Raw genomic sequence first — 288,358 nt, forward strand, 5'->3', positions numbered from 1 at the left:
TGGCTCCGCAGGCCGGATAGAACAGCCGAACGGGCCGGATCCGGCCCGTTTGAAATGAATAAAACTAAAAAAAAAAAGACCGTACCCTTTTATGTAATGATGTTTACTTTGAATTTATATTAGTTCACACAAACACTCCATCCATGCTTTTTTTTTTTTTTTTTTTTTTTTTTTTTTTTTTTATATATTTTATTGATTTTCTACAGAGAGGAAGGGAGAGAGATAGAGAGTTAGAAACATCGATGAGAGAGGAACATCGATCAGCTGCCTCCTGCACATCTCCCACTGGGGATGTGCCCGCAACCCAGGTACATGCCCTTGACCGGAATCGAACCTGGGACCCTTCAGTCCACAGGCCGACGCTCTATCCACTGAGCCAAACCGGTTTCAGCTCCATCCATGCTTTTGTTCCGGCCCTCCAGTTCAGTTTAAGAACCCATTGTGGCCCTCGAGTCAAAAAGTTTGCCCACCCCTGGTCTAGGCTGTTCCCGTAAGCAAAAAGTGATAAAAGCACAAATTTTTATTAAACAAAGTTCTTTTATTTTAAGGATAGATTTCTCTCCATATTCTAGTCACTCTCCACTGCCTACATATAGTTGTTCATTTTTTAAAAAGATTTTTCTGGTTTATCATTATTGTCTGTAGGAAGGTCAGCCCAATAAAAAGTACTTTGAAGTTACCAGAAGTGGGTTTTCCATTATATAATTTTTAAAGATGATACTTTTGGAGGTTATATAATGTATTCAACTAAACATATTGATAAAAATTATATTATCTTTTAATGAATATGTTTCACCTATTCAATTATATTTCAAGTTCAGTGAGGATTGACTGTCTTCTGGCTCTTTGTCATCTTATTCTGTGACACTGGTACTCAGCTAAGATTTTATGATAATGAAGAACACCAAGTGCAAACTTTTAGTCTTACTATCTTTGATATCCCCCCAAAAAGATATCAGTTCTGAAATGTATGTCAAATTTTACTAATGGGATTAGAGATTCCATAGCTCTAGTTTACAAGTAAGCAAACTATAGCCTGCAGGCCATATTTGGCTTACTGCCTATTTTTGTGTAGCAATATTTATGGAACAAAGCCAAGCTCTTTCATTTATGTATTGTCAATGGTTGCTTTCACACTGCAATGGCAGAATTGAGTCGTTGTAACAGAAACTGTATGGTTGGCCAAGGCAAATATATGTAGGGTCTGGCTCTTTACAGAAAAACTTTGCTGATCTTTGCTTTAGTAGATCAATGTGAAATAGTCATTAGTACATAAAAGAAGCAGTTCAAACTGCATGTTTCATTGCACATCAATATTTTGAGAAGCATCATCTTATTTTGTTAATATGCTAGACAATAGACTCATTGTGGTAGGCAGAATAATAGCTCCTTAAAGATGTCCTTGGCCTGTTTCCTGGAACAGGTAAATATGTTACCTTCCCATGGCCAAAAGGACTTTACAGATGTGATGAAGGACATGACCTCAAAACGGACAGTTTATTTTGGATTGTCCAGATGAGCCCAAGATAATAAAAATAGCCTTTAAAAGAGAATCTTTACTGGCTGTGAGGTGATGATGGAGGAAGGACCAGAGAGATGTGATGTTGCTAGCTTTGAAAAAGAAGGGGGCTATGAGCCAAAGAATGCAGCTATCTTTTTAAAAAATGAAAAAGGAAATGAAATAAATTCTCCCTTAGAGCCCCAGAGAGGAACATCACCCTGCTGACACCTTGATTTTAGTCCAGTGAGATCTGTCAGACTTCTAACCTACAGAACTGTAAGATTATAAATTTTTGTTATTTTAAGCCACTAAGTTTGTGGTGATTTATTATGGCAGTAATAGAAAACTAATGCGTTCATATACTCTAATGCACAAAGGAATGAATTCATTTCATAATTATTGAAAAATTATACTACAAATTAGAAATATATTAGCTAACCACAGAACAGAGCAGAGTATCTCTCACTGAGTCAGCTTTATTTTCCCAGCAGCATATTTGAAGCATGTGTGAAAGGAAGGCAGTTCTTAGGGCTTTCATTGGGTTATGGTTGCCAGGGAAACCATTTTACTTGGCAATCAATATGTTCAGTATGTCTCTGTTGCTTTGTGCTTAACTGCTAGGCATACTATTGCAGAGTGGTCCATGGAAAACACTGGGAAGGATAAAAGGAAAACCCTAAAATATTAATATCAATAAAAAGTCTGGATAACTTATTCCTATTCTTATGAAGCTGAAAAAAAAATAATAAAGATGAATGGATTTGTTTTATTTTTGTGCAAACTGAATAGACAGAGATTTATTTTTTAATAGTAAATTAGCAGGGCTAAATAAGGTCCCTGAAATTCTCTTGCAATGACATAAAAGCAAAGATATAGCTCAACCATCAGCAAGCCAAGGTTTTCTCTTTTAAATTTCCCTCTCTTTCTCAGTATCTATCTATCTATCTATCTATCTATCTATCTATCTATGTATTTATCTATCATGTATGTATATATGTATCTATGTATTTATCTATCATCTATCTATCTATCTATCTATCTGTCATCTGTCTATCTTATCTATATACCCCCTCGCCATCTTTCTCTCTCTCTCCAACATTTTTCCTCTTAACTATCTTTCAATTAAGAAATATGAAAATATAAAATAGACTTGTATTTTAAGGACTCTGGTCAATTGAGAGTGCTAAATTCTATTCATGGTCACAAAGACTCATGGGCTGCTTTAATAATGCCCTAGAAAGACAGAGGAATGTGCTATTATGTGCCACTAGAGAAAATAAAAGAAATGCTTATGGAGGGACTTGGAGCACCAAGGGACTATTTCTCGTGCTATGTCTTTAGGTCATTAAAGTACTATTTCTTAAACAATATAAAGTTGACTCTTGTCTGCTTGATCACAGCCACACAATTTCAGGTTGGTAGTTAGCAATTGGAGAAGAGAGTCAAAGCATGATAGAGTGACACAATGGCTCTTTCTAAATTAGCAAAGGCTAGTTCTTGAGACACATTCTAAGTCTAGAAACCTGAGGGATGTAACATATTCACATCAGTGCAGTTGCTTTTACTTTTTGCATATAAACCATTTTGAAATACATTGTAGTGAAAATGTATAAATTTGAAATCATCTTGGTCAGAGAGATGAGCAGGCAAAAAGAAAAGACACAGAATGACAAAATAATAGAAGAGCAAACATAAAAGAGATTTTTAAAATCCCTCTAAGGAAAGTGGAGAATTACAAGTGGATAAATGCATATTTGTATCTATGTTTATTAAATTCAATAAAAATTTCACTTCTGCATTACTTTCTCTTGAACGCAATAAAACTCTGGAGCTGTGCTGTTATGAAAGATGAAGTCTTTCTTTCAAAAGATAATAGCTAATAAATGTAAAAGACTAAATTCAGATTTGTACCTAGTCCTAAAAGGGTTCAAAAAAGATGCCAGAAACAGTTTAAGTTGAAACAATTAACAATAAGATTTTTGCACTGTTTAAAATAAGAATAAAATTGCTTTAAAATATTTAAGAGCTATATAGTTACTTTAAAGATAAATAGTTTTATATAGTTTCCACATATTTGTTCCCTGGGATTCAGTTTTTTAATCTACAACATTCATTGCTTAATTTGTGTATTGAAACTATTCACATGTGAAATGATTCTTTATTCTGATGATAAGACTGCGTGGGATGACTGAACCTCACTGGCCAGGGTCAAACTGTGGTTTTTGGGGTGCATTCTAGCATGTCTTGTAACTTTCCATGGAAAGCCAGATGTTCTCTACCAGGTAATAAGAACTGAGGTAAAATGGGGCTTTAGTATGAGGTTTTATGTTCATCTAGGTATGAGTTGGGCTGGGCTTAATGTTTGTTACTGTATAAAGAGAACCCTAAAGATTCCACCAAAATCTACTAGAACTGATAAAGGAACTCAGTAAAGTAGCAGGATACAAAACAAATATCCAGAAATCAGTTGTAATTTTATATATCAATAATGAACTATCAGAATGGGAAATGAACCCCATTTACAATTGCACAAAAAAAAAAAACCTAGCAATAAATTTAACCAAGGATGTAAAAGACCTGTAATCAGAAAGTTATAAGGCACTGAAAAAGAAATTGAAGCAATAAGTAGAAGCATATTTTGTGTTCATGAATAGGAAGAATTAACATCATTAAAATGTCCATACTACCCAAAACAATCTATACATTCAATGAAATTCCTATTAAGATAGCAAAGGCATATTTCACAGAAGTAGAACAACTATTCCAAAACTTTATATGACCACAAAAGACACTGAATATCCACAGCAACCTCAAGAAAGAAGAACAAAGTTGGAGGAATCATGCTACCTGATATCAAACTATATTACAAGGCCTACTAATCAATAAAGCATGGTACTGGCATGAAAACATGTATACAGATCAATGAAATAGAATAAAGAGCCCAGAAATAAAACCACATTCTTATGGTCAATTAATATTTGACAAAGGAGGCAAAAACATTCAATGGTGTAAAGATAGTCTATTCAATAAATTGTGTTTGGAAAATTGGACAGATATATACAAAAAAAAGAAACTAGACCACCTTCTTACACCATCCATAAGAATAAACTAAAAATGGATTAAAGACTTAAATGTTAGCGTCAAAACCATAAAACTCCTAGAAGAAAACATAGGCAGTAAAATATTTAACATTTCTCATAGCAATATTTTTTTCGGATATATCTCCTCAGGCATGGGAAACAAACAAACAGAAATAAGTGAAGGGACTACATCAAAATAAAAAGCTTTTGCACAGCAAGGGAAACCATCAACAAAATGAAAAGACAAAGTACTGATTGGAAGAACATATTTGCCAGTGATACATCTGATAATATCCAAAATTTATAAAAAACTTATAAAAGTCAACAGCAAGAAAACAAGCAATCCAATTAAAAAATGGGTAAAGGACCTAGATAGACACTTCTCCAAAGAGGACATACAGATTGGCCAACAGACATTTGAAAAGATGCTCAACATCACTAATCATTAGATATGCTAATTAAAATCACAATGAGATATCATGTCACATCTGTCAGAATGGATATCACCAAAAAATCAACAATCAACAAGTATTGGTGAGGGTGTGGAGAGAAGGGAACACTAAAGGATTGTTATTGGCAATGCAGACTGGTACAGCCACTGTGGAAAGCAGTATGGAGTTCAAAAATTAAAAATGGAACTGCCTTATGACTCAGTAATTCCACTTCCAGTAATATATTAGAAGAAACCCAAAACACTAATTCGAAAGAATATATGCACCCCTATGTTCACTGCCACATTATTTACAATAGCTGATGTTTGGAAGCAGCCCAAGTGCCCATCAGTAGATGAGTGGATAAAATAGCTGTGGTACTGTCACACAATGGGATACTTCTCAGATGTAAAAAAGAAGAAAAGCTTACCTTTTGTGACGGCATGGATGGACCTGGAGAGTATAATGCTAAGTGAAATAAGCCAGTCAGAGAAAGACAAGTACCATATAATCTCACCTACATGTGGACTCTAATGAACAACATAAACTAACAAACAAAATAGGAACAAACTCAGATACAGGGAACAGACTGACAGCTGGCAGAGGGGATGGGGGTGGGGGGCTGTGAAAAGGTGAAGGGATTAAGCAAAAATAAATAAACAAAACAAAAACTCATTGGCAGAGATAACAATATGGTGATTACCAGAGGAAAAGGGGGGTAGGTGGTGGTAGAAGAGGGTAGAGAGGGGGATAAATGGCGATGAAAGGAGACTTGACTTGTGGTGGTGAACACGCAGTACCATATATGGTTGATGTATTATAGAATTGTATGCCTGAAACCCATGTCATTTTATTAACCAATGTCACCTCAATACATTCTATTAAAAACAAATAAATAGGTAGAAAATTGACATTTTACTAGATTTCTTTCTAGTGTTCATAGATTACCAAAGGAAACCAAGAGGAAGTCACCATTCATACCATCAGACTCTAATTCGCCTTCGAGAAAAACCCTCTTTTGCTGCTGCTGGCCTAATCACCCACCCCACCTGGAGTTCAGAGAATGTGGTTTTCAGTGGTCCTCTGTCAGTCCTCCTGTCACTGTTACACGTTTTCCTCTTAAATTTGGATGGAACATTTTGAATAGCGAACTAGTTAAAGACAGCGTGTGTTGCTTTGAGAGCCAAGACCTCTCTCTTCACTCTTGTAATGACATTTTCTTTGTGAGATGAAGTTTCCACTTTTCCACAAAAGCCCCAATTTTTCACTAAAAAAAAAGTCTAAAGAAATGTCACAGCTAAGAGAAAAAGCCTCAGTCTGACACAGCTTTCCTTTATGTGATGGAGGGTCACTAAATGCTTCAACCCATTTCGCATCTCAGATAAACAATATCTAGTCTCTCCATGTTCTCTCTTTGTTCAGCCTGGCCCAGCCCTCTGATACCACATTAGAGAATCTGGCTTATCATGTACAAAATGCGTCAAAAGAAAACTGCTTATGGTGGAATTTGCCTGAGTCTTGGCAGAAATGTGAAATGGGACAGGCTGAATAAAGTTAATTTTTACACATATTGCTAAGAAAGTTGATGCTGAAGGGCTTATTATTAGATTTTTTTTTTTTAAATCACGTACCTAAGAGGAAAGGGGATTTCCTTTAAATAGCATTAAATATCATTCAATTCCCATGCACTTTCTGGAGCTGCCAAAAGCGTGAAACAATGAATGTTCCTGGCGTGCACCTGAACTCCGTGTTTTTACACGCTACCTCTGCAGGGAGACTTGAGAATATAATCAGGCTAGAGGAGCTATGCTTTGTGAAAAGGTTAAAGAGATTTAAAAATTTCAAAGATGATGAGAAGGGAGAGGGGTAAATAAAAAATGACTAGCAATCTGTTGGGATTATTCATAAAGAAAACTTCAAAGATGATGAGTCTTTCTAGGGAAAAAGAATGTAAAAGGTAAATATGATGATATTAAGTAAAAGGAACCAGGCCCCTGATTTACATGGGACCCTCCTTTCTCCCCACTCTCTGTTCTGAGGCTCCCAGTCATTACCAGGGGCATCTTCCCAGTGTTCCCACCAGGGGGAATGGAGAAGGTCTACCCCCTGCTCACAGCTGGAGAAATGAAATTCTCCCTAAGGTTTGCCTACTAACTCGTGGTTAGGCTCTCACAATTAAATTTGTTATAGCCCCATATTTCCTAATCACTGGCTTGCAGGCAGCACTGGTTTGAGATAAAGTTCCCACAAATCCTTGAAAAAATTATAAATGAGTTTTCATAAAGCCAAATCCATTCAGTTTGAAAGGCTGACCTCTAAATTGCAATTGCGTCCTTCTTACTTTTCCTAGGAAACTTGACTGTTTTTCTTATTTAGAAAAAAAAATGGGGGCCTTAAATTCTTTTTATTGGTCCTTAATCCCCAAATTGGAATGTCAATACTGACTTGCCTCACAATCAGAAGTAACAAAACACATAGAAAAAAGGCCTCCGTATATCAATAAAGGTAATACTTTTCCTGTTGAGGTTTCGAAGGGCCTGGCTATTATTCATTGGGCTCTTCTGCTGCTTCTGGCTACTGCATCCTGAACACTTACCTTCTGCTGGGCACTGGGATAATTGCTGGACACGGATTATCGCATTTAACCTGAACCTAGGAGGGAAATACAACAATTATTCTCAATTCACAGATAAGGGAACTAAGCCACGTGAAGTGTGGCTTCCTGTCATACAGCTAAGAGGAACAGAACTCAAAAGCAGGCCAAATTCAGAACATTCCATCTTACCTACAACGTCGTTCTAATATTTGACATGTTTATGTGGGAAATATTCAGAAGGTAATATAACCATTCAACAGAGTTGACTAAAAAAATCAATTGGATACATAACCTATTGTACATATTTTCTTGTTTTTATGGTTCTGTCAAATTCTGGTCATGGGCTGAGTCAGGGTAATAATAATAAACATATGTCAATATTTACTTGCTCTTCTATCTCCCAGGCACTGTGATGATCATCCCAAATAGGTTGATTGTCTGACTTAATTCTTCCAACAAGGCCATGAGTGAGAAACCTTTGTTACCCTTGTGCAGATAAAGAAACTGAGGCTGCCAGAGAATAACTCGACCAAGATCCCAGTTAATAAAATGAGTGCATAACACATTTCTTTTGTTTTAAGTCACCCAGTTTGTGGTGACTTGCTATAGCAGCCACAGGAGCCTGGCACAGCTTATAAACTTACTGTTATTTCTACTGTCATTAAAACAAAACAAACGAAATAGAAAAACTCTCTTAAAAAGTGGCCCCCTCCAGCTGCCACTTTTTCTTTACACTAACATTCCTCAAGACAGTTATCTATACATATAGGCTTTAATTTGTCTCTTCTCTTTTTTTCTCTTGAATTTATACCAACCAGGATTTTCCATCTCTCATGGTACTGAAATTGCTCCTCAATATTGCCAATGTCTTCTTCACTCCTGAAGGCAAAGGTCAATCATCCTGACCCCTCCCCCCCAGTGACAGTGACTCAGTGGATCCCTCTCTTTCCTGAAATATATTCTTCATCTGACCCCCAGGACAGGGCACAGGCCTGGATTTTCCATCTACTCTTTCGTGGTCTACTGTGCTTGTTCCACTTCCTCTTCTTAAGGACAGAGTCCTCCAGGCCTTTCTCTGTTCTCACTTATTCCCTCTGAGACCTCATCTGGTCTAATGGCTTAAACATCATCTGTTTCCAATGACACCCGTTTTATATCTATAGTTCAGATCTCTCCCTTGCATTCCAGACTTACGGAATTCAACTGCTTATTCAACTTGTCCACTTAAATGGCTCATTGGCATCCCTAAGTACCATGTCCAGAGCTGATCTGAATTTCACCCCAAGCTTGCTTCTTATTTAACTCCATTACCAACTGACAAGGGAGAAACCTCAGTCCTCCTCCTGTCTTTATTCTTTGCTCTCACACTACTCACAACTCACACCACTTCTGACACCAGATGTTTTATCTCCCACCAACTCTGTCTCTGTGATACCGGCTGGGTGTCCTTCAGTTTAACTCGATTCTCACACTATCTCCAGACAGCATCAGATCCAATCCCACAGGTTAAGGGCTCAGTCCCTAAAGGCTGTGCCCATCCCCCACTTCCTATGCCAATCATGAGTTCATCTGTGCTTCTGACCTGATTGGCTACAAATTGGAAATTACCATAGCTCCCCTCCCCCGCATGCCCCCATTCCAGTTTGAATTTGCTGGAGTAAGTCAGAGAAGCCAGGAAAGCACATATGCTTACCGGTCTATTAAAGATTATGAAAAAGAATACAGATGAACTTCCAGATGGAAGAGATGAATAGACAAGGTATGTGGAAAGGGGTGTGGAGCCCTCAGCCCAGTCTGGGCTTGACACTCTCCCAGCACCTCCATCTGTTTCCCACCAACTTTATTGCTAACACGTGGGGCCATTGCCACCTTCATTTCCCACCCAGGAGCTCTCCAAATCTTGTACTTTGGGGATTTTTTATGGAGGCTTCCTCACGTAGAAAGGATTGATCATTAACTACATTTTTTTGCTCTTCTCCCTTTTCAAGTGAATGAGAAACAGGGCTGAAAATTCCAAACATCTAATCATGTCCTGGTCTTGGTGACCAGCTCCCATCCGGAAGCCCACCCAGAGTCACCTCATTAAAACAAAAGACACTGCTGTGACCCAGGACATGTCAAGGGACTTAGGAGCTCTGTGTCAGGAGATGGTGGGCAGGGATCAGTAGATATAATTTCTATCCTCTCCCACCAACCTTGCAGTTGCTCCTGGGAAAACTTTGGGGTCCTCTTTGCCTCCTTCCCTTCACGTTTCACATCCAACCCACCAACCAAATCTGTCAGCTCTTCTGTCAAAATACAGTTGGAATCCAATCATTTCCCACCGAGTTTATTGGTAACAGGTGAGGCCGTGTCACCTCCATTTCCACCTGGGTCACTGCAGTCACTCCCTCACGGTCCCCCTGCTCTGCCCTTGCCCTTTTCACACTATTCCCAACTGGCAGCCAGAGTGGTGCTGCCAGCTCCCTGCTCAAGTGCTCTAGCACTTCCTGTCTCACTTCAGCTTTCCATGACCTTGTCTGATCTTATCTCCTGTCTGTCACTCTGCCCGCTGCTGCACATGGACTCAGCCCTGCAGCCCCTCCCGGGCATGATCCTCCCTCAGTTTCTGGTCCTTCCTCATGGCAGCCTCTCACCAGACAGCTTCGTGGCTTCCTCTCCGTTCCTGCAGGTCTTCACTCGAACATCACATTCCCTATGAGGCCCTCCTGACTCTCCCGTCTGAAATCCTTACTCCCCTCCCAATACCTCCAAGGCACTCTCCTTGCTTCAGTTTTATCCTTGGCATTCATCATGATGTGATATGCTTACGGTTTCCTTATTTCTTGTTCTAACATCCCACTAGAATGTAAGCTCCCTGAGGGCAGGGGATTGGGTTTTACTAGTGCAATGCTTGGGGCATAGTAGCACTTATCACATATCTGTTATATAAAAAAGTATATGAACGCCTAGCTGTATGGAATATTAGAAATGGCACAAAACATGGGCAAAGTAAATGCACTGTGAATAGACATTAAGAACAGTTATTATAAAGTCCAATGGAGTTAAGATGGAATTATCATGCAAACAATGGGATGATTATATATACGCATAATACATTGGGCTTGCACTTCATATAAACACCTATCTATCTCCTACATGATGTAACGCTTCACATTATTATCTCAAGTGTCCCTGGGAGGTGGGCCAGCAGCGTTATTTCTATTTCGGTTGTTTGTCAGAGCTTCTTAAATGCGATCTGTATTATTCAGATTGAGGCCTTGATTGTTCCCTTTGTTTTTGTGGTGGAGTCAAGGCCAGTTGGCTCTTAGGTAACTGAAAAACAGCCTCATCTGGACGTAGGGGATCTTTATAACCTCTTGAACAGAAACTTGGATTCCTGTCTCATTGTTTAAAGACGGTTTTCCCCTGCTGGGGGGCTTCCCCATCACAACACTGCACCCTCAGAAATCAAGCTGCTCCTCTCCACTGGATGGAACGTTAGTGGAAATATCTTTGTTGACGGAAACTAGGTTCGGTTTCAGTTTAACGAAGGCCAAAGTCAGAGTGAAATGGTACAATCAATAGTATCTGAATGAATATATTGAGAGAATACAAAGCTGCCTGATTCTCCTGAATATAGGATACAGATAAGACTAAAACAAGGTGTGGATAAGCCACTAGTGGACACGTCCATGTGTTGATTGCGCTATGTGCACATAGTTAGAGAGGGATAGACAGAGTGTGAGAACACTGGGCACATGACTGGGCACAGGAGGGCCACAAAGTCTCCAGGCAGAAAAACAGCCTCAGATTTCATTCAGACTGTTAGGCAGCTTTGCTTTCTCGAGCATCTATTCTGAGTGCTATATTTTAAAATGCCTAAATGAGACTAAAGTAAAATACAAATTATTTTAGGTTAACTACATTTTCCCAGTCTAGAACACATTTGGGTTTTGGGGACTAATGGACTCATACCATGCTACAGGTACACAACAATGTAGACTGGACAATTTTACTTTTGGACTCATTTGCTCACATTTTGTGGGTTTATAAGCAACTTAAAAAAATTTACAACACACTTTTGGTTACTCTGTATTTGAATAAATAGCCTTGATTGAATGTTAAATGATGGAGATTTGGAGACAATTATGACATGTTACAAAGAAAGTAGGGTAATATGATGTGGATTTTAAGCTCCTTAAAGGGGAGAAATGTATTCAATGCAAGTTTATCACCCTCAGTGAGGAAGAGCAGGTGAGGGGAAACAAAACTCTTATCAGTATTTTTAAAATCTATAAATGTTGCTGTTCCTGTGACATTACTTATAGCTATTTACCAAGGTACCTCCTCTCTCTCTCTCTCTCTGTCCCTCCCCCCCCCCTCTCTCTCTCCTTCTCTATCTCTATCTCTATCTCTATCTTTCTCCTTTTCTATACCATCCTCTCATTCCCATTGACTTTTTTACTTTTTAAAACATTTCAAAGCTTTGTAAACCATGTATTCTTAGCAAGCATTTATTCAGTCAATATGCAGAGTCCAGAACAACACATTTCTGTTTCTTTCCATTTGGGTAATTTCAGTGTACTTTTTCCCTTTTTTATTGAATATTGGAGTGACATTGGTTAATAAAATTATATAGGTTTCAGCCCTGGCTGGTGTGGCTCAGTTGGTTGGAGTATCATCCCATGCACCAGAAGGTGATGGGTTCAATTCCTGGTCAGGGCACATACCAGGGTTTCGGGGTTGATTCCTGGTGGGGTGCATGTAGGAGGCAGCCAATTGATGTCTCTCTCTCTCTCTCTCTCTCCCTCTTCCTCTCTAAAAAATCAATAATTTTTTTTAAAATGACATGTTTCAGGTGTACAATTCTATAATACATCATCTGTATACTGTATTGTATGTTCACCACCCTAATTCAACCTTCTGCTCTTATTCATGTAATATAATATATTAAAAAATTTCAGGGATGTAAGTAATAATCTTACTTAAATCATTACTCTAAATGTAAATTTGAGAATTATTTGTATGACCAGAACTGACTAATTAAAATTGGAACTGTTTAAAATTTGTCTGTTTAAAAGTTTAACAAACAAAAATTATTGGAACAGGAATGTAGAATCCATTGTTTTGCTTTTTCTAATAAAATTATTTTGCTGTTTCAGTACTGGTTTATTTAGCCTGATAATATTTCCAGAGGAATAATGCTCCTAAAGAAAATGGTAGCTTTGGTCTTTATATTTATTATTCCTTGGGATTTCCTATATTTCCTAGAACAATTAAAATTGTTCTATAGGAAGACTGAAAGAGCAGTTAAATATTTTCAATAACCACAAAAATGTTAGATGATTTTTTGAGGAGTCTGGTGGGTTTTGCATAACCAACTAAATAGCTTTTATTTGCATACCTGGATAATAATATATTGGTATTTTGAATACTGTGAAAGCAAAATAGGCAATATGTTAATTCTTTCTAAAGAAGACACTCATACTTTACCACATTTAAGAGGTAAATTTACAGCTAATATTCTGTGTAAAGAATTGCTTTGGCTTATTTAAGAATTGATGCACAAGAGAAATGCTTATTTTCTTCCTTTTAGAGATACCCCAAGTAAATTACTCTATAAATACGGAATTGTCCAATTCTGTATTATCCCCTTTTTGTGAATTTACTTAACACACAAATATTACTTACAGGAGGCTGTAGAGTTGACCTGTCTATATAATGTGAAGCTCATTTTCTAAAACTTTCAGAGGTTGCAGACTTAATCAGCATTCTGCTATAACATTTTCTGTGGAGATATGTAATCAGAGCTACCATAAAAAGCATTATATATTTCTTGACACTAGGCAAAGTAAGAAAAACTTAAATTGGAATTGTCATGTCTTTAGTAGAAATATGGTTTCAGAGTCTAATTAGTATCATTAAAATATGAGGCTCTGATAAGCACAACAACCACTGTCTTATTGTTATTGCCTGGATTTGTTTTCCAGGTAATATATTCCTTTGATTCATTCTCTTTCTTGCCCATAAAGGGAGCCAGCTAGGGGCTGATTTTACTATCTATTTTCAATTATCACAATCACACAACCATAAAAACGAAGATAAGAAACATTTCAATTTTAATAGTGTCTCAAAAATGAGCTACTAAATTGCCATGTTCATTTATCACCTAGTATGAGACGTTCAAATTACTATCCTTTCAAATCAGCAAGGATTGTGTTGTGGGAAAAGCACACACAGTATTATAGATTTTGTTTACCCCTTTGTTAAAAGAATAAATATCAGCCACTTGTGTCGGTTGGGAAAGAGATGATTAAGTGTATGTGGGGTCTCCGGAAAACAAGGGGAGCCTTCACCTGAACTCGCAGACTGATGGCTATCTCTTCCCATCTGTGAGCTGCCTCATTCACAGGCCCTCAGTCATCACTTTACTGCTCTTTGCTGTCAGCTTGGGTTCAAGTTGTAGTCTGATGGGTATTTGTAATGACAGATTTGAAATCATGAATGAAGTTTGGGGCCCAATATGAGGCACTACAAAACTTGCTAGCACTTATTAAAAGAAATCTGAAGGACTTCTGGGATAGAAAGATTGTTTTCCTCCAAATTTTTAAGGAAAGCCTACATTTTTCATTAGAGGAAAAACACCACTCTTCTTTGACAATACTGTCTCTCTTGGTAATACTCTTTCTAAATAGAGCATTTTCCTTTTGAACAGCGCAGAGGACTGACTTTTATACTTTCTTAGAGAATTTAATAGAAAAAGAAGGACTAATCAAGGATAGAGTGTTTTGTTTGTTCTTGTTCCTCTCTGGGATTTTGGTTTGGAAGAATTAAGGCTTTGAGGAGGTAGAGACTTTCAGGTGAATTGGGATGGTGCATACCCTAACATACATCAGATGTTCTAGTTTGTACAAGTAGAAATATAAGGACAATAGTTGCAGAGTGTCCAGCAGCACAGCTTTCCCTGTGATATCACATTAGAACAAGGGCCCATGGGAATCACTGGTACTCACATACTGACTGCCGGATGGCACAGCTGAAGTGCCAGCTCAGTGTGACAATTTATGAGATGGGTGCAGTATGCACTATGCATTAAAGATCTTAATGTGGTCTGTGTCACCAATAGGAAGACTACACGAGTCTGGGAACCAAGGATGGAATTCAAGTTGGCCCTGCTTACCATCACTTCCAGTGACCCACTTAGGGAACTGGTGCTTCTGGTTCCCATGACTCTTGGTTATGGATGTTTAGAAGGCCTGGTTCTGAAAGATAGACTATTTCCACTGGAAGATACAGCAAGTTTCCCATTGAATTATAAGCTGCTATTGCTGTTATGTTGTAAATCAGTGCACTAAACAGAGGATGCCTAATCAATCAATCAGTAAGCCGAATTTTGGAGCCTTTATTATGCTAGCGGTCTCAGAGGAGTTGTCTCTCAAAGTCTGAGCAAAATAACATGGAGGAAGCATTTCCTTTATACCCCATGGGTATTTTTGACCCCCAAATATGGGTTTTCGGGACCTTTTGCAGGCTTTAAAAAGAGCCCTATTTATTTTGCAGGAAGCTTGTAACCTTGAGCACAGTATAACTCAGTAGCCTTGAGCATAGTACATTTCAGATGACTGTAGGGCACTTGGTATGGGAGTAGCTAGGGATGGCAGCAGAGCAGCTTGCAAGATCAGATAGTTGAGCTTATTTTCTCTATTATTCAAGCAAGCGTGTATACAGAAGCCAAGAATAGCAGGGTTAATCCACAGAACAAAGGACTATCTATGCTTAGTGGAAAATTCAAATAGCAGTTTTTACAAAATAGAGGCTACTATGCTTCATGCCTCCTGGACACTCAGACTCCTTGTGCTGGTGGGCCAACTGGCAAGAAGAGAAGTCACCTTCCTGGAAGGGGTCATGGGCCTTGGTCATCAGGAGGAGGTGGACTGCTGTCACACCACAGAAGAGAGAGGATACATATGGCATCCAGGTGGTCCCTTGCTCAACTTTGATGGTCAATGGACAAGTGCAGCAGCCATGGCCTGAGAAGTGCAGGTTCCCAGGGGCTTTGGCCTCTTGGGGATGAGTGTCTTGGTCATGCCATCAAGTAAGCCACCAAGAGCAGAGGAAGTGCTACTTGAAGGTAAGGGGAGTCTAGCATGAAGAGTGAAAGAGGGAAGATGAGTAACCAGATGCAGTCCTGAGACCAGCAGTAGTGACAAGCATTATAGTTTATGCAGCTGACCTCTTCTTCCTCTTCCCCGAAGAAGAAAGACTCTCTAAAATCCCAAAGAGCTGCTTCCAGGCTGACAGGAAGCAGTGGGACTAAGTGGTACAAGGCATGGGCTGCAGTGGACATGAAGGGACACTGCCTAGATTCTCTTGGAGAAAGGACGGTGTCCAGTCATCGCAGACAGTCTCCAGATGTCAGCTCCTAAAGGGTTTGCCTCAGCTGCAGAGTTGCCTCTTCCAAAGGCATGTCCATCCAACAACTGCCTGAGGCAGGGGGATAAAGGCCCAGCCATTTCCTCCCAATACCAAACCACCCAGCTACTAGTAGTCTATATATGCTGTGCAGCTTCTTGCTGGATTATCTGAGGCTTTGCTGTGCCCTCACTGTGCTCGACTTCTTCATCTGCCCAATTCTGCTTCCTGTCCCTCCTGCCCACAGGTGTTGATCTCGGGTAAGTATCCTGCATGCCAAACTCCATCTCAGCATCTGTCTCTGGATAACCTAACCTGCAACAGCTGATGTCACCGGTGGCATTTAGCATGTTGAAAAAATGGTTTTGGAAATCTCTAGTGAGGATTTTGATTTCAAAAGGCACCTGATTATCATGCCCTTAATATGGACTCTCCAAACTTCCCTTAAAATAACTGTGTAGCCCTGGTTGATGTGACCCAGTTGGTTAGAGCATCACCAGTGCACCAGAAGATCAACAGTTTGATTCCAGGTCAGGGCACATACCTAGGCTGTGAGTTTTTATGGGAGGCAACTGATAGATGTATCTCTCTCACATCAATGTTTCTCTCCCTCTCTTCCTTCCCTCCCTCTCTAAAAATCAATAAAAAGAACACACCCAACTGTGCAGATGTTACAAAGAATAAAAACACACAGCATTGATGATCAAACTCTTGTCATGGAATTTTACTGACTGTGAGGCCAATGAAATTGGATTAAAATATTAGGTTGATATGATTCAAAACCTAACACCATTTTTCTTGGTATAAGCATGGCAAATTGCTCATGCTACTGATGTAACTAGTACATTCATGGCACAGTTGTATAGCTCACTGACATTTCAGCCAATTTTTCATGTGCACTAGATCAGGTAAATGACTAAAACAAGTACCGTTCTCAGCCTTACCTTGATAAATGTGATGGCTAGTCCTATTGCAGAAGTTAGGGGAGGGACATGGTGTGGGTGGCTGAGTCCTAATAGAGGTTTGTTACCAGGGGTGAGGGATATTGTCTCCATTCCCTTTGAAGATGTAATAAATGTTCTCGACCTCAGCCATAGACAAATGCTCAGACTCACCTACATTAATATGAAATTGAAGTTCATCAATGACTGCCAGGTATCCATAGATCCTTGCTTAAAGAATGCTTGCAATGGGAATTTAATAAATTTAAGTGTAATTTCCTACTAACCAGATATTTATAAAACACCAATACTGAATTAAGCAATTATGTATTAGAGGCTATTTTCCTTATGATTGTTTCTACCCAATTTTCCTGGATTACAATCCTGACTCCGCCATTTACTTATGGCATGACCTTGGGCCAGTCACTTAAACTGTTGATGCCTTAGTTTCCTCAGCTGTAAAATAGCGGTAAATATAATTCCAATTTCAAGGGATAATTTAAGAATAAATAAGCAATTCACATAAAGACCTTAAAACAACTTGGGTTCATAAACTCTCCAAGGGTGTTAGCCACTGTTGTGGCTGGGGGTGGGGTTAAGTAGCCTGCTGTTACTACCTCTTTGTCCCTGTGAAGAGTACAATTCACTTTTTATGTCTTATCTATGACTATTTTTAGGGAAAAGGCAATTTTAAATTCCAGATTTCACTGCAATGTTTTTTTTTTATTCACTTGCTGCTTACAGACACTGTAGAAGCAGATTCTGAGAGATGGCACATGCAATGCTGCAATTACCAGAAAGTCCAGATTTATTGGACTCCACTTTCCATGATGCAAGTTCAATGATTCTGCACGGTGACCTTGCAGGTCTCATGAAATCAAACTCAAGATAGGGATTAGCCATTTAATAAGTCCTCAAAGATAACACGAAGCCATATAAGAAGGGATTTAGGTGGTGGCTTGTCTATTTAATACAACCTCTAAGAAGAAGAATCCCTTACTTAAACTTGTCCTTGGAATAATATGGAATGTAGCTATTAATTTGTAGTTCTTTTGGTTGAAGAAAATCAGCCAGAATCCAGTTGGTAAATGGAAAGAAATGGAGATTAGTCATAATATAAATTAATATAATATAGTATAAATTTAAATATTTATTTAGTTCTCTTCCCCCCCTAAAATGGTTTATATGGGCCAATTTAGGAAAATTTGACAAAATAAAGGTTTCCAAGGTCTTCAGGATTTCCCCAGAGAAAGAAATGGCCAAAATACTATATCCACATTTAGCTCCAGAGGGAAATAGGGGGGGGGGACAAATTGCTATAATTGGATTTTCTCCAAAACATATCAATGTACTTGCTTTTGCAAAATTGTTCATGGGTCATTAATCATAAGAACTGCATCTCACCTGAAAACCGGAAGATCCTCCTTTGGCCACAGCTCAAATGAATTCCAAATGGCATAGAATATTTAGTTTTCAATTTTCCACAAACTTACTATTGACCCACCTCTGAACATAAATTCCATTTCCCCAAACAGTGAGAACGATTAACTCTAGGCCATTTTTTTCTCTTGGTGTCCACAACACAACCATGCTCTCTTCAAATGTTCCCAATGGATTCCCTGGCACATGAAGCATCAGAAGCAGAACAAATCCTTCCAGAATGTTCTGACACTACAGAGCCTGCATGCCCAGAGCTGTGGATCACAGCCAGAGGACATCACATTCCTACCTTTCAAGGTTAAAGAGAGGCCCCAGTGCTTTCTGAAAAGTTGTGCCTGCTCATGAGTTTCTCTTCAGGATGTTCATCTAATTCTAAAGACAAAATCATCATCTAGGTTCTGGAGAATTTGGCTACTACCTTTATTCCATACCTCTCACAGGGACAGGGGCTGGGTAGAGGGGGATATTTTAACCTTCCATTTACAAGCTGTGTGTCCTGTAGAGCAGCAGCTTTTTTCCAGGCATGATTTTTGCATTTTTTTAAAGCCACATACTTTAATCTCCCTCCCAATTTTTTTTTTGTCTGACAATATGCCTACACTCTTAGGATGTAAAATAAGTTACATGGAACATTAAAGTATATATTTTTGAGAGACCTAATATATATATTAAAATATGTTTTTATTGATTTCTGAAAGAGGAAGAGAGAGGGAGAGAGATATAAAAACATCGATGAGTGACAAACATTGATTGGCTTCCTCCTACACACCCCCTACTGGGGAATCAAGCCCACAACCCATCATGTGGCCTTACCAGGAATCATCAGAGTGGCGATCTCCTGGTGCACAGGTCGATACTCAATCAACTAAGCCACACCAGCCGGGTGAGATCTACTATATTTTATAGTAAGAACATAGTTTTGTATTATTCTCTTAGGAATTATAGAACTTTCTATAGCTAATTTTATAACCCCCAAATATTTAATAATTTGACAAATCACGTATCATATGCATTTCGTACTTGTGCAAACGGCATGTAGAACCAAAAATAGAAGTGTGCCTTTGAGCTTTCTCCTTGAGGTTGACTCCACAATGTAGGGATATCTCAGGGGGTCACCTTTTCCTACAGATCATCTCAAAACTCCTCCTCCAGATCCATCAGGGAGGCAGTGATGAGAGAAGATGACAATATCATACATTTATGCTTAAATATCATCTTCACAGGAGCCTGGGGTTTCTGGCTGTTCTGAGTGTATTGCCGGCAGTTGAAACTTGCACAATGCTTTGGTTCAGGTCTCTTGATAAACAAGAACTAGGTACGTGGGGCAACTTGCCACTCTGATTTATAAGGAGGCAGTGTGTCTCGTAAGAGCAGAAAATGCCTAGCCCTGCATGCAGTTGGAGAAGCGATGAAAAGCTCTTACTCCAGACAAGATCGTGGATTTATGGACTCTGCTCTCTGTGCTCAGCACAGTGTCCCAGAATGTGCAAACAGCACAGAAGATTTCTTCTGTCCGGCCCAGAGGAACGAAAAGTGATTTCTCCTGTCTCATTTGTGGCCTAACTACTCCATGTCAGACCAGAGTTCAGTCTGGGATGTTTCACAACCCACGTCCCTTTGGTGTGAGGATGACAAACAGTACTTATTTCCGGTCCCAAGTAAATGTCAATCACCCCCACGCCCATCAAGTGAGGCCTTGCACTTTTGTGCCCAGTCTTATTCAAATGAGCCTTACAATCATCAGCTGTGTTGCTAATATGGCTGAAGATATTGATTCCCTAGGTTTGGGCTGTGAGTGGCTTTTTATGGAAAGCATCGACTCAGCTGTTTGACTCGGCTGAACTACTTTACATGCTCAGAATGTGTTGCTTTTGCTGCTGAGTACTGAAAATCAAAGAGGATCCTTTAGTCATTGGAAGTCTATTCAGATAACTGTGGAGGTTTTAGTTCTTTCTTGCAGAGCTGGGAAGAGAAAAAGAAAAATGACTGCTTTCATCATCAGGGGGTCCTGCCCCATGCTTCCCTCCACACAGAAGCGTGAGATATCTTGTAAAGAGACTTCACCACGTGTGATGTTATTATAAGCTCTCGGAGACAGTGTTCACAAAACTTTCCCGGAGTCACTGACCACCGCGTGTGCCTGTCAATAGCCAGCTTAGCCCTGCAGATGAATGGTTGTGACTTTCTTTGATTGTCTTTTTAATAATCCAAACATTGCTGATTAATCAGGGTGCAGAGATCTTGATGGACAGGACTTCACAATGTAAACAAATAAACAAAACCCCCACCACGCACACCATTTACTTCTGGAATGCAGATTGCAAATTTCCTCGGGCCAGAGATGGCTGGGGTTAATGAGAGTCAGTAATAATCGGAGTGTACCAGGGGACTCAATAAGCTTCTTTATCATCAACATCATGATCAAGCTCTTAAGTTCTAGTCTTGAGACCCAAAGTATCCTCTGAGGAGTCAGTAACCATTAACCTTCTTTGGGAACCAAGCAAGGGCAATAAATTCCTTCTAAAACATTAAGTGACAGTGTAATAGACTATATGACATCAGAGACTCTAGGCATTCATTGACCCCACATGGCTGAGCACTGGCTTTAGGTCCTCAGTGACTTACCAATCATGTAAATAGTCCTTCTAAAGTGCTGGAGAGGATCATTTGCTATTCCTTGTTATGGGGGTTGTGTGCTTCAATGTCAAAAGTTTTCCCACTCATAGTTCTCAACATGAAGTTCAGACAAGTCCAATCTCAATAATGCATATACATTTCCAACCCTAAGCCAAGAAAGTGATGTGCTTCAATGTTCACACTTTGCCATAGGGCTGGATGGCACCGCCTGGCATAGATCTGTGTACACCTTCCCTATGTCTGGAACAAAGCAGATTCTCCAGCATTAGAATGATTGTTTTTAACTGACTTAAAAATAGTAGCTGCACCATAGTAATCTACTCCGCTGTACTTCAGAGTAGGACCTACAGAGTATGAGGTACGGCTACAGGCCAGGCCCAGTGAAAAGAGTTTTACATACAGCATTTATTTTAATTCTCACAAAACTCTAGTAGTTAGATGTTATTCTCTCCATCTTATAGAGAGACAGAACTCTTAACCTTTATGCTAAACCTGTGTTGTCTAGTGTGGTAGCTACATGACCAACGGCTACATATGGCTACTGAGCACTTGGAATGAGAAATATAGCTAGTCCAAGTTCAAATGTGCTGTACATACTGGATTCAAAGACCGAGTATAAAAAATACATAACATGTATCAATGATTTTGCATATTGATTAGATGTTGAAATGATGTCTTTATACAGTGGGTTAAATAAAACATAATATTAAATTTTACATTTTTCTTTTTAAAATGTGGCTACTTAAAAAATCTAAAGGCCATCTGTGCCTCTCATTATCTTTCTAAAGGACAGAGCTGTGCTAATCTGTATTCCTTTTTAAAGCATCTTCACTCTTACAAATAAACAGTATATTACAAATATCTTGAGCCATATTAGCAACACAGCTGAGGATTGTGAGGCTCATTTGAATTAGACTGGGCACAAAAGTGCAAGGCCTCACTTGATGGACGTGGGGGTGATTGACGTTTACTTGGGACAGGAAATAAGTACTGTTTGGACCTGAGATTTTATTTTCTTACCTTTAAAACAAAACAAAACAAAACAAAACAAAACAAAATAAAATATCCTGCGATTTAAAATAAAAGGAAGAGTGATAGTCTAGTTTTACAGATTCAAATTATATATTTACAAATTATAAATACATTTATAAGACAAGGATGAAAATAATTTTTCCTTATAACTTTCGTCTTTTAAGACATTAGTATAATTACTTTCTAATGTAATTTTCTTAATTTGCCTTACTTTTTTTTAAGTAGACCAAGTCCAGGAGTATGGGAAAAAGTCTTTTACCTTATTACAATGTTTTTCTCTTTAAAGGTGTCTTTTGTAATCCATTCATTCATTTGAAAAACATGCACAGTCATATGAAGCCTTTCTGAATTGTTGGCAAAACAAGACAGGAGACACCACAGCAAGTATTTAAAGTCTGCATGTCTCAACTTTAGGAGCATGCCATCCAGAATATTACATTCTTTAATACATTGCACAGTAGCATTTCTCTGGTGACTATCATGGTGTGTGTTGGCTGAAAACAGAGTTCTGATATTAAATCCCATGACAACCTCAGGTATTCTACCCCTTTCTGTTCTCTCTCCAACGGCCCTTTATTGCAGTCAACAGAGGTTCTGCACCTCAAGACTGATTGGGAACCACCATTTCCAGGTATCTGAGAATGGCATCTTCAAAAACTGCTGCAAATTTTTCAGACCAGAAGTCCCACTAGATTAAAAACACACACACATAATCCTAAACCCTTGCTGGTACCACTGGAAGACAGGCAATAAAAATCAGTGGCCGCATTCGCTTATTTCTGAGTTGGACATTCTTTCTTCAGAGACACCTTAAACCTGATTCTTAGAGAAAAAGAAACCCCCACCCTCCACCTCAGGTAAGACACACCAAAAAAGCATTGCTCTCCAGATCCAGGCCAGCCATGTACCTCTCTTCCAATCATCACTTTTTTAAAATATATATTTTTTATTGATTTCAGACAGGAAGGGAGAGGGAGAAAGAGATAGAAACATAATGATGAGAGAGAATCATTGATCAGCTGCCTCCTGCATGCCCCCTAATGGGAATGAGCCCACAACCCAGACATGTGCCCTTGACCGGAATCGAACTTGGGACCCTTTAGTCTGCAGGCCAACGCTATATCCACTGAGCCAAAACCAGCCAAGGCTCAATCATCATTTTTAATGTGTGAGAAATTTGGGTTTCTTTATTCTCATGATGCATTTTTTTTTGTATACTGTTTATTGTTGATCAAATGATTTAATCTTTTTCCAAATTCAGCTGCAGAATCTGAATCCAAGACCTCAATGGCAATGAATTTTCCAAGTTTCACAATAGATTATATGCTCCTTACCAAAAGTAATGTGATAAGCCAACCAAATCTGTCTTATGACAAACCAACAAAAACAGAGACCCATCATCATGGGTCGGTACAAAAGACTAAATTGCTAGGTGACTTTCTAAGTCTATTCTCTTTGCTACATAGTAAAAGCCATATTTAACAAGTCATTCTCTTTTTGTTTGTTAATCCTCACCTGAGGATATTTTTCCATTGGTTTTTAGAGAGAGTGGAAGGGAGGGAGGAGACACAGAGAGAGAGAGACAGAGAGAAACATGGATGTGAGAGAGACACATCGATTGGTTGCCACCCACACCAGAATCAAACCTGGGACCGTTCAGTTGGCAGGCTGACGTTCTATCCACTGAGCCAAACCGGCTAGGGCAAGTCATTCTTTAAGATACCAAAATGGGCCCTAGCTGGTTTTGCTCAGTGGGTAGAGCATTGGCCTGCGGACTGAAGGGTCCCAGGTTCAATTCCGGTCAAGGGCATGTAACTTGGTTGCAGGCACATCCCCAGTAGGGAGTGTGCAGGAGGCAGCTGGTAGATGTTTCTAACTCTCTATCCCTCTCCCTTCCTCTCTGTAAACAATCAATAAAGTATATTAAAAAAAAAGATACCAAAATGGAAAAAAAGATACCAAAATGGATATAATTTCTCTCTCTTATATATTGCTCTTTTATTACAGGAGAGGTTGAGATAACAGTGCCACTGGTGCAGAAATGACTTTCATAAACAACCTAGAGTTTGCCTTGATTCTTTGTTTTTGTGTTTTTCATTAGTATTTCCTAGGGAATGATAAAGACCTTGTATTTTCCTGTGGGAGGCACATTATAATCACACTCCCTGCTTTCCATGTGTGTTCCAGGAGCACTGCAATCTGTTTTTCTTCTCAAATAATCTGAGGACACAAAACACCCTTAGATGAGCTTTCTTGTCTTGGAATTTGGTAGGATGCTTTTGAATTCCACCTAAGAAAAAGTGCCTTTCACTACTGGAGCTGGTTCACTACTGAATATTTGCATCTTACAGTGGCCTCATTCTTTACCTGTTTACTGTGTGTGTGTGTGTGTGTGTGTGTGTGTGTGTGTTTAATCGCAATATACTAGGGCACATATCCCATGAATAAATTCACAACAATTTTATGAAGAGAATGCTGACATCCAAGAAACATGGCAACACGGTGTTATAATGAATGACAGTTACAGTGTAGGTGTGAAGTGGAACTTCTGGTCTGAAAAATTCGCAGCAGTTTTCGAAGGTGCCTGGGAGAGACATAGAGTTGAAAAGACACCCAAATCAGGAGCAACGTTTAGCTTCTGTTGCTCACGTGAACCAGAGAAAGCTGGGAAACATGACTGCAGGCTTTCTCGCCTCACATATGTAAGCACCAAGACCTTCAATCTATGCAGATCTGCTCCTCTTGCTTAGCTCACTCCAGGAGATCCCAGAGAAAGCATCAATTTTAAATATGCGCCAGAATGGCTTTAACTGTGCCCACCACCTAGGGAATCAGTGAGCCCTCTTGGACAAGATGCTAGACATCTCTCTACTCATATCTTTTTCTTCTCTCCTCTCAACTGCTACTAAAACAATTTGTGATAAGAATGGAGTTAGAGTAAGCGAGTTTTTACCAGGTATATGCTATTAGCATTAGGATATAAAGAACTTTTATAATCTCTGCAGCAATAGAATGTATTGCAGTACATAAATTAGAATAATTCAATTATAAGCCCTTACTTCAAAAGGAGCACATATTAAAGTAATTCCATACAAGTGTACTAGCTGTAACACTTTCTTAATTCCTTCCCAAATATTAGCATTAATAAATACATTATAAAGTTTGAAAGCAAAATAAAATAAAAATTATTTTTGAGACTTTCAGAACTGTCACTATTAATTCACAGTTATATATCTTAATAACTTTATAAAGACTGGATTATCTCTCCCTATAGAGATAGTATTAGGCTATCCAAAAGGTGAATTTAAAAAAAAAGATGAATGATAACCTCAAAATTACGTTCATCACCCTTCTAAATAGTAAAGCACTAATAAATGTAGAGGGCATGTAGTTAAAGCACGGGGAATGGTCCTGATTGTTGAGGTTCAAATCCTCATTCTGAGACTTAGTTGCAGGGTCTGTAACCTCTCTGTGCTCACTTTCCTCATTTGTTAAATAGGAGTCATAGCAGTATGTGATTTATACAAGTTGTTGTGAAGAAAACTGAGTGTGTTAATACATTTTCTGAGCTCAGAACAGTACGTAGGAGATGTAATCATGCTCAGAATACATTAACTGTCGCTATTTGTAAACCTGGTAGTAAAATGAGAACAGTTGGAAACGTCTTCAAACTTGGTATCAACCCATCTGTTAAAATGGAAAACTAATACATCCGCAGTGTCACTGGCTCCTTTGTTCCTACTGAAAAGTGCTAACCAAATACCTATCTGCATATGCAAAGTAGAGGAGGCAGATAGATATTTGGAAAATATGAAAAACGTGGGAGCATAAGTTACCCTGTAATATAGTATTCTTCATCATTTAAATATGGAGCATATTGATTATTAAATTGGGGACCTAATGACTATCAATGTTCTAGAACATTTAGAAAATGTAATTGTAATATTTTATTTCTGAAAATTCTTTTTTCTTGCTCTATCTCGGATCAGACACAAAGAAAGTAATTTTGCTTGAGATATGATAATAATAAATGGAAGACAAAAACTTTCGCTGATTGATTTAGACAACAAATAAAAATCTGAAGTTAATTAAAGTAAAATGGTAAAAGCTTTCCACTCTACAATTGTAAGAGTCTCTAAATCCCAGTTTAATTTTTCCTGTCATGTAAAATACCCGGCTTCAATAAAAAGAGGAAATGTTCCAGTCTCTGTTTTTGTTTACAGATTTTATACTCTCTTTTCTTCACTAAAATGTCATCAGTTAAAAATCGCTGGCCAATTAAATCACTATCCCCAAAACAAATACATATTTGCCTTAAATTCAACAGGGCTTAAAGTTTAAAATAATGAGCTGCATTTGTAATAACTAAACATAAAATGGCAATTTATCATATTTTATTAACAAGACGGCCAGAAATGACTTCTTATGAAAGAAATTTTTCAATAACGGCAAAAGACATTTTCTAAGTAATATAGGAAATGCTCTGTATACTGAGAAAAATTTTAATAGTAAGTGGTTAAGCATTCCATAGTTTTTAGTGTTGTTTATGAGAAACGATAACTTTAGATTCTTCAGGATTTGGGATGATGGAAAGAAATTTTAAATAAAATGGGACTGTAAAGTGCAGTAATTAGTCCTATATAATAAAAGGGAAATATGCAAATCGACTGAACAGTGGAATGACCAGTTGCTATGATGCACACTGACCACCAGGGGGTAGATGCTTAATGCAGGAGCTGCCCCCTGGTGGTCAGTGCTCTCCCACAGGGGGATCGCCACTCAACCAGAAGCTGGTGAGTGCAGCAGCAGTGGCAGGAGCCTCTCCCACCTCTGAGGCAGTGCTAAGGAGCAGCGAGCAGGAGGGCAGTAAGGAGCAAGGGATCCCAGACTGCTAGAGGGTGCAGGCCTGGCTGAGGGGACCCCCCCCCCGCCCCAGGGCATGAATTGGACCTCTAGTATTATAATAACTATGTATGGTGCCAATTGGGTGCTGGACATCAGGGGGAACCCTTTGTAAAGCATATGATTGTTTAAAAACTGCACTGTACACCTGAAACTAGTACAAAATAATATTGAATGCAAACTTTAATTGGAAAAAATTTAAAGGCTAGAATTGTCCGGGTATGCCCATATTGGAAGAGGAGGAATAAACCTAAGAGCACAAACAGATTTATTGTTGATGCTACTTAACTAGCCATTGCTGTCCATGGGGAAAGGCTGTTTGCACCAGTGAACTCAAAGTCTGATCGAATAAAGGTAACCTTGCAAGTTACCACAAGGATATGACAAGGAAATGCCACACAGTTCAAGTAATGACAACTCTCTGGGTACAGATCTTGAAGGAGCTTCACCGGCCTCATTCTGCCTCCAGACACTGCTGGGTTGCTGTTCTTCACCACGATTTCTGACTCTTAGTTTTTAAGGCTCCCACAGGACTCAAGAGGAGAGAATGAGGATAGATTAAGTGAAAATGCCACAAAGCTCACTGTTCTAAGATTTAGCTTTAACTTGAATAAATGTTCCTCAGACCGCTGCAAGCTTTGTTTAATTTCCAGAGTGTAGAACAGAAGTTGATTTTTCCCCCTTTTGCCCATGTTTTCATTACTTTTATGGAGGAGAGAAGTCTTTACTCCACTATTTCTGTTGGTGTCCTCCACTTCTTTGGTCTGATTGAAACAACACTCAATCTGGTCTTTCCTAGCAAATGCGTAAGAAAAATCTCTCCTCAGTCTTCCTTGCTTCCTTTTTTTAAAGTTAAATTATAGTACCCTTTATAAAAGACTCCTTTTAAATCTCAACCATATTTAGAAAATATTCTCCTTTCCCCACTCTTTCTTTTATTTTCTCCTATGTTACAAGGACAGAGTAACAATCACATCATACACATTTGCTTCCTCCTGTTAGGTTTTTCTCTCATGATACCCACTTATCTCTGGCCCCAATTTTTGTAGCTGTCTCTTCTCAGCCCCTACCCTTCAAGGTTCCTGCCTGTGCTGTTTGCGGGAATTCGCCTTGCCAAGGCAGGAAATACTTCCAGATTGTGTGCCTCTTGAATCCCGCTGGCCTGCAGCTGCTCCTGCAGTTCATAACTTTATTTTCATTCTCCCTCTGTCTGATTCATCTTTTTCTTTTTTCTCAAGGGCAAAGGCTTTCAAACGGAAGTCTGCTGAACTTGGGATGTGGGGATGGGAGAGTCTGAGAAAGGCCATGGGGGCAAAGCTTCAAGCCCCAGTCACGCTGGTCAGATCGGCTCTGCTTTTATCTGTTTCATTTGCTTAAATCTCCCTGTAGCACTTCTTAACAAAGTGCTCCTTGGCAAAAGAAAAGAAAGTTGGAAAATTACTTCTCGAAGGAAAACAACCCCATTGTTGCCACAGATGAGATTGATAGAGCACAGAGCCCAATAACATTAAAGGAGAACCCACCATTAAACAATCCTTATTTCAAAGACCAACTTCAAACTTCTGGATTCTCTAGACCTCTGCACAGCAAATTTAAACCTTTGGTTTTATAGATGAGAAAATTAATGCCCGGAGAAAGTAAGTGACTTATCCAGGCCCAAAATGGGGTAGCTGGAGCCAGAAGTGAAATCAACAGTCTATTGGCAGGTGTGGGTCTTTCTCAGGGTTCTTAGCCCATAGCATGCTGCTTGGCCTTCATAGTTCTTAGCCTGTGAATGTGATTCTCCTCCCAGTCTAAAGCCCTTCTCACTTCGCTCTGCTCTCCCTTACACTTTACTCTCCCCTCCCCGTGCCTTCTTTTGTTACCCTCCTGTGGGTTTCAAAGATGGTAGCAAATTTTCCGTTTGTTTTAATTAGCAATGCCTACCTTGACTATTTCAATGTCTCTTAGTTCAAATCCTTAAGATCTTAGATTCAAATACTTAAACGTCTATTTGGTTCAATCTAGCCAATGGATTAGCTACCCTCCAGATCCCTAGTCAATTATCCACCCCTGTTCCAGTAAATTGTAGCCGTGGGGGTTGGCTTACCTAGTATAATCATGACCTGCTCCTTCATGGGTGGCAAGTATGCCAAAAAGTGATGGTGGAGCTAATTGTCTAGAACAGTCACTTTAGTGTGGTCTCAGAGACCAGTAAGTCTCTTAATGAACAACTGGTATAATTGGTTTATTGGTGAATACTCTCCTATCTTAGTCCAGACTCTCTCTCTCTCTGTCTCTCTCTCTCTCTCTCCCTCCCTTCCTCCCTCCCTCCCTCCCTCCCTGTCTCTCTCTCAGTTTATAAGGAATTTGACCACATGGTTAAGGAAACAGGAAAATTTAAATCCGCAGTGTGAGCCAGTAGGCTCAGGCCCAGGAGAGCTAATGAGAAGTTCCAGTTGTAGGCCCAGCAGTCTGGCACTTGGGAGAGCCCATGGGGCCCATGCAATCCAAAGGCAGTCATCTGGAGAACCCCTCTTACTCAGGGAGGCTAGTCTTTTTGTTCTGTTCAGGCCTTCAACAGATTAGATGAGGCCCATCCATATTATGAAGAGCAATCTGATTTCTCCAAGTTCACTGTTTTAAATGTTAACCTCACCACAAACACCCTCCAAGTTTACACCTAAATTAACCATCATACCTGAAACTAATACAAATAAGTATTGAATGTAAACTGTAATTGAAAATTATATATATATATATATATATATATATATATATATATTCAGCCAATGGGGGGAAAATTATCCATCACATCTACTTTCTAGGATTAAATCCAAAATAGCCTAGGTTCCACAGAGTGAAAGTGATCTGACAGTCCTCCTCAGTAACTCATTTCAATTCACTTTTTATTTACCTCAAATCATTCTTCCTTTTCCTTACCTACATTTCTTGAAATTTCACATGCATAGAACTGTCTAGAAGAGCAGAGGGACTGCCATGAAGAACGAAAAGAGACCTAAGGGGTCCCTTATGCAGAGGGAAGTGGTTGTGTCATTTTCATAGACTCTTCTTGCTGAAAGGCCCACTAAGGTTCCTGGCAGGTAAACAGAATCATAGTTTGGCCAGTGTATAAGTGAGTGTTTCAGAATGATTCGGTACATTCTGGAGGGCTGGAAATTCCTTGATTAGTCACTAACTTTTACATGAGCTTCAATAATAAACAGACTTCCAACTAACATGATCACATGGCGAGATTCCTTACTAAAAAAAATGCCTTGTTCTATTCCAAGCATGTCAAACTCATGGCCCATGGGCTGCATGCCTCATTTATTTGGCCCGTGTTAGCCTTTGAGTTTGACATGCTTGTTCTACTCTCTCTCCTCTTTGCCTTGCAAATTAGAGCAACTTGTTTATCATCAGTGCTATATGAGCTATAAAAATTAAATAAGGCCATAAGACCTAATTTATAGAAATCTTGTAGTGATTAATTGATTCATAATCAATAAATCTTTCTAAAGCATGTGGGTCTGTTATACAAGTGCTAAGTGTTACTATTGTAACTGTGAAGAGATTATGAGTCTGATATTGGGGTCTTCATTGCTCAGGGGAAGAAAAACAAATTCTCCTAGAAAACGCACTTTTGTAGATACGTGGCCATAAAGGTAGGAGTAAATGTCATGTACTGTAAACTTGGAAAGGACATAACCATTCTTAGTATCATAACTAGAGGTATTAAACCAGTAATGTTTACCTGTTACATTCCTGGGGTAACTGAGAATCATTTTCTTTTTTGGCATGTAAATAAATTATTTGTCAGGGCTTTAAAAAAAATAACACAACTTTCAAGATACCACCTTCATCTCAGAACTTCTAGACAGAGCAGTGTTTTATCTACTCCATAGTGCTGAAGGGCATGACAATATTTTAAATTATCCTAAAAAGAAAACAATGTGGAATTCATTTTTTATATTATGACTTATTCAATGGCTAATCTGCTACTGAAATAGTGCCAATACTATCAAGTTGTGTTAAGCAATGTATAGGGGGAAATGAAAAATTAAAGCCTGTTAAAACAGCTATTCTGTTTGTACAATGGAGCAGCATGGCTTCAATTTAAGCAGGAGACTATGGTAAAACTACAGAGATTACAATGCCTGAAGCACCATAGACCAATAGAGACACGAACCGCTGATTATCTGTGGACACCGTAATTTTCGAGCTCTGCTTTTGACAATCCTTTTAAGTTAGACCCTAACTTCAGTGTTCTCTAATATTGCCTCAAAATTGCTTTTATGTTGTGTTAATATATTGTGTTATGAGGCAGCATCTTGGGAAATAAATTTTTAAAAATTTACTTTGAAGATGTTAAAATTGTAGTAAACCCAGTAGAGCTCCCATCTTTGTCCTTTGAGGTTATTCAATTCTGCAATATCAGCTGAACGATGTTTTAGAAGTTTGAGCATGTGGCCTCCTTCCATTGCTAGATATGGCTTCAACTTACCAGGAATACTTTTAGGTGACTTATTTCCCCTCCCAACTCCAATTCTATAATAGCTACTGAACATAAAGCAGTGAGTTTTTCAGTTGGTTCAGTAATATTTGTTGAGATTGTACAGTGAGACTTCAGGTAGATGTATATTAAGGTAAGTACGTTGTGCTCCTTATCTTCAAGGAATTCCCAGTCTGGTGTCAGAGAAAGACCCATACATGAATATTTACTACATAACCTGGTATGTGCACTGATGGGTATGTGCAATGTTGGATATAAGCTCAGATAACTGAGTGCAGATGATGGGGCCTAAACCAACATAGATTAGAATTATAAAGCACCTAATAAAGCATGCAATTCTGATTTTTTTGTGTTTCATAAGTCAGCCCAGTAGTAGCCATGATATCAACTTAATTAATTACAACCCCCATTTTTATTAAAGAAAAATAAACTAGGAAACTTTTGCTTCCAGTCTTACCTTCCTCCAATCCATTATCCACCATCTCTCTGAGATGCAAATTTGATGTTTGTTTTTCTGATCCAAGCCCTTCTGAGTCTCCTACAGCCTGACTGATAAGGTCTAAATTCCTCCATCTGGTCTCCTTCCCATCTCTGGCTCTTCTAACCTTCCAACCTCATTGCCTGTTACTCACCTTTCTTGTCCCAGTTCTTCAGCCATACTCACACTCCACATATTTTTGTCAATTCCCTCCTCTTAGAATATCTGGTTGCTCTAGATCAGTGGTTCTCAACCTTCTTTTTTTTTTTTTTTTTTTTTTTTTTTTTTATTTTCCTCTTAAAGTATTACAAAGGGTATTACATAAGTATCCTTTTTCCCCCCCCCGCCCTTGACAAACCACTACCCTCCCTTACCCCCCAGTGTCTTATGTCCATTAGTTATGCTTATATGCATGCATACAAGTCCTTCGGTTGATCTCTTACTCCCCTCCCTCCTGCCCCCCAACTCTCTCTGGCCTTCCCACTGCAGTTTGACAGTTCCTCATGTTGTGGTGACCCCCAACCATAAAATTATTTTCGTTGCTACTTCATAACTGTAATTTTGCTACTATTATGAATCGTAATGTAAATACCTGATATGCAGGATGTATTTAGGCAACCCCTGTGAAAGGGTCGTTCGACCCCCAAAGGGGTCGCGACCCACAGGTTGAGAACCACTGCTCTAGATGATATCCAAATAACTGTGTAAGATACAGCTCAGGAGTCTTCTCCTCTGGGAAGCCTTTCCTTACCTCCAAAGCAAAGTGATCTCTCCCTCCTTTGTGCTATCACTGTAGCTAATTTGTACCTCTGTAGTATAGCAATAAGTGCAGTGTCTTTCAATTACTCGTTTATATATCCACCTTCACACCTGGCCTCTAAGCACCTTGACAGCAAAGAAAATATTTTGTTTTTGTCTGCTTGACATCTAGAAAAGGAAACTTGTAATGAATAACAAATTACTCTCTTTGCTTTGTCATAGCAATTCAGTGTCTTGTGAATATTTAGTTACACAATCCATTCCACTTGTAGTCTAAGTATCTTGAGGGCAGAGATTAGGCCTTAAATATTTTTATCTGCCAAGCATATGAATAAAGAAACAGATGAGTTAATTTGGGAAACTGACTATCAGTAATAATACTTTACATCTGCAATCACCATTACATTTTCCTCATAGAATTACTGCATTACTTGAGAAAGGTATATCAAGAATGTTGCTCTGTGAACATTATCCAGTAAAGTGATCTGAAAAGAATAACAATAACGCTGTCATTTCCTCTCTCCCCCCAACCCCTCACCCCCTGCCGCCTATAGAATATTAACAAACAATGATCTGGAAGAGATGTGGTACTAGATGTCCTCAAAATAATCAATAAATGGATTAAAGTGAGACTTTAGTGACATGAAAAATGACTTCTATTTGGCCATGCCATCACTCTCAGGGCTTGGGAGAGATCTGAGTCCTGGAGAGTCAGCCCATCTTGATGCTTATGGCAGTCTCCAAAAGGGACTGACAAATCACCAGGTGCCCCAGATTTAAGAGAAGATTCAAGTCAAGAGCAGCACCTGACCTTGGTAAGATATTTCTTCCCTCACCAAGACTCAACCCCAGAATATTTGAAGGATCCCACAAAGATGCAAGATTCCCAGCTTCCTGTTCTCATAATGGGTGCTATCCAAGGAGGGCATCACCTCTAACAGCTAGAGACCAAGAAGCAAAAACTATAAGTATTAACTTCTCTCTTTTTAGTTCATTTTCCTTAGTATCTCTATTCCAAATAGTTCACTATTGGACCCCATCAAGACCTCCAAGCCATTGACAACCCATCACATCCTCATGTGTCTACTTCATACATTACTCAGCATTGAGTTACCCATACATTTCTCACTATAATAGGTCTCTTGGATACACTCTCAACTCCCTAGACAATGGGTCAGTAAACTACGGCCCTCAGGAAAAATCAACCCACTGATTGTTTTTACAAGCAATGTTTAACTGGAACACAGATACCCCCACTAGTTTATGTATTGTATATGACTACTTTTGCACTATAATGGCAAGCTAAGAAGTTGGGATAAAAACTGTACAGCCCACAAGAAGAGCCTAAAATATATACTGTCCAAGACCCTTTGTCCATCATATTCACTTGGAAGAACTCCAATTCTCCATTTACTCCTAATCTGCTCATGAGCAGCAGAATAAGCTGAACAAAAACCCACACCTAAGCTGAGTAAGCTCCATTTAAATTTATGCCCACAATTTTCAAGTCAGCCTTCAACACTGTCCAAAAATTCAACTTTAGTTCTCTCATCAATTAATCCTTCCATTCTCTGAAATTACTATTTCACATCTTCTGTTCCCTCCAAAACTCTAACTACCCTTTTTCTCTTCTCTTAGAGGATGACTTTACTTCTCATTTCACTTACTAGTAAAGAAATAACTATTCGGAAAAGAACTACCCTGTCTACCCACCACCAATTCTGCCAACCTGTTGACATCTCTGCCCATTGTTTCTGTGCACCCCTTTCTCACAATGCTTAAACTATTTCTTCTCCTGAGGGTAACCACTTGGCATGTGTGTCGAATCTTGACTACTGAAGGACTTAGATCCTGTAATTAATCCCTCTCTTTCCCATTTTTAAAAAAAATACATTTTATTGATTTTTTACAGAGAGGAAGGGAGAGAGATAGAGTTAGAAACATTGATGAGAGAGAAACATCAATCAGCTGCCTCCTGCACACCTCCTCCTGGGGATGGGCCCACAACCAAGGTACATGCCCTTGACAGGAATCAAACCTGGGACCTTTCAGTCCGCAGGCCAATGCTCTATCCACTGAGCCAAACCGGTTAGGGTTCTCTTTCCCATTTTATTAATTCATCTTTCTCTACCAGATTATGGCTATCAACAACATAATAATTCCCATAAAAAATGCTCTTCCAAGAATCCCCATTCCCTTCAGCCTCAGCCCTGCCTTGTAGCCATCCATCTAGAAAGCATTCTTTCTATAGACTCTGTCTACACTTCATCTTGAATTATCCCTTCAATCCACTCTATTCCAACTTTTCTCATGCCTCACAGACTGAAAACAAAGTCACAAGTTCATTGTGCTCAACCTCTCAGGAACATATGATATAAGGATTATTCTTCCTCCCTTGAAACACTTTCTTTAGTACTGGTTTTCAGAGCACTGTAACTTTCTGGTGTTTTTCCTTTCTCCCTGTGTCTCCTCCATCTTTGTTACTTCCTCCTTTGTTCCTCAATTGCTAAATTGTGGAAGGTCTCAGAGCTCCGTGCTCAGTCCTCAGACCTCTTCTTTATTTACACACATTTTCTAGAGGGTCTCGACCCATTTCATGGATTCAAATACCATCTATATTCTGATGCTTACCAGATTTTTATCTCCAGCCCAGAGCACTTTTCTGAACTCTATGCCAACTTCTCTAATAGACATCTCAGACTTAACAAGGCCATGCAAAGCTCCTCCCATGCTTCTTCCCCATTCTTCTGTTTCCATAAATAATTTTATTCTACCAGTTATAATCCCACAAATATCCTAGACCGACTATTCATCTCTCCCTTATCATCCAGTCCATCAGCAATTCTTATCAGCTTTTCCTTTGAAATATATCTAAGTCTCCACCATCATCTCCTATCTGACTTTCTTTGCTTCTACTCTTTTTCCTTCCTCTCCCCCTACATTCAATTCTTTCCATAGAAAAGGGATTTTATTATAAATATAAATCTGTGAATGTCATTTCTGTGCTGCACACTTTTCTGTGGCTTTCCATGATGCAGAGAGGAGAATGCAAACTCCTCCTCCACATAATACAGAAAGCCCTTCATGAACTGACTTTGGCCAGTGTCTCTGACCTCATCTTAAAGAGGGCCTCTCTTGCTCCATCTTAGCCTCGTTAGCGTTTTTCCTAACCCTTTGATGTCAATGTTCTTTCCTCTCAAGGCTTTTACACTTGCTGTTCCCTTGGCTTGGGATACCCGTCCCCCTCCTGAGACCTTCTTCATGTGGCTTACTACCTTATCATTGTCCATATACATTCTGTTCAAGTGTCGCTTCCTCAGAGAAATCTTCTCTGACCACCAATCTATCTTCTGCCAGGTCATCCTTCACCCACCTACTTTGTTTTTAGAGCATTTATCACCAGGGCCATGGCATTACACATTTCTTTTTCTCTGGATCTGCCTGTAGAGTATACACTTTATGAAGACAAGACAATGACTGTCTAATCACCACTGCATCCTGGGGCCAGGAATAGTGCTGAACATGTGGTAAGCTTACAGTAACTACTTTTTAAAAAATAAATAAATAAACGTGTTTACATATGATTCTGTGTCCTTGAAATCTTTCTTTTTTTTAAATCTATTTTTTAAAATATATTCCATTGATTTTTCACAGAGAAGAAGGGAGAGGGACAGAGAGTTAGAAACATTGATGAGAGAGATCGATCAGCTGCCTCCTGCACGCCCCCCAGTGGGGATGTGTCCACAACCAAGGTACATGCCCTTGACTGGAATCGAACCCGGGACCCTCCAGTCCGCAGGCCGACACTCTATCCACTGAGCCAAACCGGTTCGGCTTTTTTTTTTTTTTTTTAATCTATTTTTTTTTTACATTGAAATCTTTATAAGGGGAAGAATGAATTTCTGCAAACTAAAAATCAACAGGGGAAGAAATGATTTCTTTCTGTAAAACATTGAAATATGCCGAAACCGGTTTGGCTCAGTGGATAGAGCGTCGGCCTGCAGACTGAAAGGTCCCAGGTTCGATTCCGGTCAAGGGCATGTACCTGGGTTGCGGGCACATCCCCAGTGGGAGATGTGCAGGAGGCAGCTGATCAATGTTTCTCTCTCATCGATGTTTCTAACTCTCTATCTCTCTCCCTTCCTCTCTGTAAAAAAATCAATAAAATATATTTAAAAAAACACTGAAATATAATTTTAGAATGACTTGATGTTCTATTGAAGGCCCATTAAATCTCTATAGATTACTTTTGTTAAGGCCCTTCCTTATGATGTGTCAGAGATCCCTTTCTCAGTTAAGTTTGTAGGTATCAGAGGACTTGATCAGGGTTTATATTAGGGAAGAAAAAAGAAGGGTTGTTAAAGAGTAAATGAAATGACCTTCTCAACATCAAGGAGTAAGGGGACCATTCTGGATGTGTTTGGCTGCCATAGGAGAGATTTAATTTTGTTAATTATCCCAGGTCTACATGGTCATCACACTTGCCAACAGTTTGTGACTTACACAAGAATGCATTTTTCTCTCAAATATCCAATGAGGCAGTGAAAGGTTCTGTACAACAACTAACTTCTAACTCATGGGGTAGATTTTCCTTCAGAAGAAGCCTCCATAGATCAGACCTCACCAGATATACAGCAGACATTCAAAATACTCCTCACCTACTATTTCTGATAAACGTAATTGCATTTAACAGAAAACATAAACCCATAGTTCCAATAAAATTGGCCTTTTTGTAAATACATTAAAAAATGACATATTCAGAGAAGAAAACCTATCCATCTGAAGAAAAACACATGCAAATTATTCACATTCAAGAATTTAGTCACAAAATACAGTTTTAAGAACCAACATATGCTTTAGATGATCTCATATTCCTACAATTAGGCTGTCCTCTGCATTCTTTTCCAGCACCGATATTTTTCATGATTATAATTCTGATATACAAACAATCTCACTACTTCTACACTAACAGTGTCACTGAAGCAGCCAGTATAAGACCAACAGGAAATGAACTACAGTTCTGACTTTATCCCAACAGGAAAGAGATATGTTTATAATTTCCCAGTAGGAAATCAGATCTAGTTCTCTGAGTAGCTTGACAAGATGATGGTATGTCTCTTCTTTCTGTATTAACTTAATACCAAAATAATGGTAACTCAGAGTTAAACGAGTAAGAATATATTTCAATCAATCAAATATATGCCAAACGTACTTCTACTGTCAGTTGCATGAAAATCAAGTTAATTACTGAAACTATTTGTAATTTTCTTTCCGTATTTTCTAAATCAGAGAAAAAAACACCAGGCTACAACTTTTATCATATCATTTGAAAAATTATTTGAAAAATAATTTTCTCCCACCTGTCCTCGAACAACCGACCCGCCAAACCATTTTTAGCTGGAAGGTGACATATGAAATAGGTGATATGCTGCTTATATATTTTCTTGGAAAGTGAGCATAAATCAATTTATGCAAGAATGATTTCTTAAATCAAATTTCCAGACTCAGAAACCTCTGGTTTAATTTGCAGAGGTAGACTCAGATTAATTTTCCTCAGAGATACATTCTGTTGCTTTCCAAGTTGAAAAATGTATTCTAGATGACTAATGTTTCAGCGCTATTTTTCCCTAAGCAACATAAAATGGACTTTACATGGGCAGGAGCCTGATTTACTGACACAGCTGTCTCTCAGTGGGGGGTATTGCCAAGTGCCTCCATATGTGTTGCATTTAATATGCAGCTTCTAGGAGGCTTTCATCAAAACAATGTGTGAAGCAGTGACACTCCTGGGGGAGTTACTGGATACAGAAACAATGAATAGGTGCCCAAGGTTGGCCTGGGCTCCTATTAGAACATCTATGAATTCTTCAGCTAAAAGTTGCCTTTATCCTGGATACGTGATCATGTGGTTTGTGGTAAGTATGGGGTTGAAATTTAACAATGGAGAGGAGGAAGACTCAACTTAGACATTGGAGAGGATAAAGATTCAACTTGGACTCAACATTGAACATTTACTCAGTGGACACAGAAAGAAAAAATTGACAGACCCTGTGTTCCTGGATTCCATAGGGAATAAGCAAAGGGTAAAGGAATAGAAGTGGGATTGGTTATATGTCTTCATATAAAGGTGTCTATCCCTATATCTACTTATCTATCATCACCATCTATTTATCTATCTATTCAAGAGAGTGTACACCGATAAGATTTATTTATCACAGAAATGTCTTTGGAGAATACACACCTTGAGAAAAATTTCTCCACTCAGTGCTCACACTTATTAAATATATAATTGTGTGATTAGCTAGGTAATGATTTTGTAGCTTGGAGGACAGCCAAACTCTTTTCAGTTCTGCTAAAAATATTTTTTGGAAGGAAAAAATGAAAATTGAATTGTTTTCTACATCCAATTGTTCTCCTGTGTTTATTATGTTCTTGCATAAGACCCTTGCTATGTCCTCTGACTTTGCACCCTTCTGTAAGCCTGATGAAAGCTAAGAGGAACTCCAAAGTTGGCCCAGTCCACTGTGAGCGCTGCCCCCATTAGCGGTAGGTAGGCCTTAAATTAAACGAGGCAGTAAGATCTTCTAGAATCTCATATGTGATCTTTTCATATGGGTACCTCCTTGAAAGTGCTCACACAGTTAACACAATGTTTTGGAAGAGTCATTAGAATCATGACTTCTTTTTTTAAAATTTTAAATATAATAAAAGTAATTAAAATATTCTTTCAAACTTATGAAGTGGTGATACATTCTTGTCTCTCTCTTTTATTTATTTTTCAATCTTTAATTTCTTTATTGATTAAGGTATTACATACATAATGGGGGGATGAGGACACATAAATATATATTTTTATTGTTGATAGTATTACAGTTATCTCCCATCCCACCCCCACCTCCCCTCCCCCATGTCCTTTTCCAGCTGCACCGTGCGTTCCTCCCTCCCCGCTGCCAGCACATGGCTGGCACTCTGCCTGCTGATGGTAAACCAAGGTAGGCTTTTCTTGTCTTCGTGTGTTGCTGTTGTTTTCATTTCCAATCTGTTGCAGACCAGTGTTGTTGTTGTTTGTTTGTTTGTTTTGTCTTTACTCTGTTCAATGAGATATATCCCCAAATCATATGCTTGACTGTCCCAGCCATGTCAAATTGCCATCAATGTTTCTAAACGTCCCTCATTACTTCCATACTTAGCTGATTGTGAACTAGTAAGCATCACTCTGTAGACCAGCACCAGTCCCCTGGCCCCCCTTTGAATAGTGCTGCTGTACCTTTTATGAGTTTCCTCAGTATAGAGTCCCATGGAGAATCTTGGCTAAAGAAAGCGTGCAGATAAGCAGGCGTGCTTTCCTGAGAGCCTTCCAGCCCTGAGAGCCACGGGGCAAAACCATCGTTTTCCTTGTCAGTGGTTTTCTCTCAGATCACTTGTCCCTGCTTTTTCTCCAGAGCCTGGTTTTCTTATAAAATCACAACAGAAATTGCTACAGATGAAGGTACATGAGTCTAATGTTGGGCCGACTCCAACGAATTCTCCATTGAGCAGCTCAGGGGCCTCTGAGAATGCTTCCAGCCCTGACACCTTTCCAGCGAGGGACTGTCACCACCCGGAAAAGAGCATGGCCTGTGCCAGACATGTGCGAGCACTTTCTCTGAGGCTCCCGGACTGTCAATAAAAATCCGCTGAGAAGCCAGACAAGTGCTGCAGCCTGAGCATAAAGTATTTATAGGCTGCTTCACTGCCGTCTACTTCTGGATGCTCAAGTAGCTCGCCGCATAACCTAAGTGGATCTTCCCAGCTAACTAACGTAGGCCTGGGGTGGGATCCAAGCCTGGAGCAGGTGTCCAAGACTCCGCACCCCTCCCTTCTCCACCTCGCTTGCTGTCCATTGCTCTCACAGGCCTGGCCCACCTGCACTGGAGATGCTCTTATATGGGGGGAGAAGGGTGGCACAGCGGCTTGGCCCCCCTACAGCCTCCAGGAGCTAGTGGAAGGGTGTGTGGCAGGGTCATACCCCCTTCCTCTTGTCCTCTGCCCCAGGGGGAGGGTAGCTTCTCTCTTTCCCCATCAGACTAGATGTGCCTTCACCCTCGAATGCCCTAGTCTCTCTCTCTGAACACCCCCATTCTCCACCAGTTGGGCAGGGTGCTCCTTGACCCACCCAGATTTGACAGCTCAGGTGGGTGCCCCTGCTATCCCTCCTCCCAACCTGTACCTCCCATTTCTAGGGCCTGTCACGGTGGGAGATGGGGATAGGGAGGGTATTAGTGGGATGGGAAAGGTTTGGAGTAGAACAAGGTGTGTTTATGAAGGTGGTGACAACATCCAAGGGAGGGGTGAACAGCTTGTCTGGTGGATGAGAAGGCGTGTTTATTTTTCACCCTCCAGCGCCATCATGGCCCACATAATGTTCCTGTCAGTGGTGGACCGCGTATAGGAAGGTGGTCCCATGAGATTAGAATGGAGCTGACTTTCCTGTAAGAAATGGAAGGATGTGCTTCCAGAGGAAGTTTTTTTCTACGAAGGGAGCAGTATCTGTGGGACATGGCAGTAGATTCCCTTTCACTCCAGCACCTCAGTTTTGAGCGCACAGATTACATCCCGATCAGCCAGCCACTGACCCGTTTCGACACGTAGCCTCCCCAGAGCTACACATTCAGAGCGCGCTGCAGCCCTCCCAGGTCTCGCTGGAGGGTCCTCAGGATACGTTGCTGCGAATTCTTTGTTGAGGACCCGAGATCCATACAAGGACACAGGTCCCCGGGAGCTACCTTAACCAGTATTAAGTGCCACTGCCATTTGTTAGTAAAAAGCTTCCTGCGGTAGTGTTGAGCTAGCCTGTTCCTGTACTTGAGGAATATTTTCAGGTTGTAATGACGTAAAGAATAGATGTTTTATTTTTCATCAATTCAATGCCAGAGAGAATCCTTTGTGCCAGATAAGGTCAATGGGACCAAAAGAAAATGTCCAAAGTCAAAATATTCAGTCCTCAGCCATGCAGAGGAGTAAATCATACTCTTCTCTGTCAAGGCTGCTGTGAGGCTAGAGTGTGATGATGCCTGGAGAACCCTTAGCTCAATATCTGCTCCTAACTAATAAGACACATGTGCTAAAGACTGGTTCCTGTCATTATTAGTGTTACTCTTGCTTAGAGACAGGGGGTATGTTGGTGATTGTTATTAATATGGCATAACATACCAACAATTTATATATATATATATATATATATATATATATATGATGGTTAATACACAATGACCCTAATGGCATCACATAATATATTTTATTTCAATGTAGTATTTATGAAAATAGTTTTTTTTATATAATTTTACATCAGGTCAAAAGAAAACATCGTTTTTAAACTTTGCTTTATTTCTAAAAATAAACTTGAAGAGTCAGAGCTGCTTGAATTTAGGTTCAGATAATGATATTTCAAGTGACAAATATAAAAAATAAAGAATAAACTTGCCCCTCATTGCTAATGATTCTAGTTAGGATTTTCCTGAAAGCAAACATCTAAACTTTGTTCCTTGTGGTCTCTTCTACACCTGGGACCAGGTGAGGCTGAGCAGGGCCACTAGGCTCCGTTTGGGTCAGGGGCAAGACAAAGCACGTGTTTATTGGCTTTGTACCACCAATGCTCTTTCAGACAACAAGTCAGTGTGACAGTGAGGGACTCGACCCAACACAAACAATGCTTTACCTGTTCCCAAGCTAATATGATGGGGTATTTCTGAAAAGGTTGGAGTTGTATGACTATATATATATATATATATATATACCTAATATGCAAATTGTCCCCTCAGTAGTTGGACTGGGAGACCAGGAGTTCGATCGCTCATTATGACATGTGCTGACCACCAGGGGTGGCACAGAATGAAGGAAGGCCCTGGCTGGCAGTCAGAAGGCCTCCATCGGCCCTGATGGCCAAGCAGGCCTAGGGACCCTACCTGTGCATGAATTTTGTGCACTGGGCCTCTAGGACATATGCTTTCCAGTAAACTGGCTGGAACTCAGACATCTAAATGAGGCTTACCCTTCAGAGTATTTTCTTTGGGAGATGAAATACACATTCTCACTGAGGTGCCATTTCCTAAAATATTCTGGGGCTGTTTTTGGAATGGTTCTCAAGATACATTTTGAAAAACTGCATAAGAAGGATCAATGTATCATTTACTCTATAGTTATATCTTATTCTAAACTAAAAATAAAATTTGCTGATTCACATCATTCTCTTTTGGTTGTCTCCCAAAATGGATCCAATTTCTAAACATGAGCCTGATCCATGCAAAGTGAAAGGTATCCTATTTCAGGTCTGTGGGCCAAGCTCGTACAAGGAGGACAGTCCCTTTCCTGGGATGAGGGCTAATGGAAGCCACTGAACAGCAGAACTTTGATCCTTAGCATAGAAAGAAGAATCACGGTTCGGTTGGGCATCCTGGGGGACAGAACCCAGCGCATGCGATCACTGCATCTAACACTGAGTGAAACTCAAAGGCCTAGTAAGTCTCTGAGCCAAGACCAAAGGCAGGTCTGACTCTAAAACCAACGGCTCTTCAGAACCCCACCGGAGCTCCCCCAAATTCTATTCTGCGGGCAGCTCAGCAGGGCTTGGGATCCTTTGTTCTTGTCTCTTGCTACAAAGAGCCTCATTTGTCCCTGAGTGTCTTGCAAATATGATTTTTCACAGGGGCTTGGAAGAACCACATTGTGCTGCACATCATTTCTTTCATTCATTTGCTCACTATTTTCATAGACTATTATGCTTATTAGGAGGCAGGCATAGTGCTAGGTCTTGGAGCTGTCTGTGTGCTTGAAGTACAATGGAGGGATAGACAAGAATTAGCAACAGCTTCATCTGTGTGAATAGAAAGAATTATGGAGAAAAAATTATTTTTTTCTTTTTATCTGATCAGTTTTTTTCCAGTTTTTCTATAATTATTATGAATTGCTTGCATAATGAGAACAAACAAGTTTATGTTTTAAAGTGCCCGTAATTTCAGAGGGAGCCCTTGACTTCTTCTTCTTCTTTTTTTTTAATTTCAGAGAGGAAGGGGAAGGGAGGGAGAGAGAGGTAGAAACATCAATGATGAGAGAGAATCACTGATTGGCTGCCTCTAGCCTGCAACCTGGGCCCTGACTGGGAATCAAACCGTGACCTCCTGGTTCAAAGGTCAATGCTCAATCACTGAACCAGGCTCTGAGGGACCATTCTTAATACAGTAGCCCACTGATGGTTTCTGCTGGTTCTACTCTATGAGCTCTTTGTGTGAACCAATTTCCAAGGAGAGCATGAGTCTAAGAAACTGGCTCAAGCCCGATGCAATTACCCAGTGTCGTTAAACTAACATACTCTCAAAGACACCATATGTAGGGAATTCGTTCAGCTTAAACTAATGCATAAAGGTGGGGGGATGCCCTGTTCTCAGCTTATGAGCGGAAGGTCAGATGGGCTGACTTAGTTGGGCCTCACTCTAGGTGGTGGCCACCAGGAGCTCCAAGGTCCCCATGGGCTTGGCCTAGCGGAGCCTCTCTCCATTTCTAAGGGAGGACCTCTGGTGGGCTATGTGGGCAGGAGATGGGACACTCCAGAATTGGCCCTGCATGGGTCACAGGCAAACCCTCAGCTGACAGAGAGCTGGCTGGGGTGAGGGGAAGTGGTGGGGGTGGGAGGGTAGCCTCAGCACCTTAAGGAATTAGGGGTGTTGTCTGGGGAAGGTGGTACTGCACAGACAGCACCAATAATGTCCACAGCATGATCTCTGAGGACAGTAGCACACAAAGGAGTAACTAAAACTGACGTGGTTTACAAGAGGCCACTTATACCTCCCTCATCTATAATAATAAAAGTGTAATATACTAATTAGACTGGATGTCCTTCCAGACAAAGCCAGGGCTGTGAGAGAAGCCCAGGTCCCGGGTGCCAGAGGGAAGCCAGTGCCGGTAGCTGGGGGAAGGAAGGCCTACTCTTGCACGAATTTCGTGTATCGGGCCTCTAGTAGTAAATGAAACAGAAACAGTGCATGTGAGAAGGACATCAGTGTGCAGACCTGGAGTGCACCTCCCCGTCATTGGCCATGTGGCCAGAGCTCTCCCCAGGGCTAGGCGCCAGGGAGCCTGGCCATCTCTACAGGCTAGCTGTGCTCATTCTGTTGAGAATCCACTCAGTGCTTTCACACTGTAGCAATCAAGTCTAAGCAGTGACATTGCTGCTTGACAAAATGTTTGGTTATTCATTTTGAAAGAGAAGAATTACTGTTAGAGGCTAACATACTCTGAACACTTACAAATCAAAACAACAAACCCCAGGCCAGCATCACTGCTTGAACTGGTTAGGCTGTTAGTTCCAGGAGTGTCCTTGGTTTGCCTCCCGCACCCATTCCTGCCCTAAACTTCTCAGGTGGATATCCCTGAACTGTCCCCTTTGTTCTGTGGAGAGCCTGGTGTCCCATCATTAGCTGTGCATCCTTAGGGATACACTCTCTTCTACCCAAGGACACACTACTGTCATTTACAAGAAATGCCACCGCAGTACGCAGGAGAAGGTGTTGGAGTTTTAAGAAGCTGTGCTGTTCACTGTGTGCTGTTTGAAAAGACAGAGCCATCATCTTTGTTGGTCTGGGACTGATTGACTTATAGAGACCAGTCCTGGTGAGGTGTCTTTGCATTTGCCCCAGGCTGCTGAGCGGCCTGTATTCCAAACTTGTGTATTATCAGCGGGAACATCGATTCCATCTGCAAGGGCTTTGGTGGGAATAAGATCCGCGTGCTGAAAATATTGGCTCTGATGGAGTAAGAATCAGCAAGCATAAACCACATGGCAGAGTCCTGTCCCCTCTGTTCACACTTTCAAAAAGCTCTAAAATTGCACAGCACCACTTCTCTAATAAAGTGTGATTACACGCGCATAAACATGCTCACGCACACACACATCTGTATAAAAGCATCCCCACAGAAAATCCCATGGGTTTAACACTTCTAAGTGTTCTAACGTGTTCACTTTCAAGAGCATCTGAGCACCATTGGATCCTGTTCCGTGGTCTTGCAGCTCCTCAGGCTTCCTGGGCTGGCAGCGGAGGATGTACATGTGAGTGATCCCAGGGAACATCTGCAAATGTGCTGGTTATCACTGAGTTGCTGCTCTTGGTCTGTTTTCCAGCAAACTGCCTCTCTCTGTTTCAAGTTCGGTGCCATAATACAATTCTGCACAATGGAGACCTGCGTTACAATGCGTCAGTATAAATATGGTGTAGCCTCATTTCTAACCCATGGAAAGTTGTAACATATGATGACTTCTACAAAAAGCTTTATTTCAATAAGTCAAGTTCACAACAGTATACAGCACTTGGAAAAACTTCTCTCCTTCTCCTTACCCCACCCCCAAGTCACTAAAGTTCCTATTACTGTAAGAATGCAGCACAATGGAAAACCGAATCAATTCGAGATGCAATTCGACTGCAGGTGGTCCCAATGAAAGGAGTCGCAATATTCAATTCAGAGTGTAGATTGTGGAGCTAGCTACGTTTTAATTAACTGCACATGTCTACGTGCCTCTACACTCCATTTGAGCCCAAGTGGTTTTTAGGACTACAGTTAGTTTTGTAGGTAGAAAAAAACCAGGAAGTTTTCTGAAGTGAACGGGAGTTAGTGTTAATGTCCTAACGCCTGGCAGCATGCACCCAAAGTGGGTTTTCCCAGAGGAGCCTTTACATGGGTGCTTTTCCATTGCCTTCTCAGCGGGAAAAGTTAATAGACTAATGTAAGGTTTAAAGACCAATTTTAACAACAATTTAAGAAATGGAAGACGTGACTCGGGCCATACAAGATTTATTGACAAATATTTTCTACAATATATAAGTGTTATAAACATATGCAAAGAGACGTGTTTTGTGCTGGGAAGGCTGGGGGGTGGGGTCTGGGGGGTGGTTTTGTGGCAGGAACACAAAGACTGGAAAGGAGATAGTTTGCTTTGGGTTTCAGAGGATTGGAGCTGGAAAGGGGCAGGAGGCTATCAGGGACAAGGAGCTGCAGGTGGCTGGATGCCCCCCAGACTGGTGTCCTCTCTCCCACTAACCTGTTTGACTTTGTGTTCAAAATAACCCGGGATCTGCCGGCCTGCAGTGGTAATTCTTATTTAAATGAATGAAAGGAGTTTTCCCTTTTCCCTTGGCTAATAATTAAAGCTCAGGCCCCCATTCTGGTGACAACACTTTCTGTTTTTCATGGAAAGGTACAGCAAAGAGAAGGGGAGATGCCAGGCCCCACTGGGAGCTGCTATGTACACAAATGTAACCCTCACAAAGGGCCTACTGTGTACACACATTTACCCTTCACAGAAGGATTGCTGGTACCCACTGTGGACTGTAGACCTGCAAAATGTCTCCATTTTACAGATGATGAAACTGAGGCTCAGAAAATAAGTTGCTGGAAGACCATAGCAGGAAGAGCAGGAACTGGGAGCTGCATCCTCAGATCCCCACGTGGGTTTCACCCTCTCTGCTGCCTTCTGGCAGGAGTGGGGGGACAGGAGGGGCCTGCCCCTTTCCAGCAGCAAACAGGGGGGTGTCAGATGTTGCCACTGGCTGCACTGCCAAAGACTAGAGTTCCAAGTTCTCACATGTCTCAGCCTCTGTGGTTGGCCCAAGTCTAGGTTCCAGATGTTTCTGGCTCTAGATTACTCCACCCTGCAAGCTTTTGCTGCTCTTCATTTTTCAGTTGGTGTCTAATGTCTGTTCTCCAAGTGGGGTTGGTGGCGAACACTTTCTCCAACTCACCACTGGAAAAGAACTCTGAGCTCAAGTAGGGTGGCCAGCTCTTCACATATATATGAAAATAGGGTTTATGTATGTTATATATGTGTATATAGGATATGTATTATGGTATCTGTGTGTATCTATAGTTACATATGTATGTTATATATGTGAATATATGCTAAATGTATTACTTTATGTATGTGTACATTGTATATATGGTATGTGTATAAAGTAAATGTATACTCACTATATAGATATGTATATATAAATATACACAGGTGCTATTACTTTATTATAAAGATATGAAAATTGGTGTTTGTTTATTCTGTATTATTTTCTTTTCCGTTTCATAAGTACTACTAATTAAACAAAATAAACTAGGTCTGGCTAACAGTGGCAAGTGTAACAGTGTAGTACAATAGCTGACAGTAGTAATTAATAGTAGGACTAGGAAAACATATATGTAAGGAAAACATAATATTTTTCTATAATGTTTCTTTTGTCATCGGCACGGCAGTTCACTTTAGCTTGGATATCCTTCTGGGATAGTTGCAGGTCCTAGGCTAGGTTAGGATGCATTAGGGACACAGCAGTCGATGAGGATGGCCCCACATCAGCCTCCTCTGCCACCCACCTCCCAGCCCCTCAGCTTACTTCTTCGATCTTTGAAGAACTGAGTTTCCCCAAAAAGGGTTCCTGACTCAAATGCACTTAGGAATCAGTTTGTGCTCAAGCTGCCTCTGAGAGATTCAAGGCTCAGACCAAGACCAGAGACCCAGCTTGTTTGTTTAGCCTGGAGTCTCCCCAGGATGGCATTTGATTTATAGAACTGTTTTGTTCCTTGGGCACTTATTACTAAGTAGCTAACAGGCCCCCTTTTTCCTCTTCAGCCCTACTGGCCTCTGGCAGTTTATTTGTTGTGTCTGCAGCCTAGATTGCTTTCCGCAGTATATGCAAGGATCTACCCTCACTTCTGTCTTTACACAAATGCCACCCTGAGTAAGCCCTCTTTTATTACTCATCCTTTTTCTAGTCTTACTCCTAAGCATGTGTCTTTGCCCAACATACTATGTATCTGACTTAGCTATTCCTTCCTCATCTGTCTCGAGAGGAGACCAGAGCTCCTTGTGGGTGGGCATTCTGTCTGGTGGGCTCACTGCTGCACCCCCAGGCGCAGCACAGTGCCCGGTACAGAGTGGTGACTCCTGAAGGGAAATAGATGGAGAAGGCCGTGTGCATGGGGAGCTCTGGGAAGGAACAGGACACAGCTGATGGGAAGCTTCTCGCTAAGCCTTTCTGGTCTCTCCCCTCAGCTTACGACTCCTAAAATGACCTTGGGTTCTCTCTGCCCCACATTCACTCAACAAACATTAAACACCTACGCCCAAGGACACCAGACAGTGAACTGGGCAGCGCTGAGACACTAGTGGGAGTGAGAGTGTCTGATTCAGGGAGGTACCTGCTGGTGGGCACATGTACGGGGCCAGCGAGAGGAGCGTGGAGCAGCAGGACCTCACGGATCAGCTGCAGCCGTGTCAGTTGGCAAAATGTTTGCTTGCCATTTTTTTCTTTCCCCCTAAACATGAATGTGCGAAAAAGCAACTCAATCGCCAGGAGAAGAGGGTTCAGAGCAGATAAATGCTAAAGAAAAGAAGACGCTTTACGTTTCCTTTTCTGCTGCAAACCAGCCTTACTATCAGCTGCTCGGCATAGATTCAAATCCCCTGAACGGATGCCCCCAAATCACCAGGATCTTAATTTTTAAAATAACCGGAGTGTCATTTGACCCTCAGCACATCTGTCTGGAGTAAATTCTTTAAGAAACCCAACATGTGCATGCGTCTGAGCGCAGAATCATGGAGGCGCAGAAAGCACAAACAGCCATTTCAACGGTTAGACTGGACTTAAACGGCATCAGGTGGTGAATTAAATGCTGAAAACAAAACCTTGGGAACCCGGAGTGCGGTGCAGATCCCAATTCACGGATTCCTTCAACCAAAGAATTCTCAGCAGATGGAAGCAAATCCACAAACTCCGAGCAAGGGGTCTTTCGGGGGGTGGGTTTGTTTTATGTCAGGTGCTGAACACTGAGACGCTCTGAGAGATTTGAAACGTGCACAAAACACATCCAGCCTTTGTCCAGGCCAAGCAGAGTCCTTCCTGCAGCCACTCAGGGCCCCACTTCCCTCAACCCCGTGCAGCTGTCAGTTCATTGGGAAAAAAAAATAGGAAAAGCCTTTAGTGAAATACCCACAGGCCCATGAAGTTACAAATGAAATATTTCACCATTTTCCATAAAAAAAAAAATGCTCAGTAGCTCAAGTCCTTCACATGGTCTAGAGCTCAACAGAGGAAAGCGATGCAACTGAACAGAAGCCGAGCTTGAGATGCACAAAAATCACTCACCTGCCTGCTCTCCTCCATCGTTGGGACAAAGGGGCAACCACCAGGAGCGATGACTTATGCCTAGATATTCTGGAAAGCTCCAACTTATTTACACGCAGGAGGCAGAGCATGCGGACCTCAGCACTCAGGAAGGTGGTGCAAGGCGAGCTCTCCCACCCGGGTCTCCTGCTCCCACTTGAGCTTCCATATGTTATCAATTAGCAGCCATGACAGTTAAATTCAGTTGAGGGGGAGCAATTGCATTCACACGCGCCTTGCCTTTCTCTTTCCTCCCTCGTTAGCAGACTTTTCAGAGAACAGGATGGTGAGCCGGTGGCTGGGAGGTCCCTGTGCACAGAGAAAGGCTCAAATGGGAGCTGTTTCCGAAGCGGATCTCCCTTGGAGACAGTCAGCCAGGGGGGCGCCTCAATGGTTAATATCCAGCAGTGTAACCTTGCGTATGTATTTTCACATGAAGGGGAAACATTTGTATTTTGGCAAATAAAAGACATGTGTCACGCCTTGGCTTTTAGGACAAATGTGAGGGAGTCAAGATCAAAATCATGTCTGCACTCTTGGATTGTCCCCTACCCCCAGCCCCCAACGCAAACACACACACACACACACACACACACTTGCGCTCGCGCGCAGACACACAGCTGCGCACCTCCCTGCTTGGACTTTCACTCCCTGGTGAACAGAAGACTTCCCTTCCTTCCAAGGTACATGCACAGTGAGTGAAAAATACTCCTTATAAATCCCGTGATAGGAAAGGTCCATACCGTGGGCGCCATTGCCTTAAACAGGCTGTCTCTTCAGTTTCCAGGAAGAAGCTCTTAGTTGCCAACCCCAGTGCCCTTCGTAGAATGGTGGAGCCACTGATGGAGACAGGAGGGGGACAAGGAAAAGCTGATGGGAGCGTCCGCCGCCATGAGGTGGGATTAGATGAGAAGTTTGGTTTGTGCTTGTTCATTCATTCCAAAGATACATTTTATTCACCAACCCTGAGCCAGGCATTAAATTAGTAAAGGGGGTGAAAGAATGCCCAAGAAAGACAATAACTTCCTGAATAAGAGAACGTCGGGCTGTGGCAAGTGCCAGGGAGGAAATAGGAAGGGGACAGGTTAACACAAAGGACCTGGTTTACAGAGTGGCGGGCAGGATCCTCCGAGGAATCACAACTGAATGTTTAAGAATCTTAGATGAGAAGTTAGCTCCTTAAAGGTGGAATGTCAAGGGGGGAAATGGTCTATGAAGAAGGGGCAGCATGATCCTGGACTCCTGGGAGCCGAGTGAGAAGAGCTTGCATGTTCTACAACACAGAGTGAGAGTAGAGAGAATGGGGAGCCCCAGGGTTGGGGGTCGCGGGGGGGGGGGGGGCGGTGGGAGGAGACACATCTATGGGCCAAGGTATAGCTTGTTTTAGTTTGTCATAACTGCAATGGAAAAACCACTGGAAAAGTTTAAGCAGTGGAATGACACTGAGTATATCCATTTTTCAAAGATCACTTTAAAAAAAATGGGAATAACATGAAGGAAGTGAGAGCACGGTGGGCAGCCACGGTGCATCTGTGGGAGTGGTGGGGTGCATGGACAGACACTCCAGTGTGATTCCAAACTGGCTGGTCTGTTTATCACAGCTGGCAAGCAGTCTCCAATGCATATTTCATTTTTCAAAATTAAAACTTCAAAAGGTTGGTGCTTGTAATTCTGATTCTGAAATGTATCAAAAGTCTTTTCAAGTATCTGGCCAACTATAGCTTTTCTCACCTGTTTTCCAGTTAGTGACACTGAAAGTTACCTGTGAAAGTAGAGACTCTGGAATTGTAACATATCTAAGAATTCCTGGAGGGTGTTTGTTGAAAAGGCAGGCCCCTGGGCCCACTCCCTAGGTTCAGTCTCAGGTGGTCTGCAGTGGAGCTCAGAAATTTGCTTTGTACTGAGAACCTCCAGGAATGGAAATATGGCGTTTGGGGCATTCTTTGAGAAACTGTGTTAAAGCTGGCCGCCAATCCTGCCTCTGGTCTCCTGCTGGACTAACATGACACTCTTTTATGTGCCTGCTTCGACACCTGGATAGATTGCTTTTCAACTGAGGCAATAGTCAGGATGGCTTAGGTCAGTGGTTCTCAACCTTCCTAATGCCACCACCCTTTAATATAGTCCCTCATGTTGTGGTGACCCCCAATTTCATTGTTACAAATTGAACATAATTAAAGCATAGTGATTAATCACGAAAACAATATGTAATTATATATATGTTTTCCGATGGTCTTAGGCGACCCCTGTGAAAGGGTAGTTCGACCCCCAAAGGGGTCACGACCCACAGGTTGAGAACGGCTGGCTTAGGTGGTGCTGCAGTAAAAAGCATCCCCCAAATTTTAGGGGGCTTACAAGGACAGGGTTCACACCCAGAGGTTTACCTATCCATTCTGGGTTAGGGGTGGAGGGCTCTGTTCCATGCTGTCCTAGGTCAGGATCCTAATGGTGGCTCTATCCTCTGGAACTCAGCGCTGCAGTATTGGGGAAGGAGAAATGAAGAATCTGGGACTGGCTTGCCTCTTCCCAGCTGTTCCATGAGTCACTTCCATTCATGGTTCATTGTCCAACCTGACTCTACGGGGTGTGAAAATACAATCCTCTGGTGAGTCAGGAAGGAGAGGGAAATGGATTCTGGAACCATCCCCAACGTCTGCCCCAGGGAACACCGGAGGGGGAGAAATTAGGCCTAGAAAAAATGGTTCCTAAGGTCTTGAGGAGTATTGGGTATCTTTGAACTTCGGAGATTAAAAAAATCATATTAAAACAATGGCAATCATTTCCAAACTTTCCAAACACTTCTTTAGGGAAATTTCTTAATCTTTGCTAAGTATTTTATTATCTGTTATGGTTAATTGAAAAATAATTAATGTATATTAACAGAAAATCTCCGAGTTGAAGTTTCTTTAAGTAACTAATAGGTTTTGAGACAAGGAACACTGCATAGGAATAACAGAGCATTTGTTGACCAAGTGGCTCCCACTTCTTGTGATGGAATGTTAGTGGTACTCAGTTCCACAGTTCCCTGACCAGGTACTTAGCGAGGGCCTCGGAGCATCAGTCTCTTCTGCTCGCCCCCCCACCCCCCACCCCACCCCCGAATTCTGCAATCAACCTGCTCTACTGCCCTGGCTGACTCCTGCCACCTCATTTCCCTGCATCTGTTTCCACCTCTGTAAAATTCCATGGAGAGGGACAGTTGATCACTAATGCCCCTCTCAGAAGAACCTGGAAGCTTCAGTCCTGACGTGATCAAATAGGATGTAGAGTCACTCCCTGGATAGAAGGATCACAATACAGTACACACACTAGTGTGCTAAGTTTCTGAGAAATGGTCTGCAATACAACTTACTGCAGAGGAGCAAACATGGCCCCCACCAGACTAGATGCTAAAATTTCATGATGGAGTGAGTCTGAAGAGGTGCTTTACTACCTTCTCCACTTATTGGATGTGTGCCTGTGAGAAGCAGCTTAATCCTAAGATCCCTCATGGGCAAATGGGTTCTAATTTACTTCTAAGGTTCTAATGAGAATAACATGAGATAATGTGACAACTTAGCATCACATCTAAGACATGTTGATAGTTGTCTCATGAATGTGAAATGAGTGAGATGCTCAATGAGCAAAAGCTTCTACCATTATTATTATTCGCTTAACTGTACATTCATTGGTGTGTACTTGGCCACGTTCAATTCTGCCTGCTTCTGACAACCTAAGAAAGTTTTTGGAGATCCCTTCCATTTAGAGAAGAATCCTTTTACAGACTTCATTTCTTCCTCCAACTAAAACTCTCAAGCAGCTGACACATGAAGCGTAATTCAGTGAGCTGCCCATCAGGCCTTGCCTGCCATCCCACTATGAACCCAGTCTTCTCTACATTTTCATGTCCTCACACCTCAAACTGATGCTCCAAAACCCAGCTCTCAGTCCCAAAGCCCCGAGGCCAAGGGAACACGTGCAGCAAATGGCTTTGATCCCATTTTATACATGAGAGAGTGGAGGCAAACTCTTATGCAGATGGGTCTCAGGTATTGGACGAAGGGGTTCCAAAAGGCTGCGGGGGCCCTTGTCTGTCTGGTTTTTCCTTCTTCTGGGTTTCTGCCAAAGCAAGGGGGCACGAGCTAAGCACATGAGAGAAACCCTCTCGTTCAGAACCGAACGTGCAGGCTCTGAGCCTGTGGTCCTCACAGTTCTGCTCATGGATTGCCCTGCAGAAGCCCACGGAACTCTGTCATTGCACAGGACAAAGGGGAAATGTGACATGTTCAATATGGCAGTGTCCTTCCTGAGTTAAGGATCTATTCAGTTCCTCTGGAGCACGCTTTACTTTTTTTATTCCTTCCCCGGTGCACCTTCTGGTCTGACCACACCATGAAAATCCTCAAGGATGGGGGAATGGAGTGATGCTGAGTCACCAAATTGTCCAAATGTGTTTCCTGATTATTGAATTGTGGCCAGACACTCTTCTCTACCGCTTGCCCTTCTAAAAGTCCTTGATCAAAATAGGCAGGATGTGGCTTCAAAACACAGCACTTTCAAAACTGAAAGAATGCATAGCCTTGTCTCTTTGAACTCAATGGGCTGTATGTGACTTCTGATAGAACAGCTGAAGTCTTTTTTCTAACTTTTATTGGTTACCATTTAGGTAAGAGTGAAATTGCTGAATGTCTGACTGAGACATGTTTATATATGCAGGCAGCAGATAAAAGCATGAAGATGAAGATGAACTTGAGGGCACTTCTGTTCTTAAGTACAACACTCAGTCTGCCTCTCCTTGTGAGCTGGGCTGCAGGAGGGCAGAGGTGGACTCAGAGACTTTAGTTCACGTGCCATTCTGTCCCTTACTTTCTCTGGGATCTTGGTTAAAGGGCTTAATCTCCTTGGAAATTGAAGTTCATAACCTCTAAAATGGGTCAACTACCACCCTCTTAGGTTCATTGTGATAACATTTCAAGTGTAAGTAGCACAGGACTTGAACGTGATAGGTTAGAAAAAATTTACTCAACACTTAAGTATCGACCATCTATCTACTCTGGGCTGTGTGTTATGCACTGCCCAACCCTGGGGCCATAGTTCACATCATAATTCTCTGGTATTTGTAAATTTACTAGGACAGGTGTGTTTTTTTCTTGGCAGAAAATAAAACCTTTTGAGAAAGGCATACCATTTAAAAATTCTCACAAAGGCACCATTTAGGCTACCTAGCCCAGTGGTCGGCAAACTGCGGCTTGGCAAACCGTGGCTCGCGAGCCACATGTGGCTCTTTGGCTCCTTGAGTGTGGATCTTCCACAAAATACCAACTTCTGTGCATGGGCCACAAAGTTTCATTCGCACTGTAGGTGCGTGCCCACACGTGGTATTTTGTGAAAGACCCACACTCAAGGGGCCAAAGAGCCGCATGTGGCTCGCGAGCCATGGTTTGCTGACCACGGACCTAGCCTAAAGGGCAAAGGCAGCCCTAGCTGGGTTGGCTCAGTGGATGGAGCATCGGCCTGCAGACTGAAGGGTCCCAGGTTCGATTCCAGCCAAGGGCACATGCCTGGGTTGTGGGCTCGACCCCCAGTGCGGGGCGTGCAGGAGGCAGCCAATCAATGATTCTCTCTCATCGTTGATGTTTCTATCTCTCTCTCCCTCTCCCTTCCTCTCTGAAATCAATAAAAATATATATTTTTTAAAAAGGGCAAAGGCAACATAGAAACTCAAAATAATCTCACTGGTTGATAGTTATATCGGATCTTGAAAGAGCACGGATCTGAAGGTCAAGGAGGGAAGAGAAAGCTTTCCTCACAGAATGAAAACTACCAAACCTTAGCAGCAGTGGTGATTTCAAAACATGTCCATACCTTCTTGAATATTCCTTCCTTTAAAAGATGAGGTCTAACTCCCCTCCACGAGTGCAGGCTGATTTGGTGACACACTTCTCAATGAACTGAATGTGGTGGGTGGGTGTGCTTCAACACGCTGGATCACAACAGGCATCCTGACTTCCTCCTTGCTTCCCTGTGGGTCACTCTCTCTGGGGGAAGCCAGATGCCACGTTGTAAGGATTCTTGCCAACACCAAGTGAACCATCTTGAAATTAGATTCTCCAGCCCCAGCCGAGCCTTCAGATTATACAGCCTCGGCTGATGTCGTGTCTGCAGCCTAATGAGACATCCTGAGCCAGAACCATATGGCTAAGCCACTCCAGGGTTCCTGAACCACAGAAACGGAGATACTAAACATTTATTGTTGTAAGTTGTTGAATGTTGAGGAAATTTGCTACACAGCAATAAGTCATTAACACAGTGGTAACATGTTTCCAATGGAAACTTCCTTTGCTGGGAGCCTGGCACCTCGGATGGGTGGCTGAAGGGGACAGAGAAGATGAGGTCTGAAAGGTAAGTGCCCAACATTCTTTGTTAAGAAGTTAGGATTTATACTATCAGCAAAATACTCAAGCTGGAGGATATTTTTACACAGAGGACATTTTTACATAATTGGAGTTGATTTTGATATCTCTGGCATGAGATGGGCTGTGAAGAGCCTGGCTGAGAGGGAGGGAGACTTCCAGTTAGGAAGTTCTAGGAACAATAGTTCAGGTAAGAGAAGATGAGAGTTAGAAGGAAGACAATGGCAGAGGAGGTGCATATGGGAGAATTGTCTTAAAAATTGCTGTTTTTTTTTTTCAGAAAGAAACCACAGTTTCCAGGGCCATCCAGTGCAATCATATTTCGCTCTGCATTGTAGAGGGGGGAAAAGTGTGCTGAACTACATCACAACCCTGTATTTATACCATCATCAGCGCGCGCGCGCGCGCACACACACACACACACACACACACACACACCATACTTACTTCTATGCTTTAATAAAATAAGCATTTTGCTTAAAAGACTTCACCATTAGGAAACATCTCCCTCTTAGGATTTACTATTAAGCATTTGAATTAGTCCTTTATAGAAACTTTAATCTCAAGAACAAAAAGAAAATGAGTGCCTGCCTTCTATAAAGGGAACCAAAAATAAGGCCACAGAATATTAGGCTTGAATTATAGTGGGATGATTTATATCCCCATTGGAATACAACTTAATGTGGTTTCAAAATGTTGAAAGATTCAATAGGATTTATGACTAAAACAGCATTGGCATAGATATTAAATTAGCAAAGAAATGCTCATCTCCCAAACAAACTGGTTTTCTTAGAAAAAGAACATCTATTTTTGGTATTTCAATAGCCCCAGAAAAAGATGGATATATAAATGCTAATAAGCCTTAAATATTTTAAACGGCCACATTTCTATCCCAATGGTGAAGGAATGTGTGTGTGTGTGTGTATTTTCATCCCATTATCTTAATTGCACTGTATAATCACCACTCATAGATGAATTTCAAAATGTTTCTTTTGGGAAGTACAGTTCTAGTGGAACTGAAAATTAATCAGAGAAGCAGAAAGAATTCAAAACCAGTAGAGAGAGAGAGTCAAGGAACCAAATTTGATTTTCAGAAGGAAAATGTTTATGTACAGTAATAGCTGGGAATCACATCATTTCTGTTTCTGAAAATGACGTTTTAAATAATACTTTCTTTTACATTTACATATTATATGGAATTTTGAAGCAATGTTAACTTTCAAATAATTTGATTCAATAAATACTCGTTGAATACTCAATGTCCTAACAGGAGAGAAGACATTTCCACCGAGGGGAATATTTCTCTTAAAATAAATGTGAAAATCTAAGTTCCTTGAGAGACTCTGTTGTTGACCACAACAGTCACGTGTCTATTGTGAAGCCTGAAAAAGGGACTCACTGGACAAGTGACCTGTTGAAAAAAGAATGAATGAATGAGTGACAAATGTATGAACACATGTCATGTTAAATGATGTTGGGCCTCTATAAAAATAAGAACAAGGCTATAAATTTCCAAGGTATGTCTCCACTGTAAGAATTCATACATAGTTACAACTCCAGAGTCTAGTGGAAGATGTAAAAGATCTTGTTGTTTAAGAAAAGATAAAAATAACTGAAGTGTGAACTAAGTAACAAAGAGGCCACATATTTTAGGAGCCTTGATGCAACTATTTAAGCAGAAGCACATTGCTGGAGCTGCAATTAAGAACACTGATGTCCTAAATAATTGTGATATGGGGAAAATAACGTAATAAAACAATGTTTCTTGAAGAGCATCAAAAATCTGCTTCTGGCTCACATGGCAAAGTTAAACTTCCATGGAGAGAGCAAAGGAAAGTACAAAGAGAAACCACCACCATTAGTGCCTGCACCAGAGCTATTTATTAGCATAAGTTCTCCTTTGTTTTCTTCAAGTTTTCATAACAACTGAAGTATGTACAAAGTCTTACAGCATTTACACCATAAAAAGTTTCTTATTAGCTGATGAAGTCTAAGGTAGTGCTCCTGAATTTCAGAGCATAACTACAAGAGCAATGAAGCAGACCACTGCATGTGTACCTCTTGCTACCACACCACAACTGTCAGCTGGTTGACAGCTAACTGGAAGACAGGTTATTGGCGGGGAAAGGGAATGAGTTGATATGTAGCACTAGAGACCATGGGGGGGGGGGGGGGGGACTCTATAGTGTCGTGTTTCTAGTTTCCTAGGGTTCTAACAAAGGCCCAGAGCCTGAGCGAATAACATAGGCTAGACCACACAACCACACTGCTCAGATATGATTCAGCTACCCAAGGCGTCCACTGTTGAATAGGAGGCTCGATACTAATATGGCTGGTATTTCCGTGTGGGTTCGTGTCTTCAGATAGCACAGACCTGCACAAGCCCTTGTCCTCTCTCCCAAATAAAACAACAACAAAGGAAGGGAAGGAGGAAGGGAAGAGAATCAGCGTGGCATTAGTAATTGACCAAAAATAAACCCCCCCAAATTTAAAGACATTGAGTAACAACTTCAGAGTGGCCATTCCTGCCAAAAGATTAATAGTAGAAACTTCTGAACCAACCCAAATCAGAAGGATATCAACGAAACCCCGGACATTCAACCTCCTAGATATAATCACCTTCATTGTATCTGATTGTCTTTTCTTGGGGTCAGTATTACACAGAGTCACCAATGTTTATTTACACACTAAATAGGACACAGGACATAGCATTGCTGCCCCAACCATTACTTCAGCAAGGGGCAAGAGAACTACAGTATGTAAGGACTTAACATCAGGCTCACCACCTTCTTTCCTCAGAAAACCCAGCCTGGTTCTCTATCTTAGGTCAGTGACTCTATCAGTTTGGTTAGCAGGTTCCATTTATTTCCCCTCGTGTTTTTGGTGTCACACGTAGACAAAGTGGCTTTTTGTTTCAAAAAGATGCTCCTCTCAACTTAAAAGCCAGTTGATAAAACTTTTAATTAAGACACAATAGCGCGGGATATAAAACACAAGAACCACATAAATATTGAAGAAGTTGTATACCGTTTTCGGGTGTAAACAGTTCTGCTTGAGATGAAAGCCCTAATCCGATTCTGGCCTGAAACTTTTTGGCAGGTGACGTGTGTTCAGCCAGGCTCTGCAGCGATGGTTGACCGGGACGCCAGGTCAGTCCCCATGTTGACAGGCATGCAACTTGAAAACATTGCACAACAAGCAACACAAAGAGAGTGGAGAAGCTCACGACACTTCAAGGAGACCTCACGACCTTCACAACGGCGGATGCACAGACAAGAGACCCACCCCCTCCCTCCTTCGCACACGCGCAGTGTCTCTTACACGTGGGAGACCTTCTGGGACTCTCTAGCTTGTTTGATGCTATATAACCACTTGATGATCCTGGCATTCCTTTCGATCGCAGAAATGCCGTATGGCACCCGGTCGTTGGCACTGTCCTCGTTTCTAAGGTCACTGTTACTGTCCTGCGACTGTTCACAGTCCGAGCTGATCATGCTTGCACTGCGGAAGTTGAGGGATATGATGTCAGAATTAGCCCTGGCAAAGTTTTCCATGCCCAGGTTTTCCAGCTCCTCGGGGTCCAGTCCGCAGTAGTTGAAGAACCTCTCCACGTCTGCGTCCACGCGGAAGTACCTGTCACTCAAGTCCGACTTGGACCGCTGGAGGGAGGGTCTCCGGCTGACTCCGCAGGCTGGCTCGGCCTGGTCGGCGTCAGGGGACTTCATGGGGGCGATGGCTGCAACCTTGGGTTTGGGAGGCAGGGGAGGGGCGGAACTACTGCAGGGGATCGCCTTCAGGGGCTTCACACTGGTCACTTTGCGGATGTCCGAGGAGCTGTGGGAGACGTGCAGGAAGGACTCGGCGGTCTGCTCCAGCAGCCTCCTGCCCACGTGGGAGCTGCTCTCCTGCGGGCTGCCCCGGCCCTGCGTCGGGTAGACCTTCAGGGACTCGGCGAAGGAGTGTCGGTGCAGGTCGGTGGCGTCGGGCCGGTGCGGAGGCCAGTTGCGGGAGCTGTGCTTGTGCCCGGAGCCGGAGCTGGAGCCTTCCGAGCTGTTGATGATGTTCTTCAGGATCTCGAGCTTCAGGGTCTCCCTGTGCACGCTGCTCTCGGTCTTGGCGTTGGGCCCGAACACTCGGAGCGTGGGGCTGCCCAGCGCGCGCTTGGCGCCGGGGCACACGGGGGGCTTGGCCAGCACGGCCGGCTTCACGGGCTCCTGCTTGGCGTTGATGACCTCCTGGCTCTTGACATACTTGGCCTTGTCGGCCTCCAGCCTCTCCACGGCGCTGAGTCTTTTGGGGTTCGGCTCCGCCTGCCTGCGGAAGTAGTCGGGCCCCTTGTTGAGGATGCGCAGGGGCACCGCCGAGGTGAAGGTGCCCGCGGGGCTGACCGGCTTCACCATGCTACCTGTCTGTAGGGTCTCCGTGGGCATGGTGGGTGGTCTCTCCCCGGCGGCCGTGTTGGATTCTCTGCTGGGCGCCTCCGGATGCGCTGAATAGACACATGTACACGAAGCACAAAGGGCAGCGGACGGACCCGGGAACCTGAGTGTCAGCAGTAGCGGCAGCGGCAGCAGCGGCGGCGGCAGCGCCTCATCTCACAGCCCATGCACCGCACTGTGGCTTTACACTCACTTTCCCCCGGTCCAGGTCCAGGCAGCCCTGGTGCAAAAGGGCCACGAGCCACAAGTTCCTTTAATCTGCTTCGCCGCCTCCTTTCTTCTCCTCGAGGACGTGGGAGTTTCCTCCTCCAGGTCTTTGTGTGCAACTGCAGGCAGAGCTGAAACACAAAACAACCAACCACGGGTTAGGATGGGCGAGTGACATCACGGCTGTAGCAACCCGGAGCCCCGTGGCGGGTGCCCCGCCTCCGCCGGCCCCCCGCCGGCCCCGGCGCCCGCCGGTTCTGGGAGGCGATTCCCGGGTCACAGAACGCACCGCTGCCCCGGGGCCAGCCTCTCCCCCGAGCACCGCAGGCAGGGTCCGGCGTCTGGGAGAAAGCTGCTGACATTTCCCACGCGCGCGCGGACGCTTCCAGCTGCCTCCCCATTGGTGGGAACCGCCTCTGCTCACGCCGGGTTGGTATTGCTTATGTCAAAACCCAGGAAATGCTAGACGAATGTGGAAATGCTGGTTTAGCAAAGCCCAGTTCCCAGTTCATTAAACGCCGCTGGGTTCCTAGGAGTCCCTAAGTGGTTTACACTGCAGCACAGGCGAGTTATGTCTCATTCGCAATGAAGCAAAACTTCTGACTTCTTACTACCCACCTCTCAATTAACACTTGAAACAAGCACTGCTTCACTCTTCAGAAACTAAAACGATGGGCAGAAGTGGGATTGGCAGTGAAGATGGAAAATCTTTTAGAAATCAATGTTTCTGTTATCTTATGTTCGCCAATCAATATATTTGAAAATGCTTTCTCCTGGAAACCAAGAATGCTCATGAAGTTCAAGCTTATTTTTTTAATAATAATAAAAAAACACCTAGAAATACTTCTAGATTAACTATAGAAGTAGTTTGAATTTAAATACTCCATCATTTTTCACACTTAATGAGCAGAAATTAAGTTTCTTTGTGGAATGTATTTCCTCCTCCCCACTTCTTTCCCCCTCCCCCCCCTCAAATCAGAAGAACAAGCTCTTAAGATGTCAGCCATACCTAAAACGTTACTGTATAGTGAACTTGTATAATAGCTAAGCATTCCTGGAACTAATTCATGGTTTTCTGAACTTGATTACCCGCCCCCCCCCCCCCCCCCAACCAATATGTATCTATAGGGAGTTTTTCTACTTGCATTTACCTCTGCAGTCCTGGGCACAACTCTCTTTCTCCATACTGCTGCCAGAGAACACTTATGAATGCATCAGCATTTGAAAGTAACTGGCTAAGACCTTTTTAGCTTCTTTAGTTATAATAAGGACTATTAAGAGAGTAATGTATTCATCTAATAAGTCAAAAAACTAATTTACAAAATAAGTAAAGGATATTAACTATAAAACATCTGCTGTCGTGGTAAGAAAATGAAGTGTCTATTAATAACAGGGGGGAGGGGGGCTGGTATTTCTCCTTATCATCTTTTGAAACTCTTAATCTCTAAATACACCCATTGTCATGTTTCATTAGAGACGGTTTTTGTAATCTGCAAAAGGGTTTGTTCTAGTAAAAATATTTTCCTGTGCGAGATTTGAGAAGCCCCAAGGCAATTCCTACATAATGATTTTCTTTAATTGCGTGGTTCCATTATAATACTTTAATGTAGTTTTAAAAAACCACCTCCTCTTATGAAGATGAAGTGAAATTGTTTCTTTGAACGTATCTGGAATGACATGCCAGAAGAGGAGCCGTGATCTCTCTGCACATCCTCTGGGTCTGCCATCTACCACCCTGGGCTCCCCTCACTAGGAAGGTGACCTGGGGCCCCTCCACTAAGGGGCTCACAGCCTGGGCTCGGGAGGCAAAACCCTCTGGATCACCCCCAGGGCACTTGAGAGAGGTTTGTCCCCAGGACAGGCCATGTTTCTCTCGCATCTTCACTGATGACCTCTGCAGCTTCCAAAATTCATCCAGGGAAGCAACAGCAACAGAAGGCTCAGAGGCCAAGTGAAAGACAGGATTGGCATCCGCACTCAGCACCTTTCTGCCCATGGACCTCAGCAAACCCCCAGCAAGCAGGAAGAAGGCCCAGTGGGCAACAGGAGACAGAGCTCAGACCGCTCCTTCTGCGGCCTTGACTCCTCACCTCTGAACTTCAAGAGGTGCTAGGATGAGATCCCGATCCCTTCTCCATCTAAAATCATGTGGTTCTGGGGAGCTAACAAGAAGTGAGTTATTTCCAATTTCAAAATGGCACCTGGGATTGAACTTTTGTATATGGTTCTTGCACTTGCTGTTCTTAGGAAAATGTTCTTTGAATGCTGAGCTATAGTTAACATAAAACATCCACTGGCATTGCCCTAGCTAGTTTGGCTCAGTGGATAGAGCATTGGACTGTGGACTGGAAGGTCCCAGGTTCGATTCCACTCAAGGGCACATGCTCAGGTTGTGGGCTCAATTCCAGTGGGGGGCGTGCAGGAGGCAGCTGATCAATGATACTCTCTCATCATTGACGTATCTATTTCTTTCTCCCTCTCCCTTCCTCTCTGAAATCAATAAAAATGTATTTTAAAAAAAATCCACAGGCATTAAAGTGGGAAATGGCCTGTTTTCTAATTCCATCATATTAGGACCAGAAGTCCAAAATGTCCCGACTTGCCATCTGGCCCTTATGTTCAGGCAGGCTTTGGTACCATTTGGAACACTAACTAACAATCATTACTCTCAACTCACAAGACTGAGAAATACCTGTTTTGAACACAACCCCAGCTTCACCCATAGAAGTGAAAACTGGTCATTGCTCATGTGTGTTATGACAGAGGAAAGGTGGTATATTGTTTGAAAGAGGGTGTCTGACTAATTCAACTCTAAGTCAACTAACAGCTCAGTGTCTAGATCTTATCTGTGAAAAGAAATGTATTGAATCAGTGAACTTGAAATTGTGTTCAGATTAAACATTCTTGGAGGCAAAGTAACCAAAGAAGCAATTTCAAGAATTCTCAAAGAAGTGATTTTCCAATTTCCTAACATGTCCAATCACAAGACATTTACAATATGAATAAAATCATCCCGTGCTGCCTTTTGATTTTGGCTAATAGTGTTTGTGCTTACTGACTTCAGTCTAAGAGTTCAGCTTGACTGGGGTCACTCTCATGCTTATTTTTGTTTTTGTTTTTTCATTTCAAAGCAGAGAAACATCCTGGCCATTCAAGTAAAAATGCAGTTTCCCAGGACAATGTTAACTTGAATTCTTTACAAATGTAATAGAAATGCACTAAAAATATAAGAGTGCTTCCTGAAGTATGGACTGTGTTCAATCAATTGACTAATACTTATTAACTGAGCAATTATGTGTAAGTAACTCAAAAAGTTTTTTAGTAGAAGATTCAAAATACATCTGATGACTATTCATTAAATAATGTTGATGAAAATGTGGCAGGATTGTCACAAAGGACTTCCCGTAAACAACTTCTCAGTAGTTAGATGAAAAAACAATGCCGAGAGGAAGAACTGGAGTTAAAGGCATGGGAGACAGGGCACCCATTATCAGGGCAGCTCTCGATGGAGTTCATGGTACATTCAAGACAGTTCAAGGGCACTGATGATGGCTGGCAGAGAGTGTTAGGGGCCATCAGTGAGAAACCTACTGAGGGTGAGGAAAGGGAAAGATGGACTTGGATTCTATGTTGAGTAATGGGAGGGCACTACAGGGGAATGAAGCACGGGCAATCTCCTCCAGGCAGCACTGTGAATCGAACAAGTCTGGAGGGAAGAGTGGAGGGGGACAAGTTCTTACCCCCCGAGTTTTCACTGATGTCAGGTGGGCCAACAAAGATAGCAATGGGTACCGGGGGACAACTTTGCTTCAGCTGAGTAGGATCAGAGCAGCCTTAAGCTCTTCGCTCAGAGCTGTGTGAAGGGCAGTGGCCAAGTGTGCCTGCCCTCATCTCAAACAGGCTGAGCTTGAACTCCGGGACCCCTTAAAGCTGAGGAACATGGAGACTGGCTCATAGCTCAGGCCTGAGAGGTTCGAAGGCAGAGTCTGCCATGGACTCTCCAAACACAGGATGCAGGAGAGGGGAAACTGCATTTCCATGAGTGTGGGGTGAGGATTTTCTGGGACCAAGCATGTACCTGGGGGAAGGTGGTCAGTGGTTATCTTAAAGGGAACTCTCACCAAAGATTTTCCCTTACCTCGAGGAAAAGGCTGTGAGCTTCCCCTAGCGGTGGGATGCGTGGTTGCCCCCAGGGAATCCGAAAGTTCCCCAAAGAATCAGCCTAAGTGCCCATCAGCAGATGAATGGATTAAAAAACTCTGGCACATCTACACAATGGAATACTATGCTGCTGTAAAAAGGAAGGAACTCCTACCATTTGCAACAGCATGGATGGAGCTGGAGAGCATTATGCTAAGTGAAATAAGTCAGTCAGAGAAAGATAAATATCACATGCTCTCACTCATTTGTGGATTATAATCAACAACGTAAACCGATGAACAAAAACAAATGTAGAGACAGAGAAGCATCGATCAGATGCTCAAAACTCGGAGGGAAAGCAGGGGAGGGTGGGGGTGAGGGGGAAAGATCAACCAAAGGACTTGTATGCATGCATATAAGCATAAGTGATGGATGTGGACAACAGGGGGTGAGGGTGAGGGCAGGATTGGGGGGATGAGGAGACATTGGGGGGATAAGGACACATTTGTAATATCTTATTCAATAAAGGGAAAAAAAAAAGAAAGCTGTCTGAAGAACCCCCCATGCCCAGGGGACACCAGATTACAGGAGTCAGAGGTATGGAGAGGTATGCCATCTTTCCCTTAACAAGCTGCCCGCCCCTCACATTCGTACTCCCACGCGGGGCCCTGAGAGGTTAGAAATGACACCTAATGCGTGGGAGAAGAGCCAGAACAGGGAGAGCAGGGAAAGCTGGGGGAAAAAACAACCTTTATTAAGTTCCCTATCCCCTCCCCTCCTCCAGAGGTTTCCAAGCCAACACAGGCCTGAGCTGGGAGAGGGAGGAGGTCATTTAAACTGAAGAGGCTGGAGTTTTGATCATGATGTTGCACTGGGCTCTTTGCATGCCTGAAACTGATCTGAGGACTTTGAATAATTCACAACTAGCTGAAGAGGCTATGGGTTCTGTCTGAGATTTCAAACCAGGGTAGAAAGGAGAACTCAGCAGAGTGAATTCCTAGGGCACTGGAAAAAGAGGATACCCTGTTCTTCTTTATCCCCTAATGGATCCAGGCCAGACAATAAAGTGCATCCCATAGTATTCCCTTCAGGTTTTCTGTTTGTTTGCCTGTTGACTCAGTGCCCCTCCTCAGTTCAGAGCCAGGTCCCAGGGTCAAATGGGTTTCTCTGTGCCCGGCCACTTACAGCCCTGAGACCCTGAGCAAGCCACTCAAGCTGGGTGTACCCCAGTTTCCTCATTTATGGATGGTTGACCGCAATGGTCCCTACATTTCCTGGGGCCGATGTGAGAATTCCACGAGGTTCCACATGGCAAGTGCTCAGTGTGGGACTGGGCACCAGGTTTGCTCAGCAAATGGGAAGCTGTTATTAGATTTCGTCCCCGGCGTCCACAGTTGGTACTGATAATCACCGTCATTAGATTTCAAGCTTTATGGTAACTGAATGATCTTTTGTCCTAAAATGATTCCATTACTCTCAAGTGACAGTGTGTGCACTATTTCTGTCAAAGTGGGTTGACTGTGCAGTTTCTGTCTCAAAGGTCACTCACGTGACCCCATTTTTATTTGAGTTACAAAGAAAATATGTGGTTGCAAATTTCAAAGCTAACACTTATGTGAGTGTAACAGGCTACAGTAAATAATAAAGCCATTATTGGAAATGAAATCAAACCTAAAGTTGCTCGGAGAAAAACAGCAGGTCAAATCTCAGTGCATGAGGGTGTCTCTAAAATTATTTAAGAAAACTCGTTTCACGTGCTTTGTAAGTAAACCCATTATTTAAAAAGGTTATGGTTTCTCTTAAAATGTCTTCCTCTCATTTAAGACACTCAAAATGAAGTAGAGAATCAGACCAAAAAATAAAAATAAAAATAAAAATCATGCCCTAACTGGTTTGGCTCAGTGGATAGAGCATCAGCCTGCGGACTCAGGGGTCCCAGGTTCCATTCCAGTCAAGGGCATGTGCCTTGGTAGCGGGCACATCCCCAGTGGGGGGTGTGCAGGAGGCAGCTGATCGATGTTTCTCTCCCACCGATGTTTCTAACTCTCTATCCCTCTCCCTTCCTCTCTGTAAAAAAACAATAAAATACATTTTAAAAAAATCACGCTCTGGTTGAACACCTTCCCTTGGCCGAAGGTAAAGAAAGTGTTGCTATGAAAGGGCTGACTTGAATGAATGTGAGGGAGCCCTACCTTTTACCTGAGATTACAAACATGGATGCTGTGCACAGCCAGTGCCCAAGTCGTTTGGAAATGGAATGATTTGCTTGATGAAAATAAATAAAAGTAATTAAAGAGCAGGGCCACTAGAATTCATAATGAAAATCCAGTAGGACTGCTTGCCTTACCCAAACAAACATAAAGTGACTCACTTTGGGCCACATTTGTCCTTTCCCAGAGGGAGCTTTACATGGACAAGTTCAGTAATGAGAACGTGTGAGGCCATGGCCAAACTTTAAATCAACATGGAGTTCAAGAGATCATCGTCTTTGTCATAAGCCAATACACTTAAATCACAGGTTTTAGAAGACTCACTAGTTACCTGAATCGAAGTGTTAGCTGGTTCTCCCAGTTAGAGGGACCAGGAGCACCTTCCCGGTGGCAGTAATTACATCGCAAGGAACTCAAGGATTATGAACTCTAGAAGCAATTCATGGAGTTTATGGAAACGTGTGCTGGGAGCTCACACTCACCACCCATCCATACTCACAGTTACACCTTTAGGAAGTGGTCTGATCCACCTTATATAAGTAAGAAGGTAAGTACTTGTGAGTGGCACCCGCCCAGCCCTGCCCAGAACCCGGGGCTGTGCAGATCTGGAGACCCTGAGTCTAGTTCTCCCAGCAACACCGATTTTGAGCATCTGCACTTTGCATATTGCTTTCTCCTTTAACTGTGTGAATGTATACTCTAAGGCAACTGCATAGCACATACAATAAAAAAGGTTAGGATGGCAATAGAGACAGAACATTTAGTTCTGCAAATATTTTTAACTTCTAGTGGACAGCCTTGGGGCAAAGAATAAGATATGCTCTAAAATAAATATTAAAGTGTACTAAAGTAAAAGTGTGAAATACTTAAACTTGACAAGAAGGAAAAGTAAAGAGCATTGTTTTGGAGAATGAACCATGTTCATTGTGAATACAGTAGGTAAATTGCTATATAAATTGTTTACAAATTACCTGTTAATATGACCATTTCTTATTAAGCATATATGATGCCCCCAGAACCATACTAATGCATTTCAGAGGTTTTTAAATTCAATCCCACCAATATCTCTAAAGCAGCAGGTATTATTATCTAAACTTCGCAGGTGAGGAAATTGATGTCCAAAGACACTAAGAAAGTTGTCTAAGCTATTCAGCTCCTGTGCTATGGGCTTCACCCTCCTGTCTGCACAAGTATACCTTGGCCTACCTCACCATGTCCCATTATTCCTTCAACTCTTAATGAGATTTGTATAATGTATTTTTAAATGCTTTATACTTAAATATTATGGCTCAGGAATCCACACTAATTATATTTTAGTTCCTAAAATCTACTCTTTTGGCCATTGACTGCTTAGTACCAGGTTCTCCCATAAGGAAGAGGAAGAAATCATTTAGCTTGTTATAGCAAATAACCATGCTCCTTGCTAACAGCGTCAATGCACAAGCATTCAAGGAAGATGCTTACAAATTGTGTTCTATTAATTCAGCTTTCTTTCCTGATACTACTGGCTGCAGATGTACCAAAGTTAGTTGAACTTTGACGAAAATAATGATTATTAAAAAGAGCAATAAGACAATGTAAGACTGTGGTTTCAATCTGTCTTACTCCACAGGGCATTTGGAGAGCAGGGAATCACATGATTTTTAATTGCTATATGTACTAAGCCCCCAGCCATGCATATCACAGACCCGCACATGGAGTTAACTAAAATGCTAAGCACTCAGAAGACCCAGCACATCATTTTATATTGTGAAGGCTTGGTAAAGATGCCAGAAAACAAGCTTTGAACTTGAAATAGCACTGCACGTGCCTCCTGTTGATCGGAGAGCATGGTGTAAACGCATGCACAGAAACTGCTTATTCTCAACTTGATGAACATATCGGCACTGAATTGTACTCAGAACACAAATCTGGTGCAAAGAGAAATCAATACAAGGTAGAATTTTAAAGCAGAACCAGTAGGTTCACTAGAAAAAAATAAATACTGTTGGTCTCATTTGCCAGGAACACCTGGAATTATTTTCCATCTCTTGAATAGCTCTTAGCACATCAATTGTTAGAACGATTAGTTCTTTGCCTCAAGTGTGCTCAGAAAAGACAAACAGTCTTTTTCCATTTTTCAGGACTCAGACTGAATGGTGGGGCAAATAATAAGTTTCAAAATAAGACACGGAGTTGACAGACACCTATGTCTCCAGCACGTATTTTAATCTTTCGCACTTAACCCATCTGACATGAATCATTTTCAAGCTGAGAGTGGTACAGGTAAGGCTTTGCCACAATTTGCACCTGAAAAACTATTTTTGGGTCCAAGTGACAAGGAGCTGGGAATGACTCATAAGTGCACTCCACCTTGCCTGTGAGCTCGCTCAAACTTAAAGCAGCAGGCGGCGTGTCCAGCTGTGTCTGGAGGCAGGCACAGGGTTAGGAGGGACAGGGAGACACCGGTGATCGAGGGAGGCATCCGGGTCTCCATTCACAGGTCCTCTCCATTCTCTACCTCCATCTTCTGCTCCCTGCCCTGGAACCCCTGCCCTCCTGGGCCAGACCTTGACCAGTGTCTTTGCAGCTGGAGAAACTCCCCAAACACACTGGGAAGCTTTTTCTGATTTCTCGGTTGATGTCCACTCCTCCTTTCTGGCCTTCCTCCCTGGTACTTCTCTGTGGTCTTTATTATGAGAGCGGTGGTGATCCCTGCCCCCTCCTGGCTCTCTTCCGCCCCGGCCCAGCAGCTGATGCCGGTGGACAGAAGAGTTCAGAATCTCCTGTAGGAACCCTCGTCTGACATCTGTCCAGTTCAGGATGTGTCTTTGCTCAGCTTAAAAGAATAAAAAGTTAAAACTACCAAAAGGCTTTGCTTACTTCCCCACCTTCCTACTCTTGCTGCCCAAACAAAGCTAGCTCACCTCATAGGCCGCTAAGGGTTCTGACCACTGGAGATCCACAGTAAAAAAGCAATCTGATAAATGCTTGGAATGAAAAACTACAGACATTGCTAGATGGACACAACAAGTCTTTCATTGGATCTGCACCCTCTGCCCGCAGTACCCATCCTAGTACAATGTACTTTTCTACTCTGTTCCTTGATGCTTTCACTTTAAAATGATACTATCTGCTCATCTTGATTCATGTTTAAGCTTCTTATTCCTGTTTACTAAAGAAAAATGACTCATCCAAAGTGAAAAAAGGGACTTAGCTTTTAGAAATAGTTTCCCCCCTTCAGTCTTGAGTATTTCTTCTGTTTGTTTAGTGAGAAATGGCATTTTTCCTAATTTTTTTTAACATAAAAGAGAATACTTTTGCTTGTGGCAAAAGATGGTTGTTGATATTTTGTGCTTTGTGATCTCTCAAGATTCTGTGCACAATCCTGTGGGTCTGAGAAATGCAGCAGCACCGGTTACCGTGTGCCTTCCCCTGCCAGACCTCATGCCAGACGGGACGGGCACCTTGTATCCATCAGCCTCGCCGACAGGTATCATTTATCCCACTTAGCAGAGGGGGAAACTAGGGCTCGAAAGGTTTAAGAGACTTCCCTGCAGCTAGTGAGTGGAAGGAGCTTGCTGTCAACCTCAGGCCTGTCTGCCTCCCAAAGCTGTGCCCTTGGACTGCTGCTACCGCCATGGATATCTCTGTGGCTGGGAAGAGGGGCCATGTGGACATGAGCCAGAAAGGAAGGGAGGAAAAAACACCTGCTCGTGCCCTCCTCACCACCTCTCGCCCATAGGATGCCAGGTCCCCAGGCTGCTTTCATAACAAAACCTCCTTCCTGCTGCCAGGGCAGAACCTGTGTGCCCTGCTGGGAGAAACTGTATTAGCAGTACGTGCTGTGCCAGAGGATAAAACAGTGAGGAGGAGTAAAAGGCAGGAAGATGTTCTGAAAACTCTGTGAGAAGCAGGCATTCATGAAACATAAAATAATAGGCCCCATAAATCCAACTTGTGGCGGTGACAATGGAAGCTCTTTGTTTGGTAAGATTCTCTAAGGGGCTATCCACATTTGACGACACCCTCCTTCGTGAAAAATAGTTATGCTAATGTCTTCCTAAGGAAATGAGACTACAGAAAAATAACAACCCAGTCATCACCCGATTCTATAAAAATCAGACTGTCTTGAAGAAGCCTGAGCCCACCTCTGGGCTTGCCTACAGAGGGGCACAAATCCTTCCGACCATGAAGACCCCCTGAATGTGACACAGACAACTTCCTACAATCTCCACCCTCAAGGGAAGGGACCCCTATCGGGACACGCTTAAACATGTTTATACAGACATAGGATCTCGATGCAGGAAGTGCCACTAGTGTTTACTGAGCATCTACTATGTCCCAGGCAGTGACCAAAATGAACTATATGTGGAGCTCACATATATGGCAATGAATAAGTTAAATAAATAAAAAATGTCTAGTATGATAAGTACAGGTGCTCAAAGGAAAAGGCGAGCAAGGGTTTAGAATGGTGGACTTTATTGTTGACTTCAAAAAGAAGAGTTTTGGTAAAGTGATTGGCAGGGTTCAGAACAGAATGAGAAGACACTGGAGACGGTGTTGACGGCTTATTTCAGGAGGTTTAAGATGTGGTGATAGCTGGAAGGGTGAGCAGGATCGAGAGAGCGCTTTTTTTTTTTTAAGATAGAAGAAATCGCAATATATGTGTATGTTGTTAAGAATAATACAGTAGAAAGAGAAAAATGCATATGATGCAGGAAAGACTTCATACTAATAGGAATAAAAACAAGAATTAAAAGCTTGAACACGGTGGTAAATAATGGCTTCTGGTGTCAGAAGGTTGTGTGGGACTTCTCATGACTGCCTTGTGACAGCGGAAGAGGCGTTTGTGGATGATACCAGCTCTACAGGAAGGTCAAGGGAGAGTGCTGCTGTGGGTCAAGGGGACAGAGAGCATCTGGCTGATGCTGAAACATGAAAAGAAAAACAGTGATGTGACCCTGGCCAGAGTGGCTCAGTTGGCTGGGCATCATCCAGTGCACCAAAAGGTTGCCGGTTTGATGGTTTGATTCCTGGTCAGGGCACATGCTCGGGTTGCCAGCTCCACCCCCAGAGGGAGGGGGGGGGTTGTCATGCAAAAGACAATGCTTCTCACACATTGATCTCTCTCTCTCTCTCTCCCTCTCCTTTCCCCTCTCTCTAAAAATCAATTTTAAAAAATCTTAAAAGAAAGAAAAGGAATGATGTTGTTGTGGGAATGTGTACTAGACCCAGTGAATCAGTAATTACCTTCTAGTAGATTCTAAACGGTCATTGAGGCAAAACCTAACAGTGACGGGAAGCAGCAACTCTCCATTTCCTTCTCCTTCTGCCAGCAGCAAATCATCGGATGAATTTTAAGTTTATCTCCCACAAGTCTGAGGAAGAATGTATTGCTCCTGTGAATTTAAAGTTTACCAACAGGGAAGCAGAGACCCTAGGGAAAAACAGCCAAGAATTTGTAGAGTATATAATAGCTCAGGAAGGGAATGCAATCATTCGGCAAGTAGCAGTCAAGTGCCTCCCATGTGCCGGGCACTGCTGTGGACACTGGAGATAGGGATGTGAATGAAACAGACCATGTGGCATTCACAACATGCCATCGAGTAGACATCAGGTTCCGAGGGACGGTGGTGAGAGTCTGTGGCTGGATTCTAAGGAACAAAGGCGAGGAGCACCCAAGTAGGAAGTGGGAGGGTGCTCACTCACAACCTTTTCAATGGAGAGACAGAGGGCAAGGTGTCTGAGAGAAACAGATTATAGAGGACCTAGTGGGGTAAGTTAACAACGTGGAAAGGAGAGAGATAGGTCCCAGAGACCCTGGAGGAGAGACCATAAGGAAGGGGCTAGTGTGGCTGTAGCCTCCAGGTTGTGGGCTCAGACAGTCCGATTCCCCACCCTGGCTTGTTCCACCTTTTACTACTTGAAGGTCTCTCTGACCTTCAGGTTCCTTACCTGTGCCATGAGAATGACACTGGGACCCAGCTTAGCACAGGGGACCATACCTATTAGCCACTGTTCCTTCCGATGAGCTGGCAAAAGTACTATTGCAGACTGATTTAAGGAAGAATTTTTGAACAATTGAAAGTGTCCCTATTGGAATTAACCCCTTTGTCAGGAGTGAGCTTTTTATCACAGGAAGGGCTTGTGTAGACACAGGCTTACCATCTGTCCAAGAAATGTTAGAGGGGATTCCTATAATGGGTGGGAGGGTGTGGCAGATAAATGTCAAGTTTCTTTCCAAAAAGTTCTGTGTATCTTTGGAACTTTTCTCGCTGCCCAGGTTTAAAGCAAGAAGAAAGGAACACGAGGACAGAGAAGACATGAAAATAGAATGTGAAGACAGGAGAGTTGAAGATAAATTGTAATAAGTTATTACGCACAGAAAGCATAGGATAGTATCAGAAAGTGGCAAGAAGGTTTTTGATAAGTGGATCAAGTCTCCCAAGAAATAGACAGCAGAGAGGAAGACATAAGCATAGTGGGCGAGATGGATGTGAAAGAGAAAGGAAGAGAGAGCAGGAAACCTCCTCAGTGAGGACCACAGACACCCAGCTGTACGCAGGTAGGCTGCCCACCTTCCTTCCCACACTGCTCCAGCAGTCCCGGGTCTGTGCCACGGTTGATCCCTTACATTCTTTTTGCCCTGAAATTCTTGTGCTTCTTATACAGCATGTTTCTATGTATAGAATGTGTAGAGTTCTTCAAGCAACGCACAGACTCTTAAACTGTCCAACGAGTTTAAGGGCTGACTCAGGAAATCATCACGCAGAAGCCACAGGGCAACAAAGGGTGGTTGATACCTGGAGGTCAGAGGCAGCTGGATGGTTAATACAGTCAATGTGTTAAGTGTTATATCTGTATACATGTAAGCCTTTTTTGAGATCATGTCATCTCCAATTCTTTTTTTTTTTTTTTAAATATTTTTATTGATTTCAGAGAGGAAGGGAGAGGGAAAAAGAGATAGAAACTTCAATGATGAGAGAAAATCATTGATTGGCTGCCTCCTGCACACACCCCCACTGGGGATCGAGCCCACAACCTGGGATGTGCTCTTGAGCAGAATTGAACCCGGGACCCTTCAGTCCACAGGTTGACACTCTATCCACTGAGCCCAACCGGCTAAGGCCCCAATTCTTTAGGAAACATTTGGCCAACAACTGCAGTGCAGTAATAGTTATTAACCTGCAGTCAGGACCTCATATGCTCACGACAGAAGGTTGCTGGCTCCAAACGGAGAGATGTTGCCAGAAGCCACTTTGGATGCAATGCCTGCATCTCCAAATGAACGTTTTGATTCATGTAATTTCCTCCTCCATTAGCTTAGAGGGACTCTAATTCTTCTGTGACATTCTTTTTTCTTTATTGATTTCTAGAGGGAAGAGATTGGATTTTTCTCTTTTGTTTAATAGCTTTAAAGATAGACGGAGGCTTTTAAACCTTCATCTGTTTTACTTACTAAGGCACCCCAGGATCACTCCAATCGTTTCTAAAACTCAAGGAGGTTAGAGTCTTCCTGTGTTTACAAGAATAGCTAGAAAAACATTTCAATAAATGAAGCCAATATATATATGAAGACTAAATTACCCCTTTTATCAAGCCACAATTGACCATTAAAATAAAATTTATCTTAAGGAGACACTGGAAAAAAAAGAAGCTATATTTAAAAAGCTATTGTCCCCCTCAGAAAACATTTCAGTAATCCACTGCTAGCCTTTGGACAAAGAACTACTCAGTATTCAACTTCTCATTTTTCAATGCCAGCTTTTTCAAACATTATGATAAACACTCTAAAGTGACCTACTTCTCCTGACACCTAAGAAAAGTGATGTGTCATTGCAAACCCATTCCTTCCACTTGCAGGGAGGAGAGAATACTTCCAGAGTCATCCTTCTCTGACAGATGGGAAAGGCTCTTTTAAATGAAAATTCCAAAAAAAACCATTCTGACAAGTATCTATCACATGTTCCCTCACAGCTGGATAATTTAATATCACCTATGGATTCAGCTCGCTCCCTGGATTTGGATGGTTCTGGTAGTCTGGGAATACTAAAATCAAAGCTTTGCAGGGAACTAGGTAGTGAAGTGATATAAGGATTGCAGTGATTTTTCAAAAAGCAGCATTATCTGAGGGAGGGCGTGGTGTGAGTCCCTGCTGAAACTAATGAAGATACCAAGACCTCAGAGGGGCAGGAACACTGAATGCATGCAGGGCTCAAGGTGGTCTATGTTTGCTTCCTGCTTCCCTATCTCCTAGCTCTGTGATGTTGGGCAGGTAAATTCCCCAATGTGCTTCCAGTTTCCCACGTGTTAAATGGGAATAATAACAGCCCTTTCCTCGCAGGATGGTGTGACACTTACATGTCACTGGATGGAAGGCACTGAGCATGGGGTCTGGCATACAGAGGAAGCACTAAATTTTTACAGTAAAAGGGTTTTCTCTCGTCAAAAGTACTGAAAGTGCCGGGTATTGTTGGAAAATCATTCCCCTGATCAATGCATTATTCTGAAAGCACCTGGAAATTCTAGATGTTCTTGTGAAAAAGAAATTCATCAAAAACAGAACTGGATCTATAAAATTCTTTCTTGGGTTTTGAGAGACATTTCATTAAATTTGGGGAGAGCTGCCATCTTTGCTAGGTTGAGTTTTCCAGAGCATTGATTTCTCCATTTAATTTAAAGTCTGATTTTTTTCATCAAAGTTTTATAGTTTTCAGCATACAAGTCCCATATGTTTCGTTAGCTTTACCCTTAGTTATTTTATTTTTTGAGCCATTGTAAATAGCATTATTTTTATAACATTGGTTTCCATGTGCTCATTGCTACTATGTAGAAACATAATACCTTTTTATGTTGACCTCACCTCCTATCCTACAACCTTATTGAATCGCTTTTTTTAGTTTTAGGGTTGTGTCTTTTTTTTTTTTTTTAAGATCCCTTAGTATTTTCCAATTAGACAAGCATGTCAGACAAGATAGACAACAAAGAAAAAGTAGGTATGAGCAAAGTGGGGAAAAAATAGAAAGGAAAGAAGACTGATTATCAGCAAAACTTCCCATCAGTTATATGTAAACACTAGATTATTTTTAAAATTTAATGGAAAGGCAAAGGAACTATAATAGCTAAAACAATTTTGAAAAAGAAGAATAAAGTGTGAGGAATCGCTCTGCTCAATTTCAAGACTTATTAGATGGCTATAATGATCAAGACTATGTGGTACTGTGGAGGGATAGACATATAGATCAATGGAACAGAGTAGAGAATCCAAATATAGACCCACACAAGTACAGTTAGTTTATTTTGACAAAGGTACAAAAGCAATTCATTGGAGAGAGAACAGTTTTTCAGCCAACAGTGCTGGAGCAATTGAAAATCGATACGTAAAAATACAAAATGCATACCTATGCAAAAGTTAACTCAGGGTCATAGACTGACTTGTAAAACGTTCTGGTACTATATAATTTTTATGAGAAAATGTGGGAGAAAAATCTTTGGGAGCTGGGGCTTGATGAAAGGTTCTTAGATATGCTATCAAAAGCATCATTCAGAAAAGAAAAATATTGATAAATGTGACTTATCAAAAAGTAAACACTTTTGCTCTGTGAAAGACCCTGTTGCAAGAATGAAGACATAAGCTATAGACTGGGAGAAAATATCTTCAAAACACATACCTGAAAAAGGACTCATACCAAAGACTCATACTCATATATAATTCTCAAAATGCAACTTTAAAAGACCAAGTGATCCAGATAGCAAATGGGTAAAAGCAACTAGAAACAGCCAAAATGTCCCTTAATAGGTGAATGGTTAAATAGACTGTGGTATATCCATACCATGGAATGCTACTCAGCAATAAAAAGAAACTACTGAAACATGCATCAAGATACATACTATATGATTCCAGTTATATGATATTCTCAAATTATACAATTTTTGAGACGGCAAACAGAGAAATAGTTGTCAAGGGTTAGAGATGGCTGTGTATATGTGTACAAACAGGGGCAGGGAAAGGGAGATCTTTGTATTTTGGAATAATGTCTTGATTGTGGTGGTGGTTACATGAACCTCTATGTGTGATGAAATGACAAAACTATACTCACACACTGTACCAATGTCAATTTCCTGGCTTTGATCCTGTGTTATATAAGACATAACCACTGTGGGTGGGAGAGATAGTGAGTGATGGTACACAGTTTCTTTCTGCTATTTCTCTAAATTCCCATGAATTTTTAATTTCAAAAAGAAAAAAAAAAGCCTGGTGGAGAATAACATCTGCTACCCAAATAAATGAACATTCATGATTTACAAAATAACACAGGAGCTCATTACAATAGCAATGAACATGTTTGTGGAGGAATGGGCTTTAACATTTTCCCTATCTTACTATTGAGAAAACAATCTAAAGCTCAAACTTTAGCCTCAAAATGAGAAATGGAACTATGTTTCCTAAATTGCTCCAAAATCCTAAAATGAAATTTTATTTTGAAAAAAAGTTTTCCCCTTATTATGGTTCAGAATATGGCCTGGATTGGAATGTTATTTAAATAGTGCTCAAGACAATATGGCACTATCAAATGAACTTTTTCTTCTTCATGACTATGAAGACACCAAGCTGAGAGTCTATGAGATGAGATTAGAAACACAAGAAATTTAATTCATTCATAGTGTTATTTGAAATTGTTTCTCAAAACTATTTTTCATGTATAAATTCCATACAATTCATACAGAACAATTCCAAACTTCAATGATTTACTTACTCCAAAATGAAGTGCTTTAAGCTTAATTTGATAAAAGATGTTAAAAATCACCATTACAGAAAAAGGATTTGGGGCAGAACTGACTTCTTGGTCTCCCAACTTTAAAAGATTGAACCATTTTTCTTTTTAAATCCCCTAGTTTCCCTGTAATCTACTTAGAACAAGATTCAGAAATAGCATATTTGACATTTCCTGTCTTTCTCATAATTCTATATTTTAAATGACCATACTAATAGAGATGTGCATAAAGTATTGGGAAAAATTTAAAAACATAAACTTTGCAAATTTAAGTCCTATTTAATTATGGAACTCTTTTCTAGAATTCGTGATAAAAAGGGGGGGGGGTCTTCCTATCCTTTGGGACATTTCTTAAAATAGTCGCAGGCCAGGTCAGGATACATCCTTCTGGTCCCAAGAGTGTAGGCTATTACTGCCTTTCCAGGACTTAAAAAAGGATGAGCGAAAGATAATAAAAAGGTCTAATGAGAAAAGTTACGTGTGCAGTGTGATATGAAATCCTAACCTCTATTTAGCCTATTATCTCTGTTGGACTTTGAGGATGAAATTTTTCTGCTAGACAGGGGCAACCCCAAGATGAATCCATCAGAGCTTTTCTTAGCAATGGTTCACTATGTCTTGCTATCAGGAAGCTGAGGATCTCAGTCAGATCTTACAGTCAGAAAGACCCATCTAGTCCAATTCATTTTACTGTGGGGTGACTGAGTATACTAATTAATTCAATACTAAAGGTTCTACCAGTACATGTGGTCTCTAATCTGTCTGCAGAATAAGACCAATCCTAATTATTAGCCCTACTGGCCATGAAGATGTCACTCGGGATGGTCTTCCCTTTTAAGGCTGAATGATCCCTATTTCCATTATCACTTTTTCCTAGTCGATATTTTTACTAATTAACCAGGCACACCCCCACCTGCATAAGAGCTTGAAACAGATAAAAGCCAACAGATAAGAGATGCAAAAGAGAACATAAAATTAAAAAGGACTTTTTTTCTGTATGGATATCATATCTTCCTCATTTGTAAAGAATCAGCAAAACACATTTTCTATATAAATAGAACAAAATTGAATCCCTGTCACAAACACTGTTAATTAACTTAGAAATCTGCTTTTATTCTGTCTTCCAAAGACAGTCTGTCTAGGAGGAAACTGTATCTCCGAATCAACAATCAGGACAAAAACGTCTGGCAACTGACAAGTTCTTTCTCAAGGAATCCACATAAAGCACAAGTCACGTTAATCAAATAACTTATAATTACTAACATCATATACAATCTTTACCATATCATGCTCACATGTAGCACTTTCTAAATTATGCACAATGGTTTCCAGAGTGGAAGCTTCCTATGGAGAATGTTAGCTAATGATGCTGACTGTTATAAGTGGAAAATAAGTGAAATACATAAAGAAGGTAAAAAAAAAGAAAAAAAATCTCAAATGTTACTTTTCATTCAGAATGGTAGCACGACTTCTTTTATCTCCTTTCAGTCTCAAAAGCCTTTTAAAATGAGAATAAAGTCATAAAAGGGGCAAGAAAAGCACAAGAGAGTCACAAAGCGGACAGATGAGCAGTGACGGCCCTGAGGGGACGGCTGTGGAAGTCAGACTCTAGGAGTCCTGCTGGAAGATCCCAGGAAAACGCCGGTGGGTTTTCCCTCACCTGAAGGAGGCAGGGCCCGGGAGCAAGACAGACCCAGAGAAGCGGCGTAGAAACCAAGCTGAAAATATCGAGCCTGTGAAACTCCAAAGCAATGGTAGGCCCGAGACCCGCACCTTATTACCCCTCCTCTGCCAGCACCCACAGGATTCCCAGGTCGGCAGGGATGGCTGAAAGCAGGGCTGAATTAAAACGATGGTGCCATGCCCTGGTCGGGTAGCTCAGTTGGTTAGAGTGTCATGAGATATGCCTAGGTTATGGGTTTGATGTCCAGTCATGGCACATGAAACAACCAATGAATGCATAAATAAATGGAACAACAAATCAATCTCTCTCTCTCTCTCTCTCTCTCTCTCTCTCTCTCCTTTCTCTCTTAATTCAATAAAGAAAAATTTACAAATAATGAAGGTGCCAAGCAGTGGGTCTTCCGCTCCTTCCTCTGCAGAGCTCTCATTACACCAGTATCAGGAGGTAGGACACGTCCCACAAGGAATTTTTCTCCCTCTGAAGAAACTGATCAGCCTTGGGTAGGTCACAGGTAGAGGAACGGGGAGAGGAATGTGGAAAAGGGGCCCTAGTGAAGTTTAGGGGCTCCAGTTTGCAGAAAGCTGGCTCAGCTATGATTGCACAAAGTGCATGCCCATCAGCAACTCCCACCTTTACTCACAGAGGCCCCTGTCTGATTCTCAGGAACTCTTTCTTTAAAAAAAAAGTGTTTTTACTGATTTAAGAGAGAGGGAGAGAGAGACAGAAACATCAATGATGAGAGAGAATCATTGATCAGCTGCCTCCTACATGTCCCCTACTGCGGATCAAGCTGGCAACCAAAGCATTGTGCCCTGACCAGGAATTGAACTGTGACCTCCTGGTTCATAGCTCAACCACTGAGCCACACCGGCCGGCCCTCAAGAAGTCTTTCAAGTGTCAATAAGCAGCCATACCTCTAACACGAAAGCCAGAGACCCAGATCACCCAACAGAAAAAAAGGAACCTGGAGGAACACGGAATATTCAAAGGACATTTGAAGAAAACTTCAAAAGGCCTAGGAAATTATTAAAAGAAATAAATGAAGCCATGGTAGCCCTGAAATGCTCTTTTTGAAAAAGGCAAAATAAGCATTGGAAATTCAGATTCCACTGAAGGATCTGAAGGAAAATAGGAAACTGCCTAAAAAGTAGAGCAAAAACCCAAAAATTAGAAAAACAGAAAAGAAATGATAAAAATGAGAGTATCCTGGGACCCAAGAAGGTTCAATATTTAAGTAATAAAAATTCCAGGCAAAGAGAACAGAATATGAAGGGGGGTTATTTAAAAAGAAATATATTAAGAAGTCAGTCAAGTGGAGGTATACAGGCATCTAGAGCCAGAAATAGCAGCCCAAAGAATAAAGAAACAAATGAAAAAACTCCACACTAAGTCATGTCCCTGTTAACTTTCAGAACATCAGGTTAAAAAGAGGATCTTTAAAAGCTTCGAGAGGAAAACAGGACACAGGCAGGAACCAGGATGGCATTGTTCTTTTTAAAAGCAGCACTAGAGTCCAAAAACTTATGGTGCAATGTCTTCAAAACTTGGGGAAAATAGATTTTTAACCGACAGTGTTATGCCCGAGCGATCCTTCCTCAAACACAAGGATGGAATAAAGAAACCTTTCAGACATGCGGGCATTTAAAAATATACTCCCCAGGCATGTAGGTGGCTTACAGAGGGTGTGTTTCGTAAGGTGGAAGAATAAAGCTAGAAAGAAAAGATACAGGAATCCAAAGAAAGAGATCCCCAACCCTAACCCAGGTGCGGTCAAGGGCGATTCCAGGGTTCTGGTGACCAAAGTCCCAGCCCAGCAGCTGTTGAGCAGCTTAGAGAGCAACTGGCCCAGAGATGGCCCTGGGGATAAAGGGCTGCGGGAAGCAGGCATGGAGGAGTATTTGTGAAGAATTACCAGAGGCACACGGCAGAAATGATGGGACATTTGGGGGAAATGGACTCTGTGTATGTTAGAAAATAAGGCCAAAGACAAAAAGAGGCCTTGAATACCTCTATGACAACCGGAAAATTTTCTACAAGAGAGGAGCTGTACTCGTAGTATGTGGAATGTGTAGCTATATTATATTATCCACAATAAAATCAACTTAAAAAATAAAGTAGTTATAAAGATTCTAAACTTTATATAATTTTTGCTGCTTGGCACATTCCCTGGGCTATTCAGGGAGAAAACAATACAACATGAGTTTAACACATAGCTATATCATATCTGCATATAGGACAAAGTAAACTTTTTAATTCAGAATGTTACATAGAGGGCATTCTCAGGTGGTTGTTTGGAATCTGGGCACCTCCTACTGACGAAAATTCAAATAACTTTCCCTTAGTTTTGGTGAACTCTCCCAGACTCTCAGACCCACATCAGAATTAACCAAAGGCTTTATTATGCTGTCCTGTCAGGGAGAGGATTTAAGCTGCACACAGTGGGGTGTGCATATGGACTACAGAGATCAGTGACTGTCTACCTTGTTTGGCCTCTGCTCAGATGTCACTTCCACAGACCAGCAGCCAGATAGCCTCAGGACTCCCATCATGCCCCACGCTATCACAATGTTTTATTTTTCTGCATGAACTTGCCATGAACTGAAACCTTATTCATTCATTATCGTCTCCTGCACCACAATACAAGCTCCATGAAGACACCATGGTGTCCGTTACTCACCTTTTATCGCCAGGACCATTAATATTCCAATGAGTGAGTGAACAAAGGGTAAGTGGAAAGGAGAGGGATGTGTCTGACTTGCCTCCAAAGCAGTGTCCATTGAGCATGCCCTACACTTATGGCGGGCACGCCCCATCGCGAACCTTCAAACTCCACCCCATGTGGCTCTTGTCTGGATGGGCAAGGCATGGGTCTGTTGAACAGCTGCCTTAGCTGCTTCTGATTCTGGTCACTCCCCCAGGGTTTTAAATAACCATCACCTAAGCTTAGAGCCCAGTTACTTCCATTCTTGTTTGCTCACCTTGGATATTTCATGGATCCCAGAGTCGTGTACTTACTATATTGCTAGATTCTCTGTAACTCAACTTTTGGATAGACAAGTCAAAAACTCAACAATGTGGCTTGGTATCCCTCCCTTTGAGTTCTCAAGCACTTATCCTTATCTACAGCAAAGGGGCAGCCACTTCTGGGATGGGGTCCAGCAGTATGTAAGGGCATATTCTGACACAACAATAAATGAGAGAAAGAAGTCCACCTGTTGAAATACCAGCGATCTTCCTGAGGTGCCCTGTCTGAATTTGAGTAGAGAATGGGTATCTGTGCAGTTATTTTTATTTCTACATTCTCCATCATGTTTCACTATTCAACAATTTACACGATAATTCAGACAAGAAAAGCTAGATCAGAAAGATCAAAAGGGAGGCACTCAAGGGTACAAACTTCCAGTTATAGAATAAATACGTTATGAGGATGCAATGTGTACATGTTGACCATAGTTAATCCGGTATTACATATTAAAAAGCATGCATATAAGCCAAACCAATGGACACGGACAACAAGGGGATGAGAGTATGAGTTCGGGGTTGGGGATGGTGGTGGTGGGGTTGGGGGTTAATGGGAGCATGAGGACACATTTGCAATACCTTAACCAATAAAGAAATTTTAAAAAAAAGTTGCTGAGAGATCTTAAAGCTTCCATCACAAGAAAAAAATTTTTTTAACTATGTGTGATAATGTTAACCGGACTTAGAGTGGTCATCATTTTGTAGTATATACAAATATCAAATCATTATGTTGTACACCTGAAAACTAGTATAATGTTACATGTCGATGATAACTTAATAAAAAAAGGGAAGCATCCAGAAAAATTAACCCATGAAGATTTCCTAAAGCAATCTCAATAAGAAAGCAGCATATTATGTACAAGGTATCTTTTTTTAAAATATATTTTTATTTATTTCAGAGAGGAAGGGAGAGGGAGAGAGAGAAACATCAATGACGAGAGAGAATCATTTGTTGGCTGATTCCTGCATGCCCCCTATTGAGGACCAAGCCTGCAACCCGGGCATGTGCCCTTGACCAGAATCGAACCCAGGACCCTTCAGTCTGCAGGCCGACACTCTATCCATTGAGCAAAAACGGCTAGGGCTGCACAGGGTATCTTCAATAATGATAAAATATTTATGTGCAAATGCAGTGTGGTTATTTTCTTTATATATGTTCAGGGCATGAGCCTTTCCCCAGTCCTCATTCTATTAGAAACCACATGCCCTTGTGGAAGTTGTCCTTGGAGTCACAGAGTCAAGGACACAAGTCTGGGAGGCAGGATGTTTTGCCCACTTGTTCAGTGACAGTACAAAAGTTGACTCAAAGTATGAACTTGGACATCAGAATGACCTTGGCTTGACCTTGGGCTCCATTGTTGACTGGCTGCATGTCCCAAAGCAGGTTATTTACCCACAGCTGAGTCTTGCTTTCTTGACAATAGAAAGATGCATAACCTGCCTTACCAGATGGATGCAGACTTAAAACCAGACTTAAAACAAAGCACTAGGCATCATGCCAGGCCCAGGAAGCACCTACAGGCTGCACCATCACAGCTATCACCTCCTCTCCTTTGGTACAGGTGAGCCTGAGAAAGCAGTGCGGTCCTGAAGAATGTCTGCCTTCAGGCCAGGGCGGTGGGTACTACAAGAAGACTGCAAGGACCCATGAAAAAAAGGAAGGAATATATTGCAACCAACTTCTCAAAACCTTGCAATGAGAAGCAAGCTATTTGGAGCGTTAGATCTTCTTTCACAGTGAGAAATTTCTATGCCCCTATTTTCTCCAAATTCAAATGAAGAGAAAACAAATTAAGAGAAGGGAGAGCATGCACACTGACTTGCTTCAGCAATGCTGCCTATTTTTGCTCACTCCATCTTGAGTTCCAGAGCAGCCTTCCTGAGATACAGGGCATGTGGATGGGCAAGTATCAGACTGTGTTTTCTGGCTACTAAAACATACCGTGATCCCACTTGTTCAGATAAATCATGAATACTATTAATTCAGAATGTTCAAAGTAATATATAGGAATACTGTCTGTAGGCAATGTTGAAATGAGAATCTAAAAATGAGACTGGACGGCTAGAAGCACAAATACGGTTGGAGAGGTTTTACAATTTGTCATTGTTACTGTTGTTTCTTGTTTCAGAGAAGCGAAGCGACAGTTTCCCCCAGGCTGCACCAAACTAACGTCTGAAGTTATATCCGTGGGGAAAAAAAAGAAAAAAAAAGAGGTACTTTTCAACCCATACTTTTAATGTTCAAAGAGGAACTTTTAGAGTTTTTAATCTGTAAGTGGCCTGGAAGGTGCCCACACGGAAGCTTCTGCAGAACCTGCTGTTCTGCAGTTGACAATCTGAGTGTGCTGAATAAAAAGCATACGCCTTAGTGCAGCCTTTCCAGAAGCATCTTGGTTCCTTATGCCGTGGCTGTGCCACCCCAACCCCCGCATCATGAGGAGTCTCTGTTTAGAAGTGAGGAGCTGTGATAAAGCTCCCCATTAAGCTAGCCACTTGGCTGAACTGCCCTCCACCAGTCTGCCAAGATGGCGAGCTGACATGCCCTTTGGTTCCCCCACATCCGGCACAAAAAGACTCAATATCAGGATGGGAAGAGTTTAAAATCTGAAAGCCCTGGACTGTGTGGCTAGTTTCTCCTCTTTAAGTCAGTAGCTCTCTAGAGTTTTTTGGCCTTTTAGGCTCGACTGATGCTTCTTGGCTGTATCTGCCTGCAGAGCCCTTACTAGAGGGACCAGCATTTCCAGGAAAATGATCTCACAGGATGAGGTTGAGGGAGAAGGGAGGAAAGAGAAGAATAATACACTGTATTAAGCCCCTTGGGATAATGGAAATGGCATTGTTACCAATAAACAGATGACAACTAGATAAACTTTTAAAAACTTAATGACATTTGCCCAGCCAGTGTGGTTCTGTGTTTTAGTGTCAACTTATGAACCAGGAAGTCATGGTTCAATTCTCAGTCAGGGCATATGCCAGGGGGTTTCAGGCTCAATCCCCACTAGGGGGTGTGCAGGAGGCAGCTGATCAATGATTCTCATCATTGATGCTTCTATCTCTCCCTCTCCCTTTCTCTCTGAAACCAATAAAAATATATTTTAAAATACCCCAAAATAATTAATGCCATTTGTACACATTAGATATATCTTTTTCATAGCTAAGCATCTTATTCTAGAATCCTGATACAGTACTCATATTTTGAAGGCCAAGGTATTTCATAGCATTACATAATTTTTTATTAAAAAGAGATATTTTGATTTAAATTTTTCAAATGTTGTCCCGTATTTAATCTCTTTTTGTTTTCTAACAAAAAACGGAGAACCTAAGTCTCTATTAAGTTCAATGTAGATTAAATCAGGAAATTCCAGAAAATGCCTTGAGTTATAAAGACAGACTATGCTTATTAATGTACATATTCATTAGGTCTGTACTACATAATAATAATGATTATAGCAAGAAATCCTAGATGGTGCTTACTATGTGACAGGTCTATTCTAAGGTGTTTTATAAATATTAACATATTAACTCCTACACTAACTCTCTTAAGTAGGGGCTATTCCTCTCCTGCATTTTACAAATGACGAAACTAAGGCCCCGAGATGGTAAGAAAGTCAATAATTTGCCACGAAAATGCTGGCTCCACCTGAGCTAGAAAGAGGTGGAGCTAGAATTCGAACAAGGCAATGTGGCTCCAAGCTAGATGCCTCTGCTGGTCACTGTTTGGCCAATGAAGAAAACGAGATGCTTGGGGGTGAAGGGTGCCCCCATGGCCACCCCGGCTTTGGCATGGTCTGTGGCTCTGTGCTCAGACATAAACACTGAGGCCTCTGCACTTTCCCCTTCCTTAGTTTTCTCTGGCTCTTCCCCCGAGTGTTAGTTCATGGATCGTTGAACTGGGGAGTAAACTTGAACAAACTACTCTTTGTTCCCATATCCGTGTCCAGCTGCCCCCGAGAAAGAATCACAGAATCATGTCAAGTCTTCCTGTGGAGCTCAGCGTGCCTTCTGCTTTATTAGGCTCAGAGAAACCGCTTCACTTAGATGCCCTAATTGGTTTACCTACGATCGATTTTTCTTTTTCCTGCTTAAGGGATTCTGGACAGAACTGCATAAAAATGCGATACAATAAACCTGCCACAAAAGAAGCTCTTTGCTCTAAGCCATCCCATGGGGTCCTGAGACATGTACTTTCCGGCCTTCTCACTGCTTTTCTCTAGGTCTTGAGGGAGCTGCTCGGATTAGAATCCTGGAGGCGATCCCCAAATGCTGTGTGCATCATGTTAAGGAGAAGCTTGAAGTGGTTTGGGGTTAGCAAACCGTTCCTGATCCTCTACGATCTGTTATATCCTCCCATTGCTGGAATCCAGAATTACAAGCCTGAAGTGGAATAAAATCTGGACAAGTGTGACAAGTGAGGTAATTTACATGCTTGTCTTTTCCTAAGAAGCTGAATGTTCATTCATTCATGTTATCTGGTTTATTATCATGACACATCCAAATGTCGTGTCCGGTAGGAAGAGAACTCCCAAATCTTGAAAACAGGCTAATTTACTCCACTCCTGAGTTACAGAACTATTAAAGTATTAAGGAACATATCTGGTCTGGCTTTTAGGGTTGGCATTTTGTATGTTCAATAGATATGTGAGCTCTTCCTCCATTCAGAATGGTTCTGTCAAGCAGGAGGGGCTTCACTGGAATATCTGAGCCAAGTTTTGAAAGAGGCGAGGGAGTGATCATAAAGATGATGGACAAAGACAAGTGCAGAGGGCAGCAGGCACACATGTGGCCGGCATGGGCGGAAGGAGGCGGCCAAGCTAACAGCATACCGGGTGCATGCCGTGGGCCTCTCTAAGGACCATGGCCAACTCCATGTCGAACGGGCACCACGGTGGCATTTTGAGCCCAGGAGTGAGGGCATGGACTCATGAGTTAGAGGGGCCTCTCTGGGTGCTCTGCTGAGAAGAGGTAGCAAGGGACCAGGATGGAAGCAAGGACCAGTTAACAGGCTACTGCAATGATCTCAGGGGTTTGTCCACTGATTACAGTAGTGGGGTGGTGAGAACTGGGCATTTTCTGGACCAATATTAAAAGTGGAGCCAGCAAGATTAACATGCATTTATTTATTTACTGTCTGTCTGTCTTCCATACTAGCATTAAATTCCACTGGAGCAATGTTGGCCTGTTTTTTGTTTTTTTGTGTGTGTGTTGTGCTTTTTCTCTGCAGCTCCAGAGCCTAGAGCAGCACCTGGCACATGCGAGTCTACAAATATCTGTTGAATACGTAAAGGAACCTGCCAAAGTCCAAAGCCCGAGCCAGTGGCTAAGTCAGGATTCCAATCCAGGCCTTTCTCACTTCAAATCCCAGTTTATAACCATTGCAATTCTGCTTCTAACATTACTATTTTCAAAAAGAAAAATCCCCCCCCCCCCCGCCCTCTAAGTTATACTGCGTAATGCGTTTCTCAATGTCTGAATGAAGCGCCTGCATCATTGCCAATCTGCGAACAGCACTGACATCGGGAAGATAAAGGTCAGAGACGGGGAAATTCCCAAGGAACTCCTACACAAAACCTGAGTCGAGCTGAGCTCTGGCTTCAGTCTATGTGCGTACAGAATGTATCGTCTAGTAAAGATACCATGTGAATAACATGCCGCAGTTACACAAAGTGCATGCAAGGGGAATTCCTTTTTGCAGTTCTAAAGAACATGGAAAATGAGCCGGGAAAGAGGTCTTTAAGAAACTCGATGGGGGTGGTGCACAATGGAGTATTTCGGAAAATAGTGTTAGTCCAGATGAGTCACAGATTCTGAGGAAGGTGGATTTCCCAGCATTTACAGTGATCCAACTACTAACTGGAACAACCACCACCAACGTCCCAACAGAGAGGAACAGGTAACTCCAGAGCCCTGGCTCCTCCAGGTCCAGTGCCCACTGAGACCGGCTCTCACGCTGCCTTTAATCAGAGGACCGCACAGCGTGAAGTCTGGAGAGGCACCTGCTGGGCTTAGATACTGCCCCTCCCTGGCCAGCTAACTGTCCTTCAGCAAGATACTTAAATTCTCGGTGTCTCAATCTCTTCACCTGTGAAAAGAGATAAACTATTATCCATCTCCTAGAATTATTAAGTCAGGATGAAGTACATTAACACATGCCCAGCATTTAGAACGGCCTTGGGCTCATACTGACAGCTAAGCCTTACTGAGCCCTGGTGACATCGCCCAGTGTGCGGGTCTCTCACCTCAGTGCTGTCAAATTCGTCTACAGTCTCCCAACCTTTCCAGGTAACTGAGAAGGGAAATCTCCTTCTGGTATCTGAATCCAGAAGGGGAAGCCTTGCGTCCCATGCCTGGGGTTGAAGAGAGAGATGAATGTGGGGTCTCACATCAAGAATGCAGAGTCACCGAGGCCAGTGTGAGGCTGGCCATGAGGACAGAGACCATGGGATGAGCACACTCGGAGAGAACGCCAGTACCTCTTTCTGAGTGTTACACATTCAAAGTCCTGAGAATTCATGGAACTATGGATTCTGGTATCATCAGTGGAATAAATAATTACTCACTGTACATCTATGGGACTCCCGAGGAACTGCAGCTGTGGCTTCCAGGAGTAATGCTCTGAGACTAACACAAGCCCTTCTCCTCGAAAGGGGACAATGATGGACAGGGTCTGTCAGGACTTCTGATTCTGTCTCCTGTCATGGCCATCATCTGGGAGTAGAATCTCCCTGTGCAAATATTAGCCTTGAGTCGTTAGTGAGTATGTCCCTTCTGAAGGGACAGGGCATGCTCATGGAAGCCCCAGAGGGCAGGCTCGAGCAAACGTGTTAAGTGTGCAGATGACATTAACGGCAGGGCCAAGAGTGAGTTACTTTAAAACACAGACACCACAATAAAGGGGCAGGAGGCTGTGAAGGAGCATGGACCTTTTCAAAAATGACGGGGAAGCCACGGACACTCTCTTCTGACATTTATCTTCTTTGTTTGCTAAGCTGTAGCCAAGGTATGAAGCAAAGCAGTGTGCAGATATGGATGCCAATGAAATGCCATGAAGATCCATGCCCGGAGGCCCTTCTTTATGAATGAATCACTCCTAGAGATTTGTTCCCTTCTTTCGTGGGAATCTTTAAATGATCCCTTAAAATCATAAAGCCAGATGATATATCCTATGGGTACATTCTAGGGAACACACTGCTAGAAACTGCTCCCAGGTTTAATAGGAACCAGTGCCCATCTGGAATGAGGCCAGATTAGGCCAGGCTATCACCTCGAGGTAGGGCCACACGCCCACCCGAGAGCCCTGGGACCTGGCCCAGTGGGCTCTCAGCACCACCTTGCACTGTGCAAAGGGAAATCGATGTGAAATTGAGCTACGGGATGAGTGGGGGTCATTACTAATGCCACAAACAAAAGCTCATGGTACAGATTTGGATAATCAGACTGGAAGTCTAGCTTTAGACAAGGTGACATTCATGATTTTTTTCAAGCAAAAATAAGTTAGAATTTACCTGTAAAAATTACTAAGTAAGCTACTGATGTGAAGATACGAATCCTAAACTGTAACTAGGAATATCCATGGGTGAATTTGTTTCACTCATCTCAGTTAAATAAGACACAGGAAGCACCAACCATAATGCCAGGCACAAATGACATTCATGCAGAGAATAGGGCATTAATCCCTCAATTACTTCCTACTTCAGGGAACAAGGGGCTTGTGCACACATGGAGTGGGGGGCGGACATGGGAAATGGAAGTGTATGTCCTTCACTCACTCACCAACCTTGTTTAAGAATCGAAACAGCTTTTTAAAGAAGCATTTGTGATGGAATCTTTGAAAAGTAGTTTGCATGCTTGCACATCTTTCATGGATAATTCGTGGCTATTACATTAGTACAGAACACACAAGCACTGCCTACAGTTGTTTGCTTTCTTAGATTTCTGGTGTCCCACATGGAACTATTTTGTTAGTTACTCATTGTCTTGTTATTCTTGTGTCCAAATGTCTCCCAATCCCTTTGTAATTTTTGCTTCTAATCTACTAAGTCCAAAAACAAGATAATGAAATTTTTAAAATTCACATTAAATATAAGCCCAAAGGCATGGAAAGAACAGTTTAGGAGCGAAGAGCATTATTTTTGTGCCATTATGTTGAGAGAGGCATTTTCTGAGCACAGAATTATTTTTTAAACAAGTAGATGAGGGTCGGGTCTGGTACAAAATTAATGTATATATTTAGAATGTTGCTTTATGTTTTCAAAAAGAGATATGCAGGATTGTAAATACACACAAAACATGACATTTTCATAAAGATTAATTCACATTATTCAAACACCCAATATTTTTCCTAACATAAAACTTATGAATTGCTATAATAATATCCAATCAAATCAGTTTTATAGAATTAGAAATAATGCTACCTTCAGAAATGAGAACTTCCAAAATGACATTTAGATTTTATTTGGCCTATTATAATTTGGACTCTATTTTCCTATAAGCATCTGTGTCACTCCTTAAAGTGTTTGGCACAATTTTACAGCAGTGTGCCAGGGACACATTCAAATACCTCGTATATAATTGACTTCCCATGGAAATTGTCTCAAAAACTGAAAAAGAACCGTCCCTATTTTAATCTCATTTTCTACCCTGTTTGTCTGCATTTGAAAGAGAAAAGGAAGCGTAGTACTTGGCTAACAACACAATCCAAGTCAACTTTTGAAGTAATTTTTCCAGAATAAGAAGAATCCTTGGTCAGAGGCTCTGGCTTGTGGTAAAGAAGGAAATGATAGATAAAAATAATGCTACTGGGCAAAATGTATTTAAAACACTGTTCCTTTCACATAAAACTGAATTAAATTTTCATTATACATGCTTCAGTGTAACATTTCCAACTATATTCACCTTCTGAGCCATTATGAGTTATTCATTCTCCAAAGAAATTTAAATTTTAATCATCCTAACCACTGCCTTCCCTTTTTCTCCTCTGCAAATTAAAATGCATCATAATGGCATAAATTTCATAAATAAATAAACACAGATTTCTTTTTTCCTAATCATAGCATTTAGTAACACTTTCTGGTTTGGGGCATATTAGACTTGTAAGTACATTTCCCCCTCCAAACAAATGAGTCTGATAATATAATCAGTTGCCTCGAAGAATTTCTTGGATAAATAATTCTAAACAGTGCAGATGTAAAAAAAAAAGTGGGTATTAAGTAGAGAGCAGGTTTAATTCTTGCTAGCCCCAAATTACGGATGACTTCTTTTAGATGGAAGCTTCAGACCTTCGTGGCCCTATCTCAGTTTCTCAGGGAATTCTGTGCACCTATGCTATTTAGCAGATAGTAATGTAAGAATCATCAGAGTAAACACGGAGGCATGACGTTCCGAATGTTCAATCTGGCCGTGACTCTCGCTACAGCCTGAATCCGTAAATAAGTAAGTTCCAACAGGCAGTTCCCTCCAGGCCTGCCCCCACCCATAACAAACTAGGTGCATGGAAGGGCAGATCAATGACTGCAGGGTGGCGGCGTGTTATTTAGTCTCGCAGCGGTTCTCAACCTGTGGGTCATGAACAATGAAAATACATCCTGCATATCAGATATTTACATTACGATTCTTAACAGTAGCAAAATTACAGTGATGAAGTAGCAACGAAAATAATTTTATGGTTGGGGGTCACCACAACATGAGGAACTGTATTAAAGGGTCGCGGCATTAGGAAGGTTGAGAACCACGGTCTAAGGGTTAGCAATCACTGCAGGCTGGGATGACGTTGGCTCAAGTGGCCACTCTGATGTCAGCGGGAATGCCTGCTGGCCCTTCTGGACTCCGTCCGTGTCCTGGGCACCTTGCCACTGTCCAGGATTGTTGACCCAGTTCCCCTGTGTGTCCTTCAACTGTGGCATTGGAGCACACAGCTGGGGAGGAGTACGAGCCACCTGGGCAGCAACAAGCCTCTTCCCCAAACTGCCCGCGTGTCCCGCCTGGCCAGTAACCAAAAGAGATGCCTGCACAGGATTAGTGCTGCAGAAAATGAAATCATCGTTTTCCAAAGCCCTTAACAGAAACAGCTCCTGTGCCTTTCTTTGAGGCCAATACGTAAATTACGCCCTGGAGTCTTCAAGAATTCTATTTACAGAGACTCTCGCCAGAGCCAAATGCGTATAGCAGGAAATATGTTAATTTTGTAAAACTGGATTTTAGTCTTTTACTCTGTAGCTACTTGGGAATGGATTCAAACTTCCATTCGATCGCTCATCTGGTCCTCTAATAAACGTTATTTATGGGAACAGGGGCTGAGGGCCAAGCGTGGCGCTGGATGCTCAGGGTAGGGGTGGAAGTGATAAGCAGATAAGACGGAGGACTGTATAGTCTAGTGGGGAAGAAGAAAATGAAGCAGGCAGATAATAATCATGTGATGGGTGATTGTGTTTGGATCCTCTTTGTACTAGTGACATCCTGAGCAAGGTAGCTCTTTCCTCATCGATTGGCGTCTGTAATAGGGTTGAGGAGGGTGGTTGGGTGAATTGAGATCATGCATGTCAGGTGACTGTCCCAAGTGACACTCGGGCTGCCTCTGTGCCACATAACTCTGAAGGTCTTTCCAGAGCCAGTGCTGGTTCAGGTTCTATATTCCCCATATTTTTATTCCTGAAATTGCCCTTGTTTATGGATGTTGTTTAAAAAAACCCAAAACAATAATAACCAGAATCTGAGAATTAGCCAAGAATGTTCAGAATTCCCATTTCTTTTTATTTTTTTTTAATTTATTTTATTGATTTTTTACGGAGAGGAAGGTAGAGGGATAGATAGTTAGAAACATCGATGAGAGAGAAACATCAATGAGAGAGAAACATCGATCAGCTGCCTCCTGCACACCCCCTACTGGGGATGTGCCCACAACCAAGGTACATGCCCTTGACCGCAATCGAACCTGGGACCCTTCAGTCCGCAGCTCGACGCTCTATCCACTGAGCCAAACCGGTTAGGGCCAGAGTCCCCATTTCGGACCCCTGTCTTTACTGTTACTGGTATCTTCTTGGTCCTCATGGTAATCTTCACTTCTGCTTCAGGCAAAAATATTTTGGAATCAAACAGCTAAATTTTTTTCTTTATAAAGCTGATGAGTATGTTGAAATAAGTCACATGGAAAACTATAAACTAGAGGGCAGATCCAGAAAAGAACAAAATCAACTGGATTCCTTACTATATGACGGCTAAAAAGGTTACTTTAGTAAAAAGTTGGAAAGGGCAAGAGGAAAGCCACTCTTTCTCATCTGGGAGGTTCTCCGAGCTATGTTTAAACCAGCTTCATTCCCTGAACATGATTAAACCAACCTTTGAAAGCACAAACATTCCCCACACAAGGCTTTTCATTACTTATGTGACCAAGCATGCTGCCAGTGTGAGGCCGGGCAGGGAGCAGCAGGGCCCTGTGGGCATGCTGGGGGCACTGGGGACATCCTCCAAAACTGTAATCAGGTTCCTTTCTCTGACACAGGCCATAGCACAGGGCTGAATGCATTAAAAATAACACAGAGGCTCTAATATTATTCATTATACTAACGTCTTTCAAAACCAACCAACTTGGAGGTTTCAAATTCAACAAATTAGAGTATTTCTCATAAGGTTGAATGATACAAGACAGTTTTCATTATTTCAGATGTTTTAAAATCAAAACATTCTGCATGCATACTACAACATACTCAATGCAACCCACAGCTTGTTCACTCCATGCTCACCCCCAAGAGACCGCTAACGCTCCAATCCATGTCCCTAAAACTTGCCATGTTTAATGCAGGGACTTGGCTGTTTGCCTTCTTTTACAGCGAAAACAGAAAGAAAACGTTTATACTGCACAAATAGTTCACGAAAAGCACGGCAAAAACATGAGTCTCTGAATATTTAATGTCTGAACTTTTTGAAAATTAAAAGTAAATATTAGAAAGTCAGAGAAGTGTTATAATCAGCAAGGCATCTGTTATTATATAAATTGCCTTTAAAAAGCTAGGAAAGTACCTGAAAACACAATATTAAAGAGGATGTATGAACAAATTTTTCAGTAAAATAAAAGTCCAAAAAGCAACAGAATTTGTTTGACTATTTTGCACTACAGTTGAAAAACCCTTACTTCCCAAGGTTCTGACTGTGAAAAGAACCATATAAGCCGAACCCATGCACCATGTACTCAATTATCAATGGTAAGAATTATGAAGGTTCTGCAACCTTTAAAAAATCGTGTTAAGACTCTGCAATGTTGGTTACAAATGTATAGAGAAATGAACACTATAATTTAAAACACTATAATTGACAACATAAACACATTGAGAGTTTATTTCTCTGTAAAAACTTATCAGGAACAGTGTGAATGATCAATGCTTGCCTTCCTCGTCTCATCCTGTAACACATGAGCGAGGCAGGCACCTTTTGTATGCACCTTTATTGTCACAATCTTCTCTCGATCAGTTTCCACCATTTATTTTATTATTATTTTAATTTATTTGATTATTTATTTATTTATTTATTTACTTTATTATTGTTTTATTTTATTATTTTATATTTTATTTATTTTATTATTTTATTTCATTATTTTATTTTTAGCTTCCGCTATTTAATCCTTTGTGCTTTCAATGTCATAAATATCTCCGAGAATTCCTTTCCTGTGGAGCTTCCGAAGGCATCACTTCCTCTGGGCCAACTTTATTCCTTTTTTCAGCACCACATTCCTCCTTTACGCTGCTAAGTTCCCTTCACTCAGCTCCTGTCTGCATACTAGTCTTTCCAACGCAATGGCAGTGCCAACATTCACACAACGAGCTGAGCCTTCTCTCTGCCTTTGATTCGAATTTTACTTCCTGCAACCATCACTTTCATTGCTTCGCTGCCCTTCCACCGTGGTTGGCCAATTCCCTTTTGAAGTCTCCATTTTTATAAAATGTCTCAAGTTAATCACGTTGCAACAAGGAAGCAACATGACTAAGTGCTTTCTGTCTGGGGGTGAACTGAGTAACAGATGTGCAAGGACCCATCCCTGACAGACTCTGAATGAAGGGACCTGATTGGTCACCGATCACGACAAGCATCTACTATTTACGGAGTGATCTGTGGATGGAAGAGCTAGTGCCGCAGTGTACACTCTATGCAATTACAGTTAATGTACTATGGGAACTGAAATTTAAACTGTGGTTTTATTTAGCTAACAATATGTAATCAAAATTCATGCCGAATGGAACCATGTAAAAGCAAAGAGAAATAATTGGGCAGAATTCAAATCTGCTAGAAACTTTTGTTCTAACTCTGTGGGCTGCAATGGAGTATTTCATATTTTTTCATTCTGCGCCAACAACCAGATTCTCAAGCTTTACCCAAACATTCAGAGTTGGAAAAGACATCTGAATATAGGAAAAATGAGACCTTCTGAAAAAGAACTCAACCATCCTTTTTTTGTTGTTGTTAATCCTCATCTGAAGATATTTTCCCATTGATTTTTAGAGAGTGTGGAAGGGAGGTGGGGAGACACAGAGAGAGGAAACATCAATGTGAGAAAGACACATTGATTGGTTGCTGCCCTCACAGTGCCGGGTATGGAGCCTGCAACCCAACTATGTACCTTTGACCAGAAATGGAACCCGAGACCTTTCAGTCTGTGGGCCGACTCTCTATCCACTGAGCCAAACTGGCTAGGGCTCAACCATCCTTTTTAATGCAATAAACACGGGACCATCAAAACAACAACAAAATAACACTATATACTGACTGCTTTATATCCATCGTCTCAGTTAATGCACACAACCCCAAGGAAACTGAGGCTCCAAAGTCACCACACTAGTAGGTAGCAGAGCTGTGATGAAACCCAGGTGTATCTACCTCCAGGACTTGTCCTCCAACCTTAGGTCCATGGAGCCCAAAGCAATTTTAGGAAAAATGGCAAAAGTCTTTGCAAGTGTCCTTCCCCTCTAGAAAAGGCAATGCTACCCAGAGCACCTGGTTCTACTACTGGTTACAGCTCTCCTCTTCACACTTGATAGTTGCCCATCCGGAGGCCCTCTCATGTCCCAGGAAAGGCAAAGAAAGACATCTGTAGAGACAGCTGGGACAGAAACCCACCGCCTAATATGTGTCAATAGTATCATGTGGCTGATGCAAGTTACTCAGTTAAAACTCAACCTGTATTCCCAGGAGAAGATAAGACTGTGGTTTTCTCCATTAATACAGTGTTTTTCTTTCCCTTAAGAAATCACTGAGCCATGTCATTTGACAACTTTTTTGGAATATTACTTCATACAATGTAATTTTATTGTGATTGATTGTATTTGCATATAAAAACACAATTTCAAATATTTAAAGAGCATTAAAAAAGTGGTAAAGTATGATAAACTTTTGAAAATACATAACTATAATATAAAAATAAGGGATTTTAGTATAAAAACGGTGGGGAGTAATTATTTTAAAAGCAGATAAAATATTGTCTCATGACACAGAAGGCTGCAAGCAAATTATTGCAGTACCATTTTAACACTTACGGTCAATTGTATATGTTATAAAAAATGTCTGCAGTTATTCTTTAATTTAGTCTCATTCTGCCCTCTAGCATTCCCCTTCCTGGGTACAAAAATAACTGTCCTTATGCAAAAAGATATATTTACATTTAATTTTTTATTTGCCTTTTCAGTAGATGATTTTCTACTTTGTTCAGGACACAGCTCAAACTCAGGTGTCTGTCATCTTTTCTATTAAACTTACTTAAAATCCACTGCACACACTTCACATTGTGAAGCCTCCGCTGCAATTCTTGGCAACAGAACACTTCGAACTAAGTGTTCCTTTCTGACCACATGGTTCCGTATTACACTTTAAGAAACATCTTATCTAACCAATGTGCTTCTTAGGTTGAAAGGTAAACCTTGAAATTTAAGTATTAGGAAACATCAAAGCATGAAACAAGTATGCCGAGAAGCAAAGGTTAATGAGGTGGACATAGAGTCAAGACATCTCTGTCTTACTGTCTTAGTCTTTCATTCAATCATTTTGCAAATATGAATTACTGAGTGGGTTGAGTCATAAGCACAGTGCCAGGTGCTGAGAAGTAAGGCAAAAACAATGGCACAGTTCCAACTTCCAACACACCACACTCTAGCTGCGCAGGCAACCAGACAATTATAGGGGAAGTGTGATATATCATCTGTTAGAACTATGATCAGAGTACTAGGGCAACTTCAAATGAAGGCACTACATGAACAGCGTGGGGCTGTGGGAGGCGGAAGAGGGGTTTTCTAGAAGAGCTGATGCTAGAGATGGATTTCAAAGGACAAGAAGTTCATTTGAATCCTGATTCACATTCACATTCTATGGGGTGCCCAGTGAGGAAACAGGATGTGCTGGACAAATAAAACTACTATGACTCATTTTTGTACCTGTGTTTTTCCTGGAAGGGGCCAAAGTAGTGAAAATGATGGGATCTGGGGCACTGGATCTGTACACTTTATAACCAAGGTTGACTGATGTCTGGGAAGTGACATGGGTATTTGCTTATAGAAATACATGCCATAATTTATGTATAACATTAATTGAATCAACTGTATGAACTTCCTGCCATATCTCCCCCCGCCCCCTTACAAAGTTTCACAATTTTGAGGACTGAAACTTGTCAAGAGAATGTAAGTGTCCTAGCAGTGGTTACTTGGCTTATATGAAGTATCATTATTAATAATATCAAATGTGACACTTTTCAGATGAGGAATCTATTTGCAACTTAAATGAATGCTTTTCTTGCAATAATTTTAGCTATTCAAGAGCTAGATATTAATCTCAGATTTATTTTTTTAATACTAGCACAGAGTTAATGTTCCTGAAACTAGCCGGAGGGATTAGAAGCTAGTGAGTGTGTTTCCATGGAAACAGACTGCCTTGCCTTGGAGAGATCAGTTCATACATTTCCTATAACCCAGCAACCACATGGGGGAGGGGAGATCTACATTTCAAGTTTTTAGGGTCCCCATCAATTATGATTTTTGTTAGGATTTTTATGAGAATGCACATGGCATTAATGTTAGGAAGTTACCTAATCTTAATTTTTTAAAAAATTATTGAATTTATTGGGGTGACATTGGTTAATAAAATTATACAGGTTTCAGGGGTATAATTCTGTAATATAGCATCTGTATATTGCATTGTGTGTTCACCACCCCAAAACAAGTCTCCTTCCATTACCATTTCTCTCCCTTAACCCTCTTTTATCTCCCCCATCCCCCTTCTCTGGTAACCACCATACTGTCCTCTGTGTCTAGGAGTTGTCACCTTTTCCACCCAGCTCCCTTAATTTTTTTCTTTACTCTTTGACTGTCAACAACCATAAGGCATGTGCTCTGATGGACACAAGATGGTGATAAAGTCACCCATGGCTTTCATTTTAATTCATTCTGTGAATCACAGAACACCCAATTATGAAATCTCTGGATCCTGAGAGGAGGGGCTGAGCCAAAAGCTGGACATCTGCATCGCCCTTCAAGTGGATGAAATTCAACAAGTGGCTGGTGTCCAGCTGGGGCTTCGCAAAGACCAGCTGGACAACCGAGTAGTGACAACTGACCAAGTGACCACAAGAAGGGCCAAGCAGAAAGCGTGGACCAGAGAGGCTTACACCCCAGCTAGAAACAAGTGCAGTAGATGCTCCAAACCTGAAGCTGGGTGGTCACAAATCCCTGAATGAGAACACCATCCTTGGGGCTGTTTTTTGTGTGTTTTTTAAAAGAAAATGTTTTCATTCTGCTGTGCCTCAAATATAAGTCTGGCTGGAGAGATGAGCACGTTCACTTTTTGGAGAGACATTTACTTTTGGCCCACACTCCAGAGCTGAGTGATCACCTAAAGGGCAGGATTTACCAGGAGGGCCCAGAATAGGAGGGCGAAGGCCCAGCCAAACCTGCAGAGCACCCCGACCCCAAGTAGCAAGCAACCCCACAGGGCTGGGACTCAGGGGCTTCGGTTTCCTCATCTGTACCAAGAGCCAGTGAGAATCAAGTGAGAAAAGTCAGGTAAATGCTCAAACTGGGGAAAAGTGCATAGCATAGCAAGCATCCAATGAATGTCAGCTGCTGTAATTATTCTGGTTCATGTTATCAGTATTGTTAATATTAATAATCAGGCAGTGTCCTCTGGTGGGCCTTGTGGGGTAAAACTCAAGCCAATCTTTATAAAGGATGAGAGAAAAACACTGAGATTCTGAAGACACTCTCACAAGAGTGTACAGATACTTTAGCTTGATTTTGAATAAAACCAGTGAACTGAAGATATGCTACTGAATCTTGCTCATGTAGGACCCATTTGGGGACGAGGGCACGAATCATACTTCAGATGTATAATGAATAACATTTTTTAAAAGATGCCATTAATGGCAAAAAAATGTTTTTAAGGTAGAAATTGGTCTCCGTGGTATTTTATTTCTGTGAAATGTTTTCTTCTAAAAGATGACCTCATGACCTGAAAATAAACAGGGGTTGTGTGGATTCTTCCGATGAATAACTTGAACTTAGAAGTAAAACTTTTCATTGATGCCTCCATATAATATCTGTCCCTCAAATTTTCTGTATCGTATCATTGCAGCGTTAGGATGTTTATGCCTTCTCCGCCAGTGAGTTTCTTTTCAAATTGTCCTAATTATTTTGGCTGCGATCCATTTATCACACCAAGTAGAATAACCTCAAAGTAAAATCATGAGCGCCAATCAGAAACAATTACCAGGGAAAGACGTGTATTTTGGATAGTAGAAGGTAATGGCTTTAAGCTCAGCTTCGATTTTTATGCATGTAAAGCAATAAAATAAAACAAAACACAAAGTAAATTAAACCACAAAACCAAACTACTGTCAATCTAAGGCCCCACGTTTTAAGCTCTACAACAGAGGAAAGCGACAATTAAGCATAAGCACTAGACATCAAAATACATCCCGAATGCAAAGGATAAGTTTGATGACGCTCTCTAATTTTCTTAGAACTGTAGAAATTTTAGCTTAGCCACAGATGACCTTCAAGTGATGACTTTCTGATCCTTGTACACTGAAGGTAACCCATTGATACAAATAACGCACAACAGCAGAAGCTGATGGGCAGTCTTAAGGCCACACAGTTGATATGAAATAAAACCATTCATCTGCGAAGGTTTTTAGTTTAGCTTCTCCCTGCCCTTTGCTGGATGTTTTAATCCTCATCCTAAACTTGAAAGCTTCAAGTTTCCACCACTATTAAAGGAATATTCATGGCATAGGCTCTGATCCTGTCAAAGGCAGTATTTATGTACATGAGGCCATAAAACTGTTCTAACAAGGACAAATGTTGCAGATTTACAAGAGAAGACATTTACGAGGCAGCGAGTTGATGTGCATGGGTTTCACCTTGTGAGACCTCGGAGCAAAAAGTCAGTATAAAAAGCAGAAACCTCCGTCCTTGATGATTTTTGGACAAACGAGCGCTTCCCCTTGGAATGTGGTCATAACTCCTGCACCCTCTTCCCCTTCCCCTAGGATGGGTGGCACCAAGGACGAGGACGGGACTCTGACACGGTGTTCAGCGCTCCTGGAATGTCCGCCCAGGTTCTAGTGCACACATTCAAGTGACCTTTCTGAAGTTTGGGAAATGAGGGTGGAGGTGGATGAGGGCAGAGAGGGGATAATTGGTGATGGAAAAAAATTAAAAAATAAGATTCAAAAAATAAAGTTGGGGAAATGAGAGTATTATTTGGTTTATTAAACTGAGTGTTCATATTCATAACATCCCATAAACAGAAGCATATACAATCCCTTTACTCAAATCTCTTCCAAGAATAAAGACACTATATATGGAAAGACGTATTTCACTGAACTCAGAATTTAACTACGAAAGAGGAGACATTCTGTCAGGAATGTCATTTTATTGTAGGAGTTCTAAACTAGGCATGTGACTTGAAAATACTATTTGGGCCCTGATGGAACTGGGAATTCAAGTCAGTAAAATAATGACATCTATGGAGTGACTGGGCAAGTGGGAAAATTCACTGTTTTATACAGACTCACTCACTATGTGTGTGCACGTCTTAAAATGAGATTTAATGAAAAAACTAAAAGTTGTGATTATGTATCCTTTAAAATGGTGAAATTATTTATAATCCCAGTATACTATAATAGATATAAAATAAGTACATTTTTTATGTGCTGTGCACTGATTAAAATAGATACCATAATAAAATGACTTTTTCATTTAATTTCATGTTAGCCAACATTTACTGGGCCCCTACTATGAGCCTGGTGCTATGCCACCATGAGGGATACAACAGTGACTGGAAACTGTGCTCTGCCCTGGGAATCAGACTAGAGAGGAAGAGATGCTACCTGAATTGAAAGGGCCTGTTTCAGTGCAGGGACGATGGGACATGAGGGACTATGGCACCATCACAGAGCGGCATGCGGGGCTACGTCACAGAGCCCAAGGGTTAAATGAAGCCATCCTGGAAGCAATGACCCCTGGGCAGGCTCCAGAGACTGAGGGCCATGCTCAGGAACAGTACAAGCCCAAGCCCAACGGCACAGCGGGCCTGGTATTCACAGAGACTGTGGGTCCGTTCACCATCCAAGAGGGAAACCCTGTGAGGGGGGAAGGCAGGACAGGAGAGGTAGACAGACTGATGTGGGAAATCTTTTATCCAAGTGAAGGGGCCTGAAACTGACCTCCTAAGTGATGGGAGCCACTAAATGGTGGGGAACAGAGAGCAACTGGATGCTCTCCATCGCTAGTGGGCTTTGGAGTGTGCAGAACAGATCTGAGGAGCCAAACCCCAGAGAAAGCGGGACTCGGGTCTTAACTAAGTATCCGGTACTGAGCGAGGGAATAGAGACTTTTACTTCTGGGGAAGTCTCTTGGCCTTCCCCAATAAGTCTATTTCTGGGAAGCTGCAAATTAACTTTGTAACCCAAATCATATTTTCTCATTGACGAGGTACTCATGTTTATATTAATTTCATTGATTTTTTTAAAATTGGCACAGGCCCCTAAAGGCTAGAGCTCAGAACGCAATAAGAACCTTGATGTTCCGTAGTCTTCAAAGTATTTTTAGCTTCAGAAGCTTCCCCGAAGTAAAGATTTTGTGGAATACCATCAGTACCTAAAATAGACAGATGCAGAATGGTTTTGGCTGGAGCAGGGCTTCACATCTCAAGGCTCCATCAGCCTTGAAACCCCCTAGGCAAGTACTCCAGGGGACAGAGTTTGAAAACCACTGATGAAGCTGAACTCCTTCCTTCTATTAATGAGCAAGTGAGGTACCGGTCCCTGGCAGAGGTCTCGTTTTCGAGCTGGGATGTAGAAGGAGGCAGAGGGGCTTGTGGTCTGGCTTTCCCAGTTGGGGACCATGAAATTTTGAGAAGGCATGCTTCTATGCTTCTGTTGCCTCATCTATAAAACCGAGACAGTACTTCCTTTTACCTATCAAGGCTGTTGAAGTGCAAGTTCTTTGTAAAATGTGTTAGTCTATTAAAAAAAAAAAAAAAAGAAGCAAATCGCTGCTGCTGCATCAGTGCCTCAAATCAGAGAACTAGGACCAAACCTGAGTCCCAGAAGGCCAGGGGAGCCATGCAAGGGCCCCATGATGAGGACCGAGGTGATATATAGCATTGGTCTCTTTGCAGCTACGATGATAAACAAACCTGAAGTGATCGCTCGATTGGCACCTGCAGCAAATTCTTTTGTTCAGAGAAACCTTTTGTACATCTGATCTGCCAAGAGACTATGGTTCCTAAATAAAGAGAAAACAATTATCTCCAAAGTCTGAGAAACACCTGGCACACAAAACCATCACACTCGACACACTTGGGCAACTTGTGGAAGGAAGCTGGATCCACAGCCAGACAAACACGGGCTCGAATCTCGCCCCATGATGACCTGCTTTGTGCTGACAACGACCTGTCCTGAGCGCTGCAGGAGATGATCCACATAGAGGGCTCAGCAACACAACCGGTCCCCGGACGTGCCCCATCAGTGCTAAGCACAACACCAGCAACCAGTCTTCAGCTGGAGCAGCCGGTCATGTAAGTCATCACACCCGGAGCTACCGGCCCACTGACATCCCACTGTCTCCACTGGGAAACACGCCGGACTGAAATGCACTCTGAGAGCGTCGGCATCCACTGCTGACCAGTGAGGAGGCTGAAGACTGAGGAAGGCAATTTGTAAAGTATTCTACACATTGCGGCAAGAACGCACAGGTTTCAAACAGCAGTGGCACTCCCTACAAAACATCCGAAGCAGCACACGGTGGTCTCACTTCTGAAGGAGGCGACGTGCCAACCAAGCGGCCAGTAAAGTAATAAAAACTGCTCATTACTTTTAAAATATAAGAACACTTCAGATAGCACTTTAAAACCATGTCCCAGTAGTCTTAAAAGGAAGAGATCAATTGGGTGCAAATGTCTAATACATAAAGTGCTGTGAAACACAGTTGTATTTAAGATAGTAAGGTACACTGCAAACATGTTACAATGTCAAGTACCATTAATAAGATCCCACGAGAAACCCTAAAATGCTGCAGATCTGGCTGAAAATGTCTTCAAGTGATGTCTCAATTTCCTGTTTCTGAATGGCAAATTTAAAGTCACAACATATCATATCACTTTTCTTAATCTCTCCATCGATTGCTTAGTGAGCAAAGGATGTTAACAGAGAGAGATGCTCTCAAAGGCTCCCAATGATGCAATTTACTCAGGCCTCCCAGTCCTGGAGACCCCTCTCCTCAGAAGGGCTGAAGGTCCAGTTAGGACAATTATCACTGCACACAGCCGGTGGACACCAGTGCAGTGGGCAATGCCACATGGGCAGTCAGGCAGCACTCAAGGCAGGCAGTGAGGAGTAACAGCTATACGAAAGCAGAATGCAGCACATTACATAATGGGGACAAGTCCTTGGCAGGTTCAACGCAGAGAAAAAATATGTATCTAATGTACACTTCTGGGGAGAAAGTGAACGTAAGTCTTAAAATGCTTTCTAAATCCATGTGCCAGGTACACTTCAGGGCAATGCATTATCCTCTCTAAAAACTCTTAAAGTTAAACTTTTTCAGGCTCAGGTTCAAGAAACGTATGCATCTTCCTGGTTTACGACAAGCCAACCGTCAAACGTGTAAATTAAATCTATAAAGGAATTAGCTTTCCAACGTTTTCTTGTACTAAATGGAGGGGCATAACCAAGAGATGAAAGAGGGGGCTGTCTTCCTTACAAGTACAAGATAAAATGTTGAGCCACAAATAAAACTAGGAGAACAAGAGAAAACGAAGCCCTGATTGTTCTCCTTATTTTGCCATCTGCTGCCAGGTTTAGAGCAAGGATGCAGAGCCTGAGATGCAGAGATGGCAGTGGGCTGGGGAAAAGAGTCATGTATCTGTCTGCCCGGCCCCTGCATGCCTCCCATGACCAGGGATGACCATGCTGACGTACCCTGTAAGGCATGTCCTTACACTGGGAGGGGTCCTGGGAGAACACAAGGCGAGAGCTACTCCATGGGCTCTGCTTAGAATCTAATGCTACTGGGTGGGAATAGTTACCATATTTCTCCTAGCAATGCTACTGGGTGGGAATAGTTACCATATTTCTCCTAGCAATGATGCTATGAAAACTGCACTGGCACTGGAGAGGAACCACTTGGGAAGTAATCCACACCAACAGGTGAAGAGTGGAGCTTGATCACCCCCTCCTCCCCTGGGAGAGGGGGAATGGTAGGTGTTCAGGGCGCTAAGCTTACCAGCAAAAAGTCTGGATTGAAGGAAAGCATGAGAATCTTAATATCACTTAAAACTCTGACCCTGTTTATAGGCCAACTGTCATTTCAGTGATGCTTCAAAATAGTTTTTTCATCTCTTTTTTTTAAATATATTTTTATTGATTTCAGAGAGGAAGGAAGAGGGAGAGAGAGATAGAAACATCAATGATGAGAGAGAATCATTGATTGGCTGCCTCCTGCATGCCCCCCACTGGGGATTGAGCCTGCAACCTGGGCATGTGCCCTTGACTGGAATCGAACTGGGACCCTTCAGTCCACAGGCCAACGCTCTATCCACCAAGCCAAACCGGCTAGGGCAGTTTCTTCATCTCTTAAGTGAGGTGCATATCAGCAATACACTCCACTACCTTCTTTTCTTCTCCACAGGAGATGGGAAGGTCAGCCAGCAAGGTCTTGGTCACAAGCACGCCTCCAGAGGAGTCTTGACCCTCAGGAAAAACAGACTGCAGACTTCTCAAAATACATAGAATAAACCCCGGGCATTCACTGACCCTTCTATGGCCTATTAGAATAGACCAAAGCTTTGAACGCAGAGTTCAGTAGTGGAATATTTCCTGTGTCGTAGAATGAACTATTACTGAATTAGCCACACCACTCTTTTGCATAATCAGGGCTTTAGTTCTGCCTAAAACCCTTCACTTTCTTAGACCTCACATTTTCTTCACTCCCAACTCCAGGACAAATAGTTGTCACTATAAAGTTTTTATCCCTTCACAGGAATGACTGAGGATGTGACTCCGGGGCAGGAAACATTTCTTATCCCCACTGAATACATGTAGAACATGACGCCTGTGAGTGTGAACAGCGGACGGCTGCACTCACTCCCTATTCTGCATCAGCTCTGATGTGTGGTCCTTTGAGATGGTACCTCCCCCAAATTGAAGGATATGGCAATTAGTGAATTTGGACCAATCACAACTAATTGAGTTGTTGAATGTTGAATGCATGAATCTCTAGGGAAGACTTAGTTTGAGCTAAAAAAACAGAACTGTATCTAAGCAGGATTTTGTAAACAAATCCGTATTTTAAATGCAGTTGAGAAGTCCAGACTTAAAGGGCCTTTGATAAAGCTAATTATGCCTTGATTACTCCCTACTTTGATTAGTTTAACGTTTAGGATAGAGAGAGAGAGAAACATCAATGTGAGAGAGAAAAATTGATCGGTTGCCTCTCATACATGCCCCAACACTGCATCAAACCTGCAATCCATGTATGTGCCCTGACCGGGAATTGAACCCCAACATTTTGGTGCATAGGCCGATGTTCCACCCAATTGAGCCATCCTATGTCGTAGAATGAACTATTAGTGAATTAGCCACACTACTAGAGGCAGGCTGACCAGCATAAGGCTTAGTCATTAGTGGTTGATTAAGGGACAGCAATGCAAATGCATGATGCATGAGGAAAAGTCAGCGGGGCTTGATGCCTGAATGGGCCTACGTGGTACAGCACCAGGAGTTACTCACCAGGGCTTCCTTCCAGAGGAAGGGCCTTCTCACTGACTATTATGGTGAAAACTGTCTCTCTTTGACCAAAGATAATGCTTAGCAGCTCTGTTTTAAATGTGCCCTACCAAGAATTAGACCCATAAAACTCAAGTAAGAGGAAGACATATATTTTAGCACAAGGATAGACCAAGAAAAATATGTGAAGCTATGAGAGGAGGTATGTCCAAACACTACCCCAAAATAGAGACACTTTCAACCTGGGTGTCTTCGTGTGTTTGGGTGGCTATAACAAAATACCACAGACTGGGCGGCTTATAAACATAAACATTTATTTCTCACAATTCTGGAGGCTGGCAGTCCAAGGTCAAGCAAGGTGCCAGTGCAGTGTGTTCTGGTGGTGGCCTTCTTTTGGGTTGTTGACTTCTGTGTCCTCATCAGGCAGAAAGGGCTACGGACCTCTATGAGCCACTCTGATAAAGACACTAACCACTTCCCAAAGGTCCCACCTCTTAATGCCATCACACAGAGCATTAGGATTTCAACAGATGAATTGGCAGGGGACACGAATATTCTGCCCACAGCACTATGGAAGAGTGCTATAATTGCACAGGCTGTTAAAGAGACAGACTGGCGAGGAGAGAATACTCTAATGCTCACTAATCACACAGTCCTGATGAACTTCACATCTCTCTGAACTTATCTGAGGAGCCAGAACACAGGAACACGTTCTCAATCCATGCCTACTAATAATAGCAGACACTTAAGAGGTTGGAGAATAAAGTATGGAAGTCTTGACAGTCTAGCTTTTCTCCTGGCATAACTGCAATCACTCTGTATCTCTAATGGGTGTGCTGTTATGGTCTCCATCTCTCATTACTTGACTTTTTGTTCTCTTCCCTTCTTTAATTAATTGAAGACTTTCTGTGGTTTCTAGAATATTCCACCAGAGATCCATTTTTTCTTGTCATTTTCTCATTCTACCTTCTCCACTGCACAGCTTCCCCAACCAACTTTCCTATTCCATTTGTGACCCATCAGCACACAAAATAAACTGGTTATGAAAGGTCTGGTAAGGGTTTGATAGAAGAGCCTCGGTAGACTTGAGTTTTATACCCAGCGAATGTGTTATCATTGGCTCCCTTTTGGTATGAGGTTTAACTCTTTAATTCTGGCATCCTCATCTACTCAATGAAGATTCCAACATCTGCTCTGGAGGGCAAGTGAAGACTGTGATGAAGCACATAGCGCCTCCAGCACTTCTCCGAGAGCAGGCTTTCCACAGATAATGTTCCTGCTGATCTTTGTAGGAAAGCTATGATGACACTGACAATGGACTGATTTATGTTGCAATAGTCATTCATAACTTTAAAAAAATTAGGCACGCACAGTAACTTACAGAATCTGTCTTTCACTTGATTAAAAATTTAGCATTTTAAATATGCCACATAAATTGGTAACTTAACAATTTAATTGTAATCAATAGTGGCCTCTTGAACTTCATAATAAATATATGTTAAATCTTCAAAAACAGCATTATACTTTCCATGTGAGAATGAGAGTATTTTATTTTAGAGAGGGGAATAGCCCTATGTCTATGCTTTCAGCAGCCTACTGAATTCTTGTAAATAAAGCAGGATAAGACAACTAAAATCCTAGCTACTTCTTCTAGAGAATGTCCCCTCCTCTTCCTCATTATTTTTAAAAAGCAGCAAACGCAAGGTCAAGAGCTTGGCTCTGTTTGACTGTCTGCATGGGTCTCATTACTGTGGCCGGCTCTCCCTGGCTCCCAAGGACACCTTGCTCAAGGTCAGCTGAGACGGCTTTGGAGGAGCCACACCTGACTGTACTGGTGGAACCTGAGCTCTGAGTCATTCACTTGGCAAAGAGCTGATCTAGGAAAAGGCAAAAGTCAGAGAGATGCTGGCCTGAAAGACAGATGAGTCATGGACAAGGAACAAATCACTCTGGATGGAGGAACAACTTTAGGAAACATTGAAATGGAGAAAAACAGTGTTTGGGGGAAAATAGCACTTATTTTTGGTCAGGACCATTTAACACACAGAAAATCTGCAAAGGTTTGTTTTTGCTCCCAGCAATTTCTCAAGTACCTACCACTTATGCTATAAAAGAACAAAAGGCCCTCCCAGGGAAGTTGTGAAAAAGGAAACTGTCCAAGAGGAACTATCAATTACTTAAGTTTGAAGAAGATAAGAAGAAACTAAAACCAAAGGGAACATTATAACCTGAAATTCCAATCACATGAATAATGCATAGAAATTTGGTGTCTGTATTCCTTTAAAGATGACTTACACATACTTTACACAGGAGGTTTTATAAGTTGGAAAAACTCAAAAAGTTTGACTGAAAGACTATTACAAGGTCATTTTATGCCTTCATTTTCGTTTTAGTTTCTTTAACATGGTACCACTTTTAAGAAGAATCCCCCTTGTATTCCAGGAACAAATCTTAAGTACATGAATTAAGGAGCAGTGAAAAAAGTTCACGACAATATAATACACATGTCTTCATAAGACCCCAGAAAAGGACCAGTTTTAATGAACTTTAAATGCAAAAGTGGCCCCAAAATAGTTGAAGACATTTGGCCAATAAGACAAAAACTATTCTTTTCTCAATATTTTTTAAAGCACTAAATAAATGTTCCTATCTTATTTATGGGAAAACTGGAATAAAATCAACTTCAAGTAACTTGTACACCATGATCTACTTGAGAATTAGATGTAGGGGCCAGGACTTAGTGTCACCCAGGTGACATTGTGTTAATGAATCACAGGGTAAAACCCTTTTTAATCTTCCAGAAGCAGGACCTAGCTAAATAATGATACTGACAAAGCTCAAGATGGCTATGCCTGCGAAGGGAACTGTCTTCTCCAGATAGTTCCTCTGGGAGGGAGGAAGGCGGGGCCTCCACTTCTCGAATGTCTATGTGTGCCAGGCACTTCCAGAACTATGCCATGTAACCTTCCCCAAACCCCTACTAACTTGCTGTTATTCTTCTCTGGCTTATGGGAAACTGAGGTGCAGAAAAGTCCATTAGCCGTGGTGAGCAGGAAGTTAAGGTTATAGCCATGTCTACTCAAACCCCGTGTCGTCCCCCTGCCCCCCTCCCCCCCATCCTTTCCTGGCCACTAGGAGCAGCAAAATGACCTGCTGTCAGAAGCTGGTTCGGTGAGCATTAATATCACGTGTCTGGGTATGAGAATAGAGGTGCTGAGCACCATGAGAGGGGCCCATAGGCCCCTGTTTGCTGCGGACTTTTCCTGCTTTTAGCATTTGAAAGTCCTACATCCCAGAAAAGCCCTCACCTGGGGGCAGATGGGAGGGCTTCTAGGCTGAAGCAGAGTGGAGAGTACAGCCCATTCAGAAGCATTCCCCATTCAATCCACCTGTGCTCAGGGGCAATTCTACTCCTCCCTGCCCCCTTGATAAAGGCCTGGGGGTGGGAGGCACCCCGTTCCTTCCAGCCAACAGGAGCCCAAGGCTTTCATATCAGAACTTCCTATATCTGAGATAAGAAGATAAGGTAAAATGGTGGGATGTGGATTTCAGGGTAGGTTTTGCTGGTTTCTCTTTGTCTCTTTCGAGAGATTGTAGAATTCCACCTGGTACAAGCTGATTCTTACTTGTCAGGCTAAGACAGATTCTGAGGTTTCTGGACAGTATTAACATCACCTAATAATGTCCTGCATCATAACAAACGATAAAATGTATAGCGCAGGATATAAGCAATGGTACAGGACCTAAAGAGGTTGGAGAGGAGACTCCAGGAAGGCTGTCAATCAAATCAGAACACGTGGTCACTGGGGAATATGGCATCAAGGACAAGACTTTGTGTTCTCATGAGGGCTGCTCTTTACCACTCTTCACGTCATTGCAGACAGGACTTAGCCAGAGAGCTGTCTCTCTAGTCCAGAAATATTCCCAATCTCCTCACTTGCTCTTAGGCCCTCTGTGAAGAGGAGGGACATTGGGACCTTGACGCTGGTCCACTTCCTCAGCTCCTTCATGGGTCTGGTGAGAGGATGCCTCCAGACTCTCCACCACCTGGGAGTGGCGTGGATGTGGGGCAAAGTACCCAGCAGTGCCTTCCATGGTGCACACACACCTCCAGCACCTGCCCGGCTCTCAGGCTGGCATATAGGTGCCACCATCTCCACATGGCCTCCTTTGAGAGGCCATCCTGTGAAGATCTCCTTCCCAAAACTCCCACGGCACTTGGTGCTGGTCCCATACTATTTGGCGTGTCAGAAAACACCACCTCATTTCCCCAGCTACAGACAGTGTACTGCTCACTGCAGGGTAAAGATACCCATGTTTTATATAATCTTCAAATCCATACACGGCTACCTACCTGGTTACTATTAAATATAACACAGCTGTGAAAACTGTAACTGCTGGCAGATATGTAGAAGACATCGTGGAAAGCCTTGGGAAAGCAAATCATCATCACTACTACTATTTGGTGCCAGCAGGGACCTCAAAGGAGGGGACTCTTTGTTTTTATTTTATTTTTTTTGCCAGACAGCAAACTATCTGAAAACTTGCCTCATTGTCTTAATGTAATAATGACACAGGTTTTCAGAGAAAATCAATAACTTCTGCTGAGAATGGGTCAAAGCAAAGCAATATACTTACTTGAAAGGAATGAGTAATTTGCGGACAATAGGCAGAAGTCACAGGAATCCTTCCTTTCTTAAAGTACTCCCCGCAGCAGGAAGTATCTGAAATTAGAGGAAGAAAAGGCTGCTATTGTTGTTTTATTTGACAGAAATAGGCAGTCAATTAAATATATGTAGCAACAGAAAGTGATAATTCTTTTAAAAGTCAGCCAGTAAGCTTTCAAATACAAGTAACAAACATGAAGGTAAACCAAAATGTGTTAGTTTTTATAAACTTTATTTAAAGCCAAGAGTTTTGCTCCCTTCAACTGTGGTGTTTTGTTTTGTTTTGAATTCTCACCCAAGGATATGGTTTTCATTGATTCTAGAGAGAGAGGAAGGGAGAGGGAGAGAGAAAAACATCAGTGTGAGAGCAACATCGATTGGTTGCCTCACGGACATGCCCCAACTGGGAATCGAACCTGAGACCCTTCAGTACACAGGACAACACTCGACCACTGCGCAACACCAGCCAGGGCTCAGCTGTATTTTTTAAGGACACACTCAACCTTAGACAGCAATTATACAGAAAGGAGAATATAAACATCCAGTTGTGAGAAGTCACATAAATAAAGGTTTCCAGGACGTCATCTCATTTTTGGAACTGAGTCAGTCCATCTGAGGTTGATAGATAGGGTTTTAGTTTCAAAGGGCCTTAGAGTCCATGTGGTACACAACCCCCACTTCAGACCAGGAACCAGAGGCCCACTCAGGAACCAAGTTCTTCTGTTCTGGGCTCTGGGGGTTAAGACCAAAATCTCTGACCTCTGAGTCTATACTCCAGAAAGAGGAGACTAAATATAATAGATACCATCTCAGAATGTCCCACTGGGCTGGAAGGTGGAGACATCTGAGCAGAATCTTGAAGGCAGTGAGGACATGAGCCATGGGTCTATTGAGGGAAGCAATTTCCTGGCAGAGGAGGGCAGCCAGGGCCTGAAGGAGGGACATAGAAGTGGCAGCTAAGTCTGTGGCAATGGATGAACCAACCAATGGAAAGCAGGTGACAGGAAGCTTATGAAGGATAGAACCTTGGGGAATATCTACTTAAAAGGTGGGTAGGAACCCTAGCCAGTTTGGCTCATGAATAGAGGGTCATCGAGCTGCAGACTGAAGGGTCCCAGGTTTGATTCTGGTCAAGGGCATGTACTGGGATTGCAGGCTTGATCCCTTGCCCTGGTCAGGGCGTGTGCTGCGGGAGGCAACCAATCGATGTGTCTCTCTCACATCTCTCTTTCTCTCTCCCCTTTCCCTTCCACTCTCTCTGAACATCAATGGAAAAATATCCTCGGGTGAGGATTAACACTCACACACAAAAAAGGTGGGTAGGACAGGAGACTGGGAAGAAGCAGTCAGAGACAGGGGGACACAGGAGGAAGGCCATCAGGGCTGGAGAGCTGCTGCCTTTGACAATCAGCTCTGAGGACACTTCCCACACAGAGAGTAAAGGCTGGGGAAGGACGGCTTGTGAAAAAGGAAGTGTGGAAGCCTGACCAGAGCAAAACACTTCAGAATTAGGAGGGATCTCTGACTGCATGCCCTGCAGCATTGAAAATCTGTTTTCATGTACACATTTTACTGGTGGCAAGCCTGGTGACCCTGATAGTGAACTTGCCTTCCAAATTTGGCAAGATTTAAAATATGTCTAAATTCAATTAAGTGTATAAGAAAAGCAAAAGGCCTTAATCATAGTAAGATTAAATGCAAGTGTTATAACCGAAGCCCTCATTTTACAAGCTTGTCTTTAATAAGCATGTACAAAACAAATGACTTTAATAAATAAAAGAGTCTGGTTAAATAAATAAAAGAGTCAACAGGCATCCAACAACAAATGATAATTCCTGGCAATGCCAACAGTTCCAGAAATGATCACTAAATTACTTAAGAGTCCAAGAGTAACTAAAGTATTTTGTAAGTCCTTTGAGATGCACTTTTAAACTTTCACATACATTTAAGTTTTTTCAAAACCCATGTGATGTAAATCTATTAAGACAAATAAAAACACTTCCATGCAACAATCTAATGTGTATTCTTAGGAGAGACAGAAGTAAGAAAAAAAATAGTTTATACAGTTGACCATTGATCATTGTTTTGAACTGTGCATGTCCGCACTTACACATGGATTTTTTTCCATAAATACCTGTACTGTTTTCTGTCCTCGCTTGGGTGTCCATGGATGCAAAGGGCTGACTGTATGCACTGATCTAGGCCATTTTATAACAAAGACTTGAGCATCCTCGGAGAGTGGTTATCTGTGGGGGAGTCTTGGAGACAATCCCCCGAGGATACTGAGGGTAGTTAAGCTTTTGGATAGTCAAAAGCTATATGTGGATTTTGGACTGTGTGGGATTGAGTGCTCCTAACCCCCACATTGTTCAGGGGTCAATTTATTACATTTAATACGGGTCACAAATAAAACACAGGGTGAAACTGAAAGTCAATACTATATATATATACATACACATACACACACATACACACATACAGATCTGTGGCCCACACTGACCCCCACTTAACATTAACGGTAGTGGATGTGGTACAAGATGGATGGGAAATAGTTCATTCTAGATCAGGCACTACTAGCTCTCTACTCCTGAAGCCGTCTGGTTTCCCCCAGCCCCCTTTCTAGAGAACTGGTCACCCTGCGTGCACTCACCAAGCTAAGTGCTCTGTTCTGCTCTTTACACTCCCTATTATTGTTTGCTGTCTCCCCTAAGTAGGCTGTTGCTTGCAGGGTGGGCTGTGTCTTCCATCTTTCTCTGGCTAAGGCTTAGCACAGAACCTAGCACAGGGTAGGTGCCTCTAATTATTGAATAAAATGAAAGAAAAATAAATGAATACACTTAGATGACAGGCCTAGTGTCTCTTGAAATGTTTTTTCAATCCAGGAAACTTTAGGAGGGTCAACCCTGAAATATTTATTGATTGCTAATGACAGATCCCCCTCCGTTCTTTTCATATCACAGATGGCCAAGGGGCCAGACACACAGCCACCCATACTCCTCCATCCAATAGCAGGTATTACCCAGTGCTCCTTCCTTGTTACAATCAGTCCAGGCCTTGTTCATTCAGCCCAGCTGCTTCACACCACATCATATTCTACATGAAGTGACTTTTCATTTTCAAACTGATGACCACTTTTACGGCTGTGATTATAAGCCGCTAGGAGAAAAACTTCGAAAGTCTTACTTACAACCGAGACTGTTTTCATTTAAAAATACTATATCTTTTGTACTCTAGTTCATGCTAATAGATCTATTTGATGGGTCAGAAATGTCATTCTCTCGTCAGTAAAGAGCTATGAAATTACAAGGAGGGGAGAGAACAAAATTTTAAAGTGCCCAAGAAATTTATTTTTTACTTTCTTATCTCAGAAATATATAAAGATTCTTTTAAATGTAATTAAAGATGGTAAGATATGATTCACCTGAAGTTAAAAGTGCAGATTTTACAAACATGTAAATAACATTTTATTTGGTGCTATTAGAAAAAATGCCTCTTTAGTATATGGTGGAAGGCCCTGTAGGCTATCACAGTGCATTACACAATATACAAGTACCATTTATGTTACATTTTGAAGAAGTTCCTTCCAGGCACCAAGAGTCTTTTAAGACCCAGCCCCTGGGAGTCAACAGCACTTAGAATACCCCCCACAGCTTCAGTGGCACACAGCTTAACACAGGGCTAAGCTCATAAAAGGAGGTTTGCTAGTACAATGTTTACGCCTGACAATAATTTATTTTTAAAAATTATTTTTAGAAAGAGAGAGAGAAAAAGATAGATGTGAAAGTGAAACATTCATCAGCTGCCTCCTGCACGCCCCCAACTGGGGGGTCGAGCCTGCAACCTGGGCATGTGCCCTGACAGGGAATCCAACCAGCAGCCTTCCCATGCACAGGAGGATGCCCAACAAACTGAGCCACACTGGCGAGGGCAACACTCGTTTATTTTTAAGGCAGTCTGCCTCTTAGAAATTCTTGAAGACCAAGGTAATTTAGGAAGCAGTTTAGGAGATGAAGAGGGAGAGATGATTATAGAATGACATCAATTTATTCTTCCCCAAAGGAGCGTCCAAGCCTTAGTGTGGATACAGAGAATGAGGGAGCGAACCGGGAGAGCAGGGTCTGCACACGTGAACAAGGGCAACATCGTTCGTTGCACTTTCCACCATTGCTCTGCCACCTTCTGGAATCGGAAGGAGGTGGGGTTTGTTCCAAGGGAGTCCAATGAGGAAGTTAAGTGCTCAGTAGAGCACCCCTCTTATGGTCATTTCAGCACACATGGTACCTTAAAACTGAGCACTGCAGATTGCTTAAAGGCACAGGGAGCCTGTATCACAATGGATGACTATCAACCTTTCTTATAGATCAGTGGTTCTCAACCTTCTGGCCCTTTAAATACATTTCCTCATGTTGTTACCCAACCATAAAATTATTTTTGTTGATACTTCATAACTGTAATGTTGCTACTGTTATGAATCGTAATGTAAATATCTGATATGCAGGATGGTCTTAGGTGACCCCTGTGAAAGGGTCATTCCACCGCCAAAGGGGTCGCGACCCACAGGTTGAGAACCACTGTTATAGGTGATACTGTATTACAATAATTGACAAACTTTCATAATACTTGTTTTTTCCTTAAGACTGATATTGGAATGAATTATTACATTGGATGATTTATTACCTTCAGAATGGACAAGGGAGGGGTTTGGGGAGGGGCAGTGGAGCAGAGTTAGTGATCTGAAGTTTTCCTCTACCAAACAATACACGGAACCCCTGTAACCCGTATACGCTTTTAAATCAAAGCAGTTTTGTTTAAACAAAGTACTTAAATGGCCACGTTTGGCTTTTCAGGAGCAGGGAAATAATTCCCGATGGCTTTCAGATATCACTGGCTCTCCACTGATAGCAGACGCATGGTGGCAGCCAGCCAGTCCTGTGACTGGTGACTCAATACACAAGTTTCTGTGGTCTCCACAATCGGATACGGTGAGCATATCCATGTTTAAGTTTGAGGACTAAATGGTAGCAGGGGGCTCTTCTGAAATAAAAGAGAACTCTATGGAGAAGCAAAATCAATGCACTTGTTTGGGTTTCTTTAAGCTCAGCCTTGGCCATTTAAATGTTTCCTTCAGAATGTACCATCTTTATTACAAAATCTTAAGATTACTTATTGTTTGAGGTGGAAAACAATCCAGGCAATCATTAACAGAAGATTTAAAATGTTGCCAAGCATTAGTCTGGGTGGTAAGAACCCCACCTTCCTGTGATTAATTTCAACTCCAAAAGCAACATCCCTGTTAAACAAAGCCCCGGAGTCAAAAATTCTCTCTTTGGCCCAGGTGAATACACACCTATACATATTTTTGGCAGAATGAGATATGCTCTCGCCCTCCGTGGTATGAAGGCTTAATGAAAACTACAAAGGGCGAAACAAAGAAAACCATCCAAAATGAAGGCTGCACTCAGCTTTGAAGAAACAATAGCACTTACTTCCCCCAGGACCCTGCACTGGCCTCAGGAGAGCTGCTGCCCTGTCCTAATTCACGTGTTTCCCTGAACTCTCCCACACTGCTCATTATTCCGGAGAGCCTGGGCTCCATGCACACAAAGTCAACAGGATACTGAAACGCACCTCCAAAGACACCTCGATCGATGCAACCTCAGGCTTTCCAAAACAGAAGAGAACCAATAAGAATCACTCCCCAGCACATGCACGCTTGGATCCAGGTAAAAACAATATTCCTTCATGAATCGAGTAGCTGTTCACCAGCCAAGCCTTCTCCCGCAGAACATATTTTGGTACGGAACGCCGGGCTAGGCATGCTATTAACAAAAAAGAAAGCAGGATCAAATTAAACAGGGGACACGATGAACTCGCTTCATTTCATGCATGGCTGGGTTTTTCCTGCGAGATAAAGACTCAAAGTAATTACCATGAACTGAAACTTCCTCACTGATCGCCTTTGGCAGCTGGCAGTGGCTGACTGCCGATGCTCTACAACAAAGAAGAACGCCTTCTCTTCAGTGCCTTCCTCCTCCCGTAACGTTACCAGCTAAGCACCTCCACCGTTGCCAGAATACAGTGGAGTATCTCTGTATCTATGTCTCCGATGCATAAGGAGTACAGTGGAAACCTATCAAGCTGGCGAGCAGCGATGCTCGCAGCCAATGAGGAGAGGCTGGGGCGGAATCCAGCACATGCTCTCTGAGGCGCAGGCTGTCACCAGCGTTTAGCAGGCTGCTAATCTAATTATAGCTAGTTTTGCGAGCACAGAGCTACTGGAGCAAAGCACAGGAGCAAATTAAATTTTAATAAATTAAACCCCAAAAGACAAAATCATCTTGATTTCCTGTCATTTTGAGGATGAATGTGCCACCTTGTAAACTGTAAGTGATTTTTAAAGTGCATTCTTGTTTTGCCTCCAATCTCGAGAAACAAAGAGTGGTTACCCCTCACGTCGGGTCCAGCTGACTGGCACTGCAGATTCCGGCACAGAGAATAAATGGCAAAATCAATACCTCGAAGGTATTAGTGCTGGTGCTGTAAAATCTGAGGCTTACTTTATTAACCCTGATTAGCAATTTGCCACTTATTTGTCCTAAAGTGCTAGTTAGTCTCCAATAGACTTTGAAATACCATGTAATTTCTATGCATAGTGGAAAAGTGCTCATCAAAGTGCCAAAAATCATACTCCTGAGGACAGTAATCAATAATAATTTAGAGCTACAAGAGATGGAAGGGATACCAGAAATCACTGTACAAAAAAAATTTAAAGAAATTTGCCTACTCTTGAATCCAGGTAAAATGATTATGGAGTTAAAATTATTGTGGAGTTTTTGGATGATCTTCAATAAAGTATTGAATACTTTGCCTAGACTGAGCCTAAAATGATGACCAGCTATCAAATAAGATATCTTATTTTGAATCTGTTCTGAGACTATAGTTGAGTAGAACTCATACTAAGAAAAAATGAATATCCAATTTTCAAAGTAAATTCTGTTAACTTCTGTGATTTCTAATAATCAAACAGAACTGGATGATATAGTCAGCCTAATAATATATTGGACCAAAATAGAATTTTTCCTGGTCACATTGAAAAGCTTACATGACCACATTGTGTATGTTGAAATTTATCTCTTAAGGAAATGATCTGTGTACTTCTTGCTCGTATGCCCCTTGACCTCCTTGAGTTTTCACAAGCCTTTCCATATCATATTTACAGCATATATTTTCAATAACAGAAAAGTTTGCCCACTGCACAATTTAATGGTAAAATTAGTTCTAGGAGCCAATCCTGTGAGAGGCCGTTGGAAGCATGGGTGAAGAGCATACATTCTAACAGCCATACCACCTGTGTTTACATTCTGGATCAGCTACTTCCTACTTGCCTGACTTGGGACTAGTGACTGGATGTCTCCGGGTCTCAGAGGCAATAATCAGAGACACCTTGCAGGACTGACAATGAGCTATTAGGATTCGGACAGGGCCTGGCACAGAGTGGGTTCTAAATTAAGCTATTATTAATAGCAGCAATCTTTTCACCACATCATATTGTCTACCTTCTTTCCCAGTAACACCCAACTCAAAACAAGAAGTGTCTAAACACTTCTCTATTGTACAGTTTTGTCAGATACACCATTTACAAGTGATTCATAGTGACAAGCTGGTGGCAGGCTTGATGAATCATACAGAGCTGTTATGGGGATTCACTGTGGTAACCAAAATTATTTCCCCCAACTTCTTTTTGGCTATGTAACACTCTCTAATTTCACTTAATTCTATATGAACCAATCTTAACAGGAATTTTCAGGAAATTAAGGGCTTACAATTACATTTCATTAATGACTTGCAATATAGATTAAATGATATTATACATTTGAAAAGTGTTTTCTATGAAATATAAATCAAGGAAAGTTTGTAATGAGGTGTTTGATGAAATTTAAAACAACAAATTTATGTGAAAAGGAGAGAGAAGTTAGCCAGAAAAATGCAACTTCTGTTCCTGCAGCCTATATATTTATTGGTTCTCCCTTTCTTATAAATATGTTCTATAAATTTAATAGTCCTGGGGTGATATTAATCAAATCTGTTAATATGTTAAACTTATTTCCTGGTCCTGGCTCGGTGACTCAATAGATTGGAGGGTCATCCCATATACCAAAAGGCTGAGGGTTCAATCCCCGGTCTGGGCATGTACAGGAGGCAGCCAATTGATGTTTCTCTCACACATTGATATCTTTCTCTCACTCTAAAAGTCAATAAAAACACAGGGTGTCCCCCCCCCCAAAATGTATACAGACTTTAATAGCTGTAGCTCAATTTTGAAAATGAAATGTATTTTCATAAACATTGCTTTTATAATTATTCTAAGTGGGTGATGATTACAATTTTTTAAAATTTATTTTCCATAATTCCCAGAAATTGGTATGTTCTACCAGTCAAGCGCCAATCCAGTGATGATATGGCAACTTCTCATTTTTCTAGACCTGCTTTGCTTTGATTTTTACTTGAAAACCTTTACAAAATGCTAACATCCTCAACAACCATTATGACCTGCTCTAAGAAACCAAATATTCCCAGGGATTAATTAGTAGCCATGGAAAAGGAAGGCTAACTCAGAGGCATTTTTCAATCTTTGTATACCATGGACTGTTTGGGAAATAAGCCAGAGAAAGGAATGGTATGGCTCATAAACTTTAAGGGGAAGACAGCAAAGAAACTCACGGTCCATAAATTCAAGAGTGAAAAATGGTGTACAAATGTAGACACAAACACAGACTTGCAAAACAAGATGGAGACACGCCTCTAAAGAAACTGCTGCGTGTGCCACCTCGAAGCATCGTCCACGTGAACTATCAAAGCGCAATCACCATTAGCAGGAGCTCCAACTCCAAGAGGAGTTGGCTTCCGTGATTTGGCCTAAGGCACAGCTCCCTGGAGGCTGCCAGGATACAGACTAGTAACACTTCTAGGCATTTATTTAGGAAACAGCCAACAGCCCTGCCTTCCTCTTCATTTAACAGACTGCGAGCTCAAAAAAAGGGCACTGTTTTAAAAAGCTGTTTCATTTGTCTCATGCCTGTTTTGTATAAGACATTAAGCAGACGCATCCTAGGAAAAGGAGGTAACTGTCCTTTCTTAGGTCTTATCTTTCGGTGCATTTAGGACAAATATTCATCTGGAACTGAGTATTAGCTTATTGGTAAATTTTCTTACTACCATTCGACTAGGTGAGCCTATATATTTTTTAACCTCGGGAATAGCACTTTTATCTTTGAACTTCAATCAACTCTTCCTTGAATCTGAAAAAGCATTCATGTACTCCATAGTTCTAGGCACCTACTATGTGCCAGGACGGTGCTGGACATTGGGGATACTGAAGGCAGTGAGACAATATTCTGATTCCCACTGGACCGTCCGTTCTCATTAGGAAGATAAACATACGTGACTCTTTAACAGCTGAATGGTTCTGGTGGGGAAACTGCGGGACGTACAGGCTGCTGTGAAAGCACGTAAGTGGGCACAGAGAGTGGGGACTGCAACTAAAGGAGGCTTCTGTCTGGAGTGTGCGTGAAAGGCAAAGTCCTGGAGGGCCCAGGACCCAAGGACACAGGGCGGAGTGCGGACAGCTGGGAACAGCTCCCACAAGAGGAGGAAAAGCGTTAGGTCAAAGCCCTCTGGAAATCTGTTGGCTGATTGATTCCCCCAAGTTCTTTCTAGGAATAGGTTCCCATTATCTCCCAAGTCAAAACCCTTGCTCACCTTTCACTGCACAAAGAATAAAAGCGTGTACATTTCACATTTGCTACACTGGGCAAGTAGGAGCAGACGGTCGCCAGAGAAATGGTTGACCTCACTGGAGGTCATTTGTTTCTTCAAAGTCTGTTTGGATTCTCTAACCTGGGAGAATGAGGAGAGGAGGGCCTGTGTGTTGAGAAGTTCCAACAGAACGTTCAGCTTTCTCCCCTGGACAGTGAAATGATTTGTGGCTCCCACACAACTTTAGACTGGTCAGAACATTCTGACCAGAAGTGTCTCAATTTCAGTTGTTTGTGAAACGCCATCTCGCTGGAAGGGGCCCAGGGCAGTGGTTTCTGCTCTGAGGAACAGGGACCTGGGCGTGGGGAGGCCCGATCACAAGCTGACATTTCTCCCATTTGCTGCGGTGCCCCCAGCTCAGGTCTAGGCCCCAGCGCTGCCAGGAGTAGGGGAAGGGGCCAGCAGTCCTGGGTGGTCCCCGTAACGAGTGGTGGGCCAGTGAGTGATGGAATAGACAGCTTGTATGTAGCATTTCCATGGTGGCATTTTAGGCCACCAACACGAACTCACTGCTGGTGGAACTGGGCAGATGTGGTAGCAAGCGGCTCCCCTAAGCCCACGCAAGGGGCTCTAGCACACCGCCCACCCCCATCACAAGGAAAAGGAACGAATGCCCAAGCTGTGGAAGTCTCCTGTGGCTACCAGGAGCTATAGGACAACTGCTGGGCAAGCAAATGGGTAACCGGTGCCCCTTCCTTCTCTGTTCAGAACACCCACACATCAGCTTTTTTAAAGAATGTGGCATCTGGGGTACTCAATGCAGTTGTAACGTGGCTGGGCTGGGGAAAAATGAATCAGGCTGCTGGAAATTACTCCAGCGGCTCCAAACGCATGCGTGGCCCTTGGCTCCTCTCCCTTTTCAGATTCTTAGCATCCGACCTGTTTACCATGAAGTGACCCCCTGCCTGAATAGGGCCTGAGGGGTTCCTTTGTATGTCAGTGTGGGATGCCTTGTGCAGTCAGCTCTGGGGGCCCCCTGCAAAGCCTCCCGCTGAGAAAGATGCTTATGTTTGGACAAGCGTCTTACCAGGCTGCATACATATGCAGACATATGTGTGAATCCTCTCTGTGGGGTGCAGTTTATAATCTTGTAGTGTCTCCTCAAAGCCTTTTTTCCCCTCTAGCGATTCCTATTTTATAATACTGGTGAAGGGCAATGGAAGGGTAGGAAACAAGGAGACAGCTAAGGAGTTTTGAATTCGAGGGGAGTCTTGCTTCCCATGGCTAGCTGTTGCTACCAAAGTAAGAACAGACGCTCCGGCCGCCTTGGCTATCTAACCACTTCACACACGTATCCATGTGCAGGCTGACGATCCAGCACAGCTCACACACCTGGTGGGGGGGCTTCCCAGAACCCACCCAGCCTTGCACAGCTGGACAGCATGCCACTGGTTCTTGACCACAGTGCTTGGCTGGTTGTCTCCCGAGGCCCCTTCTCCCCATGTCCTTGGGCACCTTCCCGCTGTGTCCTCTATAATCAACCCATGAGGCCGTCAGTGAGCTCAGCCTCTCTTGCCAAGGATGTAACTGGTCTCTTAGATCTAGAAGAAGCAGGAAGTCACATGATAGAAGAAGAGAAAAAAGACTTTCTCAGGTATGGCACTAACCCTAAAAAAGATGTATACAAATAAAATTTACACCTGCTATGTTTCATACCTTTCATGCCTCCTACAAGCAGCACCCCTACCCCAGAGGGCAAAAGTACCGTGTGCCTGTAAAGGTTGCAGGCCACATAGGTCTGCCCAGTCCCAGGCCTCCTCACGTCCTAAAACTACCCAGGCAACCCCTGTCCTCCTTAAAAACATGACCCCTGCTCATACTGAGCTGGTTTTTTATAAGAAGAACACGCACTCTCCCGCCTGCTAAAGCAATGGTAACCGCTAGTTCTACAATTAAGAAGAACCCACAGAAGGCTTCTGTGCAGGTGGACACGATGGAGAAGACAGCTGGAATGTGGCAGTCCTGCAAAACAGGCATCTTCCCCACAAAGCTGAGAAAACTAAACCCTTAGGGTATCACAAGAAAGTTTTAAAATTTGTACGCAAAAAACACTCACATTAAGAAGTCTTCAGTATGATGGTTATAGGCTGCATTTCAGGGTTCTAGTTCACAAACACATTCTTCTCAGGAAAGCATCTTTTTTATTCACCTGCCTTCTAGAGCAGCTCATTTTTATCTAAGTGACTGTTTCTTAATTACAAAGTCAAACAATCAATTACAGGGAATCTTTTAAATCTCTCACTGCACACAAATGTAAGCATTGCATAATAAAATGACTTTTACATTCTCTAGAAATAAAAACTCCCACCTCCCTTTCATTTATTTACATTTATACGGATCTATAGGTCAAACATGGGTTCATTCGTGAGCTGATGAGGTAGGACGCACATGGACATTTCATACAAGTGCAAGTACCTATTGGTATCAGAACACACATGTCCAAATGAACGGGCATTCTGGCAGATAAAAATTAATATTGCTGCTCTGGCCAGTGTGGCTCAGTGGATTGGGGCATTGTCCCATATATGGGGAAGTCTCGGGTTTGATTCCCAGTCAGGGCACATGCGGGTTCAATCTCCAGTGGGGGCGAGTATGCAAGGCAACCAATCGATGTTTCTCTCATACATCAATGTTCCTCTCTCTTTCCCTTCCCCTCTCTCTACAATCAGTAAAACATATTCTTCCGGTGAGGATTAAAAAAAGAATGCTGCTAACAAAAGCCATCTTTAACAATGTTTGTTTCTACAAACCAAAAGTTACTTACCCCTTGGGCAGAGTAATTGTTATTATTAAATAAATTTATCTATAATAATTAGATATGATAACCTAATAATAATTAGGTGTAATAATAATTAGATGTAACGATTAATAAGACCTATGAATTAGGTTGCAGAAGTAGTTCTGAGCTTATTAGCTTCCCTTCTGTTCTCAAATCATACCATGTTTTTTCAGACACTGACAGGAATCTTCTAGGATGTGAGCCTGTTTACCTCATCAATAATCTCTGTACTATTGAAAGAACCCGGGATGAGACCCTCTCTCTACTGACCCTAGGACCATTCCTATAAAACTTTAAATGACAATAAGTGGACGAATGTCCTAAAATTCAGCTTTGTCTCCCAAAGCGGAACGTCTTCAGATTTCAGTTAAGTAAATTTTCCTATAATTTTAATGGTTCTGTTTCTCATCAGCACTAGTTCTTGAGTGCATCTCTACACTGTTGTCCAACATCAAGGCATATACTCTCCCATGAGTAATGCATGCTGCTATTTTAAGCGAAAGCTTCATGGAAGAACTACAAGTATGCATGGCATGAACGTTCATCACTGTGTTTCAACGTTACAAACTCTGAAAGATTAGACTTTTATCTAAACAAATATGCAACTACAAGAACGTAATTTGTTATGAAATTCATCTTGGGCCTTTCTGACGCTTTCAATGTCTTGAAAATAGGTCAGACAGAAACTTCCAAGGTTATATCCTGAATGATAGCCCTTGGAAGAAATTATGTTGCTAGAACAATACTTCTCATCTTCTACCCCATTATATTTTATCCTAATCTAGCTACTTTCCAGCTGCAAACTTTGGGTACATTACTTAACTTCTCTTCGCTTGAATTTTCTCATCTGTAACAGGAGAATGAAGAAATGATTTACTATATAAAGCAAGCATTTAGGGAGTGCCCAGCATTTTGCAGACATTATCTAAGTTCTTCCTGCTTGGCTGATGACAAAATTAAAACATCCCGGCCAAATGATACTCATGCTATTAGAAAAACGATCCCCTTTTCTGACCTTTTTCTGACCCAGAAAGAGAAATATATAGTATAAACACAACCATCATGCCCTGAGCACAATCCAGATGGGACATGTTATACTGGTAAGAGTTTGTTAATAACATCCAGAATTTCTGAGACTTAAATAAGCACAACTTTCTTGCTGGGGCAATTTGCAAAACGTTCTTGAAAATTTTACACATGTGTATGCCTTTAACCCTGGCCATTCGCTTTGGGAAAATATCCTAAGGAACTAGTTGGGATCACGTACAAATATTAATTCCGAATATTAGAGGATATACACAAAAAATATAGAAGCAAGGTATTTATCACAGCATACTTGCTAGAGCAAAAACAGAAAATGAAAAACTTTTTCAACAATAGCCAACATGATGACATAAATGATGCTGTATACATAAAAAGTAATGTTACGTTATGCAGTTCTTCAAAAGTGATATGTATTATGAAATAATATTTATTAAATGGAAATGTAGCTGACATATTAAGTGAAAGTCATAAATCAATGTATGATTCCATTGCTGTTAAAATGATCTCTCTGTGTACATATACAGACATCTCTGTGTATACATATGGAGAAAATATCTAGGGGCAAGGCCACAATGTGAATAGTTCTTGTCTCTGCATGGTTGACTTGTCTGAGTTGTTTAATTTTTCTCCTAACATTGAACATAAGTTGCTTATTAAAACTCTGTACTTTCCCCACCCATGGGAAAAACTACGGGTGGTAAGTTTTTCATGAGTAGCCCCTCTAAAGTCTCCGGCTTGGAGGTTCAGGCTGCCTGACATGCCCTCGTCATCGTATCTGTCCTACAGCCCGTCTACATGGTACAGCTTAGCTTTGTAACTTGCTAGTAAGTGCACCATCAGCTAACGGGACACTGATGTGGGCTCATAGGCCTCGGCCATAAATCAAACCATTAGGGTGGGAACCGAAAGTTCAGCCTGGATTATCAGTCAATTTGCTGATTATTATTAAACATTAGAGCAAGCCTCTGTTGGCACTGGTGCAAGTCTGCACCGCTAAGTACGGCTTAGATATTCTTTCCCATAGTTATTTGGATAATTTTCTCCTTTTATCTAAAGGCATTCTTGCACACGTGGAAGATATGGCCAGGTTCGAATGTCTGGAAAGAAGCCAGGAAGTTTAAGTGATGGAGAAAATGGAAAATAATTTCTTTGGATATGAAGTTAGAAACATTAGCATGATTCAAAATTGACTGGAACCTTGGCAAGTTTCTGAAGCATTATGGATTGTTCCTACTATAGTGGGAATCGAGTTGAAAGAAAGTAAAGCCATCACCTTTCACTGTGTCTGCCTATATGAGCTCTATTTTTACTTTCACAGTTTAAAAAACCTCTAATGGTAGCTTCGCATCACTAATAGATAATGGTTTGATGGTGTTGTCAGAAAGATATTTCCATTTATATGTGTAGATTGTAAAGGTAATTTTATTATATATCTAGGGATGAAATTTTAAGTTCCACAATATAAATTAATATGCAAATGAGTTGTTTACAGAAATTTGCCTTGAAGCAAATTGAGCTCAAGTCCACCTATACAGTTGAGTGTAAAGCCAAGATTTTTTTTTCTTACTGAAAATAATCACATACACACACCTTTTCTCTTTTGACTGCTGGTTTTCATAAATGGTGACTGCTGCTCTGTACTGGATTCCCTGTTTCTATTTTCATGTAGAGAGAGAGAGAGAGGAGATCCTTTTCCCTGTTTTCTTTTACAACAAAGAAATATTTTTTCATTATGTAACCCCATTTAAGGCAGGGACGACAATTATGGGACCTCTTTTTGTTTAACGAGTGTTATCCTCCTGGAAACATTTACCACTCAGTGACTTTAACAGAAAAAAGATTGTGTCCTTCAAGAACGAGAAAGAAGCTATTTGAAGGGAAAGAATCCTTTGTAAATCTGAATAGTTTCTAAATAAAGAAGAAAATCTGTGTCACTTATTTAAGGTAGTTTCTTGGCTTAACAATTTATGCTTTATGGACACATAAAGGAAAAAGCTATTCCTCCAAACGTGACTGGCCCAGTTTGTAAATCTGATGTTTGAAAGACATTTTTGCAGAGGTGGGTTCTCTCTATGTAGGGCACCTTTTCTAAGCACTAAGTATCAGAGTATGGGGGGGCGGGGGTGGGGGGAATAAGCTCATGGCAAAGATCAGCTTCATTACATACTACTTTTATCGTGGGTATGTTATTAGCCTTGAAAGTGGAAGTGATCTGAAGGACAGGAGTTCACCTTAAAGGAAATTTTCTTGGGTTTCTCTTTTACTTTATTTTCAAAGTCAGATTACAAAGGAATTTAAATTTCAAGTGTTCGATTACATTCCTCCTGAACGACTGCTCCTAACTTTGCCAAGTCAATGCTCCCATTCAGGGAGAAGCTATTTTAATTCCACTGCAGGCAGGTCCTCTGATGAAGAGGAGAGCTGAAATTCCTCTTACATGGAATGGCACATGATGAATGCTTTTTATCATAGAGTCTGAGTCAAGCTTACAGAAGCGGTTTGTGCACTAGATTATACTATAGGAGGCTTTTAAATTAATATTGCAGGAATGTTCTCTAATGGGAATAAATAGCATAAGGTACCTGACAGGTTAGTGGCAAAGGGCTACAGGAGTCCAGAGGGCAGCAAGAGAAACTGCCCACCTGATTTCTTGGTGGCATTTGCCCATTTTATAGACTAAAGAAGGTTTTATAGTTTCAATCATCTTCCAACCAAGGGTAAACACCATTTTCACATTTGTTTTTGTTCTTGTTTAAGAACAACAACACAATTTGAATAGGGGATATGAGTCAGTGTCAGGCTTTCCAAAGATAGTACCTGGTGTTCCCTTATTCTGAGGATGGGGTGGGGTGGTGGAGGAGGAGGAGTATTAGTTAATTTTATTTTGTCTACAATGGGCACAGCTCATTCACACATAGGAGTGGATCCTGGCTTCTCTGGGTGAAGTAAGTAGAAAATCATACAGGCCTTGCTCTCCACTGGTAGTGACGGGTGGTCAAGTTGATGAGAATTAACCCTCCAACTCCCTGAGATGCTCCAGGTGAGAGAGCCGGGGCCTGACATAGATGGGCACAAGCCTCCTGCCTCAAAGGGACAGGCCAAGGGAGGAAGGACAGCGAAGGGAAATTTTTCTTGATGTGTAATTACTACTTTTCTAAAAATTTCCTTATTTTCAGCAATGGATAGAATTTTTCTATGTCTCTTTTTCTCTTTTTACAAAATAGCTTAATTTCTGTTCTCCCCAAATATGCTGTAGGTTGTGTTACCATTTGAGAGAATGTATTTTGCAGGGGAAACAAAAACTCCACTGGCGGCCAAGAAAAAGCAATCCTAAAGCATTTCTATTAAACATTGGTTGGTCTCTGTTGTGTGAAATTAACCGGAATTTCAGTTAACTTATCCTTTTTGACTTACTAGTTTGGGGCTGCTCTTAGTTTGTGCTCAATCATGCCTTCATACATACTTCTTTTCAGCATTATTTCTGGACCTAAATTGCGGTGAAATGACATTTTTCTTTTCAGCATTATTCCTGGACCTAAATTGCGGTGAAATGACATAGTTCTTTTCAGCATTACTCCTGGACCTAAATTGGAGTGAAATGACATGAATTACATCAAACTTTTAAAATCTGAACGTACTGAAGTCACCCAAATGCAAGACACATTTCACTTGCAAAATTCCACGTCAGAGACGTGTATTAGCGATGTTTCACGCTCCGTGGAAATGCGAGCCACTGCGGGGAACCTGGAGGGTGGCTCCTCTGTGTTCCCAGTGGGAAGGGAGTGTCCCCCACCCAGACAAGGATGGAGGCTCTTTCATGAAGGCAATGAAATTCCAACACAGTGGTGTGAATAAGAATAAGCAGATCAGCGAAGCAGAAGAGAGAGTTCACAAATACATAACTAATTTTTGACAAAGGGACTCAGACAATTCAATGGAGAATGAAAAGTATTTTCAACAAATAATGATGGGACAATTGGATATCCATTTGAAAAAACAGTAAACCGTGACCACTATTTCACACCAAATATATCAACCTGAGGCAGGTCATAGACCTAAACGGTAAAACCTTAAACTACAAAGCTAGAAAACCACAAAGGAGCATTTTTGCAATCTTGCAGTAGGTATAAATTTCCTAGAATCAGAAAAAAAGACTAACCGTAAAGGAAAAAAATGGCAAACTGTCCTCTAAAAATATTTAAAACTTCTGCTCAGCAAATGACACTGTTAAGACTCAACGAAAGAAACTATATCCAATACATACATACATCTGGGAAAAGGACTTTTAGCCAGAAAAATAAAGAACTAGAAATCAATATAAAAAAGATGAACAATCTATTCTAAAAAGGGCAAAAACGTGGACACTTTGCAAAAGAAGATATACAAAAGACCTATAAGCATAGAAAAGGCACTTAATGTCATTAGTCATGAGGAAATACTAATTAAAACCACAAGACAACACTATTTCATAGTCACTCACATCACTAAAAATAAAAAGACAATACCAAATGTTGGCAAGGCTGTAGAACAACTGGAATTCTCACACACCAGTAATGGGAAAGTCTGAAGTCAGTCAAACATTTACCCATGACCCAGCAATTCCACCCAAGGTAAAGGAAAACCTATGTCCCCCCAAAGACTTGTTCAACAATGTTTATAGCGACTTTATTCCAACTGCCCACCTGGAAACAAGCCAAACATCCATTCACAGAAGAACAGATAAACAAACTGAGGTGTAGGCACACATGGGCTACTTACTATTCAGCAATAGGAAGGAGCTACTGGCTACTGAGACTAAGGATGAATCTCAACGACATGATACTAAATGAAAGGGAAAAGCATGAAGCATATTTACTACTGTACAGTCCACTGAGGTAAAGTTAAAAACAGACAAAACTGCTTTATGGTGGTAAAAATCAGAACAATGATTTCTTCTAAGGTGTAAAAGGGGGGAGTGGCGAGAAAGTGGCAAAAGAGAATTTGCTGGAGTGAGGGAATGCTTTATATCCTTAAGAGGTGGTTATGTGAGTGCACATAAAGGGTGCCCCAAAAATGTATGCACTCTTTGAATAATTATAAAGGCAGTGTTTATATTTCAACTGTGTTTTCCAACTTCCAGTAGCATTTTAGGATGAATTTCCTTGGTTCAAAGCTTAATCTGGTTGAAAAGAAAGAAACACCAATTGAGTTATCAGCTGTTAAAGAGTGTATACATGTTTTTTGGGACACCCTGTATTTGGTAGAACTTATTAAAGTGTATGCAAAAGATCTGCAAATTTTACCTAAAAACACCACCCCATATTATATAAAAAAATAATATTATAAATATAGTCTTACTATAAGTCTTTAAAATGATTTTATTACTAAGTTGATATCCTAATATAATTATTTTTATTTTAAATTCTTCTAAACCTTTCGAGCTCTTATATGTAGTATGTTATGTACATAGAAAGAAAAAATGATGATGTAATTCTACATGAATTTACAGAAGTTATAGTTTACTTATTTGAAAATTGGATTGTGTGCCTTTTTATTCAGAATATTTTATCAGGAACTAAGAATATTTTTTCTATTTGTAAGTCCTTGGAAAGCTTATTTCAAACAGTTAACCATTGGTAACACCTACTTAAAGCACCTTTTCTTTAGTTATTTTTGTCTCTTTAGCTTTCACCTAACCTATTTTTTTTATTTGTCTCATGTTTATAATAAAGCAGTTTTCTGGAAGAAATAAATACATATTTTATTTAAACATACTACACAAATTGCCATTGTTTTCTGAGTGGCTTCTATATCACTCTTAAAAACAAACACACAAATACCATATGATTTCAATATTTGTAGAGTTTAAAGAACAAAATAAATGAACAAACAAAACAGAAACAGACCCATAGATACAGAACAAAGGAATGGTTGCCAGAGGGGAGGGGGCTTGTGGGCAGGGTGAGAAAGGTGAAGGGATTAAGAAGTACAAATTGGTAGTTACAAAACAGTCATGGGGCTGTAAAGTACAGCACAGGGAATATAATGAATAATCTACAATAATAAAAGCGTGATATGCTAATTAGACTGGATGTCCTTCCGGATGACCTTCCAGATGAAGCTGGGGCTGCAAGGGAAGCCCCGATCCCGGGTGCCTGGTGCTGGAGGGAAGCCGGTGCAGGCAGCCGGGGGAAGGAAGGCCTACTCTTGCATGAATTTCGTGCATTGGGCTTCTAGTATTGTAATACGTACGTATGGTGCCAGGTGGGTACGAGACTTATTGGGGGAATCACTTCATTAATTACATAAATGTCTAACCACTATGCTGAACACTCAAAACCAATGTAAAATACGATTGAAAGTCCATTTTAGTTGAAAAAAGCTTTTTTCAAAAAAATTTTAAAAACCCAAACATATTAAAAACCCAAACCAATTAAAAAACCCAGATGCTAATGAGCATATTGAATTAAAAAGGCATTACGATTGGTCTGGGGGTTGAATATCTGTTTTATTCCTTATTAGTTCATATGAATTTAGATTAAATTACTTAATTTCATCAAGACTCAGTTTCTTAAATGAAATACTTGTATGAACAGCTATTTCATAGCCTCAAAATGGGAAGCAGGTGGGAGCTGCCCCCCTGCAGCTAATCAGGAGGGTCTGACTGTACACAGCCACATACAGACGGTTCTAGAACATATCAGTGATCAAATTCCTGTCCCCATGCGGCAAACTGTTCTCATTGACACCACCTAGGACAGCGGTTCTCAACCTGTGGGTTGCGACCCCTTTGGGGGTTGAAGGACCCTTTCACAGGGGTCGCCTAACTACATCCTGCATATCAGATATTTACATTACGATTCATAACAGTAGCAAAATTACAGTTATGAAGTAGCAACGAAAATAATTTTATGGTTGGGAGTCACCACAACATGAGGAACTGTATTAAAGGGTCGCAGCATTAGGAAGGTTGAGAACCACTGACCTAGGACAACTCAAAACAAAACAGTCTAAGAATGAGGTCAGTCTTTCGCTCAGCTATGGCCTAGAACCACTAACCTTTTTTTAAAAAATATATTTTATTGAATTTTTTTAGAGAGGAAGGGAGAGGGATAGAAAGTTAGAAACATCGATGAGAGAGAAACATTGATCAGCTGCCTCCTGCGCACCCGCTACTGGGGATGTGCCTGCAACCAAGGTACATGCCCTTGATCGGAATCGAACCTGGGACCCTTGAGTCCGCAGGCTGACGCTCTATCCACTGAGCCAAACTGGTTAGGGCTAGAACCACTAACCTTTACCGAATACTTTCCATGTGCCTGGTCCCACACTAAAACACATTCATCATTTAATCCTCGCAGCTTCCCATGATGCAGATACTATTATCACCACTTTACAGTGGAGGGAATGGACCGAGAGGTCATACCCTCCTGGAGGCACCAGCCAGTGAGTGGAGGAATCAGGGGCACACCTGCAGTCAACCCCAACATGCCTTGGAACCATGGAGCCGCACTACTGTTACTGAGCTTCAGAGCCTTCCCTGGGCATTTAACGGGTGATTGAGGAGGGAGTGGGAGGGTCAGAAATGGGGAACTCTCCATATAAAACAGTGTGTTTTGGAGAATTTGGGTCCTCAAGCTCGATTCATGCAGTAGAAAAAATAAGAACAATTAAAAGGGCAGGGCCTCCAGCTTTACTGCTTACGAAAGTAAACTACAGTCTAATTTCCCAGTCTATAGGAAATTCGGAAGAGTAGACTTGTTGAAACTGTGTATTTAGCTGCCTGTGTGTGTGTGTGTGTGTGTGTGTGTGTGTCTCTCCAGCTCCTCTCAGGAACTCTACACTCAAGCCCAGCATTTCCTCAGCCACGCCAGCATCCTGCACTCTGGGACCCCACACCTGGCTGCCCAGGACTGTGAACCTGTGAGCTGCCCAGTGCTCTCCCCAAGGAGAGCAGCAACCAACCGCAGGGGCAGCAGAGCCCTCCAGGCAGCCCAAGACCAGCCTTTGAACCATGAAGCTGGTGTGTGTTCATGGCAATGAACTCAGTCCTCAGCCGTGGTGTGCCTGAGGCTATAAATCAAGCAGTAATTAGATTTTGCAGCATTTGACGCAACCCCTCTGCTGCCCTCATTTACCAGCTCTGGACAGGAAAGAAGGGCAGACCGCTCCCACTGAAAAGGTAGGCTTCTTCACGCTGAGCCCTGTGTTCTGCCTTAACCCCCAAAGCACAAGATAGCCAAGGAGAGAAGGTTCTCTCAGGGTCAAGGTGGCATGGCCACACCCTGCAATTACCCCGGGAATGGGGAGGAGAGATCGCTGGGACAGAGGGGACTCATCCTTGTCACATTGGGACACAGGTCACAAGCAAAGGCCTATGGAGATGAAAGAGCAGTTCAAATAAACTATACCGCGGTATGGAAATTTAACTAACCTATCAGAAAAGCATCGAAATATCACAAACGCGTGCACACACAGGAGTCTACGCAAACTAAGTTCTCATTTGATGTTAGTCAAAGTAAATTCAGCCTTCACTTTAGGCTGTAAACATGTCATCTTGGGGGATTTATTAGGGAGATCTTAGGAGACATATGAATTATGCCTCCACGAAGATTTTAGTTTTAAGTGTTAGCAAGGCCTATGAAAATGCAACCTAATACTTAGGTTTACATAGAAATGTCAGTCCCCCCGTTTCGAGTGACGTGAGGCTTTTCATTTTACATTCCTATACGTTATACTTCTTAAATTAAATAGATTGTGATAACCGGTAGAAATTGAAATGGTACTAAAAAGCTAAACAACATTTAAATTTTATTTATTAAAATAACCATTGCCTATTTTCTTGATGGAAGTGCCCTGACCACTTTCAAAAGCTAGAGATATGAATTATTCCAGTATTATTTTATGACTGAAAATTTTTAGTTTAACAAAAGTTATATATTTGTGACCAGAGGTTGACACTTTTTTTTGTAAAGGGCCAGAGTGGATATTTTAAGCTTTGCAGGCCAGAATCCCAACTCTGCTACTGCAGCGTGAAACGAGGCAGTCAACAAACACTTAAACAGATGAGCATGGCCATGTTCCAATAAAACTTTATTTATAAAAACTGATAGTGGGCTGGTTTTGGCCCGTGGGCCACCGTTTTCCAACTTCTGATGCAGACTAGACTTAGTGTTGAATCTTATCTTTAATATATACTGGAAACTGATACTTCAGAGCAAAAAAAACAAACCAATAAAAAGTAACTCCTTGTATCCAATGTTAGATGTGGCAAATGTTCCTTGAGTTTCCTGAAGTTGCTCATTTTTATCATGAAACAAGATTTGAAGGTGTTTATCCTTCCTTGCACACAGCAGGTTAACAGGTGTTCATGCTGATCACAGCTGGAAACAGACAGAGCATGTCCCATGCGTGACTCCAGAAGGCTAAGGAGAGTGTCCTACTTACACGGGAAGGCTTCATTCGACTGGGATTGGATCTCAACAGGCCCAAGGCACCTCAAAAGAAAAAAGCCACTTCTGTCACTTAAGAGCACAATTGCTTCACTCAACTTCAAAAGGGCACTCAAAATGCCAGGCTTTGAAAACACACAAGACACTGAAGGCGTAGAGAAAAGCCGGTGTGGCCTGCTCAAATGACACAAAAGAATTTGTGTCCACAAGTTTAAGGAAAATGAATTAAAGCGTAATCTTCAGATCAGGAACGGTAACTACTTAAAATGCCAAAAAGAAATACAATCCCAAATGAAAGGAACAAAAGGACAAACAGGCGCTGTGGTGAGGTGAGAGAAGAATGACTGTATTCAAATGAGGCTGCTGATCCAAGATCCTCAGCAGAGCACCCGGCCCTGGGTCTGAGCAAATGCTCCTGGCAGGTCGGGGGCAGGTCGGGTGCACGGTTATGCTGGACTTCTAACACTGTCCGTCAGGGTGCATACGGGAAAGCGTTGCTCTTTGACCCCGCTGCTCACTGTCCCAGGTGATAAGCCAGCAGGGCTGCCTTAAGCTAGCATCTTCATTACAGAGGGCAAACCACTCAAACCCCAAACTCCCACAGCTGGTCACTCAAGTCCTTTCTGGATAGAGAGAGGCTGCAATGTCTCAGTTCCCAAAGATGTTATATCACCATCCATGTGATTCTTTTTAAAAAGAGTACTACTGCCCTAGTTTGGCTCGGTGGATAGAGTGTCGACCCTAGAGTGAAGGGTCCCAGGTTCGATCCCAGTCAAGGGCACATGCCTGGGTTTCGGGCTCAATCCCCAGTGGGGGGCGTGCAGGAGGCAACCAATCAATGATTCTCTCTCATCATTGATGTTTCTATCTCTCTCTCCCTCTTCCTTCCTCTCTGAAATCACTAAAAATATATTTAAAAATAAAATAAATAAAATAAAAAGGGTAATACTTGGAGAACATAGCTATTCAATATTAAAGAAACCATGTCATCATATCGTGTAGAAAAATGGAGAACCCCTCCCAGAAAAAAAAGAGGAAAAAAAAGACTGACAAAGGGCTATGAAATAATTGTGAATTTTTAAGACATATGAATAAATATGTAACTAGCCTGAGAAAGAAGTTTACAAACTAAAGCGAGTACTTACATAAAAACAGGTATCCGCAGCAGCAGTCTTTTGCTTTTGAGGGACATGATTCCCTCCACTTTCACAAGCCTCTGGTTATAAATATATACTGGGCCCAGGGTTTGGGGTAAATGTAGATTTCAAAAGGGTCCATACGGGACTTTCACCAACTCTCAACTGATCTGTTCTTTGCAGTTCCATCTCCTCCTGTCTACCGAATCCTGAGGGCACCTTCCTCTCCTTGTGTATCCATCTAATTGTGTTTAACTGAAGGAACACAGTAAACTGAACCCATCCAGCAATGGGCCTGCTGTAAAACCCATTTTGAAAAAGCCACCTTGATGGTTTACAGATTCTGCAGTAATGGAGGTGAGGATAAGGAGCAGGTATATATATACTTTAAATACTTTTCTTGCTCTACATCTATTTGGCCTCAGGATGAAGACATATGGCCTTCTGGGTGTTGACTGCTCCTAATCTTCCAATCAGGAGGTTGGTGGGGGGGGGGGTGTTCATATTCAGATTTGCTCCCCACCTACCAGGGCCCAATATGTAATTCTGTATATTGAAAAAATTTTCAGTGAGCTGAAGTTTTGGAGAGGAAAAGAAAACATTTTTTAAAATATATTTTTTATTTATCTTTGAGAGGAAGGGAGAGGGAGAGATAGAGATAGAAACATCAATGATGAGAGAGAATCATTGATTGGCTGCCTCCTGCATGCCACCCACTGGGGATCAAGCCCGAAACTCAGACATGTGCCCTGACCGGAAATCGAACTGTGACTCAACCACTGCACCACACTGGCCAGGAAGAAAATCATTTTAAGTCAGGCCAAATCAAAAGCATATAATAAAGCATAAATGTCATTGAAATGAAATAACTGAAAATATTTTACTGGAGCACCAAAGTTCGAGTCTTAAACCCTTTTCTTGCCTATCTGTGGTGACCCTTTTAGGGACCTCATGGTCCTGGATCCCATAACGTGCTACTGACTTCCACGTGTATGTCTCCCGTCCACCTTCTCCCCTGACCTCTAGACTTGCATGTCATCAGCAGCTCAAACTTAAGGATCCCAAACTGAGCTGCTGAATCCCCTCCCAAACTTGTCCCCACCACACCCTTCTCTGCCAGTTAATGGCAGCGTCTTCCTTCCAGGTGCTCCGGCCAGAAACCCTGGCATCATTCTTTATGTTTCACTTTCTATCACACCATACACCCTAGCTGTCATTAAATCCTATACACTGAACTTTCAAAATAGTTCCTGAATCTGACCATTCCTCTCCACCTGTACAGCTGGACCCTGGCCCAAGCCGCTATCACCTGTGCTCTGAATTATTGCACCTGTCTAACTGGTCTTGTCCAGTCTTAGCTCATCGGCCACAAAGACCCTGTGAAAATGAAGGTCAGACCATGTCACTCCTCAGTCCAAAACCCTCTAATGCAGTGGTTCTCAACCTTCTTAACGCTGCGACCCTTTAATACAGTTCCTCATGTTGTGGTGACCCCAATTTCATTGTTACAAATTGAACATAATTAAAGCATAGTGATTAATCACAAAAACAATATGTAATTATATATGTGTTTTCCGATGGTCTTAGGCGACCCCTGTGAAAGGGGTCATTCGACCCCCAAAGGGGTCTTGACCCACAGGTTGAGAACCGCTGCGACTTCTCATTCCCTTAAGGCCAAAGTCAAAACCCAAATAACAGCCAATGTCCTTCCCACTCTGGTTCCAAGCAAACTCTCTGACCTCACTTCCAAGGGCATGACTGCCCCTCCCCAAACTCAGGTTCCCTCTGCCTCAGGGGCTGCTCCCTCTGCCTGGTTTCCATTCTCCCCAGTGTTCTTGACCCAAACATCCCCTTCTAGTAACACCTTCCCTGTATCCTCCCCCCTATCTGTATCAGTGTTCCGTTGCTGTGCAACAGACTGCCACAAACTCTGCAGCTTCAAATCACACCCATTCACAATCTCTCAGCTCCCATCAGGGGCCAGGCCCGGCTTAGCTGGGTGCTGGGCTCAAGGCCTCTCCAGGCTGCAATCAAGATGTTGTCTGGGCAGCCCTCCTTCAGGAAGCCCGAGCTCTTCTCTGAGAGCAGAATGCGGTCCCTTGAGGCTGGAGGGCTGAGTCCCAGTGTTCCTGCTGGTGTGAGAGGGGCACTGTCTCTCCTAGAGGCAGCTGGCAGTCCTGCTGTGGCCCTCTCACAGTTCCTTCCTCAAGGCCAGGGGGAGGACCTGCTGAGATGAAGCTAAATGTGTCATATAAGAGAACCTAAAATCATAGCAGTGATGTCATCGCCGGCACATGCTCTGAGTCCCCTCACCCAGGACAGGGACATCAGAGAACTCTGCCTGTCACCACAGCTCTATATGCCACCACGTCACTCCAGACACACATACATCTGTCCCCCATCCCTGCTGTCTTTTCCTCCATAGGACTTATCACTTGAAACAGCAACCATGTTTATCCTCCGTAGTTCTGCTTCATCTCACTGAAACATAAGCCTCGCCAGAGCAGAACTTTTTCAGGTTTTGTTTACAGCTCTCTCCCCAGCCAGTAGAAAAGCAATACCTGGCTCAGAGCAGGTTACCAATAAATATTTATTGGATGAATACATGACTTACTAAGTAGGTTTGCTTTAAGCACGTCAGCCTCTCCACATCCCCAATCCTGTGACCTCCTTCTTCTGTCGCTGTGTTGCAGCAGAACTGTTTAGTCACAAAAGATGAAGCTAAATGCTCTCTTTCCCATGGTAACAAAGCTATAGAGTTTTCATTTATTTATAGTTTTATCAGCCAACTGTGTGGTGAGAATTCCACATGGAGAATTTGTAAAACCAGCATTTTACCCTTATGTGAAAACAGATATGGTCACTGCCCACTTCCCAGGCTCATAGAAGTCTTCTATGTTGGTTTGTTTGTTTAATCTTAAAAATTCTTCAAGCAATGAAGGAAATAAGAAATAAAAGTCAAACTCCCTTGAATACCGACTCCAAAGAAACGAAGAATAGGTGACTGGGTCGGTGATTTAAGCAAAGGGACAAGTATGGTATTCAAAGCAATGAACATCCTATCACTAAAGTAATAAATGGTACAGATCCATTATCCACATCATTTAAAGGAATATTGGTTCTTGCAAGAGGCAGTGGAACAGGCAAAGCCAAATGCTATAAATGTGAAATATAACTCCATGTAAAACACACATTGGGTATCCATTTTACCCCATGTGCCTCTGGGAGTAACATTTTTAGGTGATAAAAAAAATGTACAGTACATGCACTTCAAACAATATTCATCAACCCAGCTGCAAATGCAAGTTCTATAAACACATGGCTGGTTTGCCTGCACGGAACTTAAAACCGCTGGTACACGGTTTCCTCTAACAGTAACCGAATGCTACTCAGGTGATCACAGGTCACCAAAGGTGGCCTGCTTTTCTCCTTCACCCAGTTGAAGCTTCCCCTCTCTTATTTATTTTGCTAGCTCCGTCACTATCAACATAATTCAAGGAACACAATCGATTTCTAATAAATGAGCATTCACTTCTGAATGCCTGGCTGGTTTCTGCCTCTGGCTTCTCCTCTAACCGTATATACAGTTTCTAGGTTAATCTGCCAAAAACAGTGATTCTGGCAAGTCACTCCTCCGGTCATGAACTCAGGGAGGCTCCCTATGGCCTCGTTTGTCAAGTTCATAGCTCTCCCTATGTCAAGTTCGTAACCTGGATTAAGCCCTTGACTCGGGTCACTTTGGTTTCTCTGTTAATTGCAAGACTGCACACTTGACTCCAGTCCTCATCTGGCCAGGCCCCTGGGTGACTGGCTGAAAGAATACAGATCAATGAATGAAAACCACAAACTCCAAACCTAAAGCCCTACTGACTGTAATAACATATATCTACACGAAGAACAGACTGCTTCTCTTTCCCTCAGAAATCAGTATGGTTAAGAGAGAACAAAGCCCATAAAGCATGGTCTTCAGCTTCTCAAAGTACAAAGTACTGTACGCCTGGAGGCAGATGTGGCATTTCCCCATCACCTTGACTGAGCTCTGTGTGGAAGCAGAATTCTAACAGGGTCCCCAGGAATTCCCAACCCCCTGGTGTGCACCCTGCCTTATCCCAGGACAGTAAATATAACAGACTTCAGTCGTGTGATTAATTGTGTTATATGGCGCATTAATCTTAAAATAGGGAGATTACCCTGAGGGGCCTGGTTTAATCTCCTGAATCCTTTAAAAGCAGAGACTTTTCTCTGGCTGGTCACAGAAGAGAAACCAGAGAAATGAGAAGTGTGGGGAATTTGATGAGGGATCCTGCCGTGATGCTGTGAGAAAGCCCGTGAGAAGGCCCAGGGCAAGGGCTTCTAGAAACATCTAGAAACTGATGCCAGCCCTTGGTCCATAGCCAGGAAACAGGGACCTCAGTCTTGCCAAAAACCTCAATGAGCTTAGAAAGAGATTTTCCCCAAAGCTCAACGGAGATACATAGTCTGGCCAACACCTTGAGTGTGAGGCCTGGAGCAGAGCATCCTAGCCACCTGTCACCTCCAGGACTGTGAGCTGAGAAATGGCCGTGGAATTCTGTGGAAGTTTGTCATGCAGCAATAGAAAACCTATATGCTTCCTTCTAAACCGGCAGTTCTCAACCTGTGGGTCGCGACCCCTTTGGGGGTCGCCTAAGACCATCGGAAAACACACATATAATTACATATTGTTTTTGTGATTAATCGCTACGCTTTAATTATGTTCAATATGTAACAATGAAATTGGGGGTCACCACAACATGTGGAACTGTATTAAGGGGTCGCGGCATTAGGAAGGTTGAGAACCACTGTCCCTAAACCAAGCCTCAGTCCATTCATATAAAAATAACATTATCCCAACAGGACCTTACGGCATTATCTACTGTGCTCACGAGCAGGAGTGGGCAACTAACAAGTGAAAAAGGAAGAAAAGCACAGGAGGCCTCCCAGGAAGTCTCTCTCCTCCCTACAACGTCATGAGATCTGCGAACAAGCAGAACATAAATATCTTTAATGACAGGGACTATTCTAAAGACCATCATGTGTAAGCAAGCAATATTTCTCAGAAATGTTAAAAATAGGAATCAGCCTTTCCAGGATAGTTTGCTAATGTTGACATCGATAACAGCAACATCAATATTACAATTTATTTAGGTTTCTATGACATGTATTAGGAAAAGTGTTCATCTTTTATTCATCAAAATAGTAATTGGTTATCTATCGCATAGAGTATCCTTTGTGTCTGCTTGTTGAGTAATCCCAGGGAATGCTAAGAAAAACATGCCATCTACATATTATTACAAGGAAAGTAAATATTAGAGGATATTGGCCTACTGCTTTTCTTAAGAGCAGACATTAATTGCTAAGATACAAATATTCTGCATCTCATTTTGCTTTTATAAGCAATCCTGCTATTATTTCAATTTATAGACACGTGTTTCATTTCCACTCCATGCCAGACCCTCTGCTAGGCACTAAAAACAGAAACACAAGTCAGTCCCTGTTCTGGCCTCATCCCACAGGGTCATTGAGAGGAACAAGCCAATTAAGAATCAAAATAAGCAATTTCAATCAGTACAGTATTAGTGGTATGTGTAATGAATAAGATGCAGTGGAGCCTAGGAATTTTAACATGTTTGGTGTGATGGTGCTGAATGATCAATTAAGAAAGTGTTTCTCTCCATCCGTCTCTCCATCCATCCATACATTCATCCAAGATTATTACAAGTTAAACAGAAACATCTGACCTAATTAAGGGAAGTTCTGACATTTATTGTGTCCCTAAGGACTATGATCAACTATATTCTTTTATTAAAGAAAACTAGTTTTCTTATGATATACTTCTATCCATAGTCTATTTACATATGAAAGGTGGCTGATAATCTTAATCCATCACAATTAAGTTTAAACATCTCTGATAGCCTAAGTACAACCAAAATTTGATCATTGGTAGATACATTATTGTGTCCCCTAACTTCTAAAATTCCCCAAATAGAAAGCTATATTTAAACCAGACTGATTCCCACAAACATTATAGAGCATATGAAAGTTGGGACCTAAATCAAACACTAAACCTTTCATTCCTGACCCAGCAATATAAAATAACAATAAGTGTATTCTTGGGGAGATTCTTGGTTAAAATAGAAAATACTGCATCTTACAGTTTAAGTGTGTGCGCGCACATACACACACACATACACGCGCACGCACACACACACACCAATACACACACACACAGTATCTATCATACCAGTCCTGCTGGGAGGGAGTGAAAATCAAATATTAATCCCTATCACTCTACAATGGCTTTTTCTTAAGTGAGAAAATTCCCCATGATAAAGGTTATTTGGAATTTATTTTAAAAGAATAAACTGTGGCTTCTCACACAAGCCATTTAAAAATTCCACCACTAAAATTATTCTTAATAAAAATGTCCTAAACTTAGTCACCGGAGGTTTGATATTTGCTGTGTGCTAGACGAAGTCAGGGATGCAAAACATAGTACTTGGCACATAATGAACGTATTGATTAAATGCAGTGAAATGGACAAGACCTGGCCCAAGCCCTTAAGTAGTTTTCATATCAGCTGTAGAGATCTGGCTCATAAACACAAAAAATTAAAAAGCAATAATATGAACCAATAACAAAACACCACTGAGAATTGTACACTTAGAAATTATTAAGATAGTAAATTTTATATTACAGGTTTGGTGTTTTTTTTTTTTTTTTTTTTACCACCATTAAGAATAAAACAATAAAAATAATCCTCATTCATAATTTAAAACTGTGAGATCTTAAAGCAACACTGTATATTTGAGTTAGAGCTTTGCTTTTAAGAGACACGAGGTGACACTTCTATTTTCCTGACTATGGTTCATTTTCTTTTTTTCAATATACTTTTATTGATTTCAGAGAGAGGAAGAGAGAGGGAGAGACAGATAGAAACATCAATGATGAGAGAGAATCATTGATCAGCTGACTCCTGCATGCTTCCTTCTGGGGATCGAGCCTGCTACCTGGGCATGTGCCCCGATCTAGAATCGAACTGTGACCTCTTGGTTCATAGGTTGATGCTCAATCACTGAGCCACACCTGATGGGCAATGGTCCATTTTTAAGAGAGAGGAGGACAGCCTACCTTCTTCAAAATGAACAGAGAGCAGGAGAGCTTCGCAATGTGCAGACCCTGCACAGCGGCAACCATCCTGCAGAGGCATGAAGCAACACAAGATGGGCAGTAGCTGAACACATCCAATAGGTGATGCCCTGCTGAGGGCTTTGTCCACCTGGCAACTGGGTCCCCAGGGCTGCGCTGCTTGACATTGCACCGGGAACTCAGAAGAGCCAAGTGGAGCACACCCTTTAATTAGTAACGGGGTCTCTTCAGTTCATGAATATCAAATTTTAGTAACTTTAACTTAATAACTAATGAATAACCATTTATTCCCACATAAAAACAAAAGTCTAAAGACTAAGCAGCCCCTTTGCTGGCACTGGTCTACAGGCTTGTTAGGAATCATCTCATTTAATTATCACTAGAACCTCATGAAGCGGGTACCAGGAGACCATCAATATAAGAATGATAAGAGAATGAGGCCAGAACAGAACAGTACAGGGTTGAGGTGAGGATTAAGTGACAGAAATATGCTGTGCTCATTAGCATTTTGCGAGGCACAGAGCACATGGTCAGGCAGTGGCAGGTAATACCATTACTTGTCTAAGGGAAGAAAAGGGGGTGGGGACTTTAAGTAATGGTGTGAGCAAAGGAAAAGAACGGGGTTTTCAGAAGGCATCCAAGATCTCCAGCAGAACAATATAGCTGAGAAGAGAGGTTCCAAGGAGAACAGTAATGGCTGGAAAGGTCATTCGAACTTGACTGTGGAAGAAGGTGAGCACCTTCCACATCTGGGCCCTTTACCTACCCCCCACCACCAATCTCGGGAGTAGGTAAAAGGATTTTAAGAGTCAAGGGATCATGAAGAGAATATTTCATCAAGATTCACTGATAGGCAACATTTAGGGTGGACTGAAAAGGGAATACCCGAAGAACAGAGTAACCAATCAGAGGTGGCTTCAGCAACACTGTGATGAAAGAAGATGGGGAGGTCACTTGGAACGTAGGAAGGGCAGGAAAGGGCAAATATGAGAGTCAAAGACCAAACATACTTAATGAGTGAATGCCCAGACTTCAGGTGATTCTCCAAGGCTTTCCAAAGACAGTTTCTTAGCAATGGAAGCTCAGTGGTTCTCCGGAGAAAGGCCAGGAGAGAGGCCGCTTTAGCAGGAACACCCGGAGACCTGTTTGTGACACGGTGGGTTTGAGTTCGGAGTGGAATATCAGGTAAGTGGACCTAGCGCGGCATAAATGTTGAGATAATCGATGGTGAAACACAGCTGGTACCAGGTGTGAGGACGAGGTGGAGGGTGATGTTCCCTGGTGAAGGATGACCAAATGGCCAAGCCTGAGCCTAGCGGATGCTCAGACTGAGCTCATAGGAAGTGGGTCAGCAAGGAGAGCAGGGAGGGGAGATGACAGACTCTGACCTAGGAGGACAACAGAAAACAGAGCAAATCACAAGGTGCTGAGGTCAGGCAAGAAGGAATGAAAGTGTTCCTAATAGATAAGCCAGGATCAAGATCCTAGAGAAAGTACAGCAAAGAGAGAGAGCCCAGGGAGGGCAGAGGGGGATGGAAGGACAAGGATGACCACAGACAGGATAGCAGAACACATCCATGTGAGGTGGGAGGCAAGGAAGGAAAACTCCCACTAGGGGAGCGAGAGTGTCAGGGCTCAGCCGAGTCAGGAGAACAATGGTGAATCAATATTAATATTCCTTTTAAAATACAAAATATGCAGCAGCACCAAAATATCTCCCACCAAACCTGCACTAAAGGAACATTCAAATGCTTCTATTTTTATCCTCAAAATATGAATAGATAATTTTCCTAAAAAGAACTTGCAGGTGCTTCGAAAGGGACTAAGGTAGAGAAAAACCACTGCAAAAATATGTTTGCTAAGCACTTCACTGCTGAGTGACTGTGATAATGAACTATGCTTAAGCCTTCTAGAGTTTCAGGCTGAGTTTAAGGATTATTAAGCAAGTATTTAAAATCAACACTGAATTTCAACAATATCCTAGAGAATGTGAATCCATTAAGCTTTTATGCTAATAACCATTCTGGAGAAGTTGAGAGTTAAAAGAAACTAAAGTTTAAATTAAGTCCTATTTTGACATTAAACAATTCCCCCCAAAAATTCTCAAGTTGGTCACCAAGCACACTAACCTCTTACTTGAAGAGGCTATTTTTAAATACACTAAAATCTCAATAATCATTATACACATTAAGTAGCCTCTCAAGTTTTACAAGAGACAGTCATTTACCAAAACAAGTATAAACTGTACAAAGACAGAATCCCTCTACTACTGTCTGATAGGAAATTACCCCTTCAAACACTTACAAGTATCACTGCTTGATTAATATCGGTTTAAAAAGAAGAAAGAGAGAGAAAGCAGAAGATGCCAACGGTTAATTATAATCTCTGAGTTGACCTTGCCCCTGGTCAACTGCTGTGCCTCAGTGCCCAGAACCACAGCCCAGGCTCAGTGGCCTCTGGGGGTGACACCAAGGAGATGGGAGGAGGAAACAAAAATGACAGCTTCCAGGGACACCCCAGATACACCTAGAGTTTATGAACACACTCCTAGTCCTCAAACTTCACTACAGGCTTCCTACCCAAACACAGCCGTGATGCCAGACACTTCCCCTACAGGTAGGCTGGGACTCTTGGACTAAGGCGTAAGAATCATTTCACCATTAAAAGTCCTGCTGATTGCTCTTGTCACTGCTTCCAAAACAGCTAGGGTATCTCATTCTTCTTGTATAGTCGTCACTGTTTTCATAAGAAAGAAATCTACTGAGTTTCCATTTTCCACCTAATTAGGTTCACTCCTGGAATACCATTTCAGTATGGTTTGTAAATGCTCCCTACCATCACTGATATTTTCTCTTCATAACTCTTCCATCCAACTTCTTCTGCTTTGCAAGTGTATTAACACTATGGCTGTCAGCAACATCAGCCCTATAAATCTGTTACACACACACACACACACACACACACACACACTTCAATCATACTTATAACCCTGTGTATTTTAAAGTAATTTCTCTCTAGCATTTGTAAAACCACCAAGCACTGCATATTCAATTGGACCATGATCAATCAGTAAATCAGGACCTCCCCGCACATGATCATTTGGCAGAATAGTTACCGTATAGAGTAAGACTACAGACATAGTATTTAAAACTGCACTACTAATGGATGCCGAACTTGGCATCAATCACTCTTCTTAAAACAGTGAATATGGGCCGGTGATACAAGCTGAAGGTCAGAATGTTGGGAACACACACCTGTGTGTTCATCCATAGTAAGATGTGTACATGGAGTTCCTTCTCTGAAAACCTGCTCTAAGGGGATTCTCAAAGATGAATCAGCAAGGAAGAAATTGTACTATGGCATTCTGGTTATCTCAGATTTGTTAATGGGTGACTATGTGCTTTTTTAGGATTCTTGATATACATAGTACTAGAGGCCCGGTGCACAAAAATTTGTGCACTCGGGGGGGGAGGGGGGGTCCCTCAGCCCGGCCTATGCCCTCTCGAAGTCTGGGACCCCTCGGGAGATAACGACCTGCTGGCTTAGGCCTGCTCTCGGTGGCAGAGGGCAGGCCCAATCCCTAAGTGCAGCCCCTGGTCGGGCTCAGAGCAGGGCTGATTGGGGAGTTGGGGCGCCGCCCCGTCATGCACAGAGCAGGGCAGATTGGGAGGTTGTGATGCCACCCTCAGTCACGCTCAGGGTAGGGCTGATTGGGGGGTTGGGGCACCGCCCCCTGTCACACTTAAGGCAGGGTCGATGGGGAGGTTGTGGTGCCACCCCCTGTCACGCACAGAGCAGGGCCAATCAGGAGGTTGGGGCGCTGCCCCCTGTCACTCACAGAGCAGGGCCCATCACGGGGTTGTGGAACTCCCCCCTGTCACTCACAGAGCAGGGCCCATCAGGGGGTTGGGGAGCTCCTCCCTGTCACGCACAGAGTAGGGCCAATAGGGGAGTTGGGGCACCGCCCCCTGTCACACACAGAGCAGGGCGGATCAGGGGGTTTGGGCGCCACCACTGTCACACTCAGGGCAGGGCCGATGGGGAGGTTATGGCTCTACCCTGTCACACACAGAGCAGGGCCCGTGGAGGGGGGGGGCAGGTTTGGGCGCCGCACCCTGTCACACACAGAGCAGGGCCGATCAGGAGGTTGGGGCTCCACCCCCTGTCACACACAGAGCCGCAGGGCGATCAGGGGGTTTGGGCGCTGCCCCCTGTCACGCTGATCTGGTGCCAGGAGGCCTCACTGCTCCGCTGATCCCAGTGCTGGGAGGCATATTACCCTTTTACTATATAGGATAGAGGCCTGGGGGCTGGCTGGTTTTCCCTGAAGGGTGTCCTGGATCAGGGTGGGGGTCCCCACTGGGGTGCCTGGCCAGCCTGGATGAGGAGATGATGGCTGTTTGCATCTGGTCACACACCCTTCAGGGTGGGGGTCCCCACTGGGGTGCCTGGTCAGTCTGGGTGAGGGGCTGAGGGCTGCTTTCAGGCTGGCGGTTTTGACTGCTTTCAGGCTGGCGGGAAGCTCCCAACCACTCCTTTTTTTCTTTTTTTTTTTCTTCTGGGCCAGCTTTAGCTCTGGCTCTAGCTCTGAGGCTTCCGCTGCTGGTTTGTTTGCCGTTCTATAATCGAAACAATGTATAACTTCAGCTCTGAGATCCCAGCCGGCTATATTTGTTAGAATGTTTCAAACTGCCAGCTCAGAGGCCTGCAAGTCAGGCGGGGAACGTTGCAGTCTGCAGTCACTGGAGCAAGGAAGCCTCCCTGCTCACTTCAGTGCATGGCTGCCTGCCGCCATCTTGGCTGACAGTTAATTTGCATAAGGATACGCTGATTAGCCAATCAGAAGGGTAGCGGTCGTACGCCAATTACCATGTTTCTCTTTTATTAGTGTAGATAACAGAAAGAATACCATACATGGAATTACAAGGCTTCAGTTTATATCTAACAGTTAATGCCTGGGCTCTTATAATCTCTATGTGACTCAGTTTCCTCATCTATGAAATGGGCACTCTTTAGAATGACCATAAAATGTACAAATAATTTCTGAGAATCTAAAAGTCCTAGAACACTGAATTATTAAGATTTTATTTGAAAGCCTATAGTTGTGTATTAATATACAATAAGGATTAGTTCTGACAATTAATTGAATAAAATATGAAAATTCAATTACAGCTAACCCGATAATGTTAACTTGATTATTACCTCACTCAAGGAGTATCACTTTTTATTTTTCTTATGTTAATAAAGTGCTCTTACCTGAAAGAAGGAAAAATTCACCTTAAAGGAATGTCTGCCTTTTGGTGTTACAATCTTAAGATGAAAATACTCCTTGGTGTGTGCCCCCCGCTGCAATGGTTTGCATAGGTGGCCACTGAAGTTTAATCACTAAATAAAACTTGAATGACTGTGATCACCTAACGGACATGGCCATCAGATGGAAGGAACTTGGGCTGAGTGTCAGAGCGGCACAGTACAAAATGGGCCCGTTGCATTACAAGGCGCCACGTAAAGTAAAGCTGTTCATGGAGACATGCAAGACCTATGCCTCCTGAGTAAAGAGTGTGCACAGTCAGAGCAGTCAACAGTTCAATTCTTTCACTTAGAGCAGCGGTTCTCAACCTGTGAGTTGCGACCCCTTTGGGGGTCGAACGACCCTTTCACAGGGGTCGCCTAAGACCACTGGAAAACACATATATAATTACATATTGTTTTTGTGATTAATCACTATGCTTTAATTATGTTCAATTTGTAACAATGAAATTGGGGGTCACCACAACACGAGGAACTGTATTAAAGGGTTGCGGCATTAGGAAGGTTGAGAACCACTGACTTAGAGACGATGGAGCACGCACTGGGACTCACCCTGCTCTGGGCCCTGGGGAGAGAGCAGTCAACAGACAGACCCAACTTCCTACCCTCATAGAGCCCACTGCATCCCTCTACTAGTCAACCTTCCAACTGAAGAGCAACACAGCAGCAAGGGAAAAAGTGACTACGCTGTCAGGGACAGGGGGCGCCACTGTGCAGCGTCATCACTGTGCAGCCGTTAAGAGAATGCAATGCTGGCAGGCTCTGAGCCCCACAACATGAGGACCCAGGGCTCCGCCTGCTCCTATCACCAACGTGGCAGCGGCCATGCCAATGGAACAGGCCTTCCTCATACCCACTTACTGTCAGGTTGCAACGAATTTCACTTCACTCATTTTTAAAATAACTTTAACAGGCAATTAAGCTTCACTTCTAAATAATTAAAGCCGCTTTTAAAAAAAGCTTTTTATTTTAGCCAATTAACTCATTATTTTTTAAAAACTAAGTAGTATAAATGTTATATAACTTACTTTATATTGAACATATTTAATGATAAAACAGTTTGAGGGCTTTGCTTCAATTCATCCACACAGTATTTTGTCCTTGTCTCATGAGAACTTCCAAGCGCTGCCTGATTTTAACCTACAACTGTATCCAGGAATCCCTAAAATCCCTAAGATGGGTGAGTTTTGTTGGCTTGAAGCTAAGTGACAGCTGAAATACTTAACATTGTCTTTTATTTTATTGGATGATGTCCATAATTTGCAAAATTGCTAGCCTGATTATTTTTGTAAGTGCAATAGCCACCATCTGGTCAACTAATGCCCATCTAAATTGGGAATTGGTTCAGGTACTTACTTTGATTCCTGTTAGAACCCTAATAGTTTCTTTATGTGCCTGGTATCTGCTGCTTTCAAATGGACATTTTTAGCACATGAAGTTACTGAAAGGTCCCTCTAATGCACTAAGGCGAGCTCATAAAGAACCCATGAACCATTATCAGAGGTACAGTATAAGAATTTCCCGTATGTTCATGAAAGTTTTCTACATAAGGCTGCCCGTCAGCTTATGAAGGGCCTGGCACACAACTGTCCAGGCTGCATACTACACAATCTTGGAGATGTCATCATCGCCATGGTGGCCTATGTGAGTGGCCACGGTGCCTCTGAGCATTCAGATGTGTGGGTATGAGCCCACGCTGCTACAGAAAGTAATGCCCAAGTAACACAGACAAGTGTTTCGTGCAGGCCCTCCAAACCATGCAAGTACCAGAGAAACAGCAGCCAGAGCCACTGGTTCAAACAGCTTCCATAAAAGGGTCCATGCACATTCACACATCAAACCAAATACAAAGGAATTAGGAAACGTAATATAAATTTCTCAGAGGGGCAGTACAGCACAGCAGTTAAGAGAAGGGCATTCCACAGCCGATCTCATTGAGTTCAAATGCTATTCAAATCCTAGTGTGACTCTGGACAAGCTATTTCACTCCTCTATGCCTCAGTTTCTTCGTCTATAAACTGGGGATAACAGCAGAACCTAACCCAGAGCTGTCATGAGGATGAAATGAGGTAATGTAGTTAGAACAGTGCCTGCCAACAGTAAACACCATGGAAGTGTTCAGATTTGGAATTAGAAAATCAAAGAGATTAAATAACTCCTCATGGGCTTAAGAATTAGCCAGTGATTCATTTCAGAATGAAAATTAAAGTTCTTGACTTACAAGAAAGTTTTCATTAGGCTATACTGCTTTGCACGGCAACTTTCTGACAAAAGTAAAACCCATGACTTGCAGTAATACTCCTAAAAAGCAAACACCCCGGCATCTGAGTGCTTTGACTACTGACACAGGTCGTCCCAAACGGGCCACCTGGCTTGATGCACGTGGCACTCGGAACCCATGGGCTGCCAGTACCTGGGCTGACATTTACCAGCTGCCTGTCCTCCTGGGGGAGGCACACACCCCGTGGACAAACAACTCTAGTTGACATAACCGGCCGTCAATAAGACTTCAAAATTCTAGGAGGGAATCAATGTCGATGTCTCTTGGGTCTCGCCCTGGTGAGGTGTCTACTGCTTTTCTTCATGTTCTCTAAATACCAGCCAACCCCTCATGCATTACACGTGCACCTTGGAAAATCATCTCATTCATTTCAGCACAAACAGCGCCGGCTCCTGGTGCCCGAGGGAGAAGTACGTGTGATGAAGATGAACATGTCGTGCAAAGTCTCCGGGGCTGAAAGGAACAAGTCCGGTTTCCGCACTGTGAAGTGGGACGGCTAGAAGTCAGAAACAGTCCTGGCATGTTCGCGAGCGATGCTTTTGATCTATTTCAATTCTCATACAAGGATCCGGGGAGGGGAGATTTGATAACTGGTTTTGACAAAGATTCTAGCTTTCAGATAGTGGCAAACAAAATACACACAGGAAACAAGTCCTCTGTTGGCACCTTTGTCTGATGTCTGAGAAAAGCACGCAGCCCTGCCCCAGCAAACCCTGGCACACAGGGCACACTCTATCCAGCTGAACCAAAACAGCCCAGAGGAGCCCTTCCAGGTTCTTCAGGGGCGGTGTTAGCATCGCCTAACTAGTTCCCCTGCCTCAAGATGTGAGATGGGGAGATACTACAGGGAAAAATTAAAATTTGTACTGCAAAAATTCCAGGTAAACTAGAAATCTGAATAAATTAGGAATATACTGTGCAAAACAATCTGTATAAAAAGCAGCCAAAATCCCAATGGGTCATACAGTGTCATCTCTGAATAACATTAACATTTTACCCACGATCCTCATTACTATTGAATTTAACCAGAAAAATCAGGAAAAAGCACCCAAACCTTGTTCCTCAACAGCTCAATGAAAATGCATGTGTTCTATTTTTAAATCAATTAACATCTGTGATTTTAAAATGTCTTCATCATAAATGCAATTCGTGTAACATCCTGGATCAACTATAGAAAATGGTGTCTAAAAAGAAAAAGTAACATTATTTTCGGTCCAGTGTTACTTGTTTTAACTTACTGGCTTGATCATAGTAGTCAAACCAAACATTGTATGGCTTATGGAACAGAAAAACCAGAAGCTATTTCTCTTCCTGGTAAAGAAGAGGAAACTACAGTTTGGAGAGTTTATGCAGCTTATCTGAAGCCAAATCTGACTTGGTACTGAAGCTAGACCCCGGCTTCTTTCATACAAAAAAAGACCTGGGTACTAGAAAACAAGTTCTATTCCTCGTGCTGCTTCCTGACTTAAAGCCAAAATTCACTCTAGGATGACAGAGTCCTAGAGCTGAAAGTGGGAGAGTGGTGATACACACACTCCTCAGGGAACTCCTCACTTACCAGATGGTTCACGCCAGGAAGTGTTGTTGACCCGAAGTTCTTCCTTCACCAATCGCTATAGCACAAAACTAATACCACATGTTTGTGACAGTTGGCGATCACTATGGTGGGTGAATTTCACCTTCCAAGGTTATGTGCTCACTTTCCCTACCTGGCAACAAGACCCCTCAGCTTCAGATACACCTGCTGTGATTCCCTCTGGCTGTGTCTTCCCCCAAATATGCAGAAGCTATAGAATAATAACAAATCAAGATGAAAGAATATCTTCTAAAGTGTTGACTGAAATACCACAACCAATTATGTGATGGAGCCCACCACAAATACAGTTAAGTGACATACATAATCATAGTATACATACAGTATATATATAAAAATATATAATTATGATAGGATGGCTTAGGTTTTGGTAAAAGGGTAAATTCAAAGAGAGGTAAACATCATCACGCTTTAGCTTAAAAGGTGGGCCTAGTTCTTGCCAGAATGAACCTTCCCACTTAATGTTTATTCACATGGTTAAGTTACAGCGATGTGCCCTAGCAATTAAGATTTTCCCATTTCTCTCTCTCTCTCCCCATTAGTCCCTTCCTCCCTCCCTCCCTAAAGTTAATGAACATATATCCTCAGGTGAGGATAAAAAAGCAAAGTATAAACAAAGTGGTCCTGACAAAGGAAAAGACCATCCAGGAGCTCCAAGGTCTCTACGTAAGCGACCGTCAGTGCTCTCTGTGGGCACTATTTCAGGTGTGGTCAAGTGAAACGCTCAGAGAAAAGCAAACTGCTTTTGCTTTGCTTTGTTCTGCTCAATAAATATAGATTGTCACGGAACACAGCAGAATTCGCTTTTTGGAGAGAACAATTCATGCCCTAATCGAAAGGTAAATGTTTTGCAGGGGGTAAAAGTACAGGGACCACCCAAAGAGAGCGGAGGCGGGTACAGTGAGTCCAAGAAGAGATGACCTTCAGGCCAGGAGGCTGACTTCCCTCTCGGTGACTCAGTCCACTAGCAGAGCGGGCACTGAACTCTGAAATTCCTCCTGCATGTCCCACTGTCCTACGGACCGGATGGACTCCTAACACAGCCTTTTACGACGACAACTTATGAAATTACTATGACCATGTCGATTCAATGTGATCCTATGTGAATGAGACTCTACAGGGATGGCTAGCAGGTGGAAGAGGACAAAGAGAAGAAAATGGAGCTGGTGACAAAGGCCCTGCTCCCTGGAACGTTGTCTGTGCTTCTTCAGGGTTGCTGGTCCCCCTGTCAACCAGCAACGAACACATCTCATTCACTCTGAGGGAAACGAGTTCACTCATCCAGCCCAATTAATGGTGACCTACACGCTCTGCATTTCTAGCATGGCCCACATAGGAGGCTCTCCCAGGGAGCCGGCCCCCCCACATTCTCAGAGTGAGGATGACTCAGGGCCAGTGGGGCGGGGCCCTGGGACTGCCAGGTTAACTGTCACTTAATCCCTGGCACCGCAGGGCACAGGGCAGAATGACCTCCACAGGACATGGGGGGAGTACCCTTTCCTAAACCAGACTGTGCGTCTCCGAGGCAGGAGCCTGGCCTTTTCAGAAGGTGCTGAGAATGCCCAGGGCACATCTGGCGCGTGAACTATTAAATGAGCAAATGCAAACACGTGGCCGCTCAGGAAACCGAATGCCAGCTCTGCTCCTACAGGTCTCAGATGAAGCACATCTGTTCCTTGCTGGGGTGGGTACTGCAGGCTGATCACTTTTAATGTGATTTAAGGTACTAGCTACTTTCCTTAGATATTTTCATTACACAAAGAATGCCTATTAATGTATATTAAGAATAGCATTAGAAAAAGATATCTCTGCTACATTCTTATAAATATATGAAATGAAGGTAACTGTAAAATCATTTCTCCTCTGTCAAATCAAGGAGTTAAAGTCAAATCTGCTACATCTCTATCTTAGACACTCCATGTTTCTCATATACAAAAGACGCCACTGTTCTGAGCAAGGACAACAGTCATCAACAATGCTCCCTGGGGTGGGGAGGGGAGGAAGGGAGTCGTAGCAGCTTTGCCATCTGATCCAGGGTGACTAACACCTGAGATGTAAAATTTCAGTGAAGAGAGGCTACAGTACATTTATATGCCATTAGCAGTCATTCAGTGAGGCAAAGATGACACGCTTTCCGATAGGTACATTTATCCTCCTTTTGAAGATAAAGAAACAAAAATTGGGAGAGTTACTAGGTCAGAACAATCTAGAATTCACTTGGTCCCATTCACCCAGCATTTTAGATCCAGACAGTCCCTGCTTGTGTCCCACTGGGTGATGCCTATCTGTTCAGGTGACAGAGACCAAAGACAGAGAAAGGCCTCAGAGATGAAATGCTACCTGCGGTGGGTGGAGAGACAGAAGGGAAAACAAATAAGAGGATGAGGCCTGCCTGGCTGCCTGAACAACGAGAGAGAGAAAATAAATGTGTTTTCCAATTCTGATCAACTTAGGGAACAAGTCAGAAAACATGGCCAAGCACGGTAGTCACAGAAAAGAGATGCTACTAAACTTTGCTAAAAAACAAATTCACCTTCATGACTGAAGTGTGTGATGTATGCTGTAAACATTGTAACTCAATAAAATAAACAAATTTCCTTTTAGAGGAGGAAAGTCAAATTACACATTTGTGTACAAAAATCCCAAAATAGGGCTAATTATTTTTTTTTGAAAGAATCATGTGTAACAAGTAGAACAAGTTTTATAGAAGGTTAATCAGAGCCTAGGATTATAGACTAAGTTGGAAAAAAAAACTTAATATAATATACTTGTACTTTAATGTCATTAATACGCAAAAGGTCTATTGACAACTTAATGGTCTCAAAAAGCCTTGAACAACCAAAACATACCATCAGATGTTTTCCTTCTTCAACATTAAAATAAGGTAAAAATAAGTAAATAAATAAAAGTATGACTGGACATCAATAGGAAAGTCAGTCTAGAAAAATCAAAGTTTACACTACATACATTTTAAAAAACAGACATTCATGACTTGGAGAAGAAAAATTTAAACTTGGGGGCTTTGAAGGGTCTGAAGAACTGTATACTGCTACATACTGAAACACACTCCCGCTTAAAGAGTTTGCTCTTTGACGGTACTCAGGTCAGATCAATACTAAAAGCAAGTGAGGAGGCAAACTCAGTGAGAGTTTAAATCAAAGGTCACGTCTGCTGGGGGAAGGTGGGGGAGAAGGAGGGGATGGGACCACTTACTTATCCCACTCATAGCAGCAACTAAACTGGTTTTCAGAAACTTTTACTTGACACTCCCACCGATTTTGAGACGTAGCTGTACTATTTTTACTTGTTTGACCTCAAGACACATCATAACCTATTGCAACCATGTAACAAAGTCGAAATTTTAAAGTTATGCAAATGACACACACACACACACACACACACACACACACACGTCAATGAAAAGAGGCTAAGGCCTAGCTGGCTTGGCTCGGTGGATAGAGCATCGGCCTGCAGACTGAGGGGTCCCAGGTTCAATTCCGGTCAAGGTCACATGCCTGGGTTGCCAGCTCCATCCGCAGTGGGGGGTGTGCAGGAGGCAGCCAATCAATGGTTCTCTCTCATCACTGATGTTTCTATCTCTCTCTCCCTTCCTTTCTGAAATAAATAAAAATATATATTTTTTAAAAAGAGGCTAGTCCTGTGCTTTTTGGAGATCCAGTGGCGCAATCGGTTAGCGCGTGGTACTTATAAAAAGAGGCTAATGTCTACTATTTAGAAGAACACAAAGCACGTTGAGGCATCCGCTAGATTTCTACCATGACGAATGAGCACTGGCAGATGGAAGAATATTAAAACTGCCTGAAACTGGATCTCTCCTGAGAAACGCAACAATAATACTGTTCTGGGCCAGAATATAGTGATGATGTTAATAGAGGCAGAAATTTTTCCCCCCAAATTAGCTAAGAAACAATGTAGAAAGAGAATTGACAAAACCATCTCAGCGGTGGATTTAAGTCATGACGGGAGATGTACCACCAGGGATTCCAACAGACAGGCTGGTGGCTCCCTCCCGGGGTGTGTAATGCATGGATGGGGTCTACCTGAACACAAGCCACAACAGCAGAAAGGGCAGGGGTAGTACATTATTGCTCAACGCTAGTTGCTGCTGTTAGTTCGAATTCCCCATCAGGACGTCCGAAGAAGTAGTCCAGGCTCCTGCACAGGAAGGCTGTGAGAGCAGGGACAGACCGGGCCTTGCTCAAGGTCCACCTGAAAAGGAGGCAGGAGGTGGCACAGAGGAGGGAAGGTAGACAGGGAAGGACGGTGTGTGTGTGTGTGTAAGAGGGGTGGGGGAGTACAAGGGAGTGTGGACAGAGGCAAGAAGAGGGAGACTCCAGGCCATCAGCATTCTAAACTGAGGATAGAAAGAACAAAAACTGCATTCAAATACACACAAAAGATCACCCCCACTCAAATGTTTTTATTTATAGTTTAAACTGTGTTGCAGTAATACTAAAGGCACATTTGAAAAGTCATCATATTCTCAGCATTCTAACAAAGGCGTGTTCAGTTCTCCAATTCTCTTGCTGCATTTTTAATTTAGTTTCCATCTTCACTGAGCCTTCCCAATGCCAGACACGGGTGCAAAGATAACAAGACAGGCTCTATTGCCAGAAGGGCTCAAAGACATTCTCTTTCTAAGGTGACTCCCAGTCACTTCAATTATATATTCTTTGCTTTAAAAGATTTTCTTAAGCAAGTAATATCATTTGTTAACTGTATAAAACAACAACAACAAATGTGTAAAACGAATGATAAGTAATTTTCTAAAGCACCAAAAATTCAAATGTGCTTTTGGTTCAAAGTAGAGGGAAAAGAATGTCAAAATTTTTGTGTAAGCCTTATTTAATTTAGATATAATAGAACCAAGTGTTATTAAATTTGAGCTTTATAGTTTTGGAACAGCCATATAGCATGGGTGATAGTACTTCGGTATACTTCTCAGTTAAGAATAATGAAAGAAAGGCATTATCTAATGAGAGAGACCAAAATAATTACACATATATATTGTGATCATGTAGGCTAATAGATTCTAGTGCTAATTATCCTTAAGTTAGTTTTTAAATTTCATAAAAAGCCAAGAAAAAAATGCCTTTTTATTTAAAAAGTGGACACCAACAACAATAAAAGAACTATATAGGACAGGGGTCCTCAAACTACGGCCCACAGGCCACATGCAAATACAAATATTGTATTTGTTCCCGTTTTGTTTTTTTACTTCAAAATAAGATATGTGCAGTGTGCATAGGAATTTGTTCATAGTTTTTTTTTTAAACTATAGTCTTGCCCTCCAACGGTCTGAGGGACAGTGAACTGGCCCCCTGTTTAAAAAGTTTGAGGACCCCTGATATAGGACTACATACTCTTCTATTCACTCCAACAGTCAATCATACCAACACTTTTATGAATTAGCCCGGCCAGTGTGGTTCAGCAGTTGAGTGTCAACCCAGGAGCGAAGAGGTCCCTGACATGTGCCTGGGTTGTGGATCCCCAGTGGGGGCTGTGCAGGAGGCAGCTGATCAATGATATGCCTCTCTCATTGATGTTTCCATCTCCCTATCCCTCCCCTTCCTCTCTTTCTAAAAGTCAATAAAAACATATTTTAAAAAACTTTTATGAACTAATTTTGTGACCAAAGTGTAGAAATGATTTAATAAACCAATGATGAGATTTTTAAATAACATAAGCTGTCAATAAATAGTACTGTCTGGTTGACAAACTAAACTAGCAGCCATTCTTGGCAAAGCCTGTTTGACATTAGCCAACATTCAGGGTCACAGTCTGAACACACTTGCTGATAATGCTATTGTCATTTTACCATTATCACTGAGGGCTACCACTTGTTGGGTACACTGTGTGCCTGGCACAGTGTATTTTATATACGCCACCTCATTTACTGTTCACAGTAACCAGGAGAAGTCAATATTATTATCTCCATCTGTAGACAATGATAGTAACCAAAGCTATTTCCATAATGTCAGTCTATGTAGCAACTCATTCATTTAATGCTCACAGGGGTCCTATGCTATGGGTACTATTATTATCCTAATTTGGTAGGTGAAGAGAGTGGGACATACAGAGTAAACAGCTATCCAAGGCCCCTTACGTCATATGTGACAGAGTCCCGACGCTGACCCCAGGTCCTCCTAATGCCAAAACCACAGTCTTACCTGCCAACCCCAAGGAGTCCGTCTCTCCAGCCCTTGGTCCTACCCATGAGAAGAGCTATAGAACAGACAGGAAAGGGGCCAGGTCTGGTATGACTGGAGCTGCACCCCACAATCCACAAGACAACTCATTGGCAGGACCCTCCCCCCAACTTTCTCTGAAGAACCTCACAATATGGGAACTGACGCCCTGCTTCAGAGCTGGCCCTGCTCAATGGCCCCAGGAGCACATGACCCAAAAGCCAGGGTCTCTAACTGACCAGAGCACAAGGCATCTCAGAAGAAAGAGCCTCAGTCTGGATAGATGCCCACGTCCATTCAAAGGTCATCAGCTGCTTAGTTACGCTGACCTCCTATGTGCCTGACCACACTAGGTTCTCAGTTCTTTTTTTTTTCTTTTGTAAATATATATTTTATTGATTTTTTACAGAGAAGAAAGGAGAGGGATAGAGAGCTAGAAACATCGAAGAGAGAGAAACATCGATCAGCTGCCTCCCACACACCCTCCACCGGGGATGTGCCCGCAACCAAGGCACATGCCCCCGACCGGAATCGAACCCGGGACCCTTCAGTCCACAGGCCAACGCTCTATCCACTGAGCCAAACCAGTTAGGGTGAGACTGCCAGTTCTAAGCTAAACAAGCCAGTGCCCACCTCAGCACCTGAAAATGCGAAGAAACAAACACCTGGGTACATGGTGGCATAAGGGCCGTTGGAATCATGGCACATGGTTTTTGGATAGAGTCGGGAGTACCAAGTGGGGGCAGGGGGTCAACTCTGAGGGTGTGTAAAGAGGTTAATAAAGGCTAAAGGAAAAGGCAGTAGGGAAACCAGAACTATGGTAAGAAGCTGTCCCATTAGGAGGAAGACAACTGAGCAAGCTATCCACCGACTCACAGTTGTCAACTTAAGGAGAGACAGAGAAACTACAAAACCATGAAACTGATGTCTCAAGAGCCATGTACTACACAAGAGGTTCCGCTGAGGGAGACATTCCCCACCTCCACAAAGCACCAGGGTAAAGGTGCTGGCCGGACTGGGCAACACCAGGGTCCAGTTCTCTACGGAATACTGGAAAGACGAATGCACCTTTCATGCAACAGCAGGGAAGCAGCAGCTCAACTACAAAGTGACTCCAAAACACCAGCAACATGAACCAGGCACGTGAGAATGCCAGTGGTCCCCAACTCACAGAAATTGCCATTTCAGTTAGCAATGGCCAAGAAAGAAATAAGGTACAATATCTAACAGAAATTACAAAACCACCTTTACCCCAGATATTTTTGCCCATTGAGTTAAGGCACTTATTACAGACTGAAAGCCTTTATTGACAATATTAGCATATGCATAGAGAGGAAAATAAGTAATATGTGTAGTCCAATTTAATCAGTTTTACCCCAGGGGAATGGCTTTAATGTCCATAGTCACATGCTATGGTACAGGTCGGTACCATTTCATTGTTTTGCAACATATGTATGATGTCAGTGATTGGAAAAAAATACCAGGTCTCATGCCACATGAGAATATTGACAATTTCACAGGCCAGCAGACAGTAGACTGCTCCTGCTTTACTCATCCCCATGAGTGACCCCAATTCTAACGGTCCAAACTGGGGAGATCAAATATCCACAGAATTCGAAGAAAAAGCCACTGCCAGCAGACACCCAGGCAACCTCAGAGAGGGTCAGGAGAAGTGCATGCGTCTCGGGGCCAAGAGGACAGTGGAACAGTGACCAGCTCGGGACAAACTCCACAAATGGCTGCAGATGAATACATAGAAGGGAGGAAGAGAGGGGAGGGAGGGGAAGAAGAGAAGAGTATTGGTAAGCTGACAGAGAGAAGGGAGGAGAATGGAGACAGGAGAAGGGCATGAGGGAGGGAAGAGAAGGGAAATAAGAAATGGTGGGGGAAGTGGGAGAGGGAACACCTAGATTCTGCTCAATAAATAAAAGGTTGTGTCTATGATTATCAGAGTTATATGAATTTAACAATATATTTTGAACATGTAATTACCATTTATTTTCCTCTCAGGGAGTGTTGGCCTCAGAGAGTGTTGCTAACTTCCAATTCAAGACTGGAAACGAACAGGATAGGTGCTCTAGGTGTCCAATTGGGGATTCCTAAAAGAAAAGGATATGGAACACAAGTTACCCTGGAGAATAAAAGTGATTAGTGTTTAAAGTATCATTAAAAAGGAACTGATCTGCCCCAGCCAGGTGGCTCAGTTGGTTGGAGCGTTGTCCCTGTGCCCCAAAAGGTTGCAGTTCAATTCCCAGTCAGGGCATATACCTAGGTTACGGGTTTGAATCTCGGTCGGGGTGCTCACCGGAGGTAATTGATCGATGTTTCTCTCTTTCTCTCTCTCTCTCTCTCTCTCTCTCTCTCTCTCTCTCTCTCTCCCTCCCTCCCTTCCTTTCTCTCTGAAAAAATCAGTAAGAATATATCCTTTGGTGAGGATTTTTAAAAAAAGGAAACTTATTGTCACTGAATAACAAAGAGTATACTTCCTCATATACCTGGGAAAAGATTGTGGGAAAAGATTGGGTTCAAATCTTCTTTCTAACACACAGCTGCTCTGGCAAACTCTAAATTGATTCTAGAAAAAAACAAAAATCAACTATAGGATAGGGCCCAGCCATGGGCAAACTACGGCCCGAGGGCCGGATCTGGCCTGTTTGAAATGAATAAAACTAAAAAAAAAAAAAGACCATACCCTTTTATGTAATGATGTTTACTTTGAATTTATATTAGTTCACACAAACACTTCATCCATGCTTTTGTTCCAGCCCTCCGGTCCAGTTTAAGAACCCATTGTGGCTCTCGAGTCAAAAAGTTAGCCCACCCCGATAGGCTGTGTTTGTGCCTTTAATGGAAAACAAACCAAAGGAGCCCATGCCCCCCCGCCCCCGCCCCTCCTACGGGGGCTTCCCACCATGCCCGACACAACATCCCACACACAACTTGTCACAAAATCCTGCAGGAAATGATCCAGCCTTCTCACAAACAACTGCAAACTGGGGAGGAAAACAGATATCTTATATTTCAGAAACTTTGTTCATGTTTGCAAGGGAGTAAAATATTACAAAGCAGCATTTTATCTTGTCCTCCAAACACAGTTCCAGTCCCCACGCTGCACCACATTTTTGAGTAGAGAGTAATCCATTGTTAGGAAAGGAACAAGTAACATGAACTGGGCACGTACTCAGACCCAGAAATAACATGACTCGGTTCTACAAAGGGGGAAAGTCATGTCCCTAAGGCCTTCTGACACCTAAATGTTTTTGTTTTTTTCTTTCTCATTTGTATTGGGATATACTTCAATGAATCATGAAAGTGACTGTTATCGGTACATCTGGCCACTCAAATGAAAATAGCGTGGTGGCAAACGGAACCATCTTCTCCACTAGCGTCTGCTTCCAGTACGCCATCAGTCCAACATCTACATCTTTGTCTACAGAAAAGTGGTAGCTCACAGACAGGGAACGAAAATGCTCTGAGTATAATAGATATTTTTTTAAATTGAGATTTACTCTATTTTGCATGATTATGGAAGTAATCCATAGTAAAACATTTTAAGGAGGCACTTGGGACTTCAACAGATGATGGTGAAGAACACTTCATTAAGGTGGACACCAGCTTCCCAACCTCCTCTTCTTTCTGGAGCGATGTGTAATGAATGATTTGCCAGATGTTTATTAGTAAGCCTGCAAACCTTGACCTAGATTTTGTTTAGCGTCAAAAATAAATAAATAAATGAATAAATAAATAAATAAAAGCCTGGAAATGTCTATTGAAATAACAACTAAAATGGATACTTCCCCCTCTAAAATTAAAACTTTCAAAACAATCTATTTTTCTGTCCTATTACCTAGCAATGTTCAACAAGAACAAAAAGTAAAATTAGTACTGGATTAAAAAAGAATATAGACCCCAAGTTTATGGCTCTTTTTGATTGCTTACTACCTACAATTTAAGATTTTATTTCCTTTGTCTGCTGAAATCTATGGGATCCCAGGACTTAAAAAGAATAAAATTGTATACATTTATTAGAATGTTAGAGAAATTTTAACCGAAATATCTTTGGGCCCAATTTAAATTGATTGTGACCCATAATAACAAAGTAAAGACATTTTATACTTTACTACTTTGCAACCAATATTGTTTGTTTTGTCCTAATATTGTATCAAAAATTCTTTTTCAAATTTATCATTATTTTTGCCTTTTCCTTCTCACATTTTTGAAGAGAGAAAATAACAGCTGAACTCCTACTCTAATGATTCAGAGAGAGAGGACTTACACAAGTATGACTGGGATGGGGAAAAATACCACCTGTGAAGAACTTCAAAGTTGCCATATGACATCAAAACCATCCTAATAAAAACAACTGTGAAGCTAAGGGATTGCACAGTCATCTGCTCCTATCACCTTAATTCACAATGCAGGAAATGAAAGATCAGAGTAGTCAAGTGACCTCTCCAAAGTCACACAGCAAAAGTGGCCCTTAGATCTCAGATTTCCTAGGTGCCCATCCAGTGCTCCATTAGATCATAACACATTTTTTATTTCCATAAATAACTTAAGAGCTTATAATTTAATCTATTTGTCTATACATCTATTATTCTACACAGCATGAACGCAAGTCAATTTAACTTTATATTGATCAAAACACTACTAATGTCCAAGAACATACTCTGCCTTTCATTCCACTGGTGAAGCCAGATTAAACAATGAATGGAAAATCTGAAATGAAATTTGAAATACTCTTAGGTGGTCTAACCTAGACACATCTATTCTCAAAATAGAATTTCCCTTTCTTATTCACAGTCAAATCATAATCGTTATTTTGTTACAATACAGTTTCAAGTAGATTTCAGAGATAGCCATCAAGTAAAATGTAGATATTCTACAGTCAAAGCTTAGATAAGCAGTTTTTAGTAAGAATTTCAAGATAATATACTATTAGATCCATCAGTTCGGCCAGAACTCTTACCCTCTACAACTCTGGAATCATTCAAGAGCACTTTAGTTGCCTAGGTTAGCAGCTTATTATCAATAGTCATTTTGTCTATTCCACAATTATTTACACTGTACAGTGCTAGTTGCAAGGGAACCAATAAATGTGTGACCACTTGTCTGCCTACCGTAGATTGATGATGTAATATAATTAAGGAGGCTTTCATCTAGCTCAGTGGCTCTCAACCTTCTGGTCCTTTAAATACATTTCCTCATGTTGTGACCCAACCATAAAATTATTTTCGTTGCTACTTCATAACTGTAATGTTGCTACTGTTATGAATCGTCATGTAAATATCTGACATGCAGGATGGTCTTAGGTGACCCCTGTGAAAGGGTCATTCGACCGCCAAAGGGGTCTCGACCCACAGGTTGAGAACCGCTGAAACTGAATCAAGGTTTGCAAGCGATCAATGTACATGTTCAAATGTGTGTTAGAAGGGTAGTGAGTGAATTCACATGTGGTTTTCCCAGAGAATAAGAGTTGACAGACTTAGTAAAGAGTATATGTTGGGAAGCAGGGTAAGGTAAATTAAAATAGGCCAACAGATGACGAAAGAACCCTTCTATGCCTACCCCAAAGAACAAAAATATCCACTGAAAGGGATTCCTTTCTTGAGAATATGTCAGCAACAAAATACCTTCTTTATATTTCTTCATATAAACGGAGTAATGGTATTAAAATTCAGTGCCAAACAACCCCATTTGCGGGGAAGGGGGGGGGGGGGCGGGCACAAGCTTTAAACACACTTTCAACAAAGAAAATGAACAAATGACAAGTAAGCACAAGAAGAGAGCTTCAACATAATTAGTCAGTAGGGAAATGCAAAACAATAGCTTGATGAGACATCATGATATACTCACTAGAATGGCTACATTTAAAAAGGCAAACATACCAAGCGTTTACAAGGATATGGAGCAACTGGGATTCTTATACAACGCTGGTGGAAAAGTCAAAATGTTACAGGCACTATGACAAATAATTTGGCAGTTCCTTATCAGATTAAACACCTGCCATGTGACCAGCAATTCCACTCCCAGGTATTTACCCTCCATGATACATTCAGTGTTGGACTACAGGACTCTTAGGATCACTTAAGCTGTTTAAAGATACATACGGTCCTTATGCTCACCTAGCACATGGGGCACAGCTTCCCAACACTGTTTTTGGTTTTCAAGAGATGAATCTGTTTAGCAATGCTGAGGTCTGGGGTTGTCCTGCAAGGTGAGAAGTATAATTGGAGTTCCCTTCAAGTGCTTTCCAGAGCAGGTGGCAATGATTTCAGGCCAAAGAATCTCTACTTCATCTTTCTCTTTAAAAAGCTATTCAACTCATTAATAAGCCAGTGTACCCACATCAACACTGGTATTTTCTGCTATCCTACAAAACCTAAGCATAAAGTTAATGAAATGTAATACAATCTACTGGGAACTTTAAAAAAACAAACAGGTAAACATAGGCTTTATGAAGACATCATGTTATTGCATTTTATTATTGTGGTAAAATACATATAACATAAAATTTACGATTTTAGCCATTTTTAAGTGCACAGTTCAGTGGCATTAAGCACTTTCACACTGTTGTCCAACCATCATCACCAGACACATCCAGAATTCTTTTCACCTTGCCAAACTGAAATTCTGGACCCATAAACATACCTCCCTATTCCCTTCTCCCTTCAGCCCCTATCAACCAACATTCTACTTTCTGTCTCTGTGAATTTGACTACTTTTAAGTGCATCATTTGAAGGGGATCATACAGTATTTGTCCTTCTGTGGCTGGCTCGTTCCACCCAGCATTATGTCCTCAGGGCTCTTTCATGTGTAGCATGTGTCTTCTTACTTCTCAAGTCACAGGAAAGCCTAAGCCTTCAGAATGAAATGTAGAGCCAGGGGCGTCTCCCCAGTGAGGCCTGCTGAATAGACAGACAGCCTGAATGTAAATCACTGTGTTTATGAAAGCAGGATCCAGAGGGACTGGCATCAACAGCACCACAGAGTGCTGCTCAGGGCTCCTTCCTTTCTGAGGAGCACCCCTGAAACCTCCAACGCTGGCCCCCAGCAAGTAAGCAAGTGGAGTCTGTGAGCCAGGCCTCCCCACCCCCATGTCTGTAAGATAAGATAGGATAAGGTTACACTGAGAACTGAACTTTTCAGAGTTAATGTCTGCTGTGCGCTATCTTTAGGGCTTTGGGGAAGTTAATATCAATATAAATGACTGGCCAGGAATGATTTACAGTATGAGTAAACATCAAATTAATGGTTCCATTACATGCAAGGCAATTTTGCTATCTTAATAGTGATACTAACTTGAATGATTAAAAGAACACAACTTACTCCATAAAATATAATATTTATTATGTAATCTTTTACACCAATTTTTGGCTGTTTGCCTGTTTTATGTAAGCCTTACTTCCCCAACTAACTTATATGTTTCACAATACAGTCTTTGAATTATTTTATGTCCATCTCGAATTAACGTCCATGAAAAAGCAGGTATTGTATAAAATACTGCTAGTTGATCTACTAGTAACACATAAAAAATAAATTAATCTTTTTAAAAATTTAATGAAACAAGGTATTATTTATAGCTTAGTGGTGGTTATAGGTGTATGTTTTGCAGTCAAATATGTAATCCCAAATTTGAATCTCAGTTCTACTCAGGTTTGTTCTGTAATAAATGACAATATATTTAATACCATTGGCTTAGAGCTGAAAGAGAGTAAATAATCAATTACATTTCAACCATTAGTAATAGTGATGTTATTGCAAAGGACTGAATGTTTGTGCTCCTTCCAAATTAATATGTGGAAATCCTAAACCCCAGTGTGATGGGATTAGAAGATGTGGGGTTGGGTAGCAAGCCAGTCTGGAACATTGTTAAAGATCATCCTTCAGGAAACTTCCCTGGCCAAGAATGTGACTTACAACCAAACAGTTCAAAGAGCACCAGAAAAGGGCCCGGGTGGGATGAGATGAGCTCCTCCCACCCACCCACAGCCAGCACCCACTCACCGGCCACCTGGCTGAGCCACCTTCGATGAAGCTCTTCCAGGCCCCAAGCGCCTCTAGGTAACTCCAGTCCCTCAGATACCCTGACTGTGGCCTCCTGAGACACCCGGAATTCCCACAGAAATGGGAAGATGGGAAGGCTTTAGCATTTTGACCTCCTCACAATGACTTGGTTTATGTTCCCTCCTGTCACTGAGGGAACAAGCTCTATGGGAAGCCAAGAGAGTCCCCCCTGAGCCTGTTCTTGGCACAGCAATCAATACAAGATATCCTGAGAACTGAGTCCAACCAGTTGCAGACATAGCCATGCTATCCACCATAACTGTGTTCTCTAAACTGTCCAGAAGCTTATCAGAGGAGACGTTTCAAATATATTACAGAAATCCAAATATAAGCCTGTGGAATTGTTCTGGTCTTCTAGCCTAGTAACTTGATAAAGAAAGCAGCTAGGCATAATCTGTTCTTAGTGAGACTATTCTTGCTTTTAGCTACTACTACTTCCTTTTCTACAAGTACACAACCATCTGCTTACCACTATGTTTTAGTATGCTGCCAAGGATATGGGGTAACACCAATGAATTGTAAAGAGTCTGGAACATCTTCCCATGGAAATATAATGCAAGTCAAAATGTGAACCAAATATGTTACTTCAGATTTTCTTGGAATTCTATTAAAAATTAAGAAGAATTTAGTGAGATTAATTGTTACAATACCTATACTTTATTTAGCCCCAAATTTCCAAAATATTATTATTTCCATATGTAATATAAAAAATATTCATGAGTTGTTTTATATCCTGTTTTCAAACTAAATATTCAAAATCTGGTGTATATTTCACACTCACAGGACATCTCAATTCAGGTCTGCTACATATCCTTGGCTCCGTAACCACGATGGCCAGGGCCGCCATACCGGTCAGCACTCGCCTGAGATTTCTTGGTGCTTTCTGAAAAATAAGCTTCTTTATCTTGATTCTGGCACCTCTTTGACACAATCTTTCAGGGTATGATCATTAGTGATACCTTGGTCCCATCTGCTCAGTCTCAAGCTGCTAACGACTCTCTGAGCAACGGAGCGGTTTCAGACTGATGCAGATTTCATTAGCTGCTGGTTGGGATATGATTTACGCCCCTCTATCAAGTCTTACAGAAATGATAAGGAGCCGAGATAGACTTTTACGCCTTTGCATTCAAGTTACTTGAATATCATAAAAGATGTAATTGTTTCTTCTGTTCTTTTTATTCAGACCATAGAAGGTCAAGGAAAATTTGAGAGGCGACAAGATAGAAGCCTCTTAGGATAATCAAGATCGCAGGAAGCGGAAAGGAGGTAAAAAAGCACTTTTGGCAGAGGACACAGCAGGTGTGAGGGCAGGAATATGCCCGGGACAGGCGCTGGAAGTGCATGGAGGCCAAGTCAGCGAGGCCCTGGACCAGCTTGGACTTTGTTCTGCACACACAGTTAGGGCTTAGAGCAGCTGAACGATGTGACCAACTGAAATCAGCTAATTCTGGAGGCAGCACAGCAGACAGGAAAGGGAAGAAGGTTGAGGCAGGGAGATCAGACAGGAAGGAAAAGATGACAAAATCCTGAACTAAGGTGGAAGGTGCACCAGGAGAAGGGCCAGGCAGGAGAGACATTTCAGGGTCAGATAGAGGGGAAGACCCAGGATGTGGGGATATCAAAGGGAAGTGGGTTCCTAATTTCAGTATCATGGTGATAGAGAGCTGCTAAGCATCGCTGGCAGGAGCGCTGGAGAATATGGGCCTGTCTTCTGCGTTCCTGGTGTTAGTCTCAGCTCAGATGCGGGGGGAAGAATTCACCCCTTTCCAAATGCAAGCCATTCATGATTCCTACGCTGTCACTTCATTAGACCACAAGCATCAACTAATCTATTAAAAATCTATGAGCACACAATAAACTTGTTACTATCTTTGCTATTTTAGGTTTGAGGGATTTACCTTTTTTTGGTAGAAGGAAATCTCTTATAGTTTTGCTACTTGACACGTCAAAAATGCAAGAAAAAAATACCTTCTGATATAATAATCCCTTTGTATTACTTTTTGTTCAAAGGGTAGGTAGAGGGACCCAAAAGTGACAGTAAAAAAAAATGACCACGCCTTGTTTTTACCGTATAATAAAAAGATGAATCTTTGCTCCATTGACACTGCATCCCCCAAGTGTAGTAGGCAACATGCATGCACATGACCCCATTCACAAGGCACTCTGACAATTTCAACGAGGCCAACAGCACACTTGAGAGGATGGATGAGGTCAGAGGTACCCCTGAGGGCAGTCACTTGGGGTTAGAACTAGAGGAGTGAAGTTCTGACTAAGAGAAGGCTGAAGATAAAGATGAAGTTCTAAGGGACGTGTCCTGTAGGTCTTAGAGCCCCGGAGTTTCCGCATGAATGAAGAATCGACTTCCACCCAACCAGGCAGCAGCATGGTCCCTGGCACACAGCCCGCACTAGAGTATTTACTGACGAGGAAATGGAAATGTTGCCAGTGACTAGGGAAAACACTATTCACTGTATCATCCGACCAAAATCTGGTTTTGGAAAACGGTTCATTTAGGCACGGCATCCAGGTCCTAATGGTGCAACATGTTTCAGCTCACCATACCCTTGGCCCCAACCAGCTTCATCTTCAGTCAGGTTTTTGGATAAAACTCTCCCCTGGGGTTTAATAAAGACCCACAAGTCAGCCTATTGGAATCTGCGAAGGCCACATTATCTGGTCAGGAGGCCACCCACCACAGTCACGGTCACGGTCATCTGGGCCTTGCACCAAACTACTGCCTGTGGTTGATTCTAGTCTGAAACCAACTCTTGACACAAACAGAGTAAAGAGGAGACTTAGGAAAGACCAGAGCATTCTAAACAAGTAAGTATAAAATGAACTCTTGGAGACATTAATCATTTTAATTACGTAGAACTACTTCATTCTTTATATCTCGAAGCCAAATGTCTCATAAAACAAAGATAAAATTGGATATAAACAAAAATACATCTATTTCAACTAGAAGATGAGGGCACCATTACACAAATACAAAGAATATCAGTAGCCCTAACCAGTTTGGCTCAGTGCATAGAGCGTCAGCCTGTGGATTAAAGGGTCCCAGGTTCGATTCCAGTCAAGGGCATGTACCTTGGTTGCGGGCACATGCCCAGTAGTGGGTGTGCAGGAGGCAGCTGATTGATGTTTCTCTCTCATAGATGTTTCTAACTCTCTATCCCTCTCCCTTCATCTCTGTAAAAAAAAAAAAAAAAATCAATAAAATATATTAAAAAATATATCAGTAATGTGCTGAGCAAGTGCCAGGAACATACTATCATTATCGCTAGTATTATGATTGATTGAATGTGCTAATGGAGGAAAAATCAGAGGTGTGTGTGATCTAAGTGTTCTTCAAATATAATATAGCTCTCAATTCCTTCCTATATTCACTACGATAGGCAATAAGTGCTATCTACCATCAAAATATATGTTTTTAATATACAAAAAATTTCCTTACCTGGTTGAAATCTGAAGACCAAACATGAGTAAAAACTGTAAATCAGATATAATTATACAAAGTAACTACTATCACTTTAAACTTGAAGGTAAAGTGTGTTGGAGAGACACCATGAAGTGGAGACTTAGCCCATCATGGTCATGGCCAAGAACACTGCCTCCATGTGCCCTATGCAAAGACCACAGAGTAGGGGGGAGACAACAACACTGTTTTCCTTTCACAGGGAGTACTTCTGTGGAGGACCACAGACACTGTCAGCACCCCTGATGAACACACGGCTCACTGAAGAGACAGTCACAAAACCAAGCACACATCAGAAAATGCGGCAGTCAGCTGACTCAAGGAAGGGAGTATTGGTCAGGAAGATAAAGGTGTAACATTGCTAGCACTTCTGAGAAAACCTTGAGGAAGAGCAGGATGTAGAGATGGGTACCTGGTCCACTGTTATAGGAGTCAGATCATTTCAACAGGCTTGGGAAAGAGTACTCTTACAGAATGTTTTCAAAACAGCTTCTCTAATCCCTGAAACCTTTGATTATACTACAAGTGTGTGGTGGTTAATGTTATGCATAAACTTGACTGGGCCACAGGGGTGCTCAGATATTTAGTTAAACATTATTCTGGGTGTGAGGATGTTTCTGGATGAGAAGGCTGAACGGGAAGACTGAGTAAAGCAGATGGCCCTCCCTAATGTGCATGGGCCTCGTCTAGTCTGTTGAGGGCCTGCACATAACAAAATGGTGGGAGAAGGGAGAATTCAGTCTCTGCCTGATGGGTCTTCTCCTGCCCTCAGACTGCAACTTATACCATTGCTTCCCCTGAGTCCCCAGTTTGCAGATAACAGATTGTGGGACTTCTCAGCCTCCTTAATTGCATTAGTCATTTCCTTATAATACATTTCCTAGATATAGATATAGATATAGATATAGATAGATATATAGATATAGATAGACATAGAGATAGATAGAGATAGAGATACAGATACAGAAAGAGATAGAGATAGAGAGGTAAAGAGAGATAGAGATACAGAGATAGAGGGGGGAGAGAGAGAGAGAGAGAGAGAGAGAGAAAGGTTAAGATTGAGATCCTATTGGTTCTGTTTTTCTATATATATGAATAATAAATACAATCTTGTAAAATCAAAAAAATCCAAATTAAAGTGAAGACATTTAAGTATTTCAGACACAAAATGTATAAAGGTATTTGATAATGCCTTGGTGCTGAATTAAAGGCCTTGGTCTCTTTATCACTAACTCACGGTGCCTAAATGCCTTTTGGGAAAGGTCTAAAGACGGGACAGAGCTTTTCAACAGCTGAATGGTTCACTCTGAAATTACTCTGGCAGTGGCATGTGCAAAAAGCAATGGAGAATTAACAACCAAAGCAGTTTAGTCCTGTGCTAGTGAATCTTGAAAGGGAAAATACCTGTAGGAGAAATCAAGCGAATCAGGCCACAGGAGCTGGAACTGGCTGCCCTGGGGCGAGGGCAGAGCCACTTCTGACTGGGGAACGTGGCCCCTATGAAGTTCATACTCAACACTGAGTCTTAACCCACATACACACTCTCACACACACACTCACAAACATACTCATACACACCACACTCACATACACACAAACTCATTCACACGCGACACAACTCATGCACACACATACTCATATATACCACACTCACACAAACTCACACATACATACACACCTGTACCCTAGACACATACACTTACACACTCACTCACACTAACACACACACACACAAAGTCATACACACAAACACACACATACACACACACACACACACTAACTACATGATATATGTGGGACTCCCATCACCTTTAAGGAAAATACACTTAAAACCAATTTCCAAACAATATAGGCAGCCCACAAATCTCCTCTGGCACTACCTATAATATTATTGCAACTTCCCACAAAATATACATTTCTATGACAGTAGTACTCTCCCTCTATAAGAACTATAAGTATAAATTCACTAACAAGAATTAGAAAAAAATATAATCTTCATTAAATTAAAGAACTAAGTTACTGGACAGCTAGTCTTTCCCTTCAAAGATGGTGACCACTCTGGCCAAAACATTATGAAAAGCGTTACAGTCATACACCTGACTCATGTTGCAGGTTAGAACAAAGCCTACAGAAGCTATGAAGAGCACCTATGACTAATCTTATTTAAAACCAACACAATGATTTTTCTTCTTCTCTCATGGTCACTAAACAAGAACAAAACAGACTGGGAAGAAAAACATCTTATTCTTAAAAATTGCAACATTCCAATGAATGGTCAGTCACGTGAACACAGGCCAAGGATAGATTAAAAGAATTTTAAAAATCCCCAAATCACAGCCCAGTGCACAATGAGCCTCCCAGTTCACCTTGGTCCAACTATGTAGTCAAAACACTGATGTGCTATCAGGAGTCACTGGTATTTCCCAACACTGCTGAGTTCCCAGTTTCCAAGTGTCTCTTTTTGACCACAAGTGGAAATGGTAGCCAGGGAAAGGAAGATGACCAATAGATTACGTGTGTGTGTGTATGTGTGTAAATAAATACGTATACACTTATGATTGTGGAGTATCGGCACAAGGATTTGAAAATAAGTCTTCACATTTTATTCACTAACCTGCACCTAAAGACTGACCTCAACAAGCAAGCAATGCTAAAGATTAAAAAGCTAGAGAAGAATCTATAAATACTCTTATTTCTAAAATGGGTGTGATTTCCTTTTGAAAAATACAAATAGCATCCAAATCAATGCATCAACAAAAGTCCTTATAACGAGATGTGGTATCATAAGTAACCTAATGCACTTGGCAACCAGATGTTAACCCGCAGAGCCGAGTGCTGAGTGAGCAGCTCTGTTAGGCTTCCAGCTACACGCCCAATCTCAGCCCTGGCTTCTGCAGGGGCCAGGGCAGTCTGACAGGCATTGGTTACTTTGCAGTGGGTATGTTTCCCTACCATGTTTACTCTTGTGGCTTTTAGACAAAGAGGTGCCTGTAAACTGGCATCTCAGGCACTGGGTAGGCCTCAGGTAACATTTAGTTTGAAGACAAAGCAAGTGACCCCTCTGAAATGCCAGGGCAAAACATAAGCATGTCCAACCACCCCAAGAAACCCATGTTTTCAAATATAAACTCTTTTTCTCCTCAGTTCCCCACCCCCCACCCCCCACCCCCAAAACTGCTCAGAACCTGCCCACCAGACCTCAGGTACACACACACACACACACAGTCGGGAGAAGATCCCTGCTTGCTTTTGCCATGCCTTCAAGGTCCTCCTAATCAGCGGTGTCACCCCTGTGTTCCACTGAGTAAATACGGATTAAGCCCCGGGATGAGGCCTGACACTGTTCTGACACTGTGGATACAGCAGTTTACATCACTGAGTCCCTTTCTACTTGGAGAAATGTACTTCCAACATGTAGACAAATCACACAACCTCAGTTAGGAATGAGGGCTTTGAACAAAATTAAACAGGATAGTGGAAAAGAGTGGCTGGAGAAGGAGCTACGTTAAGCTTCGGTGGTCAGGGTGAGTCTTCTGTAAAAGGGACTTTCACCGTGACCAGTATGATGAGAATATACAAGCCAGGTGGAGCAACGCAGGAAATTCATGAGATACAACTGCAAGCATCATCTTACTTACCTCTTAAAACAACCCTATAGCGTAGGTACTGCAGTCACTCCCATTTTACAGATCAGGAAACTGAGGTTCCATAGCCTCAGTAACTAAACTTTACACAGTGCCAATGTTGTCACCCAGACTCAGCCAGAAAACTCTCCCAGTCTCTCAGTAACCACCTTACCTATCTGCTGGCCTACAAGTAAGTGTTTGGCCTGGAGTCCCCAGGGCTGTGACCAGGCCCTCACCCTGCTCCGGTGTAACAGGGGGAAACAAGCTTGTAACCCCCAAGCAATCTGCCACCCATTCTGAGTGCGCACACATTGTCTCTGACTTCCCGTGACCCTGACAAATCTGGGCTGTCCCAATTTTTCTGATCTCTGAGACCAATAGTCTGCAGGGCACTTGTTGGCAAATAATCTGTAAATGCCTTCTCTCCATTTTTTTAAAGTATCAGAAAGACTGCTATCGTCGGAGCAATCCAGAGGTAGGTGATTCCACTGCACATGACCGCCAGGTCCTTCCAAAGACAGCAGTTCCCCCTTGTCTGTTCCATTTTCCGCAGTTTCAATTACCTGTAGTCAAACATGGTCTGAAAATATTACACATGGAAATTCTAGAAATAATCAATTCCTACGTGTTAAACTGGACGCTTCTCTGAATAACATGATAAAAATCTCGTGGTGTTTCACTCCATCCCGCTCAGGATGTGAATTACCTCTTTGTGCAGCAACTCCCCAGTAAGAATGAATCTATGAAATTATCTAATTTGTGAATTAAACTTTATCACAGGTATGTCTGCATAAGGAAAAAAGTATATACGGAGTATATGCAGAACTACCTACAATTTCAGGCACCCACTGAGGGTCTTGGAACGTATCCCCTTGGATAAGGAGAGACTGCTGTAACAGGATTGAACTTGTATCCTTCAGATACAAACAGAAATGAAATACAAGTCGGCAAGCCCTCTCAGCTTGATCTCCAGAATGTACCATATTTCACTGATTCTAAGACCCATCTATTTTTCTGTTTTAACACCTGAAATCAGAACCCTCATCACAATGGGTGGTGTGTCAGAGCTTAACTGGCAGTATGTTTTCTGTGGACTCCAAAACAGAAGATACCTACCAAGAAGGGCTCCTGGTGACAAACAGGGCTCAAATTTAAAAACAGAGCCCAGCACCCATTTCTAAGCAGGGGATTCTTGTGCAAGCCATGTGTTAGGGAGAAGCCTGCACTGAACTGCCTGCCACCTGCACTGACCCGCCTGCCCCCGTCCCTGGACGGAACTGCCTGCCTGCACTGTGTTCCTACAGGCTGAGGCAATCCCTAGAAAGAAGTTTCTGGAATCATGTTTCAACCACTAGGACTGAGACTTTACTGTCCATTCTGAGCTGTGCGGCTATATCTCTACTTAGCATCTTCCTCACACAATCAGAGATGCTCCATTCCAACCAATCAGGACAGTGTTTTTTGGAGCAAACTGTGAGGATTTTAAATCCCCATTTGCATGAGGATGAGCCCATCAGGGATCAGAAGCAGGGACTTCTCTCTCTATAAACCAGATCCCCTCTGGCTGAGAGCGTGCATTTTTACTTTCCACCAAAGACTTAAGACCACATTTCCCCGAGCTGGAGCTGAAACACCAAAGATGTCCCGCCCAGCTGGAGAGGGGCCTCACCTGAGGGCCAACTCACCTGAGGGCCAACTCACAGCTGTGCTGTATCATAATTGAGCAGTAACACTACTGAGCTGTCCCACAGCCACGCTATTCTGCAGCTGTGTTATATCACAATTGAGCTATTTGCACTGAATAAAGCTTCCTTCTTCACTGCACTCCAAATTGCAGACTCCTGTTGAATTGGCACCAGTGACCATCAGCTGACATTTCTTTCTTAGTGGTGTATAGAATAATGAAGCAGCTTAAGATCAATGCTGTGAGAGGTTAGAGAAATTGAGAATCCTGCAAACGTTGCATTCCCTCCATCTCCTCCGCTTCCCTTCCAGCCCACATGGCACGGGTCACCACAACAGCCTCCTAACCAGCTCCCGCTCCCACTCTTCCCAGTAATCCATTCTCCACAAAGCAGAGATAGTGAGCTGCCAATTCTGAAGGTTAGAGTCTTGCCCTCCTTATATCAGAGCCCCCAGCAGCTCCCACTACATTTAAAATAGACACTGGTCCCATGGCTGACAAGGCCCTTCTGGCCTGGTTCCTCTGCTGCTGTCTCCTGCTCATAAGGGAAGATTCCACCTTTACACAAGCTGTCCTCTCTGCCCAGAGAACTTCCAGTGCTTGCCTCTTTTTTCACTTAAATCTCATCTTAAACATTCTCCATAAGGCCTTCCAAACCACCCAGCCAGTTTCTGAATGCCACCCTCATTCTTGACTACACTTATGGCTGCTTTAAATTAGCTTGTAAGGCCCTAGCCGGTTTGGCTCAGTGGATAGAGTGCTGGCCTGTGGACTGAAGGGTCCCAGGTTCGATTCCAGTCAAGGGCATATGCCCGCGTTTAGGGCTCGATCCCCAGTACTGGTGAGCAGGAGGCAGCCGATCAATGATTCTCTCTCATCATTGATGTTTCTATCTCTCTCTCCCTCTCCCTTTCTCTCTGAAATCAATAAAAACATATTTTTTAAAAAATTAGCTTGTAATCTATTTATTTATTTTATTATCACACCCCCACTTTACATAGCAAATAAATCCTCAATGAGGCAAGGACCTTGTCTTTCCTGGCCACTGTGTATCCTCACCTGGCACACAATGAATCCTCTATAAATATCTGTTTAATATAATCATACTAGAAGTTAGTCAACAATAGTCTTACACATAATTTCTTTCTTTTCATTAAGTTCCAGTCAATGGGACCAAAAAAAAAAAATTTGTTGGCAAGAATGATCATTCCGAAGTCTAGCTGTGATTCCTCCAACAAAAGACAAAGAGATAAAGCAAACGTCCAATGGGGCTCTGAGGAAGAAATGCTTTGCATTACAACAAAACCACTCAAAAACTTCCCATATGCTTCTGAATTACATTTTTAAAAGCTCTATCTGGGACTGGACAATCTCAAAACCCACTGATCTCACTCTGACAAACAAAACACACCACAGAATTCTTATAATTCTTCTAGAAACCTGTCTGCCAAATGACATATTGCTTCCTTTTGCTTAGGATTCACTTTTGAACTTCTCTCTAAATTTTTACAATCTTAAAATCCCAGCTTTAATACCAGTTTAAAATTGTTTAATCATCCACATGTTCACTATTTTTATCACCAAACATGCTGAAAGAAGAAAAGTAATTTGCTGCATCTACTCAAGTTTCCTGAAAACAAAACAAAAAAACAAGCCTCATGTCTTCGAATGCTGTGTTTTATGTTATTCTCTTTATGAGACTCAAATTGCAAAATGTTAGAAATGTTTAAAAAAATAATAATCATCACACACTCCCTTATCACAAGGGGGGAAAAAAACACCTAAGGTGTCAAAATAGGAATATGCATGATTTAAGTTTATTAATTTTGTATAACAAAAGACCATCCAAAAAACCCCCCAAAAACCCAGGTTCAAGAACAGATGAAAATGTATTCTGCAATAGTGTTGAAGCCTTCCTGACATCTTAATTATCTTTGTTAATTGTTTGGATGATGACATCTAAGAACATTAAAAAACTAAATTTTTTAATACTACTCTCCAAAATCTCCCATGCAAATTATCCCGTAACTTCTGTCAAAATTCCAAATCCCTGCTACCTTTAGCTTCTTTGATAAATATTTTGGGCATAATTTGTGTTCTCTTCTGAACAATTCTCAAATATATATACTTTTTATTTCTATAATGCATTTAATACCAAAAAAGTCACCATAAAAAAATCAGGTTCTGCCTAAAGTATAAAATGTTTAAAAACAACAATAAATATACAGAATGGGGATTTGAGCCAATGTTTCATTAACCATCATAATCCCCTCTGATACTTTTAAGTGATCAAAATGAACAAACCTTTTTTAACCCAAAGGAAAGAAATTCATGGAGGTATAGAAGCCATAGGACTCTCGCCAGATTACCTGAGCTACATGGCAAAAACAGACCCAACACGATTTCTTCATAATCTTCTTCTAAGCCACTTGTACTGGCCTTTTCATAGTTCAAAGAAGTTAAACCTGTGATCCTTCCCAACCCTCCTAAAACAAGCAATCTTTAACATGGTATTGTGAAATCTTAGGTTTCCTCTGAAAACTAAAAAAACAGCTCTAGTTCGCCTGTTTTGAACTCGTCAATGACCAAATACTAACCAGGAATTTCAAAGCTTGTCACTGAGTTATGAAGAAGAGATCTGTGGGTATCAAACCCCAAAAGCATCCAGTGAAACCTTCCTGAAGGCACAAACCATAGGTTATGCCCCGTGACATGGTGGAAAGATCCATGGGCTGCAGGGGAACACACACATCTGGGTTAAAACGGCAGCTTTGCTACTTATTAGCTACATGACTCAGCCTCGTCACTTCACCTCACCTGCAGAAAGGAGATAAGAGCCAATCATCCTGTGTTAGAGTAAAGAGAATGAGAATGCTGTGTCAACTGCCCAGGACTAGGTCTGTCCCGGGGCTGGCCCCCATGGTAACTGATTATAATCCAGAGAACCCACGTTCTGAGTATATGCACTTTCTACCCTCAATGCCGTACTAAACAGAAGGAATATACTTCTCTTGGATGAGTCATAGCTTTGTAGAGGTTCAGTGTTCATCCTGAAAATCTATCTTCACTGCATCATACTGGGAGTCAGAAAAGTGATATCAATCAGAATGACTGAGAATTCACCCTACAAAGTTATTTTCTTTAAATCAGTCATGATGCAAATAGGTTATCATTTGTTTCTCCCTATTAGAACTATGGGGTGGGAGTGTGTGTGGGGGGTCGACATTAGTTGAGGATGCTCTAGGCTCAGAATGGTTATTCTCACTCTACTGTGGGAAAATGAAAGTAAGGGTACAGTTGACGAAATAATATTTTCACAAGCAGTGTTTGTCTGAACACCTAGAAGACTATGGTTTCAGAGAGAAAAATCTGGCTGAGTCTTACAAAGTGAAAAACACAAAGGACAAACTTTTAAGTGTATTCCTAAAAAGATTGTTAGATGGTGTCTTTGGGTGAGAGTATATTTTGGGAAGAGGGCAAGTGATTGGGTTGCTAAACGAATCCCTCCAATTCTTGAGCTCACAGGAGCCATGTGCCTCCTCCAGCGTTATCCACAGCACCATCTACTGCCACACGGTGCCCACAGCAGCGCTGTGTCTGCACCATGCCTTTGCTTAACTAACTCAACTGTTTAGGGATAAAAAGGATGTCACTTGACCGTAAAATGGGGGGAAGGGGGAGTGTCTCTAAATGAAAGTGCACTCCTAACCATTCTTTAAAATATCTAGGCAGCAAATGCATGGCAAATAAATAGTTCTAATTTTTCTTAGCTTGTTAGGCTATAAATCCTGCTCTAAAGATTTTAGAGCATGAATAAGTACATGCTCTGGTTGATGTATATATCCTTTATCACCTTTTAGCACAGTGGGAGTTACCTCACTGCTGTGCCAACACGGTTCTTTCAACTAAGAGCTGCAAGTGTTATTCAAAACTCAGAGAACCAGAGAGTTTGGTTCCTAAAGTCTAGCCTTCTCCTTAGCCAATCAGGCAAAGGAAAATCAGGTCTCCTTATATTGAAATGTGCCTGCAGATTGGGTTCAGGACTGTTCTGGCCCTCACAGATCCCTAGGGAAGACTTACTAAACCAGCTCTTACCATGCATAAAAACACACAGAACAGCTTGTCAGTCCTAAGAAAAACAATCCAACCTCAGTTCTGGTCTAAAATTAAACCACAAGCTTAAAAGAGCCTATGACTTAAAAGATCTGGGATTTAAAAAAAAAAAAAAAGGAAAAGAAGAAAAAAAACACACCAAAACATCCATTTTCCAAACAGAAAAACACACATAGTTTGATAATAAAAATTTAAAATAAAATTAGCTGACACTTAACCTAGCTAGCACTATATTCTGGGGACTGTTCTGAGCCCTTTACAGATGATCAGGTTGACAAAGCATGGCCACTTCCTTGTTCAAATTGTGACTTTACTGCGGTATGATTTATAGTAACACCATAGATTAAATACCATGGGGTGATCAATGGGAAGTTTCCTACCGACAAGGAATGGTGGTTTACCATTAGCTCACCCTTATGTTAAATAACCATGCTTAAGATCAGGGGTTGTGGGGTCACAAAATAAGTACAAGTTAATGCAGTTATTTCCCATGGAATGACTCCAAGTATAAATTTGGGGTGGGGGGGGCTCGTGCTAACTAAATATCTTCAAAGCCAAGAGGGGAAATAAAAATGGAAGCCATACTGTTTATACTGCAAAAATGCTTATTCTACAATCATATTCCCCTTCTCAAAAATAGATCAGCGTGTAGTGCTTACAACGCCAGCCGTGCAATATTGTCACAGATGTGTGCCAGATTTTGCACAGGACACGGCTGGGAGGAAAAACTCCGGAGTTTGCCTTATCTTCGGCAGGAAAGAAAGCCTGCTTATTGTGGTGGCTGCAAACCTGAGTAGCAACGTGAAAGGGTTAAGGAGTCGGGCACCAGGTGTTTTCTTTCCACTTTCCAGAATCCAGAGTAATTTAAGCACACGGCGAAGTTCTCTCCGCCTCCCGCTCCCCACCAGGGAGAACTGTCACTGCCAGTCGCACTGTGCAGCTCCTGTTCTAATGACAAGCCTAGGGCACTAGGCTGGGCGGCAGGCGGCAGGGCTTCCCCCAGCCTGCGCGCGCTTGGTTGCCAAGTTATGAGCTCCGCCGGGTGATGGGGGCACGCGCGAGCCAAGAATAATTAAATTCTATTTCAAATCCGTGTGCTTTCAAAGAAAGTAGAGATCACTGACACCAAGGCCGGAGAGGGTGGGGGTAACCAAACACAAACTTTCAGAGCCTCTGAGTCTGCATTCTTGCAAGAACTCCCAGCCGGCGATTTAGGAGATACACCCCCAAAGTACTTAGCGCCCGAGGTTAGAGACCTTCCCAGCAGACGTGGCCGAGCAGAGACCCATTCCTCGCCAACCCCACTCCTCTTGCAGCCACCGGCGGGCGCGCTTTTGGAGCCCACCGCTCCGCCCCGCCAGCCCGGCCCCGATCCTCCGCGCGGCAAGCTGGTCCCGGCGCGGTTCCCGGGGCCCCTGCCCGGCCTCCTCCCCGCTGAGCCCGGGACGCGCAGCGCAGCGTGCGGGGAGAGCAGCGGCACCGCGCCTCTCTCTCGGCCCCGAAAGCCGGCCGGGGTCCAGGGCCAGCACAGCCCCGAGGCCGGCTAGGACCGAGACCCAGGCGAGTGGGTCGGTTGCAGGGGCGGACCCGGCTACTCTCCAGCAGCTTGCGGCTTCGGCATTGTCCGCAATCGGGGCGCGGCGCGGCCCCCCGACCAGGCAGCCGGCCCAGCCTTACCTCGGCCGCGCTCTCCGGTCCCGGGCGGTGCAGCCCGAGCCGGGAGCCAGGTTCCCAGGGATGGCGGGGAGGGAGAGTCGGGGCCCGCGAGGGCTGGGATCCGGGCCGCCGGCGCTTCTGGAGGGCCGATCCCGGGCTGAAAGGGCCGCCAAGTCCTCGCAGCCGCCTCCGCGGGGCCACGGGCAGAGAGTGGACCGGGCCGGCCGAGCGGGCCCAGGACGCGCGGCCGGGCCCAGGACGCCCGGCTAGCGGCGGCCACGATGGTTCTGTCTGCACCGAGTGGGAGGACTCAGGCCGGCTTCGCCAGGGAGCGAGGGAGGGAACTTAAACGAGTTGCTGTGGCCCAAAGCGCGTGTCCCCGTGCAGAGTGCACGCCCCCCTGGAGCGCCCCGCCCATTTTTCACCCCGCCCCCACCCCCTCCCACTTCCCACTCCCCACGCCTCCTGGCTTCTGACCCTGCGCCTTCCCCATCTTCATCCCTTCCCCTCACTCCCATACCCAAATCCCTCCCTTCCACTTCCACCGCCAAACCCCGCCCCCGACTCCCACCCCGCCCCACTTCCAAAGCCCTTCTGTACCCCCAGCCCCACTCCCACCGTCTGAAGAATCCCCTGGATCTCAGCTGCCAGGAAGCCCCAGATCCAACCACGTAGCACTGAGACTGAGAGCATGTTTTGTGGCTGTGATAACCCCACCAGGCAGTCAACCCATCCAGATCTTTGGTGCCTGACAACGTTTTCTGCTGACTAACTTTCATCTATTTAAATGGGCCATCTTAGTATTTGTAGACTTAATTTCTGAAGGCATTTCTAACACTCCAGTAAAGAATATGGGAACAAATCTCAAGCACGATGGATATACTGCCCCTAGAGCAGCGGTTCTCAACCTGTGGGTCGCGACCCCGGAAAATACATCCTGCATATCAGATATTGACATTACGATTCATAACAGTAGCAAAATTACAGTTATGAAGTAGCAACAAAAATAATTTTATGGTTGGGGGTCACCACAACATGAGGAACTGTATTAAAGGGTCGCGGCATCAGGAAGGTTGAGAACCACTGCCCTAGAGTATGGGCCAGCTGATGTTTCAAAATTAAAGTTTGGAGTGCATCATTATTCACCTCATAATGTATGGCTTGGAAACGCTTTTTCTTTAGATGTGCTTACTAACGTGGTTGGTTTTTAGAGGGCTTAGTTATTTTAGAAAGACTAAACACATTCTAGTATAGTTTTTGCTATGAGGAACTCTAAAAGATGAAATCCATATTTATAGAATGACTGAATGAGAGGAACTCACAACATAATTCTCTAAAATACTTAGCCAAGATTTCTTTTATACCTTTAATATATTTGGAATACAATTGCATTCATCCCATTCTCTCAGCAAATTTATCTATATTCAAATTGTCTGACTGTTGTTTCATTCCGGTTCAGAAATTATCAAAGAAATAAAATCAGCCTTATATAATAAATTTTTGGCCACTTACAAGATAATCATTTTAAGAAAGTGATAAGATACTGGTTTTAAACGGAACTTTCCTCTGGCATACTAATGCATTCCATGTGATCACAGATTATGCTGTGGTCCCCATTAATCCAAAAGTCCTGTAACAGTAGAATGAAGTTATTTTTTTTTATCATTCCCATAACTTCTTACTCCCATAGCACCTTCTCTTACTCCAAAGTAGGCTATTTATTTTGAAAATTCTTTGCCCCAATGACTTCCTTTTAGAACCTGCTCCCTCCTATTGGGTGGGATAAACCTCCCAGGCCATTGCAGGGGCATGCGAGTCAGGCCTGCCAATGACAGTGTCTCTCATGTCCTGGGCACAACGGGAGTGAGGGGAGACCTGACCTAATCAGGCAAAATGTGCTTTTTCTGAACTGGTAAGGCAGCTTCTGAGACCATGTCATGTCAGCCTGCAGCAGCTGCAGGTAGCCTACGAGACAAGAAAGGCAACTGAGCAATAGAGACAGAAAGAGCCCTGACGACATGAATGGGCCCCTCCAGGCAGCCATCTCTGAAACCAGTCAAACCCCTGGACTTCTGAGGAAATGCACCAATAAATTGTCTTTCTAGCTTATGCTATTTTGAGTTAGGTTTCTTTCCAAAATACTCCCTTGTAAAACCAGAAAAGGTTCCCATATGAGCCAGGCTCTGAAAATTAGAAATGACTTCTAGCTTTTTTATCATTAAATTACTTCTTCATGATAAAGTATGTGCAAAGGAGGTCACTTAGTAGAAAGCCCTAAGTTTTAATAGGATTACGGTTCTCATTTAGAGTTTTACTATTACACCTTTGCCAAAACCCCAAATTAATAAAAGATGTGGTTAGAGAACCAGAGAGAGAACAACAAAATGTCTAAACCAGAACATCCCAGTAATTTTTTTATCTTGTCAATTACTCCAGTCCCCAATATTTGCTGATACGGGACATTGCCTCTTCGCTGGACTGAAAATTGTATGGCCAGACTTACAGGAATTGTTGAAATTGGTTTGTTACGATGGAATTTTATTTTGTTGAGTATTGTTCAGAAATAGGCCATTGGCCTATGCTTGGAATTCTTTTGTTTCACAGAGATTTTTGTCTCTAAAGGTATGTAACAATATTTGACTAGTTTCCTAACAAGCATTCATACACTACTCACTATGTTGCTTAACCACACTCACAGGCCACTGTGAACAGTGGGAGTGTTGGTGTCCCAGGAGTGGGCCTGACAGATGGGCATGAAGGCATTGCTCTGAGCCTTGGATTGCAGGTGTGGTTTCTTATGGGAAAGTAGGATACCAGTTCAGTTTTCACTAGTCTTATTTCAGGCTAGAGGCCCGGTGCACGAAATTCATGCACAGGTAGGGTTCCTAGGCCTGGCTGGTGATCAGGGCCGATTGGGGCCTTCCAGCTGCCAACTGGGGCCTTCCTTCGTTCCATGTCACCCCCTGGTGGTCAGTGCACATCATAGCGAGAGATCAAACCCCTGGTCTTTTGGTTGAACTCCCAAGAGGGCACTTTGCATTAGCCTTTTATAGATAGATAGAAGATAGATAGATAGATAGATAGATAGATAGATATGCACCTAGTTGTGTCAAAACTAGGGAAATTTCATGTATAAAAAAGCCCATGAGCTCTGGCTGTCAGGCTCAGTTGGTTGGAGGATCAAAAAGCTTTTGGATTCTATTCCCAGTCAGGACACATGCCTAAATTGCAAGTTTGATCCCCATTTCAGGTGTGTATAGGAAGCAACAGATTGATGTTTCTCATATCAATATTTCTCTCTCTCTCTCTCTCCCTTCCTCTCTCTCGGAAAATCGGTAGAGACATATTCTTCGGTGAGGATTTTTTTTAAAAGACCATGAGCTGAATAATAATATATCATAAAAATTTTGAGCCTCACAAAGAATAGTATAAGGAGGTGAACCATCTCCAGAAATATGACAGGGTAGCCTAGGAGGACAAGAAAAGAAAAATTAGTTCTGGAATCTAAGCCTAGCTCTGAGTGCCACTTGTTCCAGTGACTGCCTAGGGAAAATGCTGGTCAGATATCCAGAGTTCCCCAACATCCATGTGCTGGATCCCTGTGATATCTGTGTCACTGCCTTACCCAAGCGCAGTGCAGCAGTCTTTCGGTTGACCCAAGCTCAGACAACTCCACCTATCTGGAACTCACTCTGGGAACACAGCATTCAACAGTGGTTCTCAAGCCATGAAATGGAATTGTCTGCAGTGCTCCTTACGCCAGGTCTCCAGGGTGAGGGGAGAAGGGATAGACTTGTAGTTTTTAAAAGGTCCACCCAGATATTGTGATCATCAACCAGGGCTAAGGTAAATAAAGTTTGTGCTTCTAATTCCACAGAAAGAGGCTTGAGAAACCCTCTGAACAGACTCCATTGGACTTAGAAGTGCATGTGAAATTAAAGTTAGTGATTGAATAAGTTCAATGTGTCATTTCTCTGAACAGCCTTCTCTTCTTCTGAGGTTATAGAAAAAGCATGCGGAATGCTCCTTAGCGGACGGGGGAGGATTTGCCAGAAACAATCACACCGAGAAAGGACAGCTCACAGCAAGGCCAAGATAAGAGAATCGCTAACTAGAAAAACATTGTAAGTTACTAGGGGAAGCCACCCAGAAGCTCCTTCCCCGGAGGCTACAGCCCCCCAAGGGTTATCTCTCATTGTGTATTTCATAATTTATTACATATTCATGGTGATGATCAGAGGAATCAAAACAACTGAATTATGTTCATGAATACTGACCTACATTATATAATATTAAGTAGTAGCTATCATTTTCTGGTCTGTGTTAGGCAATTTATATGCCCAGTTTTTAGTCATCACAATGACCCTAAACATAAATAGTATGACCCTCATTTTATGAACAAGAAGCTCAGGCCCAGGGAAGGTGAGTGACTTAGTATTTAGAGGATTAAAGGCTGATCCATGTGACCCCAAAGGCTATATATCTTTTATTCGAAACCAAACTTGCCTGTGAGTCATAGGAATCATCTATCCAATGAGATAGTCCCTAGCCACATGTGGCTAATCCCTGTTAGATGGCACAAATGGGAAACCACTTCCATCACAGCAGAAAGTCCTGTTGCATGACACGCACGCCTCACAATGTTGTCTGTATTGTCAAGGAAGGCAGTGTCATCTGTGACTAAATTCTTCAAGTAAATTACTCCAACTTCTTTATGTTAACTGTTTTGATATAATTCTTTCTAAAACGTGTAATATATTTATATGTACCTGTGTCTTAGTTTGAGCTATGATAATAAAAATACCACAGACCAGGTGGCTTACCAGCAACAGATATTTGATGGCTTGGAAGTCCAAGATCAAGGTGCTGGCAGATTCCATGTCTGCTGAGAGCCTGCTTCTTGGTTGATCATAGACAACCATCTTCTCACTGTGTGTTTACATGACAGAAAGGGGAAGGGAGCAAGGAGCTCCCTGAGAGTCCCTTTTATGAGGGCACTAATCCTATTCATGAGGGCTCCACCCTCATGACCTAATCACCTCCGAAGTCCTCACCTACTAATGACATCACTTTGAGGGTAGGATTTCAATGCATGAATTTGGGACACACAAACATTTAGTCCGTTGCAGCCTGCCTAAATCAGCACAGTGCACTGAGTGCCTCTGAGGCATGCAGGGCAAGGTGCCCACCTCAATGGACCCAAATGGACCCAAATGCAGAGCCTATGCTGCTCTCTCCTCCTCTGGCCTCTCTGTTTTCCACCTTCACATTCTGTTTCTCTCAGACTGTCAGCTCACTATTAGCCACAGTACAGTGCTCGCTGACATTCTGCCCTCAGCCCTCTTCCATTTCTGCCCATGCACTCTCCCTGTGAGCTTTTTCTAATTCCACGTCTCCAACTGCCACAGATTTACAAGGGCCTCCAGAAGTTGGATCTCTAACTCCCACCTCATGTTCTGATCACAGAGAAGATTTTTTTCTAGCCCTCAACTAGACTAGCGCTATTAGAAGGGCTGTCTGTGGACCAGCAGTGGTCTGTGAATTATTTGTTACTGCTCTAGGACAAGATGAGTCTGGAAAGTGAAAACCTGTGTGTAGAAACTTTTATAGCAATTTGACATTGCTGGGACGTTATGTTGTACTGTATAGTATGTATGTAATTAACAGACTGCAAGGGATTGGAAATTAAAAACGAAAAATATATTTTATCTACTTGACTCTACTTGGCTATCTCCTAGGCCCCTAATTCTCATGACCACCACCCGTGGTTAACTGGTTAACTGACGGTATTGCTAACCCCCTCACACATCTGTCAGGATCCAGGCAGGAAACAGGGAACAGGACAAGAATATAGGGAACTATGTATAAACGTGCTAGAGAAGCTGAAAGGACAAACAAAGAAAGGTGAGTCCACCCAGACTTTAGCAGGAGCAGAAAGCTCTACCATAGGAGTTGGAAACCAAAGGAGTTGGAAACCGTGAGGGGAACTGATTAATTACAAGGAATAACAAGGACTGCTCCCCAAGAGCTCATCCCATAGAGGGTACACAGGTGCTATTTATTTAATTGAACTAAACCGACCTGAATTGATTTCCTATTCTGTTATTGACACTGAACACAATGAAAAATTTCCTGCGGAACTCTAGATTGCCAAATATTGCCTATAACAAGTTAATTGTGCAGCAGGGGGAAGAATTGTTCAGGTCCTTGCCAGCTATAAAACTGATCTCAGCTTTAGAACTGAGATCCTGTGTCTGCTGTTATAAAATAAACACAGGAGCTCTCCTTTTTATTTGGCTCAGAACTTTCAGTTACTTCCAGATTTTCAACTGTTCCGAAAGGATTAAGTTGTCAGAATTTGCTTGCATAGTATGTGGAATATTAGGTGACTATATATGCCTCCTGAATTCACAGAGACAGTGAAATAATGTGCAAAATATGTGGAGCCTTGTTAAACTATTTATGACAAGGTAAACCTAAACTACTTACTAAGAGAAATATAATCCATCTATTTTGTGCAGAGCTCACTAATTCTCATTTTTTCCTGGACTCAACAATCAGAGGTTGCATGAATAACTGAAATCTCTAATTTCATTCAAACCTCTTCCTAATAAACTATTAAGCCAGGTCATTAGTAGCCAGAAAAGTGAACTAATTTGAACTCTTGTCCTCCTTCCTACCATGACAGACTAGAGATGCTAATGAACAAAAGAGATAATAAGCAGGAGAAACAAGGATAAGAGAAGAGTCAGAGAATAGTGGGTCTCTGAGCCACAGATGGTACTGGTCCATAGTGACCATTTTCTTATATTTAAGGCACATTTAAGGGGGGTTCACAGATTTATGAGCCTTTAGGGTTCAAGGTGTTGTTTTTTTTCTGAACCCTTTTTCCAGTGTATATTACAGTTTCTAAATGTCTGGTAAAGATATATTCAGAATTGCATGTAGATATTCTATTTTGACAGTCACTTGTTATTCATCTAAAGGATGAGCAATGGTTATTTTTGACATTTGTAGAAATCACCTGAAAATTATCAGAAATTTTAACAAAATGTCACAGTGATTTTGGTATAGATGTGAATTTTAGCTCCTTCACCCACTCGTTCCTCCCTCATTCATTCTGTCACCAAATCTCTCATGTTCAGTGTTTTCAGTCCTGCATCTAGTCATTCCCATCTTACCTGCACTTAGAACAAATCTTCCCCAGTTCGTTGTGTGATCACACAGCCAGTCAAATGTATTCTTTATTACCACTCCTATGAGTAAAAAAAACCCCAAAACAACCTTTGAGCAGTAGTTTAATGACTCTCACTTATTTTATTTACTCACTAGAGGCCCAGTGCACGAAATTCGTGCACAGGTAGGGTCCCTAGGACTGGCTGGTGATCAGGGCTGATTGGGGCCTTCCTGCTGCCGGCCAGGGCCTTCTTTTGTTCCGTGCTGCCCCCTGGTGACCAGCACATGTCATAGCAAGCGATTGAACTCCTGGTCTCCTGGTCGAACTCCTGAGGGGACACTTTGCATATTAGCCTTTTATATATATATAGATAAATTACACATAGCCTTAATTTTCTACCAGTCAGTCTAACCACCAGCAGCCCATACTTTGCAGTAGCTATCCTTTGAGAACATCCACATTTACAGATTCCCAACCAGTTTGTCATAGAAGACAAATAAGTGAGAGAAACTGAGGGAGGGAGGTTGAATAAACTGAATGGGGTGAGGGAGAGAGTGTTGCTACGCCCCAGCTTACTATACTACCCAATCCAAAAGCTTCCTTCAAACTTTGTGAGTTAGGAAGACTAACTCACAGCTGAAATCTTTGGGGGAAAAAAGATCAGCATATGTTGCCATTTTGGCGTTTCTGATGGAACAGAAGTATGGCTGCATACATCATCAGCACGGGCTACAAAAATGTCAGTGTGTAATTATGGCGTTTTTGCAAATGCACATCTTCCTCCGACAGCCTCTACTTCCTAATTGTTAGTTGAGAGTTTTATCCAAAGTAGTAAGTAGAGCATTTAAACACTGGCACAGTCTTCTCATAATCATAAAGCATAATAATCTCTTGTGAATTTTGGGTTGGCTGGGTTCCCAAACACTTAGCAAACATCTTAATTATGCTGTTCTTAGAAGGTCTTCCCATGTTACATTTGATTGGATCACGTATTTCTCAGAACACAAACCTCACTGCACTAATAAATTGTCCTGCTCAATTAATGATATTTGGGTAGCTCCTCCTTAATGTCCCTAGACAGTAAGCTATATGGGAACAAGGGATGTAGCTAACCCTTTTGAAATTTCCCACATTGCTTAGTGAACTCAGAGCAGCTGACAAAATTTCATCAGATGCTCACTGAGATAAATACGAGTTGTGCTAGTGGCATAATTATGATGTCACTTTATATTCATTGACCTCACACCCCTAGCAACTGGCATAATATCTCCACACTGCAGCATTTCCTGTGTGACCCAGTCCTGAGTGCCAGGAAGTGCTATCATCCTGAAAAAGCCCTGAATCTGAGCACAGCTACCAACAGCCACCAAATCACCTTCCCACCTGGAAGCACACAGCAGAATCCAGGAGAGAATGAGAATGGGGATTACAAGAAGATCTCACTTTTCCTTGGATTCAAAAAGATTTATAAACTCATATAACCTCCTATGAATAAGTTGTTATTTTTCTCCAAAGGCAACTATTATATTTGAGAAAATAGAGTTGTGATGGTAGTTCTTTTACCAAACAAGATGGGAATCACTCAGGCAGGGCTGTGGAGGAGGTGGGGGAACCACAGGAAAATGGGTCTTTCAGAATACTGAAAATGCAGAGGCAAAGATGTTCTTTGGGCAAGCCTGACAGCTGACTCTACTTTCTCCCCCAAGAGCATATGGCTTTGCCAGTATTTTCTCTCCTGACCCATTTTATTTGAATGTAATCTATACTAATAAAAGGGTAATATGCTAATTAGACCAGACAACCGTCTGGACAAAGCCGCAGCAGCTATGAGGGCCAAGGCTAAGGCAACTGCGGCGGCCGGCAGTGGCAGCAGCCACAAAGTGATGGGGGCAGCACCTTCCCCTGATCAGCCTGGTCGCCTCCCACAGAGGGAGGCCAGAGGCGGCAGCAGCAACAGGGTGAAAGGGGCTGTGCCTTCCCCTGATCGGCCTGGTCGCCTTCTGCAGAGGGAGGCCAGACTGTGGCTTAGGCCCGCTCCAGGAGCTGTCAGGAGGATATCCCCTGAGGGCTCTCAGACTGTGAGAGAGGGCAGGCCGGGCTGAGGGACGCCCCTGCAGTGCACAAATTTTCATGCACTGGGACTCTAGTCTATAATAATAAAAGCGGAATATGCTAATTAGACCAGACAGCCAAATAACCTTCAGGACAAAGCTGCAGCACTAGGGGCTGAGGCAGAAGCGGTTAGGGTTGATCAGGCAGGCAGGCTAGCAGTTAGGGGCGATCAGGAAGGCAGATGAGCAATTAGGAGTGATCAGGCAGGCAGGCAGAGGGGTTAGGAGTGATCAGGCATGCTGGCAGGCAAGCAGTTAGGAGCCAGCGGTCCCGGATTGTGGGAGGGATGTCTGACTGCCAGTTTAGGCTCAAAAATAATATAATAATATAACAAATAATAATTCAAGAATAAACTGTGCTTCACATGCTCATAACTATAAACCCACTTTTGCTCCACCCTCTGTGTGTGTGTGTGTGTGTGTGTGTGTGTGTATATATATATTTGTGATATGTTAGGTAATAAATTTTGATTTTCATTGTTTCATGTGGTTAATAATGTCTAAAAGACACTGTAATGTGACTGAGAAATAATCCAGAATATATAATTAATATGCTATTATGAAAGCTCTTATGTTATTAATTTGGCATGAACTAAACAATTTTAGCTTTCCTAAATGATGGCTTTTTTTGGAAACAGAAATGTCACCACAAAATCTTTCCCTACTTTGAAACATAATACTTATTTAAAAGCAATACACATTTTTAATGCTTGTGGTATTTTTGCAGACAGTGTGTAGACTGTGAAAAGTACTTAATTTTAGATGCCAGTTATATCACATTTTGTTTTTATCTTTTAATTCTGTTTTATTTCCATGTATCTCCAATAGACAGTTTGCTTTTTACTGTTTTATCTTAGTTTTCTTGTTTACTAAATGAAGTGATTGGTAAGGACCGTGTCTATTTGGATATCGTGGGTCATAACAGATTGACTCAACAAACATAAGAGTTTCAGGGCTACTTAAGTAAGGAATGGCACTGAAGCTTAAAGTTTTATCATATTCTTCTCTACACTCTGGTTTCTGCTTGGCTGCCAAACAAAACCACACAGCCTCCATTGCCCAACTCCATAGCCCATGCTGCAGATGGTGCCCCCTGCGGGAGTGCACACACCAACCCTGATGCTAAATAAGTTTTTCTTGAAGTTTTCTGTCTTTTCACCCCACACACTCTGATTTCCTGTCTCGTACAATAGACCTAATGTTGTAACTGTGAGTGTACTGTGAATCATTTTGCTAAATGTTTTCTGACTTATAGTGACATTAGTAAATAACTCTATTATTCATAAGCTTCTAAGTGTAGACTAACATCTATCTGCCTATCTTTATATATACACACGTATTAATAATTTCATTGAGAAAGCCTTTGTTATCCTTAAGATAGAATGTTTTAAGCAAGGACAAATCTATTTAAATGCTGAAGCTTATTGTATTTTAAAAGGACATTTTGATAAACCATTCATGAAAAATAGATTGGTTCATGTAGGTTGCAATCTTCTGCCCTTATTGTCACAACAAAATAAAGCAATTACATAATTTATGGCAATGCACCCTGCTCAAAAATGTGTCCTGTCATAATGAGAGATTTTTCTAGTGATCCACTCACTAAATTGTAGAACATTCATTCCTCATAGGATGCAGAAGGGCTGGGCGAAGTCATAAATAAATGACAAGATGTGATTTCCAACCATGAGTAATTTTCTATTTATTTTAGAAACAGAATACACCCATGAAAAAAACTGAACAGATGAACAAGGTCAAATAAATATAATGCAAAATCAATTTCAAATAAGTATCAAACAGATGCCATATAGAGAAGTCAGATGGAGAATGATTATGAAAGTTTCCTTAAGGAAATTAAGTTTTAATAGGACCTTACGCAGTGGGAAGATTAAACAGGAAAGGGTAGGGTTTTTCTGGTTGAGAAATTACAATTGTAAATAAAATAAGGCCAATATCAGAAAAATATTGATAACTACTTGTAAGAGTAAATGGCAGACAATGATTTTAGAAAGGAAGGCAAATTCAGAAATGACAAGAGTAAGAAACATCAACGAATGGCCAATAGCAAACCAGCCTGATAGATGATTACATCTAAACAGTGTTTCAAAAATTCTAGATGGTCCTAAGAGAGTCACTGGTCATTTATCTCTAACTTTAATATAGAATACTATTGTTGAATAGTGTTGCTGGGCATAATTAAGTAATAAAATAAGACTTTAATATACAAATAAAGAGGGGGGTAATTGAAGTATACAGTAATATAAAGCATAATTATATGACTTAATGTTCAACATATTTTTAGATAAAACAGATGTTTGAAATTGTACATAAATGTGGTTATGTTTTTGAAATCATCTTAATTTCTGAATATTACAGATATAGCAAAATAATGTGTCCCTATGAATTCTCAAGATTCCAAAAAAAAAATAAAGCACCAAATACTTACGACCCTCTTAATCCTCAAAACTAAATACAAAAAGAGGTGTTTCTTTTTCTTATTAGTGAAATTGATGAGACCACCATCAAAAGCAACATAAACAAAATCAAATAGTTTAATGATTTCTGGGAATTACTTATAAAAAGGTATTTCATTTTGAAAAAATGTAATGTGTGGGGCATAAACTCTGATGCACTGCACATATTAATTTAACCCACGCTCAATAAGAGTAGAAGAATTATGTCATGTAGAAAAGTTTTAAATTTTTTGTCATAAGCAAATCTGATACACTAATAATTCAGAATTCCTCCTCTTTGTCTTTCCTGATTGGCAGGTCTGACTTATTCCATATAATCCCAAGAATAAATGACTTCAATAAACTTAAAGGCATTTTCCACATTTGTTGGGTTGGAACGCTTTTAGTAGAAGGTAGAAATATAAGTTCTTTAAGAGAGCTTTTATAAATAAAAACATCTTTAAGCAGATAGACATTAATTATTCAGAAAATATTTCAGCATATTGTGTATTTATGATAGCATATTTACAAAAAAATAAACCATGTAAGTTACACGATACTATAACTACACCCTGTATGATGAAGGACTTACTGTATTTTTCCACATGTTGAGGCCAACCACATAATGTACAAGTAGTGGGATCACTCCAGCCACAAATATGCCTGCAAGTTTCCAGCTTCTGTTCCTTTGAATTTAGTTGGATTTCTTTCCTCTGCAGTGATAAGAAAAGTTTCAAAACTCTCAAAAGAGAATCTAAGAAAAATATTTTCTATAAGAGAATTTCCAGGTATTTATAAGGTTGCTTGGACGGCAGCAATAGTATGAAGTATCATTAATGTTTCACCAAATAACAGCCAAAGTCTTCTAGTCATTTACCAACAATGGGATGGATCAGAGAATCTAAAACATCTGAAGATAACGTGTGTGACTGTATGTAAATAGACTCATAGAATTCACAAAGCAAGTTGATACATTAGAAGTTATTTACCCAACCAACTAGAAGCATAAGTTCCATGTAATGTTGCTTTTATAAAAGGAAGTCAATATTAGAAGGAAGGCATTTTCAAGAAATCAAAGCTGATTTTTAAGGGAGTTGGAAATAGGTCATGGGAGAACTGAGAAGAGATAGAAGTTTATGAGACTTTTGTGGTGGGGCAGACAGTAGGCTGATTGGTTGTTCTGCATTTCTATAAAGAACTAGGCATGGAAAATGTCATCAATTAGAAATAGAAAATATTCTATTTTACTATCAGGAAGAACTTCGTGGATTTAAGAAGAAAATACTTCAAAATTCTTTTGAGTCTTGTAGCCCGGTAAAACCAAGTTAGAAAACAATTAGTTCTGGGTAATTAAGACCATCTATTAAAAGCAGAGAGCCATAATATTCTCTAAAGTTAAAACAGTGTGATATGTCTACTAAGTGAATTAAAACTCTCTCAAATGCCTGATGTAATTGATTATAGGCCAAAGTACAACAGAAATGCTGTTGATCCTATTTTGGGGGTCAGCAAAGATTTCAATCTAGTTAACAGAAGAGAACAGAGGAAGAAGTGAAATTTTCAAAATTTGTATATCATTTTCCTAGTAAAATATGTGGATCCTTTCTTTTAGTACTGTGAAAATTAAAAAGTAGATACCTCAATTAAAATGGGGTCTGGAGGCTAGAAGAGAGAACTCATGCTGACCCCAAAAGGAAAAGATATAACATAGTATATCTGACAGGATGTGACATATGTCACCTCCTAAGCAGGAGGAAGAAAAGATTCCTCCTTGCTCAGTAACAGCTCAGCCCATGGGAGTCTGCCATGACTCAGCCAATGAAAAGTTACTACACTTTGAACTTCCAGTTTCCTCCAATGGCCTCTTTGTTTACAACAGTCCCTCCTAAATCTATAAAAGGGTGTACCTTTCCTTTGTTTCGCTGGACTTGGCAGGTGGTTTGACATTAGACTGCATGTCTCAAATTTAAATTATTTGTTCTTCCTGAACAGACCCATTTTGCTGGTGAAATATCTGGCTATATGTTCAAGATCAACAGTCACTTATAAACTATCGGATAAACTATGCATAAAGGAAACAAATGACAGTTCAACAATTTTATTCAACTACCTTGAAAAATAAGAATAAAGTTGGAGGAATTTCTGTGTTATGCCAGGGCTTGTTATAAAGCTACAGTAATTAAAACATAAAGTAAATGATTGACAAAAAGGACTACATAAAATTAGGAAATCATGTTCATTAAAAGAAAAACCACAAAGGGGAATACTTTCTAAAACATGACTGACAAAAAAGCGCCTACGTGAAATATGTAAAGAATTCACAGACAACAAAGAAAAAGCTTGAACAGGATTCACAAAAGAAGATAATGAAATGTGCAGGAAGCATTAAGCATATAAAAATATGTTCATCCTCATTAATAATCAGGAAAATGGAAACTGGTTAGACTCTGAAGACAATGACACTGCTGGTTAGGAGGAGGGTGCTAAAATGGGGTACTCAAAGAAGCCTGTTTAGGAAAAGGTGATTCTTGAGTTGAGATCTGCACAGGACACAGTGGAGCCAGTCAAGCGAGTGGAACATTCCTGGCAAGGAAGAAACTAGTGCAATGGCCTCAATGCAAGGATTAACTTGGCATATTTGAGAACAGGAAGAAAGTTCATGTAAATTTATTCATTGACTCCCGCGCCCCCCCCCCCCCCCCCCAATTTGCTAATTGTGCCTAATGGTCTAACTTGCCATCATTTACTTTCTTTTTAAATTTTAATTTGCTTCAAATATACTTTTGCTCTCAGCTTGATGCCATTTGTAAATTTAATAAAAATGTATTCTATTTTTCATGGGAGCTATTGCTAATACTTTGAATAAGACCAAGCAAGAATAAGCCCAAAGTAGAATCTATTCAAAATCCTATTTCAGGGTAATATTCATTAAGTACCAGTTTTGGGGGAGAGATTCACAAATTTACATAACTATACAATTCTTCCAGTTGCTATTATGAATAATTATTATTATAATAACTGTCATTTGTGAGTTATTAATATGAGAGGGCATGGAATTCAATTTTACATAGTCCTCTAAACAACCTTGAAAGTGTTGTTCATAGGAGGAACTTGGGCCTGAGAGAGTGAAATAAATGAGGTGTCTGAGGACAACAACTAGGAACTATAGAACAGTTAGTACCGGAATATAGGTTTCTCTCCTTGCCTGAAAGTAGAGCTTTCCTTCGAAACCCTCCTTAAGCAGCAATGGTGTAAAGAGAAGAAGCAATTACCTTAGGACACATCTTGCTAACAGCTGCACAAACTAAATCAAGATAAAGCACAGCTGCTCACAGCTACAGTTCCAAGCTCTGGCGGCTCAGTACTGAGATGCTGAGTGAGGTTCCTAGGAAGGGGCTTGGCGGGCCTCTCGCTGTCCAGGTGGGTGCTGCCTCTTTTGCTCGCGCAGCAAAAGAAACACAAACTTATTTTCCCATTTTTCCTTTTTGTTTTAAGCAAATATTCTCTTCAGATTTATTTTGGTTAGCAAACACTTGCCGTTGGTTAGGAGGAGTACCAAGTTAGTAGGTTAGGTACCAAGTCATGTAGGTCTTTCATAAAAACAAACTTTCAAAGAGCAGAGGCTGCTTGTGTATACGTGAGCCCCACTGCATGCACTAGACTTTCCCAGGATTTGATGAAAAAAGCTATTTCTTCCTTAGGGGCTGAGCTTTCCTGAGAGGACCTTGTCCTGGGCCTTATTCACCGCACTGATGGTTTCAGCCATCGTACATACTCTAATATTTCTTAAACTAGATATCTATCATCCTGTTGCTCCTTACCTAGAATGTGGCCCCCCCACCCCCATTTTCTCATCTCTTAATTCTCTCCATATTTTTCTAAGACTCTTTATCATCTCATTTTTTAAACCTTTCTTTTGGTCCCACTCCAATAATACCCTTTTCCCAAGCCCAGCTAGGCTAGTTTGAGAAGAGTGACCACTACTTCTGTCCTTCTAAGCTTTGCGATGGCGGGGAGAACGGCACCACATGTTAGACCTTTGGGGTCAGACCTTTGGTTCAGCAGCCTCGGTGCTTGGGTTCTGGTAGGAAAAAAATTCAGAGCCAAGACTCAAACTATAAGAGAACATTTATTTAAAAAATCACAGAGGTGGAAAAGTGAGTGGTAGAAGAAATGGGCTCAGGAAACAGGTTACAGAGGCAAAAGAAGGGCCCTTGGAGATTAGGTGAAAGAGAGGTAAGGAAAATGCACCCAGGAGGCAAAGAGGGGGGAGGGAAGGGGAAAGGCTAGGCATCCTCAGTCCTAAGGGCTTTTAAGGGTGGAGATCTTGGGGGGGGGGGGGGGGGCGGGGAGGCCCCAGGGGAGGATCTTAATAGAATGTTCATCAGCTTTCTAGGTGGGGCCTTTCAGGGTTGTGGTCTCCACTGATTGGTCAGCAAGAAAGGAGGAGGTCATTAGTTCATGCCGCTGGTCTGGCATCACCCATCCGGCTTTGCTGTTTTCTGAGCCTGGAGCTGAAATACTATCAACGCCTGGGTGTTACCTTTAGGAAGCAAAGGTAAGAGGGTCTAAACCGCATGACCGGTGATATGAAAGGTCAGGGTTTCTAAATTGCACGACCGGCTACGGCACCATTCTCCAAAGTGATCGGCCAGTTACCTGGTGGCAGGTTGACTACTTTGGACTACTTCTAACATGGACGGGGTAGTGTTTTGTTTTCACATCAACAGTTTATTACTCTGGATACAGCTTTGTCTTCCCTGTACACAGTGCTTCTGTCAAAACCATGATCCATGGACTTATAGAATGTCTTATTCACCATCATGGTATTCCATACATCATTGCTTTTGAACAAGGGACTCACTCCCTAGAAAGTGCAGGGTTGCAACTGTTACCAGATGGAACTGGGTCCAATTACTCACTAGTTGCCAGCCTAACGGTAACTCTGAGAAGATTTTTATGAGAAAGAACTTTACTGCAAGCCAGCAAGCAAGGAACACGCTGGGGATATCTCTCAGAGCAGTGCATCTCCGAACAAAGGGAGATCATGCAGAAACTTCCAGGTGAGCTTCATCATCACATGTATAGGTGGGGCCATCCCTGTGCCTGCACAGTTAGCAAACACCCCTACACATACATTGCATGTTCAAAACTGGTGGAAAATGTCTGCCTGTGGGTGGCAATTTTAGTACTATATTGAGGGTATAATGAGAATGTTCATGGGGAGGTCAGTAGAGGGGCCTCCAGGCCACTTCATCCAGCCCCCACTGGCATGAGTTGGATTAATCTCCTGGTTCTGCAAATCATCCTGGGCTTTTCCTTGAAAAGACAGGTCTGGCAATTGTCAAAGTCAAGGATGGCATAGGCATGGAAGAAAGTTTAACTAGTTAAGCCTCAGCCTTTCTGTTAAACTGTTAGTAAACCTTGTAACATTTAGGGTGATCTAAGTGGGTTTACAGGTTAATCTAAGCAAAGTTATAAATTCAAAATTAAAGTTAGTCTATGCTAGGATATATGCAATATGGGCCCAGGCTCATGGAATTTACTGGTCTTCCCATGTTTCCCACTATTCTGAGCCAACTGGTAGAGGGACCTTTTGAAGACTCACGGCATCAGTTAGGTGGACGCACATTGGGGAGCTGGCCGCTTTCCCCAGGTGCAGCACACACTCTAAATCAATTGTTTCTCCCACACCCAGGAATCAGGAATTGGGAAGGTCTTCCTCTGACTTCTGTTGATCCATGAGAAAAATGTGTGCTTCCTGTTTCTGCAACTTCAATCTTTGTTTATCTGAGAGACCTTAATTCCAAAGGGGGGAATCTTTTCACCAGGGGAAACAACAATGACCATTAAGATTGAAGTTGAGACTGTCACCTGGCCACTTTGGGATCCTCTAGCCCAGTGGTTCTCAACCTTGGCTGCACATTAGAATCACCTGGGAACCTTTTTAAAATCCTGATTTCTGGGCCTCATCTTCTGGAAATTCTAATTGTTACTAATGTTGTGGCCCCACCCCATAACAAAAAAAACAGAATTTCCAGAGGATGAGGCCCAGAAATCAGGATTTTAAAAAGATTCCCAGGTGATTCTAATGTGCAGCCAAGGTTGAGAACCACTGCTCTAGCCAGTGAACCAACAGACAAGAAGGTTGTTAGTATATTGGCTGGGATGATTGATCATGACCATTAAGGAACAATTGAGTTGCTACTCCACAGTGGGTATAGGGAGCAGTATGTCTGGAATGCAGGAGTTCCCCTGGGGCATTTCTTAGTACTTTCATGTCCTGAGATTAAAGTAAATGAAAACTACAAAACTTCAATTCAGGCAGGACTGCTAATGACCACACCAGTTAGGAATGAAGGTTTGGGTCACCCAAGAGTGCCCAACCAGCACCACCTGAGGCGTTTCCTGAAGGCGAAGGGAATTTTGAATGGGCAGTGGAAGTATTTACTAGTAGTTCTAGATACCTGCTATGACATGTGACCATTTAGAGAACCTAGTACTGTAATAGTACTATAAGAGCATTTCTTGTTTTTCTGATATGCATGTTTGTATTAGCCAGTATTGTGTTTCCTTCCCCTTCCCCAATATCCTCCTATCTTACATAAGATGTGTCAATAGTAACTACGTATATCTCAGTATTTAGTAACACGCTATCAGGAGAGTGTGAGTCATCTGAAAGAAGAATGAACCTCAACTTAAAACAAAGAAGGGTCTTTGCTTCTACATGAGGGGAAAGGGCTCCCCTCCTTGAACCCTCTCCTTCAGCTTCTACTGCTGATCAGGGGTGTGCTTATTTCCACAGCTCAGGGTGTCAGCTACTCCTACGGGGCGTGCACTTCATCGTGGTGATGGCAGTGAAAACTGACGGGGTCCAGCATGTCCTCATGAGTTCCGGGCAGCTCATGCTCATAAATTCCAGGTTATGCTCATGGATTCCAGCGTGCCTTTGCTCTTCTTCACTTTACATCTACCTATGTTCAGAATTGCCTGCCGTGTCTTCAAGCTCCAACATTAAACACAAAGAAAACAGGAAAACAGCCTTAGAGACTCCCACTATATATACAGTATATAATCTACAAAATAATCTATTCCTGAAAGGCAGGTTAATGCTGACTTAGGAAAAGTTTAGATGCTTTGCAGGCCTTTGTAGAAAACATGTTATGTTTCCACCCTTTCTTCTAAAGCATTTCCACCTTAGGGTGGCTCCTTTCCTTCACTCCAACCGCGGTGACAGGGATATAGGATACAGACTGTGCTGGTCATGTTACTCTGTCCCCTGCCACGGAGACGGGCATGTAACCCAAGACGGGCATATAACAGTCAAGATTAAAATGGAGCCGGCTTCTCTGTCATCTTTTCTTTCTGCATTTAGAGCCGTTGGGATGTGACTTGTTCCCATACTGCACTTAGACTAAAGCTGACATGAAGAAATGTAAGATGGAGGGAGGGTCAGAGGGAAGAAGGTATGGAGAAAAGGAGAGAGGAAGGAAAAGAGGAAGGTAGGGAGGGAGAGAGGAAAGAGAGATATTGCCCCGGCAGCCAGCTTCACGTCTGCCCTATCTGCAGTGCAGATATCTGAGCCAATAAACTTCCCTCTTTGGCTTAAGATGATCTAGGTTTCTGTCATTTCCAATAGACAGAGTCTTGACTGGTACAATAGTTTTTTAGTGCCTTCTTTTAGACTAAGGAGAGAGGTGAGACTTGTATTATTCTCTTTTACCTCCTACATTCTCATTGCTTAGAAAGTAGTTCTTTTTGGTCCAGGCTAGACACATAAAAGACAAGATCCCTTGGTATGCATTTCTTTGAGGATTTTTCTCTTCTCTTGCACGTAATGTTTTTCCTTAAAGTTTCTTTGCCTTTTAGGATGCGGGCTATGTTTTTGACTGGACTTTTCAGTCCCTATTGGGTAGTAGGGATGGACAATTCAAATGAATAAGTTACAGAAATCACATTATTTTTCCTACTTCCGCTTCCTAACCATACTGTACTGGTTTGAGTGTGGGGTGAGCTGATTTTTTTTTTCCTCAGTTGAGCCCTCTCGTTGCAGTAATTAATAAAAATTTTCCCTTCACTCTTGGCATATCATTTTCTGTCCTTTCTCATTTACCATGCAGGTATAAATGCGTTTTTATGTATTTTTTGTGTGTATTGTCTCCGGATACTAATGGGAATTTTTATAAAAGTTGAACCAAATGATGCTTGCCCTCTTCCTTGTTAAAATGGGAACCCTGGAAACTCAGTCTTCTAAACATACAAATTATTCCCTGTGTCCATCAGGCTAGTAAGTCTGGAGACAATTAGCCTTCCATTGGTGTTTCTCTGTTATGGAAACACAAAGGTGTGAAGATTTATTTGATGTCAAAATGTCAGTTGTCTTAAGGGGATAAAGGAGAGACATTTCTGTACAGTTAGCCAACCCACTATCCCCTAATGGGGCTGCTAACAAGATCTGCTGACTGTGTAGAATTGGTCCTGTTACCAAAAGATCATAGAGCAGAGTGCAGAGGAAGAACACCATTTGAAGAAGCGCTGGAACAAAGAGAACACCTCTGAGCAATAAAAAGCCTCCTGAAACGTGACTCAGAGGGCTCCTCCATGTTGGCTTCTCAGGTGCTTTTTCCAAGTTGCCAACTTCCAATGACAGATGCTAACTGGGAAAATAAGTTATGGTCAGAAAGGCTAAGGGGTTGGGAGAAAATAACTTGCTCTTGGGATAATTTATATTTAGGGGCTTAACTTTTTTTTTCTGGAAGTTCCATGATTTTATCCTTGCTGTAAGAGAATATTCTGATTTGAATTTAGAATTGTTGGAGGAATCTTGCTTAAGATTTACACCATACTTCTGTAAGTGTCTTCTATGTAGGGAATGTTCCCCAAAATGTATACATACACTTTGAATAATTATAAAGGCAGTACTTATTAAAATACATTTCTTTTTCAAAAATTGAGCTATCATCTGTTAATGTGTGTATGCATTTCTTTGGGACAATCTGTACTTACCTAAAAGGAGAAAATGAACTTAAGGGCAAAAGAGCCGGTAGAGTGTGTTTACAGAGCTCAGCAGGGCAGAATGCATAGGGAAACCCAGCTCTGAAAAACTTGGTTCTGACCCCCCACTAACCACAGGGCTCTGAGAATTCCATCCATATTCTTAACACGCATGCAAAAGGGAATAATATCATAAAATTTGAGGTCATAATATTTGTTATAAATCCTGAAATGTTCTTCCATTTTATTCTGTCAGAAAACCTGCTTTCCATAATGAACATCTACTTAAATATCCCACAGCTGGCTGGCTAGCTTTGTCTTTACACATTATAAATCTCTTTTATTTATGCTCAGAGAAATTATTCTTGAAGAATGGATTTGTAAGTGAACAAATATTTACACTCTGTTAAATTTAGGATGTGAAAGAATGCATAGCCAACTTTTTACTCTTCGTTATGTCTCTTCATTTTTATATGCCTTTCAACTAGACTGAGGGAATATGGCACACTGATTAATAATCTATGTAAAACTTAAAAAATTTTTGAACATATGTGCATAAAACACGTTAAATAGTAATTAAATTCAGGTCAGCAGGATAGAAACCTTCACAGACCTCTAAAATAATTATAGATAAACTTACTAGGGAATTTTGAATATAAATTTTAATTGGTTTAGTAATAGTTCTAGTCACTATTTATTATGTAACTTAAAAATTATACTGTGCCTTGCTGATGTTTCATAAATCCATTATTAGTATAATTTATTTATTAAAGAAAGTGAGAAAACTGTACTGTTAATCTTCATGATTCAGTCATAAATCTTTACTGTTTTGTAATAAAACACATTTCCAATAACGCTGAATATACTTTCCCCTGAATTTTATCCTCTTGGGCTTTAGCCACTCCACATTCTTAAAATTATGATATATGTTCCCAAATGAACCACATGTTTTTTTAGAATCTGAAATAGAAGGTCTCATTGAAATGTGAGCGTTTGTGTGTGTTTGCCAATATCTCTCGAGAGATTTATTTTTATCTTTTCAGATAGTATAAATGCCAAGGACTTTCAATTATTTATTTACTTATTTGCTTAATCAGAGAAGAGCTCTATGAAGAGTTATTTCTGAGCAAAATGACTGAAAAAGTCAGACTGGTAGTGACTATGCCTACAGTGTCCATATAAGGTGCTTCCTTTCTCTTGTCCTTATGGGCTTCCAAACAGTCAGCAACTTACATTATGGCCTTTCTTTAATCTCTTTGATAAAACTTGTGGAAATGATACAAAGATAATAAAGGTACATTTACTCTCTGCACTCAGGGTTAATAATTGAGCATCACAAAAAGTACAAGATGTGGGAAACAATATGAATATATTTAAAGAGGGCACATATACACATGCAAAATAATTCAAGGAGCTTCCCAAAGATTAATTTTATCAAAAATTATTTTCATATAGAAAAAATACATAGAATTTTCAGCATTACTCACTGAGTTAGCTTCTCATGGATATTTGATACATATGCTGAGGCTAATAGCAATAAACCACAGGCTGGACTAAAAACACAGCCCAGTAGAAAACATGTTCGTATATACTTTGTTCCTTTATAGGGTATATATCATTTAATTACTTCAGATTCATACTGGATCCCCAGCACTTCAAAGAGGTGAAATCCTAATTAGAAATATGTTAATGAGGAAAATCTTTAGTTGCCCAGAATGTATTGATTTCTATAGTAATTAATCAACTTGTATTGATAAGTATGTATGGATAAATATGTATTGCCCAAACTTAAAGGAATAGATTCTTTCCTTCACTTACAAATATTTATTGGCCACTTATTATGTGCCAGGTACACTTCTGGGTGCTGGTGACACACAAGTGAACAAAACAAACATCCTTACCTCTGTGGCGCCAACATTCAAGTGTGGGGAAGAGATAGGAAGCCAAATAGAAAGTGACATGCCATTCGAAGGGACAGGTGCTCTGGGAAGATGTGGAGCAGGGGAGAGGATCCGGAGGTCGAGGGGAGAGGCCGTGAAGACCTGGAGCTGACCATGCGGCTATCCAGCCTGAGAGCTTCCGGGCCACAGGGCGCATTGAGAGCCATTGCCATATAGCAGGACTGGCATGTTTTAAGGCCCATTGAGAGCCAGCATCACAGGAACGTGTGACCTGGGAGCGGAGGACAGGAAAGCAGGCCAGGCAGGTAAGGAGGGCCAGCCCAGGGGCACGGGGCCTTATAGTCCATTTGCTGGGCAAGATAGAGCTGCATTTGGAGATACACTCTCACCAGTGTATGAGTTCATCTTCCACGCACCATGTTGGAGAAATGAACAGAGTTTTGACTAGTTCTAATAGAAGTGGGAAAATTATGTCTGGCTCTATCAGAAAAAAAAAAAAAAAAAGAATTCCGTTGCTCCCAGGCTGAAGAGGGGCTGCGTTACCTGCTCAGCATTCTGGTTTATCCCAGTGCACAGCTTGTTTATTCTGCACTTGTAGTCACTGGTATGGTTTTGACCATGGAGTTCTCAAGGTCTGTGATTTTAAAGTATGAGTCCTTTCAATACCATGTCCTTGATGCTGATACAATTGAACAGAACAAGGTTTATTATTTGCTACCCTTAACGCTTATTCACCAGAGAAGCTTCGACAGATTTACACAGCATACACATGTGCCTACACAACCTTGCCATTAAGTGCAGTAACTTTATCAAATATCAAGGGATCACTAAGTAAGCTTTTAAAGAATGAATATCAAGCCATACTGACCCACAAAAATCAGTTACTTTTTGCTTCTTAGTTTGTAAAGGAGAAGAATTGATGTGTACCAATGATGCTTGTAGCTATAATGACTCTTTGATTTAACCTAGCACTTTTGGATTTGCATGGTGGTGGAGTTGTAATAGTAAAGTTTTTGGAAAACTTTCTACAACTGTGTCTGAACTCTGAATATGGGGAACCCCATATTGGAGGTCAGTCAGCCCACTTAGAGGTCATTAATCATTTCCCTGATTCCTAGAGAAAACTCGGAAATGGAGCATTTTAAAAGGACCCTTTCCAAGCTGAACTTGAGCCGTCAATCAGGGAACCACAGAAGCTTCAGAATTACACTGAGCTACCCAGTGTTCCCTGGGAAGCGTTGTCAGTTCACGTTGACATCTGCAGAGCGTGTTTACTGTATCCCTGTTATACAGCAGATTTAGGACCCATCCTTGTATTTCAATTTCAAATTTCCCCAGACTCTACAAATGACACTTTAGACTGAAAATGTTATTTGGCTAGAGATTTGTCAGGCTGTGTTGTTGGCCTCCATTTAAAAAAATTGCATCATCTTTAAATGCCTCAAATTTAAGACTTGTGAGAAGTAAGCCTGGAGAGGAATTTAAAACTGAACCTCACCGCAACATGCACAGTTTGTAAAAGGAAGTCTCATGACTAACTTACTTTGTCATTATCTACTTGAAGTGGGTTTGGAAATGGCATTCATATATGAAAACAGAGATTAAGTCTTAAGAATGCAGTATAACTCAGGGACACTTCTCTCTTCTTCAAGTAGAAATATTGATTTGAAGATCAGTGCAGTAACAATCATATAAATGAAATTAAACACTGTAATATAATACTTTGGTTTTACACAAGAATATTTTGAATTTAATGATGTTTCACAGACTACTAAAAATATTTTCATAAGTGGATTCTTCTTAGCTAAGAACCAATGTATCAACATTTGTTCTAAGGAATCCCTTGAAAGTATTTTTTTTCTGTTACTTGAGTGTAACTCAAGATCTCTCAACTGATTTTTCTTTCCTACTAAACCTTTGAAATGAAAACAGGAGAGGAACAGTTGTTTAACCTACTGATATTTCTAGTTAATAGCAATTTTTAGCATAAAGAAGCAAACTGGCATAAACTTTGTAGCAAATTAAGTTATTATCTAGTCTGTCTAATTAATAAATCCAAATTATTTTTAAATGGCATGATTTGAGACAAGAGGATTTGTCATTTCTGTAAAGTGAAAATCTATGAGTTTGATTCAATGAGATTTTGGAGACTTTAGCTTAGAGTAAGAGATTTCTGATTTGAAAACTTTCCAAGTTCAACTGTGTCTGACTTGCTTCCTTGGGGTGAGAAAGTTATTGCTAGATGCATTCCTGAGGACGGAGTGTAGATGATACTCCCCCAGAACCTTCCAAATCTTAAACTAAGAGTCCAAGTCCCGGTGGGGGCTTGGCCAGGGTTGTATGTGTGGAGGGGGGTGATTCCGAGGGCAGAGAAACTCCCACAGTAGCTACCAGTTCTGCTTGGTGACAAGATTTAGTTCTCTCGTCCACCTTTAACTGACAAAGAAAGTTCTTGCCTTCTTGTCATAGTGAGTGTAAGAAGCAGCCTCATGTTCTGGAGAGTGGATGGGGCAATTCTCTCCTGTCCATGAGGTGGGTGAGAGAGGAAGACTCCAGTATCCTTCTTTGCTGACTGAGTCTGGAGCAAGTGTGGTGAGCACCTCCAGTATTTATAAGGAAGAGACTTGTAGGGACTAAGAAAACATTATAATGACAAAATAATTTAGTAACTAAATAGCTTAACCTTTGTTGCAGTTGGTCAGAGGAGGAACCAAAGGACAATAAGAGGGAGAAGACAGAGGAAAGAAATGGAGAAGAAAACCATGCATGACCAGAGCAGCATATGCCCCTTCTAAACTAAGATCTAACTCTAAATGATAATTTCCCTTTAAGCAAGGAAATACGAGGAAAAAGAGGTTCAGAGAATCGGGGAGAACAATTTGAATCAAGTTTCAAATGTATGTGCCCTCCTCATTGTTTTTCTAACATTTCTCTTAAATTAAATGGGATGAGACATCTTTGATTATTTTTTCCAAAATTAAGTTCTTTTTTAAATGATAGATCAAAGAGAGTTGCTAAGGTCTGGGCTCCATCAACTGGAGATCCAGAAAAGTGGGTTTTTGTTTTGTTTTCCTTTGTTTTCAAGTTTCTATAAACAACTCTTTCATTTTTGAGTTTGTATTACACTCTAAGAAGTACAAAACATTATAGTAAGAATTCTTCCAGTAATCCTTCTATCTCAGTGGAAAATAGGAAGTTGGGACTTTATGAGGAGAAAAGAGCAGATTTAAGCTCTCTCCAATAACTTAGTTACTGCTCTTACAGACAGAGTTTTTAAAAAATATATTTTATTGATTTTTTTACAGAGAGGAAGGGAGAGGGATAGAGAGTAAGAAACATTGATCAGCTGCCTCCTGCACAATCCCTACTGGAGATGTGTCCGCAACCAAGGTACATGCCCTTGACTGGAATCAAACCTGGGACCCTTCAGTCCACAGGCTGACGCTCTGTCCACTGGTTAGGGCACAGACAGAGTTTTAAGAAGATATTTGGAAAAAGGAGTCCAGGAAAGGGCCAGCCTGGGCATTTTTTGTAGTTCCAAAATAAGTGAATAACCTGGGTACAAAGTAGTTAACTTTCTCCCCTGTGTTAAAAATTGCACCATGAACAGTAGCAAAGACTTCCAGAGCAGGATTTCTGACTCACTGAAAGGTATTATGAACTCGAGATGGACCCCAGCTCAGCCAGTTCCCTTCCATGTTCACTCCATGTCCAGCACTTACAATTCAAGGGCAAATTCAATGCCACCAGCATTCACTCAGGTTCCTACTAGGAAAAGAAATCAATTGGATTGACTTGCACAAAACCAGAGTTCAGCATTTCTCAGTGAGCAGGGTCACTGGATATTTCAAAAAGCTAGGCCATGAGATTGGTGGTGGTTGTAGAAATCAGAGCAGAGTCAGGTGTATTACTGTCGCAGTGAAGCTAGGAGTGTCGCCTTGCATGGTAAAGGGACACCTTCAAGCTATCAGAACATACAAAATATCTCCCTGCCCCTCCTGAGACATGACATCTTAGACATGTTTCTGCATGGGAAAGTGATCCGGGTTGAAGTATTTATGACAAAGAAGGTGTTTTAGGAGAGCCTGCTGTGCTGGGACTCTGATCTGCCCATCATCTGTGCCAGGGACTGTGATGAGCAGACTTTACTTTTGGGGGCCCAGATCTTCTGAAAGGTCTAATGAAAGCCAGGAACCCTCTCCCAAGAGAAGTGCACCTGTATTCAACCACTTCTAAAGAATTCACAGTTTCTTAGTCCCTTTGGGGAGCTCTCATAAAAATGCCATAGACTAGGAGGCTTATAAACAACAGACATTTATTTCTCACAATTCTGGGGGCAGAAAGTCTTATATCAAGGGTTCCAGCATGGTCGTATTCTGGTGAGAGTCCCTTTTCCTGGTTCATAGCTGGTGCCGTTATGCTGTGTCCCCACATGATGGAAGTGACGAGGGATCTCTGTGGAGTCTTTTTCTCTGTAAACATGAATCCCATCCATGAAGGCCCCGCCCTCATGATCTAATCATCTCCAAAGTCCCACCTCCTCATGCCATCACAGTGGAAGTTAGGGTTTCAACAGGTGAATTTTGAGGGGACATACACATTTAGACTGTATCACACAAGTTACTTGATTCCTAACCATGCTCTCTACCTTGTGAGAGCTGGAAGGTTCTGCAGAGTTTGGTTAATCTGTTTCATGGGAGAGGAGACAGAGCCCATGTGGACTGGCACAGAACAGTCATGCAAGGAATATGCAAGGAAGTCCTGCAGTAGAAGCAGAAGCAATGGGACTCCTTTGTGCTTTTGAGTCGTGGAGCAATATAATAAAAACACTTTGGGGGGAGCAAACACAAGAGCAGGATTTGGAACCCAGATTATGCAGCTTTCCCTCATTTCCTCGGATGGTTCCTGATCTCACAGAGCCCCATCCATAGGGCCCAGGGGAATGATGGGAGATTGGTGGTACAGACTCAGTCACTCATCTTCCCGTCCCTCTCTCAGGCAGGTGTTACTAATCCATCGCAATACTCTTTACCACAGAGGACACGTGCTTCTTCCTCATTCTGTCCAACTAGTGTTCTAGGAAGACTGTGGTAGAATTTAGGTATATGATGCAGGACAAAACTGCTTGCTTTCTTGGATTAGACAATCAAAATGGGACAGTCTCAGACCCACACACCTTGATATAGGGCACCCCTGTCTATAGTTTTCCCAAGATCACTATTAGAAGATGAATCTATCCTGATGTTTCCTTCCATTTGGGAAAAACACACACACACACAACAATCTGTCTCTGTGTCTCTTATCATTCCACCCCAAGAGAGAAAGAGTGAGTCATCTGGTGATTTTAGGAGGAAAATCTGACATGTGAGCCCAGCCATGTTCATTTAGGATTGTTGCCTGTAAGGTATAAGCATTCTCCTTGACTGTCCCTCCAGAGGTAGGCTCTGTAGGAGAGAGAAGAACAGGGAGAAATGAGGGGACAGGATCACCTTGGTCCCAACTGTTCTCAGTCCCAAACTTCCCTGGATGAATTCTTAGGTTCAGAGCTAAGAACTCCATTTACCTGAGGATATGAATCACATTCTCCAATCGTGCCCTCACCATCATCTGCTAACTCCATTGTCTTATTTCTCAATTGTTTAAGATTTGGGTAGAAATCAGAATCATGCTGATTATTTTACCATCTCAAAAATCCCAACAGGCAGAGAGTAGGGAACAATAGAGGACAACACAGTGCATTCAGGGTTTAATCCCATGAATAAGTAAAATTTAACTGAATTGTAAAATTTCAGGATCTTAGAGCTGGACAGGTCCTTCTAGATAATATTTGTGCAGAGTATGGTTATTTAAGGCTTAGACCATGATGGCACCTTTTTCTGGGCCTAAGTAATAGATTGTCACCATTGTCATAAGGCTCTAGGCACATCTTACCTTCCCCGTGCTAATAATGAGGGCCAATCAGTCCTAGAAATAGCTACTTATTATGAACTCAGAATGAAGACTCATAAATTTAATGAAAATTAAAATTATATAGCACTGGCTTGTGTTGTTCAGTGCTTAGAGTGTTGGCCCGTGCACCAAAGGGTTGCAAGTTCCATCCCTGGTCCCAGTTGAGGCGCATGAAGGAGGCAACCAATTGATGTTTCTTTTGCTCTCTCTCCCTTTCTCTCTCCCCCTTCATTCCTCCCTTCAACTCTCTCTAAAAATCAATAGAAAAAATATCCTCGGGTGAGGATCAAAACAACAAAAAAAGAAAATTACATATTTAAGTTGTCAACATATGGAACTTATTTATCTCATTAGTTTAATGAACAAATTAAAATATTCTTCAGTAATTTCAGAAATACTCGAAGTACAATATTTCAAAAGATCAGCTTTGTATTTCTTGGTCAAGGCTGCTGAAGGACACATAACTGTATTTTTTACTTTCTCTCCCAAATAAATAGGTTCAGACCAAAACAGAAAAGTTGGTAAAGTATACAGATATTTGATCTTGATTTATTTTACATAATTCCATTCTAATCTACCTTGTCACTGACTTTATTGTGAGTCTGCTTTACTGAAATACTAGGAAAACTTTTTGGTATACAAAACACTTGGAAATTGATATAATTCTATATTTCTCTTCTTTTTAGAAGAAGTGACTTTACTGTTCTCATGCAACTAAAGATCATGACTCAAAAATATCATAATTTAAAAAGCCGCATGTTGCCGGAAAATGGCACTTTTCATAAGAGTTAATATATCCTTCAGTCTTATACCTAATTAAGTACTTACAAGGGCAATCTCACGGATCACGCTTAATCAGAGCGCCTGTGCTCTTCTCTTCTGCAGACAAAAGAGCATTGAGCTGAGAGGGGATGAGCTCTCACAATCAAGTCTCCAAGAGTGGTAGTTAGCGACTGAGATGAATGCTCCTAGTATTGCAAGTTACACTGACAATAGACAGGGCATGTTAAGAAGCCTTCCTTTTAAATGAAATGGGAAATACAAAGTCTGGATTTTTCCAAGCCTTTGGATTAGAGTTTGGCATAACAGGTTGATTGTGCTGTAGCTCACTCGTGAACCCTCTGTTCAGCCGGCACACCCACTCTGGAGAATACACAGTGCAGGACTAAAGGGTTTGTTTCCCCACCATCCGAGACCCATGTCATCACTCCCAGATGCGCTTCTCAAACACCCAATATGACAGTGACCTTGCTAGACTTGCAGCGTTTCAAACACCACAAATTTTCCATTAGAATTAAATCAATTGTATCCGTTTCTATACGAGTAAAGTAATTGCGAATTCTTGAGGAACTCATTTATATGCAACTATATGGAATCCTACAGAGATGACTATATATCCTTGTTGGAGGAGGCACAGTGTCAATAGAGCTACACCTGTGCAGTTACAATATATTTGGGAAACTTCTCAGACACTGGACTAGAATTTCTATAGCCCTGAACTCGTCATAGCTGACAGTCCCGCCTGCACCTTCAGCTCCGTGCCACCAGGACTTGTCCCCTCTCTGTGCCCCCCTCCCCGATCCTGGGAGCAGAGGCTCGGTTGGCAGGGGTGTGTCTCCCCACCACGTTCTCTGCAAGTGGCACGCTTTCAACAATCCTTTGAGGTGACTGTTGGCATGATGGTTAAAAGACTATGAGGAAGAAGTAACATTAGAGGAGGCATTGTGAAGCAAGGTGGTAAGACCTGGGGCAGCTTTGCCAGCCTGCTGCCTTGTGTCTGGCTGGCTTCCCGGGGGGTTCAAAGCTTACTTCCTCTGCCTGTCCCTATACAATGTAACATGCCTGTCCTCCTGGTCCAGAGGAGCCTCCTGTACTACACAGGACAGACTAGATACCTATTTTTAAATCCTTGCCTGAGGATATCTTTTCCATTGCTTTTTAGAGAAAGTGGAAGGGAGGATGGAAGGGGGAAGAGAGAGAAAGAAACACTGGTGTGAGAGAGACACATCAATTAGTTGCCGAGAGCCCCCACCGCTGGGGATTGGACCTGCAACTCAGGTACATGCCCTTGACTGGGAATCGAACTCGTTACCCTTTCGGTGCATGGACCGACACTCTAACTACTGAGCACACTGGCCAGGACTAGATATTTTCTTTCTCTTCTCTTGGAGGAGGCACGGATCAAAGGCCTTGATGCAAATACAAACTGTTGTGCTGGACAGAGGAATGAGGAAGTAAAAAATATAAATAATACTTGTGTAAATAGGACTTGTGTCTCACCTAACTTTCTAGGCAGGGGAAGGAATGCCTCTTGGCGTCAAAGAGCAAGAGCAGAGGCTCGCCAAAGGAGAGAGGTTCCAGGAGTAAAGGGAATGGGAGGAGGAAAGGGCAGAAATGGCACTCCCCCTCGTTTGCAGCTCTTCCCAGGTCTTCTTGGGACCATCTGAAAGAGGAGCTCTCTCATCTCCAAAGAACAGGCAGAGCAGGATTCCCCCCCCCCCCCCCCCACCCCCGGGAGAAGCTGTTGTCATGGTAGCAGGTGCCGCTCTCCAGTGGTCTGTTGCCTGCCTGGGTGTCACAGGTCTGGCACCTGAAACTTGAAGTGGGGAGAGAAGAGGCACTTGACAAAGATCAAACTTGAGATAAGCTACTCTAAGTCCTTTGTTGACTTGGGCCTGTCCTTGAGTCTCATCGTCAAGAGCCAGAGTCCTGCTAAGTCAGTTTACTGAGAATCCCCTACTCTCAATATCTGATCACCCTTGATAGCTAATCAAATTCCTCACCCCCGACCTCTCTGATCACCCTGGCCTGCCTTCAGCCAGATTCTGTCAAGCTGATTTAGCCAGAATCCTCCTTACTCCTGCTGCTTCCTCTTAGATTACTAAACCAGTTCATTATTAGCCAGTTCCTTGGCTATATATCCCCACTGTTTCTTATTCTATTTGGAGTTGAGCTTAGTTCTATACTGAAATTTATTTCCCTCTATTGCAATAGTTCTAGAGTAAATCTGTTTTTACTGCTTTAACTTCTCAATGATTCTAAAGAGGCAGCAGGCTACACAGTCTAGGTGTGGATGATAACCAAAGTGAATCTAACTTTTCAGTTCAATTCACCAGGTATTACTGGGATACAGGTTCAGTAAGTGATTAACAGATTAATAAACCTATCCTTGTTCTTATGAGAAGATAAGAAAATTACTACAAGGGATGAGAAGAGCACCTATATATATGGCCTTTACTTCTTTTTTAATGAATAGATATTTTTATTTTAATCTTTTTTATCACTACATTATATAAAATAATGAAAATACTGAATTACACAAAAGAGCAAATTAAGGAAGTAAAAAAATCACCCATAATTTTACCACGTAGGCATAACACTGCTGATATATGTACTTCTGGATTTTTTCTAGTTCTGTGCATACTCTTAAGAAATCAACTTTTTGAGGTATAATTTACATACAATAAAATACACCCATTTTAACTGTGCAGTTTGATGAGTTATGACAAGTATATACAACGTAATTTCCACTGTTATTAAGATATAGAACATTTCATCATCCCAAAAGTTCCCCCTGGCCCATATAAAGTCTGTACTACAAATCTGAGGCATGAACTAATAATATTTTCTATTACTCTACATTGTTTTTGCTTTCCTAGATTTCACAAAATGAGATTGTACAGCATTCACCCTTTTATGTCTGACTGCTTTTGTTCAGCATAATTATTTTAGCTTCATCCATGTTGTTACATGTACCAGTACTACACTTGTTTCCATTGCCAATAACATTCCATTAGGTAAATAAACCATAATTTGTTGATCCATCCAACTGTTATTGAACAATTTGGGGCTATTATGAATAAACTGCTGAACATTCAAGTACAAATCTTTGTGAGAATATCCATTTTCACTTCTTTGGGATTAAGAAACTGCCAAACTGTTTTCCAAAGCATTTGTACTGTCACCTGTGAAGGAGTTCTTGTCCCCCTCCCCCAAGATAGAAATCAAGAGAGGAGGCAAAAACAGAGGCAAAAGAAGGGGTTTGCTGAAAAAGAACTGGAGGGAAAAGGGAGAGGGAGGGAGCTTGATGTATCAAGGGAGCATCTATAATAATAAAAGCGTAATATGCTAATTAGACCAGATGGCTGAACAAGGACCTTCCGGACTACCATCCTGACGAAGCCAGGGCTGTGAGGGCCGAGCCCCTTGCACGAATTTCATGCACCGGGCCACTAGTACACGAATAAAAGACTATGACTCCCTGAACTGCTGCAGGGCTCTGGCTTATATGGGGCTCCATTCTTCACGCAGGCGCAGAGCTGATTTTTTTGGTTTCCTCTGTGAGCTGGTATCCAGGGAGCAGGCGCAGAGCTTTCCAGGAACTCTGCTGTCACTGACAGGGACAGGTGTGCACCAGCACATGCTCGGAGGGGAGCTCTTTGGCGAGTGCCGAAAGAGAAATTTCATTATTCAGAGAACAAAAAAGTAAAAAAAATAATAACGATAAAAATTAAAGAGCCGACCCACCATTAAAAAGAGGCTCAGCTTGCCTCAGTACCATTTTTTAGACCTGACAGAAATGTATGCCAGTTCCAGTGGCACCACATCTTTGTCAACACATATTTGGGAGTGAATATTTTTAATTGTAGTGGGTGGGTATCTCTATGTGGCCTTAATTTTGATTACCTTGATGACTAATGAATGATGCGTCCTTTATATGAACTTACTAGCACACCATTATATTTTCTTTTGTGATGGAACTATTCAAATCTTTTGCCCATTTTTTTTTTTTTTTGGTTTGTTTTTTTTAAAAATTTATTTTATTGATTTTTTACAGAGAGGAAGGGAGAGGGATAGAGAGTGAGAAACATTGATGAGAGAGAAACATCGATCAGCTGCCCCCTGCACACACCCCACTGGGGATGTGCCTGCAGCCAAGGTACATGCCCTTGACTGGAATCGAATCTGAGACCCTTGAGTCCGTAGGCTGACGCTCTATCCACTGAGCCAGCCTGGTCAGGGTCTTTTGCCCATTTTTATTAGTTTATGTTTTTTGTTTTCTTATTAAATTAGCAGAATTTTTATATATTCTGGATACAGATTTTTTGGTGAGATTAATGTATTGTCTCCACGTTCTTTTGATCTGTGGCTTCCTTTTCATTTTCTTGATATTATCTTCTGAAAAGCAGACATTTTTTATTTTGACAAACTCCAATGTATCAATATTTTTATTTCATGATTTATTCTTTTCGTGTTCTATCTACAAAATATTTTCCTACCCTTACTTCATAACTATATCTTATACCATTTTTCTTCTGAAAGTTTAATAGTTTAAATTTTAGTATATAAATCATTTCAAATTAATGTTTATATTTAATGTAAAACAAAGGTCAAGTTTCATTTCTATTTTATTTTAATTTTGTATATAAATACACATCATTTATTGAAAATACTTTCATTTCATCATAAAATTACCTTGGAACTTGTTGAAAACTACTTGTTGAAAATCTATTGCCCATATAAGTGCAGATTTATTTATGTTCTCTATTTTTTCCCATTAATCTACCTGCCTACCCTTCTAATACTACACTTAAATGTGTTTTTTGACTATTGTAGCTTTATAGTAACTCTTGAAATCAGAAAGTTTATGTACTACAACTTTGTTCTTTTCAAAATTTTTTTTGTCTTTCTAGGTCTTTTGTACTTCCATATACATTTTAGAATTTAGCTTTTCAATTTCTATGATAAAGCTTGCTGGGATTTGATTAAGATTACATTGGATATGTAGATCAGTGCTGTCCAATAGAAATAGAATGTGAGCCACAGGTAATTTTACTTGTAGTTTTATTTATTTATTATTTTATTGATTTTTAAAGAGAGAGGGAGAGAGAGAAATATCAATGTGAGAGAGAAACATTGATTGGTTGCCTCGCATACCTGATCCCACAGTATCGAACTCAAAACCTAGGCATGTGCCCTGACTGGGGATTAAAACCTTTTGGTATACCAGATGTCACTCCAACCAACTGAGCCACCCAGCCAAGATTAGTTTTTTATTTTATTTTATTTTATTTTATTTTATTTTATAGACTTACTAAGCTGATAAAATTGCAGAGTGAGAAAAATGAAGAGTATTTGAACAGGCAGCATAGTTTGTTAGAAAGATCATGGAATGTGTAGATAACATATTTAAGTATTTAATCCTGGCTCCTGGACATTTGGCAAGTTATTTCATCAGCCTGAGCTTTGGTTTATTTACCTGCAAAATGGGAATGATAACACAACTTGCTTTTTGAATGAGATAATATATCAGGAAGTAAATCATTAAAATCAATGGAAGGAGAGAAAATCCTAATTCATTGGAATCCTTTCCCTTTCATTCTTTGTGGGAAAAGAAATAACTTGTAAGAAGGGCTCTTATGGAGTGTATACCTAGTGTGTAGCGAGCAGAAGTATTAGATTTATAATACTTTCTCATTACTATATAAGCTGAGGACTAACATAGTGTTCAAATACGTTATTTTTACTAATAACTAGATTCACCTCTGACAGGTAGGGGAAAGGGAGAACAACATGCTGGCATAACAGAGGGGATTTCATAGGCTAGAGAGAGAGGACAGAACAGAAATCTGTCAATGGCCTTCAATTAGAGCATAAGAGCAGTGGTCAGTACTGTCCAAGATTAGACAGACAAACTCCACCATACACCTGCCGAGGGGCTTCCTGCTACCTGCTCCATTGGTTGCTGGGTGCGGAACAGTCCCGTGGCTCCCAGCAGTGGGGAGTAATCTCATCTGTCCCCAGCTAAATTGTTACTGCTTTTATCTTCTTGTTCCTTGCTGTTGGGCTCAGAATAAGGGAGAGTGAGGAAGTGAATGATAAACACCATTTATCTTAGTGCTCTGCCTCTCTCTGGCCAACTGTCCGTTTCCTCTGGACTAGCTTCCAGGTAAAACACGGCTATAATAGAGAACCAGAAAGTTGATAGAGTTCTTGAAAACCATGAAAACTATCATAAATCATTTCGGTGAGCAGCGGGCAGCAGAGCGCGGAACATGGCGGGCGGTAGTCCCGGTGGGATGGTGGAGCAGGTGAACGGGGACACCAGACCAAGGCAGGCGCCAGTCGCTGTCATCTGCGAGCCTCTGGTGGTTACTGAAAATTCTTTGCTCCTGCGAGCAGAAGATGGGCCAAGACCCACACTTGTGCTCACTGTAGCCTCAAGGCCCACAGTTCCTTTCAAGGTGCATGAATTCATGCACTGGGCCCCTAGTTTAATATGTTTTATCAATCACTTAAAGCTGGGGTTGGTAAACTTTATCTTTAGAAGGCCAAAGAGTAAACATTTTAAGCTTTGCAGTTCATATGGTCTCTGTTGCACCTACTCAATTCTGCCACGATAGTGCTAAAGCAGCCGTGGACACTGCTCCAATGAAACATTTACAAAAGCAGGCAGCAGGCCCACTGTGGCCCTTGGGCTGCACTTTGCCGCCTGTGACTCAAATGAAGACAAAGGACATGGTTATCAGATGTGCAGATAACACAGAACTGTGTCACTCATCTGTCTTCCACCTGATCCCTCACTTCTCTCTCCACCCCTCACCCCCTTTCCCCGCCCATTGCAGCCCGTTTGGAAGGTTACATATTGCTTTGATCTAGCACAGTGCATGATACAGCTAAAATAGTAGCTCTCTTTATTATTATTGTCATTCCAACCACATGATTGAGTTTCCAAATTACCTTAAAAGGGTGAAAAATGGGCAACCCTCCCAAGATTCAAATTTAAAAGGATATATGCCCCCCCCACCCCAATAGGTTGAACAGATAAAGTATGAACAATATTGTCATGAGAAAGGAATAACCAGGACATAGAGGTCCTGAGGGAGCAACCAGGTCTGATTTGAGTCAGTCAGAAACTCTGAAAAATATTTCTTTAAAAAATTGTTAACCTGATAAATTCTCAATTTCATGAACTGGGTGAATTGAGAGGAGGTTTAAAACAGGGGAAGAGTTTGGGGTTTATACAATGGGGGTGGGAAGATAAGAACATTGAAAACCCAGACAAAACAAAAAACGTTTTCAGGGACCATGAATAGGATAAGGCTTGACTCAGCTGTGGTGATTGCATTAGGATACCACGTGACTCAGCTGTGATGCCTTTATTCCCTGACATGATGATGTATACACTGAATATCTATAACCAAAACGGTGGTTTGATAAGTAATGTGGGCAGGATGACTTAGTGAAAAAGATATAAAAAGCCTCACCTTCTTTAGTGTGAAGTCAACAGATAATGCTTAAAGCTACAAAATGAAACACTGTAAATGTGTTTAGCAGAGGAAGGCATATACTAAAGGAGTCCCTTGAAATTGTTGCCTCTGGGAGGCAGGAAATGGGAAAATGGGGGGGGTGAGGGGGGACATGATATTGTTGCTTTTTTCTAACAAGGCTTTGACAAAACAATTTGCCTCCCAGAGCTTTTGAATAACTCTGATTAAAAGAAAACTACATTAGGAAAGATACCAGTTGAACAAAGAACTCATATGCATCTGTGCATAACCCATGGATACAAACAATAGGGTGGTGAAGGCCTGGGGCAGGGGGGTAAAAGCGGGAGGGGGGGGGGGCGGGGGGGCAGGCTAGAAGGGGTCAATGGAGGAACAAAGGGAGCATATGTAATACTTTAAACAATAAAGATGAAAAGAAAAAGATATGGGTTTTCTTTGAGTTGATCTCAAAGTATGTTCCAGGCTTAGCTGCGCTGAAGAGCAGAGTCTGTGTAGGCTGCAAGTGGTCATGATCCTGACGCATTTAGAGCATTACGCCCTCTAGGTCCACTTATTTTGAATAAGCCTGTGATTACAAATAGTACAGTGCTCATATCTTTACAGAGCAATCTAAAAGCAGAGAGGAACACAGGAAGAAAATAAAAATAAACCATAATAAGCCTCTGATAAATGCTTTTACTATTTCATTGAAATCTTTTTCAGTTTTTTTTTTTTTTTCAGAAATGGAATCATGCAGAGCTGTAGCTTATTTCATTCTTTTTATATTCAGGGAAAAAATCATGAACATATTTTTATATCAATACATACATATGTCATAAATAACTCAACCTAATTTTGAATACTTAATTTACTGTGGTTTTTTGTTTTGTTTTTGTCTGTTACAATCCTTATTGCATTAAGCATATACTGAGCTAAATTTTGTATATATTCTTAATTATTTGCTTGGGACAGTTTTCTAGAAAGTAAATTGTTCACTCAAAATGTATATATGGACATTTTTTAGACTAAAATACTAACTGGGCACAGTTATGAAATGTACATTCAGAAAAGTGGGTACAATATATATGTATAGTTAATGAATCTGTAAGGTTAATATCATGAAATCACCACTAAGGTTAGAAACAGAACATTGCTGACACTCCAAAACATTCCCCAAACTAGCCAGACGTCCGTCCTTCCCTAAGGCACATCTATTGTTTCTCAAGAGGTAAACATTATCCTGGATTTTCTGATAATGACTAACTAGAATAAAGCATTTGAGGGAACAGGAGGGGTCTCTTCATAGAGGTAAACTATGCCTGATACGGGAATTTTGGACTGGAACCCATGCCAGGGTCCCCTGGGCAGGATGGTTTCAGGCTCTTGTCCGGGGAGTTGAAGAATGAAACCATGGATGGAATTTACTGAAGAACAAGTACAGACTCCCACGTGGGAAGGGGGGAAGAGTCCCACTGAGTCCCTTTTCCCTACTGTTTATAAAGCCTGCAGATCTTTGTGCCTTGATATCCTTTCTGATTGGTCACCATCCCCTTCTGATTTGGTCACTATAGCAACTCCTGAGCTCAAAGGTCGAACCTCACATGGGACACATGAGGCTCTCCTCCCTCATTGTTCTCCTTTCCCCTCTGGGCTTTCTTCCTCCTTCCCTTTATTCTGTAAATGTGTACCTTTTGCTGCTCCCAGCTCCCTTATCTTATGGAAATGTACCCTTTTGCAACTCTGTAGCCCTGTGTTTTTTTCCATGGACCCCTTAATTTTTAAAATTTCCTAAACCTGCCTATTTCACCCCCCTAAATTCCTATTTTACCCAAAAAACTCCTTTCACTTCTACAAAGAAAATGTGTGAATTCCTTCTATCTGGCTCTAGATAACAGAGTAAGGTCCTGTAGAAACTACAGACAGGTCCCGATCAAATATGAAAATAATATGTCTAACAATTCAAGTGATCTAAGCAAGACATGTGCTGCTTTGGGGGCCAGGAGTCCCCAGCGCTGGAAGTGTGTGTGCAGAAGGCGAAGGATGACCGGTGGGTGGAAATGACAAGATGGGGCTCCTGCCATGGGTGAAAGTTGGAATAGACGATGACTGAGGCCCCTTCCAACTTCAAAGTTGTCCTCTGTGGCCTGCTCAGGTACTGAAGGTGACCCGAACGACCTGATGACAAGATGTGCACAGAGCACCCATTATCCAAAGGGGGCTGAGCAGCTGTTTTCCATTTCCACTGTTGACAGACCAAAAGGAAATGGCCTTCGGTTGTAGCAGCAGAAATGTCAGAGGAGAGGAAACGTGAATACAGAGTCGGACGCAGTAGAGTAACTGCTGGGGATTTGTAAAAAGGTGGGCGCTTGCCTTTCTCTTTTGATCGCACAGAATGCCATTCAACATGTAGAGGCTATGTACCGTCAGCGTGCGCCTGTCATCTGTGACAACATGGATGGAATTTGAGCATGTTATGCTAAGCGAGATAAGTCAAACAGAGAAAGATGAATACTGTACAGTACCATTTAGATGTGGAATTTTAAAAAGTGATGGTGTTTAATGGGACAAACTACTAACAAGTAGTAAATAAGCCATAGAGATCTCAAGCACAGTATAATGAATATAATGAATTTTGTACTATAATGATGCAGTGTGATACATATTGCTTCAATGGCAATCATATTACAATATATAACTGAATCAAAAAAGCAGGCTGTATACCTTAAATTTAAAAAGAATACTTGTTGGGTGTTTTTTCCGGTCGCCTGGTAAATTCTGTAACATACACCTTAAATTTAAAGAATGTAACATGTCAAATTTATTAAATACAAAAAGGAATTGAAAGAAAAATATTGATGGCTGCCTTTCTCTAATGTGCTAAGCACACCTTGTCATTCGACATGAGGAGGCTGCATACCATCACATTTCAATAATATATAATAAAAATTTTATATATATATAAATATATATATATATATTTATATATATACATACTAAGGGCCCAGTGCATGAATTTGTGCACTTTGAAAGGAACTGTGAGCCAAGAGGCTGTGGTGGGCACAGGGGCGGGTCTCAGCCCATCCTCTGTGCCCCTACCCGGCCCCTCCTGCTGCGGCCTCCAGTCCCCTGTCTGCCGGCAGCCCCACTCCTGCCACTGCTGCTTGCACCCGCTGATGGCGCTGGTTCCGCTTGCATGGAGCGATTGGGGCCAGCACCATCAGCAGGTGCGAGTGGCAGCTGCTGCCCTGATCGCCTCAGGAGTGGGGGGAGGTGGGGAAGACCTTAGGGGCGATTTGGGGCCGGCAGCTGCCATTCACACCCACTGATGGTGCAGAGCAATTGGGGCCGGTGCTGGCAGTGGGTGTGAGCAGTGACTCTGGCCCTGGCAGTGGGTGCGAGTAGGGCCATCGCCAGCAGTGATTGTGAGCGGGACTGGCACCGGCAGCAGGGGCGAGTGCCAGGCGGGGCCAGAGTGCACGGGAACAAAGAATTTTTAGTAACCACCAGAGGCTTGCCACAATGACAGCGACTGGCCCCCGGCTCACCTGCTCCACCATTCCACCGTGGCCGACTCCCACCATGTTCTGTGCTCGGCCGCCTGCTGCCGATGCCCGTCATGTTCCTCGTCATGTTCCTTGCTGTGAGCTAAGGAGCATGAAGCCTGAGGAGGGCCCCTGGCTGAAGGTCAGCACAAGTCATAGTGACCGATGGTTCGGTTGTACCGCTGTTCGGTCTATTTGCATATTAAGGTTTTTTATATATAGATAGATATTTGTAAATATTAAGGGCTAGTCCCCATGACAACTCCTAACAACTTGGTGTGGACTAAGACTCCAGTCATTGAAAATAGTCTCGTACCCTGGTTGAATGAGATTGATTATTTAGATGAAATGTTCCTTCATTTAGGGAGCCCTGTCTCTTATACAGATTAAGAAAGTAGAGCCCAGTAAAGTTCAATGCTTTGCCTAAAGTCACACATTGAATAAACTACCAGAAAGTCCATGCCCCTTTTTCTCACTTTTGTCTCTCCATTTAGAGCTGTTGACTAGTATCTTGAGAATTCAGAGATTTTGGACAGGTAACTGTTACTGAAAGCAAATTACATCTCTCATGCTTTTAATAAAATCTTAAGAAACAAACTACTTTAATTGCCCTTTAAAGTTTCCTTATGAAAAATTCTATTTACATTTTAACTATGTTTGAACATTTGTGACTATCTTGAATGGAACAAAAAGTGAGAATGAAAATTTTTGTAAATCTGATTATAGATGAAGGTAGGAAGGTTCTTAGACAACATCTAATTGTAACCTTCCACGGATGAGAAAACAAAGATTAATTATTGGATCATTTCTTTTAGCAAATCAGTGAACTTCCTACTATCAGCACCAAATTTTATTCCATCATCATTCATCATCATAAACTGAGCACAACAACTATGTGCTTCATATTATAAAAAAATGGTTTTAAGGGCACTTGATTTCTCCTTCAGAATACATAAAATTATCACAAATCCTTGCACTATATTCATTAGAGTGATGTAACTGTGACCAATTTTACATTTTCCTTAATTTAGCTTACCTTTAGGAAATATATTTTCATTTGATCTAGTTTTTTTTTAATCTGTGCAAGCTTGTATCATTATATTGCATGTAAAATCTGAAGGAAAAGTCATTGATGCTGAATTAGTTTTATAGACAATGTTATTGATGGTCAAAGAAAAAACTTTCAGCAATTACTATATCCACATATATTTCATATCATTAATTCAATTAGTATATTTAGAAACCATAAAAGGGATATCATATAATATACTCACCGATGAAAGCAGCTTTTAATTAGAATTAAAACTAAATTCCTAGTTTCAATGTATTGTTATTAATAAGTAATGTAGCTATTAAGTTGGGAAATACAGAATGAGGAGCAATAAAATTAAAATCACATAAGTTCTTAACTTCTGGGTAAGAAAACATTTTTGTATTTATGTTTTAAGGATCAACCTTGTGTGATGGGCAGAATTCTAAAGATGGTCTCAGGATTCCCATCCTCTGGTTATTCAAACACTAATCTAGATACCATTGTGAGGGGACTTTTCAGATGGAATTAGGGCTACTAATCCATTGACTAGCCTTAAAGTAGGGAGATTATACTGGATTATTGGGATGGGCCCAGTATAATCCCATGGGGTTTTAAATTCAAAGAGGAAGATAAATGGTTAGAGTGATGAGACACAGAACTGGTCAGAGATTCCATGTGGGAGATGAACTGACTGGGCCTCATTGCTGCCTTTAGGATGGAGGAAGGGGGCTGTGAGCTAAGGAGCGTGGAAGCCCCTAGAGCAGTGGTTCTCAACCTTCCTAATGCTGCAACCCTTTAATACAGTTCCTCATGTTGTGGTGACCCCCAACCATAAAGTTATTTTCGTTGCTACTTCATAACTGTAATTTTGCTACTGTTATGAATCTTAATGTAAATATCTGATATGCAGGGTGTATTTAGGCGACCCCTGTGAAAGGGCCGTTTGACCGCCAAAGGGGTCATGACCCACAGGTTGAGAACCGCTGCCCTAGAGGATGAGGAGGGCTTCTGGCTGAAGCCCAGCGAGCAAACAAGGACCTCAGAGCTACAGCTGCAAGGACGTGAAGTCAGCCTGCAAGCAGATTCATCCCTAGAAGCCCCTCAAAGTGACCAAGCCCCTCTGACACCCTGCCTTCCGCTTTATGGAACCTGGAACAGAGACACCAGGTGAGCCCACTGGACTTCTGACCTACCGACTAGGAGATAATCTATTTGTGTTGTTTAATTTGTGGTCCTTGTGATGACAGTCATAGAAAACTGGTACAAAAAGCACAAAAATGCAACTATTTTTCTATCACGTAACTAAAAAGAACCAATATACTAAAAGAAAAGTGAGGAGGAAAGAGAAAAGACATTGAGTGTCACTTGTTTTCTGGCAGCACACATACTTAGCCCCGCCGAGTGGCAACTTTTGCGTTGGAACTGGAGTAAACAAGTGCTATATTCTCTGTTAGAGCACTGTATTGTGTTGCTAGGTCTGAGCAGGTCTTCCAAGCCGTGGGAAACCGTGTCAGAACTTAATTAGTATGGTACTAAAAAATTTCAGCAATTGCCACATATATTTCATATCATGCAATTCAGTTAGTATATTTAGAAATCATAAAGGTATAGCATATAAAGTAATACACTCAGTCTCAACACTCTGAAAATAAATTTGCATTTTATGAGGCTAAACAGGTTTAAATTTCCTACACATGTAAATTTCCTGCACACACACACACACACATCCAACAAAAATAAATAGTTAAAGGGGCAAGGACGTAGGACACTCTTCATGGCTAATTTTGGTTGATTGGTCAAATATAAAATCTAGGCACATTCATAGATTTGATTGTCTAGTGTGTGACAGGTAGGAGGTAGGTTAGTATGTGCCAACTCTGTCACCTGGAACAACTTACCTAACATAACTGTGTTTCAGTTTCCTCACTTGAAAAATGGGCATCAAAGTACTCCCTACCTGAGGGATGTTATGAGAAAGACGTGTGTTAATATGCACACAATGCCACCCTGGCCAGTGTGGCTCAGTTGGTGGGAGCATCATCCCATGCACCAAAAGGTGGCAGGTTTGATTCCGGTCAGGGCACATACCCAGGTTTTGGGTTCAATCCCTGGTCAGGGCAAATATGGGAGACAATAGACAGATGTTTCTCTCTCACATCAATGTCTGTCTGTCTGTCTGTCTCTCCCTTCCTCTCTCAAAAATCAACAGAAAACATATCCTCAGGTGAGAATTAAAATATATGAGAACACATACACATGCAGTGACTAGAGCAGTGCCTGGCACATGGTAAACACTGTGTAGCAATTAGCTGTTGTTATTTTTAATTCCCTAATGGTGTGAGAATGCAAATATAAAGATTCTGTCTTTTCTCTGTATGGACAAGGCTGCTAGAATGTGTGCCACAAAGTATAGGAACAAAAGAGAACTTAACCTTTCAGGGTAGGGAACGCTCAGGGAAGTTTTCCCAGCGGAAGTGGCGTTTTAGCTGGACATTCACAGAAGCAGGATTCGCTGAGAGAAATGGGGTTAGGTGAGAGGGCAGTCAGTCAGCATAATAGACAGATCTCTTGGCTTAGAATCTGGTGGACAGCCCACTTCACTTGGAGCAAGCAATTAACAACAAAGCATGCTTTCTCAGTAACGTACACCAGGCCACCAACCCTCATTTTGACTCATTATGGCATCAGTATTCAATGATAATATTAGAGCTTTAGGAGATCATTTAACACTTTCAGTAGTTTTTACAGCAAATTTTATTAGTCTAGGCCAGTGATGGCGAACCTTTTGAGCTCGACGTGTCAGCATTTTGAAAAACCCTAACTTAACTCTGGTGCCGTGTCACATATAGAAATTTTTTTATATTTGCAACCATAGTAAAACAAAGACTTATATTTTTGATATTTATTTTATATATTTAAATGCCATTTAACAAAGAAAAATCAACCAAAAAATTGAGTTCGCGTGTCACCTCTGACACACGTGTCATAGGTTCGCCATCACTGGTCTAGGCAGTGGTCTGCAAACTCATTAGTCAACAGAGCCAAATATCAACACTACAATGATTGAAATTTCTTTTGAGAGCCAAATTTTTTAAACTTAAACTATATAGGTAGGTACATTGTTATTAACTTAATTAGGGTACTCCTAAGGCTTAGGAAGAGCCACACTCAAGGGGCCAAAGAGCTGCATGTGGCTTGCGAGCCACAGTTTGCCGACCACTGGTCAAGGGAATTGCTTGCACCTGTTTCAACAGTCAAATTTGTATTTTTCTTTACTATATTCTGAGGAAAACCATTAACAATGCATATATTTTAAGGGGTAAGCAGCAAAATTTGGTATGTATCTTCTGTACTATAGAAGCCATCATGGACACGTGTGTGGGAATGAAGTTATAAATGCCCTACATGTGTTATTTCCTCTCCCAAGTCATCCTGCTCAGCATCATGGGTCTGGGTGACAGGTCACTTGTTGTAGTCCTCTTGTTCTCTACACTGTCACAGACTGTGTCATTGTTTAATTCCTAAGTTGTTAAAGATTTTTGTTGTTATTTGGAGCATTTTCCTTCACCCACAGCATCTTAGATGTCTTAATGGCTAATTTCTTTTTAATAATCCATGCTTTATTTATTTATTTTTACTGAGAGAGGAAGGGAGAAGGAGGGAGAGAGAAACATCAATGTGAGAGAGAAACATCTATCTGCTGCTTTCTGCTCGCCTCCCACTGGGGATTCAGTCCAAATCCGGGCATGTGCCCTGACTGAGAATCAAACCAGCAACCTTTTGGTGCACAGGATGACACCCAATCAACTGAGCCACACTGGCCAGGACCATGCCCTCTTTAGAAACCTAAAATCATATTTAACTGGCTTTAGCAGGCAATCTGTTGACACAGACTGTCTCAAAGTGAATTGTACTTCAATTCCTTAATCCTCAATATTCATATGATACCTATAATAATAAAAGCATAATATGCTAATTAGGCCAGACAACCTTCTGGACGAAGCTGGGGCTGCGAGGGAAGCCCAGTCCCAGGTGCCTGAGGGAAGCTGGTGCCGGCAGCAGGGGGAAGGAAGGCCTACTCTTGCACAAATTCCTACTCTTGCACAAATTCCGTGCATCGGGCCTCTAGTTAATAATAAAGATAAATGAAATTTATGAGGCTAATGAATGTTAATATTTTTAAACAAAAACATATTAGAAATATATTTGAACACAAGTGCCCTTGGTTTAAAACTTGTGTGGAGATGTTTGAATGCCCTTGTTTGTTGGTGTGTGTTTTTTATATATATAATGGTAAAAGATTCTAAAAAAGAATTACTTTTAATTAACAAGTGGAACTAATGCTGTCAAATTATTATATTGATGACCCCCAATTCAAAGCTTCAAAGTGGTTCCTAAATCAAGTGTTAGCATCAAAAAACTAAGCACACACTTAGGATCTGTTTTAGCAAATACTGTGAACAGTTCAGAGAGCAGTGTTTTCCATGTTCCCTTCATTAAATGTGCTAAAGTGGACAGCATGGCACTAGGCTCAAAGTCAGATTTGGGAAACATTGTGGGGAAATGGCGCTACCATTAAAATGGTGTGCAGAAAGTTTAAATTCATTGCTGTATCTTTAAAAGGCATTTCAAACAATTACTGGCGTGGTTAATTTTGTATTTTTCCTTTTTAGTTTTTAAGGCTGGTAAAAATATAATTGACCACCAAAAGAAGCTGGGTTTCTAATTCTCATTCTATTTCTGTGCCAGAATTAATTTCTATTGTTCTCTCTTAATCTGGATTGATGTGGACATAATGAGCATGTCTCAATTCATATGGGCTTTCATTTTATACTTTCAATGAATAGCAGTAGTGTTGGGAAGAGCAAAGTTGGCAAATAAGCCTGAAAAGCATGAAAGCTATGTCCTTCCTTCCTCTCTTCCGCCCTTCCTCCCTCCCTTCCGCCCTTCCTCCCTCCCTCCCTCCCTTCCTTCCTTCCTTCCCTCCTCCCTTCCTTCCTTCCTTCCTTCCTTCCTTCCTTCCTTCCTTCCTTCCTTCCCCTATCCCTCCATTTATCCCTCACTCCCTCCTTTCCTGTCCATTCTTTAACTGCATTTCATGAACATCATTATTTTAATATCAAAGTTAAAGAGAAAGTGGTTAAATATTTACAATTACTCCTGCAATCATTTGTTTATACTTAAGATATCTTTACCCTAATGATTTAGTCTTCTTTCCAAAGTGAACCTTGTTTTTTTCTTGCCACTAATGCAACCAAGAATGAATGATTCTCTTTGATTGGAAAAACATAAACTGACTTCTAACTACCAGACCGGGCATTCAAAGAGATACCATTTATCTCTAATATTTTTTTAAACTGGGATTTGCTTTTCCAAACAGTCTTGTTCTCAGGGCATGGCTTCAGTCTGCTCACGCATCATTAGTTATTCACAATCAGCCTTAAATGGATGGGCATGTCCTATCGAGAGGCAGGCTCATTCTAGTTTAGTTCATCATCAGAACCCAACTCTAATGCAGCTTTTAAGGGCGCTTATCTTATTCCCCAAGTGCTTGTAAACTGGAAGTGTCGGACTCAGTGCTCTTTGAAGATCACACAGTAACTGTGCTGTGCTCACAGCCAAACACACGGGAGATCGTTAGAACAGCTTTGCTGGTTCCACAGGTGAAGCAAAACAGCAGTTGCCCAACTAGAAGTAATTCCACTCAGGCTTCCGGAAGCCAAATTCTGAAGACTTTCAAGTTGAAGGTTTGACTTTGCCAAGGAGAAGAAAGTGATGCAGGTGGGATACGCAGTGGAGGAATCTTAGCCCCCTGACTAGGCTCCCTGGTATTTCCCTGTGGGGAAGTCATCCCCTGCCCTGAAGAAGTTCAGAATCTGTTATGGGGAAGGCAGGGGAGGGGAGTAAAGGAATGATTGCAGTGGGATTGGGATGAGAAAGCCTTTCTCTTTGCCTAGAAAGAGTTGCCTGGGGCCTCAAACAAAGCTTTCTCCTTCTCTCCCAGGGCTGACCTTAAACTCATTTAAATTAGTTGATAGTAAAAACTCGAAGAAGCAGATGGAGACAGAATTTCAAATTATACCTGAACCATACCAGTCACCATTCAACTGGATTAAAAAGCGAACATTCTTGCAAAAGTTAAGGTGTGTGTGTGTTAATGTTACCTAATTTACTGTTGCCTTCCTAACACCAAACAGAGGAATTGCTTATTTATATATATTTTATGGCAGCAGAAGAAAGGAAGAAGGAAATAAATTTTGGGAGGAACTTTTGGAGAGAGTGTTTTCTAAGGCTCAATATTCTATGTGGCAGCTGGGCCGAGGTAGTGCTGCATTCTGAGCAAACTTCCATTCTATTACTTCAGTTGGGAACTGAATTAGACTCATCCTATATAATAAAAGGGTAATATGCAAATTGACCAAACGGAGAAACAACCAGTTGTTGGGGGGCGGGGCCAGCGAGCGGGCAGTGCCAGGCCAGCTAGGCAGGTGCCAGCAGGCAGAGGGAGGGAATGGCGATGGGGGGGGCGGGGGGTGCCGCGGCAAATAGCAATATTAAAATATTTCTTCTAATTAATTCACTTTCAGTGTGCATGAATTCATGCACTGGGCCACTAGTAGTTTGATAGTGGCAGAACTTACAGCATGGAAGTTAAAGTCAAGTTAACTAGAAGTGGTCACATGAGTTATTATGCTCATCTATGATGTGTGAATACATTTTAAATACTCTGTGATGTATATTATTGTCATAAATGCTTCTGCCAATTGAGGATTTGGCTATAGATTGGCCAGAAAGCCTTAATCATGAGTGCCCCTCCCAGCACCCCCACATGCATTTGATCCCTCCTTCCCATATGTTGCATTTCCCTGTCTGTATTGGCTTCCTGGACTGTGGTTCAGGTGTGCTTACTTAGGTCTGTAGTATTGGATTAGATCAGAACTTCTTGAAAGCCAGGTCAGCTTCCACTTCCTGTGGTTTACACAAAGCATTGTGTGCTAATTAATTATCATTTTTAAGAATCCTAATTTTTAAAAGGAATCCTAAGTTTGCCTTTTTCTTGAAAACATTGCTTATTTTTTTGATGGAATAAGTTAACCTTTCCCTCATTTTCCAGTAATGGTAGTATTTTATTCTCTTGGACCCAGGACTAAAGTTTTTAAAAAAAACCTACTGCGATTGCCAAGTTGATGGGAGCAGCATAAAGAAGATTGCAGGACATTTAATTTGCAGCAAGGAGGAGAAGGTGGCTTGGTGATTCAGTAAAATGAGAATACAAAAAGTTAAGTATTTCAGAGATTAACATTCCTAAATCCCTGGCTTTGACAAAGCTAGTTGACAAAAATTAAAATAAGTTAGTTATAGAGTATCAGGAAAATAAAAGCTTTATACCTTATAGATTTTTAAAGACAACTTTTATAGCAGTTTTAGGCTTATAGCAAAACTGAGAGGAAGGTGAGGAAGATACAGCGATTTCCATATACTGTGTGCCCAACCACATGCATTCATTAACTTAGAGGGGTTTTGCCTTTTATATTTTGGGTACTCTCTGAAACAAGTTAGAAAGCACTTTACAAAAGTGGGGAAAAGAACCCAAGAACTTTGTAAATGTCAAAACCTTCAGATATTTAAGATAGCATCGAGTGTAGTTAAGGGAGAGGGTTCACTATAGTATGTATTGAAATCAGGCCAATGTCTTTATAATCTGTGTTTGCTGAAATAACATTCTTTGCTAGTGCTAGAATTTCACTGAATTTTTATGTAGGAAAGTGATATTTGTAGTCATCTAGTCACCTCTCTCTCTCTCTCTCTCTCTCTCTCTCTTTACATATATATAGAGAAAGACATCAAGGTGAAGAGAAACATTAATCAGTTACATCCTGTGCACAACCAGCGCTGGGGATCAAACCTGCAACCGAGGCATGTGCCCTGACAGGGACTCAAACCTGCAACCTTTCGGTGTATTGAACAACACTGCAACCAACTGAGTCATCTGGCCAGGGTGTAGTCATCTTATGATTTAATTGCTACTTCATACTTTTTTTTTGGGGGGGGGGGTTATTTTTTAAGAAATGAGGAGCTTTCATTGAAAACTGCATTTTCTAAAGAAAGCAATTTATTAATCCACTAAAATCTTTGGAAATAAATTAAGTTGGATTTCTTTTTTATTAAAATATAGAAACAGTTCTCCAAATGCCTGCAAAAATGTAAATTAGGGGTCTAAGGTGGCTTATAGTTAAGCGTGATAGACAAATATACCAGCAGACAATGGCTGGACCACATAGGACAATAGAACTCTGTCCCACAACCTCTGCAGCAATTAGCCCAGATCCATCAGGACTTGGTCAGTGACTGCCAGCTTCCCTATTTTTTGCTGCTCCCACTCCAGTTTCAACTCAGGGCCAACCAGAGACAGACAAATAATTTCCCAAACCAATCACATAAGATATCTTGTTCTAGCTTTCCTGCCTCCAGCTCCCCTAGGCCAATAGCCTCCAAGGAGGGCATTCCTGAAGCCTTCCCTTTCCTCCACCATAAAGCTTTCCCCCTCTGCTGCCTGCCTTGAGCTTCTGCCAAATGCAAGTGACGCTGGTGGCCAACTCCCTGGCTATAACAAGCTCTGAAAAAATAGCCTTCGTTTGTTCTCATTTGGGTAGTCTTGTTTATTTCCCCAAGGGGGAAATATGTAGTAGAACTCCAAGTTTCTGAAAATAAGCTGAAAACATTCTCATTCTTGAACAAATAAATGCACATATCTTATTTACGAATATTAAATAATATTAAGCTTTAAAAACTGACTAGTAGGTTACTAGTACATAGTCTTTAGTCAAATGTGAAATTAAAAATATTATTGAAGTGGACATGACATTCCCCTGAGAGCCAAGGAAAGAACTGCACTTTGGGGGCCTTTCACCACCCACCAGTGGGCCCTGCACAACTGGCCAGTTGCCCCCACACATCCTTAGTTGAGAAGTCTACAAGGGGTAACGTTATCATTTCTTCTCTCAGCTTGGTTGACTGACTTTAATGTAGCAGATAGAAATCAAGATGTTTTCTTCTTAGTGACCATTTCCATTGAATGCTTTCTTTGAAATAGGTTGCATGGCTCAGTGGCAGCTTGTTGGTGTAATTTCAAATTGACTTACTAACTCCATGGCTTGGCTAAAAAGAAGCAGGCAAAGTTTTTCAGAGCTCCTCTTCTCTATTTTTAACACTAAGAACCTAAAGACTTTGAACTCAATATGCATCAGGCCCTCTGTTTGATGTTCTGTGTACTTTATCTCATTTAATACATTCATGCTGCAAGGATGGCCTTATAATCCCTATATTACAGATGAGTAAACTGAGGTTCAAAATGGTTAAAATAATTTGGTCAGTGAAACAGAACCAATATGGGGTGGAGTCAGGATCTGAACAAGATTTCTCTGACTATTCCCTCAGCAGTCTACTTCCTCTTAAAGAAGATATAACATTAGAGATGACTCCACGTTCGATATGGGAATGGTCAAGCCTGGGAGAAGTAAGCCAAGAGAGAGAAATGGATTGAGGCCAAATAGGAGGGAGGGGGCTGGTAAATTTAGTTTAGAATATGACGAGTTTGGGATGGCCACTAAGCATCTAGATAGAAAGCTACTCCAGAATATTACTTCCATACACCAATTTTCAAATACCATATATCAAGACAATGGCAACATTTGTTGGCAGTTACTATCAAGAGATGTTACATAACCTGTGCTAAGATCCTAATGGGAAAAATATGTATCAGGAAGGCTTCTCTTTTCTTGTCAGACAGACTTCATTTGCAATTAACCACAAAGAATATCTGCCTCCTTTTCCCTCTTTCCCATAGCGCTGGCAGCTCTCTCTACCTTTACTTCTTTCACCTACACTTGAGGTATTTCCTACTATGCTAAGTCATACAGGCTTCAGAGGTTTTATTCAAATCCAAGAATGATATAGCACTGATTAGATGAGCTATTCTCATCTGCAAAGCATCAAAAACAGCCAGAAGAGAGATTCAGTTAAATACTTGCTCTAAGAAAATAAGCCAGCTGGAGAAGTTCTCAGATTAAATCTAATTCAACATGATTTAGACAAAAAGTCCCACTGGGGACATAACTCATCAGGAAGGCTCACACTAGAATGCCTTGCCATGCCAAAGGAATGCAAGATACACTACCACTTTGAAAAGCAAGAGCTGCCTCCATGGCTGGCGCATAGTGACACTGAGCAGGACTACTTTTATACGGCTGGGGGAGGACCTTATTGCGCTCAACACTCTTAGACGAGTCCATCAGGGCAGGATTTATGAAAATTCCTTTTGAGAGAAGAGAGTTTCATGGGAGGATGGGGCTCATTATTTAATTTTAAAGCTAAAGACTCATCGTGAAGTTATAAAAAATGTGAAGCAAGCTTTGGAACTAGAGAAACAAGTAAAAATTATCTTCCCCACCTGACTGTAAACTGTAACATGAAGGAGCATTGTATCAGCTGATCAATGGTTACAATAGGATCATCATGGGTTTACGTGTTAGAAAAATCTTGGCTCCACCCTATTTTGTCACTTAGCTGTGTGACTGTGAGCAGCTTACCTAAACTCACTGAGTGAAAGTGTTCTAATCCGTAAAGGGGGGATAAATTCACTTTCCTTTTGGGATTATTCTGAGGAGAAGAGGAAACAAGTATTGTAGGGTTTCTGGACCGTGTGTGGTCCATTTTACTCCAGGATCTAGAATCTATGCTTCAGCAAACTATGATTAAGGTTTAGACACCTTTTGCCTTTTGATTTCATATGTTTTGCCAGTATCAGAACAGGACATTGGCACCACTGGCACAATCCTATGTACTCAGAAACCAGGCAAATCTTTTTGGGTTCCCCAAAGACTTTGATGGCTTTTTCTCACAGTGCCTTGTGATCAAATGCATTTTTTCGGGGGGCAGAATAGTTTAGAAGTCATAGGTAGTCTGAATTCAATGTGGCTGCTTATCTAACAGGACTTTGATGGGAGGGGCAAAAGAGAAGTAAGGAAAGAGGTAACCTAAAATATTAATTGGGGCTACTGAGATATAGCATAGAGTAGGGCTCAAGATAAGACTGTCTTAGTGGTTCCCAGAGACACTTGTGGGTTTTTGAAAATCTACTGGTGTCTGAGTTAGGGGTACATTCCAAACTTACTGAACTGGAATTGGAGTTTGAGGAAGATATTAGGGATAGGAAACTATTTTTTTAATGCATTCTTTCTGTTTGCCTTACGGAAAGTTATGTTTGTTTCACTACTCTTTTCCAGCAATGACTTTTAGCTTTGTCGATTCTTCATATGGTGTTTTGTTTTTTAAAATATTTTGAGATAAATTTAGACTCGTGGAAGAGTAGCAAAAATAGAACAACTCAAACAACAAATGAATAATACTTCTGGATTATAGACTAAAATATTTATATATATCAATATAAACTCATGGATATATATTTCATTCTTTGGTCTATAATCCAAAAGTTCTGTTTTTTTATTTGTTGCTCAAGTTTTTCTAATGTTGGCCACTGGAAACGTTTTTAGGTTGGCTCTTGTGCTTTTTGCTATGCCCCATCCTTTCTTTCCCTTTTTCCTTCTTCCCCTTCTCCCTTTCACCCTTCCTTCTTTCCATCCCTCCTTCCTCCTGCCCTTTTCTAATTTTTTATTTTCTAGTTCTTTCTTACATTTTGTAACCACAAGATCCTCCAGGCTTACCTTGTATTTTTCTAGCCTCATTCCAGGAATCAACCATTTCTCTAAGAATCCCTGGTTTCTTTAATTGGAGAATGTATTTTTTCTTCCTTAAATATTTGTTATAATTCAGCAATAAAATCATCTGGGACTGGAAGTTCTTAAAGCAGGAATTTATTTGCTTTAATAGGTATAGGGCTATTGAATTTATCTATTTATTTTGGTAATTTGTGTTTTTCAAGGATTGATCCACTTTATCTGAGATGTCAATTTTATGTGCATAGTGTTTTACAATAGTCCTGTATTCTTCCTTTAATATCTCTGGGATTTGTACTGATCTCCTGTCTTCTTGATATTGGTTATTTGTATCATCTATGTGTCTTTTCTTTCTTAGTCAATATGGCTAGAGATTTTCTTGATATTTTCAAAGTATTAACTTTGGATTCATAGATTTTCTCTACTGATTCTTTGTTTTTTATTTCATTGGTTTGTGTATTTATCTTTATTTCTTCTAGGTTTAGTTGCTTTCTTTATCTAATTTCTTACAGTGAAAGTGTAGATTGTTGATTATTGATTGTGATCTTTTCTAATATAAGCATTTAAATGCTGCAAATTTCCCTTTAAGCACAACTTTACCAGCATGCCACAAATTTTGATATTTTATTTTCATTTACATTGAATTTAAAGTAGTTCTTAATTTTTTGAGACTTCTTTTGAGACCCATGGATTATTTAGAACTACGTTTTTCATATTCAGCCATCTGTAGATTTTCCATAAATCCTGTTACTGATTTTCCATTTAATTCTATTATGGTCTGAGAAGATATTTTGCATAATTTGTATTTTTTTAAAATTTGGCTGAGGTTTGTTTTATGGCCTGGTATAAGATTGCCTGCGTTTGAACTTTGTTGTTGCTATGGAAACTGTCAGTATGTAGTTATACTGTAAGAGATACTTTTCTTTTAAGGTGGGAGTCTGCTGAATTTTGAGTTTTAGGTCTTCCCTATGCACTGTGCCTCAAAGAAGATTTCTTTGGATGTTCTTATTCTTTTCTTGATCTCTCCCATCAGTATTCTGCTGGCACTTATTATTTAAAGTTATTGTTTTAATTCATCTTTTGGTTTAGGCATGCATTTATTTATCTGAGTCTTAGGGGTGTGAACTACCTCTTCCCCTCCCCTGACTGCAGTTGTGAGATCTTGCTCCTTCCCAAGTGTCAAACTAACTCAAAAAGAGTCTGGAGGCTCTGACTGGAAATAAATGATAAAGATGTATTCAATGGTCTCAGAGTGTGCAACTTTGAAAGTTGCAAAAACCCAGCGAGGCAAAGACCTTGAAGGGTTCCAAAGAAGAAAGAAAAGTTAACAGTTCTTATAGTAAGAAGCGCATTCTCAAGAATAATGAGTCCTGCATTCTTAGCCCTGGGATTGACCCAGGATGGATATCAGTCAGCTGTCAGGCAGTCTGGATGACGGATGCTAGGTGGTCCAGAGGGTGGGTGTCGGGGGGTCTGGTCATGTCCAGTGGTCTGGATAATGGATGCCAGGTGGCCTGGATGTATGAGCCTTTCAGGGGGTAATAAGAGGCTTATCTGGAGGTTTGGTGTATATCCAGGCAGTGATGCAGGACTGGAAAGTTCAAAAAGTTTAAGTGCCCAGGCTAGTTAGAACAAGAATTGAATTATTTCCTCATGCCTACTTGATTTTAGTAATTTAGCAGCTTAACTATAGTGACTACATTTTATTTCTTCACTCTACTCCTCAGCAGACATACATTTTCCTCTGATCCCTTCCTCTAGCTGCCAGGAGTTTTAAAAGGTACCTTAAGGGCAGCAGCAGGGTCTTGCCCCTCCTGCACGTCTGCTCTTCTCCTTCATGTCTGCACCATGGTGGATGCTTCTTAGGGCTCTTTCTGATCTCTTCTGTGAACAGACAAGGGGCATTTGTGGAGAAAGCATCTGTAAGTGGGTGCAAACTCAATTTCTGCAGCCCTTAGTGCAGTGGTTCTCAACCTTCTGGCCCTTTAAATACAGTTCCTCAGGTTGTGACCCAACCATAAAATTATTTTCGTTGCCACTTCATAACTGTAATGTTGCTACTGTTATGAATCGTAATGTAAGTATCTGATATGCAGGTTGGTCTTAGGCGACCCCTGTGAAAGGGTCGTTCGACCACCAAAGGGGTCGCGACTCATAGGTTGAGAACCACTGACTTAGTGGTTTTGCACTGTCTGGCTAGTCCACACATGGCAGTCACCAGCTTTTCAACTCCTCTAGCCTAAGACTTTAACTGGTGTCTGGTTAGATGGGCCACATCCAACTGAGTGTTCCCATCTTCTCTCTCCTTGCATGTGCCCTCTCTCCATAGATTCGGGACCAGTTATTGCACTGCAACTTCTACAATGGGTTCAAAAAGTCATGACTTTGCAACGAGTATGGCTGATTTTGTTACAAGAGTGGGAGCGAGGGTTTTTCAGCTCTTTGCGTCGTTGGGCAGGTACAGGAACTCTTTGCTTTTTAATTCATGACTTTTTGCACTTATCTTTATGCATTGTATCTTTTACTCTGTGGGCTTATTTCACTGTGCTTTATTCTCTCCCATATTTCATGTCATATGCTTAATTCACTGCAAAAACAATAACAACAACAACAAACAAACTAAAAGAGGTTTACAGGGTAAACTAACAATAACACATGCTGTGCCTCTAAATTATTAACCCAAAGCTAATGATGGCAACCTTACTTTGTGACTATGAATAATCTGTGATAGTATTTTAGTTTTTAAAATATTTTAAGTTGATTTTTAGAGAGAGAGGAAGGGAGAGGGAGAGAGAGAGAAACATCAATTGGCTGCCTCCTATAGGCCTCCTATCAGAGATCAAGCCCACAACCCCAGTATATGCTCTGACTGGGAATTAAACCAGCAATCTTTAGGTACATTGGATGCCGCCTAGCCAACTGAGCCACACTGGCCAGGGCCTGTGATGGTGTTTTTATTATAAGGGGGATTACTGTAAGGAAAAATTTGTGCTTTCATGGAAAACTATGCATTGTCTACATATACACACCCTTCAGAGTTATCTTATTCTACTATTGCCGTTGTTTTGAGCTATTTTATAACACTGCATGTAGCTAAGAGGCTCACAAAATAATTCTTGTCTATAGACATGCAGATTCTGTCCTGCATGTTAGACAGAAATTCATCTGTTTTTCCTCTTCCCCTGCGGAAAACACAGTTTTACTTCTATTTGTACATTCTTTTCAGTATTCCTGATCTATAAATATGTTGATTATTTGGATTCTCTTTTAAACAGTTATAACATCTGCTTGATTCCCTCACTGATTAATGAATAGAATAAGATCTTTAACATGTGTTCAGTTTTATATTGCTATGGGAGTCCTGATTTTATCTTTTCAATGAAACTTTTCTTTTAGTTGGCATTTGCTTGATGTATTATTTGGGATACAGGCTGAATAAGAGTAACAAAGATATCCACCGAACCACGGCGTAAGTAAAAGAGAAGTCCATTTCCACCTAATCTTCAATGATTTGGAGGTGGGCAGTCCAGGGGTTATCAGCTACCCCTGTTTCTATAAGTTGTCTGGGGACTCAGGCTTGTGACTCATTGCTCTGCTGGCCTGTAGGTGAAGACCTCACCTACATAGTCAAAGATGGCTCACTGGATCTCTGGTTCCCTTTTCTCTTTTTTCACAGGAAGGAGGAAAAGTAGTGTAGGAGGCATATGTATTCTTTATAAAGACTTGACCTGGAAGTTGTATAAGTCATTGCAGTTCACTTCCTGCTGGCCTTCCCTAACCACAAGGCGGTCAATAACTGTGGCAAGGTGTGCATGTGTCCATAATGTCAGGATTGGGGGGAACCAAACTCTGTCCTAAACCTGCCTCCAGTAAATCTGTCTCCACCCTATCTCTACTTTGGATCTTAGGATTTTAGTTTTTAAAGCAGAGGTTAGCAATTTTTTTTTTCCTGCAAAAAGCCAGATACTAAATAGCTTAGCCTTTGCAGGTCAAATGTGGTCTCTGTTATAGCATATCATCTAAAACTGTAAAAAGCATTCTTAGTCTAAGACCATAAATAAAGAGGCTGGAAGCTGGTAAGGGCCTGTGGGCCGTTGTTTGACAACTCTGTTTTGGTCTTACTTATAAACAACATGCAGTTTTGCAAAAAAAAAAAAAATCTTTGTCTGATTAATTTTTGTCTTTTAACTCTGTGGTTTAATCCATTAGCTTTTATTGTGATTTCTGATACATTTAGGTTTATTTCCTTTTATTCCATATTTTTCTGTTTCTTCTCTTCCCTCCTGCTGTCCCACCCTCCTTTATTTGCCATTTTTGGATTGAGATTTTAAACTTTCCTTTTTTTGTTAAGCCTTACCTAAGGATATTTTTTCCATTGATTTTTTTTTTTTTTTTTTTTTTTTTTTTTTTTTTTTTTTAGAGAGAGAGAGACAGAGAGAGAGAGAGTGGAAGGGAGAAGGAGGGAGGGGGAGAGAGAAACATCGACGTGAGGGAGACCACCAGTTGGTTTCCTCTCACATGCACCTGAAGGGCCAGGGATCAAACCTGCGACCCAGGTATGTGCCTTTGACCAAGAATCGAATTCCAGACCCTCAGTTCTCAGGGCAGACTCTCTAACCACTGAGTCACACGGGACAGGGGTTAACTGTTACTTTTTAAACCAACACCTGTTTGGGAAATGACATGCTTTAATTCAATTTAATCTAGTTATTTTTCAGATGCAATCTTTTATTCTATCACATATTACATAGCCTCTGGAAAACTCCATTGCATACTTAAAGGGAAGATAAGAGTGAAAAGGCAAATAACATCTTAACATTACTGTAAAAATAGTTTTGATCTGGTAGCCCTTTGATAATGTCTCAGGGATCCCCAGGGATATGAAGAACACACTTTGGGAACCTGAAGTTTCAGGAACTAGTATTTTTTTTTAAGCAAATTATCCTTCTGGGCATATTTGGCTGAGACCCAGAGTGGGATCTTCAGCAGCTAAAAAGCATTAGGTGTTCCAAAAGGTGAGGGAGGACCTGGAGTAGGAAACAGCTCAACTTTGCTTTCTTCACTATTTCTCTTGGGATTGATATTTCTGATCTGATTCTCTCTTCAATTTCACCCTCTTTTCCTGCCAAACTCTCAAACTGCTTGGCTAGGCCTTTATAACATTTCAGCTTAGGATCCCAGATAGTGTGTATTTTAAAAAACTGGTAAAAATTTTGGTTATTTAAGAGAAATAACAGGCTCACACAAAATCATGCTAGTAAGAATGAGTCTGTCTGTGTTCTAGTTTCAAAATTCTGATTTGTTTACATAAAAATTCAGCTTTCACTATGCGTAAGTTATGAGTGAACTTTGACTTAAATCAGTGAAAGTCAATTTCCTCAAAAAAATGATCTGTAATTACTAAACCTAACTTTAAGTCATGAAATGTATCAGAAGTCACTTTATCCTTTATTTCTATTATTATTGTTTTTAATCTTCACCCAAGGGTGTGTTTATTGATAAGAGAGAAGAGAAGAGAAGAGAAGAGAAGAGAAGAGAAGAGAAGAGAAAAGAAATTTATTGATTGCCTCCAGTATGTGCTCTGAATGGGGATTAAACCTGAAATATAGGTATGGGCCCTGACAGGGAATTGAACCCTCAACCTTTTTGGTGTAAAGGATGATGCTCCAACCAACTGAGCCACCCAACTGGGGAATTTATCTCTTAAAAATATGGGCAACTGATACCTGAAAATATCCCTATATTGGATATTTATGTATAAGGCAAGCACTTGGCTGAAATCTTTACATTAAGTAGTCTTTTAAACCAACATATATCCTAGCTAAAGTACTTGATTTTCTCACAATAAGTCTTAGTATTCAAAATTATAGTGTTATTATCTCTGAAAAACAATAAAGCCTTGATTTTTATGGTTGATTAACTAGGTTATTGCAAATCACGTCAACTTTGAGTTTGGCATATCTCCCAGAAAGCAAACTTCCCAGGCTGAATTCAAAGTTCCTTTTTCCATAACAAAGATCTAAATTCATAAAATCCCTTGAGGTTTTTTTGCATCCAAAACAGACATTTCCCAGGGTTTCATATGGTTTTCTGGAAAGCTCTTGACCCAACAAGTAGTTCCATATGGAGGCAACTGAGCTAATAAAGCTTCATTTCCTGTGAATTCATCTTACTTCAGATATTCTATTCAAGTCATTCCTTCAGTCCTCGGTGTCCCCGCCTGTTTTGTTGAGGGAAGCTCCAGTCATCATCAGTGACCTGACAAAGTGCCTTACTTATTTTTTTAGCAATCAAGTTAGCAGGGTATGTTATTTGGGGATTTATTAGGTGACTTTGGTAGCTTTGTAATAGAATCCTCCCAGAGTAAGCGGCAATTAGGTCTTAGGTATATGCCATAGCAGGAATATCAGGAATGTTCCGGAAAAGTGTGGTTTTTTTGGGCAATGGAAAACTCAATGCGATAGTGATATTTTAAGTTTGAAGACCTATATTTATTTCAGATTTGCCTGGAAAAATCACTCGGTCTCTTTGCAGCAGATACTCTCTGTCAATGTTCCACCCCAACCCTCTGGAATCCCTTTGACCTTATCTTTGCTCTCATCCCCTAGCTCTTATGTGCTTTTGCTTCTAATGATTGGCACATGTGGATGTCTCTGTAGAACTGTTCTTGGTTCTTGGATGCAACTTGTATCCCGCCAGAGAGCCCAACGTTCCTGGCAGTTTGCATTCCCCACCCCCCATTGCCCCGAGGCAGCTCCCCGCCAACTACCAATGATGGGGACTACCAGTGCAGGTGGGGGAGGGGCATAAAGGTCCCCTCTCACCCCTTGCAGAGCTCTCCTGCTGAATCAGGCTGAGACTGGGACTTTGCCTGAAATCACACCTGGGTTCTACCCCTTCTAAGCTGGGGTACTCATTCTTACTGCACAGGACTACTATAAAAATGAGATGACATAGCATTTGTGGGAGGGTTAGTAAATAGTTAAATGGCCTGACCAAAATGACTTGTTTTGGCCCCAAAGCAAGGATGTCACACAGATAGGACTTCCTGAAGCATTAAGTTGATATTTTAAGCCCTCCTCTGGGCCTGGTGAATTCAAATAGAAGGCTCTCCCCTCCTCAGCCCTGCTTCCCTACCTGCTCCTTCGTGTCACATGAGGCTAAGGCAGATTTCTGCAGCAATTTACTTATTTCATCAATGCTGACATGTACTATTTTGTTTCTCTTCCTCCTTATTGCTTTCTGGTATTTTACAACAGAAGAGGGCAGGGAAGTTTTACCCATTTAATTTCAGTGCAGAAGTTGCCATTTCCTAGCTGTGGCCAAGCCCTGAGTGACTCTAAGGTGGCACTGTCATGCCAGAGAAGGAAGCTCGCTGAGGCAGGAGTGCTTCTGGAAAGCCGGGTTATTCAGGGCATACTCCTGGCCTTGATGAGCAGGGCCTGCCTCCTTTACAACAGATCTCAGCCTGCCTACAACAATACCATCCCTCAACCTACAACGAACCCCAAATAAAAAGTCTGACAGGCAAATCCCAACACTGAACTGATTACCTATCAGGAATAACCACTGTTGGGTTCTTAATTAAACCATTTGGATTCTGATGGGCTTAGCTGCCTTCTTTTATGACGTGGCAAAGAGAGCTGTAAGTTACTTTTGCCTAAAATATGTGTCCTTCATCCTCTATGAAGTTCCTAACCTGGGTGCTAATTCTTACTGCACAGTACTACTGTAAAAAGATGACATAGCATGTGTGGAAGGATTGGTAAACAGTTAAATGGCTTGACCAAATTGACTTGCTCTGACCCCAAAGCAAGGATGTCATCCCCCTTATAACCTCCTCAGAAAACACATACTAGTATTCCTGAGGATCTCAGTTGGGTCTCAGACTACATTTTTCTGAATGCAAAGTTGAAATTGGGCTCTCGCATCATTGAAACTATGCATTAGTGGGTTCATTTTGGTTCATTATGGACTAGTCTTTGTGGTCTTGTCTTAAAACCTAACTACCATATGTGACTCTGTTTCCGTGGGAAATATATTCCAGATCCAAAGTACTGCTTTAACACATGAACTTGCTAACTACATGACCTGTCCCTAAACTGCACTCTGCCTGCATGTGAGAGCATGCTCATGCATCATTAGAACATGCCAGCTCCACCTCAGCTGGCAAAGTGACAGGCACGGAAGTCTCTCCAATGCAACAGAGTGAAGACGATAGAATCTGAGGAGCCCACATCTAGTGGAGTTTCAATGGCTCCCTTAGTAGGTGCTTGTCCATGTGGAAGATTTAAGTCATTTTCTCATTAGTGAGGGACTGTGCTTAAGCAATATAATTAAAAGATTTGCCTATTTCTATGTCACGAGGGAGAGATGAGAACTTTGGACCAAACACCTAAGTTCTTGCCCTTCATTATTTCCATCTGAAAGTTGGAGATGAAAATGAAGTGCTATCATACATATTAATTTAGAAAAATTTTTTAAATTTTTATTTATCTTTATTGTTGAAAATATTACAGATGACCCCTTCCCCCCTTTTCCCTCACCTCCCTTCTCCCACCCCCACCCCAGGCCTTTACTGCACTATTGTCTCTGTTAAGTGCAATAAACCAATCAGAGAAAGACAAATATCATATGATCTCACTTATATATGGAATCAAATGAACAAAATAAACTGACAAACAAAATAAATCCAGAGACATGGAAGGCCAGGATGCTAGGTGTGTGATATTATATCAATCATAAAATTTTAAGGTAGAAAAGATATCATTTCCCTCTCATGCTTATTTATATTCCCCCTGCCCCCGCCCCCCCCCCCCCCCGCCCACACACACACATGCTTCAATTATTTATCTTATTCACACAGGTTCTAACTTCTGAAGACACTACAACTTTAGTCCATTCAGATCTGTACAATTTCTACTACTGGTCGTTTAATATCACAGTGGTTTCCTTGAGCTCTCAATTAAATATTCACACTCTGACTTTGCAGACTCCCTGTTTGATGGGCTCTCAAAAGGTGGAAATGGATTATTAGTCGTTTATTTTCAGCTGAAAAGGGGGCAAACAGTATGACAATATTTTCATGAATATTTAAACATCGCTGCTGTAAGTGCTCTCTATCAATTGAATCCCGAGGCCTTGTTAAATGTAAAGAATTCCTATCTCAAGTGCAAATAAATTTAGAACATATATGTCTTAGTAAAAATAATTGCATTCTTATTAAGAGGCACACATGCTCTAGTCAGTGTATCTTCTTGAGAAAAGGGTGATATTCAACATTCTGCACCTGAGGTGCTTGATGAAGTAAAGTACTGTCTTCACTTTCCCTGTGAAATCTCAGTATGCTTCAGGTCAGCTGCTCGAGAATAAGAGTGTGAACTACCAGAATTGCTGTGGTTGAAAGCAGATTGTTTTCAGAACACAATGTACAGAATCCCAGCTCAGCAGGCAGAAGCTGGGAGAGGCCAAAGAGCATCCTGGGACTCTGGAGGTTATGGAGAAGAGCTGGGGCTGACCAGCAGCCCCTGAACGATGGATGAACAGATTACTCAGACACAGTTTCACTGTGGGGGAGAGGGCTAAGGGACGGCCTGACTGATAGCAGCCAGGCAGCCTTGATTGCCTGCCTTGTTAGGCTTTTATCGGAATTTTTATCTTTAGATACAAGATACAAGCAGTAGAAGCAGTAGGGTGAGTAATCTTGGGAGGACACATGTGTTTATGTTGTCCTCTAGGCAAGGGCATCCAGGGATTAAGCATAAGGATTCCAGTAAATACCGGGGGGGGGGGGGGGGGGGGTGCTGTACATGCACAGGGTTGTTTGGAAAGGTCAAGGAATAATTAGAGGTTAATTAGAGGTGCCGCCTTCGACACTCCCCTAAGTCTCCCCTAAGTTGGAATTCCGATAAGCAGGGCAGGCAACCTTCCACACACTTCCCTTTTATCAGAATGTTCTCCTTACAACTTTCCAACCAAGTCTCTTGTGCTCCCCAACAGATAAGGGCCTTCGAGGTCACCTTTGGGGAGGGAGAGCAGCATTCTGGGCTCCTCCACCCTTGGTTGGACCAATGTGGCTTCTTTTTAACCTGTTCTCTACATCTTAAATATTTGTGTTTGTGTGTGTGTGTATTTGTGGTGTGTGTGTGTGTGTGTGTGTGTGTGTGTGTGAGAGAGAGAGAGAGAGAGAGAGAGAGAGAAAGAAGAGTTTTACTGCCCCTTCCCCCAAAAAATTTAAATGGAAACCATTCAACCCAGCTTTTCAAGGTGGGTTTTTAGCTCCTTCCCCGAATAGCATGTCCTCTGGGGTCTAAGCAGAGATTGTGATTTGGAGTTGGGGCTCTAGTAGAATCTCTTTCTAACAGTGTTTTATTCATTAATTAATCCATTTATTGAGATCTACCATGGGTCATCTAGTGTTCTAGACGCTAGGGCTCCAGCAGTGAACAAAAAGGATACACTTCTTGTCCTATGGAGTTAACCTTCCAGTGGTAGAAAGTAAAAATGCACATAAGTACATAATATCTTATGAGATAGTGATACTTGTGGAAGGAAATAAAGCAGAAAGGGATAGAGAGGGATGGGATCTCTGTTTGAGGATAGTCCTTCCTGAGGAGAGGACTTTTGAGCAGACTTAACTGTAATGAGTGAGAGGGTAGGCCATGCAGAACTCTAGGAGCAAGGAGGTGCAGTCAAAAGAATCAATACATTCAAAGGCCCATGGGCAGGATTGGCTTTAACTCCTAAGAAGCCCTGCATGGAGGTCCCGATGGCTGGTTGAAGTAGGGAGAGGCAGAGTGGGAGAAGGGCAGAGAAGTGATCAGGAGCCAGGTCATGTAGAAGAGGCAATCATGGCCAGAACTTCCTTACAAGTGGGATGGAAAGTCTCAGGTTTATGCAATAGGGTTACCACTTTAAATTCTGATTTATGGCACCACAGAAAGTTAAGATATTATAAATCAAAATTAATTTTAGACTGTTATAATAAAAGCATTTATTTGAATAAAAAGAACTGCCTCCCAGGAGACACAGATTCAAGTAGCAACTAAAATGGTACTCATCCAAGATAGAGGAGGGGGTCACCTTTTATAGAGAACTTTCCTGCCCACAGTTCCTATTTTGGTTGTTTCATGTGCAGTTTTGATTAGTCTAAATTGTGCAGTTCTGATTGGTTGGTATAGATGCAAATGAAGATATAGTTTGTGTAGTTGAGCTTGGACATGGCAGGTCTCAGTCCATTAGTAGACAGAGGAAACCAGTTTTCCTGCAGTGATTGACTAAGACGCATAAGCAAGTGGGGTCCAGTGTGGGAACCTCAATCTGAGGTTCTTCCTGGTACACAGAGTATGTGAGGTGCCCCTGTTGGCAAATGACCACTAGACTCTTAATTATAAAATTTTGGACCTTCGTTGATCATGGGAAGTCCATCTCAGCAGATAAGTTGTTTCTTGGACTTCACACCAAGTGAATTTTTCTTCCCAGGGTCCTTAAAATGAATAGGCATTATGTCTGCCCTTGTGTGTGATAATCCAGCATTATAGATGTAGAAAGAATTACTTAGAAAAGGTTATATCCATGTGGTTTATGAAATATATTTTATGGTCTTTGGTTCTCAGGGGGAGGAAAGTTTAATATGGCCAAATCACAAACATGGAATCAGTTTTGAATAAAGCAAAAAATTATAAATGCTTATTTGACAAAGTAACATCTTTATTCAAAATAGGCTGTCAGGTCATTAGATGTCATACAACTAAGAAGGAAGAAAAATTCATTTGGAGAAAGCACTATTTAAAGTAAATGCTATAGAGCCTGAGGCAGGTGCCCAGTAATTAAAGAGGTAGAATTAGCCTACAATTATCTGCCTTTATTTTTCAGTAAAAAGAACCTTCCTTTCCAATCAACACTGTGCTCAAATATTTAGGTTAGTTTGAGAATTGAACTTAAAAAGAAAAAATTTTAAGTTGATTCTTTAAAGTTTGATAACTTAAAGAGGTCTTAAGCTATTATTTCACAGTCTTATTACTAAGTCAAAAGCATGTTAAAAGAATCTTTTTGAATATGAGACTACATTGAATTTAAAAGATAAAGCACACAGCTGTGCTCTCTATCTTAAGGAGTCTTGCCAAAATGCTTCTAGCATAAGGATCCCTTCTCATCTCTTTCCCTATACTCTGCTTTTGTTTATGTAGCTGGCCTATTGACAGCTGGGTAGTTAAGCTTAAATAAAATCAATACCTTGAACTGTTATGTTCATTTTGAAAAACAAGAAAATGCTCCCTTCCAGAGCCTACCTATTTCTTGTTCTAAAAGATTTTTTATTTTTACATAAAATATTAAAGCAGTGATTGACATAATGAGTTTTTCATTGCTGCTTCAATTTTCTAATTTGCAAGTGGAAATACCAAAGTGTCAAAGTTTATCAGTTGGTGATTTCTTCTTTCCTTTCTCTTTAAATAATAAAGCCAGCTGGGGGTTGAGGGGAGGCAGGTGCTGACTTAAGTAACATCAGAAATAAGTGGAATCTGTAAGACTCAGGTACAAGAAACTGTACATAAGTACTGTATTCTAGTTGATACAGGTGTTTCCTATGGGGTTATGGGTTAACAGTTATGATTTTGCTATACATTTGTACTAGAATTGAGTAATTGAATAAGTAGATGATGGATGGTTCTCTGTTTGAATGGGAGGTTACTGTCTGTAAGAAGGGAAGGCTAGACTTATCAATGGTTTAATGGATAAAAGTTGGAGACATCAGTAGGAACTCATGGTTTGCTTAACATAGATATAGATGGTTATATAGATGTAGGTGGTTACATATAAGACATACTGATAATTGTATAGACACAGTTTATATATCCTGTTCTGTTAGCTGAGGGGTCTTAATATAAATGATACCCCAGTAGCAACAAACATTCCTAGAACTCAGATCTTGATTTATAATACCATTCTGTAATAAAAGGAATTAGGGCTGTGTGGAGAAATGGCTGATTCTAGGACTGAGGCAGGTCAGAAATGAGATGATCCTGGAGCATCTTAGAGTGCCAGAAAGTAAGACTGTGCTAAAAAACAAACAAACAAAATACACTCATAATGACAGTTGTATGTCAAAGGAACATGAGTCAAATGAAAGCGCTCTGATTGCTTAAAATAGAAACAATTTGAACAAGAAAATAAAGTAATATTGCATTATAACACTCACAATTTAAAATAAATATCCATGCCCTGGCCACTTAGGTTTTGGGTTCAGTCCCCAGTATTTTTTTGGGGGGTGGGATGGGGGGGGATGGTGTATGAGAAGCAACTCATCTCTTTCTCCTCCCTCTCCACCTCTTTCTTCTTCTTCCTCTAAAATCAATAAAAATGCCATAAAATAAAATAAATATCCATGATTCATTTAATATAAGTAAAAGAGTAAATACATAGATGGGGGAGAATAAACAAATTGCCTATGCAGAAGAATTCAAAATAATTTTTGCAGATGCTTTGCTCTCAGGGAAGTAAAGTATAACTCCCTACTCCTGCAATGTGGGCTACACTTCGCATGACATATTTCTAAAGAGTACAGTATGGGAAGGGGAGAAACTAGAATAACTTGATAGTGATGAAGCTGATCAACTACCTCAGCCACTTGGTCAAGTCACCATCATGTGATGAAATCATGTTGATGATACGTACCCTTGGTATGATGTGATAAAAATGTACTTTATCTCTGTGATTTTTCTCTCCCAAGTATACAACCCAGTCTAATAATGAGATAAACCCCGTATAAATCAAAATTGAGGAACATTCTGCAAAATATCTGACCAGTACATCTCAAAACCATCAAAATCATCAAAAACAAGGAAAGTCTGAGACACTATCACAGCCAAGAGGAGCCTAAGAAGACAGGATGACTAAATATAATGTGGCATCCTGGATGGGATGCTAGACTAGAAAAAGATCATTAGGTAAAAGCTAAGGAAATCCAAACAAAGTATGAATTTTAGTATCATAATAGTTTACCATATTGGTTTATTATTGTAACAAATGTCCCATACTAACATAAGATGTTAATAATAGGGAAAATGGGGCGGGGGGGGGGGGGGGAGGTGTATGGGAACTCTGTAATATCTTTGCAAATTTTCTGTGAATTTAAAATGGTTCTAAAATAAAAGTGTTTTAAAAGATGAATCTAATTAAAGCTTACAAAAGTAATTCAAATGCCTTATTAAGCTAAGATGGATATGATTCTTCCTAACTCTTTCTGTGTGCTTTGTTTTAGTGTAATTAGGAAACTACAAGAAATTGAAAGAGACCAGAACCCTTAATTACCTACTGAAAGCTATGTCTGGCTGCCTTTTCTGTGTCCTCAGTAAGTAATAAGAACATTTTAAAGAAAGGTCCGCTCTGGAGGGAACACTGTACATGAAAAAAAAAAAAAAAGACAAAATGCTTTCTCCAGTGTTTTTATACTGCCGCTGTAAAAAATGTTGCCCCTGCACATAAAAACATACTATCTACTGTAATCCCCAAAGAATATTCTTTATATAGTCGGTAAATAAATGTATCTTAGGTTTGAGTTATTCTCCTATTACTATAGGGCTTAAACTGGCAAAGCACATGTTTACAACTGCTAGAAGTAAAATGTTTAAATGCTTAATAATGGCTTGTAAAACTGTTGAAACAAATGATCTTTTTGAAATTAAATGGAGAGAAAAATAAATATTTAGTACATATGTAAGGACAGTCGGATGGTTCATTGCTTTTTGCTAGATTTTGTAACAAACACAGGTTTCTTTAAATACAATATTGATGGTTTTATTATCAAATGTATAAACCAGATCTCAGTATTTTTTTTCTCACACCTATTACTCTGGAACATTTTGAAAGATGATTTTTTATGTGTGTCTGGAAATATAAAGGACTGTAATTTAAAGCATACTCTACAGTTTACCTAATAGATTTTGACAGTGGTACTCCATCAATATTTTACTGAGCATGAAAAATGAACATCAGACCATTTTATTTATTCTCTCAAGTCTAGAGCCTAGTAACCTACTGCTTTGCTCCAAGGGAAGTCCCAGTTCTAAAGAATATGGCCTTTGGAAACCTCTCAGGAAAACTCCCCTGCCATCTGTCCACCTTTTATTTATGTTTTCATTAAAGCCTTTTAGTCAATCCACGACTGGTGACACTTTGCTATGGGGAAAGCTTGGTAAATAAGGGTTTATTTCAATATACTCCATTTTGGTTTCCACTGAAGAGACTAGGATGTTTAACATCTGACCTGTCAAGAAGAATGAAGGTTACCTTCTAAGAACAGCCTACCTGTGACCTTCTCATCAAGACTGGCTAAGTCCTCAGGCCCCACAGAGCCCTGGACGGAAGTCTCAGCTCTGAAAAGAACTCCCATGAACAGTGGGATCTGCTCCTACCCACTGTTAATGCATTTGGATAAATCCTGCCAACACTTTAAAGCTGAGTTTTTCACATGTAGATGTGAGAGGCTATTTTCGCCCACTATGCCTATTAGTTTTCTTCTTTCTTAGCTTCCTAGAACCTCATCATACAAATTTAGGCAAAGAAATCATAAGCCATTCTTCCTTGTGATACATTAGGGAAAGATACAAGAGAAAAACTGAGACGAGTACAAGTGTGTGTGCAGCCAACAGATGGGGAAGTGCATCGCATTGCTGTTGTATAGTATGTGAAATCAAGAGAAAAACATGGCAGATTTCTTTTTCCTGTCTTGTCAAAATATCTACTACAACACGTGAACCCCAAACCTAGAGAGGTACTTTGGCAGTCCTGCCAAGACCTTACTTATAAGTTAAGAACAAGAACTGAATGAACAGTCATTTGGCATTTCTAAGGATACCACCAGATATTTTTCAAATGCAATCTACTATTTCTATAACCATAGCAATAGTTTTCAAGGCAATAAAATGGATATGATTTTATATTATCTTAGACCCTGTGCCTTTGGGAAGGACACAATAAATCTGTAAAGATATGTCCTATCAATTTTTAATTTTTTTCTTACAGACTGATTTTGTCTGTTTTATATATAGAGATCTATAGATCTCAACATATCTCTCCATTAAAATTTACCATTGAAAATGAGATGTAAGTATGGATACTATAGAGATTATTACCAAATCTGACTAATTTATGAGTGTAATTTACTCTATTAAGTGATTAAAGGAAAAAAATTATAGTCAACTCAGTAGATTATAGACATTTTGCAAAGCAGGAGTGGAAGAGGACTTTTAAAACCTGATGGAGAATATCTACAAAACCTATAGTAACATCATTCTCAGTAATGAGATTTTAAAATCAGCAAAAAGTTGAGGACAGCCCCTATCACTCGGTAAATTAGACACTGCTCTGAAACTTTTATTCATTGTAATAAGACAAGAAAAATAGCTATGAAGAAGTAAAGGAACAAATTGTCATTGTCTACAGATGACATGATTATCTACATAAAAATACCAAATAAACTATAAAAAATTATTAGTATGAGGGAGTTTCACAATGTTCCCAGATGGAAGAACAATATACAAAAGTCAGTTGCATTTTAACAAACTGGCAACAAACACAACTTTAAAAAACTGCCATTTATAATAGAAACCAAAAAATAAAAAGAAAGGTACATAAAAGCAAATCTAACAAAAGGTGTGCAAAAACTTAGTTGAGGACATTATAAAAAATAAACAAAAGATATTAGAGAATAGCCCTTTTATATTTTGAAATATGTCATATACACAAAAGAATATATATAAAAAGTGTATATAAAGAATATTATTTTTTTTAAAATGGAATACCTTCTTCCCAGCTCAAGAAGTACAATACCAACAGTCTGTCTCTTTGAGGTTCTTCCTTGCCCTGCCTGCTCCAGACCCATTACACTACCCATTTCCTTGCTTTCATTTATTTTTTAACACATGGTTATATATTCCTATTTATTTAGCTTTGTCTGCTCCAAACTTTATCTAAATGGAATCTTATATGTGTCTTTCCACAGCCAGCTGTTTGGGATATGCAACTAGAATAATTCACCTAACACGAGTGCACATATTCCTCTGCTATATCGTTTCCCATCCTACAAACCTATCACATCACTTCTCTTCAATCAACTCTTAGTGGGGATTTGGGATGTTTTCAGTAATTTAGTTTTATAAGCAGTGCTGCTGTAAAGTTCATGCCACGTGTATTCCTGGTGTATCTGTACAAGATTTTCTTTAGAATACGTGAGTAGAAAGATCATTGTTGGGTTGGAGGGTATATGGAGCTTTCACTTTACTAGCTAATGGCAAATTCTTTCCCAAAGTGGTTGCACCCTTTTGCACTTTTGTGGTTAGTGTTTGAGAATTCTCATTGTGTCATACTCTTGGCCACACAAGCACTGCCATTTTATTTAATTTTTGCCCATCTGGTTGGTATGTAATGACCTTTCACTGTGATTGTACTAGTTTCCTATTGCTGTTGTAACAACTTATCACACAGTGGCTTAAAGCATCACAAATTTATTATGTTATAGTTCTTGAGAAGTCCAAAATTATTCTCCCTGGGCTGAAGTCAAGTTGGCAGAGCTGGTATCTTCTGGAATCTTTGAGAATAGAATCTGTTCCTTGCCTTTCTCAGCTTCTATGGTCACATCTTCTATTCCTGCTTTTGGCCTTCTTGTCTACCTTTTATACGGATTCTTATGATTACACTAGAGGCCTGATGCACGAAATTTGTGCAAGGGGCTCAGCCCTTGCAATCACGGTGGGTGCCTCACCCTCACAGCCCTGGCTTCACCTGGAAGGTCATCTGTAAGGATGTCTGGAAGTTCATTCGGCTGTCCAGTCCAATTAGCATATTACACTTTTATTATTATAGATTGGGCATTTGTGGATAATCCATGACAATTTTATCTCAAAATCCTAATTTAATCACATTAACAAGGATCCTTTTGCCTTGTAAAGTAACATATTCAAAGTTCTGAGGATTAGGTCATAGATATTGTTGGGAAGCCATTATTCTGTCTACAGGAGTTTTATTTTATTTTTATATTGAGATATAATTGACATATAACATTATATTAGTTTCAGGTGTACAAGATAATGTATATACTGTGAAATTATCACCATAATAAGTCTAGTTAACATCCATCACCACATATAGTTGCAATTTTTTTCTTGCGATGAGAATTTTTAAGATCTATTCTCTTAGTAACTTTCAGTATTATTAAGTATAGTCACCATGTTGTACATTACATTTCCAGGACTTAATTATTTTATAACTGCAAGTTTATACCTTTTGACCCTCTTCACCCATTTTGCCCACTCCCATTCCCCATCTCTGGCAAACAAACCATCTGTTTTCTATATCTATGAGTCTCTTTCTGACTTTTTTCAGTTAACATAATGTTCTCAGGTCCATCAATGTTGTTGTAAATGGCATAATTTCCTTCTTTTTATGGCTGAATAATATTCCACTGTGTATGTATATCACAATTTTTTTACTCTTTCATCCACTAATGGACACTTAAGTTATTCCCATGTCTTGGTGATTGTAAATAATGCTGCAATGGATATGGGAGTGGTGAAGATATTTTTTTGAGTTAGTGTCTTCATTTCCTCTGGATAAATACCCAAAAGTGGGATTTCTGGATCATGTGATAGATCTACTTTTAACTTTTGAAGGAAACTCCATACTGTTTTACACAATGGCTGCACTAATTTACATTCCTACCAGCAGTGCACAAATTTCCTTTTCTCCACGTCCTCACCATGTCCTCTTGTCTTTTTGATAATAAATATTCTAACAAGTGTGAGGTGATATCTCATTGTGGTTTTAATTTACATTTCCCTGAGAATTAGTGACCTTGAATGCCCTTTCCTGTGCCTGTTGGCCATTTGTATGTCTTCTTTGGAAAAGGTGTATTTATATCTTCTGCCCATTTTTAAATTGGATTGTGGGGAGGTTATTTATTTATTTATTTATTTATATTGAATTGTATGAGTTCTTTATATATTTTGGATACTAACCCTTATCACATATGATTTGCAAATATATCCTCCCATTCCATCAGTTGTTTTTTCATTTTGATGATGGTTTCCTTTGCTGTGCAGACCCTTTTAGTTTAAGATGTTTGCTTTTACTTTTGTTGCCTTTGGTTTTGCTGTTAAATAAAAAAAAAAAAAAAAAAAGTCATGGCCCAAACCAATGTCAAGGAGTTTACTGCCTTTCTTCTAGAAGTTTTATGGTTGTAGGTCTTTTGTTTACACCTTTAATTCATTTTAAGTTGTTTTTGTATAGGGTGAAAGAGTGGTCCAATTTTATTTTGTGTGTGTAGCTGTCCAGTTTTTCCAATATGTTTATTGATGAGACTGTCTTTTCCCCATTGTATATTCATCATAGGTTAATTGATGATATACATAGGGTTTATTTTTGGGTTCTCTATTCTGTCTATTGATTTATGTGTAAGAGCAGTTTTAGTATGCATTTCACTGAAATGTCTTCTCATTACTTCTCCCCTTAAATTTCCACCTTACTCAGCAAAACACATTTTCCCAGTTAAGGAACACATTTTTGCTGGGAGGGCACATTCCATTTTGAGTAATGGCTCATTTCTATTGCTTCATTAAACACATATTTTTAGCACTTCTTAAAAAACACAGACATTGCTAGGAGTTAAAGACAAATAGATAGACAAGACTAACACAGTCCTTATTTACCTAAGTTTCAATCCTGCTAAGCTACAAGCCAAAAACTGCCAGTAGGGCCTACCACCCCATCTCTGACAGGGGTCAATCTACATCCCTAAAACTATATTTGTACCCATAGTTTCTCAGATATATGTGAGATTTTCTCCTATGTTCACTTTATCTTTCCTTGGACATTTATGTTTTAACTGAAAAATAATTGGCTCTCTTTTCCTTTAAAACCATACTCCTTCTTCCAAAGAACTGAGTGTGGAAATTATATTTCGGATGACTTTTTTAGAAGGCAAAAGGTATTAGCTTTCATTTTTCCTAAACTGGATATTTTTTACCTATCCAGTTATCTACACTAATAAAAGAGAAACATGGTAATTAGCGTACGACCGCTACCCTTCCCATTGGCTAATTAGCAAGATATGCAAATTAACCACCAGCCAAGATAGCGGCTAATTTGCATACTGCAGGCAGGGCCCGACAGTGCCAACCACCAGCTCGCCTCCATCCAGGGCTGGCGGCAGAGGTCCCTGCCCTCATCCGGGCCTCCCGTGGGGACCTGGGGCTGGCTGGTGAGACTGAGGTGTTCGGCACCTGCTCCACCCTCATCCGGGCTTCCCGCAGGGAACCCAGGGCTGGCGGGTGGGACCGTGGCAATCGGGCACCCGCCCTGCCCTCATCCGGGCCTCCCGCTGGGGACCCAGGGCTGTCAGGTGGGACCAGGGTGTTCGGCACCTGCTCTGCCCTCATCCGGTCCTCCCGCGGGGTCCTGGGGTTGGCGGTGGGGCAGCAGCTATTGGGTACCCGCCCGGGTATCCCCTGTGCTACCGGCCGGGCGGCAGCAGCGATCTGCCCACTGGCGCATCCCATGTGCTACCCAACTCGGGCGGGCAGGTCGGGGGCATGCCCGGCAGCCTCAGTCAGTGCCTCAAGCCCCAGCAGCAGCAGCAGCAGCGGCAGTGGCAATAGCAGTGGCGGCAGTGCCCCCGACCTGCCCACCCAGGTTTGAGCGGCCCCAAGCGGGCAGTGCTTTCCATCAGTCGACGGTTGGCGCACACGCATCCAGGTGAAATCACCAGCGCCTGCTTTCCCACAGGCCTGAGGGGCTCAGGCCTGTGGGAAAGCAGGCGCCCTGAGCTGGTGATCCCATAGGCCTGATAGCCGGGCAGTGGAGGCCGTGTTGGGACTGGGGAGTGGTGAGCAGGCAGAACATGGCCCTGATTGGGCCAGTCGCTATGACGCCCACTGTAGCCAGCACACCACCTAATCAGGGGGCCAGCAGCCAACCTCGCAGCCCCTCCCCCCTGCAGGCCTTCCCCTGATCAGACTCTCCCATCCACATTGAGAGCAGGGCACATAGAGCCTGGACCCTTCCTGGCAGCCCCGAGTCTCTGGGGTTAAGAATTCTGATGGCCCTGCCCAGAGAGTAGAGGTGCCTGAGGGGCAGGGACAGGGACCACAGGCCTCCAGGGAGCACTGCAGAGTTGGCAATGAGAGGAGAGGGCCTGTGAAGGAGGAGAAGCTGAAGCCAGTGTACATTAGCCCAGAATCCAGCCCTTCCCCTCCAGAGGCAGCAGGACCTAAACCCCAAACCCCAGCCAAAATTGGAAGAGCCTGAGGGAGCTTCAGGAAACTCTACGCAAAGCTGCACATTGAGAATGAGAGATTTCATGAGGCCCTGATCCAGACCACACTGCGGCTGGAGCAGCTCAAGGTGGAGCTGGAGCACGCCATGCAGAGGCAAGAGCACTTTGCAGAGAGGCCGGCCATCCTGGAGCTGGCAAGATTTGAGTGCAGGGCCCTGGAGTGCAAGGCCGCTGAGCTGGAAGAGGAGCTGAAGGGCCTGTCCAATCTCCGAGCTGACAACCAGCGCCTCAAGGATGAGAATGTGGCCCTGATCTGCGTCATCAGCAAACTGTCCAAGTGACCCCGGAGGACTTGCTCCTGCACCCGCATTTATACAGCTGCTTTTGCCACATGCACCCCTTCCCTGTGTGAACATGAGTGATAGGGCTGTCGAGGAGTCTCTGAGAAGCCATAACCTTCCTTGAGATCTCCAGGTTAGGAGGGGAGGACAGAGCCCCCAGGAGCCAAGGGGGCCATCTGAGGCCAGGTAGGGGGACCAAGGCTGCAGGCAGGAACAGAAAGGAACTGGGGACCAGGAAGTGCCAAGACCAGTAGCCAGGACCAGAGTGGTCACCCAGAGGTCCCCTCTCACGTGTGCTGCCACCAGTCACCCCTCCAGGCCCTGAGCAGGGATCCGAGAATGTGCCAAGCATCCCGCCGGCCTGGGCCAGGTGAGCCTGTATATAGGGTCTGTGTGCAATAGGGAGGGATGTCTTCTATTTTTTGCTGCCCCCTCCCCATCGCTCTCCTGGGCAGGGGGAGAAGGTCTTTTTCAGACATAGCATAGGCACCACAAATTAAAATTGTGGAGTTGCCAAAAAAAAAAAAAAAAAAAAAAAGAGCAGGCCGGCTGGCCAAATACCCCCTCTCTTCCCACCCCCCCCCCCCCCCCGCCAGCCACATCCTTGACCAACCTGCCCCACCACAATAGGCCCACAGCCCCTCCCCTTGGCTATCTGCCCCTGATTGCACCCCCCCACCCCAAGAGGGGGCAGGGCTGGGCGGCCAATGTCCTGCAGCCCCTCCCCAGGTTGGCCCCACCCTTGATCTCCCCACTCCAATAGGGGGCAGGGCTGGCCAGCCAATCTCCTGCAGCCTCTCCCCTTGCCCAGCCCCACCCCAGATTGCCCCCCCCCCCGCCCCCACCGCAATCAGGGGAAGGGCTGGCTGGCCAACCACCCATGGCTCTTCCCCCAGGCCACTGGCCCCGATCGCCACCCCCCAACCCATTTGGGGGGGTGGTTGCCCAGCCCACCAACCACAGCCCCTCCCCATGGCCAGCCCCAACCCCAATCGGCCCCCCAACCCCAATCAGGCTGGTGAGGGGGGGGGGCAGTTGGGAGCAATCAGGCCGGTGGCAGAGGGTAGTTGGGGGCAAACAGGCTGGCAGGGGAGGCAGTTGGGGGTGATCAGGCCAGCAGTTGGGGGTGATCAGGCTGGCAAACAGAGTGGTTAGGGGCAATCAGGCAGGCACGCAGGCAGGTGAGTGGTTGAGCCAGCGGTCCTGAATTGCGAGAGGGATGTCCGACTGCTGGTAAAGGATCGGGCCTAAACGGGCAGTCTGACATCCCCCAAGGAGTCCTATATTGGAGAGGGTGCAGGCCAGGCTGAGGGGCCCCCTCCCCCCAGTGCACGAATTTCGTGCACCGGGCCTCTAGTATAGATTATAAAAATACATAAGCTCTAAAATCTGAAAAATAGGATTTGTTAAAATTAAGAATTTATGATCACTAAATGACACTTGGAAATGAGTGAAAAGGCAAGTTAAAGTCTTGGGGAAGATGCTTGTAATGCATTTACATTATACTCATACTTCAATGCATAAAGAATGCTTATAGCCCTAGCTGGTTTGGCTTCGTGGATAGAGTGTTGACCTGCAGATCCAAGGGTCCTGGGTTTGATTCTGGTCAAGGGCACATACCTTGGTTGCAGGCTCCTCCCCAGCCCGGGCCCTGGTCAGGGCATGAGCAGAAGGCAACCGATAAATGTTTTTCTCTCACATCAATGTTTCTCTCTGTCTTTCCCTCTCTCTTCCACTCTCTCTAAAATCAATGGAAAAATATCTTCAGGTAAAGATTAACAACAACTAAAAATAGATAAAGAATACTTATAAGTTAATGTGAGGAAGGCATTACAGTGAAAACAAGTGAGCAAATAACAGGAACAGAAACTTTACAAAAGAAGATCTCCAAATGGCCTCTATGCATATGAAAAGGTACTTAATGTATAAACAGGGAAATGCAAATTAAACATATGCTTACCCACCAGCAAGATTAAAATCTTAGGAATAGACAACACCAATTGTTAATCAGGATATAAACAACTGTAATTTTCACTCACTGCTAGTGGGAGTGAAAATTGGTATAGATATTTTGGAAACCTCTCATTATCTACTAAAGCTGAACATAAACCTGTATTATGTTCCAACAATTCTCATCTTAGTTATTTACCAAATAAAAATTAGTGCATTTGTCTACCAAATGACATAAAAAAGAATATTCATAGAAGAGAAAGGTAAAGAACCCAAATATCCATCAAAAGTGGAATAGACATATAAAGTTGTGTTGTGTTTTTAAAATGGATAGAAACAGAACAATGAAAAAGAATAAACTACAACCACAGAAATAATATAGGTCGATTTCATAGACGATTTTCAGTGAAAGAAGGCAGGCACCAAAAAAATATATGCTATATGATTTCATTTATCTGAATTTTAAGATTCAGCAAAACTAATTTATGATGACAGATGTCAGATAACAGTAGTTAAAAATAGTAGTCATTAAAAGGTAAAATTATAGTTAATAATAGTACCTCTTTTTTAGTCTCCTGTGCAGGGAATGTTCCACACTTTGATCCAAGTGTTATGTTTGTGTACATACATTCATTGAGCTGTTTACTTAAGATATGTTCCCCGTACTGAAATGATGCATACCTCAATACAGCAATAATAGGTTAAGACAAATTTTCTGGGTAGTGGTTTTAAATATGTCCACAAATTCTTAAATATGTATCCTCCTTTCAAAGGATGAATCCCACTTCCTCGCCCTTTGAGTACTTGGAGATGCACTCCTAGTGAGTAGAATGTGGCCGAAGTGAAGGTGTGTCCCCTAGGAGACTAGGCCATCAAGAGCCCTGGGCCTTTCTCCTTGTTCACTCTGGGAGATCGCTCACTCTGTGGGGGTGGGAGAAGAGCTAGTCAGCCACATCCACTCAGTAAGATACTCCTGAATTCCTGACCCTCAAAAATCGTGAGATAATACATTTTTATTGCTTCAGACTAAATTTTAAGGTAATTTGTTATGGAGCAGTAGATAACTAATACACCCCTCCACTCATGAGTCAGATGATTTAGACAGGAAATTATGCTTCAAATTTTTCATCTGTACAATGAGGGTGAGAAAAGAACTTATCTTCTGCACACCATGTGAATATGATCCTTTTGGAGAAATACTGACAGCATTAGCCCAAACAGCCATTCACCAGGAAGCCGGTCAAAGAAGCTGTATGTGTAAGAAAATAGAAGCCTGTTCACTCAATTTTAAATCTCTCCATAGTTTCTTAAAGACTATTATGACTTAATTACATCTTGATTTCAGATTCTCAAGTCATGACATTTATCTGGGAAACAAAGCAAAACAAAAAACCCCACAACCTAATAATATAGTATTAAAATCCCAGGCAATAGTGATGTTGGAGGGCTGGTGGTTTGGTGGAAGGGTGAGGGGGGCAGACAAGAAATTCTTTTCAGACCAGACCTCACCTATAAAACATCAACTCATCCTTGTTCAAAGAGAAAATCTTTATTAATGTAATTAAAATATATTATTCTCTCAGATGTTTAATTTTATCTGCCTTCTGAAGCCCATTCATTAAGTTATGGTGGCCTTTATTCCCCTTTCCCTAGAGCTGAATGTTATACTTACATGGCAAATAGTAAATGGTACTTTAATGAAGATTTATGTCACAATTCCTTTTTTTTACTCTTCACCCAAAGATATGTTTATTAATTTCAGAGTGAAAGGAAGGGAGAGAGAAAGAGAGAGAGAGATATGTGAGAGAGAAACATCTATTAGCTGCCTCCCATACACACCCTGACTGAGGATCGAACCCTCAACCTAGGTATGTGCCCTGATGTGGAATTGAACCTGCAACCTTTTGGTATACAGGATGACACTCCAACCAGGTCATCTGGCTGGAGTTCAGTCAGAATTCTTAATGATAGGAAAGTGAGCCATAGCTCTCTTACATTAGGTGAATTTGGATAAAATATGAAAAGTGAAAGCAAAATACTGCTTGATAAAATTAATACAAGATGATTCCTATTATCCTCTTAAAATGAACAGATCATCTAAAATGAAGAATACATGAAAAAAATTCTAGGTCAAAACACAAACTCCCCCAAATATATTAATATAGATAGTATATTTAAATTATGCTTCAATTTTTTCAAATAGAATATTTCTTTAGTTCTATAGAGATTTAAAGTTTTTACATTCACTTAAAGCTGAATAATGTTTTCAAATTTTTGAGTTAAAACTTTTTTTCATGTACTTTTTAATGTGGGTAAAGCAAATTATCCTTTTGGAATATAAAATTGTTAAAACTAGTATCTGAGAACTGTCTGGCGAGTGCAGATTTGTTCACATTCCATTCTGTCTACTATTTTTGCCTGAGCTCAAGTTTGAAATACAAGCCATTAAAAAGGAGGTCAGCATCACGAAGATATGAGAACAGCTTTGATTATAGTTATTTCTGTGAAAGATAAAGATGATTTATCTTGTGCTGATTATAGGTTTACTTTCCTCTCAGGGCAAGTTTTAAAATCATTTCCAATTTTATCAGTAGTGTTAAATTAAATCACGCTTGCATTTATTCTTCCTGATAAAATTTGACTGAAATAGAATTATTATATATATACTAGAGGCACGATGCATGAAATTTGTGCAAGGGGCTCGGCCCTCGCAGCCCCAGCTTTGTCCGGAAGGTTGTCTGGAAGGTCATCCAGAAGGTCGTTCAGCTGTCCGGTCTAATTAGCATATTATGCTTTTATTATTATAGATATGCTGTAATAGAAAGAGAATGCAATTTGAAGTTGCACTTTCAGGTAAAAATCTGCTTTTGCCATTTACTGCATTACTCTCTGAGCCTCCATTTCCCCATCTGTTAAATGGAGCTCATGAGAATCACTTCATTAGGTTCTGAGGATGAAAAGTGAAACAGCGTTTGTAAATCTTATAGTGCAATGTTTGACTAATAGCACATGCTCAGTATTTTATTCTATTATTATTAATATTTTCAGCTACAGTATTATTATTATTGCTACTATTTCTTTCATATTAGTTTCTCTAAAATGCATATGGTAGTGATCATTTACTCATTGGAAATGATTTTTAAGTAGATTGGCTTTTCCTTGATAATAAATATGTTTTATGTGCATGTGTGGATAAAGGAAAGTGAATGCATAAACTGTCTTGTGCGGGTAGCACCATGTCCAGGTTCACCCAACCTCAACAAATACAGTTTTCCCGTCATCTACTTCTGTATTGGTCTGCTAGTGCCGCAGTAACAAGGTACCAAAGGCTGGGTGCCTAAAACTGGGCATGAGAAACTTATTTTCTCAGAGTTCTGGAGGATGGACATCTGAGATCAAGGTGTTAACAGGGTTGGTTTCTTCTGGGACCTCCCTTTTGCTTAGAGATTGGCTACCTTCCCTCTGTGCCTTCATATGATCTTTCCTTTTGTATATGTCTATGTCCTTACTTTCATCCTTTTATAAGGATACTTACTAGTCATATTGGATTAGGGTTCACCCTAATGACCTCATTTTAGCTTAGTCACCTCTTTAAAGACCCTATCTGCAAATATAGTCACGTTTTGAATTCCTGGGGATTAGGACCTCAACATATATATTTTGGGAGGACACAATGCTGCCTATAACAATTTACAAGAACTGATTGTGTATAAACTTTAGGAACATTCATGATTGTGGCCCACAGGGACTTGGGACATCACAAAAGGAAGCTTGCTTCTCAATAGACTTCTGTTCATGGTGGGCCTGGGGGTGGGGGACAGTGAAGGTTAAGGATATTTGGAGAAGGTTTGCAGGCTGGATTTGACTGCAGAGGATGACAAAGCAGGGCTACTGGGCTGTTCATGGCAGCCTTGTCCAAGTAGCATGATGCAACCTAGGTGATCAGTGGTAGCAGATGGATTCCAATCATTTTTAACTGAAATAGTAAGTAACCAATGGTTTGATGATTCAATAGCAGAAAAATGATCAGAATAATGTCTACACTGGTAGATTAAAGGAGAAAACACATATGATTATTTCAAATAATGCAGAAGGAATATTTGATAAACTGATACCTGTTTATTATTGTTAAAACACTCAGAAAAGTAGCCATAGAAAATTTATCAGCCCTATAAATGCTCTAACTTTTAACCAGCTTCCTGAGGGTCTAACCAGAAAAACAGAAACAGAACTTGAGTATTTACAGAAAAGAAAATTTAATGCAGGGAATTTGAGACAGAAATAATAGGTGGAATGCCAAGCACAGACAGTGAAGAGATCTGCAGTAGAAAGTCACTAGTACCTCAACACTTGGAGTCACATCGAGGAGATGACATTGTTACCCCAACACTAGGGATCACAGGGAGGACATGGTGTTACCAGAGCCCAAGAGTTGAGGCCACCTGGCAGAGTGGGAATCACAGCAGGACTGTTGGGTAGGAGCCAAAGGAGAGAAGCAATCTCTTGAAGTCATGAGAAAAGTGAAGAAATGCCTGGCTCCCTCTTTTCCTTGTGTTCTATCTCCTGCCAGTGTCTTTGACTAGGCCTAGTTGGGAACAATCTGATATGGGCACAAGGATATGCAACCATAGAGGTTCTTTCGTTGGTAATAAATGGCTCACTTAGCAGGAAAAGAGCAACAAGTGGATTCGAGGGCCAATGGGTTCCTGCCTGGTAGAGGGCTGTACCCCCAGACAAAGCAGCATCAGACTGTGGAGAAGCTAGAGAGACAGCTTCATTAAGCTTAGGGTATGACAATGATGTTTTATGTTCCTGTGACTGATAAACGTGCTTGAGGTGATGCTAATGCTGAGTGACAGGAAAACCACACCAGATGTGTAAGATTTGGAAATGTCATAATGTGATCAATTTGATCAAATGCCACCATTAGCAGATTATATGATTATCTACACTAAAGAGTGATGGAATTAACAAACAAATAATGAAACTGGTAAAAATTCACTAAGCTACTATACTCAAGACAAATGTATCAAATCAACAGTATTTTTCTATACTGTAAAAACTACTTAAGTAATATAATAGAAAATAAGATATTATTTACAAAATCAACTAATAATATAATGTCTTTAAGACTTTAGCTAACAAGTGATGAATAAGTACTTTACAGGGCATATTTAAAACATTATTAAAGGATACTAACATTTGATTATATTAAATTTTACTGTGTTCATGGATAAGACAACTCAGCAGTATTTGTGTAATTTTTCAAAGTTAATATACAAATTCAATGCAATTTCAATAAGACTTCTGGCAAGATTTGTTACAGAACTTGACAGATATGTCCTGGACTGTGTATGGGATGTTAAATATGCATGAACAGCTCACATAGCTATGAACAAGAAGAGCAAAGAGGTGAAACACACCAATAAACCAGCAATATACACTATAAAGCTGTGATAATAAAATCCTCAAGGGAAGGTGCAAAAATATAATAAAGATCCAGGAAACATGATGGATAGCTTAGAAATGTATCTATGGGGAATTTGATATATGACAAAAGCAGACCCTCAAAACACTGGGGAAGTGGTGAATTTTTCAGTAGGTGGTACTGGGAATAGTCACTAGGGCAAATAAAATAAATCTCTTTCTGACTTTAAAAAAGGATAAATCTAGATCGATTAAAGATCTTAATAAGAAAGACAAAATTAAGAGGCAATGGTTTTCCCTACTAACTATTTGTATCACAAATTGTTCGACTACTCACTTTAAGAAGGACCTCTGTCTTGTTTCTAGTTTTACTTTCCTTTAAAATATATTTTTATTGATTTCAGAGAGGGAGGAATAGGGAGAGAAAAATAGAAACATCAGTGATGAGAGAGAGCCATTGATTGGCTACCTCCAGCAACTCCCTCCTTCCCCCACTGGGGATCGAACCCACAACTGGGCATGTTCCCTGACTGGGAATTGAATCGTGACCTCCTGGTTCATAGGTTGATACTCAACCACTGAGCCACGCTGGTGGGGCTTGTTTCTAGTTTTTGGCTATCATGATAAAGCTGCTGAGAACATTTGTGTACAGGTTTCTGCGTGAACATATGTATTCATTTCTCTGGGATAGATGCCCACAAGTGAAATTACTGGGTCCCATAGTAATTATGTGTTTAGTTTTATTAGAAACTGTCAGACTGTTTTCCAGAGTGGCTGTACTGTTTTATATTCCCACCGAAAACATGTGAGTGATTCAGTTTCTCTGCATCCGTGCCAGCGTTGGGTGTTGTCAGGATTCTTCATTTCAGCCATACTGACGAGTGTGCAGTAATTTCTCCTTGTGCTTTAATTGGCATTTCCCTGAATGCTAATGATGTTGAACATCTTTTAAAGTGTTTATTTGCCATAAGATGTACTTCTAAGGTTAGAAAAATAATTCATTTGAAGAATCTTGAAGCAATAAATACTGGAATGGGAAAAAGAATACAATACACTTATTTGACTGGGGAACTGGAAGCATTTAGAGAGAAGCCAGAGAGGAAAAGCTTGCTTAAAAGGCCAGAGAAAGAGGACACTGAAAAATAGATTCTTGAAGCCAAAGACATCCTGCTTTTTTCTTCTTTACATCTGCTTTTTTTTTTCATGACCTACTCTTAACCTCTAATGATACCTGCACACCACAGGCTACTGGTGAGGATTTTAAAAAAAGTGGTACAGGCATTCATTTTCCAAACACAGGTCTAAGCAGTAAAAATGAATGAACAAACATGACTTGATTATGTCAGTGCCCAGTCATGGGATAAGTACAGGTTTGTTCAGAAAAGAGAATTTGAAAATGATTCAAGGAAAATGTTAGGCGACAAGCAGGAAATGGACTGGGCAAAGCCTGAGATGTTAATTGATGCAGTTGTAGCTTAGCGCTACAGCCAAGGCAAATGTTAGAGGGAAAACCGGAGTCAGTGCCAGTACTTCAGCTCCAAAGCCAGAGACTGAAAACTGAATTCATATCAAAACAAAAAGCCAGGCTCCCCCACACTCCTTGCAGACACAATTGTGCGCGATCTCTTCCTATCACACGATTGCTCTAAAGCCCTCTGAAGGCTCCACTGCAAAAGAATTAAAAATCAGAACTGGATTTCGTAGATTGAAAAGGATTACTCCCCTATCATATGGGAAATTACCTAACAGCCTTGGTTCAATTTGCTTTGATGATAGCTTAATTTTATTATTTTTCAATTCTTTATCTTTTTAGAGCACTTTCTTTATTCTTCTGACTATAATTACCGCTTTGTTAATTCACTCACCAATAATACATTTAATTATGGATTCTGTAGAGTTGAGTTTTTTATGCTTTAACTACTTAAATTGTGGAAGTGTTTATTGCATGGCTAAACACACACACACACCCACACCCACACCCACCTACACCCACACCCACACCCACACACACACACACACACACACACACACCTTGCTTCATATGGTAGAACTATTCCCATACAAATACAGGATTTATAAGTAACCTGACAGTATTTGAAAAAAATAGTGTTTTAAGAAAGCATAGTCCCAGAAAAAGAAAGTTATAGGTAGTGGGTAGGTTCCACAAGCAACCAGAAGTTCATTTATAGAATGCTGGTCCTAAAAGCCCTTTAAGGCTAATCTAGTCCCCTCTCCTCATTTATTAAAAGAAGAGAACGAAGACTATGCAACATAACGAGTTGACCAAGGCTACACAACAAGTTAGTTATCTGGGTGTGGCTGGAGTCTGGTGGGGTCAAGACTCTAGAATGTGGCCACTGTTTCTTAATATGCTCTTAAATCATGCAATAGTTAAAAATGATTTTAAGACCCAACAAAAGTGGATTTTTATCATTAGCCCGAATTTCTTAGGATCACCTGAATTACAAAGAGATTGCAAATTATCCCTGAAATTCCAGTGGCTGAATGTAACAAAAAATTTGTTTCTTGCTCTTGCTACATGTCCAGTGAGGGTCGGCCAGGACTCTGCTCTTTATAGTCATTTGAGAGCCCAGGTGGGTGCAGCATCCATTGTCCTGCCATTGCATTATCAGGTCTGAAGATCCTTGAGACAAAACAAAAAAGAACACGTTAAAACTTCTTGAATGCTAGTGCTTGAATAAAAGCAGGTTGCTTTGAGGAGGAGGTACTCATATATTCTGATCATGAAACAACCTCTGAAGGAGATAGTGGAGTACTTTCCAGGAAGGATTTGTAAAGCTGCGCCCTGGTTCTCTTCCTGGGTGAAGAGACACAGTAGCAGGATCCTGTTCATCAGATTCACCAGGATTGTGTTTTGCCTCAGAAGGGAAAGGAACAGGTCCACATATATCTTTAGTTTTACAGCTCCATTTGGCAGATATGATAGCTGTTATCATTTCAACTTTAGGGATGGGGGCTAAGATAGCTCAAAGGAATTTGAGCTAAAAATATTAACTGAACTGTTGTTAGGCTGTGTGGGTAGAGCTCTGATAAGACAAAGTGTTTTGCCTCATGCGTGTCCATGGACACAGGCTGGCAAGGGACAGAGCTAGGACAGGAATCCAAATTTCCTAATTTCTGGTCAACAGCTCTGAACTCTGCAATGTATTGTTTCAGCTAGAGGGCAAATGTCATGTGTGATGAATGATTCTAACAATGGGCTCTTTCATCTTTGAGTGTGGGTAAAGCCAATATTCCTTAATATTCAACCTGGGACTTTTAGCCTGGCTGAGCTGAGACAAAGATACAATCTATATAAACATCCTCCTCCTCCTCCTCCCATGTCTCCCCCAACCTCCTCCTTCCCCAACCCAGTATCCACTTGAATCTATAGAAATACACGCGGGAACATGTGTAGTTGGTAAGGGAGGGAGAGGGTTTAGCTGAGAGTGATAGAATAAGAAGGGGACATTCTGGCCACTATTCTGCAGATTTTGTTTGAGAAACCATGACTGTGGATGTTTGAAAGCAACTTTCATGAGCAACACGGTAGTATTCCGGGCAAGAAGTGAAGGCTAGGCCCTAACAGAACTACTCAGGGGCACTTTGTGAGTGTCAAGAGTAGTGTTACAAGATAGGCAAAACCACTTCCCCTAGCTTCGCCACTGGCCCTGTGAACAAAAGGGCTGCACATTTTAGGGACTTCCAGAAACTGCCTTTTTGGCACGGACAGAGTCATTTTCATTATGTGCCTTGATGGCGACAAGGCTTTTCCGAGTGGCTTTATGCAGACAAGGACAAGTGGTGTCGGAAGAAAGAGAAGACAATAAGGAAGATAATGCCGCCTGGTTGGCGTGTGGGCCCTTGGAAGGAACCTGTCTGAGCTCTTGAAGAAATGAATGGAGCCTATTTCAGTAGGGAGAGGGTCGCCGTGAGGTCTTGTGATTGTGTATGTGGCAGCTATGAAGCCAATAGATGTTAGTATTACATGCTTTTAATATCATGTACACTCTCTTCAGGAAAAAAAAAATCAGCCAACTCAAGCCCATTTTAATTGTTGAATTGTTACCCACCTAAGGAAGCAATTGCTATTTTTAAGATAAAAATACTAGTATTTTCTGTGCTTTAGAACAAAATGCTTGGGATATTTTTATTCAATGCTTCTCTTAAAAAAAATAGGACACTACTTCAGCACAATTTCTGAAATAATTCTGCAGAAAATTGTGCTTGAAAGCTGGCTAGAGCTCCATGAACCAAGCCTGGCTTGTTTGAGAGCCCAGAAGTGTGTTCAAAGCACATTCCACACAGTCTGGTCCCAGCTTCATTCTTCAGTGCTTCATAGTTTTTAAGGGGATGGCTTGTTTCCTTTTGCACTTTGGGCCATTAAATGTGGCCATGGCATTGCACAGCATTTCATAGCATGAAAATGAACTATTCGGTCCGATTGACGTGCCCTCTCTTGCTGGTTGCGATGAATGGCTGGCACCTTCTCTCACCACCAGGGGCATTCAGAGACACAGACAGTGGGGAGGCTGTATTTCCCGTTTATACAAACTGTTACTTCATTAATTTACATGTGGAAGTCAAGTACTTTCTAGGGAGCACCTACAGCACAAGCCTCATAAACTATTGTAACAAGGCTATCATCCCCTAACTCAATAAGAATCACTTACTTTCTTGTTCAGGAAGTACGACTTAAAGTTGTTTTGCTACCAGACAAGACAGAATATTTCCAAATGGCCTTGCCATTGTCTCCCCAAAGGACTTCACGACAATTTTAGGCTCCCCTTACTCTCGTGTGGACCATGTTCCTTTAAAATAGCACCTGCTTTCTGCGATGAAGATCTTCAAACTTGCATAGGCCCAGTCAGGAGACTGCAGAGTTAGGTTACCCACTGGCTTGATGGAAACCTAAATATTGACATTGTAGACAGGGTAATGAAAAAATACAGTAAAAGCTCGATAGAATGGATTAATTTGGGCGACGGGGTGTTCATTAAAAGCCAAAAGTCTGTTATATAATAAAGTATGTTTTCTGAATGAGTATGTTAAAAAATTAACAAATTAGTTAGTTTACTTGTTTTTACTTCTGTAAAGTTAAGTATGCATGAAAAGTTTAATTTCACAGAGAAGCTTAATTTCACATAAAGTTTTCTATATGTATTACTGTAATTTTAAGTTTAGACTGAAAAGGTCTAGTATTCAGTAAGTCACCGTTAGTAAACAGATGCACATGGCAAGGGCGTGGCTTGTTGCAGGAGGGGACAGCGGCCTGCAGCTAGTTAAAACAGCTGCAGAAGGTCACACCACATGACAGAAGAACCAATGACCGCTCGCCACGAGTGTGATCACATGCTAACCATTCCCTGAATATTGTTTATGAGGGGTGACTCTTGGATTTAAGTATGTAGACCAGTGATGGCGAACCTTTTGAGCTCGGCATGTCAGCATTTTGAAAAACCCTAACTTTACTCTGGTGCCGTGTCACATATAGAAATTTTTTGATATTTGCAACCATAGTAAAACAAAGACTTATATTTTTGATATTTATTTTGTATATTTAAATGCCATTTAACAAAGAAAAATCAACCAAAAAAATGAGTTCACGCGTCACCTCTGACACGTGTGTCATAGGTTCGCCATCACTGATGTAGACTATAGTTGTAGATATGTGATACTTATTTATGTCGGCAAAATTACTACAGTGTTTTTTCCAATATATGGCTTATTCGCTCAAATTTGTTAAAAATAACAGTGAATTAATAACATAAAATAACCTGATAATTTAAGTGTAAGCAAATCTTGGTTAAAAGCATTTAAAAATTATCAGGGTGTTAATTTTCACATAGGACACAGGAATAGGAAATTTTGTTCCTTAAATCTGAAGTCCATTACATCGAGGTCCACAAAATAAAGGGTTTACTGTGTATTATTCCATTTATATGCTTTCAATTAAATTTTAGAAAAAAATAGATATTATTTTAATATCTTTGTTTTTCATGTAATAAAAGTAATACATGTTCTTTGCTAAAATTTCAAAAAATTAAGAAATATTTAAATGTTTAAATATTTAAAAAAATTTTTCTTTTGGTTCCTCAGGAGACTAAACTCTACAGTTTTAAGTGATGTTTCCCCGCTTCCCCTGCAAAGCAGTACTGATGTATAAAGAAGAGAAAACAGAAATTTGATTCAGAGACTAAGTGTTCCTTCTCCCTTTCTTGCTGTCGCTGTAGGTAGCGGTGAAATTAGCCAAGCTGTCTGTGCTCTCAATAATGATAAGCCTCGGGCAGGGTGTGGTGACTGGCATCTAAATATGTGTGCTGAACAAACGCAGGATTAGCTTTCCCTGAGCATACGATTCACTAGGAAATGTGCTGATTTTCATTTAATTTTGTTAATACTCCTCGAAGGTAGGGAATACGATTATATGGTTTTACAGCTGTAGAAGCGCAGAGACAGAATTTTAATCATTTGTCTCCCTGTGGGTGGAACAAGGATTCGAGCCTGTGTTTGCTGGATCCCAGTCTTTTTTCTTTCCATGGCAACACTTGGCTCTCTCTCCCACTACAATGACTGCTCCTATGGAGAGCATACTATGTGCCACCACTGCCTGAGGCATTTAGCACATAGTGTCTCCGTCTTCATCATACTCTGGGAGGTTGCTACCATAGTCTCTGTGCTGTGGAACTCAGGATAGTGGTTACCCTTGCTGGGGAGTGGTGACTAGAAGGAGCCTGAGGGATCTGGTAGGATGGTAGTCATGCTCTCTTTCTTGATCTGTTGTTCGTTACCTGGGTAGATTCCCTTTATGAGAATTCATCAGGTTATTCACTTGGAATTTCTGGACTTTTCTGTTGCATGGTGCATTTCAGTCTAAAATTAAACAATGGAGCTTTGGCTGGTGTGGCTCAATCGGTTGAGCATCACCCCATGAGCCAAAAGATTGCTGGTTCAATTCCCAGTCAGAGCACATGCCCAGGCTGGGGTCTGGATCCCCAGTTGAGGAGTGGAGGGCGGTTACAGGAGGCAGCTGATCAGTATTTCTCTCTCTCTCCCTCCCTCTTGCTTTTTCTCTCTGTCTCTCAAAAAACAAAAAAACAAACAAAACATATTTTAAAATTAAACAATGGAGTGGGTTCCAGAGAATCTGATATAATCAGAAGGTATCCAGTCTTAATGAAGTGATGCATGGATTTTACCCACTCACCTTAGGAGTTCAGAGAGAAATCAGAGGCAGAAAGTACATTTTGTTCTGAAAGGAAAGGGCAATTCAGACGCTTGCAGGAAAGGTTTCTGTGGGCCAGAAAGGGTAGTGACCAGTTTGGATGGGGCCTCTGGCAGCTCTGGGCTTAAGGAAACATTAATTTTTCACCCCCAAAGCCAACGGAAAGGATGAGAAACGTTGACTCTGGCAACCTGAGCTCAACATTTAACAACAGCCACAGCCTCCACCAGGAAGGTACAGCCAGACTCAGGTCTCCTTCCAAACAGTCGGCGGCTGCCCCAGAAGCCTCCTCTTCCTTTCTGGTTGGTCTGAGAGGCACCTTTTGTACCAGGTCCTGCTGATCTTTCCAGAGTGGTACTTCAGAACTGGGCACACCTTATGCAGCTTAACGCATGGGTCATGCGAGAAACCCTCCTCATAAAGGCAATTCCAGGTGAGCCACTTAGGGAAGGCCACTGTGACATAGAGGGCATGTGTGTTAAAGCTGCTTCCTAAGGCTCTTTCTTCTGCCTCAGGCCCTTGTTGTGTTTGAACTCACTGAAAACATTATTCTGCTAAACGAATGATTTTAATCATGCCCAAGTTCATTCCCTTGGGGATCTTTGGACATTTGTGACCCAGGATACTCTTCTGTGACAAGGACGGCTCTACACAGGCCACCTCACAGTCTCCACTGCTGCCCTCACAAGGACAGGGCGATGGACAGGGAAGGTAGAGACACAGCTAGTGTGGGGGTTCCTTCTCACATCTCTATGTGACAAAAGTATTTCAGTAATAATCTTGAAATAGCACAAATAATTATAAGGGCCAGAAAAGAAATATCGACAATAAATATTTTATTTTATTGAATCTCCTTAATTATGCCGATAAAAACAACATATTAAATAAAATATAATGAAATGTTTACAAATGACCCAGTTTAGGTAACCATAAAAATGTTATACTTTATTTTTTAAAAAAATATATATTTGTATTGATTTCAGAGAGGAAAAGAGAGGGAGAGAGAGAGAGATAGAAACACCAATGATGAGAGAGAATGAAAAATTGTATGGATTCTATGGGAAATAGTAGGATAGTTACCCCAAAAATTGAAAATGAAAGTACCATGTTATCCAGTAATTCTACTTCTCATTATATACCTCAAAGAATTAATAGCAGAAGTTTGAAGAGATAATTGTACACCTATGTTTATAGCAGCATTATTCCTAATAGTTAAACGTTGAAGCAACCCAAATGTCCATTGACAAATGAATGAATAACTAAAATGTGGTCACTGTATTCAGCCTTAAAAAAGGAAGGGAATCCTAATACATGCTCCAACATAGATCAACCTTGAGGACATTATACTAAGTGAAATAAGCCAGTCACAAAAGGATGAATATTGTATAATTCCACCTTTATGGATACTTAGAACAGTCCAATTCAGAGAACCAGAAAGTGAATGGTGGTTGCCATTGTCTGGAGAGAAAGGGGAAAGGAGAGTTAGTGTTTAATGGATACAGAGTTTCAGTTTGCAAGATGAAGAGCATTCTGGAGATGGTGGTGATGGTTGCACAACAATCTGAATTTACTTAATGCCCAGCCAAACTGTATACTTAAAAATGGCTAAGAGGGTAAATTTTATGCTATGTATATTTTATCACAATTTTAATTTTTTTAATTTAATTTTTTCCCCTTTATTGAATAAGATATTACAAATGTGTCCTTATCCCCCCAATGTCCCTTCATCCCCCCAATCCTGCCCTCACCCTCACCCCCTGTTGTCCACATCCATAGCTTATGCTTATATGCATGCATACAAGTCCTTTGGTTGATCTTTCCCTCTCACCCCCACCCTCCCCTGCTTTCCCTCTGAGTTTTGAGCATCTGATCGATGCTTCTCTGTCTCTACATCTGTTTTTGTTCATCGGTTTACATTGTCCATTGTAATCCACAAATTAATGAGCATGTGATATTTATCTTTCTCTGACTGACTTATTTCACTTAGCATAATGCTTTCCAGCTCCATCCATGCTGTTGCAAATGGTAGGAGTTCCTTCCTTTTTACAGCAGCATAGTATTCATTTATCACAATTTTTTAAACTCAGTAGAAAGTATATCAATGATTTAGAATTTAGATTAAAAAACTGTTTTATAGAGAAGTATTTTATCACCAGCATTGTTGAGCATTGTCAGTGCACTGTGACAATACCGTGCCAACTGGCTCTCCATTGGTCTTTTTACTCCATGAAGTCACTTTGCATGACTGTCTTGGCATCCCAACTACCAAGTCTCCTTCTCCTTCTCCACTATCGCCTCCAGATTGTTTCTGTCCCTGTCATCTCTCCTGAGTGGTGAGGAGAGGCTGTGTCTATTGTGATCCATCTACCTTCTTCAGAGCTGAGCAGCTAAGAACAATGACTTCTCTGTCTCCTATTGCTCCTCTGTCGTAGCACACTCTCTCTGTATTTTTGTGCTAACACAGACATGGATGCTTGGCTGTCCATCCACTGGGGAAGGAGCAGGGAGGATGTGGGCCAAAAATATGGGGCTTGGAAAAGAGAAAGTCTTGCCATGACGGAATTCAAACTCACAGTGAGGGCAGGTGGGGTCATCATTTCAGCTTCTTTCACTATTAAAATGTAATGGTATGAAAATGCTCCGAGAGCCCAGGGTGTGCAATGACCTACTTAATGTAGGAGGAACTATTCTGCCTTCCATACAGAGAAGGCTGCTCATGCTTTGCCAAATCTCTTCATCCTCTTCAGGCATAAAAAGATAGCAAAACGCACCACCCCAAAATATGCAACTTTGACATAAGTGTTATTTTTGAGCTGAAAGCAATTGAGAAAAAGCAAATACAATAATAGCTCTCTGTCTCTCTGTTTGCTGAAAAGCAGGGACATAACTCTGCAAAGCTGTCCCCTTTCCCTCTCTACCATGAAGGACAGAACTTAATCACTGGGGAAAACTTTAGACCTTTACCAGCCTAGCAATGAGACCAAAGAAACTTCCATGACAATTTTTGCTTAAATTAGTCCTTATCTACCAATAATTCCCCTATATTTGCCTGCCCATTGTTTTCAACCCATAGAAGCTCAAAATCCTTTTCTTTTGTCTTGTTACTTCTCTGAAAATGTATTGTTCTTTTGTTAATATGCTTCATAAGCCCAAGTTCTAACCCTTTGAGTTATTCATCCCTGACTGCTTCAGGTGTGTGCACTACACATGGTAATACATTTCTGCTTATTGTCCTCTCATTAACCTTATTTTTGTTCCTCTAATTTGTAGCGTCTCAGATGAAGATCCAAAGATGGGTAGAGGAAGATTATTCCTCCCACACCCCCAAGCCATGACCACAAAGAAGTATTGGCAAGCAATGCATATAATCTAGGCTTTGTTGTGCAACTATAGGTAAAGGAGACAATTGTTCCCTCAAGCTATGCTGACCAAACATTATAGGTCCACACAGTGGCCTGCCTGCCCCACAGCACACTCCAGACTTCATCAAATCAGGAGCTCCAGCATATACTCGCTTAAATAGTCTTTATATTGAACTATTCCAGTGGGCCTTTTGATATGCATGATTTCATCCTGATTCCACTATGTCTCGCTGGTGACCTGAGTATATTCTTTCTCATGTTCATCCTTACCTTGGCCTTTGGGCCTTAAGTTACACCATGATCTTGGTTTCCCAAGGTAATCATTCTGATTTGTCATCAACACCTTGCCACCACAAGGTAAGCTCCCCGCCAGTCTGACCTCGGCTGGGGTCTAGCTACTTCCACTAAGCTCTCCTGGGATGCAAGAGTGGAAACTGGCCCCTCCTTCTTCTTTTCTCTCCAGGATTTGAAGAAGTCTATACATTCACTACAAAGAATGTTCAATGTGACCTTATATTAGTTACCAGTTTTTCTTTCCTAAGGGTTTCTAGACTTGTTGAGCTGGCCTTACAATTTGGTTTGAGTATCCTCCTCTTCCTCATTCTTCTCACTCTTTCATCTTCCAGTTTCTAGGTTCCTCTTCTCTATCTAATATTCCTTATCACATGCTTTATCTACTGGGATGACTTTCTAGTTTCATGGCCCTACTAATTGCAGAGAACTCTTGTTCTTTGATTATATATGTACTTGAAGTGCAGCATTAAGAACTGAGTTTTTACAATGAAATTTCTATGTTTCCCTTCAACAGGCTCTGCAAAATGATGGCTCTCCTAATAGTTAATGAAAATCTCTTTCAAAGTTCTAATGCTTGCTGTTCCCGGCACCAATCAGAATTCCCTCTTAGTTGGCACACAAAATTGTCTTTACATACTCAGCTTGCTCTCTGTGAGCTATGCGGACTTTTTAAAGCCACTTTGGTGGGAAGAGCCTCTTGCTGCTTGGAGCATGGGCTGAAAACCAATGTCCTCATGGACAGATCCATGGCTCTTTCTGTGTAAGAGTGTTAGACACCTGGCAGCAGCGGCTCATGAGCACAGCTGCACAGTCACTTCAGAGCTGATGTTGAACAAGCTGTTCTTTCATACCTATTATCTCATTATATACCAAATTACTTCACATAAAATCTTGGTCCTAAGAGATGTCCTGAAGTAGACAAAAGAAAGTCTAGGAGACCTGCAAACCATATGCTTGAAGTAGCCTCTTGAACAAGTAACAACTCACAACTCTTGATATTTGTCTGTTGTGTCACCATCGCTCTGGTTTGTGTAACATCTTCACTGGAATGGAAATTATGTTCCAGAAAGTTCTAAGAAGTTCAAATTCTGTCTTATTTAACTAGGGTGCTCTTTAGCTTCTGCAGACTTGGTTTATTTATGTGGAGAGATAGAAAGTTCTAGAAAGTAGCAATTTCAAATCTGAAGGGACAAGGATTCTGTTTCACTCTGCTGAGATGAACTGTTGCCTCCCTTGAGGGGTGGGTCATCCAGAGTGTGTGATCATGGTCTCTTCTCATGCTTCAGGTTAAAAGCTGGCTATCCACCAGACACCCTTCTACCCCCCTTTCACCATTCTGGCTCCAAAACAGCTTTTCCTACTGCTTAGTTTCGGTAAAACAGCAGGTGGCCGTGGCCTTGAGCTTGCTTGCTTCTTACTTGACCACAGCATCACCTGGCAGCAGCTTGCAGACATGAGAGCAATCAGAACAGAGCTAGATGTTTAGCTTGTTCCTCTACTAGTCTTTCACTTGTCTACTTTAACCATCACCGTGGCTGGAACCTGAATACATTAACTGTGAACTCTACCAGTGGCTGGAAAAAGTTTACAGACTTATGTGGACCTGAAATGCTACTTTTACAGTCAAATATACAGGGCTCCAGAGTACAGACATGTCACGCTATGAATAGCTACGGTCACCCAGGGGTCTTATTAACCACTGGAGCAAAACCAACAGAGGTAGCCCTTTATTTGATCTACTTCTGGTTTATCTCTAATGAGAGACAAGCAAGGGTTGGACATAATTTCATGCCCAGGTCTAAATTGTTTAGGGTGTTATTTAATGGGATGGGTTCTGAGGTTGGGCAGAGATCTAGAATGCATTAGTGTGGAGGCTTAGCTGGAGTAATGGTTATGGGTGAAAGGGTGTGGAGTTATGAATTGACCCTGCAAGGAATTAGGCAATTATGCCCTTACCTGAGAGGGCTGGTCACCTACTTAAAAAACAACAACAAAAGGATATTCAAGTATTTAAAAATTTTAAACACAAAATTTTTGAAGGTTTATTTATTAAAGTGCAGATATATACCTGGACACTAAAACAGTTTTATGATTTTTGGCAAATAAGAAATACAAACAAGCAAACAAACAAAAAACACTAGGTAAATTGATTTTTATTTTTTACTTTTGAAAGCATATATATGTTCTATATTAAATGGAATGTAGAATATATATATATACTAGATGCCCAGTGCATGAACTCGTGCACGGCTGGGGGGAGGGGATGCGGGCTCCTGGTGGGCTGGCCCCGCCCCCTGGTCAAACTCTGATTGAACTCCCGGTCGAGGAGACAATTTGCATATTACCCTTTTATTATATAGGACATATCTGCCGATTATTTTACTGCAACAAAATACTTAAAAATTTTTCAACTGGTCTATTTGAAGGGACCCTATTGTGAAGGATCCGTAAACCTAGTTTTTATCTAGAAAAACACAGAAACATTTGGTTGGACATTTGCATCTACTCTCTGTGTAGGCAGGAAACACACTATTGAATTAAACCATAATGAAGAGAATCCTGGAGGGATGTGTTAGCATAGAACGTATATTCTGTTTTCTCAAAATTTAGTTTAAATGCAGGGTAAGAGCTTAGAATAGTCTAATAATGATATGCCTTCTGAAATTTAGTGATTTCACAATTGCCTTCTAAGGATAACAGCACACAGTCTGTACACCGCATGATTGACTGCAGGGAGAGTGAAGAGTGTGACCACTGGGCACCAGAAGCATTGCTTGTGGCCATGGGTGCCTATGAGTGGACTCACAGAGCGTTCCTTGGACAGCAGCCAGTCCCCAGCAGAACAGAGCAGCCCAGGCACTTGTAAAGGGAGCAAAGGTGATTTTTTTTTCAACAAAAGTTTTAGAATGTCAAGTTCTCATTTTAGTGATTGGTTTACCCACCAAAGTATAGTTAATCCATATACTACAACACAAAATCATGAGATTAGTCTAAACATTTAAAACAAAAGTTAAATGGCTTTATATTTATTCATTTAAAAATACATTAACAAAAATCTTGTATTTAGATTTTTTCAAAAGTGTGCTTTCAGGATTAGCTAGCTGCCAATTTTGAGTATACTTATAGGAAGCCAAAGTTGATAATCTAAATGTTTGTAAATGCCTGCCAAATAAAATAGCTTTCGTTTCAGGGTAATATATGCTAATCTACTTCTTTCAGAAAAAGCTTTAAAAATTCAATTACTGCCAAAACCGGTTTGGCTCAGTGGATAGAGCGTCGACCTGCGGACTGAAGGGTCCCAGGTTCGATTCTCGTCAAGGGCATGTACCTGGGTTGTGGGCACATCCCCAGTGGGAGATGTGCAGGAGGCAGCTGATTGATGTTTCTAACTCTCTATCTCTCTCCCTTCCTCTCTGTAAAAAATCAATAAAATATATTTTAAAAAAATTCAATTACTTCTTATTATCACTAACAGACTAGCTAGCTAAATACATAAATAAATGCATAAATAAAAATTATCTCCACCAAGGCAGTTTAATAATACCCCTACTTGCCAAACTGTGAATCTTTTATTTTTAAACTTAAAGAAAAATATAAAACATTAGAGATTGTTTAAAAGTGGATTTATGTAACTCAAAGTGGACAGTAAAAGTACAAGGGAAAATAATTTTCTCTCAGTTTGCTGATGGCTTGAAGCACACTTATTTTGCAGAAATTGGTGTCACTTGAATGAATCTGAAGTCATCCATAGAACGAAGAGATGAATTGGAAATGTTTCCAATTTCTGATGCTCACGCTTTGAATTACCTGTCTCTGCAGCTGTCTTTCCCTCCTGTCTCATTTGCAAAGGCAATTTCTTCTCTAGTGCTCAAAATCCCACCCCTTCCCCTTACTATGTTCTTCCCTCATCAATCATTACTTCTTTTCTTCATTTACAATGCCTCCTCTCCCCTGGCTCTTTCTTCGCAGACTCAACATAACAGATTTCTCATACCATAAAAACTGTGTCCTCCATTCTGTGCCCGCTTATCTCTCTCCTCCCTCTCATAGCTAAGCTCGAAGAAAGTGGCCTCTAATCACTAGCCTTTCCGTTCCCACCCCACTCCCTCCGTAGCCTTCTGCCCTCAGCCCTCCTCTCTCCCTCTTCACCGAGCCACTCTACAAAACATCACCGGGGTCTTCCTAACACCAAGCCCAAATGTCACATTTTAGCTCGTATCTTCCTCCTTTTGCAGCATTTTATATGCAACCTGCTTTTCCTTAACCAATTGTTCTGACCCCCTTTTCCTCAGATTGCTCCTTCTCTGGCTTCTTGAATGGCTGCTTTTCCTTAAGGAGTGATTCACATTACACATGGTTCTCTCCTGGGCCCCTTGACTTCTCACTTATAGTCATAGACTTCACCATGGTGTTGATGCTGAGAACTTTATAAGCCCATGAGCTCTCTCTCTAGGCGTGCCCATCTGCTAGCAGATGTTCCAGCTGATGCTCCCCAGACACATCCACCTGCACTTGTCCAGACCAAGTTCTCCTTCCCTTTCTAGCTGCAACTTGGCCTAGACTTCCTGCTTTGCTTTGTGATGTTACCACCTTCCCAGTCCCCTCACTGAGGAACCACATGGAATCACTCATCTTTACTCACAACACCTATAAAGTGAGGGGGAATGAGAGATGCAGACTAGTGAGACATTGAGAATATGTGCTCTTCTCCAACTTTCACAGAGGAGAGGGTTGTGAGAGAGCTCTATTGAACAAGCCTTCAGACCTGATTTCATTTCTGAGCTCTCAGGCCTTGGCCAGAGGCTCGGTTGACTCACGTTAGATTGAAGGGGATGCACAATTTGGAGGCAGGACCCTCTCTTGGAGCTCTGCTTCATGAGCATGCCCAGATTATGTGCATGAGCTAATGGAGCTGGGAGACCTGTGAGTCTGGACCAAGGTTTTCTTTTGATTTCTTGCACATAGCCTAAGTTACCTGATATTTGTTAAAACTCAAGATTGTGCTGCATCAAAAGATTGGACTTTTAAAAAACTATAGGCACAATGAAATTATTGTCTCTGGTTATGTATGATATTTGTAAACTACCAAGTTCTTCAGTCCAGCACAGAGGCAATGAAAATTAAAAAAAAAAAAAAAAAAAAAGAGGAATGTGGTGTTAAAAATGCAAAAAAAGAAAAATGCCTTGAAAAAACCCTGTTTTCAAAATCACATGTCAATATTTTAAAAATGTATAATTGAGAAAACTAACTTTTATAACTTTTTAAAAACTAACTTTCATAGAGTATTTAATCTCTAAAATCAAACTTCATAAAAACATGGATTTGGTGTCTTTATTGTATCTTTCATGCCTAAAACTGTTCTTAGAACATCATAGATGCTATGTAAAAACTTAGTTGTGGTGAAGTCTCCAATTTATCTTTATGTGATTTGATTATTATTATTTTTAATCCTCACCTGAGGATATTGTCCCATTAATTTTTAGAGAAAGAGAGTGGAAGAGAGAGGGAAAGACAGAGAGAAACACATCGATTGGTTGTGTTGGTATGATCCCTAACCAGGGCCTGGACCAGGAAGAAGCCTGCAACCCAGGTACGTGCCCTTGAGTAGAATCAAACCCGGGACCCTTTGGTCCACAAGCCAATGCTCTATCCATTGAGCAAAACCGGCTAGGGCCATATGAGTTGATTTTTAAATGATTGTCATATTGTCTCTGATATCTTTTAAACAGTGAAGAATCTCAAGAAAAATAAACTAAAAAGTTACTTGTAAATTTTAGGCAATTCAGTTATTTGTATGTTCTGGTTTTATGGTGGTCATTTCAAACAATGTGTAAATAAAATATCCAAATTTGACATACATTTAATATTTTAAATTTGCATAAACATAATAGGTCTTAATTTTTATTTAATAAAATGTACACCATTCAGCAATAAATAATGAATTATGTTGAAATCACATATTTTGCTTCCAGTTGCTGGTGATTCCTCAAATCTAAGAAAATAAGATTAATAAATACAAAATGTACTTTTCCATAATATCACAGTTATCACTAAAATTGTTCATTAAGATTTTAAAAATAACCAACAAAATATCTATTCATTCAAAACCACCTCGAATAATTTTCTATTTTTTCCTTCGGGGAGTGAGAACGGGCCTAAATATAGGAAGGGTTCTAAAAATGATACAGGCTTGGGGATATAAATTATGTGGATAACTATCAAGAACTATTCAACTTCCCAGCAAAAATTCTATGAGCTAGACGAGAGTAGAATCATATATTCAATCCACCGAAAGAGAGAAATTACCAGCCAAGAATTATATATCCAGTAAAGTTATCCTTTAAATATGAAGGAGAAATGCAGACTTTTCCAGATATACAGAAGCTGAGGGAATTTATCAGCAGAAGACCTCCATTGCAGGAAACACTCAACGGGGTTATTCTAACTGAAAACTCACACACAAAACATCACAAAACTAAGATCAGCAATAAACAGCATAAGCAGGGATAATTTGCAACAACAAAAACATAGGAGAGGTAAAGGTCTGGATTTTCAAAGGAGGATGGAGATCAGATAAATTAAAAAGAAAAAGTATTTCTGAATATATGAAACTTTCTTTTACATAAACCTAATGGTAACTACACACACACACACACACACACACACACACACACCCCAAAATAGCACATAGGTTCCTGAACAGAAAGGTGCTGTAGTGTGGAGTTGTTTGGTATGTCAGAAGGCATCACATTTTCAGTGGCTTTAGAGGAAAAGAAATTAGAGTAATGAGTTTCCATTAAGTTATGAACATGAAATCGACCTCAATTGTGCTAATAGAACACCCTAATGTTGGTCCTGGCATAACTTCTAAACTTTTAAACATTAATGCTTTTCATTACTCATAATCACCATTAAAATTTGAGTACTATCCATAAAACTAGACTACTTTCAGATGCCAAAACATAAAGTAAGAGCAGTTGGAGTTTCTAAATGTAAAAAAATGCCAGTCAGACATATGAGGCTATGGTAATGTTCATTTTCATTGACCTTCAGCTCTCGAGGAGCTGTTGGAAGTTTACCCTATTTCTATAGCTTCATTTATAATTACAACCTTATAATATTATTTGGTGAATTTCTGTAAATAAGTTCATCTATTATTATACCTTACAATATTAGATTATTTCTGTAGATATGATATGATCCCCAAAATGGTTTTAACACTGCTATTATGTTCCAAAACTCTGACCTCTTTTTCCTTCAATGAATCTTTTAAAACTTTCAAGGTTACCGACCTTGGGAGTTGGGGAACGTAATAATGCCCGTCTCACAGGGCAGGCAGTGAAACCTCTCTAATGAACCCGGGACTGACCAGAATGAGAGAAGCCTGCATTGTAGCTGCAGATACCTCTCAGCTCAGCTGCAGGTGGAGGTGACCTGGGTGAAGTGCTCATGACGTGAGTAATCCAACCCAAGAAACATGGGAGGAGACGGGAAAACTGTTCCTTGAGCTATGCCGAGGTTCTATCCCAGAGGTGAAAGCCTGCATGGTTATCTCATAGACATTCAATTACTGAATGTCATTTCCCATCCTGCTGTGCAGTTGATGTTCTTTGCCCGGGAGAACAGTTTCCAATATTTGCCTTTCTCTATTTTATAGAAGAATTTCCAGATTATCTTTAGTTTTTTAATATATAAATCAGACACACGCTTTCAAGTGACTTCTGGCTGCCCTCTTCCAAGTTCTCTGTAAAATCCGTAGAAAGTAGCATAAAATAGAAACAGAGTTCTATGGAAAATTAAGAAAGGCAGACAAATGTTACTAGAATTAAGGCAAAGATATTCAACAATAATGCAAATGGAGGTGTGTAATTAAAAAATTATAATTAAAAATAAAGCAGGCTGTAGTATACAGTCAGCCTCATGAACAAAAGGGCATTGCTTTTCTCAAAATAACTAGAAATATGGTTTCTCTACCCTGCCACCCCCTTGACTGTTCCTGTCTCAGAAGCCCTGGAGTACATACAGTAATAACAGCAAACAAGTGGAAAAAAAAAAAAACCCAACAAGCAAGGAACACACCAGCTACTGAGTGAGGGCAGAATAGTATCCTCCATCTCCCCACTCAGACCTGCAATGGAGAATAGCTAGGGGGAAATATGGGCGGTGGCCCCCTCCACTTGAGAACTGGAGCTGAAGTGAGGCCTTTGGCAGTAGAAGGAATGTATTCAGGACAATGATCTTTGTTTCATGTATTTCATCAGAGTACAGGCAAACCTAGGTAAAACCTATATTCTTTAAAGGAGTTTTCAGTAACCTTTAGGTTGAATGTCAAAGCCATAGTCCATCAGAAGTAATGGAGAAGAAGGAAATTAGGCCATTGTATTTAGAGTTGGGAGACAATGAGAACATCTTGATCTTTACTCATCTTGTGGCCTCTACAGGTGGAGGGCATGATGGGTAGGGAATGAGAGGAGGGGAGTAGTGGGAGGAACTTTGAAAGCAGAGAGGGTTTTCCTCAGAGATGACTGGGGTGTTACTGAGAATGCATCATGTTTCTCAACATCACTAGAGTCTATAATATTCTATAATATATCCTCAAGGCATTTTCTTTTTTACATATAAAAACACAACAAAACAGAAAGTCTCACATTTGTTTGGTACATTGTGATGTAACAGCTAAATTACAAGGAAGCCACCTCTTCTATTGTCCTTCCAGTTCACACTGATGTATTGTGAGTGTGTGTATGTGAGTGTGTGTGGGGGGTCATTCTTGACAACTCTCTCCCCCCTACCTTCTTCCCCCCCCCCCCCCACAGCTACCTAATTCTAATCAGCTGGCATGGAGGTTAATAAAAGTTCTAGCTAGAAAGCAGCAGCAACTCCAAGACTGTGCAAAGCAACTGGTCCGCATGGAAAGAGTGTAGGTCCTTTTTCAGATCAGCACTGGGTGAGTGCTGCTGAGCACTGGAATTCAGCTGGAAATCGCACTAACTAACCTCTACGGTGGGGCCAAGGCAAATTCATACACTGGCCAAATCTCTCCCGAAAGAAAAATAAAATCCTTCTCCTTTCCTTAAACCCAGGAACAGAAGACATTATCCTAAAGGCCTAGTGGAATAGCAAGCCTCCTAAAATGTTTTATTGTGGGAACCATAAGAATATTTAGATTATCTCCTAAGTAAGTATCCATCAAAGGATTTTAAAAAAGGACCTCTTCAATACCAGTCCACAAGGCAATAAGAGAATGGATTCTACTAACTATGATTCTCTCGGTTGCCATGGACAGAAAGCCCAATACAAACTGGTGGTAGTAAAAAAAGACTGAACTAACTCCGATAAGTGAAATGTCCAGGAGTATCCTGGCTTTAAATGCTGCTGCACAGAAGGGCCCAAATAGTTTTCTCGCAAAATGATTTCTTGATATCCGTATTTTAAGAGAAGAGCCATTTTTCCAGTCTGTGGGTTCTACCCTCAGAAAAGGTCTTTCTTTTGGGTAGAAGGATGACTGTAAACCTCCAGTCACACCTTTCAGGGTCTCTATTCATGGAAACAGAGCAGCACCTCTCACTCGGCACTTTCTCTTCTATCTTCATTGGCTGGTCAGGTCAGGTGCCCTTCATGGAATCAGTTGCTGGGCCTGAGGATGATTTCACTGACTGGCTTCAGCCCATGACTTCTGTCTTCCCCTGAGACTTGGCAGGTCACAAAGATTAGAGTGAATCTCCAAGATACACCAGGAGCCTTAGCTTAAAATAGTGGACATGAAAACTGGCAAAGAGAACTAAGAGTGAGATTAAAATAAAACAGAGCATGATAAAATTCATAACGCATTAAAACAGAATTGAGTACAAGACACAAGGTCTGCAAAAATGAATGACAGAATCAAAACCTGCATTAAAACTAGATAGAGAAGAAGAAATGAAAAGATACAAATATTAAATTGTGATATGGAGGGAAAAATATGAAAACTTTCAGAGGATGGAGGAAAAGAGGAAATTAAAAGTTATAAAAGGCTGTGAAAATAAGTTTAACTTAAAAATTATGTATTAAAATAGAGAGCCCAGGTGGTGGGCACATGGTGAAATATACAGATCTTGTAACATAGAAACCCACACCTGAAACCTATATGATCATGTTGACTAATGTCACCCCAATAAATTCAATAAAAAAATAGAACAGAGAGCCCATAACTAGACTCACATAGATAGAGTCAGCTGATGTTTGCCAAAAGACCAAAGGCAATACAATGGATGGAGTACAGATAATCTTTTCAGTAAAATAATATACTGCCTGCCCCAATGCCTGGGTAGAGTGTAAGGACTGTGTGTGGATCCATTTTTTTTTTTTTTTTTTTTTTTTGCATGAGGCTGTCCAGTTGTTCCAACACTATTTATTGATAATGGGAGACTAACCAAGCATTGGGGCAGGGATTATATGGGAAATCTCTATACCTTTCATCTCAATTTTGTTGTGAACATAAAATTCTTCTAAAAAATAATCTTAAAAAATTATAGATATTCAGGAGGAAGAATTCAGAATGATGCTAATAGAAGTTATAATTGGGCATAATTGAAAAGACCTCCCAGACAATAAGAAAAAAAAAAATGGTGTGTTTAGATAACAGTACATTTTTTGGTCCAGGAACTAGTAATGAAAAATGAACTATACTTACATACTCTCCAGCTAAAATGGTCAATTACCAGCATAAAGATAAATTCTAATTCAAAATAAAAATCAGACTATCTACAGAGAAATAAAAATAATTCTGGCCAGATTACTAACTTTCGGAAAGAATAAAAACTATATTAACTCCAGAATTCTGAAGGAATAATGTTGTGACCTAGACCTTTCAAAGAACTGCTAAACTATTATTTATGTATGCTGAGAACAGATATGACTGTAATGAAAAGTTATGATATTTACTTGCAAGTATTAAAACAAAATTACTTAGACATAAGTCAGTCAACTGAGAGCCTTATTGAAATAACAATCACAAAGTGCAGATGTCATGGTATGTCCTATGGACTGAATGTTTGGGTCCCCCACTCCCCAAATTTATATGTTAGCCTAATCCCCAATGTGATAGTATTTGGAGGAGAAGCCTTTGGGAAGTGATTGAGTTTCAATGAGTTCATGCAGGCAAAGCCCCGCTTGATGAGACTGGTGCCCTTGCCAGGGAATGCAAAGGCCAGAGCTCCCTCTCACCAAGATGGAGATACCACGGGTTAGATTCTGTAAACCAGGAGGGTGGCACTTGTCATGAACTTAGCATGTTGGCACCCTGAACTCAGAGGTCCAGCCTCCAGAAATGTGAGGGGAAAAAATGTTTGTTGTTTAAATCAGTCTATAGAATTCTTTTACATCAGTATGAACTAAGACAGTATGTAAAGATAGATGGTGGGGCTCAATCAATGATTCTCTCTCATCATTAATGTTTCTATCTCTCCCTCTCCCTTCCTCTCTGAAATAAATAAAAATATATTTTTTAAAAAGAAAGAATCTCAAGTTTTGGCCATTGGCAAGGCCAAAAGCATTTTATGGTCCCAGATCTAAGACTCCCAGGATGTTAAATGTTACCCATTAAAAAAAGTTGAAAACAAATCTACTTGTCCATTTCATTTCTTCAAGTTCAAAGAATAATAAAGCTATTTAGAAAAAATGTAAGTGAATGTTAAGCTTCTTATTATGTAAATAGTTCAGTACCTGAATTAAGGAAACAAATTCCCCAAATGGTATGCATGCAAGGATTCTTGTTTGTCTTCTTTGTTTTACTTCAGCATTAATAGACTATCTAGCTCATAGGTCTTTTTTCTTAGTCCATATTTAAAATTAGGTAATTAAATTGCTTCTGCTGTACTCAGAAACTGCCAATTGCAAGCCATGAAAAGAAATGAGAATATAAAAATCAATTTTTTCACATCACAAAGAACAAACTCAGGGAGAATCGGAGGCTGTTCTCCCCACAGGCTTTGCTCCTGGGTGGGGCTGGGGGAGGAATCCATTCCACCGGCAATGTCATTTTCCACGGAATGGTGTTCTGAAGAGAAACTAATTGAATGAGACCCTCCAGAGGTCACTTCGCTTTTTCATAACCCATATGATTTTTATTGCATTGTGCACTGGCCGACATGAGCAGAACATAAATTAGCTTGGCGAGGGAGCACTGTGCACCTGTCAGTAAGCTATCCAGTCATATGCAAGTGATATTACCAACATATCATTACGTACTGAGAGTTGGGTGAGGGCTATGCAAAGGTGAAGAGACACCTTCTCAATGCACCTACTTATCTGAGTCCTCTTTTGTTTCAACCTCACTTTCCTCCCCTCCTCTGTGTGAAGCCTTTGAAAGGACTGTTATCAGCTATCATTAACCAGCCACCTGTCTCCTTGGCAACCCTTATCAAGCTGTACCAGGCTGCTTGGGCTGCTAGTGAGTACCCTCCACCCTGCATTGAATAAGCCGCTTCAAATTGTTGCCATCTGGTATACTGAACTCGTAAAATGTCAGGAGAGGAGCTGTATCTTAGGCAGTCTGCCGTCTGTGGTATGAGAAGATGCACGGGAATTCACCCGCAGTGAAACAAGAAAGATAGGAGGAAGATTGACATTCCTTTCATAGCTGCAGGAAAAAAAATCTCCTTGGTTCCCTTTTGAAACGGATGAATAATTTTATGAAGAACGTTACTCTCCCACTCTGACCAATGATATATTGTTCATATTCTAATTGTCTTCTCCATATCTCCAACTCAGCTTACAATGCACCCTGTCTAGCCACTGAAGGGAAAAGGTTCTGACAGATCAGTGGTTAAGACTGAACTCTGTCCCCAAACCTGTTCTCCCTTCTTTCTTGCTATAGACTTCCAATTTTGTTAAAAATTTCAACCCCCAACCCAACACATACACATGGCCCAGGAGTAAATCCTGACCAATTCAAGCCAATCCTAGTGATTCTATTCCCTTTGCCAGTGATTGGCTCTGGAGAAGATCCATGACTCCATGCTGATTAATGAGAAAAGAGGGGAAGTCAGCTGAGAGACATCAGAGGGTTTCTTAATCAAAAGGAGACACAGAAAAAAAACCACCACAGCTTCTATTCCTGAAACGGGGGGTAGCCACCTTGTGATCATGCAGATGCTGGCCTGAGGTTGGCAAGAAGAGAGATTACAGAACTGGCTTCTTGATGATGCTGAGCTGTTGAATATACTCTTTGAAGTAGCCCAGCAGGAGACTTCTCATAAAATAAGAAACTACACTTTCCTCATCGTTTATGCCACTTTTACTTTCAGCATCCTGAATACACCCCAAATTCGTCGTACCTCTTACTTTCAGTTCCCGGTTTCTCAGAGTACATCTCCTAAAAACCTTGCTTGGAATCTAAAATAATCAAATCTACCTTTACTCACATAGGTGCACCTCTTATTGAACCAGGGATCTGAGTTGGATGCAAATATTTCCTGGGGAAGCAGTTAACAACAAATGATTTGTCATATTAACTTAAATTTAACTAGTTCCTTAAGACAATTTTACCCAGAAAAAGCAGGTGTCTTTTTCTATAAAGAAAGGGATAGTAAACAGTAAAGAAACTTGAACTCCATCAGGGGTTCTGAGTGATGAGAGAACAGCATGAGGGTTAGTGGGATAAGAGAAAGCAGAAAACAAGAGAGGCAGGTTTGGGAAGCAGGAATAGAGAGAGAACTTTTTTAGTAAGTTTACAAATTTCAACAGCTGAAGAGTGAAAAAGACAAAGTCTCACCTCTCTTTCAGGGAAGGTGAAGGACTATTACCTAAAGTGGATAAATCTGGAAATAAATATGTAAGCTTATTATTTCCGAGTAAAACAATTTGTTCGGACATTTGAGAGACTACAGGCCTAATCACAGGCCATCCCCACCCCCAACACATGTGCTTTAAAATAAAGCCCAGACGGAGATACTAGGTATTACTTAATACCTATAACTTAATACCTACATATCTAGAAATATTTCACATTAAAGATGAATACCTAGTGAGGAGACAGACCTTCCCAGAACACAGCGAAGAAAACCTATACCAGCTACCCTGTATTTTATTCTTTTTTTTAAAAAATATATTTGATTGATTTTTTTACAGAGAGGAAGGGAGAGAGATAGAGAGTTAGAAACATTGATGAGAGAGAAACACCGATCAGCTGCCTCCTGCACATCTCCTACTGGGGAAGTGCCCGCAACCCAGGTACATGCCCTTGACCGGAATCGAACCTGGGACCTTTCAGTCCGAAGGCTGATGCTCTATCCACTGAGCCAAACCGGTTTTGGCTGTATTTTATTCTTAAATATG

At 41.3% G+C, this 288,358-nt stretch overlaps 1 protein-coding gene across 6 annotated transcripts; it reads right to left on the minus strand.

The window, feature by feature from the left end:
* Nucleotides 1–57,328: 57,328 nt before the first annotated feature.
* Nucleotides 57,329–181,364, minus strand: FAM110B (family with sequence similarity 110 member B). Of its 6 annotated transcripts, none has more exons than XM_070392199.1 (5): nt 181,035–181,364; nt 160,384–160,490; nt 117,253–117,443; nt 111,596–111,681; nt 57,329–61,023 (listed from the first exon to the last, which is right to left on the minus strand). In XM_070392199.1, exon 5 carries the CDS (start codon nt 60,674–60,676, stop codon nt 59,564–59,566), a length of 1,113 nt encoding a protein of 370 aa, XP_070248300.1. In that variant the 5' UTR covers nt 60,677–61,023; nt 111,596–111,681; nt 117,253–117,443; nt 160,384–160,490; nt 181,035–181,364; the 3' UTR covers nt 57,329–59,563. The 6 variants fall into 6 exon arrangements, with proteins under 6 accessions (XP_070248300.1, XP_070248303.1, XP_070248302.1 ...); XM_070392202.1 differs by lacking the exon at nt 117,253–117,443 and adding an exon at nt 134,690–134,739; XM_070392201.1 differs by lacking the exon at nt 117,253–117,443.
* Nucleotides 181,365–288,358: the final 106,994 nt, after the last annotated feature.

Source organism: Myotis yumanensis, unplaced genomic scaffold, assembly GCF_028538775.1.
Source record: "Myotis yumanensis isolate MYYU_CA2020_CCGP unplaced genomic scaffold, mMyoYum1.0.hap1 SCAF_15, whole genome shotgun sequence".
NCBI classification, from domain to species: Eukaryota; Metazoa; Chordata; class Mammalia; order Chiroptera; family Vespertilionidae; genus Myotis; species Myotis yumanensis.

What these genes read in the sequence shown, in the direction of transcription:
- FAM110B (XM_070392201.1), bottom strand. Translation starts at nt 60,676, where the DNA reads ATGCCCACGGAGACCCTACAGACAGGTAGCATGGTGAAGCCGGTCAGC.